The sequence below is a fragment of the Tachyglossus aculeatus genome, chromosome 17 (assembly GCF_015852505.1).
Source record: "Tachyglossus aculeatus isolate mTacAcu1 chromosome 17, mTacAcu1.pri, whole genome shotgun sequence".
NCBI lineage: Eukaryota > Metazoa > Chordata > Mammalia > Monotremata > Tachyglossidae > Tachyglossus > Tachyglossus aculeatus.
In genome coordinates, this window is record NC_052082.1 from 49,487,763 (window position 1) to 49,774,807 (window position 287,045).

General features: G+C 46.9%; 6 protein-coding genes across 13 annotated transcripts in view; 3 read left to right on the forward strand and 3 right to left on the reverse strand.

Moving 5' to 3' along the window:
- Positions 1–8,560, forward strand: part of CRYBA1 (crystallin beta A1) — an 11,020-nt gene extending 2,460 nt beyond the window's left edge. The window contains exons 2-5 of the mRNA XM_038759532.1: positions 32–150; positions 5,282–5,423; positions 7,675–7,817; positions 8,253–8,560. Coding sequence (XP_038615460.1) covers positions 32–150; positions 5,282–5,423; positions 7,675–7,817; positions 8,253–8,400 — 552 coding nt within the window. The 3' untranslated portion in view covers positions 8,401–8,560. The remainder of the gene's footprint in view (positions 1–31; positions 151–5,281; positions 5,424–7,674; positions 7,818–8,252) is intronic.
- Positions 8,561–18,100: 9,540 nt separating this feature from the next.
- On the reverse strand, positions 18,101–43,972 carry NUFIP2 (nuclear FMR1 interacting protein 2). The gene is made up of 4 exons (XM_038759877.1): positions 43,568–43,972; positions 31,685–33,403; positions 21,640–21,672; positions 18,101–18,841 (listed from the first exon to the last, which is right to left on the reverse strand). The coding sequence occupies exons 1-4, from the start codon at positions 43,830–43,832 to the stop codon at positions 18,789–18,791; spliced, it is 2,070 nt and encodes a 689-aa protein (XP_038615805.1). The 5' UTR covers positions 43,833–43,972; the 3' UTR covers positions 18,101–18,788.
- Positions 43,973–86,428: 42,456 nt separating this feature from the next.
- Positions 86,429–219,980, forward strand: TAOK1 (TAO kinase 1). 3 transcript variants are annotated; one of them, XM_038759151.1, is made up of 20 exons: positions 86,429–86,732; positions 160,688–160,915; positions 165,993–166,064; positions 170,829–170,930; positions 175,896–175,941; positions 176,736–176,832; positions 177,871–177,984; positions 179,787–179,878; positions 184,498–184,591; positions 186,939–187,020; positions 191,817–191,984; positions 193,695–193,898; positions 196,872–197,006; positions 198,781–199,017; positions 199,568–199,696; positions 205,123–205,326; positions 206,466–206,705; positions 210,931–211,143; positions 212,522–212,704; positions 216,789–219,980. In XM_038759151.1, exons 2-20 carry the CDS (start codon positions 160,784–160,786, stop codon positions 217,248–217,250), a joined length of 3,006 nt encoding a protein of 1,001 aa, XP_038615079.1. In that variant the 5' UTR covers positions 86,429–86,732; positions 160,688–160,783; the 3' UTR covers positions 217,251–219,980. The 3 variants fall into 3 exon arrangements, with proteins under 3 accessions (XP_038615079.1, XP_038615080.1, XP_038615081.1); XM_038759152.1 differs by lacking the exon at positions 86,429–86,732 and adding an exon at positions 89,157–89,220; XM_038759153.1 differs by lacking the exon at positions 86,429–86,732 and adding an exon at positions 89,191–89,208.
- A 9,747-nt stretch (positions 219,981–229,727) lies between these two features.
- On the reverse strand, positions 229,728–235,406 carry ABHD15 (abhydrolase domain containing 15). The gene is made up of 3 exons (XM_038759465.1): positions 235,392–235,406; positions 234,087–235,214; positions 229,728–230,639 (listed from the first exon to the last, which is right to left on the reverse strand). Exons 2-3 carry the CDS (start codon positions 234,935–234,937, stop codon positions 230,114–230,116), a joined length of 1,377 nt encoding a protein of 458 aa, XP_038615393.1. The 5' UTR covers positions 234,938–235,214; positions 235,392–235,406; the 3' UTR covers positions 229,728–230,113.
- A 5,769-nt stretch (positions 235,407–241,175) lies between these two features.
- Positions 241,176–248,535, forward strand: TP53I13 (tumor protein p53 inducible protein 13). Of its 6 annotated transcripts, none has more exons than XM_038758960.1 (7): positions 241,176–241,316; positions 245,904–245,966; positions 246,620–246,670; positions 247,000–247,128; positions 247,213–247,389; positions 247,492–248,032; positions 248,144–248,535. In XM_038758960.1, the coding sequence occupies exons 1-7, from the start codon at positions 241,185–241,187 to the stop codon at positions 248,254–248,256; spliced, it is 1,206 nt and encodes a 401-aa protein (XP_038614888.1). In that variant the 5' UTR covers positions 241,176–241,184; the 3' UTR covers positions 248,257–248,535. The 6 variants fall into 6 exon arrangements, with proteins under 6 accessions (XP_038614888.1, XP_038614893.1, XP_038614889.1 ...); XM_038758961.1 differs by having other exon boundaries at positions 241,193–241,316; positions 247,051–247,128; XM_038758963.1 differs by having other exon boundaries at positions 241,235–241,316; positions 245,800–245,966.
- A 56-nt stretch (positions 248,536–248,591) lies between these two features.
- GIT1 (GIT ArfGAP 1) lies at positions 248,592–273,991 on the reverse strand. Its single transcript, XM_038758959.1, has 20 exons — positions 273,839–273,991; positions 259,568–259,701; positions 259,098–259,210; positions 258,785–258,890; positions 258,337–258,554; positions 257,960–258,054; positions 257,466–257,508; positions 255,141–255,189; positions 254,737–254,809; positions 253,808–253,905; positions 253,123–253,234; positions 252,605–252,738; positions 252,318–252,470; positions 251,990–252,214; positions 251,855–251,908; positions 251,676–251,762; positions 251,388–251,461; positions 250,310–250,492; positions 250,073–250,136; positions 248,592–249,862 (listed from the first exon to the last, which is right to left on the reverse strand). The coding sequence occupies exons 1-20, from the start codon at positions 273,888–273,890 to the stop codon at positions 249,650–249,652; spliced, it is 2,280 nt and encodes a 759-aa protein (XP_038614887.1). The 5' UTR covers positions 273,891–273,991; the 3' UTR covers positions 248,592–249,649.
- Positions 273,992–287,045: the final 13,054 nt, after the last annotated feature.

Here is a 287,045-nt window from a genome sequence, read left to right on the forward strand (position 1 = left end):
GCAAACCAGCAGGCCCTGGGCTCTCTTCCAGATCACCGTCTATGACCAAGAAAACTTCCAGGGCAAAAAGATGGAGTTCACAGCCTCCTGCCCCAACGTGACCGAGTACGGCCTCGACAACATCAGGTCCCTGAAGGTGGAATGTGGAGCGTGAGTAATGAGCGAGTTGGCCCCCGGTGATGGAGGGGAGGGCCTGGGGCGCCGATCCTTCCCTTGTTTTTGTATTGTATGAGAAGCAGCGGAAAGATCACGGGCTTTGGAGTCAGAGGTTATGCGTTCAAATCCCAGCTCTGCCAATTGTCAGCTGTGTGACTTTGGGCAAGTCACTTCACTTCTCTGGACCTCAGTTACTTCATCTGCAAAATGGGGATTAAGACTGTGAGCCCCCCATGGGACAACCTGATCACCTTAGCTCCCCAGCGCTTAGAACAGTGCTTTGCACATAGTAAGCACTTAATAAATGCCATCATTATTATTGTATTGTGGAAGCAGCATGGCCTAGTGGAATGAGCCTGGGTTTGGGAGTCAGAGGACCCGGGTTCTGATCCTGGTTCTGCCACTTACCTGTTGTGTGATCTTGGATAAGTCACTTAACTTCTTTGTGCCTCAGTTCCCTCATCTGCAGAATGGGGATCCAATACCTGTTTTTCCTCCTTCTTAGACTGTGAGCCCCATGTGGGACCTGATTATCCTGTGTCTACCCCACTGCTTAGTATGGTAATTGGCACATAGGAAGTGCTTAACAAATACCATTATTATTATCATTATTAGAGGAGCAAGACTTCTTGCTGAAGAGCTGATTTTGGAAGCCCCTCCAACCCCGGGGGCTCCCCAGGGGACAGCCGCTCTGCTGGAGGGCAGTGCTTACATAACCACCACCCAGGGCTTAGAACAGTGCTTTGCACATAGTAAGCGCTTAACAAATACCATCATCATCATTATTATTATTATTATCTGAGGGAAGCAGCCAGACTATATTTACCCTGTGGTTTTTGCAGCCGGCTGGCAAGATTAGGGCACTAGGCACACCATATAAGGGGCAGAGTAATCAGCAGGGGCAGAGTAATCAGCTCATTGCTGGTGGATTTCAAGTCTGATCCCTCCCTTAGTTCAGCCCACAGGCAATCGGGAATCAGGGCTTCCTGCAGAGGAAGTGGGAAGGGATCATTTGCCTGAGGACCCGGAGTCAATAATGACGACTGATTCCGGTTGGGAGACCTCATGTCCTGGAGAGAAGGCAAAGAGGTCCCCAACAGCACCGGTTTCAGTGAAAATCGGGACTGGTTTTCTATTCAGAAAAGTCCCTCTTCTCACATGAACCAATCTTGCCACACACATCCCAACCTGGACCAGCTCACCCAGAGGCTGGCAACCCCTCTCCCCCCCTGGGGAAGGACCATGGAGAATTAATTAATCACTGGTATTTGGTGAGTGCTTATTTTGTGCAGAGTACTGTACTAAGTGCTTGGGGGAGAGTACAACAGAATGAGCAAACACATTTCCTGCCCGCAATGGGGAATGTATATATGTTTGTACATATTTATTACTCTATTTATTTATTTTACTTGTACATATCTATTCTATTTATTTTATTTTGTTAGTATGTTTGGTTTTGTTCTCTGTCTCCCCCTTTTAGACTGTGAGCCCACTGTTGGGTAGGGACTGTCTCTATATGTTGCCAACTTGTACTTCCCAAGCGCTTAGTACAGTGCTCTGCACACAGTAAGCACTCAATACGATTGATTGATTGATGGGGAATGAGTCAAAACAGCCCTCCCTGCCGCTGCCTAGCGAGTGGTTTGTTTGCAAGGCAGAGTGAAGTTTTCCAAGCCCATACACCTGGGTCCTCCTCCTGCTCTCTCACTCTGATACCCACTCCTGTCCCCCCCTCTCCTGTGATCAGACAGAGCAGGTCTGACCTCTGACCCCTGCACCCTCCCCCCACCCCCCAAAAAAATCACTTAAGCAGCGTGGTTCAGTGGAAAGAGAACGGGCTTGGGAGTCAGAGGTCATGGGTTCCAATTCCGGGTCTGCTGCTTGTCAGCTGTGTGACTTTGGGCAAGTCACTTAACTTCTCTGGGCCTCTGTTATCTCATCTGTAAAATGGGGATTAAGACTGTGAGCCCCACGTGGGACAACCTGATCACCTTGTATCTTCCCCAGCGTTTAGAACAGTGCATAGTACATAGTAAGCGCTTAAATGCTATAATTATTATTATTATTATTATTATTATTATTAGGCTCCTAAATCGTCCTCCATCGCCCCCTTGTGGACATTCTTCTAAAAGCTTCTCTGCCCTTCCTCTTCTTGCCTTCTGCCCCCCGCGCTTCCAATCAATCAATCAATCAATCAATCAATCGTATTTATTGAGCGCTTACTGTGCGCAGAGCACTGTACTAAGCGCTTACAATCAATCAATCGTATTAAGATTAAAAACCATGGCGGGAAGGGGCATGCCTTGCCTGGAGTTCTTCACCAACGGTCCTGCTACTAGTCTGACCACCGGCAAAAGAGGAGAAGAAATGTTCTGGAATTGAATTTGTCCAAGATTCAAAGGCTGGTGGAAATGGTCCTAACATGACCTAGGGGAAATCAATCAATCAATTGTATTGATTGAGCGCTTACTGTGTGCAGAGCACTGTACTAAGCGCTTGGGAAGTACAAGTTGGCAGAGTCCCAGCTTGGGAGTCAGAGGACCTGCGTTCTAATTTCCGCTCTGCCGCTTGTCTGCTGTGTGACCTTGGGCTAGTCACGTAACTTCTCTGGGCCTTGGTTTCCCTCATCTGCAAAATGGGGATTCAATACCTGTCCTCAGTCCTACTTAGATTGTGAGCCCCATGTGGGACCTGATTATCTTGTATCTACCCCAAAGCTCAGTATTCATTCAGTTGTATTTATTGAGCACTTACTGTGTGCAGAGCACTGTACTAAGCGCTTGGGAAGTACAAGTTGGCAACATCTAGAGACGGTCCCTACCCAACAACGGGCTCACAGTCTAGAAGGGGAAGACAGACAACAAAACATGTGGACAGGGGTCAGGTCATCAGAATAAATAAAAATAAAGTATAGTGCCTGACACATAGAAAACTCTTAACAAACACTACAATTATTATTATTATTATCTCTGCTCAGCCTCTGTCAGCTGCCCCCAGGGGCTGAATCCATCTCCCAGAACCCCCAGCACCTGAAAGACTTGGGGGGCTGAGATGATCCATTTTCCCACTTCCTAAGAGTCTGCCAGCCTCTTGATTAATGGAGAAAATGTCACAGATTCTTCAGAATAACAGGTGATAGAAAAGCAGGAGGCAGCTGATTGATTAATTCTGGTATCTGTTAAGCGCTTACTATATGCTAAGCACTGTACTAGGCCCTGGGGTAGGTACGGGATAATCGGGTTCCACATGGAGCTCACAGAGTAAATGAGGGTGAGAACAGGTATTGAATCCCCATTTTGCAGATGAGGGAACTGAGGCACCGAGAAGTGAAGGGACTTGCCCAAGGTCAGCCAGCAGATTAGTGGCAGAGGCAGGATTGGAACCCAGGACCTCTGACTCCCAGGTATGTGCTCTTTTCACTAGGCCATGCTGCTTTCCTATTTAGGCAGCTTGGGTAGGGAGCTCTGGGTCAGAGGCCGACTGCCAGTGCCTTGGCATGACAGCAGGGCAGAGGGGATTTAGTTTGGCAGCTGGGGAGCTTTAAAACTGAGTTATTTTATTTTGCTAGTATGTTTGGTTTTGTTCTCTGTCTCCCCCTTTTAGACTGTGAGCCCACTGTTGGGTAGGGACTGTCTCTAGATGTTGCCAACTTGTACTTCCCAAGCGCTTAGTACAGTGCTCAGCACACAGTAAGCGCTCAATAAATTTGATTGATTGATTATCAGTGACTTGTTCCTTAGACAGTAAAATGTAGTCTCTGAAAAGTGTTTCCCTGCTTTTGTTTTCCCACCAAACCAAAACCACTTAAACCTCCAGAAGCTAAAGTTTACCAGTATAAATCGGTCTTAGAGTAATGCTGCAAATAATGCTAACCATTTACAAGCCTGCTCTCCTCCTGGAAGCCTCAGGTGATATAGTGAATGAAATCAGTACCCTCAGTTGCTCATCATCATCATCAATCATATTTATTGAGCACTTACTATGTGCAGAGCACTGTACTAAGTGCTTGGGAAGTACAAATTGGCAACATATAGAGACAGTCCCTACCCAACAGTGGGCTCACAGTCTGAAAGGGGGAGACAGAGAACAAAACCAAACATACTAACAAAATAAAATAAATAAATAATAAAATAAATAAATAAAATGCTCATCTGGGACATACTACTTCTACTACTACTAATAATAATGATGATGGTATCTATTATGTGCTTACTAGAGAAGTAGCATGGCTCAGTGGAAAGAGCCCGGGCTTGGTAGTCAAGAGGTCATGGGTTTGAACTCTGGCTCTGCCACATGTCTGCTGTGTGACCTTGGGCAAGTCACTTAGCTTCTCTGAGCCTCAGTTACCTCATCTATAAAATGGGGATTAAGATTGTGAGCCCCATGTGGGACAACCTGATCACCTTTTATCCCCCCCCCCCCGAAGTGCTTAGAACAGTGTTTTGCACATAGGAAGGGCTTAACAAATGCCATCATTATTACTATGTGTCAAGCACTGTTCTAAGCGCTGGGGTAGGTTCCAGCTAATTGGGTTGGACACTTTCCCCCACCCCATATAGAGTGCACAGTCTTAATCCCCATTTTACAAATGAGGTAACCGAGGCACAGAGAAGTGAAGTGACTTGCCCAAGGTCACACAGCAGACAAGTGGCTGAGCAAAGATTAGAACCCAGGTCTTTCTGACTCTCAGCCCTGCGCTCTATAATAATTATAATGATGGCATTTATTAAGCGCTTACTATGTGCAAAGCACTGTTCTAAGCACTGGGGAGGTTACAATGTGATCAGATTGTCCCACGGAGGGTTCACAGTCTTAATCCCCATTTTACAGATGAGGTAACAGGCACAGAGAAGTTAAGTGACTTGCCCGAAGTCACACAGCTGACAATTGGCAGAGCTGGGATTTGAACCCCTGACCTCTGACTCCAAAGCCCGGGCTCTTTCCACTGAGCCATGCTCTATCCACTAGGCCATGCCAAGTATTTGCTTTAGGTGCATGACCGGCTGGACTCTCCACTCAGGTTTTCCGGCCCTCCTCTTCCCCTCTGGCGGGACGGTAGTTCCGGGGTTGAGGACTCTCCTCCCCAAGGTGTTTGGGCTCTGACCCTGGGCACCTGTCGTTGCAGCTGGATTGGTTTTGAACACACAAGCTTCTGCGGGCAGCAGTTTGTCCTGGAGAGAGGGGAGTACCCGCACTGGGACGCGTGGAGTGGGAGCAACGCCTACCACAGCGAGCACCTGACCTCCTTCCACCCCATCTGCTCTGCCGTGAGCCCCGCCGAGCCCATCCTGGATCCGGGGGGGGGGACGAGCCGGAGGAGGGGGGGATGTGGCAACTGACTGGGCAGGGCGCTGGGCGTAGACAATCACTAGAAGCAAGGAAAGAGAGGGATGAAGTTGGGAAATCATTACTCAAGCACTAGCGCTACAAGTGCCGCTGCTGGGACCTGGAAGAGACTGTAGGGGAAACGGTGTGGCCTAGTGGAAACAATAACAATGTTGGCATTCGTTAAGCGCTTACTATGTGCAAAGCACTGTTCTAAGCGCTGGGCACTGTTCTAAGCGCTGGAAAGGACATGGGACTGGGAGTTAGAGGATGTGGGGTCTAATCCCGGCTCTGCCACTTGTCTAGTGTGGGGCCTGAGGCAAGTCATCATCATCAATAGTATTTATTGAGTGCTTACTATGTGCAGAGCACTGTACTAAGCGCTTGGGAAGTACAAATTGGCAACATATAGAGACAGTCCCTACCCAACAGTGGGCTCACAGTCTAAAAGGGGAAGACAGAGAACAAAACCAAACATACTAACAAGTCACATCACTTCTCTGTGCCTCCATTTCCTCAGCTGTAAAATCAGAATTAAGACTGTGAATCCTATGTGGGACAGGGACTGTAACCAACCTGATTAGCTTGTATCTATCCTAGCGCTTAGTTCAGTGCCTGTCACATAGAGCAGCACCAAAACCCCTGTGCTTCTCTGAGGTTGGGGGCCTGGGCTGGCTGTGCCACGAAAATTGTGGACTAGAGGGTCACCTTGAATCTCACTGAGCACAGCTGCCCAGCCACAAAGCAAGGCACACTTCTGGCTCACAATGGACATTTTTCAAGTGGCTCCTAAGTCCCCAGAAGCTGTGGGCCACTAATGAAGGAGTCAGGGGAGCTAATTTACCAACCAGGGGAGCTAATTTACCACGAGAAGCAGCATGGCTCAGTGGAAAGAGCCCGGGCTTTGGAGTCGGAGGTCATGGGTTCAAATCCCAGCTCTGCCAACTGTCAGCTGTGTGACTTTGGGCAAGTCACTTAACTTCTCAGGGCCTCGGTGACCTCATCTGTCAAATGGGAATGAAGACTGTGAGCCCCACGTGGGACAACCTGATCACCTTGTATCCTCCCCAGTGCTTTGCACATAGTGCTTAATAAATGCCATCATTATTAATATTGACCAAATTTTACTTCTAGCTTAAGACTGGAAGATCTCAGGAGGCCAATCAAACCTCTCTGTCATTCAATCAAGTAATGGAATTTAGTGAGTGCTTGCTGGGTGCATAGCACTGAACTAAGCACTTGGGAGAGAAACAATACATCAGAATTGGTAGGCAGTTTTCCTGCCCATTGGAGCTCACAGTCTCCAATCGTTCCAAATGAGTGCTTCCTTACTCCCCCAAAAAGTCACGGTGGCAACCATCTCCTAGGCCTAATCACCACTGCAGTTAACAAGGTAGCGTGGGGGAGGCTGCATTCTAGCCTCAACCCCTCCTGCTCCAACTGCAGCTTATTTTTCTCAGCCCTCCCTCTCACAGGAGCCTCATTACAGGCAGAGAGGGTGGGACACGGCAACATGGTTATCTCCAAACCAATTCCCCATTAATGCTGGGGAGCAGGTGGCCAGCAGCTGAGAACACCATGTGGTGAAAAGTAAACCCAGCCTGGCTTAGGCCAATTAGCTCTCCACCTCACCTCAGATGGCAGGTGAGCTGCTGAAGGAACAGAGCGAAGAGCCAGGGCTCCTACCTGGGAGAATCTACAGGGCTAGGTTGGTTGTCCTTGGTTTGTAAATGAACTCCAATTTGTAAAGGAACTCCAACATCCAACAAGGATTCAGGAGAGTGGAGGACTGCACAGGTGGATAAAGGCAATAAGCCTCTTGTCATGGTCATTTGTTCATTCAATCACATTTATTGAGTACTTACTGTGTGCAAAGCACTGTATTAAGCACTTGGGAGTGTACAATATAACACACATTCCCTGCCCACAGTGAGCTTACAGTCTAGAGGGGGAGGCAGATATTAATGTAAGTACATAAATTACAGATATGTACGTAAGTGCTGTGGGGCTGGAAGAGGAGCGATGAATAAAGGAAACAAGTCCAGGTGAGGCAGAAGGGAATGGGAGAAGAGGAAAGGAGGGCTTAGTCAGGGAAGGCCTCTTGGAGGAGAGGTGCTTTGAGAACCTCAGTGATGCGAGAGTTAAAGGTGGATTTCTGCGCTCATGTAGTCTAACTCTGTTCCTCGAGTACAGAACCATAAAGAGTCCAAGGTCACCATCTTCGAGAAAGAAAACTTCATTGGTCAGCAGTGGGAGCTTTGTGATGACTACCCCTCGCTACAGGCCATGGGCTGGGGTAACCATGAAGTGGGCTCCATGAAGATCCAGTGTGGCGCGTGAGTAAAGGGGGGACAGGGGTGTGGGGTGAGGTGGGGTCCCCCCACCCTCTGCTCCCACATGCTCTGGTGCTGAAAGTTTGTTTCCAAAGACAGAGATTTGGGGGTGGGGTACCATACCCCTGTGGTCCCTCTACCTAGGGTACCATAAGTCAATCTCCCCCAAGACAGAGTTGACCGCCTGCATAGACACTTTAATTGCTCTTTCTACACTCGGTGATTAAGTGGTCAGGCATTTTGGATATGGGGGTGGGAGATATAAGTGTCTTATTCCCAAAATACTTCATTTAGAGTGAAGAGCTAAAGTAGATCAGGCTCTTGACCTGAGTTCTTCTGGCAGGCTTTAGGTTTCGCAAAAACCCGTGAAGAACGTTCCAGCTTCACAAAGCCGGGGTTGGGGGATACCCCTCTAACCTCACTGTTCGGCTTTTCTAGTTGGGTTTGTTACCAGTATCCCGGATACCGTGGCTACCAATATGTCTTGGAGTGCGACCATCATGGAGGCAACTACAAACACTGGAGAGAGTGGGGTTCTCACGCCCAGACTTTCCAGATTCAGTCCATGCGTCGGATTCAGCAGTAGAACTCCAAGGCAACCCGTCTGGCGGCTGTCAGACACGGGATGGTGCTGATGACGGGGCTTAAGATAAGAAATACATTATGATAGTTTGGTGTTGAGGATGTTTACGGACCAGAATTTTTCCAACTGGAAACAGCTGCTAAAGTTGCCAATAAATATTAGAAGGAATACAAAATGCTTGTAAGATGAGTAAACTAAATTGCTGGTCAGGGGTCGGATGAGCCGTGAATGGGAGCCTGACTGAAACCATTGCTATTGGAGTGCTTACTCTGTGCTGATCACTGTACTAAATTGTCCTTGGGTGGAGGACAATAAAGTAGAAACAAACCTTGCCCTCTAGGAGCTTACAATTTGATAACGAAGACAGGCATTAAAATAAAATACAGATAGAGGAGGAAACCAAGTATATTATTTTAATGCCTGTCTTCATTATCAAATTGTAAGCTCCTAGAGGGCAAGGTTTGTTTCTACTTTATTCACTATATGACACTTCTGTATACATCCTTACAGATAGAGAAGGGAACCAAGTATAAGGATGTATACAGAAGTGTCATGGGCTCCTAAGCCCATTTGTTTGGTCCTGCTGCCTCCAGAGCCAAAGGGAGTTATTCATTCGCAAATGAGATTAATGCGTCATAGACTGCATTTGTCTATACTGTCAAAGTGAGTTATTCATTAGCATGAGGAAGTACTCTGAACACCACCAAAGGTTGAACGAGTCCCTCTTGTAAGGGAGGGTTGACTCTAGCCTAGGCCTATCCAAACCCCCTCCTCCATCCTACAGCCAAAAAATAATTCCCTCAGCTCTTCAATTCCCCACAACCATACTTTTCCTTCAACCAACAATTCTGATTATTAATTGCTGTGCTAGGCAGCAAAAGTGCTTTGCACATAGTAAGTGCTTAATAAATGATATCATTTATTATTATGCATCAGGACACATCTGTGGCCACTGTACTGTTGGGACTTCGCTATACACTCCGACACTAATAGGGCTACCTAAGGGTTTTATCCAAGAAAGAATCAGTAATCCCTATTGACATTTATTTATAAAATGTCAGCTGGGCCATTATGTAGAGGATCACAACCATGCAGTTTTCTTCAAAATGGGATTTTTGGAACACAGGCAAGAACACAAAAGATGATGCTAAATAGAATACACAGACACCTCAGAAACTTTAAAATTTTTATTCAACAATTTACAGCACTTGTTTCTTAATTTCTTTGATCTACAAATTTCTCAAGTTTTTTTCTGATAAAATAAGTAAATCTGGGTATAGTTGCAGAGCTGTTGGTTCAGCACAGTAAGTGAAATTCAGATAACTTTTTTTCTTTTAAACACTGTGGTAGTGTGACGTAAGACATCAATAAAGAAAGATTATGTCATGGAACTGACATCTTCTCCCCTTAAAAATCCATGACATCAACCTTTATCAGACACAGCTAATAAGCATTTGGCTAAAAGATTAATCTCTGGTCACTGCTCTCATCTGGAGTGGAAAATGTTTTAACATTTCAAATGGGGTGGGGGAGGATGGGTAGACACATGTGAACCTGTTAAGTGAGTTGGTGATGAGGAAAGGCAAGACGAGAAACAAAATACCTTTTAAACATTGAAGGTTGTCGCATACCATTATCACACTAACAACCAAGTGAATTTTCCTTTCCCCAGATGAAGAGGTAATTCAGCTCCTAAATAGGTAAATCACCCGAACTGCGGTGATCCTTAAGTCCCCAGGAGGCTGAATAAAATGAGAACTGCTGACAAATGCCGAAGAGAAGGCTGTATCCAAACAAGATATCGCCTGCTAAACTCCTGCCCTTCCGCCTCTTAAGGCCATGCGTACAAGCCCACCTCAAGTTGGCAGGAGCCAGTTTATTTTTCCACGGCCATTACAGAAGGCTTCTTTTGGGTGTAAGCGTGTGTGCTCTTAAACACACTAAGAGCCTTCAGGAAGTTCCGAGGCTCCCGAAGGCGTGTAAAATACACATGTGATGGTAGAGAAACAGCCCTCTTCTGTACACAGGAAAAGCTGTAAAATTAATAAGGATTTCTGCTGCACCTAAGATCATAGGGAAAAAGCGGTTAGTGATACCGACTGCCCAAAATAACCTGCTCTCCTAAACGAAGGCCCCGGCAAGTTACACAACAGTCTCCTAAGGATGGTTTAACCAAACCAGTTTAGCACATTGACACGTTTTAAGCACACACAAAAAACTAAAGCTATTTAGTACATGCAGTTTGCAGCAATTAAACCAGCTGAGCCCATACTCCAACTTGCTATAAAAGGACTGTTTTGTTAGGGTAAGAATTTCCCCTAACCAGTGTGTGCTCTGTTTGCACACATCTCAAGTTTTAGGGGGAGTGGATTCAGAGACTGAACTAGTTTCAGGTCCTTCACCCCTAATCGGACTCTCAGCCAGAAGTGTCTGAGAGAAGATGGAAAGGTCTAACTGTTCCCCCCTTTAAGCCAATCTCATTTCTACCCCAACATCAGAAGCATTAAGCCGGCTCAAAGGCCCCACCTAGACAGTGTTCAACTCCTCCATTTTTTTAGAAAGCCTCTTGCCCCATTTGGAAGTGAAGCAACAGCATCAATGGGTGGCATTTAATCAATGGGTTTTTTTTTTTTTTTTAATCAACAGCATCCAGGGAGTTTAGAAAATTGATAATCTCCCCTACAAAGAAGCCCTTCCGGACCCAAGTGTTTTGTTTTATGCCTAAATCTACCGGAAGGGTCAGTTTTCCTGCTTCTCAAGTTCCCACTGCTGGAGTGTTTAGCCATATCCTCAGAGTTGGTAAAGCTAGTGACAGCACAGGATAGCAAAAAAAAATTAAAAATAAAAAAGGGGGGGGCGGGGCAGATAAGTCACTTGTGGCAATGAGACACAAATTAAACTTAAGACATGTGCATAGCTTTATTCATCTGCTTAAAACTAATCTTTTCACGGAGCTTCGGCGAAAACCCGAGTGTGCAAAATGCATTTCTAAAAGTAACGCAAGCAAAGCTTTCACATTGACATTCGCAGAAATACAAAGTCTAAGAAGTCACACATTAGGGAGAGGGATATATAATGAAAAAAACAAGAATTGCACAGTTCACTAATTTGAGACAACGGTTGCAGACAAAAAGCATTTTTCTTTATTTTTATGATCAAGGTGCTTTTTTTTTAATTTTTTAATTTTTTTTAACAAAATAAAGAAAAACCTGGAGAGCTGGTACCTGCGTAACGGCTCATACAGAAAACCTGAATTCTAGAGTAAAATTGGCTCCGAAACTCCCATGGGTTTAATAGACAAAGCTTTTTATAATACCTTTTGTTAACAGGGAGGACAGCAAGTTGAATTTTTTTTCCCCCCACAAACTAAAATAAGTCACATTACTTAATAAGGATACCATATCCAGGGAAGGGAATTGGGTGGGGGCGTCTTAGAATCACCAAGGACAGCCACTAACATGTAAAGAAAGGAATACAAATTATTGCCCCAGTCCTTAAGCAGGTCCAGATTGGGATGGGATCTTCAATCAACCTAAAGAATCTACCCTTTCTGCATCGCCCCTCCAGGACCACTACCATATAGACTGAAAAGAATCATCCAGCACAGAGCTCCAGCCCAGCTACTAAGTGATCTTTCCAACAGGTTTGTTTCTGTTTTAAAGACTACCCATGCAAGGCATACTGACATAAAAACAGAAAAGTGGCTAAAAATAAAGAAAATATGCTGAGTAAAGGAAGCTGTTAGCTCTGCAATATTTCCATACCATATGCAAGGGTATAAACCATTCTCCAAAAACATCTGACCAGATTGCTCTGGGCCATGTGTTCTACCCCTACTGGGAGGGCAGCTAATTTTCCCTGCCCAATAGGTCTTAATTTGTTTCATTAAATTTTCTCTTCACTCCTTTATAGGTTCAAGAAACGTCCTTGCCCCTCGCCAACTCCCACTAAAAGTTGTCAAGAGGTTTTGGCAGGCGCACGTTGTTAGAAGCAAGATGCAAGCAGCCTCGACAAGCACCACCAAAGCATGACAGAATGTGCTGATTCTAAGACACCAATGCTGTTGGATAGAAGGGGCTCCTCCTGGGGCTTTTCCTTATCTCAAATTCATGCTCTGACTCCCCATCTCTTTTGCTGATATTTCTCAATTATGGAGGGATCCAGAGGTGGAGAACAATCTTTGATTCTGCTGGGTCAACTTCCAGACTTATCTCAATAGGCAACTAAGAAAAAAGCAAAAGGGGGCGGGGGTGTTTCGCAGGGGCAGAGGGAGATCCGATGGGCTAGGACTGGTTACATGATTACCTTTTTTTATGCCCAATCCATCTGAATTCTAAATTGAATTCAAAAAACTAAGTTGTTTTTTTTTTTTTAAAAAAGTCTTTGCTTTTCTATGAAGGGCATGCCAAAACTCTTTGCTCTTTAGAACTGTCTTTATCCATTTCCCTTTCCCTGGGCAAAGTGATGGAAGGACAGGATTCAGTTAGATTTGGGGAATTTGTTTGCTGTGGTGATTTTAAGCAGGGTTTGTATTTCTCTGTTGAGAAGTGGTCCTTTCATCCCCCCCGCCCAGGAACCAGTAGTAATTTCTATTCACTCTTACAGTTAGTGGCTGTACTCTGGGAAAGGGGCTAAAGCAACTGATAAAAGTACTACGGTAATATGGTCATGTAAAAAGTGCATCACAGTCTTGATTTTCAGTTACTCATAGCAGCAGTAGCATCAATCCAAGACATGAACATTTTGTAGTTTCATTCTTAAATGCAGCAATGCTTAATGAAATGTCAAGGTCATAAGTGGATGCTTCTCCGAACAATTAAGAAAAAAAAAAAATCAGACAAACAACAGGGGGCAACTAAAGAGACACGCTATTTACATATTAAAACAACTGAACCAGTCTTGTTAAAATACTGAATCTTTACAACACCTATGGGGGGAAAAATGTATTTTAAGAATAAAGCAGAAATTCCTAAGCAGTATCCGTTTTTTTGGAACCCCTTATTTAGCACCTGAGGAAAGACTTGTATGGAAAGCTAGCAGGAAACTGCAAGTTCTGCACTAGTTAAGAGTTGTACATTGCAGTGTACAATGTTCATACCACAGAAAGAGGCGAAATGGAACCGACAAACTTTCTTTAAAACACAACTGTACTTGTTAATAAGGCTATAGAAAAGGTATACTGCAATGTTACAAAATGGCTTTAGAGCTCAGGACACAGGTGAAGCTTTCCTATTAAGAGTAAGGGGGAAAACACACATCCCAGCACATGCGGGGTTGGTATTCTTTACAAGGCCTTCCATCACTTGATGCTCCCAAAATGCATGAGTAACTGTTATGCTTGCATCCCTAGATATCCATATAACCACACACACCTCCACACCCTCTGGCACCCAACTTCTCTAGAACAGAAAAGTTTTGAGGATGTCAAACAGGCTCTAAAGGGACAGCGTTACCCTGGTGGCAAAACATTGTGCAAATTGTAATTAAGCTCAGTAATGCAGTGCAACTGAAAGGAGCCATCTGATTTTCCCAGTCTTTGTATCAGTCCAGGTTCATGGTGGGTCTGATGCACTTAACCAGAGGGTACAAACTCGAGGGTGATAATGTGGCACCTCAAAACCCCCTAGCTGAATGGGTCACCTTGGCTTCAGAGGGGTCATTCCAACATGTGCTTCTGAGAATTTAGCAGCTTTAAACCACTTTGCTCCCCCACCCACCTCACTTGTCTTGTAAACAGCCCTTCAAAAAATCACAAGAAATTAAATATGCAGGGGGGGGTTAAAAAAAACCTGGGATGAATCCTAAAAGCTCCAGCCCTGTAGGAATTCACTGGTGCAGCACTCAGCCAGATATAGTCACACAAGTGTGCGCGCGCATGCACACACACAAACACACACACACAAACCAGTTACTGGCCACACACACTGTCCTGCAACAGCATGTATGAAAACAGTTCTGACTGAATTCGGGGAATCAAAGCTTCTACTACTAACGACTACCAACTGTTTCCAAGGCAGGTTCCTAAATGGCAGCCACACTCACGGCTTGTGGAACGCAGCCATCTAATTCCCCTCTCCACACACACACACCCAGGCTACAGGACTCCCTCCTCGGGGAGCCGACAGGACAGCTACAGGGGGGCACTCTCTCCAGATTGCAACGCGGGGTCACGCAGCGCGCATTATTTGCAATTTTACATGAAATGTCTTTTCTGCACTAAAATAAAAAGTTCACAGCAATTGTAAAAAGGCAAAAAGGCAAAGCACTGGATGGGTGGTTAAAAATGGGCTCATTGTCTGCCCTGAGTGTCCATTTCTGGAAGGAGCACATGCCTTCTTGTGGAAAGCTACACAGGTTCCTCTCAGGGACTTCATTGAGGCTTCTGGTGTTCCTCTTGCCCCCAACCAGGACTGTGATGACTGACAGCTTTTTTTTCTTCCAGAGTTTTCAGACTTTCCATGATTGGTGACTGGCTGAACAGATATTTCAGAGAAATAGGTAAGCTCTGAAGCACCAGAGATTGGAGAAGAGACCCCATTAGCCAGTTCTGGGGTTTTTGTTTTTTTGGGGGGGAAAAAGACAAGACACTCAAAGCAGAATTGTTGGATGTTCTTCCCCAGGGAGGGGGAAAAAAATTACATTCTGCCAGATGAGCTACTTCATAACCCTAAAGTGAAACCAGTCACTATGCTGGGGTGAGAGAGGGAAGACGAGAGAAGCTGGATGAGTAAGTTCAGTTCAGCAAAACAAAGGTGGGAGGGAAGAAAGAAAGAGGATACACACACCCCATCTCTTTTAGGGGAAAAGAAATGACTTAACACCTACAGGAATTTTTTAAAATGGAGAGGAAAAGTGGCATGTGAAGCCAGGAACCACGATCAAAGTACAGATTTCAAAAGAAATCTTCACCCTCAATTAGTATTTTCATAGCTAGTTAAAAAAATAGGTCACGGTTTCATTCTTAGTGCCATTCTTCAAATACTACTCTTTTTTAGGATCAAAAACCACCTGACTATGTAATGAAAACAAATGGCACAAAATAAATATACGCTCTTTCTCTGAATACCAATAATATTTTTGAGCACACATTCATCCCTCCTTTTCGATTCCACCTCTTCCCCCATTATACACACGCGCACGTTTACACAAACACACCATTTTCAGTCCTTAGAATGGAGGGATAGCACCATGCATCCCTTCTAGACTGTATTTGGTTTATGCTACAGTACTAATACTCTGAGTTGAAGGAAAAAAGTCATTGTATGCAACAGTAACACATTAGCATTATTCAGTGTACTAAATTACGGCTGAATTAAAACTTTTAGAAGTTTACACAAAAATCATCAGAAGACAGATTAACTCTTAAGATTTTCTTTTAATAAGTGCTCTGGAAAGAATTGTGTGTGGACTTAAGGAGAAAGACTGTAGACAAGTAGAGAGTTTAAGTGTTACCGAACAGCACAAAGGAAGTTTATCCCATGGTCCTGCTTGTCCCCAGGCAATAAAGTCCCAAAACCCTGATACCCAGAAATACTGTTTCTATTAAAAACTGGGAAGACCAATGCTCCCAGAAAGATAAGTCCCTAACTGCACAGTTCTACGATTCAACCAACAGAATTTTCCAAGTGGGGAAGTCAGAAGGAAATGTTTGCTCTAGAAATGGGACACTAAAAACTGAAGATGTAGAGAAAGTAGCATCCCTACCTTCATCCCCACCAAACCCCGAGACAGACAGAGCTAAGAGACAGGGGTCAGGAGGGAATCGAGACTGTACGTTCGTTGGCTCATTATGGGCAAGGGATCGTGTCTGCTATTTGTTGTACTGTATTCTCCCACACGCTTAGTACAGTGCTCTGCACATAGCAAGCGCTCAATACATACCAATGATTCACTCACTAACTTTAAAACATGATTTTGTCATTCGTAATTTGTTTCACAAATTTGAAGGTTCCCTAAGCAGAATTTCCAGTGCGTTTCACTGCTAAAGTCGGAGGGCCAGATTATTATTTTTTTTATTTTTTTCATTTTTTGCTTCCACTCCACTCCTGCGCCAAACCCCCACAAAGTGGTATGGGGGGAAACCATGCGCCAGGGCAGCTTTATATCCTAAACAAGCAAAAACGACCAAGATTTGTAATCAGGCCCTAAAATGGCAAGTGGTTGGTTAACAAGGCAACAGGACACATAGCAGAACTTTAAAACCAGTAAAACAAACTGGAGACTTTTCTAACAGCCTTATAATTTGATTATTTTTATTTAAAAATGTATTTAAAAAACACAGACACAGATTTTTTTTCACCTCAGTATTGGTTTCATTTTCCAGTTTGTTCAACGCTTTAAAGCTCGAGGATGCCTCTCCTCATAATTGTGTAAGAGGCTGAAGCATCCTAGCTTTTGGCAAGCAGGCAAGAGACTCAAAAGGATTCAAATAGAACACAGGCAGACTGGATGTTTGGGGTGGTGGGAGGGGCATATCTGTAAACATATTATACATTTGAAAATTACAATATTCGTAAAAGTGATACAGATTACAGGTGAAATGAAACTATCCTGGAACTCGCCAAACACAAGTATTTGAACCTGGACTGATACAATAAGTTTATATATATATATATATATATATGCGTGTGTGTGTGTGTGTGTGTGTGTGTGTGTGTATAAAAAAGCTTGTTACATAAAATGGAGTTGGCAATCTTTGTTCATTCTTTTCAAAACTATGGGTTGAAACCATCTTACTTAAAAAGGTATTTAGTTTCTTTATCCTACTCTGAATAAGACAGTTTCCTTCCAAAACCACCTTAAGGAAAGTCTTAATGATAAACTGAAACAAGACAACCCATGCACTTAAAAAACAAAACAAAACTGGGATATATCTAAGCAAAGAGGGTCAGCACAAGTTACTTTCTTCCCTAATGCCCTATAGGATTGCCAAATTTTTCCAGAACTGTCAGTCTAAATGCTCCATATGTTAACCCTTGACACACGTTTCAAATTTCTGATATGATTGGTGGCCAGGCTGGGGCCTTTCTCTCCCACACGAACGCTTCAAATTTTCATTCCTAAAACCCCCATTTTGCTTTTGTAATAAAATATACTTTAATAGAGATATAACTAGAAGTAAAGTAGATGAGTACACCAAATGCAGTAAAATATAAAAGGGTGCCTTCCACAGGTGGAGCTCACTTCCTCCCCACTGGCTGGGGGGGAATATGGAAGCTGAGGCTCCCATAGGCCTTTTCTCTGTAATGATTTCTAAGAGGGGGGAAAAAAACCCTCAAACGGTGAGGGTGGGGGAGAGTTAGGAAGGAACGTAAATGTTTCTCTTCAGATTTTCAAGGAAAACAAGAAAGAAAAACAGCACATTTAGTGTTAGTGACAGGCTGAGCAAATCTGGACCACCTCCAATTGAGAAAGCGGGGGGTAATTCTTTTTTTTTTTGCTCCTAGTTATACAAGGACATAAAAGCGTGGGAAACAGCGTGGTTTGCCGTATTAGATACCTAAACCGATTGCTTGTTCTGCACCTTGTCTTTAAAAATGACACTCGTAAATGACCTCTTCAGTTTTGAGTGTCCAATGAGTAACCGAAGCCAAGTTAATCTCTAACACCACCAATTCAGAATTGTAGAATTATAATTTCCTCCCCACCCCCCACCCCATTTCCCACTTTACCTCCCTCCTCCCCCAATACCTCCCTCCCCACCTTCCCAAAAGGAAAATTTTCCCCAGCATCCAGGTAGGCTGCTTTACTCCTGGCAAGACATGCGAATCGTATTCTCCGGAAAAGGCAACCCTGCAAAACTTCAAGGCGTTTATCCAGCGTTCTCACAGGGTTTCAAAAAAAAAACAAAACAAAAACAAAGGGGGGGGTTCGGGGGGTGTTGAATCAAATCGTCCGGGGTTCCCTGTGATTAGTGTAGCGCTGCAGTCACAGAACAAGAAACAGGGACCTTGTAAGTGGAACTGCCTCTCCAGTGGGTCGTTTGTTGCCCAAGTTGATGACAGCAAGAATTTTAGAACCACACTTGTGAATTGAGTCTGAATTCGTTAATCACTTGCATTCACTCCTTAAAACAAAAACAAAAACTAAAACAAAAAGGAGGGGAAAAAACAAAAAACTACTCAGTACCGGAGATTAAATAACCATGTGTAGTCTCTTGAAATATATTTTCTGATTCCTTAAGAAGTCTAATTACTTTCAGTTGCCTTTTTTAATTTTAAATAACTATATATATATATTTATATATATATATTTGTATATATTATCCTGTGATTCTACTTATGGTTCCTCTGCGGCATTGAAGATCTAGAAGGAGCATAAAAGCCTCGTGTCCCTCTTGAACTGCTTTAGGCTGAAGAAAGGTTATGAACAGGCAATCTGTCCTGCTACCTTCATTGATCAGGACTATCCATGGCTTCATCATAAGTGATTATCCTTTTTGGATCTGGAGAGGAGAGGGGGGGGAAAAAAAAAGTCAGAGTAAAGCTTAACATGCCAACAGTCAACGAGACAATTCTCTGCTTCTGAATCCCTCTACCTCAGGGGCTAGAGCCTCAACCACTACAACAAAAAGAACACTTAGCTTCTTGTTACCAAAATTTTCCTCTCTCACGAAAACTGCCACAATTTAAAAGGCAGTTTCCTCTTTGCACTGACATGTCACTGATCTACTTCCTCCACACAAAAGAGGCAATGCAATGTTTCAATGGACTCCCAGCAACCGCACCTCTAGCCAGTGTATTCATGAGCCTAATTGACTCCATGCAGATCAGTGCTTGCTCCCACGTTAGCCTCAATACGGGACTGTAGCAAATAAAGGGCACTTGGCATTCTTACTGCAAGTTAAACTTCATTGTCACCCATCTGGGAAAACTTGGAAGTGGTTATTCGGATGGGACCTGGCACCCGAGATTCCAGATGTTGGGGGGGAGGGGGGGTTTCCTGACAGATGTACTAAATTCATTCTAAAAAATCTTTTTTCATGCTTCCCTTGAAATCTGGGGCTACTAACTCGATTCCCAACTTCCTCTGCCCTGATTCATGACATTACATGACAATGCAATACCAAAATGTTGGCATGTTTAATAAATATACAGAACTAGTATGGCCTTTATGGAAGCAAAAGCTTTTGAGAGCCTCTACTACAGACTGGATGAAACTAAGCCAAGCTACTACCTTGATGAACATCAAGCCTGCTTGAAGGTGAATTCACATTTTTAGGCTGTTTCTTCTTTTTGTACAATGTTTAAAAAATAAATGGAGGCGTTGCAACCCTGTTTAATAAACCCAAGTTTATTAAACTTTTGCTGTCCTCTTTGAATGCTGCATTATATTTAGGTAAAAAAAAAAAAAAAGATATTTCAAGGTGTAGCCATGAACTGAAGCATAGTATCGTTTCAGTGCCACAGGCAAAATGAAAGATTATCTTGATCTCTCCCTTTAAGTATCCAGCAGAGAGTGTCAAGTGCAGATACCTTACTGCAATGGATAAGAAATATGATGGATCTTGTTAGATACAAATTACTGGGAACCTGGCCAAGAATTGAACGAGAACAAGACTGCAACCTCAAAACATCCGGGAATCCAAACTAGTGCTCAAACAGTACCATTGTTGGGAAGACCCAAGTCCCCCTGAGAAATCTTAAGCAAACACTTGAAGGTTTAAATGCCAAGCTTGTTGCTGAGGAAATCTCCCAACGGCCAGCTGGCATGAAGACTCTGATCATTACCCAACATTAAGTTAACATCTGCATATGGCATGAAAACACTACATCATTTCAGAAAGGGAACTTTAGGCAGTTTCCATGAGTGCCTAAACTAGGGAAGGGGCAGCTAATTATGTTAAGTCTGATTCAGCCACAGTGGCATTATTCAACTTTAACAACTTTCAGTCCAGGAGTTCTAGAATCTAATACATCCACACATCTGTAGCTCTCTCAACTTTGTGCCAAAGGGCATGAGACCCTGAAGATAAAAATCTATTAATTATTACTCTGACTACCCCAAAGGGCGGTATAGGATCCAGGACAACTGACCTGGTGCAGGACCCTATGTGGGGGAGGAAAAGGGGTGGCAGTGAAGGGAGATCTACCCTGTCTCTCTGCACAACTGGTGATGGAAATGCTGGTGGGAAGGAGGCCAGATCATATCTGCTTGATTCTCCTCTATCCTTGATGTTCCATGTCAGCAACTCTGAGGCCAGCGGGACTGAGGCTGCAGCAGTAACGGTTCCGAGGCAGATGCCCATTCATAAATCACCTCTTCCACCACCCACAAAGGGCTCTCGATGGGCAGGGCTCCAGTGGACTGTTTCCCAATTTGGCTACTAAACCTGTTCTCTTACATCGGCTCGCTTCGTCCTTTCAGGGGCTAACACCCAGTACAATTGTAAAGTGGATCCAAAACTAAATGTTTAATAAAAATACCGAAAGCCTATCTTCCACTTTATAAAAAAGACAAAAAACTAGGCTATTTAAAAGCTTTTAGTTTCTTATTGTCTGCCACAATTGATTCAAACTATTATTTCCTGGTTTAAATACAACCGCACCTCAATTATTCAGGAGCCACTTTGGGGATTATTTAAGCCCTATTGCTTCCAGCCGGTTTGGTAATTATACGACTTGTTCTTCATCAACAGCATTTATTAGCACCTCTATCACAGGATGCTCAGAAAGATGCCAAAAACTCCACTAAAAAATTTTTTTTACAAAAATCAGTGACCTTTGCCACCACTGGCACTTCTGGGAAAATTTGATAAAATATGCTGAAACTGTCAGATTTTGAGACCAGAGATTATCAACATTTGTGCACTCCAGGGAGTACTTCAAAGCACCACAGGGCCCACTGCAACCGCTGAGGCAGACAATGCAATAGGCCGAGAAGGTAGGGAGCAGGTGCGGAGAACCCCGCAAGCTTCAAAGCACAGAGGCATGCTCCACTGGGGACACTTTGAGCCTGGAAAACTCACAATTCCTAAGGGGGGAAAACTCCTCATCTACGCAGATAATCCAGAACTGCCTGCAATAATGGGGATAAATTCAAATACATTCAAATTTCCTGCTTTAACGCAAACCTCAGGAACGACCTAACCTAGTCTTCATTTGCTCTTTCTCAGCCCTTCCTGTGTGGTAACAAGTGCCCTGTGACGGTAAGCCTCATAGTGAAAAAGTACAGCAGAGATACATCCGGACCCTCCAGAGAATCATTCCCTGATTCCCATTCCACTTCATTTTTAGTCCTTACCTTGCTTCTGCAAATTCCAAATGGATTCCATTTCTGCAGAGAGAAAAAGCAAAGTGTTACTGCACACACCCAACATACCAAGCAGTGAAATTCATGCTTTAGAGTTCATGATACAGGGCTGGACAGCATTTCTGAACTGAAGCAAGACACTTCAGTTCCCCTGGCGATAGGGTACGTAGGAGGCTCTAACAAAACAAGGTAGTTATAAATGCAGTCCTTTTTTTTAAGATGGTATTTTTTAAGTGCTTACTATATGCCAGGCACTGTACTAAGTGCTGGGCTAGATATAAACTAATCAGATTGGACACAGTCCATGTCCCACAAGGGGCTCAGTCTTAATCCCCATTTTACAGATGAGTTAACTGAGCATATAGAAGCCACTTGTCTGAGGTCACACTACAGACAAGTGGCTGAGCCGGGATTAGATTATGCTCTCACTGTGCCCAAGTTGACTTGTTACCCAAGTCAGCAGGGTGGAATGAGGTGCACAAAACAGCCCTCCTCTTGACAAAAGCATCAGGTGGCCAAATAAACACAGGGCAAGAGTACCGCCCTTGAAGATTTCTGTGAATTGCACTCACACAAACTCCAGTCTTTACGGAAAATCCTGGGGAGCCACGTCCAGTATGATTTTCAAACTCCATTCTGAATATAAGCTGTTCAATGAACAGATGTTCCAGCAGAATTTGATTTGAATTCATTTAAGAACCACCAAGTACTTACAGGTTTCACTTGTACAACTGAGTATGAGTATTGGCCACATTTTAATAAAGACCAAAGGTTCTTGAACTTTTGAAAAAAAAAAAATCACAAGCCTTCAAGGATTGATCCTCTAGTGCTTGCTTTCTTTTTCCCTTTTTTTTTAATGGTATTTATTGTTTATTATACGCCAGGCACTTTACTAAACCCAGGGTAGATACAAGCTAATCAGATTGGACACAATCCCTGCCCACATGGGGCTCACAGTCTTAATCCCTATTTTACAGATGAGGTAACTGAGCACAGAGAAGTTAGTGATTTGCACTAAGCAAGGGGAAGCAGCGTGGCTTAGTGGAAAGAGCACAGACTTGGGAGTCGGAGGTCTTGGGTTCTAATCCCGGCTCCACCACTTGTCAGCTGTGTGACTCTGGGCAAGTCACTTAACTTCTTTGGGCCTCAGTTTCCTCATCTGTAAAACGGGGATTAAGACTGTGAGCCCCACATGGGACAACCTGATTACCTTGTATCAACTCCATCACTTAGAACAGTGCTTTGCACATAGTAAGCACTTAAGTACCATCAACACCATCATCATTTCCACAAGGTCCCACAGCAGACAAGTGGCAGAGCCAAGATTTAGAACTAAGGGCCTCTGACTTCTGGGCCCGTGCTGTTTCCACTGGGCCACGTTGCTTCCCCTTGCTTAGTACAGTGCTCTGCACACAGTAGGGGCTTAATATACTAGTATTCACTTGATGGATTCTCTCGAGCTGAGCTCATTTCCTTCTCTCCATCTTTTCCCTAAAGAGCCTTTTCCCAAGGCCCCTACACAACTCCTAAAGGCCTGGGGTCTTATCCCCAGAAACACCCTGGACCACTACAGACACACTGACACTTAATAAAAGACTCCAGGCTTGAGGACTATTCAGTGTCACAAATCAAGGGCCAGCTTGCTTAAGGATATAGAGCAGCATTTGGAAAAGGAAGTAGATTAATGCAAATACAAATGCAGCATAACAAACAGCATAAAAGGGCTAATGGAATTCTGCAATTATGTGGATGATACTGTACTAGGCTAATAGAATCATCTATTCGCCGAAACTGTACCTCCTCTTCTCCCCCCACAGAGGGCAAAAGTCAGATTCTCCTTTTCTTAAAGATACAATTTAGGAAAGATATCTGACAAAAATAATTCTCCGGCATTTAAAAAAAGATTCAGCACAAGCATTTCCGGGAGGAAAAAGGGGATTTTTCTGAACCCATCACAGAGAACAGGTACAAGTTAACCCTACAAAAATACATAAGAATTTGACATATTGTTCACACAGATAAAATAAAGGAAGGCATGGGCAAATACACTGTTCAAGGCAATCACAAAGAACCAAGGCGGGGGGAGGTGATCTTTTTGACCCCAAATTATCCCTATTGGCTTTCTCTAGGTAATTTTTAATCAGTCCTCCTCTAGAGATGGGGGAGGGCAGTTTCAGACCAGTCTCTATTACAAATGCATCATGCCTTCAAGTTTCCACTCAAGTCACTCAAATGCAGAACTTATGAAGAGCTTAGATGCAAAGGCTCTAGCTGGAAATTCAAGTCCCAAGCATCTTTCCGGCCGAGCAATAAAGCAAGTGCTAGACTGATCCCCTTAATTGATAGTGCTACTTTCCATTTCCTCCATTGCCTTTACCAGACTAGCTGCAACCCAAATCAGGAGGTTAAGTATCTGCCATCAGAGCAAGACCAGAGAGAAATTGCTCTTCGAAGGCAACAAAGCCCACTGAGAAAGTCTCAGAGCCTCCCATGGCCGGCCCAACAAATCTGACACCTCCTAGGCAATCCAGGAGAAAAAAACTTGTTTCATTCAGTCAGTGGTATTTACTGAGCGCTTACTATGTGCAGAACAATGTTTTTGATTGGCCTCAGGTGCAAACTCCTTATGCATTTTATATAATGACATTAATAAAGCACTTACTACGTGCCAGGTACTGTACTAAGCGCTGGAGTAGATACAAGGGGGTCAGGTTGGATACAGTCCTGTCCCACATAGGGCTCACAGTCTTAATCCCCATTTTACAGATGAGGTTACTGAGGCACAGAGGAAGTCGAATGACTTGCCCAAGGTCTCAGAGCAGACAAGTGGCAGAGCCAGGATTAGAACCCAGGTCCTTCCCACTCCCAGGCCTGTGCTCTATCCACTAGGCCACACTGCCTCGCATGCTACTTCTTCCTACTTTAGAGTACACTTGGCAGGGCTAGAAATATATGTGGCGTTTGCCACACCTAAGTAATTATAATAATAATGGTGGCATTTATTAAGCACTTACTATGTGCAAAGCACTGTTCTACGCACTCGGGAGGTTACAAGGTGATCAGGTTGTCCGCCAGAGGGCTCACAGTCATAATCCCCATTTTACAGATGAGGTAACTGAGGCGCAGAGAAGTGACTTGTCCAAAGTCACACGGCTGACAATCGGCAGAGTTGGGATTTGAACCCATGAGCTCTAACTCCAAAGCCTGGGCTCTTTCCACTGAGCCATGCTGACTGATGTGTGTGATTTAGTAGTGCCAGTGGCCAGGAAATTGTGGACTGTGTGTCCTACTCAATCTGCCCTACTTCTCTATGAATTTCAAACAAATATCACACCTCCAATTTGGGGTCTCTCAGTTTTCTGGGGGAGGCTGCCTTCAATTAGAAATGAACAACCTTCCTTCCTACCGTTAAGTTGCTTTACAAAAGACAGAGTCACAGCAGACGACTAAAAGTCAGACAATTTTAAGATTAAACTAGATGCATCCCTGCTTGGCTGTGTGCTGGGAGAAGTGTCCCTGCATCTGCTTTGGGATGCTCTGAAAACTATAATTCCGAAAACCAAAAAGGACATTCCTCTAACTTGTTGCCCATAATTGAGAAAAAGCACAGCAGAAAACAAAAACAAATCTATAGTTTGCTCCCTGAGTGCCCAGGCAGGAAGGGTGATGTGGTTTCCGCTGCTCTTCCCAGTCAATTCCAGTTCCCCAAGCCTAGGGCCACCTCCTCCCCAAATTCTTATATTAAGATCAAGTCTGTGGTCCACATCCAAAAATCTGACCAACTTCCAAATTCCCCAAAGTATTTCACCTCTCGCTTTGGCAGATTCCCTATTTCCTAGAGTAGTTAGTGTCAAGTTAGTCTAATCTAACATGCTCTTCAACAACAAAACCCACTAAAACCAGAATGGCCAATCTAAACCTAAGGACTTTTATTCTCCAGTGTCTCGGAATGACGGTCTTCCCCTCTCCACTCAAGCAAAAGAATGCCTGGTTAGAATTTGGTAGTGCAATTGCTCCTTCTGCAGCTGAGAAGAACACGTGCAAAACCAAAATCAGAATTTGGTATCACTGAAGCCCCTCAAGGAAGAGAATATTTAATTCAAAGGTATTCTTTCCATTTCCAAGCCAACACCACAGTCACAAAAAAATTCAAAATCCTTTATTGGCTGAGTTCTGCTGTTTCTTCTAAGCTACAAAACCCCTCTCTTCATAACTGATAGCTGGGGCCCACTACCTTCTGCTTCTTCCCATGGGGGACAGTGAAGGAGCTGAGAAAAATCAACTCAACTGGCAGGAAATAGTGAACTGTGTGATTTTTCCTGTGGCTCCTAGTTTTTATTCCTATACAACTTAACTAGGAGGCATAAATATGGATTTCTCCAAGCTACTACGGATCATCACATCGGTTCCTTTCAGATCTCCCATTTACTAATCAACTCATCATTTGACCCTTCATCCATCAGAATCCCTTTTCACAATTTGATTAGACGGCTCCCGGCAATTAAAGAGGCCCACAGGTTTTCATTTGCCATAATGTCTGTGACTTTGGGCAAGTCATTTCACTTCTCTGTGCCTCAGTTACCTCATCTGTAAGATGGGAATTAAGACTGAGTCCCACATGGGGCAACCTGATAACCTTGTACCCTCCCCAATGCTTAGAAAAGTGCTTGGCATACGGTAAGCGCTTAACAAATGCCATCATTATTATTATAATGGCCTATATTTAAAATAAACTCTCCCACCAATGAGTCCAGGACAAGTGAAAGCAAGCTTGGGAGCAGGCACACGAGAATAAACTCACCAACACCGTTACTTCAAGCAACTCCACCAACATCAGTTTGGAGTTGAACCACAAAAGACTCCGTAGACCAGAGCGTAAATTGGGGCAGCCCAAAAAGCAGATTATTCTTCATTAAAAGACAGATCAATAAACCAAGTAAATGAGCTTTTCCAGGAGACAGCATTCTTTTTCTTACATTGCTCTGCTAACCTATATCTACATATTATCCTTCCTTCATTTGCATTATGGCCAAGGTGGTGTGACAAAAACACATACTAGGGCCCTGGGTTAGAAAACAAAACATGGGCCCTGCCCTAGGGGGCTCACAATAGTTTAAAAATACAACTTGGAAAGAACTGCTATGTACGTGTACCATTTCCAGAGCCTGGAAGTTCTGCTCCTACTTAACCTAGGTGCCAGTTTCCCCCTGGGTTGAACAAAAATTCCGAGAAACTAGGGTGACAAAGTTGAAAATTAATGGAGAAGAAACATGGCCTCCTTTCAGACTGATGCCACAGAGTTTCTGGTTAGGGACATACTGGCTAATTATGAAGAAAGTATGTTTTAGCTTACACCTAGGCTCAATTATTTTGCAAGACCTCATATCATGCAATTATTTTTCTATTTCATCATTACATTTACTAAGTGCTGCTTGAAAGACATTCAGGGCCCCCGAAAGCCTAGGACATTTCTGGATTGACAGATCCAATCCTGAAAATCTCAAAAGTGTGTATCAAACTTTGAAGAATGGGTAAGTAACCTACTTTGCAGGTACATGTTAATGAGGCTACAATTTTAGAAATGTACTAGATTTGGGGCTCCTTCAGTAGCGTTTCAGGAGCACTACTGACTAGAGAAATGTGAAATTAGACTTCAAGCAGGATTAGACTGTAGGACTTGAATATTTAAACTCCCATTTTTCTACCCCCTTTATGTATGACTGTGAAAAAGCCAAGTGAAGCAAGAATCTTTTAAAGCATTTTATCCCATATAAAATATTTTATAAGGTGACATAGCTGGTTCAAAGAGTATGGGCTTGGGGATCAGTTGGTCTTGGGTTCTAGTCCCAGCTCTACTATTGGTCTGCTCTGTATAGCTTTGAGCTACCACCTCTGTGCCTCAGTTTCCTCAGAGCATGGCCTACTGGAAACAGCATAGGCCTGTGAATCAGAGGACTTGAGTTCTAATTCTGGCTCTGCTACATCTGCTGTATGACCATGGGCAAGTTTGTGCCTCAGTTAACCTCATCTGTAAAATGGAATTGCAATCCTGCTCCCTCCTACTTAGACTGTTAGCCCTATGCAGGACAGAGACTGTGTCCAACCTTGTTAACTTGTATCTACCCCGGCACTTAGAACAGTGCTTGGCATACAGTAAATACCACAATTATTATCACCTTTAAGTTGGGAATAAGACCACCAGCTCTTAAATTATGAGTTTTGTATGGGACAGGAACTATGCTTGCATCCGTTCCAGGACTTAGCTCATGGTAAGGGCCTAATAAATATAGTACATTAGATTGTTATAGATAGAGAAGGTCTCTACATATTCAGTTGCTCTTCACTACTGCAAAACATATTTCTAATTTGGATAATTAAGTTACTTTGTGCAAGGAAATCTAATGGGTGGCTACGGAAGGTACCGACGTCTCAGAATACATAACTCTAGCTACTACTTAAAACCAATACTAACAGGGTATCGGAGCCTCTCTTCCATGGAACTCAAAGCAGATTCCAATAATTTTCCAATTAGCACTAAAACAGCTCTCAGCGGGGCAGATACAAGTGAATTGTATGAAGGGGATCTGGCATAACTGCCTGGTACATAACAGCTGTTTCAAGAATATAAAATGTATCCTTTGCCTTAAAACCCAAATAATTCTGAGCCCCAATCTTAAGGGCAATGCAAAGACGGACCTCTTTCTTTCTCCTACGTACAGACATGTGGGTGGGGTGGGGGAAAGAAGGTGACAGATTTAGCCAGAGGTTTGTTAACTCTGTCTGGCTATTGTCCAATCTCCCTTCCTGCCTGCCTAGCTTGTAGAGCTGGAAAGCGGCAAAGTGGAACCCTAATTACAAGGCCTTGAAAATGTTATTTCTGATTTTTTTATGGTATTTGTTAAGTCCTTACTATGTGCCAGGCACTATACCAAGTGCTGAGATAGATACAAGTTAATCGGGAGACACACAGTCCCTATGACCCATATAGGGCTCAAAGTCTTAATCCTTTTTTTTTTTTTTTACAAATGAGAAGCAGAAGCAGCCTGGTTTAGCGCCAAGAGTGTGGGCTTGGGAGTCAGAGATTGTGGGTTCTAATCCTGGCACCGCCACTTGTCAGCTGTGTGACTTTGGGCAAGTCATCTCATCTGTAAAATGGGGATTAAGAGTGAGTCCCATGTGGGACAACCTGATTACCTTATATCTCCTCCAGTACTGAGCACACAGTAGTAATAATAATAATAATGGCATTTATTAAGCACTTACTATGTACAAAGCACTGTTCTAAGCGCTGGGGGGGGGTTACAAGGTCATCAGGTTGTCCCACTGGGGGCTCAGAGTCTTAATCCCCATTTCACAGATGAGGTAACTGAGGCACAGAGAAGTTAAGTGACTTGCCCAGGCACACAGCTGATAATTGGCAGAGCTGGGATTTGAACCCATGACCTCTGACTCCAAAGCCTGGGCTCTTTCCACTGAGCCATGCTGCTTCCGCTGAACAATTATTATTACTATTATTATTATTATTATTATTAAATGAGGTTAGTGAGGATGACAGAAGTGATTTGCCCAAGGTCACAGAGCAGACAAGTGGAGGAGATGGGATTAGGATCCAGTTCCTTCAAACTCCCAGGCCTGTGCTCTTTCCACTAAGTCACTGGTGTCACAGCTGAAACAGCTTCACTACTGGAACAGACAGGGCACCTAGGAACTGAAAAACCTGCCAGCTAAATTCCCAAGCTGTCAAAAACCAACATCCCAAGCTGACCTGGGTGTGGTACACTCCGGGAACCAAAAGGAGCCCCTGCAGTGACTATCCCCAAAATAGAGTCAAGGATAAGAGATCACAAAAGGTCCCATGAATCAGAACTTGTACACACCATTCTTGCCCTGAGCCCGTAACTGAAGGTAAGCCAGTCTCAAAGAATGCTGACCACACTCTTCACAGTCCACTGGACAGAGGCTGGATCAACTGGGAGAAGTTCCCAAGTTTTTGGTGCTCACCTCTCTCAGGCCAAGTTTGAAGCCTCCTTCCCATCACTAGGTGCTCACACACAGGGCCAGCTGCTCATGCACAGATCAGAGTGCCCCTTTCCTTTCTGGATGTGGGGGTCTCCTCCCTAAGCCTCACCAGTCAAGTGTGGGCGGAGCCCAGAATTCCCAACCTGCCCCCATTAGACAGGAGCCCCAAGTTGGGCAGGGATTGTCTGATTTAGCTATATCTACCCCAGCGCTTAGTACAGTACATAAAAGTGGAAAAAATACTACAGTGTTATGATTGTGGGCAGGGTTCTCTTACCTGCAGGGTTCTCTCCAAAGCAGTGATTCCCAAATGGAATACTGCAAGCTAGGAACCTCCAAGAATTTAGACTGTTCCAATAAAAAGACACCTTCACAGATGATTTCCCCAGATTGATCCCTTCTCCTCCTCCCCACCCCCTTACCCCATAACTTTCCAACAGGCCACCGTATCAGCTACCTCAGCAGCTGGGTACTTATCTACTTGTTATTTACTTGCTTCTGCCTAGGACCTAGTCATTCACTTAGGAATAAATTTCATTCCTTTAGGAATGAATGAAAGGGCAAGGGGAATTGCAGAATCCTCTCCATGGAGGTACGGGATCTGTGCAGGCCATTTTTCTATGGTATTTAAGTGCTTACTATATGCCAGGCACTGTATGAATTGCTGGGGAAGGCACAAGATAATCAGGTTGGACACAACTAAGGTCCCACATGGGGATTAAGACTGCGAACCTTATTTTACAAATGAGGTAACTGAGCCACAGAAGTAAAGTGACTTGCCCAAGGTCACACAGCAAGTGGTGGAGTCGGAATTAGAACTCAGGGTTCTCTGGCTAAACCACACTGCTTCTCTGATTTCAGTGTGGCCATTTGTTCCCAGGCGTGGAAAGCAGCTGCCGAAATCAGAAAATTGCTGTGCATGAGGAGCTAGTGAACATCTCTTTCATCTTTGGGCTTCTTATGCCAGGGAGGGCAAGAAGAAGCCCATTCTCCAGAATTTGATGAGTTCTTTCCCAGGAAGTTAAGCAGCTACATACTTTCAAAAGTACCCAAATCACCTGGGATTTTAGCACCACAGGATGTGGCTCTACATGTGAAGCCAGTTTAATACATATAGTACATATACATAAATATATGTCTACATGGATATATAGAGATGTGCCAGAACCCTGGGTTTCAGCCACCTTGCCTGCCAAACGCAGAGGTTTTGCTCATAGCCCGGGATTTTGGTATGTTGAATTAAAGGCAAAAATGATAGAAGACATAAGGGAAAATTGTACTGTGCAAAGGAGGCAAAAGGGGAGTGGCAGTTTCATTGAGCCAATTATTTTTCCTCTCAGCTTTTTAACGGGGCAGGAGGTGCTAGCCGGATTCCCTAAGTAAACCATATGCTTACTGCACATTCCTCTTAAGAGGAGAGAGATAAAGCAGGTGGGCAACTGAGCTTTGAACCTCTTTATCCTCCACACAGTCGAAAGGGAAAACCTGGTAATGTTTCTCCCCTATTGGTTTCTTACCGACTCTCACTGCCATGGAAAAGTTTTCAGCTGTTTTGCTTTCAATTCCAGCATGTCCCTGGTGGGAATTAACGGGGGGTGGGTATGGGGAGATATGAGTTCTAATCAAGCAAGCCACTCAACTACTCTAGGCCTCAGTTTCCTCAGTTTAAAATGGGGATAAAATACCTGTTCTCCCTTCCTCTTGGTCTGTGAGCCCAATGTGGGATAGGAGCCGTGTCTGATTGGATTATCTTGTTTAGGACACAGTAAATGCTTATTATTATTATTATTATTATTAATAATAATAAGTTAATAATAGTACTTGTTAAACCCTCACTATTGTGCCAAGCACTGAACTGAGCGCTGGGGTAGATCACTAAATACCATCATTACTTATGTGATGGGCCTTAAAATAATATCTGAATTGAAATTATCTTACATCTGGGAAAAAAAAAGGCATTCTTAAGAGCAAATTCCTTAGGGGGGAAAAAAAACAAAAACAAAACAAGTACATTTACCTTTAGTGTGATATATAATAGCAGCCCTCAGGTCAAAAGAACCCCAGCTATCTTTCCTTTCTAGGCCTCTCTGGTACCTCTGTTCTTTGGCGGAGGCTAACAAAGTGTTCGAAGGAGAGCCCAGAGGGTTGTCTATCTCATAGTCCTTTGAGAGAAACACTAAAGCACCTTGGCTACCCGGGTCTGCTTTGGGCAGATCCCCCGTGTGACTGGGCTCCGAGGAAAAGACTTCCTCCTCACTAGTAGTCCCCGGCTTTAGAACGCTCCCTGGACCTTGGGGGCTAGTCCGTTTATCCAGCTCATAAGCCTTGGGAAACACAGGGTATTCGGGTCCTGAGGGAATTATTTCAGCACCCTGTGAAACCAAAGCGGCTGGACATTCCCCTTGAAATGTCACTTCCATCATTTTATTATCGACGGCTTCCCCGCGGCCAGTCTCGGGACCTGCGCTCGGGTCATTGATGAACGACAAACCCCACTGATTCTGGAAGATATCCCCCAGGTTCTGCTGATCTGTCTGAGCGGGCAGAGCCACCTGTGTCGTGCCCAAAAGCACAGTTTGCATATTTGAAGGGTAGATAAAAAGGCTAGACTTAATTTGCTCCACGGCTGCCGAGGTGATACCCGTGTCCTGGAGGACAGAGTCGGCCCCAGGCACGGGTGGTACAGTACTAGCAGCGGCGGCGAGCAGTGGCTGGGTCCCGGGAGAATACACGCTTCCATCGGTCCCCGCTAAGACCGGCCCGTTGGAAAAAGTGGCAGAAGTAACAGACTTCATAGCGGACATGGGGACCTGGGACAGGCGGCTCGAAGTCTGAGCCTGGGCCTCCCCAGTAGAGGACGAAGAGGAGGATGAGGAGGACGACGGGGAAACCAATGAGCTCTGAGCTGCTTTGTTGAGGTTCTCTTTCACTTTGCTTGCATAACTGATTTTCGGAACGATCTTGGCGCTGCTGTTGTCCACCGGGAAAACCGGAGGCGGCTTAAATAGGGTCCACGAGTCCTCCTTGGAGACCACGGCGGCTGCGTGCTTTCCCTTGGGCCGGTCCTCAAACTTTTTGCTGTTCATCCCGGGTTTGGCATCGGAGTTTTTGCGCAGGATGTCCCCAATTCCAGGCTTCCCACGGCCTAGTCCTCCAGCCCCGGGTTCGTACTTCCAGAGGGGCTTGGCACCATCCAACCGGTTTCCCTTCGGCTCGCTGTAGTCGGGCTTGAAACCGTCAAGTCCCTGCTTTAAGGAGGAAGGGGCACCGATCTCCTGCTGCATTATTTTGTCCTGCAGTAAATTCAGATTTTCACAACCCTTGGCACTATTGCGCCTGGCTTTCCGCTTCTTCGGGGTAGTATATCCGCTCTCGGACCCGCTCCCGTCATTGTCTGCCCCTTTGCCTACGTAACCGTTAGTGATGTAGCTGGCGTTACTGGTCACGACGCCATTTGGAATAGATACTGCATCGGCCTTGTCTACGGATGGGTTTTCCCTAGATTTGCTGTCGTAAGACTTCTCGTTCCTTTTGTCCATACTGTTTTTCTGAATGAAATTCTTGGTCTTAAGTCCCGCTTTTCCCAGGGTACTGGTCTTCACAGTCTGCTTTGGGTTTAAGTTAGTGTCTGCAGCTTGCTGGCTGCCGTTGAGTACCCTGGAAATAGGATTGGTGGCTTCGTCGGAGCCCAGGCTCTTGGGTACATCTCCAGCATTACCATTTATTTCGCCATAGCCTGGAGGGGGTGGTAAAAATAGGAGAGAGACCAAAAAAGTTTTTATCATCTTAACTTTGACCGAGCGGGTCGATTCTCACAGAGAATAGAACATTTGGCAGGGTTCGTGTCTAGAACCTGGTTAGACTGTACTCTCCCAAGTGTTTAGTATAGTCCTCTGCACACAGTAAGTGCTCCATTAAGTACAACTGATTGAACATTAAAACCAGATCTACGCTGCCACAAAAAGGCGATAGGGAAATACGCTATCTACTGGAAAATAACACGGATGTGGACGGCTATCCTGCATAGGCCCCAGAAGTCTTTACCCAATCAACATCTGAGGGTGGAAGAGCCAAGGAGGTGCCCAGTCAAGAATAATCTTGGGGGAGAAGACTCAAAAGACTAAGAAGCTACCTACGCAGCTGGGTCTCTCCAAAGCTCTCAGTCCCCTCCATTTGACTCAGGTACATTTCTGAGAACATTCCCAGTGATTTACCATCATTATTTACACATCCTTATAAATGTCCCTACTGAGCCTTTCTTATTTAATGGTAAATTGAAACCCAGGAAGAAACAGTGAGAGAAACTGTTCAGTCTCGGAGACAAAGCATTAGAAAAACCCTACAGACTGCAAGACAGGACAACAGATTCCCAAAGCAATGAAGACCACACTTTAAGATCACCTCCTGGTAGTCAGTCATTTTGGGAATTCACCATTAACTTTACTAGCCTGGGCCAGTCAAATCTCAGAACCTCCCAGAGCAAATTCTGTTGTTGGGCTCCTGAGCAGTGAAAACCTTGAAGGCATGAATCAATGAATCAATCAAATGAATCAATGAATCAAATCAATGAATGGCATTTATTGAGCACTTACTATGTGCAGAGCACTTTATTAAGTGCTTGGGAGAGCATGGCCTAGTGAAGAGAGCACAGGCCTGAAAGTTAGAAGGACCTGGGTTTTAATTCCGGCTCCACCACTTACCACTTAATAATAATAATAATAATAATAATAATAATAATCGTCAAGCACTATGTGCCAGGCACTGTACTAAGTGCCGGGGTGGGTACCAGCAAACCAAATTGGACACAGTCCATGTCCCATGTGGGGCTCACAGTCTCAATCCCCATTTTGCAAGTGGCAGAGCCAGGAACAGAACCCATGGCCTTCTGACTCCCGGGCCTGTGTTCTACCCAATACACTATACTGCTTCACTTGTCTGCTGTGTGACCTTGGGCAAGTCACAACTTCCCTGTGCCTCAGTGACCTCATCTATAAAATGGGGATTAAAACTGTGAGTCCCATGTGGGACAGGGTCAAACTGATGATCTTGTATCTACCCCAGCTCTTAGAACAGTGTTTGACATGTAGCAAGTGCTTAAACATATACCATCACCATTACTAGTACTACAACAGAGTTGGTATACATGTTCCCTGCCCACAGAGCTTATTGTCAGTCTACAATCTGATTTCTATTACTGGTAGGCCAGGTTCCCACCCTCTCCACCATCTTCTGAGGGGAGGTTAATTTTTTAAAAAAATCACATTAAAAGGGCTCAGCTATCTTTCCATTTAAATGATAACCGCCTATCCATCATCCCCTCTGTGTCAACTATGCCTATGGCTGTCTACTCCATAAGCATTATGGTTTCATCCCAGCCCCACAGTACTTAAGTATCCACATACTCTACTTCCCCTATCCACAATTGATTTTAATGCCTGTTTCCCCCTGTGGATTGTAAATTCCCTGTGGGCAGGGACGTACCAATCCTGTTGGTATTGTATTTTCCCAAGCTCTCAGTAAAGTGTGCTGCTCGCAGTAAGCACTCGAATACCACTGATAGATTGATACACAATTTCAAGCAGAGCCACTTCTTGAGTTAGTTCCCCCCAACAACACAAATTCACTTCCATTCCACCCATCCATTACTATAATAGCAGAGGATCTAGTTGGTTTAGCTAGTGGCCAATTCCTTTAGAGAAATTAGCAATTACAATTTTTAATGTAACATACTTTACTGGCATTTTTAAGCCCTTACTATGTGCTAGGCACTGCTTTAAGCACCGGGCTAGATACAAACTACTCAGATTGGACACAGTCCAGGTCCCACATGGGGCTCAGTCTTAATTTCCATTTTACAAATTAGGTAGCCGAGGCACAGAGAAGTTTAGTGACTTGCCCAAGGCCACGCAGCAGGTAAGTGGTGGAGCTCAGATTAGAATCCAGGTCCTCTGACTCTCTGGTTTGTGTTCTTTCCACTAAGCCACAGTACTTCTCGTGTACTTCAGAAGGCACCTTATTCAATAAGCATATTACCGGGATTTCCCTAAACTAGTTTACTTAAAGAAAGTGACCACAAATCAGATGGAACAATAATCCTAAATTGTGGTATCTGTTAAGCACTATGTGCCAGGCACCGTGCTAAGCACTTGGGGTTGGGGGGAGGGTGTTTACAGGCAAATTGGTTTAGGCACAGTCCCTGACCCATATGGGGCTCCAAGTCTTAATCCCCATTTTACAGGTGAGGTAATTGAGGCGTAGAGAATTTAAGTGTCTGGCCCAAGGTCACACAGCAAATTGCAAATTCAGGATTGGAACCCAGGTCCTTCTGACTCCCAGGCCAGTGCTGTTTCTTATGGTAAGAGTATAAGGGGAATTATTAATTTTTTTAACCTATCCCTTGTCTCTCTACAGTCCTGTCTGGGTGCTGCAAGTTATTACTGTGAGAGCTTTCCAGGACAAGTCCTAATATTTCAGATCATGACCTAATGGAAACAACTTGGGACTAGAGAGTCATTAACTTCTGTCTCCCTTTAGATTGTAAGCTCCTTGTAGGAAGGGAACACATCTAACAACTGTTATGTTTCCTCTCAAGAGCTTAATACTTTGCTCTGCATACAGTAAGCAACACCACTGATTGATTTTAGTTCAGGTTCTATCATGGGCCTGCTGTGTCTCTGAACATTATTTAACCACCGCCCCCCAGCTTCTTCCACTACAAGATAGGATAAGAAACCTGCTCTCCTTACTTCTTAGACCACAAGCCTCGTGACAGACAGGGACTGGTCTACTCATTCTCTTTTATCTACCCCAGAGCTAAGCACAGTGCTTGACACATGTTAAGAACTTAGTAAACACCATCATCTAACATATTGATAATAGGTGAAAATGTCTGCTTTGTATCTACACTTCACTAGGATTTAAACTGGTCCACATGAGTTCCCCTACTAGAAGCATTCGAAGGTTCAGCAGCTGTAACAGCTCTGAGAAACCCTGAACAATAGACAGGCATCTTTACAGCCCAGAGGTTAAAGACTTGCACTCTTGATCAACTGGAGGTAATCAATAGAGTGAGTACTTCAAGAAGAAGGGACACAGTACAATGCAACAGCTGCACTCTATTGGACCAGAATAAGAATTTTGATTTTGCTAACATGAAGAAAGAATTAACTTTTTTTAAGCAGAAAATATTCTGTGACTCAGAAATCTGACATCACGACCTAATGGCACAGAATATCAGTCATGAGACCAATGTGCAACAACGAGTAAAAACACAACTGCCTTGGAATTGTTTCTTTTTTTTTTCATTTGAGATGGTCAGCAGTTTTAATACGGATCCTAATTTTGAGACGCATTCACAACTCAGCTGTATAAATTTTCCCCACGCCAACCCGTGGCATAGATTTCAGCTTGAGGGGCCTTTTATTATTTATCTTACAGCTACCAATTGAGAAAAATCTATTCAAGCACTATTAAATTATAGAAGTAAACAAAAAAGTGTTCCCAGGTGTTTATCTTGGCTAATACATTTCCAAACTTAATACTCCATTTTAAAACACATTTGGCAGAAACTAGTCCTTTACGTCTAACTGGGGCCTTTGGATATATTTTGGAAACTGAACCAAAGTTACTATTTAATAATGTTCTAGGTTAGCCTCATTTGGCCCTCTCGCTCTCTCTCCTGGATAATTTCATCTAAACCTAGTTAACCTGTCAGGCTTGGGCACAAGGTTATTTTATTCTTGGACAACAAGCAACCACTACCTTTCTTCAAATTAGCCTAGTAAATTACTCCACATTAAGCTTTATGCCATCGCTGGATTTTCAAGGATAGATGCTTCCACCGGGCAGTCTTACTTGAAATTCATTCTAAATTTAAAATTGGGTAACACTAGGGATGCTAAAAAAAAAATGATTCAAAAAGGGGAGTCTCAGCATCTCAACCACCTCAGGCTAAGTAGACTGCCTACAGTCATGCTACCTCGGGCGAGAAAGGGAGAGAAAAGTGATTGCTCAGGAAAATGACACTGAAGACTGGTTCACTCTTCAGTTGCCAACTTGTACTTCCCAAGCGCTTGGTACAGTGCTCTACACACAGTAAGCGCTCAATAAATACGACTGATTGATTGATTCTGCCCCTGCCCCACGGGGCCCAAAACTCAGCACACTACCTGTAAAGGGAATTACCAATCCAATACCCTGACCTCAATCAATGTTAAGTACAGTACTCTGGACTCTGTAAGGAGTGCTTAGGAGAAAACAATAGCGTTGGTAGACCCGATCCCGGCCCACAAGGAGCTTACAGCCTAAGGGGTAGAAATTACAGTAGGGAAATGATGGGAGTAAGGAAATGTACATAATTACTGTGGGGTCGGGGTGACTATCAAGGACTTAAGAGGTACAGATTCACGTGCATAGCCAACACAGGGCATAGAGAAACTGAGGGCATATTCAAGGAAGGCCTCTTGGAGATGGGATTTTAGTTGGCCTTTGAAGGTGGGGAGTGGATATGAGCTGGGAAGGAGTTCCAGATCAGGTGGAGAACCTGGGCAAGGGGTTCAGCAGCGAGACAGGGGAGATGGAGGTACAGTGATTAAGTTGGTGTTAGAGGGGCCAAGTGTGGGGGTTGGGTTATAGAAGGTCAGAGAGGTAAGGTTGGAGAGAGGAGTGGGGCTGATTGATCTCCTATACGAAGTAAAATTTTATTTCTTTGGAGGGTGTCACCAGAGTCACCAACTGGATAACTAGATTACCACATTTCATTGCCATTAACTTGCTCTGTAGCTAAATATGGTATTTCTCACCTTTTGTCCCCATTTGATGGGTCCTATTCTGTTGACTAGCTGTTAATGGCTTATCCCTTATCCCTTTAGATCTTTATAATTGAGTCTCAGCTACATCAGCTTCATTGTTTACCATCTCTCAGATGTAGATAGCCCAAGCCCACCCAAGTCTTTTTTTCCATTTTCAACAGAAAAGTGGAGTCCTTTTGTCCCAAGTCGCCTATCTTTTCTCCCTCAAAATTCATTCATTCAATCGTATTTATTGAGCGTTTGCTGTGTGCAGAGCACTGTACTAAGTAAGCGCTTCGGAAGTACAAATTGGCAACATATAGTTGGCAACAAATAAAGGCAAAATAAAGTTTTTCTGGGTTTAATTCAAGTGGTGTCCCTAAATCTCACCACCAAAAACTGGGGGGGGGGGGGGGGGGGGGGGGGCGGACCCAATATAAACAATGAGTTATTTTAACTCAAATATTTTCCCTTCGAATCGAAATTCCGGCAAGGCCTCACAGACTCTGCTGGTCAGCGCCCTTTGGTTCGCTCTCCTGAGAATGAAAGGTGGGGGTGTTTGGGGGTGAAGAGGGGTCTTTTTTAGAAAAGCTGCGTGGCTTAGTGGAAAGAGCACGGGCTCGTGGTTTCAAATCCCGACTCCACCAATTGCCAGCCGGGTGACTTTGGGCAAGTCACTTAACTTCTCTGCCTCAGTTACCTCATCTATAAAATGGGGATTAAGACTGTGAGCCCCCCGTGGGACAACCTGATCACCTTGTAACCTTCCCAACACTTAGAACAGTGCTTTGCACATAGTAAGCGTTTAATAAATGCTATCATTATTATTAAAGAGCCCGGGTTTGGGAGTCAGAAATCGCGGGTTCTAATCCTACCTCTACTGCTCGTCAGCTGGGTGACCTGGGGCAAGTCACTTCTCTGTGCCTCAGTTACCTCATCTGTAAAATGGGGATTAAGACTGTGCACCCCATGTCGGACAACCTGATTAACTTGTATCTACCGCTGCGCTTAGAACAGTGCTTGGCACATAGTAAGTGGTTAACAAAAGCCATCATTTTCGAACTGCTCTCTCCGACCTTTAGTCTTTCTGGGGCGTCCATCGTGTTGGGGAGCCCTGGGCTGGGCGCCGGGGACGGTAGAGTGGAGTGAGAAGCATGGGTTTGGGAGTCAATGGTCCTGGGTTCGAATCCCAGCTCTGCCACTTGTCACCTGTGTTACTTTGGGCAAGTCCCTTCACTTCTCTGGGCCTCAATTCCCTCATCTGTAAAATGGAGACTAAGACGGTGAGCCCCACGTGGGACAGTCTGATCATCTTGTATCTCTCCCAGCGTTTAGAAGGGTGCTTGGCACATAGTCAGCGCTTAACGGATACCATCATCATTATTAGGAATGAGTTGAGCCGATCCCTGCCCTCGGGGGCTTAGAGTCCGGAGGGAGGGAGGCGCAGAGGTTGGAAGTTGGCCTTCGGTGGGGGGGGGGGTGTGGAGGGGCAGGGGATGATAATAATAATAATGTTGGTATGTGTTAAGTGCTTACAATGTGCCAAGTACTGTTCTCAGAGCTGGGGTAGATACAAGGTCAACAGGTTGTCCCACGTGGGGCTCACGGTCTTCATCCCCATTTTCCAGATGAGGGAACCGAGGCCCAGAGAAGTGTCTGGCCCAAAGTCACCCAGCTGACGGGAGGCGGGGTTAGAATAATAATGATGGCATTTGTTAAACTCTATGTGCCAACCACTGTTCTAAGCACTGGGGTAGATACAAGGTCATCAGATTGTTCCACGTGGGGCTCGCGGCCTTCATCTCCATTTTCCAGATGAGGGAACCGAGGCCCAGAGAAGTGACTGGCCCAAAGTCACCCAGTTGATGGGAGGCGGGATTAGAATAATAATAATGGCATTTGTTAAGTGCTTACTATGTGCCAAGCACTATTCTAAGTACTGGGGTAGTACAGGGTAATGAGGTGTCCCACGTAGGGCTCTCAGACTTCATCCCCATTTTCCAAATGAGGGCAGTGAGGACCAGAGAAGTGACTGGCCCAAAGTCACCCAGCTGATGGGAGGCGGGATTAGAATAATAATAATAGCATTTGTTAAGTGCTTACTATGTGCCAAGCACTGTTCTAAGCGCTGGGATAGATACAAGGTCATCAGATTGTCCCACGTGGGGCTCGCTGCCTTCATCCCCACTTTCCAGATGAGGGAAATGAGGCCCAGAGAAGTGACTGGCCCAAAGCCACCCAGATGACGGGAGGCAGGATTAGAATAATAATAATGGCATTTGTTAAGCGCTTACTATGTGCCAAGCACTGCTCTAAGCGCTGGGGTAGTACAAGGTAATGAGGGTGTCCCACGCATTTTCCAGATGAGGCCCAGAGAAGTAACTGGCCCAAAGTCACCCAACTGACAGGAGGCGGGATTAGAATAATAATAATGGCATTTGTTAAGCGCTTACTGTGTGTCAAGCACTGCTCTAAGCGCTGGGGTGATACAAGGTAATGAGGGTGTCCCACGTAGGGCTCCCCATTTTCCTGATGAGGCCCAGAGAAGTGACTGGCCCAAAGTCACCCAGTTGACGGGAGGCGGGATTAGAATATTAATAACGGCATTTGTTAAGCGCTTACTATGTGCCAAGCACTGCTCTAAGCGCTGGGGTAGTACAAGGTAATGAGGGTGCCCCACGCATTTTCCAGATGAGGCCCAGAGAAATGACTGGCCCAAAGTCACCCAGCTGACGGGAGGCGGGATTAGAATATTAATGGCATTTGTTAAACGCTTACTATGTGCCAAGCACTGCTCTAAGCGCTGGGGTACTACAAGGTAATGAGGATGTCCCACGCATTTTCAGGTGAGGCCCAGAGAAGTGACTGGCCCAGAGTCACCCAAGTGACGGGAGGCGGGATTAGAATATTAATAACGGCATTTGTTAAGCGCTTACTATGTGCCAAGCACTGCTCTAAGCGCTGGGGTGGTACAAGGTAATGAGGGTGTCCCACGCATTTTCCAGATGAGGCCCAGAGAGGTGACTGGCCCAAAGTCACCCAGCTGACGGGAGGTGGGATTAGAATAATAATAATGGCATTTGTTAAGCCCTTATTATGTGCCAAGCACTACTCTAAGCGCTGGGGTAGTACAAGGTAATGAGGGTGTTCCACGCATTTCCCAGATGAGGCCCAGAGTCACCCAGCTGACGGGAGGCGGGATTAGAATATTAATAATGGCATTTGTTAAGCGCTTACTATGTGCCAAGCACTGCTCTAAGCGCTGGGGTGGTACAAGGTAATGAGGGTGTCCCACGTAGGGCTCCCCATTTTCCAGATGAGGCCCAGAGAAGTGACTGGCCCAAAGTCACCCAGCTGACGGGAGGCGGGATTAGAATATTAATAACGGCATTTGTTAAGCGCTATGTGCCAAGCACTGCTCTAAGCGCTGGGGTAGTACAAGGTAATGAGGGTGTCCCACGTAGGGCTCCCCATTTTCCAGATGAGGCCCAGAGAAGTGACTGGCCTAAAGTCACCCAGCTGACGGGAGGCGGGATTAGAATATTAATAACGGCATTTGTTAAGCGCTTACTATGTGCCAAGCACTGCTCTAAGCGCTGGGGTGGTACAAGGTGATGACTATGAGCCCGCTGTTGGGTAGGGACTGTCTCTACGTGTTGTCGACTTGTACTTCCCAAGCGCTTAGTACAGTGCTCTGCCTACAGTAAGGGCTCAATAAATACGATTGATTGATTGAAGGTGTCCCACGTAGGGCTCCCCATTTTCCAGATGAGGCCCAGAGAAGTGACTGGCCCAAAGTCACCCAGCTGACGGGAGGCGGGATTAGAATATTAATAACGGCATTTGTTAAGCGCTATGTGCCAAGCACTGCTCTAAGCGCTGGGGTGGTACAAGGTAATGAGGGGGTCCCAAGCATTTTCCAGGTGAGGCCCAGAGAATCAATCAATCAATCGTATTTATTGAGCGCTTCCTCTGTACAGAGCACTGTACTAAGCGCTCGGGAAGTACAAGCTGGCAACATAGAGAGACAGAGAAGTGACTGCCGAGGCCGGGCTCTTTCCACTGAGGTCGGGGAGAAAATGGAGGGGCTCCCCCTCGGCTGAGGGGAGCGGGCCCCTCGCGCCAGGGGCACCGGAACTCGTGACGGGCAGGGCAGGGCATGGCGCGCCCAACCGCGCGCAGGGTAGCGGGCCCTTCGGGGTGACCCCGGCCTCCGCCTCGTTTCTTTCTCGGGGCCGCGGTGTGGCGGAGGGCCCCACACCGGCTTGGCCGGGGGGACGGGGGGGACCCCCGGGGGGCCTCGCCCCGCCCTGGCCCTTCGTGCGGGCCCGGGGCCTGTGACAGGAACGGCTTCCAACATGGCGGACAGGAAGCGGCCCAGCGAGGAGAGAACATTCCAGCCGCGCCGGCTCCGGGGGGGAGCGGGCCGGGCCGCCGCCAACACGGGGGGGGCCTAACCCTGCGGCCGGTGGGACCCCACCCCCCCCACACACACTTGGGAGGGGGGTCCCGAGCCCACAGGTGGGCCGGGGGGGGGGGGGCAACTGGGCCCAATGTTGGGTAAGGACCGGCTCTAGGGGTTGCCAACTTGGACTTCCCAAGCGCTTAGCACACAGTAACTGCTCAATAAATCCGAATGAATGAACTGATGGGAGGGGCTCTCAATAAATATGAATGAATTGATGGGGGGGGCTCTCCGAAGGGGTCTCGTGTCCCCCCCCTTTCCCCACCCAAAGACAGGCCCCGGCCAGGGTTGAGAATAAGGGGTTCAAAGTCGGGATAAAGAGGGGGTGTGTGTGTGTTTTTTTGGGGGGGGTCTCCGTCGGGGAAGGTCACGCTGGCCCCACTTAGCCGGCCGGGGTGGGGGCGTTGGAGGCCTCCCGTCCCGCCCTCCCCAAACCGACCGGCAGTAGAGGCCTTTCCGACTGTGAGCCCACTGTCGGGTAGGGACTGTCTCTCTATGTTGCCCACTTGTACTTCCCAAGCGCTTAGTCCAGTGCTCAGCACCCAGTAAGCGCTCCATAAATACGATTGATTGATCGATTTCCGGCCCCCCGAGCCCCTGTCTCCTTTCCCCCAGCCCCACCTTTTCCCTCCCTCCCCCCCCAGACCTGTTTTCTTCTTCGGCGTTTCCTGGTGCGGCTGGAGGGCGTGTTTCTGCTCATGTTTCAGCGGCTTCGGCTGGGCTTTGGGGCTGCCCTCGGCTCCATGCTGCAGGTACTGGTGCGTCTGCTGGTGGTGATGGTGGTGGTTGTGGTTGTAGTAGTAATAATGGTGGTGGTGGTGGTGGTGCGGCGGCGGCTGCTGCTGCTGCTGCTGCTGCGGGTGGTGGTGAGAATGGTGGTGCGGCTGGGACTGACCGGGCTTCTCCTCCATTGAAAGCGGCTAGGACTCCGCCTTGGCTGGGGCTGCGGCCTACTGCTGCTGCTGCTGGGACTGTTGCTGCTGCTGCTATTGCACCACCGCCGTCCGGATCCAAGTGTGCTCGCCCAAGGCACACACAGTGCATCTGAGTGTGTGTGTGCCTCTCTCTCTCACTGGGGCACTGGTTGACTGGGAGGGGGCCATTCCGAGTGATTGGCAGCCGGCGCCGTCCAATGGGAGGGCGCGCCCGAGGCCTTGGCCCCGCCCCCTCCCGCTCTCACGCTCCTTCTCCGTCCTTCCCTCCGCCCGCTCACCCGGTGCAACCTCACAGGGCTGGGCCTTCAACGTCAGCACTATGGCTCTCTCTCTCTCTCTCTCTCTGTCTCTCTCTCCCCCCTTCAGGGGCACTTTCCACCCTGCCCCGGAACGGCCAGCCGACTTGGACCGAGCCTGCCGGATGAATAATAATAATAATGTCATTTGTTAAGCGCTTACTATGTGCGAAGCGCTGGGGGGGACACGAGGTGATCAGGTTGTCCCACGTGGAGCTCGCAGTCTTCATCCCCACATTACAGATGAGGTAACTGAGGCTAAGCGCTTACCGTGTGCGAAGCACTGTTCTAAGCGCCGGGGGTGGGGGTGGGGGGGGACACGAGGTGATCAGGTTGTCCCACGTGGAGCTCACAGTCTTCATCCCCCACATTACAGATGAGGTAACTGAGGCTAAGCGCTTATTATGTGCGAAGCACTGTTCTAAGCGCTGGGGCGGACACGAGGTGATCAGGTTGTCCCACGTGGGCCTCACGGTCTTCATCCCCATTTTCCAGATGAGGGAGCCGAGGCTAAGCGCTTACTATGTGCAAAGCACTGTTCTAAGCGCTGGGGGATATTAGGTGATCAGGTTGTCCCACGTGGAGCTCACAGTCCTCATCCCCACATTACAGATGAGATAACTGAGGTTAAGCGCTTACTATGTGCGAAGCACTGTTCTGAGCAGTGGGGGGATAACAATAATAATAATAATGATAGCATTTATTAAGCGCTTACTGTGTACAAAGTAGCGTTCTAAGCGCCGGGGGGGTTACGAGGTGATCAGGTTGTCCCACGTGGGGCTCACAGTCTTCATCCCCATTTTACAGATGAGGTAACAGGCTAAGCGCTTACTATGTGCGAAGCACTGTTCTAAGCGCGGGGAGGGGGGAAATACGAGGTGATTAGGTTGCCCCACGTGGGGCTAACGGTCTTCATCCCCATTTTCCAGATGAGGGAACTGAGGCTAAGCGCTTACTATGTGCAAAGCACTGTTCTAAGCGCCGGGGGGTGGGACACGAGGTGATCAGGTTGTCCCACGTGGAGCTCACAGTCTTCATCCCCATATTATAGATGAGGTAACTGAGGCTAAGCACTTACTATGTGTGAAGCACTGTTCTGAACAGTGGGGAGATAATAATAATAATAATGATAGCATTTATTAAGTGCTTACTGTGTGCAAAGCACTGTTCTAAGCGCCGGGGGGGACACGAGGTGATCAGGCTGTCCCACGTGGAGCTCACAGTCTTCATCCCCACATTACAGATGAGGTAACTGAGGCTAAGCGCTTCCCATGTGCGAAGCACTGTTCTAAGCGCCGGGGGGGGGGGGGGGGGCGGTACGAGGTGATCAGGTTGCCCCACATGGGGCTCACAGTCTTCATCCCCATTTTACAGATGAGGTAACTGAGGCTAAGCACTTACTATGTGCAAAGCACTGTTCTAAGCGCTGGGGGGGACACGAGGTGATCAGGTTGTCCCCCGTGGAGCTCACAGTCCTCATCCCCACATTACAGATGAGATAACTGAGGTTAAGCGCTTACTATGTGTGAAGCACTGTTCTGAGCAGTGTGGGGATAATAATAATAATAATGATAGCATTTATTAAGCGCTTACTGTGTGCAAAGCACTGTTCTAAGCGCCGGGGGGGATACGAGGTGATCAGGTTGTCCCACGTGGGGCTCACAGTCTTCATCCCCATTTTACAGATGAGGTAACAGGCTAAGCACTTACCATGTGCAAAGCACTGTTCTAAGTTCCGGGGGTGGGGGGGTTACGAGGTGATCAGGTTGTCCCACGTGGAGCTCACAGTTTTCATCCCCACATTACAGATGAGGAAACTGAGGCTAAGCGCTTACTATGTGCAAAGCACTGTTCTAAGCGCTGGGGGGATATGAGGTGATCAGGTTGTCCCACGTGGAGCTCACAGTCTTCATCCCCCCACAGTACAGATGAGGTAACTGAGGCTAAGCGCTTACTATGTGCGAAGCATTGTTCTAAGCGCTGGGGGGATACGAGGTGATCAGGTTGTCCCACGTGGAGCTCAATCAATCAATCAATCAATTTATTGAGCGCTTACTGTGTGCAGAGCACTGTACTAAGCGCTTGGGAAGTACAAGTTGGCAACATATAGAGACAGTCCCTACCCAACAGTGGGCTCACAGTCTAGAAGGGGGAGACAGAAAACAAAACCAAACATATTAACAAAATAAAATAAATAGAATAGATATGTACAAGTAAAATAAATAAATAGAGTAATAAATATGTACAAACATATATATATATACAGGTGCTGTGGTGAAGGGAAGGAGGTAAGACGGGGGGTGGAGGGGGGAGGAAGGGGATGAGGTAACTGAGGCTAAGCGCTTACCATGTGCGAAGCACTGTTCTAAGCGCTGGGGGGATACGAGGTGATCAGGTTGTCCCACGTGGAGCTCACAGTCTTCATCCCCCACATGACAGATGAGGGAACTGAGGCTAAGCGCTTACTATGTGCGAAGCACTGTTCTAAGCGCTGGGGGGATATGAGGTGATCAGGTTGAACCACGTGGGGCTCACAGTCTTCATCCCCATTTTACAGATGAGGGAACTGAGGCCCAGAGAAGTGACTTGCCCAAAGTCAAATAGCAGACAAGTGGGGGAGCCAGGATTTGAATCCGTGACCTCTGAGTCCGAAGCCCGGGCTCTTTCCATTGAGCACGCTGCTTCGGATTACGTCACGGCCGGGAGCTCTCAGCCACGGGAGAAGCGGAAGCAGCATGGCTCAGTGGAAAGAGCCCGGGCTTTGGAGTCAGAGGTCATGGGTTCAAATCCCGGCTCCGCCAGTTGTCAGCTGTGTGACTTTGGGCATGTCACAACTTCTCTGGGCCTCAGTTACCTCATCTGGAAAATGGGGATTAAGTCTGTGAGCCCCCCCGTGGGACAACTTGATTACCTTGTATCTACCCCAGCGCTTAGAACAGTGCTTTGCACATAGTAAGTGCTTAATAAATGCCATTATCATCATCTCAGCCTCCAGTATCTGCAGGTCCCCGGGCCCGGTTTCCTTCTCGCCCCCTTTTCCGGATCCGTTCTCAGGCCGAGACTTAATGATCGCCGTCCAAGTGACCGGTGGAGGGACGGTAATAAGTACAAAAACATGCCTTTTAAGAGGATCCGGGAGTTATAGAATCCAGAATCCGGCGGATCATTCTGGATTCGTATTCAGATGCTAATCTCTTCCTGCCTGTGAAGAGATTAGGGGGTTCCACAGTGAGATGTCAGTGTATTCTTCGAAAAAGAGCACACACGGTTTTAAACCCGGGGCCCTTTTTAATGGAGGTCCGCAGTGGTGGGGGGAAGGAGAAATTAAAACTCCGTGGGGGACGTCAACTTCGGGGCCACGAGAGAGCCGCAATTAGGGAAGAGTTGAAAGCGCAGTAAGAGTACACGGAGGGAGAAAGGGGAATTAGTAGTAATAATTGCCAAGGACTCTGCTAAACACTCAGGTAGATACAATGCAATCAGGTCAGATGCATCTTGCTCCAAGACATAACTTGTTACAAGGTGACTATGCATTCATTTATTCAATCGTATTCATGTTTTTCATTAGTTCCTTTGCATTTATTACAGATATTTGAAGCATATTGATGTTTTTCATTACTTCCTTTGCATGTATAATTTATCATCATCAGCATCATCAATCGTATTTATTGAGTGCTTACTGTGTGCAGAGCACTGTACTAAGCGCTTGGGAAGTCCAAGTTGGCAACATATAGAGACAGTCCCTACCCAACAGTGGGCTCACAGTCTAAAAGGAGGAGACGGAGAACAAAACCAAACATACTAACAAAATAAAATAAATAGAATAGATATGTACAAGTAAAATAAATAAATAAATAGAGTAATAATTATTGGAGAAACAGCTTGGCTCGGTGGAAAGAGCACGGGCTTGGGAGTCAGAGGTCATGGGTTCGAATGCCGGCTCCACCACATGTCTGCTGTGTGACCTTGGGCAAGTCACTTAACTTCTCTAGCCTCAATTCCCTCATCTGTAAAATGGGGATTAAGACTGTGAGCCCCACGTGGGACAACCTTGATTACCTTGTATCCCCCCAACGCTTAGAACAGTGCTTTGCACATAGTAAGCGCTTAACAAATGCCATTATTATTATTATTTATTACAGATATTTGAAGTTAAAGGTATCCTTTTGCTCTGGGAGAATCCATTTTTAAAATACTAGTCTCACAATCTGAGGTTCTGAAGTAAATGTGATGTCACTGATTATTCCCTAGGAAATGGGGGAGGGTCTAGCTGTGTCTTCCGCTGTTGAGGTCTCAGAAATATTCTGCCCTGTGACCACAGATTGCATCCATTTTCCCCTATCACTAGCGGGGCCCACTTCCATCTGTAAAGAACGAGTGATTTAGAGAGTAGCACACCAGGGTTGGGGGGAAGGGGCAAGCCACAAGGGACCTTCCAAAGATGGTGACTGCTACCCTTCTCAGAGATGGCAGCCAAGCAGCTTCCCTCAAAGAGGGCCGCGCCGCTGCCCTCCTCCAAGGCGTTGTTGTAGTGTACTCTCCCAATCGCTTAGTACAGTGCTTTGCACACAGTAAGCGCTCAATAAATACAATCGAATGAATGAATGGTGGGGTGGAAATACTCCGTTGGTGGGACATAAATCGGCGTCTTGGAGCCAAGCTGCCCAGGACATTCATTCAGGGGACGGCCACGGAGAAACACTCATCTGCAAAAAGTTGTGCACGACACCGTGACGTTATGTGGCATGCATGAGCAGCATGGCATGATGGTATCAGACCAAATGTGGGGGGCTCGCCCTGCCTCAGAGTGGCGGGATGTCTGAAGCTGGCCCTGCCTACTACCATAAAGGGACTGGGCGCAAGAGTGTGGGTGTCTCTGCACAGTCTCACTGTCTGCGCCGTCTTCTGATTGAAAGACAACTCTACATATTTTGACTGGACTGCAGAATTAAATTAGAGGGGAGGATGATCCTATTTGTTCCAGCAAATTTAAAAGGGAGTTCAAATACCACGGCTTCAGGCAACCATCTAATTCCATTCCCTGCCTAACTCCTCACAGTCAGAATGGGCCTAATTTCCTCAAGTGAAATTCCAGGAGGTTGAGTGAGGAGAAATATTACACTCAGATGCTCTAGTAGTTGGAGTCAGGGCAGTACCATTACCCCTGAGTATTTGGCAGATCGGATGAATCTTTTCACCAACATGGACTGCTTCTGAGATGAAAGGAGGAGTTGTTATTCTAAATATTAACATTGCATTTTCTTGATGGAGATCCTCTACTTCACCAGTAGAAATACTATGGTATTTCCATGCTGTTCTTCTGAAGGCGTTTCAAATAAAGCTCACGGGATGACTGAAGAGAAATGTCCACACTGTAATATGGCCGTTATCGTGGAGTGACTAGCAGTCTCCTGAGGTGAATCAATGAGGAGAAAACAAAATTGGTCAGTACTTAATAGAATACTGACAGTCTCAACACCAGTCTTACTTTATGCCTGAAATGTGTCTTTCCTACAGGCAAGGGGCTGTGCTTTTGCTAGCCATCTATACCTCCATGTAGCATAGTAGGTTTAAGTGAAAAATAAAAATGAATATATTCCCCCAGTTAAATCACTTAACCCCGAGGCTGTCCCATAAATAAGGGGAGTTCAGTTGATTTCCCCATTAGAGTGTAAACCCCTTGTGGGTAGAGAATTTGTCACTTCTTCAATCTGTACTTTCCAAGAACCTAGTACTGACAATGCATTAGGTGGGTGCTCAATAAATGTTACTACTACTCCTCTTCCTTTTCCTCCTCTTTGTGATGATGATGATAATTATTGGGGTATTTGTTAAGTGCTCAGTATGTGCCAAGCACTGTACTAAGTACTGGGATAGATTCAAATCATCATCCAACATGGGGCTCACAGCCTAAAGTAGGAGAGAGAACAGGTATTGAATCCCCATTTACAGAGGAGGGAACTGAGACACAGAGAAGTTAAGCAACTTGCCCAAGGTCACAGAGCAGGCAAGTCCTCTGAGGCCCAGGCCTGTGCTCTTTCCATTAGGCTTTGTGGCTTCTCATGATCATGAGGGCATGACTACTAGAGGTTGCACTTTGGAGAAGAAAGGGGGTGGAATTTGATATTCAAATAAGTAGGAAACAGAGAGTGCTTACTTGATGCAAGGGAAGTCCCCAAGCACATTCCTTCCAGGGATATCACTGTTTTTTTTTCCTCAATCATTGGCCCCAGCTGTCAGTCACGCCTTTTCATGGTTCATTAGAATTTAAGCTGGCTGGTTTTACTAAGGGACTCGTTTGTGAATCAGTTCAAGACCACATTCTCTGTAACTATTAACCTTTCCCCAAACTTAAATTCACCCGCATTGACTTAACAAATTAAAACCCCCAAGATAGTGTTAAGAAATATTCTTTGTCGATATAGAAGTTTTATTAATAGTTGATTAGTTGGGAAGCAGCATGGCCCAGTGGAAGGAGCACAGGCCTGAGAGTCAGAAGATCTGGATTCTTAATTCCGGCTCTGCCACCTGCCTGCTGCATAACCTTGGGCAGGTCACTTCTCTGTGCCTCAGTATTCTCAGCTGTAAAATGGGGATTCAGTGTCTGTTCTCCCTCCTCCTTAGACTGTGAATCCCACGTAGGACAGGGACTGTGTGCTGATTAACTTATATCTACCCCGGTGCTTAGAACAGTGCTTGATACATAGTAAGCACTTAAAAAATAACATTAGAAGAAAAAAATCAGAGCTCTTTGAGGTAAATACATTTAGCCTCCTACTTTCCAAGAGTTGATAAGTAGTAAATTGTGGTGTTTGTTAAGCGCTTATTATGTGTCAAGCACTGTGTTCAGGGATACAAGATAATAATTGAGGCATTTGTTAAATGTTTACTATGTGCCAGGCACTGTACTAAGCGCTGGAGTGGATACGAGTAAATCGAGTCAAATGCAGTCCCTGTCCCATGTGGGGCTCACAGTCTCAATCCCCATCTTACAGATGAGGTCACTGAGGCACAGAGTAGTGAGGTGACTTGCCCAAGGTCACACAGCAGACAAGTGGCAGGGCTGGCATTAGAACCCATGACCTCCCGACACCCAGGCCCATGCTCTATCCACAGTGCCATGCTGCACCCCCAGTAATAATAATAATAATGATGGCATTTATTAAGTGCTTACTATGTGCAAAGCACTGTTCTAAGTGGTGGGGGGATACAAGGTGATCAGGTTGTCCCATGTGGGGCTCACAGTCTTAACCCCCATTTTACAGATGAGGTAACTGAGGCCCAGAGAAGCTAAGTGACTTGCCCAAGGTCACACACAAACTGACAAGTGGCAGAGCCGGGATGAGTGAATAAATTTAATTGATTGAGTGTAACAGAAACATTTTCTTCGTGACCCTGGGCAAGCCATTTAACCTCTCTCTGACTCAATTACCTCATCTGTAAAATGGGCATTACGACTGTGAACCATGCGGAACATGGACTGTGTCCAACCTGATTTAACTTGTATCTATCCCAGCCCTTAGCACAGGGCCTGGCATATAGTAAGTGCTTAATAAATACCATTAAAAGCAAAGTACAGTTTAGTAAGCACTTAAATCCCAATTAAAAAAAAATGAGCAAGGTTCAGGGGTGTGTTTTTTTCAGTCTCTTGTTCTGACTGACCAAAACCTTAGACAAATTATTTTGTGTCTTAATTTGCCAATTTTGAAACAAATTGATAATTCTTGATGGCCAGTGGTGTACTGAGAGAGTCAAAAAGTACCTGCATGGGTTTTTTAGAAAGCATTACTAATTTATTATACTATTTCACTAAAGCATTTTTCAGAATGTACATATTTTCACAAGCTCCTTTAAAATGGCGTCTGCTTACACAACTAATATATTTGTAGTTAGTCATTTTGGGATTTGAATATAAAGTTATGTAGTCTTTAAAATGTACATTAAAATTTCTTACTCATCAAATGCAAATTATTTTTTACCCATTTTCAACTTCATCTTCTTTTCTTACTCAGAGATTTATAATCCTTGGTTTTTTTACTAAAAAGAAGCAGGGAAGCAGCTTCATTTGATGGGAACTCCCCTCTATTGTACTTCCCAGGCCCCTGCTCTTTTTCATTATGAAACCAGGTAGCACCTTAGAAGTCGGTGTTGGAGAACCCATGTCTGACCTACGATAATTAACTTTCACTTTACACAAATTAAAATATGCCAAGTGCTGTGAAATGTCGTTTGTGGGAAAAATTGGCCAGACTGATGATGTGGTAGAAGCTTCACTCAGGAGAAGCGTTAGCTGCATCTAGAGTTTCATCTCAGCCCTGGGAGGATTTCATTCATGTTTTTTTCTGTTAGATCTTCGAATTTTGCCCGGAGACCCAGACTTCAAAAGACTTTTGAAAGAACCAATCAGATGTGGATAAATCAGGATTTATATTTTTAGTAAGCAGAGTGCAGGGTCTCTCTGACTATGAAAGGTTTTAAAATTGGGCATTTTTGCTATTTCAGAAGTGTCAACTTGTCAGAAACTAAAAGCTACTCTAATCTTCCTGTGTCTGCTAAGGCAAATGAGTTTCATAGCATTCACCTAACAAGTAACCAAAATGTTTGAATTCGTCTTCCAGAATTCTGAAGTGGGGTGGGGGGCATATTTCCCTCATCTTAAAATCAAGAGTGCAGCCAACGAAGTGCTTTGTCTTCAGGGGAACGGCCTTCCTGGGACCTAAATTCAATTGAAAGCAAAGGTTGCTGAACTGTATTCCATTTTTGGCCAATGAAGCATACCCCTTTGGGTTCTCAAGAAGACGCTTATCAAACGTCTTTTGGACATTGGAAAAATTGAAATAAATACCATTTCCATTCATTTATTTTACGTACTTCTAAGCATATGGCACTGTACACTGCATGGGGATTATATGAATTTAAAAAGACACGATTTCTGCCTTTACAAATCTTATATTGTTATCCAGACCATAGATATGCACACAGACATTCTGGGTTGCGAGCTAGCCATTGAACTGTACTTCACTCTTGACTCTCCCACCTCCGGCCCTCGTCCACGCTGTTCTCCTGACCTGGAACCTCCTCCCCTTTCCAAATCTGACAGATCAAAGTTTTCCCCAAGTACAGAGTGTTTCTAAAATCCCACTTCCTCCAACAATCCATCAATGGTATTTATTGAGCACTTACGCTGTGCAGAGCATTGTGCTAAGCACTTAATAATAATTGTGGCATTTGTTATTAAGCAACTACTATTTGCCAGGCACTGTACTAACTGTTGGGGTAGATACAATCTGATCGGGTTGGACACAGTCCCCGTCTCACTTAGGGCTCACAGCCTTAGTCTCCATTTTACAAATGAGATAACTGAGGCAAAGTAGTTAAGTGATTTGCCCAAGGTCATACAGTAGACAAGTGGCAGAGTCAGGATTAGAACTCAGGTCTTTCTGATTCCCTGGCCTGTCCTCTAGACTGTAAACTCATTGTGGGCAGGGAATGTTCCTGTTTATTGTTATATTGTACTCTCCCAAGTGCTGGGTACAGTGCTCTGCACACAGTAAGCACTCAATAAATGTGATTGAATGAATACTGTATCCACTAGGCCATGCTGCTTCTGGGAGAGTACAATACAATCAATTTGGTAAACACTATTCCTGACTTCTAGGAGCTTACAGTCTAGTATGAAGTCTTCCCAAATTCCCATCTACCAACTTATATCAGCCTAGCAGCCACCTCTAGCAGTGATGTATCTGTTTTTGTCTCTCCTTTTCATTTGTGGATAAAGGTACAATCAGTTATTCATTTTGATTATTCCATTTGTAAATATTTTTACATCTGTTTCCCCCATTAGAAGGTAAGCTCATTGAGGGGCAGGGAAGGTGTCTCCCACTTCTGTTGTGCTTTCCCAAGTGCTTAGTTACTCCCAGTAATACCCACAATGAGCACTCAATAGGTACCATTATGACTGCTATAGAGTAACACATATATGACCAAAATAAAACTAAGCCAACAAGTCCTCTCCATAGGCTCAAGTTACTACTTCATGCTAAATGCAGAAATCACAGTGGATTGAAGAGCTTAAAAAGGAAACTTGATGACCTTTTAGTTAATATCCTTCTCTAGACTGTAAGGTCGTTGTGTCTACGAACTCTTTGGTACTGTACTCTCTCAAGTGTTACATACAGTACAGTGCTCTCCACAGAGTAAGTTCTCAACTCAATAAATACCACTGAGTGATTCATTCAAATTTATTGAGCAGTTACTGTGTGCAGAGCACTGTACTAAGTGCTAGGGAGAGCACAATACAGCAATAAGCAGACACATTCCCTGCCCATAATGACCTTTCAGTCTAGGGGATTGATTGTATATATGTATATCACCTGTATATATGTTTGTACATATTTATTACTCTTTATTTATTTATTTTACTTGTACATATCTATTCTATTTAGGCCTTCCCAGACTGAGCCCCTTCCTTCTTCTCCCCCTCGTCCCCCTCTCCACCCCCCCATCTTACCTCCTTCCATTCCCCACAGCACCTGTATATATGTATATATGTTTGTACAGATTTATTACTCTATTTATTTATTTTACTTGTACATATCTATTCTATTTATTTTATTTTGTTAGTATGTTTGGTTTTGTTCTCTGTCTCCCCCTTTTAGAATGTGAGCCCACTGTTGGGTAGGGACTGTCTCTATATGTTGCCAACTTGTACTTCCCAAGCGCTTAGTACAGTGCTCTGCACACAGTAAGTGCTCAATAAATAGGATTGATTGATTGATTGATTGATATAAATTTACTATTTGCTACAGCTTTTGCATAGAGATCAAATTTTTCCTTGTATCCAGATAATTCAAATTTTAGCAACTTTTTAATTTTTCAAATGTATATGCTAATGATCAACCCCACCTTTAGGCAAGAAAGTGTTTTGAGGTTTTCTAAAGATGAGGAATTTTGTACAAATAAGCCCTTTGGGCATTTTTTTTTTCTCAATACTGGGTTTCTGGCAAATGTCTGCCTGAACTACAAGTGGGCTGCATCTGTCTCATCTTGCAAAAGGAAGGTGGTCTGATTTGTGAATCCCACTGCAAGATCTGGGCCACTCATAGATCCAGGTCCCCATAAAGCTCAAAAATCCAGATACGCATTGCTGCCTCCCATACCTGTGGAAAGAGGTTTTCCTCACCACGAAGAAAATTCCTGTGCTATGCCAAAAATCTCTGACCCTCCAGGGTGAATAATTAAAAACCGAGTTCATTGCCCAGAAAACATTAAAGGGGTGAGAGTGGTTCATTTCTACTCTCAGGTAAACCTGGTAGCTCTGGCTTCAGGTACTGAGGGGTTTTTTGTGACTGATTCTGGGAGATTCATCTCATGTGGATGCTTTCTGATGCACACATGTTCAAGTGATCACACAGAGATGGACAGCATCTGTTGCTTACTCTTGCCAGAAATATGAAAGGCGCTTGCTTAAAGTACAACCAGACAATCAAAAGGCTGTCATTTCCATGGAAAAAGAATGACCCCCCCCCCACCACCACCACCAAGAGGGCCAGCAGTCCTTAGTCAGCCTGGCCTGAGATAAAATGACTTGGCTATGGTTGAGCACGCAGATCCTCCTTGGTCCTTGGCTCTGGGGGTGACAATATTATAGCAGCGTGGCTCAGTGGAAAGAGAACAGGCTTTGGAGTCAGAGGTCATGGGTTCAAATCCTGACCACTAATCATCAGCTGTGTGACTTTGGGCAAGTCACAACTTCTCTGTACCTCAGTTCCCTCATCTGTAAAATGGGGATTAAGACTGTGAGCCCTACTTGGGACAACCTAGTCACCTTGTATCCCCCCAGCACTTAGAACAGTGCTTTGCACATAGTAAGCGCTTAACAAATGCCATCATTATTATTATTATTATTGTGAGCCCCTTCACCCTTTCTTCAGAATGCACTTGAGTACTCTTTCCTAGTTCCTGCCATTCTGCAAGTAGCATTTATGTTCACTTCCTTAAACTCTGTTGCTTCCCTTACCTGTTGCTAATTCTAATGTCTTTCTCCCCATGTGATCCTGCAAGCTCCTTGAGGGCAGGGAACTGGGCTACCGACTCTATTGTTCTCTTTCAAGCCCTTAGTGAGGTGCCTTGCACAAAGCAAGCAATCAATAAATACTACTGAAGGGCTAACTGCAAGGAGACCCTGCTAAACCATAGCCAGGCTCTGTTCTCCCAACCTCAGGCAAGCAACTATGAGCTAGAATCTCCAATAATAAGAACTACGAGTTTATATAGTACTTAGTACAGTGTTCACACAGTAAGTGCTCAATAAATACCATTGGTTGATGCACACTTTCTTCCTTACAGCTCAAAGCACACTTACATTTTTATCTCATTCATTTTCCTAGCACCCTTTTAAGGTAGGGAGGGGAAGGGATTTTTATAATTTGCTCATTTTACTTGAGAAGTTGAAATACAAAGAAGTTAACTGGCTTTTCCAGTGTGGGCCAGTTAGTGGAGTGAGAACTAAAAGTGAGAATTAAGCACTTAGTACAGTGCTCTGCACACAGTAAGAGCTCAGTAAATACGATTGAATGAATGAACTAGATCCGGGGTCTCTTGCCCAGTGTAGTGGGTTGCCTTGCATTCCCCTGATCTGAAGAACCTTTCTTTTTTTTTTTTTTTTGGTACTTGTTAAGTGCTACTCCGTGCCAGGCACTGTACTAAGCACTAGAATAGATATAAGCTAATCAAGTTGGACACAGTCCCTGTCCCACAAAGGGATCACAGTCTTAATCCCCATTTTATAGATAGGGTAACTGAGGAACAGAGAAATGAAGTGACTGGCCCAAGGTCACTCAACAGACAAGTGGCAGAGCTGGGATTAGAACCCAGGTCCTCTGATGCCCAGGTCTGTGCTCTTTCCATTACGCCACACTGTTTCTCTGGCCAATATACTTTATCCAATGCAAAAGGATTATGCTCCATTTCAGACTTGTATTAATAATAATAAAATTAATAATTATTATTATGGTATTTGCTAAGTGCTTACTATGTGCCAAGCACTGTTCTAATCACTAGGGTAGATACAGGGTAATCAGGTTGTCCCACATTAGGCTCAGAGTCTTAACCCCCATTTTACAGATGAGGTAACTGAGGCACAGAGAAGTTAAGTGGCTTGCCCAATGTCACATAGCCGACAAGTGGCAGTTTCGGGATTAGAACCCAAATCCTCTGACTCCCAAGCCCTTGCTCTCTCCACTAAGAATGCTCTATGAATTAAATATCCCAGAATACTGGAGGTCATCATTATGAAGGGAAAGAAAATGCAGTTTCCTTTAAATTCCATCTGAAAAAAATATACAATTTGTGAAAAATACATGCCAAGTTAGCATCTATGTAGCAATTTCAGCGAGTTAAAAGAGATAGTCCCAGGGACTACATTTCCCAGTATGCAAGGCACTCAGGGGCTTAAAGGAAGAGATCCAGCGGACGCATTGCATGCCGGAATCTGTGGTCATCACAAGATACCTCTCTGGGATAAAAAATGAGGTGGCAGCAATGTGTTCCATTTGATGCAAATTACACTCCAAAGTGAGTCCTCAGGCCCTGGGCAAAATGCCAATGTCTTTCCCACATCCTCCCCCTCCCATCCGACATCTCCAGTTGGTGTTACCAATCAGGACAGCCCTTGGCAGCATGTGCCACAACACGGGTGTCAGTTGAATGAAAGACAACATATTTCCTTAAAGGGAAACTTTCACACCGGGTACAACTTGAGGAAGGTGAAGAATGATGAGACTTCATTAGCATTTTCCATTTTTCTCTGCAGCTGTTGGCAAGATTTTCAGCTGGATGAAACAGATTCATCCTTTCAGACCAGCCTCTTCCAATCATTCTACATTTCGGTAGGATTTTTCAACCTAAGCATAATATAAACAATATATGTGTGTATATTGTATATGTGTAAATGTATGGAGTGCAGACATAAAGGCCTCCCTGAGCCTCAGCTTCATCATCTGTAACGTATCAGGATCAGTTCTTGCCCTCTCAGGCATGTGTTGTGGATTCAATAGATTACATTTGTAATGCCTCTGAGTCTCTTGGTAAAGGATTCACCGTAAATATACAATATGTGGTTTTTAAATGAATGCCATATATTTGAAAGTACACATTGCAACACCACTCAACAATCCAAGAGAGGAGATGAAGAAGAATATTTAATTTACTGAAGCTGCAGTGGGATTTAGAAGGCTAACTTTGAGCCAGGACACCCACTTTTGCAAACAATATTCTGCTATTGAACAATAAGGATGTTGCCTCTGACACTTTCACCAGGAGGAAATTGTGAATTAGCAGTATAAAGAGCCCATCTGATTCATCTTATGGCCAGACAGCCAGCAGGACAGGATTGATTGAGCACCGACTCCAGGAAAAGACCTGTAATTAGCACTGCACAGCCTTGCCAAGGAAGAAGACAACCTAGTCTCAATGAACTTGCAGTGTAGCCTCAGCAGGAGCAGCAATGGCAGCATACATTATTAATGATAATAATTGTGATATTATTAAAGCCCTTACTATGTGCCAAGCATTGTACTAAGCGCTAGGGTAGACACAAGATCAGTAGGTTGTGAGCACATGGGGATCACAGACTCAGTTGGAGGAAGAATGTTTTGCCGATGAGGGAACTGGGGCCCAGAGAAGTGGAGTGACTTGCTCACAGCCAGGCAGGCAAGCGGTGGAGTCAGGATTAGAACTCAGGTCCTTTGACTCCCAGACCCAAACTATTTCTACTAGACCACACTGCTTCCTCCTACTATGTACACAGCACTGCACTAGGTGCTGGGGGAACATACAAGAGATGTAAAATGCCTTATCCCCACCCTCAAAAAGCTCACGATCTTATTATTCACTCAATAGTACAGTACTAAACGTTTGGGAGAGTACAATAACTTTAATGAACACAATCCCTGCCCTTAATGAGATTATAATCTGCCAGGAAAGACAGGCCCTAAAATAAATTACAGGCAGAAGAAGGAACAGAGTTTCGGGATATAGTCATAAGTGCTACTGGGGGGTGGGGGGGGTGTAGCCAAGGGTTTAGGTGACACAGAAGTGTTGAAGTGGAGGTAGGGAGGGAGGAAAATTGATTGCAGAGGTTAAAGATTAATCAGGAAGACCTTCTCAAGGAGATATGATTTCAGAGAACTTTGAGGATGGGGAGAGCAGCGGTCTCCCAGGTGTAAAGGGAAAGGTAGGTTCAGGCGGGAGGCTCGGAATGAGCAAGAGGTTGGCAGTGAGAGAGGTAAGAATGATACTGTCTAATGTCTAATAGGGGAGTGAGCACAAACGCAAAAGCAAAGATACAATTGAACCTAAACCCAAAGGACAGAACATAACACCCCAGAAGCCAACGATAACCTCTATTTACAGTGACCTATGTCCTAAGGGATTATTGGACTGACTGGATTGTACTGAGCTAGGTGGGGTGAATCTAAGGAGATATCACAAAGGTGGGTTTTTGCAGGGTTTTGGATGGCATTGTTATGGTTTGGCAGTAGGGAGGTGGCAAAGGCATTCAGAGTGGGAGGACCCGAATGCGCAATGACTTGAGCAGGCAAGTTAGACTGGAGTGAAGATTAGCTGCAGGGGTATAGGAAGAGACAAGTAAGAAATGGAGGGCCAGAGAGGGTCGCATAGTGTGTGAGGGGCAGATCAGGGAATAAAGCAGGTTTACCTGAGACAAGTTCTCCTCTTCATATCCTTCTCAGCATTCAGGAACTGCTTGGCCACAGTAACCTGTGATACTGTCCACTGCTCTCAAAACTTGAAGCAGGAGCAGGGTGGAGTTGGTATTTTTCACTGAGCTACTTTCATCCTGCTGGCCAGCCTATCGGAATGCACGGGACCCATGGGACCTGGGTTCTGTCGTCACTTCTAGATGCCACGATGATATGGAAGGCATTATGGTATCTGAACGTTGGCCCCTCCGGTGCAGTCTGGTGAAACTTCTGTCATTAGCATCAATACAGTGAGACCTGGGCTGAGGAGAGAACAAAGGAAAACCCACCCCAAGAGGTAATGATAATAATTGCGGTATTTGTTAAGCGCTTACTATGTGCCAGGCACTGTTCTAAGTATAGGGGTAGATATAAGATAATCGGGTTGGACACAGTCCATCCCGCAATAGGGCTCACAGTCTTAATCCCATTTTACAGATGAGGGAACTGAGGCACAGAGAAGTGAAATGACTTAAAAAGATCATAGAGCAGACAAGTAGCGGAGCCAGGATTGGAACCCAGGTCCTTCTAACTTCCAGGCCCGTGTTCTATCTTCTAGGCCACACTGGTCATTCCTAAGCCTCCTTGCAGCCTAGCTACAAAGGCTTTTCACCTGGGAAATGTCTTCACTGGCTACTTCCATGTGGAATACAAAAAGAAGCCTGAAAAGAACTGAAAGAACAGCATCAAATTGCTATGGCAACGAGATTTTTGCAAATAAATGCATCAGCAAATGAGAAGCTTAGATTCAGAAATCCAGTAAACATTTCTCAGTCACACTCACAATATTTCCATTTTCCAGATAACTCATCTAACCCTCTTTCTGCCTCCTCATCTCTCCGTTACTGACCTCTTCTTCCCATCATGAAGCAAAGGGAGAAGCTTCTCTGTGCCTCAGTTACATCGTCTGTAAAATGGGGATTAAGACTGCATGTCCTATGTGGGACATAGAATGTGTCCATCTTGATTAGCTTATAGCTACACCAACGCTTTGCACAGTGCCTGGAACATAGTAGGTGTTTAACAAATACTATTTTAAAAAAAGGTCCTCTTGTATCCTACCTGTCCAACAGATCTGATATTTTCTCTAGCTAGAAAAGCTGCCCGCCAGAGAGCCACTTGACTGCCTTTTGGCTTAAGACTTTCTCAGGGCATAGGGAAGACTAAGCTGAGAGCCAAAATGCAAATCCAAAAAAAGTCCAAAGCCCCCATTAGACCCAACAAGGTCCAGGATTGCTTCAGAATAGGGGCTAATTTTTACCACACAATCTTTCCCCTCAGAGAGAAGCAGGGTGGATTAGTGGAAAGAGCAGGTACTAGGGAGTCAGAGGCCCTGATTGGGCACATGCTTGAGACCAGAGATGGCCTAGGACCACTGGATCTTCAGGGGCTTCTCCTGAAGGATAGGATCCCCAAGGTAGCCCTGGGCAGAAGCTGTGCTGATCCAAACCAAAGGGTTTTGGGTAGAATTAGCCCTTCTGTGGAAAGGCAGAGAACCAAACAGGCTGAAGGATGTTTAGCTCACTGCTTTCAACTCCCTGGAGGGCAACCAGTTTGTTAGAGTCAGCAGACATGAAATAGCAATTTCCCCAAAGCTAAATCTGTGTTTGTGTTGCATCTATCCCTTTTCTCACTGAAATAGGAAATGTCCCTGGAGAGTTATCGTGAATTTCTGTCCCTAGTAGGTGCCCATGGGTCTCATGGAAGGCAGAATTCTAGCAGGACTCAAGGCCTTGAGGTTCACTGGGTGCAATACAAGGGGCTAAGAGCTCAGCAAAGTCCTCCAGAATCATGAGACATATTCCCTGCCCTCAAGAAGCTTACACACTGATGACCTAGCCAACCAACTTGTGTCCCAACAGTGACTTGCCGCACCACTTAATTTCTTTGCCTTTTCTTCCCCTTGTCTGTACAAGACCCAAGCTCCTCTGGCTCACATGATTGTGGTGAGCCTTGAATCATTTACATTTGTAAAGGTCATGGAGGTCCAGGAATGAAAAGAGCTACAGAAGAACCAATATTAGCACATTAGCATATCCACCTCAATTCCAAGGGGAGCCTTTGGGGGAGGCAGAGGAAGGTGAAGCCAAGGAGCACATGTCTTGGGGAAACTGGACTCCCTACTCCCCTCCCCCCCACCCCAACCACTTGCAAAGTTCAGTCCTGCTTTAGTAAAAGGGGCTGGGGGCAGGGAAGGGGGGAAGGGGAGAGAGGACCAATTTCCATTTCCTAGGCAACTTGCAACCTTATGTTCACTTTAGGATGGGCCCAGGCTCAGTCTTAGGGCAATGAGTCTTGGAATACAGCTTGGCCTAGTGGAACCCAGGGCACCTGGGTTCTAATGCCTGCCATGTGACCTTGGGCAAGTAAATTAATTTACCTGTGCCTTGTTCAGGAAACAAAACTGAAGCCTAGGGACGTAAAGTGACTTGTCCAAGATCACACAACTCTCCTGGTGCCCAAATGTGAGCTGTTTCCCCACTAGGCCATACAAAGACTTGCCCAAGTCTCGTCCTGCACCCACAGGCCTGGACTGGAATCTAAACAGCTTCTGGGGGAGGTGGTCTAGGCAGGTGGCCTAGGGGAGGTACTGTTTGGCAGATCATCTTTGCTCTACCACATTTAGTGTTTCCATGGACACTGGTAGCCCAGCTTCTGGAACGCCCCTGGCTCCTGAAGAAATGCTAAACCAGGCTGCAGGCTGGAAAGGCCAGGAGACTGACGACAGTGATGATACACGATGATGTTTCAGGCCCAACTTCCTCCAGTCCTCATAAGGACGTGGCCGAATGGTAAACTGGAGAGGGCGTCTAGATAGTCAGGGCTTGGCAGAGACACCTGGATTTATGGCAAAGAAAGGCCGGGGGGTTAGGAAAAATCACTTATCTTCCAAATCAGGCAGCCACCATCGGAGGAGAGAAACCTGGCAGCCCTTGGGATTGCAGCAGCAGAAAGGTCCAGGTTAGAGGGGTGGATGTTCTGTGATGCCTGAGGCCACATCTGGGTCTTTGTGTGCCTCTGTCATCCGCCCCACCTCGCCCCTGCCTCCAATTCCCTCTAACCACCTGCTGCCTAGCTCAGCTAGGCTGGGAGTAGCTGGGGTGTGGAGAAGGACTGTGCTGAGTGCCACCAGAGACCTGTGAAGTATGCTTCCCACTTTCGAAGCTGTAGAGCTCTGGGGAGTGCCGACACCTGGGTTTGAATTGGGCATCCGGATGTACTGGATCCTATGGCCTACGACATTGGTAGAGAAGCAGTGTGGCCTAGTGGGAAGAGTTCAGGACTGGACTTGAGGAGATCTGGGTTCTGATTCCGCCTATGCCACTTGCCTGCTGTGTGACTTTGGGCAAATCACTCAGCTCCTCGATCCCTCAATTTCCTCAGTAGTAAAATGGGTATTAAATACCTGTTCTCCAGCCTCCTTAGTCTGTGAGCTCCTTATAATAATAATAATAATGGCATCTATTAAGCACTTACTATGTGCAAAGCACTGTTCTAAGTGCTGGATGAAAGGTACTGTGTCTGATCTGATTGCATAGTATCTACCACAGTGCTGGGCACAGGGTAGACACTTGAAAAATACTACTGTTAGTCTACTCTGTATAAATATACCTGAATTATAAGCAGCACTGAAATTAAACCCAAAGATTTGCTATTTTCTTTTATGGTATTTGTTAAGTGTTTACTATGTGTCCAAGCACTGTTCTATGTCCTGGAGTAGATATGAGTTAATCAGATTGGTCACAGTCCCTGACCCTATGAAGCCCACAGCCTAAGAGTGAGAACAGGTATTCAATCCCCGTTTTAGAGTTGGGGAAACTGAGGCACAGAGAAGTGAAGCGACTTGCCTAAGGTCACACAGCAGACAAGTGGCAGGCTGGCATTAAAACTCAGGTCCTCTGACACCCAGGCCTATGCTCTTTCCACTAAACCATGCTACTTCTCATTGTTATTATCCATTGTCCTAATGGATAATAAGTGCAGGGGAGAGGTGTCAATTGCCAATCAATCAATGGTTATTTATTGAGCACTTTCTGTGTGCAGAGCACTGTACTAAGCACTTGGGGGAGTACAATACCACAGAGTTGGTAGGCATGTTCTCTACCTGCAAAATGCTCACAGTCTAGAGAGAGAGGGTGGCAGACATTACTCCCAGTTTTAGACTGTGAGCCCACTGTTGGGTAGGGACTGTCTCTATATGTTGCCAACTTGTACTTCCCAAGCGCTTAGTACAGTGCTCTGCACACAGTAAGCGCTCAATAAATACGATTGATGATGATGATAAAGAAATAATTTAGAGATATGGACATAAGTGCTGTGGGGCTGAGGGTGGGTACAAGGAGCAAGACTCAGAGAAGGTCTCAAATTTGTCAGCACATAATAATAATAATTATGATACTCGTTAAGCGCTTACTATGTGCCAAACACTGTTCTAAGCACCGGGGTAGATACAAGGTAGTCAGGTTGGACACAGTCCCTGTCCCAAATATGGCTCATATTCTTGATCCCCATTTTACAGATGAGGTAACTGAGGCCCAGAGAAGTGAAGTAACTTGCCCAAGGTCACACAGCAGACGTGTGGTAGAGCTGGGATTAGAACCTATGACCTTTTGACTCCCAGGTGTGTGCTTTATCCTCTAAACCACGCTGCTTCTCCCCTGTGCAGGTTCTGGAGAGACCAGGGGCAGATTTAGCTGCACATTGATGAAGCAGACCAGAAGGGTGGGTCAGATGGAGGTGGAAACCACCTGGGAGCCATTAGTTGGTGGGCAGAGAGCTGCAAAGTTAGTGTCATCACTGCATTGGATTTGGACTTCAAAGCAGCGTATGACTCAAAAGTCACAAATTGATCATCCTTGGCCTAAATCAAGCAGTGTGACCTAGTGGAAAGAGCATGGGCCTGGGAATAATAGGACCTGGTCCTAATCCTGGCTCCATCACTTATCTGCTGAGTGACCTTGGGCAAGGCACTTCACTTCTCTGTGCCTCATAATGGGGATTAGGACTGTGAGTCCTATGTGGCACAGGGAATGTGTCCAATCTGATTAGCTTGTATCTATCACCATATTTAGTACAGTGCCTGTAGCTTATCAAATACCATTTTAGACTGTGAACCCACTGTTGGGTAGGGGCTGTCTCTATATGTTGCCAACTTGTACTTGCCAAGCGCTTAGTACAGTGCTCTGCACACAGTAAGTGCTCAATAAATACGATTGATTAAAAAAAATCACTCAGGAGAGATGTGGGTCTCCCGTCTAGACTTGTGAGCTCCTTGAGACCAGGGATCTCATCTACCGGCTCTATTGTATTATCCTTTCCCAAACACGTAGTACAGTGCTCCTCACACAGTAAGTGTTCAATAAATGCCATTGATTGACAGTCTATTTTATGGAGACTTCTTCTTCTTATGGACTATTGAGACTCTTATGGACTCCTTGAGACCAGGGATCTCATCTGCCTGCTCTATTGTATTATCCTCTCCCAAACGCATAGTACAGTGCTCCTCACACAGTAAGTGTTCAATAAATGCGACTGATTGACAGTCTATTTTATGGAGATTTCTTCTTCTTATCGACTCTTCTTCTATAGAGAAGCAGCATGCCTCAGTGGAAAGAGCACAGGCTTTGGAGTAAGAGTTTGTGGGTTCAAATTCCGGCTGCACCAATTGTCAGCTGTGTGACTTTGGGCAAGTCATATAACTTCTCTGTACCTCAGTTACCTCATCTGTAAAATGGGGATGAAGACTGTGAGCCCCCCGTGGGACAACCTGATCATCTTGTAACCTCCCCAGCGCTTAGAACAGTGCTTTGCACATAGTAAGTGCTTAATAAATGCCATTATTATTATTATTATTATTTTTAAAGCTCTCCAGGCATTTCACACCTGCCCTGGGAAGTTCACCTATCCAGAAAGTCAAGAACTTCTTTCAAACCTGTGGGAGGCTCTTCTCCATTTCCAGGAAAGCAGATCAAGGAAATGGGTTTACAATGCAATGGGAAGGATTTAAATTAGAAATTTAAAATAATCAGTTCCTATGTCTGGAGCCAAAGGAGGGTGTGCTAGCCCCTCTCCTGGAGGCCTTTAAGAACCAATCAGTATTTTTTGAGCACCTACTATGTGCAGAGCACTGTCCTAAGCACTTGGGAGAGTACAGAAAAATGAGAAGTGATCCCTGCCCTCAAGGAATTGACATTCTTCCTCCTTCTGAGATAACCGAAGGAGGCTCTTCCTTGGTAGAGAGGAGGAAGCCAAGTTATGCAGATTGTGTTTCGGAAGAAGTCTCTCAGGACAATGTCTGGGTGTAGACTGCAAAACAGGATCTGTGTGAATGAGGATACTTTCTTGAATTTAAATTAGTGTCTCATTTTCCTTTAGATGACTTGCCAGAGGGAGAGGACAATGCAATGGGCTTTTGGGTAACATATGAGCTGTTCTATGCCTCATCACCACCCTGGCTGATCATACATAGTCCTAGAAATGGTATTTATTGAGCACCGACTAGTAATAGTAATAATAAATTTATTATTATTTAATCCCCATTTGCAAAATGGGGATTGAATGTCTGTTCTCCCTCCCTCTATGATTGTGAGCCCCAAGTAGGTTGGGGTCTGATCTGATCTCCCCCAGCGCTTAATACAGTGCTTGGTACCTAGCAAGTGCTTAACAAATTGCAAATTAGTATTAGGATTATTACCTATTGAGTTTAACCCAATGTGTTAAGCACTTGGGAAAGTTAGCTGAATTTATTAGGATTAATCAATCTCTCAATTGTATATATTGAGTGCTTACGGTGTCCAGAGGATTGTACTAAGTGCTTGAGAGAGTACAATACAACAGAGTTGGAGGCATAGTCTCTCTCCACAATGAGCTTACAGTCTAGAAGAGGAGATAGACGTTTGTGAATTCATTCACTCATTCTATCACATTGATTGAGCGCTTACTGTGTGCAAAGCACTGTACTAAGTGCTTGTGAGAGTACAGTATAACAATAAACTGACACATTCCCTGCCCATAAGGAGTTTAATATAAATGAAACAAATTACAGCTAGGAAATAAGTGCTGTGGGATTGAGGGAGGGGTAAATAAAGGGAGCAAATCCATATGCAAAGGAGAACGAAAACAGGGAAGCCTCAGGAGAACAAAGGGATGAGGATCCAGAGAGGGTGTAAACCTGATTTACAGGACAAATCTGCATCTCTTCAGGATCTCTTGGTCACAAGCTCCAGCTCTCCTGGAGATTCACTCAAATTCCCCTTCCAAAGGCACAGTAATGGTATGTGTTCGTTTGTGTCAAGTGCCGAAGTAGGTACAAGATAATCATATTGAATACAATCCCTGTCCCATGGTCTTCAAGGGATGGCAAACTGATATTTTAAACCCATTTTGTAGATGGGAAGCCCTGAGGCAGGGCTGTCCGGATTTCACCTTCCTCCAGGGTCGAAAGTCCCATCCCTGAGCCTTGTCTCTGGAAATAAGCTATGCTCTCAACCAGTTCCATTTGAAAGAGGGGTAGACCCAGCCCCTTGGGCTAGGTCCAATTGTAGGTCCCAATGTTCGAATTACCATTCAAAAGGGTATTTATGGGGAAGGGGGTTGGGGCAAGGGCTGGCCCAGATCACTACTTTCCTAGACAAAATCCCCTACTCACTTTACAGAATCCGCTTCACCACAAGGGACACATTGGGTCTACCATCAGCTCCTGCCTTTGCCTTTCAAATTGTGAGGCCCCTGTGGGCAGGAAGCCTTCCCTGAATCCTTCTCTTCTAATACTGACTCAGCCACCCATTTGCTGTGTGACCTCAGGCAAGTCACTTGGCTTCTCTGGGCCTCAGGTGCCTCATCTGTAAATAGGGGATTAAATCCTACCTAGGCTGTGAGTCCCATGTGGGAGAGGAACTGTGTCAAACTGATTAACTTGTAGCTACCCCGGCTCTTAGTACAATGCTTGGCACATAGTAAGTGCTCAACAATTACCATAATAATACTTCTTACCTTTCTGCCGTACTTAGTTCAGGGCTCAGTAAGTGGGCTGTGGATAATAACGATACAGAAAGCAAATCTTTGGGTTAAATTTCAGAGCTATTAATAACTCAAATATGTTTATACAGATCAGATCATTTACTCTGTGCCAAGCACTGTGGGTGATACCATGCAATCCAAACAGACATGGTGCCTTCAACAAGGGGTTCACAGTCTAAGGTGGAGGGAGAACAGGTATTTCATTCCCATTTTACAGATGAGGAACCTGAGGTACAGGGCAGATAAATGATTTGCCCAAGGTCACACAGCAGGCAAGTGGCAGTCAGGTCTCCTCACTCTCGGCCCTGTGCTCTTTCCACCAAGTCATACTGCTTCTCTACCCTCCTTCAAGCCATATTAATCTAGTGCACCCGGATGCCCAGTCCAAACGCGGATGTCCCTACTCTCCAACATCCCAAACTTAGACTCCCAAGCCAGATGGGGATCTCAAACCTTTTGCCATCTGACAGAATTGCATCTAAATCACGTTCGCCTATCCCCCTTTAGATCATCAGAGTAGATCCCACAACTTACCAGGGATACTTGTCCAGGAAACACCAAGTCTCCTGTCTCTCCCCACTCCAGTCTTTACTTTAGTCTATTTCTCAGTTGATTTTTCTAAAATAATGATCAGCCCATGTCTCCCCACTCAAGAACCTCCAGTGGTTGCCCATCCACCTCCGCATCACACAGAAACTCTTCATCATCAGCTTTAAAGCACTCAATCAGTTCACCCCCTCCTATCTTATCACACTGACTTCCTACTTCAACCCAGCCTGCATGCTTTTTGTAAAAAAAAAATGGTATTTTTTAAGTGCTTAGTATGTGCCACGTGCTGTTCTAAGTGCTGGGGTAGATAATAATAATGTTGGTATTTGTTAAGCACTTACTATGTGCAATGCACTGTTCTAAGTGCTGGGGGGGATACAAGGTAATCAAGGTTGTCCCCCATGGGGCTCACAGTCTTAATCCCCATTTTACAGATGAGGGAACTGAGGCCCAGAGAAGGTAAGTGACTTGCCCAAAGTCACACAGCTGACAAGTGGTGGAGCTGACATTAGAACCCATGACCTCTGACTCTCAAGCCCATGCTCTTTCCGCTGAGCCATGCTGGTGCACCATACATGCTTCATAAATGCCCCTGATTAAGAGGCCACAAGGATATTTGCATTTGCTTCTCTTGTAATTTGAAAATGCATATTCCTTCTCCTCGCAACTCTCATTGATGCAGATGCTTCACCCATGCAGTGCAAGCAAAGAGAGGAGGAAGACACTCACGCCATGGCAAAGTGAGCATTCATGTCTCCCCCTTCTAGACTGTGAGCCCGTTGTTGGGTAGGGACCGTCTCTATATGTTGCCGACTTGACTTGTACTTCCCAAGCGTTTAGTACAGTGCTCATTCATTCATGCATCCATTCATTCAAAAGAATGTACTGAGTGCCAACTCTAGGCAGAACTCTGAACTCTACTAAGTGCCTGGAAGATTACATTCCAAGTAGAAGGCTTCAAGGAGTTTACCATCTACTGGGGGAAGACAGGAGGACATAGCCTCTGGACTGTAAGGTTGTCTTCTAGACTGTAAACTCATCAGAGGCAGGGAAGGTGTCTGCGAACTCCATTGTACTGTACACTCCCAAGTGCTTAGTACAATGCTGTGCACATAGTTAGCTTTCAATAAATACCATTGATTGATTGATTGATTACAAATCATAGGGCAGGAGGAAAAAGCATAGATATAACTGGAAAACTGAATGAATAAAGTGCCATAGCACAATGACTCAGCAGACCGTTGCCTTGGTAGCCGCTGCAGTCTTCACCAGACACACTAGCCAGTTATTTTTTGGGATTTCCGCTGGGCCTGCCCACTATGCAGAATTATCTAAGTGGTTCTTCCGTCCGAAACCTTCACCACTGATGGCCCAGCCCCAGCAAGCCCAACTGGAGCAAGAACCCAGGTCTCCCGATTCCCAGAATGCTGCTCTTTCCACTAGTCAGAAGATTGAGAACCTGTTCAGAAGAGTTGATTATAGTGCTAGTGGCTTGTGCAGGGCTCATCCCTGCAGCATTGTTTCTTTCTGGGCTTGGCTTCACTGACTCTGTCCTCTCCTGGTTCTCCTCTTATCTCTCTGGCCATTCATCCTCAGTCTCCTTCATGGGTTCTTCCTCTGCCTCCACCCCCTAATTGTAGGAGTCCCTCAAGGTTCAGTTCTGGGACCCTGTCTATGCTCCATCTACACCCACTCCTTTGGAGAACTCATCTGCTCGTGTGGCTTCAACTACCATCTCTTTGCAGATGACTCTCAAATCTACATCTGCATCCCCAATAAATTATTTCCTCCTCCAATTTGCTAAAATTGTGAAGCAGTTTTGCCTAGCGGAAACAGCGGGGAAGTGGGAGTCAAAGGACCTGAGCCCTGATCCCTGCTCCACTGGGTGCTTGCTCTGTGACCTTAGACGAGTCACTTAAATTCTCTGCCCTCAGCTTCCACATCTGTAAAAAGGGGATGAAATACCTGTTCTCTCTCCTTCTTAGAATATATCCCCTATGTGGGGCAGGGACAATGTACAACCTCATTACCTTGTACTTAACCCAGCACTTAGTAAAGTTCTGAGACTCTGTCACCTGCAGCTTGCACTAGTGGCCACTAGAGGGTGCACGACGAAAAGAAGATCCGGTTCCCCAGTAATTAATAATAATAATAATGATAATAATAATAATAATAGCATTTATTTAAAGCTTGCTGTGTGCAAAGCACTATTCTAAGCTCTGGGGAGGTTACAAGGTGATCAGGTTGCCCCACGGGGAGGGCTCACAGTCTTCACCCCCATTTTACAGACGAGGGAACTGAGGCCCAGAGAAGTGAAGTGACTTGCCCAAAATCACACAGCTGGCAATTGGCAGAGCCGGGATTTGAACCCATGACCTCGGGCTCCAAAGCCCGTGCTCTTTCCACTGAGCCACGCTGCTTCCCAAGTGAAGAATTGGCTGCGACAGGAGAACCCCAGGGCAACAAGGGAATTTGAGAGGTTATCTCGGCCATCCCCCTGCCTCAGGAAAGTGCATACGTGAGCTCTGGCACACGTGATTTAGACATATCCTGGATTAGCATGAGAAGCAGCATTTCACAATGGATAGAGCACGGGCCTGAGAGTCAGAAGGTCATGAATTCTATTCCTGCTCTGCCACTTTTCTGCTGTGTGACCTTGGGTAAGTCACTTAACTTCTCTGTGCTTAGGTTCCCTCATCTGTAAAATGGGGATTAAGACTGTGAGCCCTATGCGGAATTTCTCTGGGCCTGTTTCTTCATTTGTGAAATGGGGACAGTAATACTGGTCTCTCTCTACCTCCCAGGGGCTTGAGAAAGCTCTTCGGGAAAATAAAAGCATTCTATCTATTCCAGTTGCACAGGTATAAAGGGAAGCGGGGCCTGATCACTGTTGGGGTTCAAACACTGGGCTCTCTCCGGAGCCTTTCCTTCCTTCTGCTGCCCAGCGGAGAATCAGGCTGCAAGGTTCTGCACTCACGGCCCCTTCCTCATCACCTTCCCCCTGCCACATTCTCCATACCTACAACGCAGCCCCCTCCCCTCTTGGACCCAGAAGTCCAAGAACCTGGAAAGCATCAGCTTTGCCCCAAGTGCCAAGAGATTCAGCATTGATACCTAAGAGCTTTTGGACAACTGTCAAAAGCCTTCATTTTGAGTGACCGAGACTTGTTCCATACAGGCTAACGCTGAGGGAACTCGGTTAGGGTTAAAGTTAGGGTGGAGATGATTTCATATTTGCTGATTGGATATGTCAGTCCAGGAGTGTCTGGTGTTTGCTATTTGATCATTTGACATATATCAGTCCAGGGGTGTTCGGTATTTGCTACTTGATCATCTGATTTAGATGTCTCTGGTGGACAGCCCCTGTCCAAAGAGGGCGCAGAAGGCAGTTCCTCTGGCACCTGAGCCCATGGAGCTGGTCTGGGCTGGTATTGAGGTGAAACCACCCATACTTGCCCATATTTCAAGGCAGAGGAGCCTCAGTGCATGAACTGGGCTACTTGGGCTCCTTCCATGCAGGGACAACTGACTCCCGGGAGAACCAGGAGTTGACTCGGACTCACATCTGAGGAGCATCAGCTCTCATGCTCGACTGCCCCCAGAGTTGCTGAGACTACATCTCCCCTCAGCCCAGGGGACAAAAGAACATGTGCAGTAGCAAAACCCTGACCCCTTCCCCCTCCTGCAGGGGTGGCTCACCGTGGTCTGGTTTGGCAAGCCCGGAGGGCTGAAGCTGGAACCAGGTTGGGTTGGATCAGACCCTATGTTTCTGATGCCCAGATGGTAACAGGAAGAGGGGGTGAGTCGGGGAAAGTGGCCAGTTTGGGGAGGAAATTGATTCTACTGGCTTTTCTGCTGTGATTGGCAGGACACAGTGACCAATCAGCTCCAACCATCACCATTCACATGATCATCAACAGTATTTATTAAGTGCTTCTTCCCGTGCGGAATGCCGTACTAAGCACTTGGGAACCCACGCTAGAGGTATAAACTCAAGCATCGTGGGCTTTTATAGTCCCCATCTGGAAAATCGTGGGGCTGTTTGGGCATGTAACTGTTGTTTGGTTTCCCCTGGGAGGGAAGGGACTGGGGCTCCTTTACATTGCTCTGGTCAAACGTGGCCCACATCACTGCCCCTCTCTGGTCCTCACCTACAAAAAGTCTTGGAATCCCCATCCTGCTAGCCCCATCGGTCCTAGGGAGGCAGGAGGCTCAGACAGAGACTGTAAAAGGGTTCAGAGTCAAGTGAGTGCAGGGAAGGGCTAATCAGAAGGAAGTTAAGCTACTTGTGGAAAGGGGTTGTGTATTCCAACTCTCCCACATGCTTAGTACAGTGCTCTAGCCACAGTCTGCACTCAAAAATTACCACTGATTGATTTGCGTACAAAAGGGTCAGGGAGTGCTCAGTAAATACCACTGATTGATTCACGTACAAAAGGGTCCAGCCCACTGTTGATTTCCAGGGATTACCAAAGGCTCCGTTATCCAAGGGATCTGGTCTGACACTGGTTCTTTGTTCCAGACAACTAACATGCGTAATGTCAGTTACACCAATGTGTTTTTGCTGTAGCTGAACCAAAAAGAATCCCCACTGCACCAGGCTGCCTCTGACCTACCTCCCTCTCCAGAACCCGTCTTTCCCGTCTAACCTCATAACCTGTAATTAGCTGGCAACTCTACTGGGCGCAGTGATGATGGGTTTCAAGGGCTGGTCACCTCTCAACAATCCACAACTCTGGGCCTTGGTGAGCCCACCGCCGACGAAGACGTCCCAAGGGTCTATTGCTAGAGCTCTAAGGACTGCTTTATTCAGCCAGGGATGGAACTTGGATTTATCTCAACTTCGCAGAGAAGGTGCAAAATGAACCAGCCTTCCACAGGGGTGGAGATAATTGAATGAATGGAATGAGCATTCTTGGCCGCTCGCCTAAGCAGGTACCGGACATGAATGAGTGACTCCCGACGCAAAACTTCAGGCCCCGGATGCAACTCATATTAATGAGCTTTCCGGCCACCGAGATCACGTCGGTGGCATGTGTCCGGCTGGTGGGCCCTTTCTGGGCCAAGAGCGTGCCAGATGGTCTTGGCTGGCAGATGTTTTCAGGGTTGTGGTATGTGCCAAGGGCTTTGGCAGGCACTTGCCCGCTATGTGGCTGCACACACACCCTGCCAGGGCCTGGCCTTTGCCAAATGGGCTGGATGCTCTAGCCTGGGGTGCTTGGCTAACGAGCCACAGCCAGTTACTTCCCATAGGTGCAGAGACGGACCCCTCCAAGCCACCCCTCTGGGGCCCCCCGACCGCGGACACAGGTCAAAGGGAGACCAAGGGGAGCCATGGAGGTAGCCGGAGGTCAAGGCAGCATCGGTCCATTCAGTGTGTGGATTGTCAGCTGTTGCCAGTTCCCAGGCCACATGGCATTAGTCCTGCAGGAAAGATTTTCTCCTGGCAGACTTGGCCGGGGAGTGGGGCCGCACCCATCCTATTTTTTAATTCGCCTGTAGATACATTCCAGAAAACAAACCCGCCCCAAGGCGTTTCTCTCTCCCTCTGGCCTCCACCACTGGCACAGATCAAGCCTGTGAGGCTGCAGTGACTGAAGGGAGCTGTGGTGAGCTGCTGACTGGTGGGTGGGGGGAAGGGAATCTGTCCTTCTTGCTGCCTCAACTACCCCCATTTCTGCTGCCTCTTCCAGACTATATGTGGGGCAGCCTAGATCCTCGAATGAGCCAAAAGCCCATGGCCCACTTTGCCCAAGCCAAGCTGGGCCTGGACCAACGCCAGCTTTCCGTTGAGATCAGATCCACCCAGGCCCAATTTCATTTCTGCCGGGAAGATTCCTAAGTGGCTATGGAATGCTAATCACACCCAAGCTCAATAGGCCATCTGATGTGTGTGCCCTTGGGAATTGGGCTTTGCCCATTGGCTGGACTACTGAAGTAGCAATTGCATTTATTAAGCGCTCACCGTGCGCAGAGCACAGTATTAAGCGCCGGGAGCAGATTCCCAGGCGGCAATTAGACATGGTCTGTGTCCCTGGGGGGGCTCACAGTCTAAGAGAACAAGGGTAAAGATACAATCAGGGACTCTAGCCAGCTGTACAACATATAGAGCAAAATTGCAAGAATTTTGTTTCAAGATATTAGAGGAGATTTGAAAATATCCTTATTTGTCCACACCCTGAAAGAACTTGAATCTCTTTCCATGGACCCGGGAGAAGGGAGAATCCACAAATGATGTCGTTTTCCTCTAGGTGGCGGTGATTTGGAAGTGATTTTTTTTTTAAAGCGAGCACATGACAGTGACAGTCTGAACATGATGGTTTCCTTAAAAAAAAAAAAAGCTGATTAAAAAACAAATAGTCCCTACTGCCATCGGAGCTGGAAGTCCTGGTGACTGGTCTGGATAGGGAAAAATTGACAGCCACCCTCTGTGGTATGAGACAGGATTGGTTGTGGGCTGCCCGGCTGATGGGTCCGGCTGGGCGTGGCTGCCCTGCTTTGTCCATTCAAATTACATAACCAGAGTCTACAGGAAAGTCCCCCAGCCCTGTCTACACTTATCAACATAAGAGCAACGATGTTGTCGATAGCAGGGGGCAACAGGTAGTCAAGGGGCCTATGATGCAGCACCAGGGATGATTCAAATTGGTCCCTACCTATTGCCTGATTTCTTTTTTTAGTTCTAAGTTCTCCCTCAAATGGTGGCCTGGATAAGCCTGCATAGTTGTTATCCAGGAGAGGTAGACAGCTCTCTGAACTGATTCCTTAGAGAAGCAGCGTGGCTCAGTGGAAAGAGCTTGGGCTTTGGAGTCCGAGGCCATGGGTTCAAATCCCTGCTCCGCCACTTGTCAGCTGGGTGACTTTGGGCAAGTCACTTAACTTCTCTGGGCCTCAGTTCCCTCATCTGGAAAATGGACATTAAAAACTGTGAGCCCCCCGTGGGACAACCTGATCACCTTGTACTCTCCCCAGCGCTTAGAACAGTGCTTTGCACATAGTAGGCGCTTAAGAAATACCATCATCATCATCATTCCTGGGTGAACAACCAAATCCCTCTTGGCCACACCTCTGGCCTCACTAAAGGTGCTCATCCATCATTCTTGGTTAAAATACAAGACGATGCTTTGTCAGTGGGGGTACTGTTTGGAAGGCTTTGGAGCACTTTCTCCTGTAGTAGGTAGGGCTTCAGGGGAATTCAGACTGTGTGGCCTGGTGGGAAAGGCGTGGGACTAGGAACCAGGAGGCCCAGGTGCTAATTCCTGTTCTCCCACAGACATGCTGTGTGATCTTGGGCAATTTACTTAACCTCTCTGGGCCTCAGTTTCCTCAACTGTAAGTGGGCAAACCCACCTTCCCTACTTCTCAGATTATGAGTCCGATGTAGGATAAAGATTGTCTGATCCGATTATCTTCTAGCCACCCTACCACTTCACACAGAGCTTGTCCCATAGTGAGCCCTTAATAAATGCCACTATTATTATTCAAAGTCCCACTACTCCCCCTGGCTTGGCTTTTGTGTCAATAACATTTATTTGGTGGCCACATGACCACTGTGCCAGGCAATCAATCAATAGTATGGGTTGAACTCCTACTGGGTGCCATGAACTATACTAAGCACTTGGGAGAGTCTGATAGAGGGGAAACCATCTGATCCCTGCCCTCAAGGAGTGCACACTCCTACAAGAGAGACAGGCTCAAAATAATTTCTAGTTGGGAGAAAGACTGGCTGGGTCACTGGGCAGATCGTTTACCCTTCATCTGGAAGGTTTCAGCCCTGAAGACAGAATTGGAGGGAGACGATGGACTGATAAGAACCTTGGGTGGAATGAGCTTCTAGTCTTTTTTTTTTTTTGATGCTTATCAATCCCACAAGAAAACCCTCTCCCTGGCTTCTGGGCTGGGAATCTGAAGGCACCAGCTTCTCACCTCCCTTACTTCCCTCCCACACACTACCTTGGTTTTATTCTTCCTGGTGATTAGGGAAAACTAGATGATGGAAAGTTCCGGGCACTCCTACTCCTCCCTGGGACTTGTTTCTTCTGGTATATTATGAATCTAAACTTTGGCTTCCTGCCCCTAAGAATCTTTTATTTTCTCTAGTTCTGCCACAGGTGAGAAGCAGTGTGGTCTAGTGGATAGAGCACAGGCCTGGGAGCCACAAGGACCTGAGTTCTAATCCCTGTTCCACCACTTGTCCGCTGTGTGACTCCGGGCAGGTCACTTCCCTTCTTTGTGCCTCAGTTACCACATCTGTAAAATGGGAATTAAGACTGTGAGCCCCATGTGGGCCATGGATTGGGTCCCACTTGATTAGCTTGTATCTGTCCTAGTGCTTAGCACAGTGCCTGGCACATATGTGTCTGCTAGTTCTCTTGTATTGTACTCTCCCAAGCACTTAGAACAGTGTTCTGCACATAGTAAGCGCTCAATAAATACCATAGATCGATGAACAAATACCATAATTTTTTTTAAAAAAGGCAATTCTGGCCTGACAATGTTGGAATGCCAGATACTGAGTGAGAACATGACTGCAGGTCTATAAAATTGTGGAGGACGTAGACAAGGTGAACCCATGACTGTTGTTTACTAAATCCTCCAACACCCGAACCAAGGGGCACCCACTGAAGCTTGAAGGTGACAGGTTCAAGACCAAAAGAAAGTCATTTTTCCACGTGGTGGGTGGCACAGAAGAGAAGTTGGGCATGCTGCAAATCACCATTATTTCAGGAAACTTTTAGATGAATTCAGATTATTAGAAGAAGCCTTTAGGGATGGTAGAAGATTTATCCTTAACCACTGCCCTTTATCCATCTTTCTCCTTAATCTGTCATCTTTCCAGCCCTGCTATCCCATCAGCCACCTTAGCCCTCATGGATTTTTCGCTCTACTCATTTGTTATTTATTTTTTCACCATTGTCCCTGTGTCTTCTCCCATTCTTAACTATGGCACCTTCAATCATTTTCCCCTCAAAGTCCAACCCGCCACTCAATGGGGTTGGGATGTGGGAAACAGCCTGAATTTGGTACTGTACTTGCTGGGGCGAGGCCCTCGACGGCGTCAGATTCTGACCGAAAAACCACCTAGGGCATCTTGCTAGGTGGGCAGACTCAGCAGGAATCCTGAAAATAGCTGGTAAGTGTGGGCAGCGGAGACTGCAGCGGCTATTGGGGCAGCTACCCTGGCAACAGCCTGCTGGTCTCCGATGCCCTGGCTCAGCCCGGTACTGTGCTCGGACACTTTGGCCATAAATGGGTTTGACTGTACAATTCTGGGTGCACTTTGCAGCATCTGCCACCCCAGCAGGAACAAGACTGGCAGAGAGGCAGAGCAAGTGGCTCTTTCTAAACCACTAGCACTCTAGTCAGTTATTTTGGGCTGGTTCTTGGACCCCAAGTGTTCTTGATTGGACTGCAGCTGCTCAGAAGTTTATGACAGTTTATTCACTGTTGGGTAGGGACTGTCTCTATATGTTGCCAACTTGTACTTCCCAAGCGCTTAGTACAGTGCTCTGCACACAGTAAGCGCTCAATAAATGCGATTGATGATTAGGCTACTCAGACCAGTCAGTCAATTGTATTAATTGCGGACTTACCGTGTGCAGAGAGAGCACTGAATGAAGCACTTGGGAGAGTACAATGTAACAGACACATTCCCCGCCCACAACGAGCTTACAGTATAGAGGCGGGAGAAAGACATTAATATAAATAAATAAAATGACAGGTATGGACATTAGTGTTGTGGGGCTGGGAGGAGGGATCGATAAAGGGAGCAAATCAGGGCAAGGCAGAAGGGAGTAGAAGAAAAGGAAAAGAGGGCTCTGTCGGGGAAGGCCTCTTGGAGGAGAGGTGCTTTCAATAGGGGTTTGAGGCAGGGAGGATAATTGTCTTTCGGATATTAAGAGGGAGGACGTTCCGGGCCAGAGGCAGGACGTGGGCGAGAGGTCGGTGGCGAGATAGATGAGATCGAGGTACAATGGAAAGGTTAGCATTAGAAGAGCGAAATGTGTGGGCTGGGTTGTAGGAGAGTAGCGAGGTGAAGTAGGAGGGGGTGAGGTGATTGCTTTAAAACCTATGGTAAGGAGTTCCTGTTTGATATGGAGGTGGATGGGCAACCACTGGTAGTTCTTGAGGAGTGGGAAAGCATACCTTGAACATTTTCGCAGAAAAATGATGTGGGCAGCAGAACGAAGTATGGACTGGAGTGGGGAGGGACCAGAGGCAAGGAAGTCAGCAAGGAGGCTGATACAGAAATCAAGGCAGAATGATAAGTGCTTGGATTAACGTGGTAGCAGTTTGGATGGAGAGGAACGGGCATATGTTCAATAGTATTTATTGAGTGCTTCTTCTCTGTGGAGCTTGGGAGAGTTCAGCTGAGTTAGCAGACGTGGTCCCTGCCCTCAAGGAGCTTACAGTTTAGTGGGGAAAATACAGGCTAAAATAAATTACAGGTAAAGGGAAGCAATAGAGTATAAAGGTAGAGATGTACTTAAGTACAATGGGGTGTGTGTGTGTGTGTGTGTGTGTGTGTGTGCGCGCGCGCGCGCACGCGCGCGTGCATGCGTGCCCAAGTGCTTAGGTGATGCAGAAGTGCTCAGGTGGCACTTTGGAGGATATAAAATGGTGAGATGAGAGATTAATCAGGGAAAGCCTCCTGGTGGAGATGTACTTGCAGAAGGGCCTTGGAGATGGGGAGAGAAGTGGTTTGCCAGATGTGAAGGAGGGAGCTCTAAGCAGGAGGGTGGACTTGAGCGAGAGGTCAGTGGTGAGAGAAATGAGAATGAGGCACAATGAGTAAATTGTCTTGAGAGGAGGAAAGTATGTGAACAGGGGTGTGGTGGGATGAGATTGTAAACTCTTCAAGGACAGGGAGGGATCACATCTTTGGATGTTCCCCAGGCACTGAATATAGGGCTCCTACACCCAGTGGACATTCATTAAACACTGTTGATGAGATTCGGATAAAAAAAGGAAAATGATAGGAGCGCTTGCCTGAGGTGAGTTTTGTATTTGTACCTGTACTGCCTTCAAATACCGTAGATGCAAACTCCTGCAGTTTTCAAGCAACAACTTGGGGATCATTCACAAGTCTTTCTGCAGCAGGAATTCGTGAGGGACTTTTTGATTTTAAATTCAGGGTTTTGGAGGGGTTGTGGACCTGATGCTGAAATGGTGGCTTCACTGTGGAGTTCAGAGCTAGGGTTGCCCCATGCAGATGTGTCCCCCTAAACATTTCCTATTAATATGCTTCTATCCTGAGCCAGGGTGCTGGGAAGCTAAAGATCCTGAAAAAAACACCTGTCCCCTCTTGGGGACTGTGCTAAAGGCATCAGCAATCTCTCACCAAACTTAGCTCCAGGAATGGGAGCCTTTTCTTGATTGCTTACCAGGAAGAATGTAAAAATGCCTCAGGCCTGGGTGGACGGACATTAATTACAGGGGAGAATGGGGGAGCTAAGTGTTGGGGTGTGGGTGAAAGGGTGCGTGTAGGGGTAGGGGTGGGGTGTCAGGAAAGCCCTACTCCTGCTCCTGGCTGGAGCAGTCTGTAGTCTTGTGTCCTCCAGGGCTCTCCTCCTCCTCTCAGGGATGGCATCTGCAACCTGGCAGCACCTGTTCTCCCCTGCATCCTTACTCAGCAGTGTCGGAAGTGGGAACGAGCCCAAGACCTGTAAGTGTGACTGAACCTAAAGCAGGTTACCTTGGGAGGTTGGGGAATTTCCATTTCTGGATCCCTCTCCCCATCTTCAAAACCCTTCTGATATTGCAACTCCTCCAGGAGGACTTCCCAGATTAATTTCTAAGATTCTCCCCATTTTATAATCCCCTCAACTGCCTCTTTGGTGCTGCCTAAACACTTAAGTGCTCACAATCCTCATAGCCCTTATGTACCTACTTTATTTAGTCCATTACTTCTTCCTACCTGTAATTTCTCATAGTATCTGTCTCCCCACATAGATGGCAAATTTCTTGAAGGCAGAGATCATGTCTACTAAATATATTGTACTCTCCCAAGTGCTTTAGTAGAGTGCCAGTAGGGGCTTAATAAATATGACCGATTGATTTGAAACAAAAAAAAAATCTATCTACCCTGGTTCTCCTGAACATTGTGGGCAGGGAATGTGTCTTTTATATTGTTATGTTGTACTCTCCCAAGTGCTTAGAACAGTGCTCTGCACATGGTAAGTGCTCAATAAATATGACTGAATGAATGAAGATGACCTCTTGAAGTTACTTCCAGATCTGTGATTTGGTGAAAGGCTTAAGCCAACTGGCCAGCAACTGCTAGCTACGTTTCTCTGAGATCTCCTTGAAAACTTGTGACAAGACTTGAGTTTTTCTGCATTAGGGGTTCTTCTGCTCTCTACAATACTTCAGTTCAACAGTCCTCTCCGTCTTCTTCTTTTCTAAAACCTGGATGTCATGAGGGAAGTGGCAGAGGCAGCCGGGAACAGCATCCCCTTCAGCTCTCCTAACTTTATCCAACCCCAAACTCATTTTTTATGCTCTAAATTGCAAGCTCATTGTGGGCAGGGAACATGTCTGTTAATTCTGCTGTACTGTACTCTCCCAAGCATTCAGTACAGTCCTCTGTACATAGTAAGTGCTCAATAAATACCGTTGATTGATTGACTGATTATGCCTTTCCCTCTGTATGGAGCTCCCTCCCTCCTCAGCTGCATTAAACTATGCTAACCATGGGAAGCACCTTGGCCTAGTGGAAAAAACACAGGCCTGGGAGTCGGAAGACCTGCGTGAGAATTTGGCAAGTCACGTAACTTCTCTGGGCCTCAGTTCCCCCATCTGCAAAATGGGGATTCAATACCTGTTGTCCCTCCTACTTAGACTGTGCACCCCATCTGGGATCTGATTCTCTTGTATCTACTCCAGCCCTTAGTATAGTGCTTGGCATGTAGTAAACACTTAACAAGTACCACTATTATCCCTTGCAACTCAAGTCCTCCTAAAAAGCCACCTCTTCCAAGAGGCATTTCCTGCTTAATCTTCCCCTCTGTGGTCAGGTCACCGCATTAGTCACTTTAGCACTCGTTTGTATCTCTCTTTATTGTTGTTTTAATCGCTAACTTTTGCACTGTTTACATCTGTGTTATTTTAAAAAATCCACAGTGTGTTTGCAATCTACAGGGCAGGTAATGTCACTGTTTATTGTTGTGTTGTACTTTCCCAAGTGCTTAGAACAGTGCTCTGGACACAGTAAATGCCCAATAAATATGATTGAATGAATGAAGGAATCTATGTCCCACTGCTTCTCTCATTCGATTGGTGATAATAATAATAATAATAATAATTTATTATTATTGGATTGTACACTTGAGGACTGGGGCCTTCTCGTTTACTTGGCTTCTCCAAGGGTCTGCACTCTGTGGGCACTGAATAAACACTGTTGAGGATGACGAAGAGGCATCCGAGACTTGTATCTTGGATGTCACACCCTCTTCTAGGCCTCTGCAGACTAAAAGGTATATGTGTACCTATTTATTATTCTACTTATTTTATTAATGATGTCCATATATCATTCTATTTATTTATATTGATGCCTTTCTACTTGCTTTGTGGTCTGTCTCCCCCCTTCTAGACTGTGAGCCCATTGTTGGGTAGGGATTGTCTGTACTTGTTGCCGAATTGTACTTCCCAAGTGCTTAGTACAGTGCCTTGCACATAGTAAGTGCTCAATAAAAACGATTAAATGAATAAAAGGTGAAGTTCTGCTCAACTTTGAATGAAGAGTTCCGGGTGTTTTCTAGGCCAATCACTCATTCCTGGGCCCCACTGACTGGTTGGCATCAAGTGGCATACAGTAAAGTTAAATGGGACTATGCATTAACTCGGGGGAGGGTGGCCTGAGGTTTTTTTGGTCCAAGGCGAGGACCAACCAACCAACCAATCACACAAACCACTCGGGGGGCCTGGAGAACCTTTGGATGTCTCCAAATAATAGTAATAATAATAATAATAATAATAATAGTGGTATTTGTTAAGCGCTTACTGTGTGTGAAACACTGTTCTAAGCTCTGGGGGGGATACAAGGTGATTAGGTTGTCCCACGAGGGGCTCACAGTCTTAATTCCCATTTTACAGATGAGGGAACTGAGGCACAGAGGAATTAAGTGACTTGCCCAAGGTCACACAGCAGACAAGTGGCCAAATCCAACCCCAGTCACCCCGGGTCGGGGGAAAGGAACGGGTCCTCTTGGGCCAAGGAGAGGAGTCCATCCTGCTCAGCCCCAATATGGGGGTTGTGGGGGGGGGGAAGGCCTGGCTCTTGGGGTGCCCCCCAAGCACGGAGCGGGGTCCGAATGGGCTGAGGTGGAAGGTCCGCTGGCGGTGAGGGCTGGAGCAGGGCCGGGGCTGTAGGCCCCATGACAGAGGAGGGCTGAGGCCCCTCCTTCCTCTCCTCATCCCCCCCGCCTTACCTCCTTCCCATCCCCACAGCACCTATATATATGTATATATGTTTGTACATATTTACTACTCCATTTTTTTATTTTACTTGTACATATTTATTTAGGCATCCAGGAGGCCTTCCCAAACTGAGCCCCCTCCTTCCTCTCCCCCTACCTTACCTCCTTCCCCTCCCCACAGCACCCATATATATGTTTATACAGATTTATTACTCTATTTTATTATGTTAATGTGTTTTGTTTTGTTGTCTGTCTCCCCCTTCTATACTGTGAGCCCGTTGTTGGGTAGGGACCGTCTCTATATGTTGCCAACTTGTACTTCGCAAGCACTTAGTCCAGTGCCCTGCACCCAGTAGGCGCTCAATAAATACGACTGAATGAATGAGGGCCGGGTGACTGTCCGGCGTGGAGGGGGCCCTGAGCTACCGCCGCCGCCCCTCATTTCGGGGGATGAGAAGGCAGGAAGGGCCTTCCTTTCAAAGCCCTACTGAGAGCTCACCTCCTCCAGGAGGCCTTCCCAGACTGAGCCCCCTCCTTCCTCTCCCCCTCCTCCCCCTCCCCACCCCCCGACATTACCTCCTTCCCCTCCCTACAGCACCTATATATGTGTATATATGTTTGTGCATATTTATTACTCCATTTATTTATTTTACTTGTACATATTTATTCTATTTTGTTAATATGCTTTGTTTTGTTGCCACCGCCCCCGCCCCTCGTTTCGAGGGATGAGAAGGCAGGAAGGGCCTTCCCTTCAAAGCCCTACTGAGAGCTCACCTCCTCCAGGAGGCCTTCCCAGACTGAGCCCCCTCCTTCCCCTCCCCACAGCACCTATATATATGTTTGTACAGATTTATTACTCTATTTTATTTTGTTAATGTGTTTTGTTTTGTTGTCTCTATTTTACTTTGTCAATGTGTTTTGTTGTCTGTCTCCCCTTTCTAGACCGTGAACCCGCTGTTGGGTAGGGACCGCCTCTATATGTTGCCCACTTGGACTTCCCAAGCGCTTAGTCCAGTGCCCTATACACAGTAGGCGCTCAATAAATAGGATTGAATGAATGAGGGCTGGGCGACTGTCTGGTGTGGAGGGGGCCCTGAGCTACTGCCGCGGCCCCTCATTTCGGGGGATGAGAAGGCAGGAAGGGCCTTCCCTTCAAAGCCCTACTGAGAGCTCACCTCCTCCAGGAGGCCTTCCCAGACTGAGCCCCCTCCTTCCCCTCCCCACAGCACCTCTATATAGGTTTGTACAGATTTATTACTCTATTTTATTTTGTTAATGTGTTTTGTTTTGTTGTCTCTATTTTATTTTGTCAATGTGTTTTGTTGTCTGTCCCCCCTTTCTAGACCGTGAACCCGCTGTTGGGTAGGGACCGCCTCTATATGTTGCCCACTTGGACTTCCCAAGCGCTTAGTACAGTGCCCCACACCCAGTAGGCGCTTAATAAATACGACTGAATGAATGAGGGCCGGGGGACCATCCGGCGTGGGGCTGTGGCCCCTCATTTCGGGGGATGAGAAGGCAGGAAGGGCCTTCCCTTCAAAGCCCTACTGAGAGCTCACCTCCTCCAGGAGGCCTTCCCAGACTGAGGCCCCTCCTTTCTCTCCCCCACCTTACCTCCTTCCCCTCCCCGCAGCACCTATATATATATGTTTGTACAGATTTAATACTCTATTTTATTTTACTTGTACATATTTATTCTATTTTGTTAATATGTTTTGTTGCCGCCGCCGCGGCCCCTCATTTCGGGGGATGAGAGGGCAGGAAGGGCCTTCCCTTCAAAGGCCTACTGAGGGCTCACCTCCTCCAGGAGGCCTTCCCAGACCGAGCCCCCTCCTTCCCCTCCCCACAGCACCTATATATATGTTTGTACAGATTTATTACTCTATTTTATTTTGTTAATGTGTTTTGTTTTGTTGTCTCTATTTTATTTTGTCAATGTGTTTTGTTGTCTGGCCCCCCTTCCAGACCGTGAACCCGCTGTTGGGTAGGGACCGCCTCTCTATGTTGCCCACTTGGACTTCCCAAGCGCTTAGTACAGTGCCCCACACCCAGTAGGCGCTTAATAAATACGACTGAATGAATGAGGGCCGGGGGACCGTCCGGCGTGGGGCTGTGGCCCCTCATTTCGGGGGATGAGAAGGCAGGAAGGGCCTTACCTTCAAAGCCCTACTGAGAGCTCACCTCCTCCAGGAGGCCTTCCCAGACTGAGGCCCCTCCTTCCTCTCCCCCACCTTACCTCCTTCCCCTCCCCGCAGCACCTATATATATGTTTGTACAGATTTAATACTCTATTTTATTTTACTTGTACATATTTATTCTGTTTTGTTAATATGTTTTGTTGCCTCCGCCGCCGCCCTTCATTTCGGGGGATGAGAAGGCAGGAAGGGCCTTCCCTTCAAAGCCCTACTGAGAGCTCACCTCCTCCAGGAGGCCTTCCCAGACTGAGCCCCCTCCTTCCCCTCCCCACAGCACCTATATATATATGTTTGTACAGATTTATTACTCAATTTTATTTTGTCAATGTGTTTTGTTGTCTGTCTCCCCTTTCTAGACCGTGAACCCACTGTTGGATAGGGACCACCTCTATATGTTGCTCACTTGGACTTCCCAAGCGCTTAGTCCAGTGCCCCGCACCCAGTAGGCGCTCAATAAATACAACTGAATGAATGAGGGCCGGTCGACCGTCCGGCCTGGAGCCGCGGCCCCTCATTTCGGGGGATGAGAAGGCAGGAAGGGCCTTCCCTTCAAAGCCCTACTGAGAGCTCACCTCCTCCAGGAGGCTTTCCCAGACTGAGCCCCCTCCTTCCTCTCCCCCACCTTACCTCCTTCCCCTCCCCGCAGCACCTATATATATGTTTGTACAGATTTAATACTCTATTTTATTTTACTTGTACATATTTATTCTATTTTGTTAATATGTTTTGTTGCCGCCGCCGCGGCCCCTCATTTCGGGGGATGAGAGGGCAGGAAGGGCCTTCCCTTCAAAGCCCTACTGAGGGCTCACCTCCTCCAGGAGGCCTTCCCAGACCGAGCCCCCTCCTTCCCCTCCCCACAGCACCTATATATATGTTTGTACAGATTTAATACTCTATTTTATTTTGTTAATGTGTTTTGTTGTCTCTATTTTATTTTGTCAATGTGTTTTGTTGTCTGGCCCCCCTTCCAGACCGTGAACCCGCTGTTGGGTAGGGACCGCCTCTCTATGTTGCCCACTTGGACTTCCCAAGCGCTTAGTACAGTGCCCCACACCCAGTAGGCGCTCAATAAATACGACCGAATGAATGAGGGCCGGGCGTGGAGCGGCGGCCCCTCACTTCGGGGGCTGAGGGAGGGGCGGCCCGCCATCGCCTCAGCCGCCGGGCGCGCGCACCCTCTCGCGCCGGGCGGGAAGTCTCGCGAGAGCGGCGGCTGGAGTCGGGCTCCGGGGGAGCGCGAGCGGGAGGCGAACGGCCGGCGGCCCGGAGGAGGAGGAGGAAGGGAAGGAGGAGGAGGAGGAGGAAGAGGAAGGGGAGGGAGGGACGGGGCGCCGGTCCCCTCCCCACCTCCGGCCGACAGAGCGACGAGGCGTCCATCCTTGGGCCCGCCCCGGCCTCCCGTCCCTTTGTGAGCGCGCCCCGAACCGGACCGGACCGGCCTGAGGGAACGAGAAGAAGGCGGGCGAGGCCCGGCCCGGGTCCCCGCGCCATCTTGTCAGGGCCCGCCCGCCCCGTCGGACCCCGCTTTGTCGCAGAGCTCGGAGCTCCGGGAGGAGGGGGCGGCGAGGCCCCGGGCCCCCTCCTCCTCCTCCTCTTCATCCTCCTCATCCCCCCGGGCGCCGGGGCTGGCGGCACAAGGGTAAGGGGGACCCCCCCCCCCAACACACACACACACCCCGGTTGGGCGGAGGGGCGTGGGGAGGGGTCTCCGCCCTGACGGCGGCCGTGGGGAGACACCCCGTTCTTCTTGTATATAGGTGTTATGGTTGTACATATTTATTACTCTATTTATTTATTTTCCTTGTACATTTCTATCCTACTTGTTTTATTTTGTTGGTATGTTTGGTTCTGTTCTCTGTCTCCCCCCTTTAGACTGTGAGCCCACTGTTGGGTAGGGACTATCTCTATGTGATGCCAATTTGTACTTCCCAAGCGCTTAGTACAGTGCTCTGCACATAGTAAGCGCTCAATAAATACGATTGATTGATTGATTGATTCTCGGAAGGGCCGTCTGTCTCCCCTTTCCAGACTGTGAGCCCGTTGTCGGGTAGGGACCGTATATGCTGCCCACTTAGACTTCCCAAGCGCTTAGTCCAGTGCTCTGCACACAGTGAGCGCTCAATAAATACGACCGAGCGAGTGAATGTCCCATCTCCATGTTTTGCTCCCTTCCAGACTGGGAGCCCACTGTTGGGTAGGGACTGTCTCTATATGTTGCCCATTTGTACTTCCCAAGCGCTTAGTACAGTGCTCTGCACATAGTAAGCGCTCAATAAATACGATTGATGATGGTGACCGGCTCTATATGTTGCCCACTTGGACGTCCCAAGCCCTTAGTACAGTGCTTTGCGTACAGTGAGCGCTCAATAAATAGGATTGAATGGTCCGTCTCCATGTTTTGTTGTCTGGGAGCCTGTTGTCGGGTAGGGACCGGCTCTATATGTTGCCCACTTGGACTTCCCAAGCGCTTAGTACAGTGCTTTGCATACAGTGAGCGCTCAATAAATAGGATTGAATGGTCCGTCTCCATGTTTTGTTGCCTGGGAGCCCGTTGTCGGGTAGGGACCGGCCCTATATGTTGCCCACTTGGACGTCCCAAGCGCTCAGTACAGTGCTTTGCATACAGTGAGCGCTCAATAAATAGGATTGAATGTTCCGTCTCCATGTTTTGTTGTCTGGCTCCCCCTTCCAGACGGGGAGCTCGTTGTCGGGTAGGGACCGGCCCTATATGTTGCCCACTTGGACGTCCCAAGCGCTCAGTACAGTGCTTTGCATACAGTGAGCGCTCAATAAATAGGATTGAATGTTCCGTCTCCATGTTTTGTTGTCTGGCTCCGCCTTCCAGACTGGGAGCTCGTTGTCGGGTAGGGACCGGCCCTATATGTTGCCCACTTGGACTTCCCAAGCGCTTAGTATAGTGCTTTGCATACAGTGAGTGCTCAGTAAATACGATTGAATGTTCCGTCTCTATGTTTTGCTGTCTTTCTTCCCCTTCTAGACTGGGAGCCCGTTGTCGGGTAGGGACCGGCTCTGTATGTTGCCAATACTTCCCAAGCACTTAGTACAGTGCTCTGCACACAGTAGGCGCTCAATAAATAAATACGATTGAATGAATGAATGTTGCCCACTTGGACTTCCCAAGCGCTTAGTACAGTGCTTTGCATTCAGTGAGCGCTCAATAAATACGATTGAATGTTCTGTCTCCATGTTTTGTTGTCTGGCCCCCCCCCTAGGCTGGGAGCCCGTTGTCGGGTAGGGACCGGCTCTATATGTTGCCAACTTGTACTTCCCAGGCGCTTAGTACAGTGCTCTGCACACAGTAAGCACTCAATAAATACGATTGAATGAATGAATGTTCCCACTTGGACTTCCCAAGAGCTTTGTACAGTGCTTTGCATACAGTGAGCGCTCCATAAATACGATTAAAGGAGTGACTGTCCTGTCTCCATGTTTTGTTGTCTTTCTCCCCTTTCTAGACTGTGAGCCCGTTGTTGGGAAGGGACTGTCTCTATATGTTGCCCACTTGGACTTCCCAAGCGCTTAGTCCGGTGCTCTGCACACAGTGAGCGCTCAGTAAATGCGATTGAACGAGTGACTGTCCTGTCTCCATGTTTGTTGTCTGTCTCCCCGTTCTAGACTGTGAGCCCGTTGTTGGGTAGGGACTGTCTCTATATTTCGCCCACTTGGACTTCCCAAGCGCTTAGTACAGTGCTCTGCACACTGTGAGCGCTCAATAAATATGAGTGAATGAGTTTCGCCCTCCCCAGCTGGGCCGCACTTTGGCAGCCCCCCCTTCCCGTGCCCCCTGGGTGCCCCCAGTTGGGGGGGAAACGATGCCCCTGCATTTGCCCGGATCCCAGAATTTGTTTTCCTCCACGTGCTCATCACCCCCCCCCCATTTTTTTTTTCCCGAGGGGGGAGCAGGATTCTCACCCCTCACCCCTCCTCCCCGTTCTCTACTGCAATGCTGCAGAAGTCCAGGCTTCTTCATAGACCCGGGTGTAGATCGAAGGGAGGAGGGAATGGCGCTTCCAACGGAGAGCTGCCTCCTTTCCCCCTGTTTTTAATCGATAACCGGGACCGGTTTGACACCCCCTTTCCCCAGGCCTGTCACGGTGAGGCGAAAGGTATGTCTGCTCTCTGGTTGCTGCCGTTGGGAGATGTTTGCTTTTTTGAGACAGTCGCCCCTCCCCGCGTAGGGGCTGTTTGGATGGGTCTGACTCCTTATATTCATTGTTTTGCGAACACTAGATTGATATACTTGTGAGTAGGTTGGAGTGGAGGTAGAAATCATCATCGACCAATTCTCTCCCTTTGTTATAGTCCCCCCCCATCCACCCTTCCATAGGGGTGACTTTCTGTACTTCCAGAAAATTTCCAAGAAAAGATTTTGGATTCCAGGGTGCCCGTGGCGGGTCGGACATTAATACCTCCCAGGGTAGTGAATTATTAGTGTAAATATTGTTCCGCACAGGAATTTATTAGGAGAATGATCCAAGTGAGCGATCTCTCTTGTTGAGAGTGTATCTGCTTGCTGACCGATTTTAGTGTTTTGCAGCCTGTTTTGCAGGAAAACCTAACAGGATCTAGATTTGTGCAGTTAAATACGTTGGTCCTTCTGTTGTGGTGGTGTCTCTTTGGCTTCTTGTCACACCGGTTTGAAAATAAATGCTCCCCCAACTTGACCTACTTCGATCTATTTGTGGTAGGCCTTCCCCTTTAAGAGTAGGACGGACATGGTTGGGGTGGGGGAAAAGAAAAATTAACTTCAAAACATCATCATTCGGATGGTAGGCAGGTAGGGCCTTTTATAATCCGAGTGTGATTCGTCTTGAAGGCCTTATTGTTATTTTTTTTCCCCTCTAGGAGTGCTCTATTTCTGTCATTTATCATCTAGATATCAAGCAAGGCCTAGCCCGTTTGACTTGCGTTTTAGAGAGTGTTAATGAACTGAACAAAATATGTCTTTTGGCTTTTAGAAATTCATTAGGTTTCAGGGTTGGTATACTAACCTTCGGATTAAATGTTATCGTTTAAAAATGCAGTGTATATGTTGGATATGCCGAATTGTAATTTTTATGTATCTGAGGGAAGGCTATCTTGTGGGGAAGCTTTTAATTTCATTCTCCAAAATGTCTTCTGTAGTGAACATTAATGTACCTTGTTGAATGTTGTAGATCAGAGGCCGGAAGAGTTTTCCCTATGTGTAATGCTCTGATGTGTTGCATCTTGCAATGGATAAACTTGTTTTCAAGACAATGAAATTTCAGCGTGTCTTTAGCACGGTCAATAATGACATGTTTACATCTAAAAGCCATTTCATTTTTAGATTTTTGATATAATTGTACTTCCGGTGGGATATGTTTAGCTCAGATTTGTTTTACCTGGAAGCTAGATTGACTCCTCATTTTTACTTCATTCTGATTTTGCCTCTGTTTATACTGACTTTTGAATAGGTTCACTGCTGGTGTCCAAGGCCAGACCTAAATAATAACTAATGCGATCATCTGCGTGGAATATTGCTCTGGTGATGCATATGTCCCCGGCCTTTTTTTTATAATTATTTTTTCTTGTCAGTCAAACACATACATGTGAATTTCTATTTCGTTGTCCCAAGTTGTCATATTGTAGATTTCCCTCTGTGGTGCAATTCATGTTATAAAATCTGTTTTTCCATGTTGATTAAAAATTAGACTTCAAGGGTGTTCCATTATCACAGTTAAACCAGAATCTAGGAGGAGTCCAGGTATTTGAATGAATGACACATGGCTCTGTTGTCATTGCTAGCTGGTGTCCAGATGACAATGTACCTCCATCACATGTTGTTCTTCTACTATTAATTATCTTTTCGAGCTTTTCTTCCCAATATGTACCGTGGGTTAATTGTGTCCGGGGTTATTCCCAGATTTTATAGATGGAAGAATTTGCAAAACCTAGCTGAGTGGTGTGTTGGTTTTTGGTTTGTTTTTTCTTTCCAAATTTTTGAAATTTATAGGAATTGCCTTTAAGGCACTGAAACATTTAGCGGCTTGTGAAAATTCAGTTTCTTTTATCTTCATGTATTCAAAAGGCCCTAAATTGAAGGTTAGAAAGGATCAATAACTGTATCTACAACGCGATTGTTGCGCTCCCTGTATATAGTCTTAGGGAGAACAATAGATCCAACAGTGGGTCAATAACAATGTTCTAATGTTTGGAAAAGAAAGAAAAATACTTTTTTCATGGAAATACGTGGCTCATCACTGATCCTGTATTATAATGCACTGTTAAAGTGACAACTTCTCTTCCTTCCACCATATAACCACAGAAGTGTTTGGATGTATTTTCTCCTTGGATCTTCCCAATAGGGCTAACCATGACCAGCCATAGGCTGTGTGCTCTAATTAATCTTGAGAATTTTTGTTGTTGATTGTTAGGCATTAATACCTAATCCCAGTTAGAGTTTTGTGGGAGCCAACTGTTGAAGCAAGATGGGCATTGTCGAGCTGCTCCAAAGAATTTGGATGCATTTCAAAATTGCCATGCGAAAAGGTATTCCCGGGTGGCTGGGCCACTGGCATTGCAACATTTGCATTTCTATTCATTCACTCATTCAGTTGTATTTATTGAGCACTTACTGTATGCAGAGCACTGTACTAAGCGCTTGGAAAGTACAGTTCAGGAACAGAGACAGCCTGTACCCAAGAACGGGCTTACAGTCTAGAAACAAAACAAGTAGACAGGTATCACTATCATCAAAATAAATGGAATTATTTCTAGTTCTTCCTCTCTTTTTAATCAGTCAGTGGTATTTATTAAGCATTTACCATGTGCAGAGCACTGTGCTGAGGCACTTGGGAGACTACAGTATGAGTAGGTAGACATGGTCCCACAAGGAACTTCCAGACTAGCGGAAAAGGTTCGCTTTTTGTTAGCTATCTCTCTACTGCAGCATGTGATCACTACTTAACTCAAACAACTTATTATTGCAGTAATTACTAATTCAAACTTGTCTATACAAGTGCTTGGGCAGAAATTGAAAGCTGTAGGTATTTGCACATTATAGTTAAGCCAGAGAGCATCTTTCAGAGCCCTGGTTGAGTGAACCTCGATTTCCACCAGTGTGTATCTGCTGGGTAGTTTACAGAATCTAGTTTTATTTATGTAAAAACCTACTCAACACGTTGGCATTTGCAATTTCTACATTTGCTCCTAGGTGTGCTTACTTTATATTCGGGGGAGGGGGCGGGGGGGAACGTTTGGGATTTTATTTGTAAAACCCACAAGAATTTAATGGGCTTTTAGGATCGGAAATCTCTAGCCAGGCCCGGGTTGAGCGGGGTTCTGGGCCGCAGCGTCCGAGATGGGTCCAGCTCGAAGCCAGATTCAGAGTGAGCCGTGGCTGAAATGGAAATGACCTGGGGGCCTGTGCCACTTATATTCAGTTTTCCCTTTCCCCTGTGGGCCGCTTGAATGGTAGTTCTGGTAGCCCAGGGGACAGTGTCCTTGGGCAAAATCAAAAAGAGATATCAGCGTTCCCAGAGACAAGGCCCAGGCTGCTTCCATTTTGACTTGACCTCATTTGTGACCTAGAGTGGCCTAGCTGCCCTGCTGCACCTACCTCTCCTTGGCTGGCAGCAGGGGGTTTGCAGAAGCACAAGATGGGCATCTAAACTAAGTCGGAGTGCGGCTGGGGAGTGACTTTTGTACTGGCCTCACAGGGGTCTAATGAGTCATGTGGGCTGGGCACACTCAGGTTGGCCTCTAGTTTCAAGAAATAAGAACATTCGTGTTCCTCATCAGGCGAATATATTGCAAAGTAATTTTAAAACACCAGCTCGACAAAAAGCTTTTCCTAACATTAATGTCAAGGAAAACTCAGGCATTACTCAGGGAGTCATGGTAGACAGCAAAGAAGATAACACTAGAGATTGGAGTAGAGCATATGAAAAAAACCCTCTAATGTTGAATTTGAATTTCTTCCAGGTCTTCCTTTACTTACATTAACATGGCTCCCCCGCCCCCCCCCCAAAAAAGTTCATTTGAGTCTAAGAAGGGTGTGTGCATGCATGGATAAGGAAGCATAAAGCTGCTTAATGCTGTTTTTTTTTTAAAAAAAAAATTACCATCCTTTGAATTCTTAGATTCCCCAGAAGGGACAGGGTCCATGTCTAGAAGCAGTGTGGCTCAGTGGCAAGAGCCCAGGCTTTGGAGTCAGAGGTCATGGGTTCAAATCCCGGCTCCGCCAATTGTCAGCTGTGTGACTTTGGGCAAGTCACTTCACTTCTCTGTGCCTTAGTTACCTCATCTGTAGAATGGGGATTAAGATTGTGAGCTCCCTGTGGGACAACCTGATCACCTCGTAACCTCCCCAGCACTTAGAACAGTGCTTCGCACATAGTAATAATAATAATAATAATAATAATAATAATAATAATAATGGCATTTATTAAGCGCTTACTATGTGCAAAGCACTGTTCTAAGTGCTGGAACAGTGCTTAATAAATGCCATTATTAAATGCCATTAATAAATAAATTAATGCCATCAATATGCCATCAATAAATGCCATCAATAAATAAATTAATGCCATCAATAAATGCCATCAATAAATAAATTAATGCCATCAATAAATGCCATCAATAAATGCCATCAATAAATGCCATTAATAAATGCCAATAGTAAGCGCTTAATAAATGCCATTATTACTATTATGTCTAATTCCCACCCGGGTGTTCTCTCCCAATGCTTAGAACAGTGCTGTGGGCTTAATAAGCGCTTAATAAATATTATTCCTAGTACTTGAATTGAGGATTTGTGTTCTTACCTCCTTAGGAATTTGAACCAGACTTATCTTTCAGGCTTTTCAGCTAGGCCGAATGGGAATTTTTTATTTTATGGCTCTTGATTTTCTGTTAATCTGAGCTATCCATGTTTTGTAAAGAGAGACAGAAGGGCATTCAGTGTATTAATTGGAACAAGCCCATCAATTGTATTTGAAGAAAGTAGAAGGTGAGCTTTTTCATTTTCAGGCTATATTTTTATATGATGTAATTTAAACAAATTAAACCTCATTATTATTGTGGGTAATATTTGCGGACTCTACATTTGTCACTGTTTACTCATCTAAAATTGGACATGTTGCTCTCTGATTTGAGCTCTGGTTGGCTTGGAAGTGGCCTCAGGTGGCAATTAGTTGGGAGGGTCCAGGAATAGGGAATTCCTGTCCTTGCCATGCTCCACCTTAACCCCTTCCTATTCCATGCAGCCCTGCCTCTAAAAGAGCAGGGTTGTAGTCACAGCACAGCCCCTGCTGTGGGGCTAAGGCCTGGGAGATGGGGGGGACCCAATCAGCAGCCATCCCCTCCTCCTGCCTTACTGTCATTCATTCAGTGATATTTATTGAGCGCTTACTGTGTGCCGAGCACTATACTGAGTGCTTGGGAGAGTACATCAGTAAACAGACAGTCCGTGCCCACAACAAGCTTATAGTCTGGGGGGGTGGGCGAGGAGATAGACATTAATATATTAAAAAAAAAGTTACAGATCTGTCACTGGGCCACACATGCACTTAGGCATCGTTACCCACCCACCTACTCTCAGACACGTACATCCACACGCACGGCTGTGCAGTCAGTCACACACGCCGCCCAGACTGATACTGACCTGTGGCGATGACCTCAGCATCATCATCATCATCATCAATCGTATTTATTGAGCGCTTACTATGTGCAGAGCACTGTACTAAGCGCTTGGGAAGTACAAATTGGCAACATATAGAGACAGTCCCTACCCAACAGTGGGCTCACAGTCTGAAAGGGGAAGACAGAGAACAAAACCAAACATACTAACAAAATAAAATAAATAGAGTAGATATGTACAAAGTAAAATAAATATATAAATAAGCGGCTCGGTGGAGCAGGAGAAAGTGAGGGAAGATTAGCCTCTGGTTGGCCAATCTCCAGCACTGGCCCTGCTGCACTAGGATTGTTTCCCATTCAGGGGCCATGTCAGGAACCTGGGTCACTCTTGCATTGGTCTTTTCCTGCTACCACTGCTGCTTATTACGCTCTAGGCAAGGACACCTTTGTGAGCGTGAATATTGATCCGAGCGCATCCCCTGCTTTCCCTGGGTCTCCGAGGTCCCTTGGCCCTTTCCGTCTTGTCCGCTAATGTACACATCCTTTACCTGTTTCAGGCATGAATCTTCTGTCATTAATATCTCTGTGTTAATGTATCTCCCCCTCTAGACTGTAAGCTCGTTGTGGGCAGGGAACGTGTCTGTCAACTCTGTTGTACTCTCATGTCTTGTATTTATCTTGTGTCTACCTCAGTGCTTAGTACAGTGCCTGACACATAGTAAGTGCTTAACAAATACCATTAAAAATGAAACATCGGATTTCACTACACATTTTGGAAAGAAAATGCTTCAGTAATAGTAAGAGTGGTATTTATTTAGCACCTACGAGGTGCAGTACATTGTACTAAGCACTGGAGGAAAGCACCACAAAAGTAAAAATACAAGGAGCTTATAACCAAATGGTGGAGACAGATATACCTAATTATTTACAAATAGTAAGAGCAACAAAGATCAGCGAAGTAATAGAGTGAATATGCCAGGAAGAAATATCAAAATACATCAGAACAAGTAATTGAATGTACAGGTGGAAGATGCATGTGCATGTTAGTGCAAATCATGTATGCATAAATGCAGAGGATAAGTATCAGTACATAAGTGGTAGGGGTGGCTGTCGGGTTGAAACAACTCAGAGTGATGGGAATTAGTTGGGGAAGATAGGCTTCCTGGAGGAGGTAGGATTTTGGGGGAATTCCTTGAAGATGGGAAGATCCGACGGAGTGATTCCCAGGCTGGGAGAAGAACATGAGCAAGGGATCGGAGGTGGCAGAGTCGGGAGCGTGGTTCATTAAGCGAGCTTGTAATAACAATAAGTATTACCATTATGTAATAAGTGCCTAGTACTGTGCTTTGTACACAGAAAGCACTCAATAGATGCCATTGGTTGATTGATAAATAATTGCAGTATTTGTTAAGCATTGCTATATACTGGGCTAAGGGCTGAGGTAGAATCAATCAAATCAGATTCAGTCCTTGTCCCATATGGAGCTCACATTCTAATGGGGAGGGAGAACAGATATTGACTTCCCATTTTGCAGGTGAAGAAACTGGCACAGAGAAGTTAACAGACCTGTCCAAGGTCACACAACAGGGGAATGGCGGAGCCGGGATTAGAACCCAGATCTCTTGACTCCCAGCCCTGTGCTTTCTCCCCTAGGCCGTGCTGCTTTTCCAGTGCTGCTTGTGAGGAGCAGAGAGTGCAAGCTGGGGAGTAGTGGGTGAAAAGAGTTGATAAATAAGGTCAAAAAAGCTGGTGGGCAGCCCTGAATCCAACGGTAAGGAGTTTTTGTTTGCTCTGGAGGGAGGGGGCAGCCATGAGAAGTTTTTGAGGAATGGAGAGAATTATCCTGAGCAACATCTCAGGAAGATTCATTCATTCAATCATATTTATTGAGTGCTTACTGTGTGCAGAGCACTGTACTAAGCACTTGGGAAGTACAAGTTGGCAACATATGGAGACGGTCCCTACCCAACAACGGGCTCACAGTCTAGAAGGGGAAGACAGACAACAAAACAAAATGTGTGGACAAGTCATCAGAATAAATAGAAATAAAGCTAGATGCACATCATTAACAAAATAAATAGTAAATATGTACAAGTAAAATAGAGTAATAAATCTGTACAAACATATATACAGGTGCTGTGGGGAGGGGAAGGAGGTAGGGTGGGGGGGGATGGGGAGGAGGAGAGGAAAAAGGGGGCTCAGTCTGGGAAGGCCTCCTGGAGGAGGTGAGCTCTCAGTAGGGCTTTGAAGGGAGGAAGAGAGCTAGCTTGCCGGATGTGCGGAGGGAGGGCATTCCAGGCCAAGTAGCAGCGTAGAGGAAAGGTTGGAGGGAGAAGGGAGGAAGGTTGGGAGACCAGAGAGTAGGCTGTTTTAGTAATCTAATGTGGTTTGGTGAGCGAGACAGAACTAGTGGGGGTTTGGCTGGAGAGGAAAGAGTAGACATGGGAAATGTTTTGGGCAGAATTTGGCAGTTGATTGGATGTGAGAGCTGAAAGATGGAGACGATTCAAAGGACAACACCCAGGTTGTGAGATTCTGAGACAGGATGGATGATGGTGCTGTGGACAGACGTGAGAAAGGGGAAGGGCAGGATTTTGGTAGGGAAAATGTGAAGTGGAACATGATGAGTTTGAGGCAAGAAGGGCGAGATCATTGGTGGGAGAGGGGGCTGATTCTGTGAATCATTTGCAAAGAGGTAATAGCTGAAGCCTTGCAAGCTGATGAGCTGCCCTAGAGGAGTGAGCGTAGTATTTATTGAGTGCTATATGCAGAGTACTATATTAAGCTTTTGGGAGAGTATAATGCAACAGAGTTGTTGGACACATTCTCTGCCCACCAGGACCCTGTACAAGGACTTGTAGGATCCCCAAGTTAGGAAATGAGAGAGGGAAGAGGAGCCAACAAACGGGACTGAGAAAGAAGTGGGAGAACCAGATGAATACCATGTGGACAAAACCAAAGATCTGTTTTAGACTGTGAGCCCACTGTTGGGTAGGGACTGTCTCTGTATGTTGCCAATTTGTACTTCCCAAACGCTTAATACAGTGCTCTGCACATAGTAAGCGCTCAATAAATACGATTGATGATGATGATCTGGTCATTTTCCAAGGCGAAGGGAGGATGGGAGTCGGAGCAGTAGTGTCAAAGGCACCCTAATGGTCAAAGGTGCCGTTAGGATTAGGACGGAGTAGGCCGTGGCTATGCGAAGGTCACTGGTGACCTTGGAAAGTGCGATCTTGTCAGATTGAATGGGTCAAAAATGAGTTAAGAAGGGATTGGTGGAGAGGAAGTGAAGGCAGTGGGTTTGTATGCAGCTCATTCAAGGAGGTGACCAGAACTGGAAGGAGGGAAAAGGCCAGATCGCTGCAGAGAACTGTGGAATCCAGAGAAGGCTGTTAGTAGGCAGTTTTCCATCTACAGTGTGTGGCTCCTTGGCTAGATGGTGATGCGATGTCAGAAGAAACAGTTGTAAAGATGCTCACAGTGTTGATCCAGGCAAACTTGTTCTAAAACTCATTTTTCAGAACATGGGGTTTGCAAGAGTGTAAGCAACTCAAGTGAAGCAGCCCGGCTTGGTGATTAGAGCACAGGCCTGGGAGTCAGAAGGATCTAGGTTCTAATGTTGGCTCTGCCGCTTGTCTGTTATGTGACCTTGGACAAGTCATTTTACTTCTCTGAGCCTCAATTCCCTCATTTGTGAAATGGGGATTAAGACTGTAAACCCCATGTGGTATATATGTTTGCACATATTTATTACTCTATTTATTTATTTTACTTGTACATATCTATTCTATTTATTTTATTTTGTTAGTGTGTTTGGTTTTGTTCTCTGTCTCCCCCTTTTAGACTGTGAGCCCACTGTTGGGTAGGGACTGTCTCTGTACGTTGCAAACTTGTACTTCCCAAGCGCTTAGTACAGTGCTCTGCACACAGTAAGCACTCAATAAATACGATTGATGATGATGATGGTGATGTGGGACAGGGACTGGGTCCAACTTGATTAGCTTGTATCTACCACAGCACTTTGTACAGTGCCTGGCACATCGCGCTTAACAAATACCATTTAAGAACAAAACCAAACCAATGTTACAGGAGAATTCTACAGAATTGGATACTGTCATTCTAAGTTTATAGCCTTTGAACCTCATCTGGTTCTTGAAATCTGGAAAACCTTGCCTCTTTGCCCAAACTAAACAGCTCTTTGTGTTTTAAGCTTTAGGAAAACTACTTTCAAGTAAAATCATATTAATCCATCACCATCTGGCCAGTAAAAGCCCTGGAAGACTGTAGTGAAAAGTATCTTTCATCCTTGTGTAGAAATGGAGATTAGTTTTACCTTGGTGATAGGAGCCATTAAATACATAGTGTTTGTAAAACAACATTAGTTTTTCTCACTCAGGGTTTCAAGATTTTAAGTCTGGCTCTGATAGGGACAGGAAATATGCCTACTTTCTGATTGTTACTGACATTCATTCTCCATCCTCAAGAAAGATGGAATCAGTCTATCAATCAGTGATATGTGTTTTGGTGCTTTCTGTGTGAAATACTGCTAAGCACTTGGGAGTCTAGAGAAATGAGTTAAGAATAGAAATATTGTGTTTGTGCAACTCTGAAGATGTAACTACCCCTTTTATTTTCATCTTTTCTAATGGACATTTGTGAAATTCATGAGTATAGATAGTGAAATGTTTTTGTGCTATTTTAATTCATTTTACCTTTCGTGTTTAACAGAATGCTGTTTAATGCCAAAAGGGTCTTAGTGCCTTTTTAAAATCAAATTTAAATGTATTATCTGGGGAAAAAAGGAAAATATTTTCTGTTAACCATTAGGAGGGATACACTGTATGTTAACATGATTTTTAGAGATAGAATCATAGTACTATTTTGTTTCTTGACTCATAAACTTGTGTTTCATTTTGATTGAGTTGAGCTAGTTGCCTAGCAGTGGAATAAAATAATAATAATAATAATAATCATCATCATCATCATCTCTGGAGAGACCCACTACACCCAAAATCAGCCTCCTGTAAAAATATAGTTTTTTGGGGGTGTGGGGTGTAGGGTGTGGCGGGGGGAGGTCTTGCCTATATTGTTCATTTTTTAGGCATTAATTTGATCATTTTAATCATTTAGGCAATTGCACTCAGCAGATTTGATTTGAGAAAAGTCTAGCAGTGGTTGATAAAGCTGTTCGAGGCTGAGAACAAAGGTAAATTTTAAAACCAGTGAATGTTTCCCGGAGATGATCAAATAAAATCTAGCATTTTGCAATTGTTAATATCAGTCAGTGGTATTTATTGAGTATTCTCCGTATACCAAGCACCTGGGAGAGTACAACAGATTTGGTAGTCATGTTCCCTGCCCAGAAGGAGCTTACAGTCTAGAGGGAGAGACAGACATTAAAATAGACTGTTTGTGTGTGTGAGTGCTGGGAAGCTGAAGGTGGGGTGAATGTCAAGTGCTTGAAGGGTACAGACACAGTCTGTGACACAGAAGGGAAGCAGCATGGCTTAGTGAATAGAGCATGGGCTTGGGAGTCTGAAGGTCATGAGTTCTAATCCCGGCTCCACCATTTGTCTGCAGTGTGAGAAGTCACCTCACTTCTCTGGGCCTCAGTTACCTCATCTTTAAAATGGGGATTGAGACTCTGAGCTCCATGTGAGACAGGGACTGTGTCCAACTCGATTTGCTTATATCCACCCCAGCGCTTAGTACAGTGTCTAAGCTCTTAACACATACCATTATTAGTATTATTATTGGAGAGCCAGCAGGGGATGATTATATTGATGTAGATGTTGGCCATTTTGTGTGCAGAGGTTTGTTTCACCAACTGTACTAACGCAGCATGGCTGGTGGTAGTTTGAACTAAGTGTATATCAAGACACTCTGATGGACAACCAATAGGACTGGGCCCTGAAAAGCTTGAGTGAGAAGAAACCATGCCAGAGAGTCTGGGGAGGTTTGGGCACGATGAATAGGCAGAGACCTCGGCCTGCAGGGTCCGGGAGGCCCTGGTCCCTCTGTAATTTCCCTTGGCTTAGTTCTCCCCAGTCTCCCTCACTTCCCCATTTTCCCACACCTCTGTCTGTCTCCCCTGTCCTGCTTCCACCGACTCCAGCTACTCTGCATCACTTCTCTCTAGCCACATCTTCCTTGTCCCTGTTACGGCTATCGCAGTGCTACTTATTTGCGATCCTCCAAAGCCCTGGGACCCTTCCCTCCCACCTTCCTGCCTTTCTTCCCCTGCTTCAATCAATCAATCAATTGTATTTATTGAGCGCTTACTGTGTGCAGAGCACTGTACTAAGCGCTTGGGAAGTACAAGTTGGCATCATATACTTGCTTCCCCACTCCTCCCTGTTTTTTATTTTATTATTATTATTACTACGGCATTTAAGTGCTTACTATGTGCCGGGCACTGTACTACGCACTGGGGTAGATACAAGCAAACTGGGTTGGACACAGTCCCTGTCCCACATGGGACTCACAGTGTCAATCCCCATTTTACAGATGAGGTACTGAGGCCCAGAGAAGTAAATTGACTTGCCCAAGGTCACAGAGCAGACAAGTGGCGGAGCTAGGATTAGACCCTTCTGATTCCCAGGCCCATGCTCAACCCACTATGCCATGCTGCTTGTGCGGTGAAGCCTTTAGGCTAGTCTAATACTATTAGAAAATACTTTTTTCTCCTGTTTATTTACATTTCGAGGGTGAATTATCCTCTCAAGCTGATTTTTTTTCCCCTCCAGTCCACTGCAAAAAACAGAGCATAGTGAACAACATAGCCCGAAAAGTTCTGACTCTTTTAAATGAGCGACCATCTCCATTGTCTTGGAGGCTTGGCTAAACTTTCCTCAGCCAACAAAATCTGGGATGTTTTTGTGACTTTTAAAAAGTACATCTTCTGATGATGGGTTCTGAGTCCACATTATTAGCAGAAAAGGTTATTAATATTGATGAGACATGACTTGTTCAGGCCAAGAATAAACACGAGGAAACTCTGAAGGTTTGAAACTTAAAATAGTTTGTGTAATTTTCTCTTTTTTTGACAAGGTAATATGTTAAAGGCACACATCATTTTCTATTTGAAAGAAACAACTGGATTAAAGGTAGTTTTTTTTTTTAACAGTGTCTCAGAATTCTGAGTTGTAAATTGAGTTCATCCTCTTTTGGTGGTACTTCAGGTTTGTGTTTTGGGGTGGAAGGCAGCAATTCTATGTTTTTCTCTTTGAAGATTACTGAATACAATTAGCATGATCAAAATTTGGATGGTTTAATAGGGCTTTGGAAGACATAATGTAGACATCTTTGTCGATCGGTTACTTTGTTCTATTGTGTGATGCTGCATAATTAAAATCCGTGACACGCTGGTATGTTTTATGAATGCATTATACATATTGAAGTATTAGACTAGTTGATGGAATTTGTGTTAGGGGAATTCATTTCATACAAGCAAACAGTTTTGGTATTGCAGTAGTGTTTAGAAGTGGAGCTAGAATGGGGTTTAGATCATTCTTTTCAAAATATGGATTGAAATTTAATCCTCAGAATGTGGATTTATTGAAATCTTGAAGTTTGTTGTGCTGCTAAAGAATAGTGAGCAAAATAAACTTGTTTCGATCACTCTTTAATGTGTTCGAGTTAAATGTATTTATATGACATTTTAAATAATACTTTCTGCTTAAGTGGTATTTTTCATCAGTGAATTTCAGTGTGCTTTGCTAACATTAAATTTCACTGCACTTTAAAAATAGCTAGCGATTGTGTTCCTCTTTTTGATAGATGAAGAAACAGGTTCAGGGAGCGGTCAGTCTCAGGTTTTGTAAAACACGTGAGGCATTCCGTCATATAAAACATACCGATGTGTGCTTCAACTTTTTGGCTATTTATAGGTTCATAATTTTCCACTTTCCCGTGAGACATTTTCCTTATGAAAGTTTTAATAGCTAGTTCTTTGAAGACCCACAAATGCTGTAACCATACTGGGACCCCTCAAAGCGCCAGGGTGAATGAGGGAGTCGGGGCAGGGGGTGCCCATCTTCTTTTTCCCATTTGTTCATCCAAGTGGGGGAGGTGGCCAGATCATTCTCAGCGGCTCCTAGTCTAGGCCCAAAGGCTCCCAACTTGGGTTGAGGGATTAGTGGTGCTGTCGGAGCTTTGCTCCAACTCACCCCATTGTTCCTATCCCATGCGGTCATATATCCCTGCCTCGCTCGTGATGCCAGGCCACTCCCCCATTCCTTGTAGAGAGTAGAGTGCTCTGCACACAGTAAGCGCTCAATAAATACGATTGATTGATTGATTGTCCTTGGGGTTATCCCTCACGTCCCATGGAAGGTTTGGAGGGTGGATGAGTGGCCTTCTGGGTATCATTGGCTTCTTCCCTGGTCCCCAGTGGGGCTCTGCCTGTCGGTTCATCTGCCCAAGTGAAATCTGATTTAGTTCTCCGAGGTCCTGGACTGAGGAGCCTGGATTCAGCTTTTCTTTCAGTGGGGCTTTAGTAGAGTAAACAAATGCAGCTATTTATCATTGTGTGAATAGAAAAGTTGCATCCCAAGAGGCAATATTCTTGATTGCTTTTGTTATGCTATTTCTCTTCCAAACAGTGGAATTTTAGCATTCTTGCAGATTTTTTTAATGTGGTATTTAAGTGTTTACTATGTGCCAGGCACTGTACTAAGTGCTGAGATAGATACAAGCTAGTCAGGTTGGTCACAATCTATGTCCCACATGGGATTCACAGTCTTAATCTCCATTTTACGGATGAGGTAGCTGAGGCACAGAGAAGTGAAGTGATTTGTCTAAGGTCACAGAGCAGACAAGGGGTGGAACTAAGATTAGAACCCAGGCCCTTCTGATTCCAAGGCCTTGTGCTCTATTCTCTAGGCCACGCTGTTTCTCTATTTTTAGAGGCAGAGGATACCCCAATTTAGAATCAGTAGCATAGATTAATTGAATTACCAGTGAATTTCGATAATAATAGCTATGAAGATACTAGGTCATCTTAGGGGCTCTTGGTAATTGCCTTCATCAATATACTTTAAAAACATTTGATTATCCTGAACAGTAATATCCAAATTAGATCATGCATGAATTCTTTCTGTGTACATTTGCAGTAAGTTACTAGTTATAGCTTTCTTTTGTGTCCATATGGCCCAACCTTTAGGATCCCAAAGGTTGTCCCTGCAGACAGTAATCTCGTTGTGGGCAGGGAACATGTCTACCACCTCTGTTGTATTGTACTCTCTCAAATGCTTATTACAGTGCTCTGCATAGCATAAGCGCTCAATAAATACCTTTGGTTGACAGGCCCAAGAGTAAAAGTCCAGATGGGAATGCTGATATCAACTCTCCAGATTACTGGTCGTAGAGGTCTTTTATGCTTAAAACACCCTCATGTTGTTTCCTTCCTCAGTACTTCTGCGATTTTGCATAGACCTGGGGGAAATGGGATTAAGCATCTTTCCTCAAACTCTTTTAAGCCCTACTAGCCATATGAGCCTCAGGTTCCATTTTGTAAATAATGTTAGGGAAAGGAGAGTGCACGTGGATTTGGGGTTCACTAATTGAGAGTCTTGTGTGACTTGGAAACCTGGGGTCTGGAGCATCTTGACTCCCACTCCTAAGCCCTGTGACTGATTAATTAGCTTGACTGGAAATGGGACTACCCTTCTTGTGGAGGGCTTCCTTGCACATGGGGTTGGCTTTTTGGGCTGCTGAGTATGTGTGCATAGCTTCCCCCCCCCCCCCCCCCCAAAATAAATTAAAAAATGAAGTCCAAATACTTGAGGGAAGGGCTGTGAGGGTCTGCTTTGGGGTGGGGGTGGGGGGACAGCTGACCCTAGCTAAATCAGCCTGGTTTGACGTAGCATTCTTGGGACCTCTGGGTCCAGCTTGAATGGACTAGATTCAAATCCAGACAATTTTGGGTGTTAGAGGACCAGTAGAATTGACATGGAGGATCACAGGCAGCCCAAGTGTTTGGGGCCCTACCATCCTGCTCTCCAAAACAGGAGAGCATGTAGTTTGTGGAAATATTTTAAGATGGAGAAAATCTCTTACTCTTGTTTCAGATCTGCATAGGTACAGGTAAAATAAAATGTTAACATAGAGGCAGAATGATTTAAAACTACAGCTTTTGTGATGTACCCTTGGCTGTGACCAGCCTGAATCAAGCCCTAGAAATTTGGCCCAATACCCAGCCTGCAGCTCTGGCTAGGCTTAGTGAGACCCAGCCTCTCTCCCGGGTGGGGCTGATGCTACGTGTGCACTGGCGTCCCAGTGGATATTCGTAATTCCAGTGAGTACACAGGGGCTGCTGTTTGTAGTTCGGCCTGTCGTGTTTGCGCAAAAATGCCCCAACCTCCTCCCTGGCCAGAAGATGGGGTCCCCCACCTACTCTCCAGCTCAGAGGAGGTCTGAAATGGGGAGGAATGTGGGGGCTGGCCTGAGTCCAGCTTCCCCTTTCAGTCATCTCTCCCATTTCTTTGCCAGAGTTACTCGGGACTTTGTGAAGCAGAAGTGGATGTTATTTATCATTTGTTATCTCCCTATAATCTCAAACACTGGCCACTAACACTGCTGTGTCAGAGGGGTTTGTTCATCTTCTAAAAAGTTCAGATGGCAAAGTGACCTCCCCAAACCAAACCCCAAATGACGGTGAAATTTGTGGTGTTTCAGTCCTACATAGAGAAAATAACTTTTCTCTTGACTATACTTGTGCATTGCTTTCTGTTTGGGAATCTAGGGGTGTTGATGATAGGATCTGTGTGTTTTTAATGCCTTCTCGGAGAGTATTTGCTTTCTATTAGTCTGGTGCTATCAGTACTAGACCTCAGGCCAGCATGACCTTCCCTCTTCCCCCACCCTACATTTTGGTGTGGGATTGGAAAGAAAGTGGGAGGTTGTTCCTGCTCCCCGGACTCCAGCACTCACTACCAGCCACCACTTTGGCCAGCTGTTTTTTTTTTTTTTTTTTTGCTGATGCCAGATTGGGGCTGAAGTGGGCCAGAGCCTGTATCTCCCTTGCCAAGGGACCACTTAGTGACCTGGGCTTTGGGTAGCAGTCCTTGCTACCCTAATGGTAATTCTTCCCCTGGATCGTCTCATCGGATAAGAGGTTTCCCATGGTTACAGTGGCCTAGGTTTCATGCCCGGAGAGTAGAAGAAAACTTGGTGAAAGGTGACGCTTTCTCCTGCCCCTCCAAATATATAATATAAAACACACACACACATATGACACATGTATTGGTTAATCAGTGAGACTTGCATGTCTGGCAGGTCATGCTGTATGATTGGGCCATAATTAGAAGGTTTGGCTCCTCTTTATTGCCCTGTTGCAGAGTGAAGTTGGTTAAAATTATTCACACGGTTTAGCATTTACTTGGATTCATATAGATATAAGAAGAGCTGACATTCTCAAAATCACCGTGAAATTATTCTTCACTACTTGGGTGTGACTTTGGTATGTGTTCTTAAAAACAGATAGAACATGACATCATACACTGCTTGTGGTATGGGGTAGTCAGCTCAGATGAATTGCTAAGGAATTCAGATTTTTTCCAATAAGTACCATCAAGATATAAAATGATTCCTCTTTCCTGAAAACATAATTTTCTTTTGTTGTATGTAGTTATTCTTGGAACATAACATTCAGTTACCTTTTACTATATGATTGCATGATTTGAGATCTTACTGTCTGTGCCTTCCTTCCTTCATTCAGGCAGCTGTTGCTTTCTTGCAGTGAGTATGCCAGTGTAACAAACATCTTGGTTAGTTCATTGAAGAAGTCAAATTTTGAGGTCTTAGCTATTTTCAGTTGTTTTAATTTACAAGTCGTGGCTCGTGGCAATAACTAGTTGATTCTTCAGTGGTGGAAGGAAATGAAGTGGAGTCAGATGGCAAGGGGCCAATAATAATAATAATAAAAGGAAATGTGGTATTAAGCACTACTATGTGCCAAGCACTGTGCTAAGTAAGTGCTAGGGTAGAGTCCCTCATGGGACTTACAGTGTAAGTGGGAGGGAGAACAGGTATCAAAAACACATTTTACAGATGAGGAAACTGAGGCACAGAGAAGGTAAGTGGCTTGCTCAAGGTCCCACAGCAGACAAGTGGCAGAGCTGGAATTAGAACCATATTGTTGAGACAGGGCGTTTTCAAGCAGGGTAGGGCCACCTACGTCCACAGGAACCCATCTGGCTCCTTTTCCCTGGCCAACAATGAGGCTGCACTGCTCGAGTAAAACAAGCCAGGTTGAGATAGAACTTTGTCCCAAGGTCATGATTGATAGCCACCAACTTGAGAAGAACTACAGCTAGTTGCTATGGAGAAGAGAAAACAGTGTGATTCAGTCTTTTTGTAATAATTCTTCTTCTTGCAACTTGAGTAGTAATGTATCTGGGGACATAACTACATGAGTGTGTAAGGGCTAATGAATGGCAGTGACATGCCATTATTGTCATACCTTTCCATGACTGGTTGGAAAAGACTTTTTTCCTTGGATATTTGTAAATCCCTATCATACCTATAGATGTGTGTTTTAAGAGCTGGTTATTAGCAAAGCAAACATTTGAAAACTATTGTTTTAGTGGGAAGAGTACATTATGTTAGAGTTGGTAGACAAGTTCCCTGCCCACAGGGAGTTTACAATCTACTCTTCCAATCTACTCTTCTAAATCTACTGTTAGTTTAGTGTACTGCTCTGCCCTTAGTAAGCACCTAATTAATGCCACTGATTTTTTTAAAATTGTATTTGTTAAGCGCTTACTATCTACCAGCACTGTACTAAGTACTTGGGGGTGTGGGGGGAGCACAAGCCAATTGGGTTGGACATAGTCCTTGTCCCATGTGGGGCTCACAGTGTCAGTGATTGGAAACACACATAAAATTAAATTACAGGAGGGGATACAACAGAATGTGACTATAAATGCTGTGGGGATGGAGTGAATATCAAAGGGTAGACACTTTAAGTGCACAGGTGTTGCAGATGGGAAGGAGAGTAGGATAGGGAGACAAGAGGTTAGTCAGGGAAGGCTTCCTGGAGTAGTTTTGACTTTAGAAGAGCTTTGAAGATGGGAAGAGGGGTCTTGGTCAGACATGAAGGGGAAGGGAGTTCCAGGCTGGAGGGTGCATGTGAGCAAGGGGCCCATAGTGAGAGAGATGAATTAACCTACAGTAAGTGGGTTGATGTTATCAATCAATCAGTAGTATTTGTTAAGCACTTAATTTTTGCACAACACTGTACTAAGCTTTTGGGAGAGTACAATGCAGCAGAATTGGTAGACACATTCCCTGCCTAAAATGAGCTTACAGTCTAGAGTTGAATGTACGGTCTAGAGGAGTGAAGTCTGCAGGCTGGGTTGCAATGGGAAAGGAGCGAGGAATGCTATAATTTATAGAGGAGGAAGAGACCCGATTGAGTTCTTTAAAGCTGATGGTGAAGAGTTTCTACTTGATGCGGAGATGGATGGGCCACCACTGGGGAGATGGGCCACCATTGGGGAGATGGGCTCAGGTTGATGTTTTTAGAAAAATAGTTTGGGCAGCATAGAGAAGTGTGGACTGGAGACAGGGAGGCCATATTTTTCAGTCAATCAATCAATCATATTTATTGAGCGCTTACTGTGTGCAGAGCACTGTACTAAGCGCTTGGGAAGTACAAGTTGGCAGCATATAGAGACAGTCCCTACCCAACAGTGGGCTCACAGTCTAAAAGGGGGAGACAGAGAACAAAACCAAACATACTAACAAAATAAAATAAATAGAATTAGATATGTACAAGTAAAATAAATAGAGTAATAAATATGTACAAACATATATACATATATACAGGTGCTGTGGGGAAGGGAAGGAGGTAAGTTGGGGGTGGAGAGGGGGACGAGGGGGAGAGGAAGGAATCAATCAATCGTATTTATTGAGCGCTTACTGTGTGCAGAGCACTGTACTAAGCACTTGGGAATCAATCAATCAATCATATTGAGCGCTTACTATGTGCAGAAGTCAATTGTTCGGGTGAGAAACTGGTGATGAAGACTGTTGTTTTATATTCTTTCCACCCTCAGTCCCACCATACTTATGTGCATATCTATAAATTATAATAATGTCTATCTTCCCGTCTAGACTGTAAACTCATTGTGGGCAGGGAACATGTTGTCTACCAACTCCATTGTATTGTACTTTCCCAAGTATTTAGTACAGTAATCTGCACACAGTAAGCACTCTATAAATACCATGGATTGATTTTTTTTCTTTTTTGAGGGACTACTGTATTTTCTCTGTGGTTAGATTAAGAACTATCCAAATAATGGTCCCCAAGACATTTCGTGTTATAATCTCCCAAGTATTTATGGTGTCTTAACTATTCATTACTCACCAAGGAATTAATATTCCAAAAATCTGTTGTGCCATGGAGTTAAATGTGAAAGATGAATTGTAAGTATTTGTGCATTGCCTCAATTAGTATATTACCTCAATAACTAGACCCGGGCTCCTGTGGGATCGTAACGCCAGAGGTTTTTATTGCAGAGATCCAATCATGCTTAGCCTTTCCCACCAAAAAATAAATAAATAAAATCTAGTAGGAGTCCACATGTGTAGTAACTGAAGCTTTCTGCTGTTTAAAAAGTAGGCTATTGGTACATCAACACGATAGAGAAGGTTGTAAGAATCGCTGTCAAGGCTATTGGTGATTATGCTTTGTGCTAATTAGGTAAGTCATCCTCTCTGCCTTGTTTTCACATCTGGCAGTGTTGATTTATATGTCCAGTCAACTTCAATCAGTTGTATTGAGCGCTTATTGGATGCAGAGCACTGTACTAAGCGCTTGGGAGAGTACAGTACAAGAATATAACAGACACATTCCCTGCCCACAGTGAGCTTACAGTCTAGAAGGGGAGACAGACATTAGTATAAATAATATAAGCAACTTCCCACACATGTTGGGAGAATTAATATGATGTTTTATTAAGTGCGTTAGATGGGTCAGAAAAAGAAGCGTGGCAAATGTAGGTAGGCGTATACTAGGTTCTCTGCATGGTAGGTGGTGCCCAGACACCAGAGGATTGTGGAGGACTTGGGGTGGGACTGCTAGTGCAGCTTTTCCCAAACTCTTGTGCGAGTGTGGCTGTGGCAGCACAGAAACAGGGAAGCCACTGGAAATGTGGGGGAGGAAGGAATATGAACATGGAAGGTAGAAATGGCGAAGTTTCTAGTTCTGAGCTCTCGACAGCCACCCACTCCAGTAGGAAATTAGGAGTCATGATCAAAAAGTGGCTAGGCTGTGCCCTGACTCCTACCAGATATAAGGTGGTATTATTACATTAGCGTTGATATGCTTATTCTGCACCGAAATTCCTATTTCCAAATGTGAACTCCCTCCCACTTGGGGAGGAATAGATTGCAAGTGAGGGAGGTCCTGACTAGAATTCTAATCCTCTCTTTTCTGGATTTTACATTGCACCGATGGGGACCGGGACAGTGTGTGCCTTCCGTTGGTCTCTTCATTTGGAGCCGCTTAGTGCTAATCAATCATGAATTTTCCTTGCATGTTCAGGGCCTTATTGTGTTAAGTAGTCGAACGAAGTGTGATTGTCAGCATTTCAGGAATTAAATCGGTATTATTGTAATTTTGGGGGAAGTGGAGGTGCCTAATAGCAATTTTCCAGGGTACCCTCACACCCTCTTTGCTGTACCTGAAAGCTCTCTTCAGAGTTCCAAAATAATTGTTTTGCATCTGCAGCATAGAAATCCTCATCTTGAGGAATATTTGCTGAGAGTTACATTCCAGTTTGAGAAATAGTGGCAGAAGCTTGCCTTTTCTTACCTTTTCTCTCCGAGGTGTTTCTCTACTTATTAAAACACCAAAGTAGTACTGGGATGTGTTGGGAGTGGGACACAGAGGGTCCACAAAATAATCCTTCCATTGCACTCTGTGTCTGTCAGGTACATATTTAAACCATCTTATCCGGTTTTGGTCCCCAGACTTAAACATTTAAAAAAGGATGTAGAGAAGCCAGAGAAGCGACAAAGGTCAGTTGCTTCTGGAAAAATAAACCCTTTAGGAAAGGAATTGAAATTGCCTGCTAGTTTGGAGGAGGGGAGGTTGAGGTTATTGAATAATTGTCTTCAAGTACAATAAAAGTCCATTTTCTGAGGCGGATGCTAGCCAGCTGATTGTGATGGCCGTAGTGAACCAGGCAAGAAGTAATAGGTTTAAATTAAAGGAGGAGAGAGTTTGGTTGAAGCCAAAGAAGAGCTGCTTGACTCTTAGGGTTTGAAGACACCAGCCTGGGCTATGGAGAGATTTATGGGGAGAACCTTGGGGATATTTCAGAGAAGAATAGTAGTCTCTTTTGGATAATTGGGTTTTTCACCTGCCAAGAGGTGGGAGACTAGGCCAAGTGATCTCTTGAGACCTCTTCCAGTTCTAACAGTCCCTCTAGGCTGTAGTAAGGTCACTGTGCACAGGAAATGTGTTTGTTTATGGCTGCATTGTATTCTCCCAAGCACTTAGTAGAGTGCTCTGCACACAGTAAGTTCTCAGCACACAGTAAGTTCTCAGTAAATACAATTGATTATCATGGTCCTTTTCTCATTTATTCATGGCTTTCCCCTTCCTTTAGGTATCCCTCTCCTGTCCCCACCTTTGTTAGCTTTCTGTATATTTTCTTGTAATCCAGCAAAGACAAGAAATTCCAGAATGTGCTTTCTGGTAAACTTAGGTGGTTAATGTCCTTTGTGTGACAGGAGAAAAAAAATTGCCCAGTTTTTTGGTTTAGATTCCATTGGAGCCATTTGCCAGTAGGTGAATTTTTCTCTGAAGCACTAATCCTTCTGCTGAGGTTACCTGAATTTTGAGGAGGCCTCTGCAGTTTATTAGTTGCTATTCCTCACAGATTAGGAAAGTTGCTGTTGTTCTTGCAACAAACATAGAGGTAGCAGTTCTCCTCCCCAAGGTCACACACAACTAAGCCAAGAGCTGGAGTCAGAATGGCCTTTGACCTTTGTTGCATTGAGGACAGAATTAGCCTTAACTGTCCATGCAGGATTCAAGAATATCTCATTATGCAATTGGAAGTGCATCTGATAATAATAGTAATGATGGTATTTGTTAAGCACTTACCATGTGCCAGGCACTGTACTAAGTGCTGGGGTGGATAAAAGCAAATCATGTTGGACACTGTCCCTGTCCCCTGTGGGGCCTCACAGTCTCAATCCCCATTTTCCAGATAAGGTAATTTAGGCACAGAGATGTGAAGTGATTTGCCCAAATTAATTCATTCAGTCGTATTTATTGAGTACTTACTGTGTGCAGAGCACTATACTAAGTGCTTGGAAAGTACAGTTCAGCAATAAAGAGAGACAATCCCTGCGCACACCCGGCTTACAGTCTAGAAGGGGGGAGACAGACATCAAAACAAGTAAACAGGCATCGATAGAAATAAATAGAATTATAGTTATATGCACATCCAAACTAGTTAACAGGTATCAAAACAGGGTCACACAGCAGACAAGTGGTGGAGCTGGGATTAGAACCCATGACCTTCTGATTCACAGGTCCATGCTGTAGCCACTACACCATGCTGCTTCTCAAAGTTGTGCGTGTGTGTGTATGTGTGTGAACATGCACCTGGAAGTTGGACACACCGACCTACAGTTGGTTGGCCCTGAATTCAGCAGCTGCTGAGAATTCCAAACCTGGTGGAATTACTACTCTGGATGCGCTTTCCCATGTGGTCTCTCTCGATTCAGAAATGGAAATGTCAGGTAGGACTCCTGGAACTGAAGTTGTTTGAACTACACCGAGTTCTTCCATAAAGTGTGTGATGATTTTGGCTTGCCCTGCCTTTCAAAGAATGAATCACCTTTTCAGCCAGATAGGTGGCTCGTGATCTGCATTTCTATATTCATGTGGGTTGCTTATCAGAAACCCTTAGCAGTTCAGGAGTTCCTGACCATTCCACACTGCTTCCACACTGCTGCCCTCCCTGAGAACCAGAATGCGGCTGGGGAGAGACCCAGCCCACCTTGTTTCTGGGAGCTGTAGAGGGAAGTGAAGTAGCCCTAGAGAGAGAAAGGGCCTTGAGCTTCCTCTTCCCTGGGACTAACCCCTCTCCAGTCTCCTCTTCCCTTGGCCCTGCTGCTGCTGCTGCCTGCATCTTTCCTTCCCCAGGGCACAGGGACTGTGTCCAACTTGACTTGCTTGTATCCACCCCAGCACTTGGTATAGTGCCTGGCACATAGTAAGCACTTAACAAATCTGTAAAAAGAGAATTATGACTGTGAGCCCTACCTGGGACCACCTGATTACCTTGTATCTACCCCAGTGCTTAGAACATAGAAAGCACTTAACAAATACCGTAAATATTATTATTGCTTCTACTACTGCTACAGCTACTATTGCTATGACTGCTAACTGCTATTACTACTGCTACTGCTGCCGCTGCTACTACTGAGACTGCTGCTACTACTATGGCTATATTATCTTCTTGTTTCTACCTACTCTGTTGCATTTTCCCAAGTGCTTAACACTGCTCTGCACTGAGCAAGCGCCCTGTAAATATCATTGATCAACTTTAAGATTGCCCCCTATGTTGTGGGAAGCAGTGTGGCCTAATAGAACACAGGCCTAGGAGTCAAAGGACCTGGGTTCTGATCTATACACAGCACTTGTGTATATTTGTACATATTAATTACTCTCTTATTAATGATGTGTATATATTTATAATTCTATGTATTCTGATGGTATTGACACCTGTCTTTGTTTTGTTTTGTTGTCTGTCTCACCCTACTAGACTGTGAACCCATTGTTGGGTAGGGTCTATCTCCATCTGTTGGCGAATTGTAGTTTCCAAGCGCTCAGTTCAGTGCTCTGCACACAGTAAGTGCCCAATAAATACGATTGAATGAATGAACAAATACTGTAAGTATTATTATTACTGCCACCGCCCTAGCTTTCCCAAAGACAGCTTTTTTTTTTCTCAGACAGGTACATTTGATGGTCTTCAATCACTCAGTGGTATTTATTGAGTGCTTACTGTGTGCAGAACACTATACTAAATGCTTGGGAGAGGACACATAATAAAGTTGGTAGAGCATGGTCCCTCCCCACAAGGTGCTTATGGCCGCAGGGGGAAATGGGCATTTAAAAAAATTACAGATAGGGGAAGGAGCAGAGTCTGAGGATAGGTACATAAGTGCTGTTTAAGGATGTAGGTTATTGTCACAACTCTCAGGATCCAAAATATCATCCCCTTCTGAAAGGTTACTGACAGGACCAGAAATGGAATCTTATATGCCTCCTAAATAGCTGATGGGACTATGCATTGTTTTTCTTTAATCTAGTTGTCAGTGCATTATGCTGTTTTCGTTCTAGGTTGGTCTTAGAATTTCACTTGGTTTCATAGTTTGTCTTTAGTCAGAATGGCCTAGAACTTTTGCGAAATGAGCTTCATACCTTTAGAATCTAGCTAGCAGCTGATGACTTTTATTATTAGGATTATAACTTGAGAAACCAAACTTTTAGTGGGCATTTTTCAGACTCCATCCTGGCTAGAAGGAAGAATTGAAATCTACTGCGCCGGACTGAGACCTCAAATTGTCCTTGTATTACCAGTCAGAAACTGGGCAAAAGGGGTCCACCTGGATATCTTATAAAGCAAGGATTGCATCCTTCTGAAGCCTCGCCTGAAGGAAAATTCGAGGTGGAGCACCTGCCCTTTCTGGGCTGTTTCTTCGGTAATGCTTCACATGAGCGAAGCTGGCCTGAGTTGTCAGGACTGTGTTGTCAGGATGTGGAAGTTCCCTTGCACTCGAGGCAAAATGCTCAGTGAGAACACATGCTGTGACAGAACTGAGATTCAGAAATGCTAAAATGCAGAGTTTCCCTACCTGTTTTGGCTTGGTTGTTTGTTAGGTAGTTGGGGACTATCCATTTGACAGGGCAAACCTCTCTGGTTAAAGCATGCCACAGTGTCAGAATAAATAGTCTGTGGGTGTGCGCTTAATGGTGGACCACAACACAAGTTTCTGTTAATGCAGGTGGGATTTTACAAGAACACAACCTCCGCATTATAGGAGAATTGGGTGTACTCAAATCTCCATTTCATCATGGTTTTTTTTTTTTTAGATAGCATTTAAGTGCATGCTATGTACCAAGCACTGTAGTAGAAGTTTATCAGGTTGGACTCCAGCAGTCTCTATCCACATGGGGGTCACAGTAAGTAGAAGCATTAGTAAATTGCTGCCTATTTTAGGAACCTGTAGTGGACACTACTGGAAAAAGTTGAGTCCTGATGCAAAAGGACCTAATTTTTAGAAAACTTTTACTCACTTGAGGAAATTTGGGTTTGCAAATACCACAGCATCCAAACAGGCTTGCACTTGAAGGATGAATGTTTCCTAATTTCCTAACAACATTCTAGCCAGAAAGCTCAGTTTTTTGCTTAATGTTTATAAAGCTTTCAGGGTGTATCTTCCATTAAAGAGCTTTAGTTTACTCATTATTTATGATTCACCATATGTTTTTTTTCCCAACAGTAGCATGTAAGCCACCAAAGCATTCTACAAATGTTCATATTAAATATCGACTTGCCTGGAATATTATCTGTCAGTGGGTGTGTCCAGCAAATTTTTAGAGTAAAAAATTGATGACAGTATTTACAGAAGAAATTCCAACAGTGAATTGAATGAACTGAATGCTTTTTTTAGTTGTAATTTCGCCATATATTAAATGAAAAAAGCTGAGAACAAGTGATGTTTAATAAATCGTACATTAACCTGCACATGCTGGAATTTCTTTTGAAGAATTAAACAGTTTGTTGTTAGTATTTCCATGCGACACAAGTGTGTGCTTCATTTCTCTAATTTAGTTTCGAAGCAAAGGATTATCAGTGTGGCAATAAAAGTTGTTAAACTGTCGAGGCTTCCAATTTTTCAGTTTTCCTGTTTACCATTGAGTTGTGCTTCGCCATCTAATGAATCAGCAGGAGTGTCCAAGGCATATTAAATGAATAATTTTTGGTGCCGCAATAGTACACTCTCTGTTCTACTAGTGTGTGTGACTCATCGCTGCCTGAATCTATTTGCTTACTGTGTGTATGTAGGGAATATGCCATGTAGTATTAAATCTCAAAGTTCCAGACCAATGCTTTTGAGTTACATTTTACTTCAGTCACCGATATTTACTGAGCACTTCCTGTGTGCAGAGCAGTGTACTAAGCACTTGGGAGATTACAATTCAACAGAATTGGTAGACGTGATTGCTCCCTTCAAGAAGCTTGCAATCTAGTAGTGTGGGGAGATTGGCAACAAGACAGATTTGTGCAACATTTGATGTCAGACATTTACTTGAAATGAAAATTTATGTAGCATTTTATTCCTGCTGAATTTTAATTCAGGACTCGGAAGCAGCGTGGCTAGTGGACGGAGTATGGCCCTTGAAGTCAGGAGGACCTGGGTTCTAATCTTGGCTCCACCACTTGTCTGCTGTGTGACCCTGGGAAAGTCACTTCACTCCCCTGTGCCTCAGTTCGCTCATCTGTAAAATGGGGACTAAGACTGTGAGCCTTATGTAGGACAGGAGTGTCCAACCTGATTAACTTATATCTACCCCAGCGCTTAGTACAGTGTCTGGCACAAGAAGTGCTTAACAAATAACATAAGCAAACAAAAAAAACCCCAAGTGGATGAAAAAAGATTTTTAAGAGACCTGGTAGCATTACCATGTTGATGAATTTCCCTCCTGCTCCCAGAAAGGTGTGATGGTCCATGGGAATTTGAAAAGTTAAGAAAGGAGAAAACTGATGCAACTCCATATCACCTGAGGCATCTGCAACCTTTATAGCAAAGTTTTCAGTCGGCAGGGCTGAGCATTCCTTTGGAGGACCCCTGCTTGTGACCTTGGTTTCCAAAGGTGTATAGGCCTGAGCCCAAGCGTGTGGAAATTGGGAAGGGCCAGAATGTATTTGTTGGTTATTTTCAGCCAACCAGACACGAGGTCCAGGGCTCTTTGAAGGCAAACACAGCTAGATTTCCCCCAAAGCCATTTGCCTTTGCTGTGACCCTGTCAAGAACCTAAAAGGGTTCTCGTGGACCTGTTATTCATGTCCTCATGGCCTCGTGCTGCCACCTGGATACAGTCTCTAATACTGACTGCATTGTTGGGGATGGTGGGTTGTTTCAGTACAAGCTACCCCCATTATTCACTTAGCACAAATACTATTGATCACATACCCAGATGTCATCTGGAGCCTCTTCCAAACAAGAGACAATGCCCAACACATGCCTGTGCAGCATGTGCAGAAAATATCTCTGGCAGTCTCATGGATTGAATTGCAGGGAGGGGCATATTTTGCACACACAGAAGAGGCGGCATGTGCACCTGCAGTGCAAAGCTAGTTAAAGGGGTGGTACCCAGAGTAGCTGACTTTCATTAGGAAGTCTAGAGAAAACAAAACAAAAAGTCAGGTTGGTCCCAGGGGTCTATTTGCACTGGGAAAACTGCTGCCAACTCCAGTTTCTGAGCTTCAGAAAGGTCCTAACCAATCCACTCTGAGAAGAGCCCCCTCCCCACAGCACCTGTGTATATGTTTGTACAGATTTATTACTCTATTTAGTTTACTTGAACATATTTACTATTCTGTTTATTTTGTTAATGACGTGCATCTAGCTTTACTTCTATTTATTCTGATGACTTGCCACCTGTCCACATGTTTTGTTTTGTTGTGTCTCCCCCTTCTAGACTGTGAGCCCATTGTTGGGTAGGCACCATCTCTGTATGTTGCCAACTTGTACTTCCCAAGTGCTTAGCACAGTGCTCTGCACACAGTAAGCGCTCAAAAAATACGATTGATGAATGAATGAAGAGCAACTAGAATGATCAACCTGTTAGAGGCTCTTCCGAATGAGGGAACATGGGGGAAAAAAAATTAGGACTCTTCCATTTGGGAAAATGAAGTCTGAGAGGGGACCCTGGCAGACGTTTACCAGGCCATGAGGGGTGTAGAAAGGATGAACATGGAATTATTGTTGTCCAGGTCCTGTTAACACCTGGAATAAGGGGGACCCCTTGGTGTTTGAAGGTGGTGGGTTAAAAATAAATGAACAACCTGTCTCACAGGCAGTGAGCAAGCAGAAAATATCAATAGGTCCAAAGAGTGTCTTGGACATTCCCAGATGGTAGTTTTGGGAGTTTGAACAGAAGTGGATGGCCTGTGCTTGCGTGTATTTTCTTCCAAACCAAAAAAATTATATATTTACCTACATTTTCTTCCATAATTATTTATCAATTAAGTAGTATAGTCATTCCAAAAGTAGTCATGTTTTCCAACATGTGGCATGGGAGATTAGTAGAGGGGAAAAATCAAGGGATGTTGAGGGGTATTAGATATATATCCATCTATCAATGGTATTGAACACTTACTGCAGGCAGAGCACTGTTCTAAGCTCTTGGGAGAGTACAGTACAACAGGGTTAGCAAACGTTCCCTGCCCACGACGAGTTTACAATCTAGCTTACAGTATGTACTTCAGTGTAACAAATTCCATGTATTAGCTCACTGGTTCACCAAGCATCCTTTGCTACCATTGTCAAATACAGAATCTCGGACCAGATGGACCATCTGATGGTGCCCCAGTGGAGAACCAGCCTCTCCTGGCAGAGGAACTTGGCTTTTTGGCCCCAGCCTACACTGTCCACGGTGTCGTCATTGAGACCCCAGGACTTTCCTGCCCGGCTCGTGGTCAGGCTGGAGAGGCTCCCTTCTGCCCACAGGAAGGAAGAGACCAAACAAAACTAACATCTGCATTTTTCTAACTGGAGACATGAGCATCTGAAAACCTGAAAATATAACATTCATCTGCCTTTGCCTCTTAGGTTGCGGCAGGGAGCTCGGCATGTAAAGGAGACATGCAGGCAAATGAAAAATCAGTTGGGGGGTTTAGGAAAGGAATTACAGTTTTCAGTTCCTGTCAGGCATGGACTAGGTTTCCCAAATTGCACTCTGAAAATCTGGCCTTTGTTGAGCACAGCAGGAGCAGGGGGACTGAGAAGAGTTGCCCTCAGCCACTTGTAGCCAAGTCTGGGCCCTCTACTCCTTTTCTCTGGATTGGCAGAGCAGCTGGTATGCCGAGAAACAGCGGGCGTACTGGAAAGAGCTCCATTCTGGGAGTTGGGAAACCTGGGTTCTAATCCTGGCTCTCCCACTTGCCTATTGTGTGACTGTAAGCAAGTCACTTAATATATCTGCCTCAGTTACTTAATCTGTTAAAAAGATTAGATACCTGTTTTTTCTCCATTTTAGACTGTGAGCCCCATTTTAGGTCAGGTACTGTGTCTAACCTTGTATCTACCTCAGTGCTTAGTTCAGTTCCTGGCACACAGTTAACACTTCATACCACATTTGTTGTTGTTATTTTCCTGGTAAAAGCTTGTAGGTAAAGCATGGGGACTCTTTCCTTGTTTGTGACTAAAATTCTTGTTAAACTATTAAACCAGATAAGCAGCCTTCAGTGAATTCTGCCTTCATCTTGAAATGTTAGTACAATGATTTTATTTGTGTCAGATATGTGATCTAGTAACCCCATACCAAAGAGAAGTAAGCAGAGCCCTGATTTTGAGTGGTAGTGACAGTGATTCCTATTGTCTTAAAGCATAGAAATAATAGTAATGGTAAGCATTTACTACGTGCTACCACTGTACTAAGAGTTGGGGTAAGTACAGGGTAATCAGGTTAGATGTAATCCCTCTCCCACATGGGGATCACAGACTGAGGAAGGGAGAACAGATATTTAAATCCCCATTTTACAGATGATGAAACAGACCCAGAGAAGTAAAAGTAACCTGACCCAGATCGCACAGAAGCAGGCAAGTTGCAGAATCAATTTAGAACCCAGATCCCCTGCCTCTGTGGTCCAAACTCTTTCCAGTAGGGCACACATTCAGTAATAATTGAGACTTGAGTAACTGGAACAAATTTAGTTTCTTGTTCACTAAAAACTCGAGTACAACAGAGGCCCGTAAAATGATGTCAAAACCACAACCATCTTGTAAGGTTTCATTCATATCACACTCAAGGAAGGGTGTATTTAAGAATGCCCTGAAATTTGTTCAGCATTGACTAGGGACTAAAATTTTGGTATGACTTAATGATCTCCAAAAGTGGTTGTGCCCAGATCGCATCATGGGAAAGTGGTCATCTCAAGTCTCTGTTTCCGGCTCATTTCCAGTTTGCCTTAGATCTCCTCTTTCCTGTACTTCTAGAGTCTCCCATTCCTTCCGTAAGAGGAGATGATACAAGTTTGTTGAGTCTTTCCTGGTTGCTAGGTTAGATTTTGAGGATTTTCCACTGGTAGAAAGTTCTGCTCTGAGGACGTTCTTCACAAATGGTGTCCCACAGGAGGCTTCCACACGTACCCAAAGAATGGGGCTGGAACCCCCAACTTCGATTTCACCACCCAATCAATCATATTTATTGTCTTACTCTGCAGAGGGCACCGTACTAAGCATTTGGGAGAGAACAGTATTAACAGACACATTCCCTGCCCACAAGGAGCTTACAGTCTAAACGAGGAGACAGACGTTAATATAAGTAAATAAGTTACAGTCGTGTACATAAGTGCTGTGGGGCTGCGAGGGGGGATAAATAAAGGGAGCAGGTCAGGGTGATGTAGAAGGGAGTGTGGAAGAAAAGAAAGAGAGGGCTTAGGAAAGGCCTCCTGTGTTTCTCCTCTATGCCAGAACACAATCCATCATCCCCGGTCAAATCAACGGTGCTGGTGGTGCCCATAACTAGAGACCCAACCATCGCAAGGCAGAAGTGGATAGTGAGGAATAATCCTTTGCTCCCATGACACTGGGGTCGGAGGAAGGCAGTGTTTGGGGGCTGGCTGCAGGTGGGGGTCCCCATCAACCCCTCCACCTGGGCCGGGTATGTGCCCGAGCTAAAATATTGAGGCGCTCTGCTCCCAGACGTATGTCGGAGAGAGTGAGCAAACATCTAAAGAAAACAGTCATTGTTAAAAGTCAGAAGGATTTATAAATGGTGTACTAGCATATTTAGAATTAATTGATGTCTGGTTTTGATTAAAGTTAACGGCTATATTTTATGTAGCCATGTCAATTGATGAAGTAAATCAAAAAGCTGCTTTTTTGACCGGAGTGACTTGAGGTTTTAAACCAAGGTATGTAATTGGAGGATGAACTTTGTAACGTATGTTAGAATTTAGCAAATGTCATTTTATTTTAAGTGTCCTTTAATTTGTTCCCCTAACCAGGTAACCAGCAGTGGCAAAGATGAAACAGTTCCCCCCAAAACTGAAAATGTAACCAGTAGCAATTGTTGACCCTAGTTTGATGGCCAAGAGTCATGGTGGCTTTTGAAGCAGTGTGGTTTAAAGGAGAGAGCATAGGCCTCGGAGTCAGCAGGACCTGGGCTCTAATCCCAGTTCCACCACTTGTCTGCTGTGTGACCATAGGCAAGTCACTTCACTTCTCTGTGCCTCGGTTCGCTAATTTACAAAATGGGGATTCAGTACCCATTCTCCCTCCTGCTTAGACTGTGAGCCCCATGTGAGACCTGATTATCTTGTATCTACCCCAGCGCTTAGTACAGTGTGTGACACATAACAAATGCTTAACAAATACCACAATTATTATTATTACCAAGCCCTTTCTGGGATAGGTATAAAATAATCAGATTGGCACAATCCATGTTCCATATGGGGCTCACCGTCAGAAAGCGGGAGAACAGATATTTTCTTCCCATTTCTAGATGGGGAAAATTAAGGCACAGGAAAATCACGTGACTTGACTGGGGTCATGCAGTAAGCCGGTGATGGAGCCGAGACTAGAACCGGTTGTGTGCCATTTCCATGAGGACATACACTTTAGACACCCTTCTTTGAAAGTGTGCAGGAAGTGATCGGCGGTGACTGAGGATTTCGGAAGTGAGACCGTCTTGGTAAATACCTCACCCCAGTAGAAGCTGTAAGCAAAAGTACATTAGTTGATCTCACGTCATGAGGAATAAAAAGCTGAACTCATTCTAAGGTTGTTGAACTGCAGAGTATTAGAAAGAAACTTTACTTATTAAAAAGGCTGAAGCACTTGTCGTTCTGCTATGTGAAAATTGTAGACTTCTTTTTAGTTGGAGAGACATTTTCCAAGAAATAATACTGCTAGTTCTCAAATAGAAAACACTTAATTGTTGATTTTATTTGTTGAGAATGCCGGTGATTAATTCATCATAATGAGCTCCCTCCTCCGGAACCCTCGAGGGCAACCCAACCGCTGCTGGGAATGGTGGCGCAGAAAACAATCTTAAGTGCCCCTTCGGTCACTGTTAAGGCAGGCTTGTCATGAGGTGGTGTCCAGTCCAATCCATCCTACTGCTGAAATGTGAACAAAGGAGCATCGGGATGGCAGAGACCCCCAAATTAGTGGGAGCCTATACCTTCTTTCCCCGCCGCTGTCCAGACTCCCAAAACGCACAATATGCCCTCTCTGCAGCACTCCTGCAAGATGCCAAATAGTGCCCTAGTGCCAAGTAACGCAGAGATCACTCTCTGCTCTTCGATCAATAAATGCCATTTATTGAGCGCTTACTCTGTGCAGAGCGCTGTCCCTTCCTGTCTCCGTGAGGCAGGGCTCCACAAGTACATTCATCTGTTCCATCAATGGCAATTATAAATCAAGGTTGATCCCATGCATAATTGCTGTTAGCTAATCACAGTCATTTTTATGCATATAACGTTGTAGAGCATGTTCCAAGGTCTGGGAAGGATGCAGGTTCACTGATTCAGACGTGTTCCCAGCCCCCAAGGGGGCCTCGGTCCAAAGGGAGGAAGGACAGGCACACTGAGAAAAGTCAAGCAGAGTTTCGAAATAACAAGATAAAGTCTAACAAACCAAAGCCCAAACCTAAAAATGGTAATTTGTTCATTCGCAGAGGGTATAGTTTCTGGGGTCCTCTCTGCTCCACTCCTGGCAATCTCCAGGTTCAGAGGGCCATCATCGTCATCATCAATGGTATTTATAATAATAATAATAATAATTATTATTATTATGGTATTTATTAAATGCTCACTATGTGCCAGGCACTGTCCTAAGTGCTGGGGTGGGTACAAGTAAATCAGGTTGGACACAGTCCCTGTCCTGCACAGGGCTCCCAGTCTTCACCCCCATTTTACAGATGAGGGAACTGAGGCCTAGAGAAGTGAAGTGGTTTGCCCAAGGCCACACAGCAGACAAGTGGTGGATCTAGGATTAGGACCCTTGACCTTCTGACTCTCAGACCTGTGCTCTATCCATTACTTCATGCTGCTTCTCTGAGCAGCATTTATTGAACGCATAATATATGCAGAGCACCATACTAAGCGCTTGTGTGAATGCATATAACAGAGTTAGTGGACTTGCTCTCTGCCCTTCTTATAGTCTGGAAGGGTCACAAACCTGCTAAAGTTTTAAATGGAATGAGGGTGATTCCTCCTTTCCAAAGCTCCATTGCCCCTGGCAGACTGCAGGGGAGGGGGCTGTGGGCCACAGGTGCCATCCATCTCTCCACCCTCTGCTCTTATGGGTCAGGGGCTGGGAGGGGGAAGGAGGCAGGTAGAATTCACTCTTGGGGATCTCAAAGGGAGGATGGGTCCTGCCCCTCGCAGCCCTGGGATCTCCAGTTCATTCATTCATTCAATCGTATTTTTTGAGCACTTACTGTGTGCAGAGCACTGTACTAAGCACTTGGGAAGTACAAGTCGGCAACATATAGAGACGGTTCCTACCCAACAACGGGCTCCCAGGGGTTGAGGCAGAGAGGTATCAAGGTAAAGCAGCAATCCAAGAGGTTTGGTTGTGCAGATTTTTGGGGTTTTTTTTAGTGAACTAAACCAGTGTTTGTTGAGCTTTGTCTATAAGGACCTAGCAAGTTTTATATTCTTGGGAGTAGAATCATTCAAGGATGTGGATTGGCAGCACTTAAAGATAAGCAGGGGTGGATAACCCCAGTTTTGAATGTGAGGTGAAGGTGTAGGTTTGGGGTGGGTGAATCCTCCTGATGGAACCCAGCTTGCTCTCCAGCCCCTCCTTGGTGTCACTGCAGGGACAGAGAGAGGCCCTCAGCCTCATGGCCTACACTGGGGATGCCATCTCTGCCAGGCCAGGTCCCCAGAAAGGTTGGCATGGTGGCCAGTGTGGTACTGGCCTCCAGCCTCATGCCAAGCCTCGGGTTCCCTTGCTGCTGCTGCTATTGCTGTTGCTGAAACACAGCCCAAAGTATCCTTCGCCCGTAGTGGCTGAGGCACAATATGCAGCATAGTGGAAAGAGCAAGGGCCTGCGTGGGAGTCAGAAGGACTGGGGTTCTAATCCCTGCTCTGCCACTTGTCTGCTGGGTGATCTTGGGCAAGACACTTAATTTCTCTGTGCCTTAGTTCCCTCATCCGTAAAATGGAGACCAAGACTATGGGAGCCCCATGTGGGACGGGGACTGTGTCAATTTGATTAACTTGCATCCACCCCAGCACTTAGTACAGTGACTGGCACATAATAAACGCTTGGCACTATTAAAAAATACTATTACTTCTACTAATAATAATGCAGTCTGGAGTGCTGTTGGGCTGGCTACACTGCTTCTGGACCACCTAAGAGAGCTCTCTCTCTCCCCCGGGAGCTTTTCCTGAGCCCAGCGGAGGGGAGACTGGAAGCCACCTCCTTTCCCTCTCTCAGTTTGGGTGACTCCTGAGATAGGGCCAGTGCAGGGTTGCTAAAACGCAGCTCTTCTTGCTTTACCATGTGGCTCATGTATATATGTAGTATTCATTTGCTGCCCTAGCGGGCTGCCGCGTACCATCATGCCAGCTCTTTTGGTGGTGGCAACAGCGGCAGTGACCCCACTCATGTGGGCCTGGCCTGGCCATCTCCCAGCTTTTGACCCCGCTGGCTCACCACCACCTCACCTGTCTACGAAACCCGATCTTGGTTATATGTGAACCTGTTCCGCCAACTCCCCCTGCCCCGGAACCCCTGCTTTCCACTCCGAGGAAGGGCCATTCCAGACCCCTTTCTACACCCCTTCCGGTACTGGATCCAGGCCGACTGCCTTGCTTTCTATCAGTAGTCTCTCCCAGTTACATATATATGTTTGTACATATTTATTACTCTATTTATTTGTTTATTTATTTATTTTACTTGTACATATCTATTCTATTTTATTTTGTTAGTATGTTTAGTTTTGTTCTCTGTCTCCCCCTTTTAGACTGTGAGCCCACTGTTGGGTAGGGACTGTCTCTATATGTTGCCAATTTGTACTTCCCAAGCGCTTAGTACAGTGCTCTGCACATAGTAAGCGCTCAATAAATACGATTGATGATGATGATGATGATTACGCACCAACACCACTACTACATCTGAAATGGTTGTTGCCAAATTCAGGACACCCAGATCTCCCAAAGTGTGGAAATTGTGTGCCTGCAGAACTTCCTGACCCGCCCCCCCCCAAACTGGTCAACATCTTGCTCCCCAGTATCAGTAAGTAGTATCTATGAAGCACTGTGTGCCGAACACTGTACTAAGCACTTGGGAGAACACAATTTAGTAGAAATAGCTCTTTATTCAAGTTAGTGGTGTCAGACCAACATTCCTGAATTTCCTAACAAAACCCCAGCCAAAATGTTCAGTGAAAACACATGTCATGGTAGGACAGAGTGTTTAAAGCAGTAATTTAAGTAATTGAGGCAGAGGGTTCTATAAATCTTAAAGTAGTTGTGTAGTTCTAAGTTTACTTTTTTCTAGGCTTAAATGTGAGTGACATCTGTTTATTTCTTTTTAAGTAACTTCTTCAAGGACTGAATACTTTTCCATGTAATTGAATAAAGAGGGAGACATTTGCTAAAATAACATGGTTAGAACAAGGTGGGAGGAATGGAGGTTAAATATCTAAAAGAAAAAATCCATTACTAAGATTTCTAAATACACCGAAGGTGTGATTTTTCAGGGTTAAATAACCAATTTGGTATTACTCTGTCGAGGTTTTCGTCCTTTCTGTCAATCAATCAATCAATCGTATTGAGCGCTTACTGTGTACAGAGCACTGTACTAAGCGCTTGGGAAGTACAAGTTGGCAACATATAGAGACAGTCCCTACCCAACAGTGGGCTCACAGTCTAAAAGAACTGTCCTGCTGCACTTCATGTGAGTACTTCCACCCAAGGTTAGCCATGGGGGTTAGCCTTCAGAAATGAAAGCAAGCTAAGGCTAATGTGCATCGGCATCTCCTGGGAAGGTTTAGTGGGGAAGGAAGGAGGTTAAAGCCAATGGCTAAAAGGAGAATTTGGGATTGATTAAGTATCTGAGGAGGAGGGGGATTTTTGGTGTAACTCATCTCAGCGAGGGTGAGTGAATGAATTGTTTCGTGCATGGTGGTGTTTCCACTGATGGTAGATACTTTTGGAATTGAAAATTAAGTTCATTCTTATTTAAAAAAAACTGGTGGCGCTGTCTGTGCCTCAACTGATTTTGGGAAGATGGAGACAGAAGCCCCCTCCCTCCTCAAGCACCCCCCCCCCGACACACACACACACACACACACACACACACACACACTCTCACACCCTCTCACTCTCTCTCTCCCCCCCCCCCCTGTCTCTCTCTCCATACTTACCGTGGAGTGGACCAGGAGAGGAAGTGAGAGTCTACACAAATTGCACCTGCTGTTTTGCTCAGAAGCTGCAGTGGTGAACTGGGCCTCTACCTCGAGGCACGTTGGGGTAGATGCAAGCTAATCAGGTTGGACACCATCCATCCATGTCCCACATGTCACCCCCTTTAATCCCTGTTTTACAGATGAGGGAACTGAGGTGCAGAGAAGTGAAGTGACAAATGGCAGAGCCAGATTTAGAAGCTTTGGTTGGATTCTCACCTGCCCCCCACTGCTGCTGCCACCACACCACTTCTTTCCAGCCCCCCCGGGAGGCAGAACTGTAGGGAACCATCAGTGGCGGGTGTGCCAGGAGTGGCTGCAATTTCTCTCTTTTCCTTCTACCACTGAGTTTAAGGGCTTCCTGGGGATTTTGTCCCACGGGAGCCCATCAAAAATTGGGGCACGGAAGAATGTCTCCCCTAGCTGGAGCTGAGCTTGGCTGACTGAAATATGAGTTCCCTTGCAGACTTCACCCGCTCTGAGCAATGTGGTCTGGTGGCTAGAGCACGCGTCTGGGAATCAAAAGGACATGGGTTCATTCACTCATTCATATTTATCGAGCATTTCAGTCATTCAGTCATATTTATTGAGCGCTTACTACGTGCAGAGCACTGTACAAAATGCTTGAGCACAGGACAACAATAAACAGACACATTCTCTGCCCACAGTGAGCTTTCTAATCCCGGCTCCACCACTTGTCTGCTGTTTGACCTTGGGCAAATCACTTCTCTGGGGCTCAGTTACCTCATCTGCAAAATGGGGATAGAGACTGTGTCCAGCACAATTTGCTTGTATCCCCCCCCCCAGGCTTAATACAGTGCCTGGCACATAGCGCATAACGTCACTGTTATTATTATTTATGCACTTTATATCCCAGGGTGGTTCTAAGAAGAAAGCGGCAGGCACACACTTCCCTCTCCCCTCTGGGGGTGGGTGGGCCCACTTCAGGAAAGGAATACTAGTAGGAATAGTATTTATTAAATGTTTAAGGAGCACTATCCTAAGTGTTGGGATAAAAATACAGAGGTGAAAAGTAGACATGGTCTCTGTCCCACTGTGGGACTCATAGTCTAAAACTCTAAGAGCAGCAGTTATATTTCAGAGTTGGGGATACAACTTTGGTGTCTTAATGCTTGCTAAGTTAGTTCAAGTCTAGAAAACAGTTACAATTTCAAAAATGTTGCACCATCTGTAATCAAAAGATTGAGCCTAGAAATTGTTGAACATCTGGCTCAGCCCAGCAAATAGACTCACAGTGGTGCAGGGCGGGACTGTTACCATCTGAGCACCTTTTTGAGGGATGGTCAAGAGTGGTAGATCATATCGGCAAACACACTGTTTATATGCTGCAAAAAATTTAAAATCTTAGCTCTTAGTATTATATTTTCTTAATTTCCACATGTATTTGATCTGTTTCATTACATACAGAATATAAATACTTGAAGGATTGAAAAAAGTGACAACCTATATTTTTTCTTTGCTACAGCTAGAAAGAAACCTTCAGAGAACTAATTATTTTCCAAGTGCTTGCAAAGGAGTTTATAAAAGCATTTTAAGGCAAAGATACAGCCTTAGATATTTTTGTTATAATCTATAGCGTGGGAGGGGAATGGGAAAATAAATCTTATTCCAATTTTACACTGAGGTGTTATTCCAGGTTTATTTGGCTTTATATTTTAAAAGTAACCAAGGAGTCTCTAAAATTGTTATCAAATAACAGCATTCCCGAGTTTCACCTTTTACATGAACATCCGACAAAGATGCTGGCTGAAACTTTAACTTCACATAACATAAATTTGTAAAGTGAAAGTAAAAAAGTATTCATTTGGGGCCTCTTATGCAGTGCTTGAAAGTGGTTGTAGATTTAATATTGTATTCTGGCAGCAAACTTACACATTTAAGTGGTGTCAAAATTTCTGTTACAACCCTCTTGTAAATGTGGCTGTAAAAATTCCCTTTGGACTGAAACTTGGCACACGTTTCATTTGGGAGCAGATTTGTTGTGAAATTTGGTGTAAACAGTATATTTGGCCATTTAAAAATTCCTTTTATGCTTTAGCTGCTGCAGTGCAGCACATCCCTGTGTCCTGAATTGAAAAATACACTAAATGGGCATCAGATCGATCAGTTGAGAGGTGTGTTTTTGACTGCCTTGGTTGTGTCTGTGAAATACTCTGAAATATTCATCCAAGCTGTTCAACAATCTTCTTAAAATTTATCCCAAATTCTTTGGAGTAATAGCCTTCTATGATTAGGCCAAAAAGTAATTAATTATGGTATTTGTTAAGCGCTTACTATGTGCCAGGCACTGTACTAAGCACTGGGGTGGATGCTGCAAATTGGGTTAGACACAGTCCCTATGCCGTATGGGGCATTCACTCTCAATCCCCATTTTCCAGATGAAGTAACTGAGGCACAGAGAAATGAAGTGACTTGCCCAGAACCAAATAGCAAAGTGGCAGAGCCGGGATTAGAATTTATGACTTCCATGCCTGTGCTCTATTAGCTACGCTATGCTGCTTCTCACTACGTCATGCTGCTTCTCTTATTTAGTATATAATAATTGCAATATTCATTAAGCGCTTACTATATCCCAGCTCCTCCGATTGTCAGCTGTGTGACTCTGGGCAAGTCACTTAACTTCTCTGTGCCTCAGTTACCTCATCTGTAAAATGGGGATTAAGACTGTGAGCCCCACGAGGGACAACCTGATCACCTTGTAACCTCCCCAGCGCTTAGAACAGTGCTTTGCAAATTGTAAGCGCTTAATAAATGCCATTATTATTATTATTATTATTATTATATGGAAAGTGTTAGGATAGATGCAAAATAATCAGGTTGGACATAGTCACTGCCCCACAGACCTCATAGTTGAAGTAGAATAGCTTTTTAATCCCCATTTTACAGATGAGGCAGTCAAGGCATAGAGAATTTAAGCAACTTGCCCACAGTCCCATAACAGGCAAGTGGCAGAGTCAGAATTAGAACCCAGGTCCTCTGTATCCCAGACCTTTGCTCTTTCCATACTAGGCCACGCTGTTATAATCAATCAATCAGTAGTATTTATTGAGCACATACTGTGTGCAGAGAACTGCAGTAAGCGCTTGGGAGAATACAACAGAGTTGGCAAACACAGTGACACAATCTAGAGTCTACACAGCCATCAAGAAAAAAAATACAAAAGTCTAAATTAATGTAGTAATAAGGACTGTTTCTTGAGAACAAAGTTCATTCTCTGTTTTCAACAGATCATAAATAGCAAATGCAAATGACTCACTGCAAGGACGAGGTAGTTGGGAGGTAAAAATGTAGATCTTGTCACTGCTGGCAGGTTGCTTGTGGATACTTCTGTTAGGTATTTTAACTGGTATGTAGATACACTTTTTGAGCATTTTCCTCGTAACCTTGCATAAGAGTTATTTTCAAGAAGCTTTTGATCATGAGTTCAGTATCAAGAAGGATTTTGCAACTTTTCCAAGGGAATGTTCCTTTAGGCAATATTGATTACATGTACAAATAATATTTTTTAAAATGTGTGTCAAGGAATCTTTCCTATTTTCTACTTATCAGTGGTTCCTTAAGGCCCTCATGGTTTCTCCTTTTGGCAACACTCCATTCTATTGCAGGCCTACTCCACCTGCTTATTTCAAGGTATTGAAGGTGATCAACTGTTATAAATTCTTAGCCAGGAATTTTACAAAGCCAGTTATGAATATGTTTGCGATTAGCGGCTCCTTTTTAGATTCTAGGTTCCAGTGTTATTGTTAGATTTTCAGAGTTTTTGAAGGTGATATTTGGAGAGAAGCAATGTGACTTAGTGGAAAAAGACTGGGAGTCAGAGGATGTGGGGTCTAATCCCGGCTCTGCCACATGTCTGCTGTGTGACCTTGGGCAAGTCACCTCACTTCTCTGCGCCTCAGTTACTATGTTCAGGAACAGTGTGCAATCTCATTACCTTGTATCTACCCAGTGCTTAGAACAGTGCTTGGTGCATAGTAAGTGCTTAGCAGACACTAAAATTATTAAATTATTATTGAGGTAGGTTGAGGGTGGGGGAGACTAGTTGTGGGAGGGGTGGGTTAAGGAAGAGAAGGCCTCTCCAGTGATCTAAGAGCCCAGCTTACTTGGGACAAGGATTTGGGCCCAGGGCATAAGCCATCCGTCCTCAGGAGGGTCCCAGTCAAGAGCTCGTTCACATTTTCCTTTCCCCATCTGCTTGTGGCACCGAAGCGGAGTGCCACCATTCAGGGAGGGCTGAGGAAGAATTGGAGAAAGGAGGGCAAATTCAGGATAGGAAGATGGGAGGAAAACTGATTCGAACAGGAGGGGTGGGAATGGAGTTGATGTGGGGCGGGGGCATTGATTTCTTGGCAGTAAGCCGATGGATTTGGGGATGGGGCTTATGAATCCTGGGTGCTCCGGTATTTAGTGCACAACATACCTCTGGGTTATACACGTTGTGGGGTAGCAGTAAAGGGGGCTAGGCCTTCACTGGTATTTTTTTTTTTTACCCCCCACCAAAAAAAAACTTGCTGCAATAATGAATTGTAATATGTTTATCACAGTTTGTTTGAAGAAGTGTTTCCTTTTGTTCATTTTTAAACTGCCATTCATAGTAATAATGGGTAACCCATTTATGATTGAAGGCAGGTTTGGAAGGAAAAGAGCCATTCATTTGGCCTCCGAAAGACTCTCAGTGACCACAGATGTGGTCCATCTCTGTATTGGCCTGTGTGTAGAGCAGTAAATTGCCAGACACAAGGAGAGCCAAAGTTCCAGCCACTCTTACTGACAGTTGTCTTATATACAGTACACTTGCTAATGATAACCCTTTTGCTTTAGAGAACCATCTATTTAGGACACGTTAAAACTCATGGGAAAATTCTGTTTTTATTAGCAATCCTTAAACTCAAAGAAATTTCACTCGAAAAGCCCCACTATTTCGTTCTTTGTATTTATATTTAGCCGAGCACCAATATTTCACATCCGCTCTCTCGCATGATGTGATGTGTTCTTGCCAGTCAACTTACGCCCCCAATTCTAGGTTTTTATTCCAAATCCACTTATTTCCTGTTGTCTACCAGGAAAGCCTGTATTTTGAGCCATAGATATTGGGGTCTGAATTTAGTACTGTTCAAATATTATGGAAGAGCAGAAACTTTTGCTAACTTTTGGATTGGGTGTCCTGTAGATAAATAGAATACTTTTAGGGAACTTTTCCCTTTTAAAAAACAAACAAATCCCCAGTTTTTCTTCCACCTGCCTCCTGTTAATTCGTAATACAATTGTTTATTTCCCACAAAGTTTTGATGAGTCACCGTGGACTCCACTTTAAATAAAAGATGCGCAAGTGGTTTATGTGCATTGAGGCCCAGGCCACTGAATTGTTGGTGTCGATTTTATTTTTAATTAATGTTTGCAATGTTTGTCACCCCCTCTAGACCTTAAGCTCATTATGGGCAGGGAACGTATTGCTAATTCTGTTGTATTGTACTTTCCCAGTACAGTGCTCTGCATATAGTAAGTGCTTAATAAATGCCATTGATTAATTGGTGGGAAAAAGTGGTTCAAGCTGGACTTTGATTTTTAAAAAATCAAGTTTCTTTCGCAGACTGTAGAGATTTCAGTTAAAATGCAAGTTGGAGATTGCTACGATTTATCTTTGTGACCATATGTATTTTTTTCTTTGGGAAAAAATACATAAGCATGAAAACTGTGCATTTTTAACCGACCCAAATAATTTGGGGAACTCCCTCAGGGTCAGAGGCTAACAGTATCTCCCAGTAACACCAGAAACAGAAGGTTATAGATGTTTCGATAACCCAAGAATGGAAATGATTTTAAATTTATAGTAGAACATTTCACAGTAAAAAAGGAAAGAAATAGAACATTGTAGCCATTTTTTTTAAATGGTCGATTTTGAAGTGAAGTAGCCCACCTTTTTTTCTGATTGCTTTTGAAAGAAATTCCAAGCTAGTTTAATGAGAAAATGGAAAAATTTGGCCCTTTAAAAGTAATATTATTCATATCCCATTTATGCCTGACATAATTCTTAGAGGTTATGACATTTGCACACCAACTTTTCTGTTCATGTGATCCTGTCAGTTCTCTACCTCTCCACCCTCTTAAATCCATGACCTCTCTGTTATATTTTCTTTTGCCGTTTTAAGCCATAGTTTTTTTCCTATTGGAGAAATAATTTTATTCAGGGAACACTAGTTTCAGCAAACACTGTTGCTTAGAAGTTCTGTAACCTACAATTACATGATTTTCTAAAGGGTGAGGTGTACTGAACACCAGTTATTAGAAAGGGATCAAAATGAATTTCAAAAAATATGAGAAAGGCATCAAGAGACTGTAGAGAGCAAGTAATTTAAGTCTAGATTGGGCAACAAATACCAAATACCATTAACAAATGCCATTAAAAAAAGTTTGAGCAGTTATATACCACTGGTTTTGCAAGTGAAGTGGCTGAGGTGGGAGGCTTTCAGTAAGTAGTGTTGGTAAAAACTACCAAATGATAGGGTTTTTTTGTGTTTTTTTAAAAACGGTATTTGTTAAGCGCATACTATGTGCCAAGCATTGTACTAAGCGCTGGGGTAGATACAAGATGATCAGGTTGGACACAGTCCTTGTCCCTCTTGGGCCTCACAGTCTTAGTCCCAGTTTTACAGATGAGGTAATGGAGGCCCAGAGAAATCAAGTGACTTGCCCAGGGTCACACAGCAGACAAGTGGCGGAACTGGGATTCGAACCCAGGCCCAAGCTCTTTCCATTAGGCCATGCTGCTTCTCAGTAGGTACTCACAACTGAAAGTTGACAATTCCTGATCAAAACTCATGAGTATAATAATCGGGCCAGGGGATTTATCTTTATTCCCTGCCCACAAGGAATTTACAAGTCTAGATGGGGAGACAGACATTAAAATAAATTATGAATATGGACATAAGTGCTGTGGGGCCGAGGGTGGGGCGAATAAAGGGTACAAATCCAAGTGCAGGGGCAACACAGACTGGAAAGGGAGTAGGGGAAATGAGGGCTTAGTCAGGGAAGGCTTCATGGAGGAAATGCAATTTTAATAAAGCTTTAATAATAAGAGTAATAATAATTATGGTATGTAAGTACTTACTATATGCCAGGCACTCTACTAAGCGCTGGGGTGGATACAAACAAATTGGGTTTAGACTTAGTAGGTCTCTGTCCCTCATGGGGCTCACAGTCTCAATCCCCATTTTCCACCTGCGGTAACTGAGGCACAGAGAAGTGAAGTGACGTGCCCAAGGTCACACAGCAGACAAATGGCGAAACTGGGATTAGAACCCCTGACCCCTGGCCCGTGCTGTATCCACTGCGCCATGCTGCTTGTCAATAAGACACATAATTCTATTGTGTTGTAGATTGTGCTTAATCAGGTTTTAACCATTCCACTTTTATCCTGCAGCTTTTCCTATTTTGCCTAGATTGGTGCTGAATTCTTCTGAACAGAGTTAGGTTCAGTGTTCGAAACATTTATAAACACCAAAATTACCAAGTATTCCTGAATGGCTGTGACAGTTGAGGTGGTGGTGGGGCAGTTTCTCAGGGCATTTCCTGCCCTTATTGCCTTCAGACCTTTTCCCTTTTCCCTAATCTACTTTAATGTCCGGACCCCCAGTAGACTGAAAGCTTCTGGTGGGCAAGGATCTCGTCTACCAACTCTGTCGGAGAGTACTCTCCCAAACACTTGGTACAGCTCTCTGTCCACAATGTGTGTCAGAGAAGCAGCATGGCTTAATGGATAGAGCGTGGGCTTGGGAGTCAGAAGGGATGGGTTCTAATATCGTCTCCGCCACTTATCTGCCGTGTGACCTTGGTCAAGTCACTTAACTTCTCGTTGTCTCAGTTACTTCATCTGTAAAATGGGGATTGAGACTGTGAGTCTGATTACCTTGCATTTACCCCAGCGCTTAGAACAGTGCTTGGCATGTAGTAAGCGCTTAACAAATGCCATAATAGTAATAATTAGCCAACCTGATATGTGTGTATCTACCCCAGTGCTTAGTACAGTGCCTGGCACATAGTAAGTGCGCAATACATATTACAGTTATTATCATTAAATATCATTGACTTGTTTCAGATCTTGGCAGACCCACAGTGTGCGTCAGAGAAGCAGCATGGCTTAATGGATAGAGCATGGGCTTGGGAGTCAGAAGGTATGGGTTCTAATACTGTCTCCGCCACTTATCTGCCGTGTGACCTTGGGCAAGTCACTTAACTTCTCAGTGTCTCAGTTACTTCATCTGTAAAATGGGGATTGAGACTGTGAGTCTGATTACCGTGCATTTACCCCAGCGCTTAGAACAGTGCTTGGCATGTAGTAAGCGCTTAACAAATGCCATAATAGTAATAATTAGCCAGCCTGATTTGTGTGTATCTACCCCAGTGCTTAGTACAGTGCCTGGCACATAGTAAGTGTGCAACACATATTACAGTTATTATCATTAAATACCATGGACTTGTTTCAGATCTTGGCAGACAGGCAAGGGCCAAGTAGGGAGAAAAAAGGGAGCGCTCAAAAGTGTCAGCGTTGGACAGGGCTGCGTTTTGGCGAGGAAGGAAACATGAGGGCAGAGGAGCAGGAAGGCGCTCACTCCAATTTCCTGGCCCTGAGGAGACCCGTCGTCCACCAATAAGAGGAGAGCCCTAAGGGAATGTGGCCTTGGCTGCTGAAGCAGGGGTGGGTCGGGGCACATACCAGAGGGAGCCAGTTTGCCAGAAAGAGAAATGAGGTCATCGGTGGCAACCTGGCAACCACATTTTTTTTTTTTTTTGAGCCTTGGATACAGCTATCCACCCCTTCAGTCAGTTCCTTTGTCCTCTCGGCCTGTTACCTGGGGTTGCTCCTATTCTGCTAGAAAGCTGTCAGTGCTCAGGCCTGTTCACTTGAATGCTTTTCCCGTAGCGGTGAAAACAGTTGCTTCCTGTTTTTTTAATTTTTTTTCACTATGCGGACCATGACAGATCATACCCCTCTTTCTTCTGCCCCATTGCAGTTTATTATTTTTAATTGTACTATTGTTACACACCACTTTATTCCTTCCCCCTGACCTCCATTTTGCAAACGCAATATGTACATCATCATCATCATCAATCGTATTTATTGAGCGCTTACTATGTGCAGAGCACTGTACTAAGCGCTTGGGAAGTACAAATTGGCAACATATAGAGACAGTCCCTACCCAACAGTGGGCTCACAGTCTAAAAGTGGGGTGGTTCTTAGAAAATAGTTTTTTTTCCGTGCATTGCTTGGAATCTGTATGGAAATATGAAAGTTAGGGACAATTAGCACCGTAACATAGAATCCAGAATTATCACTAGATATTGCGATAGACAAGAAGAATGAATTAAGAATAGTAAATATAAAGAATTGGACTGTTCTTTCCTTTAACATTCTAGTCATGAAATTAAGTAATTAGACATTGCAAAGACCATCCATGGAATCTTAGGTCTCTTTGAACAATTATCTCCTAATTCTAAGCTACATAAAACATCATCTAGGGCACAGCATTTTTTAAAATGTTAAATCAATTGTGATAGAAAGGCAAATAGAATGTGTTCCACTTTGAAAATTTTTCTTTCAGTTTGTCTTGGAGTAAAATCATAGTTCATTAGATGTTTGCTTCTGACATGAATTTCTTGTTCTGTTTCTTGCTGTTTTATATTTCTGGCACTTTTATTTATGAGAATATTTTGAGAGGGCAGTAAGAAGGAATTCTTACATTCAAGAAATCCAAATCAGTTCAATTTAAATTCCTCCAAACCTATGGTGAGTTGGTTTTCAAATCAGTTTCTTTGCGAGGTAAGTTGTGCCCCTATGAACCTACGGATGAAAATTGGTAGTTTTTGTCAAATATGATCTTTTAGTGTATTGAGAAAATCCCTATCAGAGGTTTTTGTGAGAACTCACTAGGGAAGTGTTTTTTCCACAAGACCTTAGAGAGAACAAAGGCAGTGCTTGTCTTCCGACTTATCCTCTCCCCACATATTAGTTAACAAGTTATTCTGCTCAGTCATGTGGCATTAGAAGGGCTAAATAACCAATTGGAGCCTGTCTTAAGCTGGATCAGTTGCTTTCTTTCCGGGGGAGGGTTGGTATGCTGGTAGAAATGTGCACCTGAAACTGAGTTGCAGTGTGTGGACGCACCCTCAGAGCACAAACCCCCAGCAGAGCACTCAGGGCCCTGGGATCCCGGCGGGAAGATGTCACGTTCCTTCAGGAGAGGGTGAGTCTGCTGTGAGAGAGTCCAGGGGCTTGTCTGAAGACTTAATGGATCCACTCCTGGAGGGAGAGGGATGGTCCCTTCCTGGTTCGTCTTCCCGCCCAGCTCAGGCTAACCATTTAAAAAGGTTGTTTTCTTTCTGCTTTGTCATTTGCACTTGAAGAAGTCGGTTAATTTTTACAGGGCTACTGAAAAAAATCTCTAGATAGTAATAATAAAAACTGCCCTATATAACATTCATGGCTCACAGTCCGTACACCAGCCTGGCTCAGGACATTCCCTAGTGGTCCAGCATTCATTAATTCATTCTATCATATTTATTGAGCACTTACCATGTGCAAAGCACTATACTAAGCGCTTGGGAGAGTACAGTACAACAACAGACTCATTCCATGCTCACAGCGAGCTCACAGCTAGAGTCCAGCAGTCGAGCAGATGTAATCAATGCTTACATTTGAGTCTAGCGATGTTAATGAGCAGATCTCCATTCCAGTATACTGCCAAGCATAAATGCCTTACTGAGTTATTTAGACTGCTTTGCCTCACATCCTAAAGGCAGTGATCACTTCTCAGAATAAAACCCCAAAGTATAAATACATTTGTGAACCCTCAGTCACCTGCCTTTTCCACCTGAACTCTTTGATTTCTTTCCTCTTGGCACTTGTATCCTAGGCAGTAGGGTTCCTCCTGTCTGTCTTTAGGCAGTAGTGGAGGGTAAAAAATGAAAAGGCCCCAGTTTCCCCTAGGACTTTACTGTATTCCTTTGAGTTAGCTGTGGCCATAATCCCCTTGCTTCCAATATGTTTTTGATCATTTCCCTTGTTGTCTCTTCTCAAAGCTTGACCCATCACAAATGTGTTTGACCCAGGATAAGTTGATCTATAATATCTGGGCACTACACTGTTTTTATTCTGGTATTTACTAAGCACTTACTATGTTTCAAGCACTGTTCTAAGTGCTTGGGTTCTTCATGGAATCCCCCACCAAATCATAACCATCCCTTCCTTCAAAACTCTCCCCCCAAAATCACCCATCCTAAGAGGCATTCTCTGGCAAATTCCTTGAATGTAGAGATAATGTCCTCTAACTTCATTGTATTGTGCTTTCCCAAGTGCTTAGTACAGTGATGCACACAGTAAGTGCTCAATAAAAACCATTGATTGATTGGAAAAGCTGGGGTTGGTAAATTGTTATTGAAGGTGGGGTCAAGATGGGCAAAAACTCACAATTTTTCCACCTCTCTAAGCTTCCTTTGATGCCCCTTTTGGAAACTGAACTCTGGGCTAGATAGATTGTTGATCTGTTCCAACTTTACATTACTTTTGATGTATCCTTAGGAAATCCACAGATCATTTAAGCTCCTTTAGCCAGCAGCTATAATTTTTCCTTCCACCATGCCCTTTCAGAACCTATAGCATACATTTCTGCACCAGTTTTGAAGACCTGGGAAAAAGGCATATCCAATCCTTGTGATTTCTGTTTGGTCTTCCATTTTCAAAGCCCGTCAAATTCTGTACCTTACGGATAATTGAGCCACTATGGGGGAATTTCAGGTCTTGTTCATGCTTTAGGAATTTACAGTAATGTCAGGATTTTGTAAAGCAGCTAAATGCAGGGAAGAAAGGATAAGTGTAACTGTTTTAACTACATCTAAGTGTGGTTCCCAAATAGCTCCCTTCTCAGGGATTTCACTTCTGAAGCATAGGTGAACATTGTAATGGCAAAGGAAAGAAAAAAATGAAACATACTTCCCACCCAACATTGCACACGCTGAACTGTTATCATTAGCAGCACTCTGCACTTACCTTTAATACCAAATTGCATTTATCCAGCAGAGCTGAGAACACAATATTCTCTGTGCTACTAGAATGCAATTAGGGAACAGTCTTCCCACATGCATGCCCATGTGGGTTTGGTGTGCTACATTATCAAAGAAACCACTGGTGTAAACGTGTGCAGTGTTGAAGGGGTATTTCTGGCCCTGTGTGCATTAGTGATTTCAACGAGGATTTTTTCAGAGAAACAGTGTAGTGTAGGAAATGGCTAGGTGGATCATGTTGTGTTGACTTAAATTTTTCACATTTGGGTGTTATTTGCACATACCTATGCAGATGATGCAGCCTGTTGTCAAGGCCGCTTTCAGCTGTATTGATTTTTATTTTTGCTATATTCCTTTCTTGACTTTCCCTCTTCCCAGATTTTTCCTCCCCACCTCTACATAGTTATCCACTCACCCCTCCCACCGGAGAAATGTGTGTCGGAGATAGAAGAGGAAGTGCCGAGAGGCAGGGAAAGGTTGAGGACGGGCACCCGTTAGGTTTGGCCGGCCAAAACTGTGTGCCAGCCACTCATCGGAGAAGGCTGAGCTCCTGAGCCACATGAAGTTCATGACCCTCTCAGGTCTTGAGTTCAGGGCTCCACCTGCTTCCCTCTCTCCCTCCCTCAGCGAGGAGGAAGAGAAGTGGGCTTGGTGGAACCCCGTGAACCCCTCAATTGAAAGCTTCCCCTTGTGTTTCTTTCTCTGTTTCCTGATTGAATGCTTCCTTCCTCTCCCCCTCGTCCCCCCTCTCCATCCCCCCCCATCTTACCTCCTTCCCTTCCCCACAGCACCTGTATATATGTATATATGTTTGTACATATTTATTACTCTATTTTACTTGTACATAGCTATTCTATTTATTTTATTTTGTTAGTATGTTTGGTTTTGTTCTCTGTCTCCCCCTTTTAGACTGTGAGCCCCCTGTTGGGTAGGGACTGTCTCTGTATGTTGCCAATTTGTACTTCCCAAGCGCCTAGTACAGTGCTCTGCACATAGTAAGTGCTCAATAAATACATTTGATGATGATGATGATGAATCGCTGCACCAGTTCTGGGACTTAAACCGGGTCCAAACAAAGCAGCATGATCTAGGGGAGAGAGCACAGGCCTGGGTGCCAGAGGATGGGCGTTCTAATCCTGGCTCTGCCGCTTGTCTGCTGTGTGACCTTGGCCAAGTCACTTCACTTTTCGGTGCCTCAGTTACTTCATCTGTAAAATGGGGATTAAGACTGTGAGCTCCATGTGGGACAGGGACTGGGTCTAACCTGATCACCTTGTATCTACCTCAGTGCTTAGAACAGTGCTTGACACATAGTAAGTGCTTAATACCACAGTTATCATTATTATTATTAGGAGGAGCATGGATTTTTGCTATTTTGTAGTGGATTTATACATTGGAGACAATTTGAGGAAAGATGGGATCCTCCCCAGCACACGGATTGTCTTTTCCGCAAAGCTCGACATGCTGGGCAGGGCGTGTATGCACTGGGGGAAGGAGCTGGGGCCTGTCCCAACTTGGGGTGGAGTGAGGTGAAGCCGGAGTCCTCAAGGGACGGGCGCCGGGGCCCTGAGGAGCCCAAGCCTGTAGGCCTGGATCAGACTGACACAAAGCTGAACCTAGTTGGGTTCAAAGACACCTCTGGGGCCTCCTTAGCTCTTTGTTTGGAGCCCAGAGAAGGGCAGGGTGTGGGCAGGGCCGGTTTGTTTTTGTCTCTGGGCCCTTCTTGTCTATGTCGTGCCTTAGGATCTGGGTGCGGGGCTCTGCCTTGCCCTGCCCTGCCCCTTGGAAATCCTGCGCAGAGATGCTGTGCTCAAAATGAAACATCGGCACCCAGAACTACCCGCGTGGTGCAGTAAAATATCTCCTCTCCACCCCCTCAGCCACCAAGGAGAGATGCCCACGGTCGTCTCATGCCGGGTTGGGACGTGTAACAGTCGTGAACACCGTTGCGTGGGGGTAGCACTCAAGAGGCCTGGATTTTGGGCCCATTCAGGGCTCAGAAGAGGAAGGGCGAGGATACTACCAGCATTCCCGGACACAGAGGCAAAGGTTCACTTCCCAACTGGTACCCATGGTTTTTATTAGTTTGCTCCCCGATGCTCCACCTCCTCTGCCGACTTATATCCTTTTTATTTCACCCATGAACAATCTTCCATTCCCTCACTGGTTCTTATCTATTCCTGGTTAAATTACCTTGGAAGCAAAGTGTTTCATTCAGACTGTTCCAATTAAAATTTTTGAAAGCAAGAATCTGTTTTGCTCACTTGACAAACCCGTAGTTTAAAAACCTTCTCTAGACCACATATCAATTGGTAACATTTACATTAAAAAATATTTGTTTCAATTTGGTGTTTGCGGGGAATGCAGAGAGACATCGCTCAGTGACAGGATACAAGCCAGTTTTAGGGCTGGGGCAGTAAGGTGAAATTTCACTTAAATAAGGTCCCTTTGATTTTCGAAGTGATGGCAAGCTAACCTCATAATGTTTGGAATGGAGGAGGTGTAGGTGTGGGACAGTATGCTTCAGTAGCAACTCTGACCATCTAGTGTTTGTGAAAAGGGTTTGAACTTCACGTTTTTGTATGTTTAGCCGTCACGATGGTGATGATGATGGGAGCTCCCATTAAGAATTCCAGTCCTGAGATTTCAGGACCCAGAATTTATATGGAGGATTTGATTCTAGTTCTGGTGGTTTGCTCAGCGCCATTCACCCTCTCTCATCCCTCTCCCCAAGCCCCACTTTTCCCCACTGGTCCCCAGAGTGTATCGAGTGAAGGTGGGGTGCAGCCCATTTCTATGGGCAAAAACCCATCTGTAGCCAAGGTGACGGCAGCAAGATGATGTCACTGTGTAAGCTCGTTGTGGGCAGGGAATGTGTCTGTTTATTGTTGTATTGTAGTCTCCCAATTGTTTAGTACAGTGCTGTGCACACTGTAACTGCTCAATAAATACGATTGAATGAACTAGACCATATTCAGTTGGAGAGGCCATGTACATTTTAAATGTGCAGCACAAGGCACATCGAGGCCTAGTGGATAGAGCACAGGCCTTGGAATCAGAACGACCTGGGTTCCAATTCTGCCTCTGTCACTTGTCTGCTATGTGACCTTGGGCAAGTCACTTCACTTCTCTGTGCCTCAGTTCCCTCATCTGTAAAATGGGGATTAAGATTAACCCCATGTGGGACATGGACTGTCCAACCTAATTAGCTTGTATGTACTCCAGTGCTTAGTACAGTGCCTGGCGCATAGTAAATGCTTAAATACTATTTAAAAAAACCCAGCAAAACAAGTAGGGGATATGCTCACAGGCATATGCTAGGCACATAGTAAGGGCTTAACAAATGCCATAATTAATGTAAACCTGTTTAATATAATGGACATCTTATTTTAATGTCGAGTGACGCGCACTTATAGTGGAACCCAGCAAAATGGAAACAAGAAGCAGATGGATGAGGATGTGTGGGCAGTTGGAATTTGTAGTATGGAAGCATTGAATGTTATTCAACATTCCCCCACTGCCACTTCAATGGCACCTAAGCACTTGGGGACTCACACCCCCACTGTATTTACACGTTCATATCCTCAAACTCTACTGCTTCCCTTCTATCTATAATTTATTGTAGCGTCTGTCTCCCCTGATAGATTGTAAGCTCTTTGAAGGGAGTGATCATGTCTGCGCATTCTGTTATATACAGTGCTCTGTACACCACAGGTGCTCGATACTTTTAATTGAAGATAATCAGAGGACAGGATTGGAATTTGCCAGGTTCTAACTTTGTTTAATGTGCCGTAGCCATACATGATCGCGATCGTCTTCCCCATGTACTCTTAACTCTGACGTAGTCTGGATCCAAAAACTGCAAAGAGAAAATGTGTAGGGTAGTGAAAGATTTAGGAACAGTGAAGTATTTGCAGAAGACAGGGATGAGTGGGAAGCGACTGCCGTTAATTATTGTTCCTCCTAATTTGTCCTCTCGTGCTTAAAGAATTAGCCTTTGGAGATCTTGGGCTTGGGAAACAGTATGTTCGGTTTCATACCTAAGTGTAGCAGAGGGTACTTCGATAACGCATGATTTTGCTATGGGATATGGATAGAACAGTCTTAGGAAATTAGGGAACATTCCTCCCCCCACCCCCACCCACTAGGGTGGAACGTACTGTGATGTCAGGAGAAACGGTTGAATGTATGCACGCCTCAGTCAAGGCAAGCTAATTCCAGTTTTGTCAGGGACGTTACTCCCACGGAATTGACGAACTGAGTGTACCACCAGCCGAGCTGTCAGAAGTTCAGATCTACGGTTTTCTCTTCTACCCCCTGCTTGGCCTAGTGGATAGAATCCGGTCCTGGGAGTCAGAAAGAGCTGGGTTCTAATCCCGGTTCCACCACTTGTCTACCGAATGACCTTGGACAAGTCATTTCACTTCTCTGTGCCTGTTACCTCATCTGTAAAATGGGGATTAAGATTGTGAGCCCCATGTGGGACAGGGACTGCGTCCAACCTTATTCGCTGGTATCTACTCCAGGGTTTAGAACAGTGCTTGACACACAGTAAGCGTTTAACAAATAGAGTCCTTTTTTTTTAAAACCTGGGGAAAGCACCAACATCTCCTTGACAGTATTACATATTTACGTAGATTTGGGGACCAGAGGATGGGGCAGTAATGGTGGTAGGGCCTTTAGGGTTTTGTTTCTGTCCTTACACCCCGCCACCTGTCCTTGGTCATAGAGTCATAGCCATCCTTGGTCATATGGTCAAAACGATAATTACAGTCCTGGCCGGGGACTCTTGATCTGATTATCTTGTATCTTATCTACCCTTGGGGGAGCAGCATGGGTTAATGGAATGCGGAGTGGAAAGACTCAGAGGACCAAGTCAGAGGACCTGGGTGTCACTTACCAGCCGTGTCACCTTGGGCAAGTCAGTTCACTTCTCTGTGCCTCAGTTTCCTCACATAAAATGAGGATTAAATACCTGTTTTCCCTCTTATTTAGGCTGTAAGCCCTAGGCAGGGTCTGTGCCCAACTTGAATAACTTTTATTTATCCCAGCACTTAGTATAGTGGTTAGCACCATTCTTTTCACAGCATAAGAGTTATAAATGCCGTTAAATTTTTTTTTTCAAACTATGAAGGTGGGTAAAAGAAAATTGGCCTCAACTCCCTAAACTAATTTCCAGGAAAGAAGTATTTAAAAGCGTGTTCATAAGCTTTGAGTAGACCTCTTAGTTAATTTTATGAATTTTAGTGTTGAGAAAAAATGGTTCATGAAGAAAAAGATTAAAATTTGTTTTATTTGTTCTTGTTCCAAAGTGTTGGAATTCGGAGGTCTTTAATAAGAATAATTTGCAAATTTCCAAGAGCTTTATAAACATATCTAGAGGAACTTCTTTGGTTGGGGAAAAAATGACCTGATGTGGTTTCTTGGCCGTTACGAATATTAAAGCCTGCAAAAATCATGCCTCGGCATGAAAGCAGAATGAGAGTATGGATGGAGCCTCCAGGCGAACACAACGGAGGATCTTCTGTCCTGAGACTTCAGGACCTCCAGGTCCTCTGACTTCTATCTGCTCAAAGTGCCTGGCTTTGGGCAACTCCATTCCCACTCTTTTGTCTCGTGCCAGGAGCAACAGGACAGGTACTTTGTTGAACACTTTGATTTTTCCAGAGCACTTTCACTTCAGTTATGTCATTTTTTCCCCTCCCTCAAAATGCCCCTCTGGGGAAGGGAACGGTGAGCTTTCTCCCCTTCTTTCAGACTTGCCCTGGGGTACACAGCTGGTCGGTGGCCCAGATCTCCTGACTCCCAGACTCATGCTCATTCATGCCCTCACTGATTATTCATTTTCTCCTGATTCCACTTCCATAATTCTAGTGAGGGACATTAAACCCCAGGAAAATAATTGGTCGGCCAAGTGAGGACAGTGTAGTGTTTTATATTTAATTTTTTTCCTCCATTCTGAGGGAACTAAACTGAGACAACCTGAATTAGTTGTCATTTTCCATGCGCTAGTTATTTATCCGGGACCAGGTAAGCATTTTTGCCCTCTTTTGAAATCCTACACTTGCACTGGTGAATCATCTGTTGACTTAACTGATGCCTTATTTGAACTCTTAGGTCAAGCTTTCCATCTTCCATGGTGTAAGAGAAAAGCACACCCTTCTATGATTGAAATGTTCTCCTTTACGTGTATGGAATACAGCTAAAATTCAAATGAGAAATGTTCTTGGGAGTCACATGGTTGTTCTTAACTGCCATTCATTCATTCAATTGTATTTATTGAGCGCTTACTCGTAAAGAGCACTGTACTAAGCGCTTGGAAAGTACAATTCAGCAACAGAGATAATCCATACCTAATGGGCCCAGATACATTTTTAAAAATAAGTTTAAGTGTTTACTGTGTGCCTGGCATGTTCATTCGTTCATTCAGTCGTATTTATTGAGTGCTTACTGTGTGAAAGCACTGTACTAAGCGCTTGGAAAGTACAAATGGTCAACATATAGAGACGGTCCCTACCCAACAACGGGCTCACACTCTAGAAAGCATTGGGGTAGATACAGGATAATAAATTTGGGCACAGTCCATGCACCACATGGGACTCATAATTTTAATCCCATTTTACAGATGAGGTAACGGAGGCACAAAAAAGTGACGTATCTTGCTGAAGGTCACACAGTAGGCAAGTGGCAGAGGCATGATTAGAACCCAGGTCCTCTGACTCCCAGGCTCTTATTCTTTCCATTAAGCCAGGCTATTTCCCATTGTACATTTAGCAGAAAATAATTTCTTCAGTGATGGGCTAGAATCCACTCTGTTCAAGAACCAGAAACCCAAGTAAAACATTTTAGTGTGTGTGTAAATACTGTGTAATACAATTCATTAATTTCCATTTGAGTATTTTGATCCTCCGGTGGAAGTTACTGTGTTTTGTGAAGAATTGTGTTTTCCTCAGCCCTCCTTTTAGGTTTGTTTGCTAGTGATAGCTCATCCGTCTTCCAGGCTAAGATTTTATCCGGGGGTGGCTCTCAATCAGAAGGTCCTTGGCCCAAGTTTATCCAGTTCACTTTAAAGAGAGATGATCGTAATGATTTTCCCTGTTCCCTAACATGGGTGTTAAATTTGAGTTAATAGGCGCATTCTCCTTCTCCTCAGAGACTTGCACTACTCCTGTAGAGAGACACGCAGACATTTTTGCCTGGTTCAAGGACAGAGAGCTGGTGGCTCCTCTGGTGGGGGAGTGTCCAAGTTGTGGGTTAGTTGGAACACCAGGATTAGGACCAGGAGCCCTTCCTGAGCTCAGGGAGGGGTGGTCCCAAAGGGCCACCACCTGTGTAGAAGGGTCAGGGGGGGAAAGAAGGAGTTTGCAGAGGAAGAACAACTGCTGAGCTGAGAGGCAGACAGACATAGAGAAAGTCAAAGGGAGGGGTAGATGGGGAGGAGAGAGAGAGATAGAGTGAGTGTGTGTGTGTTTTGAGGGGAGGGGTAGCTAAGGAGGGCTGGGCCATGTAGCACTGTACTCCATGCAGGCAGCCAATCTACTCCACATATGAATCCCAGTGTAGAGAGGCAGGCCTAAATTGCTGCCTTCTGGTCACCCTGGCCGGCTTCTACAATCGGCGCTACTTGCCAGCTGGCTTTTCTGGGTAGGGAGACCTGACTGGATCTCTTGGCAGCAGGAGGGTGTGGGAAAGGGGAACGGGCTTCGTCCTTGTCATAGGAGTCCACTCTGACCGGAGAGGCACAGATGGGGACTGGAATGGGTTGGGATAGGCCAAGAATTTTCAAGTGTGTGCAGGGCTTGCCTCAGTGAGTCTGTCTGCTTGTTCTTATCAAGGTTTCCCCAGTGCTGGCAGTGATAAAAACAGGGAAGGCTGTGATACTTTTAAACACTTTAGCAAGGTCTAGGGGATAGAGCATGGGCTTGGTAATCAGAGGACCTGGTTTCTAATCCTAGTTTCACCATTTGTCTGCAGTTTGACCTTGGTCAAGTCACGTCACTTCTCTGTGCCTCTGTTCCCTCATCTGCAAAATGGGGATTCAATACCTGTGCTCCTTCTTACTTAGACTGTGAGCCCCCAAGTGGGACGTGATTATCTTGTATCTACCCCAGTGCATAGTTCAGTGGTTGGCACTAAGTAAATGCTGGACGATTACTATTATTACTACTACTGCTAAAGGAAGATGCTGGCTATCAAAAGGAGGATACTGCAACAGACCACACATGGGATTCAGTATCTTCCCATTTAGGACTCTTTCTTGGAAGAAATTTGTGGGGTCACAAAGTTGACAAAGATACCTGGTATTTAATAAGATCATATTAGGCAGCAATAGAAGAGATCTTTTAGATAACTAGTCTTAAAATGAAGTTTGAGGTTTTGAGGCAGCAAGGCTGTCTTTGCATTGACAAACCCCTTTCAGTGCTATGGAACATCTGAGAGTGGGTTTAAGAAGAAATGGACCCAAAAAATTAAGGATACCGTTTAACATAGAGGTGTTGAATGCAGATTTAGGCTGGAAAGTAACCAGTTTCCTTTGGTTACTCTGTACAGCTCCATAATCAGGCTCCTTTGATTATAGTTCAGTTTTTTTATTCACTCTTTTCATTGTTGTATTTATTAAGTGCTTACTGTGTGCAAAGCATTGTACTAAGTTCTTGGGAGAGTACAGTATAACAATAAACGGATATGTTCCCTGCCAACAATGAGCTCTTTTCCAAGCCTAGAAAAATTCAATGTCCTTTCGGTAATGCTATATGCATTAAACCATTTCTACTCATTTGTGACTATGTCTTCTAGATTCTGTACTGCTTCTTTGGCTGTTGGATAAATGCAGGGATTCCCCTGCCCCCCTTACGTTTGATGACCTTTATGACTTGTGGCTGCTGAGAGGAACTGAGGCAGCCTTGCCTCTGGGGCAGTAGCAGTGATGGGGAGGAGAGGCTGGGACCTTTTGTATCTTAAAATTGGGGCTATCCTTGGCCCCCCCACCCCGTTCTCCAGGTAGGCCTGTGCGTGGGGGTGTCTAGGTCCGGCTGAAGTCTAATAGAGCCTGAAATGGGGTGGGGGGTGTCCTGTCTCACTTTGGTGTGGGGAAGAGAGGCCCATGTGGCCTGCTGAGGCTAATAGGATTGAAAAATATGCAAGAGCACTTCCTCTAATTCACCTTAAATGATTTTGAAAAACAAAACAAAACAAAAAAACCCAATAAAAAACTATTTGTTCTGAAGAAAATAAGAAAGCTTTGTTGAATTCCTGGTTAGGGAGCCTTGAGACTTAATTTTTTTTTTACCCCCTAAACTGGTAATGGGGGGTGGGGGGGCCAGAAGGGATTGGAGATCAATCTGTAAATTGAAATGGAGTACAGGTTGTCCTTATTCATTCAGTCAGTCATACTTATTGAGCGCTTACTGTGTGTAAACCACTGTACTAGGTGCTTGGGAAAGTACAGTATTAATAACAAATAGACACATTCCGTGCCCACAACAAACTTAAAGTCTAGAAGGCAGCTACAGAACATGAGAGAGTCACCTTCCAATTTATAAACAGGGCTACGGATTTTACACTGAGATCATTAGTCAATCAGTGGTGTTCATTCATTCATTCAGTCGTATTGAGCGCTTACTATGTGCCGAGCACTGTACTAAGCACTTGGGAAGTACAAGTTGGCAACGTATAGAGACGGTCCCTACCCAACAGTGGGCTCACAGTCTAGAATGCTTACTGTGTGCAGAGCACCTTACTAAGTGCTTGGGAGAGTCCAGTATAGCAGAGCTGATGGACACGGTCCCTGCCCACAGTGAGTTTACAGTTTAGGGGAATGTGCAAAAGCAGTGGACAGTGAATCTGTTTTACCCAGAGACGAACTGGAGTCAAGGTTCCAGTCAATCAGTCGATGCTGTTTATTCCATATCCCTTCCAATTCAAAAAAACAGCTTCTGTCTTTCTAAACCAAAAAGAAAAAAATTCAATTTGAAACCGTGTAGGAGAAACATCTGTGTAAAAGCAAAGATGACGTGTATAGTAAAACTTTATATAACGGGAGTTACTCTTGAACAACAGTGTTATGTAAGTCATTTGAGTCAGTGAGAATTAGGAATTGCATTATCAAGGTTTCATATTTTTCACACTTAAGCTATTTTGACATGTATTCCCCTCCCCATACCACCTGTATATATGTGTATATATTTGTACGTATTTATTACTCGATTTATTTATTTTATTTGTACATATTTATTCTATTTATTTTATTCTGTTAATATGTTTTGTTGTCTGTCTCCCCCTTCTAGACTGTGAGCCCACTTTTGTGTAGGGACTGTCTCTGTATGTTGCCAACTTGTACTTCCCAAGCGCTTAGTACAGTGCTCTGCACACAGTAAGCGCTCAATAAATACGATTGAATGAATGAATGAAATGGAAATTATTTATGCTACCATTTTTATGGTCAGAAGATTTGAAAGAAAATTAAAAACCACATGAAAATAAATCTTTACCTTAATAATGAGCATAAACCTCCTTAATATGGAAGCACTGTTTCACACAGTAAACACTACATTCTATGCTTATGATGCATTATATTTTTTGCAGTTTGATTGTCATGCTTCCTCTGATTTTCTGGTCTTGGTGTAATACTATTCTATCTGACATCAGAAAGGGTCAGAAAGCCATCTGCTCTGTACCACAGGAGAAGGCTCTATTGAAAGCCAATCCCTACATCCGGGTTTCCGACTCTAATTTTAGATTGCCAAGGCCCCATGATAGTCGAGAAATAGGTGGGTGTCAACCACCTTAATCTTAAAATCGTGATCTGCAAAACTATTACGTAAGGATCTGCTGAATAGGTATTTTCTCCCCCCGCCCCCCCAGCAAATTAGCCAGAAGGAAACATGCAGAGTTTTAAATAACCTTCAAATGAGTAAGAATTGTATAATTCTGTTTTTCTTAAAAGGATGACAAAGTGTTAATGGTTAGAACTATATTGCTTTGATATTGCATCAGATTAGTATTAGATAAATTTATATAAAAATTAAACACTTTCTATGGTTGTGCGTTTTTCCAGTGCAAATCATCATCATCATCATCATCAATCGTATTTATTGAGCGCTTACTGTGTGCAGAGCACTGTACTAAGCGCCTGGGAAGTACAAGTTGGCAACATATAGAGACAGTCCCTACCCAACAGTGGGCTCCCAGTCTAAAAGGGGGAGACAGAGAACAAAACCAAACATACTAACAAAATAAAATAAATAGAATAGATATGTACAAGTAAAATAAATAGAGTAACAAATATGTACAAACATATATACATATATACAGGTACTGTGGGGAAGGGAAGGAGGTAAAATGGGGGGGATGGAGAGGGGGACCATGAGGTTTTTTTTTTAGCATTTGTTTAGGACAACAGTAATTAGCTTTAAATCATACATTTTAAAAGTCATGTTTTCTCCTGCCAATTGAGTAAAGGGCAAGTATCACATCAGCTCTGTATAAGTTATTCATTTTAATAGTTTATCTGTTGATTAAAAAGCTTGCCTTGCTGGTGCCTTTTCTCAAGGAAACTCGAAATCACCCCAAGCAGAAATATAGAAGCTGGTTTGGGGAGAGGGGGGAGAAAAATCCAGTGTAATCCGTCTCAGCTGTGTGGATGTGTAGAGTGTTTTTTCTCTCCCTGAAGAGGACATGTGACTTTTGACCAAACTGTCTGGTTCCAAGCCTCGACCCTCTGATTAGCAGATGTAGGGAAAAGGGCATTGTGGGATTGCAGCAGTTGCTTCGGAACAACAATGTCCTTTTTGTCAGAATCTGATGCTTCTTAAAGGATGGAACAAAATGACATCATCACCGTTGATCCAAGTAGCATTCCTTTAGTAATACTGAGTGCGCTGTGATGATCGGTTCCCTTCCCCCATCTTTTTTCAGTTTCCTTGCTGACTGATGTTATTGTCCATTGTTCAGCTCCCTATAAATGTAAAACAGTTGTCTTTTAGGGTGAGCAGCCCTGTTTATGGTGGAGTTGGAGAGCGGTATTGGTTGGCCAGTTCCCCCCCTACTTGCCGCAGGTTTGTTAGAGCCAGTGTTTCGGTGTTAGCTCTTTCACCCAGCTCCAAAATGTGAATTCAGCAAAAGCAAATAGTCACCAGATTAAACTGTGGGATGAGTGCCATCTCAGCCCTGGGCTTGGATTGTTTCCAGGCACTCTGCTGACTGGAGCCAATAAAACCGGATTTTCCTATCCATGTGGGTGTTCCAGTTCCCAACCGGAATCTCACCTGACCTCTAGTCCCCAGTCCCCATTTTACATCCTATGACGAAGGATTTCGAGATGTCTTACTCTCTCTCTCTTTTTTTAAATGTTGCATGAACCTTAAAAAAATGACCAAGATGGGTGTTTGCTTTTATGTGCTCAAAAAAGATTTAAATACCGTTGTAGTGTTGATATTTATTTGGTTTTTTACTCTTAATTTTTATTCTGATTTTATTTATCTTTTTTTATTCTATATTCTTATTTTTATTCTTTATTCTCATTCTGTATTTCTTTATTCCTGTGAGGTGTTCCAGTTCAGTTTTAATACAGAGGAACCAGAGAATTCATTATATGCTATCCTAAATGTATCTGAAATGGCTTCTGGCTAAGCATGAAATTACAGATTTTTAAAAAAAATCAATCGGTGATTGATTCATTCAATCGGTGGTGTTTATTGAGTGCTCACTGTGTGCAGATCACTGTACGCAGTTCTTTCAAGAGTACAAACAACCCAGTTGGTAGTCACGTGCCCTATCTACGAGGAGCTTACAGTTAAGAGAGGGGAGAGAGACATTAAAATAAATTATGGATGTGTACATAAGTGCTGTGGGGCTGAGGGTGGGGTGAATTTCAGCTGTAATATGGTAGTTATATTCTTGAAGAACCTCATGTTGTGGGTAGATCACATTATTAACCATTGATTTAATGGGAATTAATGGGTATGGGGTAGATGGTTCAAGATTCTCCTTGCCTAACATTTTTCAATGCAAATATTAATATTGTAATTAAATTGACTAGCAAAACGGTTTACACCCTTGTCACTCATTTAAAAAGCCCAAGGTGCACCAAGTGTTGTTTACAATATAATAATGTAGAGTCGAATGCTGGAAAGATCTAGCAGCATCCAACCTTGACCAAAGCCACATGTATGAACACAATTGGTTTTTCTCCACTGATGCTACCTGTGGATTATTTGTGTCCAGAGCAGATCTGTGTTGTGGAAAGAACATTCCCGAATACTTATATCGTGTTGTATACAAATTGTATAATACTACGTGTGCTCTGATATAGCAGAAATTAGTTCTTTTTTTTCGTCATATATCCCTGTTGTTTGTTTCTTTGTTTTTATAATGGTATTTGTTAATCGCTTACTATGTGTCCCATTTTACAGGGGCTGTGTCCAACCTCATGAATTGGTATCTACCCCAGTGCTTAGAACAGTGCTTGCTACATCGTACCGTTTTTCATAATGGAATCTGCTTACCACTTACCATGTGCTAGGGATTGTAATAATAATAATAATAATGATGGCATTTATTAAGCGCTTACAATGTGCAAAGCACTGTTCTAAGCTCTGGGGAGGTCACAGGGTGATGAGGTTGTCCCACAGGGGGCTCACAGTCTTCATCCCCATTTTACAGATTTTACATTTTACAGATGAGGTAACTGAGGCCCAGAGAAGTGAAGTGACTTGCCCAAAGTCACACAGCTGACCATTGGCAGAGCCGGGATTTGAACCCATGACCTCCGACTCCAAAGCCCGTGCTCTTTCCACTGAGCCATGCTGCTTCTTGCACTAAGCGCTGGGGTAGATACAGGATAATCAGGTTGGACACAGTCCCTGACCCACATTGGGCTCCCAGTCTTAACCCCCAGATTGTTGCAGATGAGGTAACTGAGGCACAGAGAAGTGAAATGCCTTGCCCTTGGTCACAAAGCAGACAAGTGAGAGAGCTGGGATTAGAACCCAGGTCCTCTGATTCCCAGGCCCATGCTCCTTCCACTAGGCTGTGCAGCTTCTCTGATATAATATAAATACAGTAATAACAGTAATATACCGGTGGTATTTACTGATTATTTCCTGTGTGCAGAGCACTGTACTAAGTACTTGAGCGAGTACAATACCATAAGCTCGTTGTGGATGGAGAGTGTTCTGTTTATTGTCATATTGTACTCTCTCAAGAGCTTAGTATAGTGCTTTGCACACAGCGCTCAATAAATTTAACTGAATGAAGTGAAGGACATGATTCCTACTCTCAAGTAGCTTACTGTTAGTAGGGAAGATAGACATTAAAGAAAGAAAGTACAAATAGGGGAAACACCAGGGTATAGAATATGTACATGAGTACAGTGGGGCTGGGGAGGGGTTTCAAAGTGCTTAATGGTAATGTGGTGCTGAGGTAAGAGAATAAAAATGCTTAAGTGGTGCAGACCCCCTGGGTCTTGAAGCAGCCTGGCTTAGTGGATAGAGCACCTGCCTAGGAGTCAGAAGGACCTGGGTTCTAATCAAGCTCCTCCATTTGTCTGCTATGTGACCTTGGGCAAGTCACTTAACTTCTCTATGTCTCAGGTACCTCATCTGTAAAGTGGTGATTAAGATCATGAGCCCCATGTGGGATAATGGACTGCGCCCAACCTGATAAGCCTGCATCTACCCCAGCTGTTAGTACAGTGTCTGGCACATAGTAAGTGCTTAACAAATACTATTTTTTTTTTTAAAGGAAGTGCACAGGTAGCACAGAGGGAGGGGGAGTAGTTGGAAATGAGGGAAGTCAGGGAAGGCCTCTTGGAGAAGATTTGATTTCAGAAAGGCTTTGAAGGTGGGGAGAGTGGTGGTCTGTCTGATCTGAAAGGGTAGGGGAGTTCCAGGCCAGAGGGAGGATATGAGCAAGGGTTGTTGGTGAGAAAGACGAGATTGAAGTACAGTGAGCTGGTTGGCATTGGAGACGTGAAGCGTGAGGGCCCAGTTGAACTGGGGGATTAGTGAGTAGAAGTTGGGGAGAGCTGATTGAGTTTAAAACTGACAAGAATCCAGTTTGCTGCTGCTGGGGTAGCAAAACTCTCCTCCTTCCCCTCCCCACAGCACTTGTATATATGTTTGTAAAGATTTATTACTCTATTTATTTTACTTGTACATATTTACTGTTCTATTTATTTTGTTAATGATGCACATATAGCTTTATTTCTATTTATTCTGATGACTTGACACCTGTTCACATGTTAGCCTTCTCTCTGATCTCCCATCCTCGTGTCTCTCTCCACTTCAATCCATACTTCTTGCTGCTGCCCGGATTATCTTTGTCCAGAAACGCTCTGGACATATTACTCCCCTCCTCAAAAACCTCCAATGGCTACCGATCAATCTGCGCATCAGGCAGAAACTCCTCACCCTGGGCTTCAAGGCTCTCCATCACCTCGCCCCCTCCTACCTCACCTCCCTTCTCTCCTTCTACTGCCCAGCCCGCACCCTCCGCTCCTCCACCGCTAATCTCCTCACTGTACCTGGCTCTCGCCTGTCCCGCCGTCGACCCCCGGCCCACGTCATCCCCCGGGCCTGGAATGCCCTCCCTCTGCCCATCCGCCAAGCTAGCTCTCTGCCTCCCTTCAAGGCCCTGCTGAGAGCTCACCTCCTCCAGGAGGCCTTCCCAGACTGAGCCCCTTCTTTCCTCTCCCCCCTCGTCCCCCTCTCCATCCCCCCGTCTTACCTCCTTCCCTTCCCCACAGCACCTGTATATATGTATATATGGTTGTACATATTTATTACTCTATTTACTTATTTATTTATTTATTTTACTTGTACATTTCTATTGTACTTATTTTATTTTGTTGGTATGTTTGGTTCTGTTCTCTGTCTCCCCCTTTTAGACTGTGAGCCCACTGTTGGGTAGGGACTGTCTCTATGTGATGCCAATTTGTACTTCCCAAGCGCTTAGTACAGTGCTCTGCACATAGTAAGCGCTCAATAAATACGATTGATTGATTGATTGATTGTTTTGTTGTCTGTGTCCCCCTTCTATATTGTGAGCCCGTTATTGGGGAGGGACCGTCTCTGTATGCTGCCAACTTGTACTTCCCAAGTGCTTAGTACAGTGCTGTGCACACAGTAAGCGTTCAATAAATACGATTGAACGAACGAATGAATAAATGAAAACTGCTAATTTTATTGTATTTTCTTTTGGAAGTGCTCCTAGGCTGAGAAGGAGGTGGGGGAAGAGAAGGCAATGGAGTGAGAGAGAGAGAGTAGTGATGCAGCAGAAGTGAAAAGGGAAAGGTGTTGTGTATTACCCAATTTTCATGAGTAATGCACGTTTGTCCTGATTTGTCACCTTTTCTTTGCAAAGACATTTGCTTTATGAAGACAAAAAACATAAACCTCGACTGGATAAACCAAAGCACGTAAATGTTCTTTTGGACAAATCACTTTTGTTATTCATCTGTGGGTCTCATTTTAGCGATGTAAGCTACTGATTGATTCTTTAACCATCATCATCATTTAGTGAACGCCTGCTATTTGCAGAACAGTATATAATAGGTGCCTGGGAAGATTAAGTAGACAAAGACACAGTCTCTGCCCTCAAGGCTTGCAGTGCCTAGTCAAATGGAAGAAAGGGATAGGCAAGGCAGACACATGCATCCTTTCTCTCTCCCCCTCTAGACTGTAAGCTCATTGTGGGCAGGGAATGGGTGTTTGCCAAATTCATTCATTCATTCGATCGTATTTATTGAGCGCTTACTGTGTGCAGAGCACTATACTAAGTGCTTGGGAGAGTACAATACAAGAGTAAACTGTCACATTTCCTGCCCACATCTGATGTGTTGTGCTCTTCCAACAGTACAGTGCATATAGTTAAATACCTGTTGATAACAAGGTGGTGATCCCCTGCACTCTTCTCACCCCCCACCCCCTGACTTCCTTACACTACTGTCTTCATTTCACCCTCCTTCCACCCCCAGCACACTGAAAATCAATCAGTAGAATTTATGGGGCACTAAGATGTGCGGAACACTCTAAAAGCACCTAGGGGAGAGAATGGAGGAATTAGCCAAATCCCTGCCCTGAAGGAGCTGACATTCTAGTGGAGAGAGAGAGACACTAAATTAAATTATAGGGAAGAGGAAGCAATAGAGAATAAAGATGAGATAAGATAAGGGTACAAGATAAGAGGTGTAAATACCCAAGTGCTTGAGTGACACAAAAGTGTTTTAATAGCCTTTGGGAGGACTGTGGGGTGACTGGATGCATAGTTAATCAGGAAAGGCCCCCAGGGAATGTGATCGCCATAGCTCAGCAGCAGGAAGAGTCAGACACTAGTTGATTTCAGTCCTCCCTCATGTCTGGTGGTCGCCTGGCTCTAGTGTAGACTGAAAGGGATGTTGTTTCTGCCCAACATCTCAAATTAATCAGTCAGTGGAATTTATTGAGCACTTATTGGGTGTACAGCACTGGACTAAGTTCTTGGGAGAGTACAGTTCAGCAGCGTTGGGAGATACGTTCCCCACCCACAAAGAGCTAGATGGGGAGACAGATTGGATCCACCTCTTTCTGACCACCCAAACTCCTACCACAAGGCTTGATCTTAACTGTGGCTAGACTATTGTGTTATCAGCTTTTTTGCCGGTTTCCCAGCCTCCAGCCTTTCCCTGCTCCAGTTTACGGCTCCAGCTCTCTCCACTATCGTCCACCTGAAGGGTCGCTTGGCCCAAATCTGCCTTCTCCTCAAAGCCCTCCACTGATCAGCGTGGCTCAATGGAAAGAACCCGGACTTTGGAGTCAGAGGTCATGGGTTCAAATCCCGGCTCTGCCAATTGTCAGCTGTGTGACTTTGGGCAGGTCACTGAACTTCTCTGTGCCTCAGTTACCTCATCTGTTAAATGGGGATTAAGACTGTGAGCCCCCAGTGGGACAACCTGATCACCTTGTAACCTCCCCAGCGCTTAGAACAGTGCTTTGCACATAGTAAGTGCTTAATAAATGCCATCATTATTATGATTAGACTGATTTTTAGACTGTGAGCCCACTGCTGGGTAGGGACTGTCTCTATATGTTGCCAACTTGTACTTCCCAAGTGCTTAATACAGTGCTCTGCACATAGTAAGCGCTCAATAAATACGATTGATGATGATGATGATTATCTCCTATGTCTCGCCCTCCTGTATCTCTCCACATCAGACAAGAGCTTCTCGCAATCAGCCTAAAAGCTGACTCTCCACCAACTGACCTCACCATACTTATCTGCTCTTTTCTCCCCACTCCATTCCTTTCTTCTTCTTCTTTACTGTATTTGTTAAGCACTTACTATGTGTCAAGCACTGTACTAAGCACTGGGATAGATACAAGCTAATCAGGTTGGACACAGTACCTGTTCCACCCTGAGGATCACAGTCTTAACCCCCATTTTACAGATAAGGTAATTGAGGCACAGAAAATTTAAGTGACTTGCCCACGTTCCCACAGCAGGCAAGTGGCGGAGCCAGGATTAGAACCTAGGATTAGAACCCAGGTCTTTCTGACTCCTGGGCCTGTGCTGTATCCACTAGGCCACACTGCTTCCCTTTGCTTCATACTGTTCTTCTGGCTCAAGAATCACCTCCCCTTTCCAGTCTGACAGATCACAGGGCTCTCTCCAAATTCAAAGCCCTTCTAAAATCCCAACTCCTCCAAAGAGCCAATCAATCAGTTAGTCAATTTTGTTTATTAAGCCCATACTCTGTGTGGAGCAATGTACAAAGTGCCTGGGACTGTACACTATAACAGATTTGGTAGATCTATTCCCTGCCCACAAGGAGCAGCCAACTCTCTAGCGCTTATGAACTTATTTGTAGCCATCCTCAGAACTCATGTATATTTTTATTCAGTATTTGTTTGGATTACTTTAGTTTTTATGTTTGCCTTCCCCGTTCGCTCACATGTACATTTTTATTCAGTTATTCATTTGGATTACTCTAGTTTTTATGTGTGTTTCACCCATTCGAGTGTAAGATTCTTGAGTGTTGGGAATGTCACAATTTTATTCTGAATTTCCAAATCCTGTAACATAATACACTGCACCAAGTGGGCACTCAGTAAATAAGAACTGTACCACTGCTGCTGCCAATCAGTCAATCAATCAGTCATGTTTATTGGACACTTACTGTGTGCCGAGCACTGTACTAAGCACCTGGGAGAGTATACAGAGTTGCTAGGCATATTTGCTGCCCATAATGAGCTTCACCAGCAGAGAAGCAGCGTGGCTCAGTCGAAAGAGCATGGGCTTTGGAGCCAGAGGTCATGAGTTCAAACCCCGGCTCCACCACTTGTCAGCTTGTGACTTTGGGCAAGTCACTTCACTTCTCTGGGCCTCAGTTACCTCATCTGTAAAATGGGGGTTAAGACTGTGAGCCCCCCATGGGACAACCTGATCACCTTGTAACCTCCCCAGCGCTTAGAACTGTGCTTTGCACATAGTAAGCGCGTAATAAATGCCATTATTATTATTATTATTACCTGAGCTTACCTTCTATAGCCATCTTACTCCCACAGTCCACTAGCAGGGGGTTGCCAGCAGGCTGATGCATAGTGGTAAGTGCTTAGTTCCGTGTTCTCAGTAAGTGCCCAATGAATACGATTGATTGATCGATTTGTGGGGGTTTTGGTTGTTAGCCAGGCAGTCGTATTTATGGAGTGCTTACTGTGTGCAGAGTACTGTCATAAGTGCTGGGGAGAGTACAGTACAATAAACAGGTACATTCCCAGCCCACAACAAGCTTACAGTCTAGAAGGGGAGACAGACATTGCTGTAAATAAATTACCTATCTGGACATTAGTTCTGTGGGGCCAGGAATGGGGATGGATAAAGTGAGCAAGTCAGGGCGATGCAGAAAGGAGTGGGTTGGGCTTTTGGTTCAGGGTAATAATAATAGTAATGGTATTTATTAAGCGCTTACTATGTGCAAAGCACTGTTCTAAGCACCTGGTACTACATGCTGGGCAGATCCTATCCAAAAGCAGCCCCAAACAGCAACTCCCCTTTAGCCTAGAGGGAGGGGAAAGGCTGCAGAGAGAACCTCCCCACTCCCAGCATCACACCCCCGCAGATCACCCCTGGGCTGCTCCCAGACCACTTGTTGGACATTGACTAAAATAGACTAGGCATAGAAGGGACAAGTGTTAGCCAAGAGGGAGAACATTTTTAAGGCGGGTGGTGGGGGAGGAAATCTCCCAAATAAGAGTTAGTTAAGACCAAAAGAGCTAGAAAGTGTTTAATTTAGCAGAATGCAGGGTAATTAGATTTTCACAAATGCTAGCATCTGAACCCTTAGCCCTTAAGGGAAAAACCCCTGGATGCATCCATCACAAGATGCATCATGTGATTTCCCCCCCCCTTCCCAGGAGGCCTTTGTAGTGGCAAGCTTATGTTAAATGGATTATTGGTGTGCATTAGCAAGGAAATGTAAAATACTGGTATTTTAAGTAGTTTTCACTTGGTGCGCTGTGTAGATTGTCAAGCAATGTGAGAAGCATTAGGAAAGGTCTTTTAGCAGAATAGACTTTTTAAAGGAGAAGCCACATGGCCTAGTGGAAAGATCACTAGCTCTGGAAGTCAGAAGATGTGGGTTGTAATGCAGGTTCTGCCACTTACCTGCTGTGTGACCTTGGGCAATCCACTTAACTTCTCTGTACCTCAGTTCCCTTATCTAAAAAATGGGGATTCAAAACCTCTTCTCCCTCCTACTTAGACTGCAAGCCCCATGCAGAGCCTGATTATCTTGTATCTTCCTGTATATATGTATATATGTTTGTACATATTTATTATTCTATTTATTTATTTATTTATTTTACTTGTACACGTCTATTCTATTTTATTTTGTTAGTATGTTTGGTTTTGTTCTCTGTCTCCCCCTTTTAGACTGTGAGCCCACTGTTGGGTAGGGACTGTCTCTATATGTTGCCAACTTGTACTTCCCAAGCACTTAGTACAGTGCTCTGCACACAGTAAGCGCTCAATAAATACGATTGATTGATTGATTGATTCCTCAGCACTTAGTACAGTGCTTGGCTCATAGTAAACTCTGAACAAAAACCATTATAATTATTATTATTATTATTGTAGGAGAAGAAAATGGTTATGATTATTTACCAAATAGAAAAATATTTTAGAAAGGGAGTGGTGAAAACAGATCAGGTCCTGATTATTTTTTCCTTTTCCACTAGAACAAGGGTTGTTCTTAAACATAAATAATTTCTTAATCATAGAAGGAAATAAATACCAATTGTCCATGTAGAGGGTTCATGATTAGAGCGGTTGTTGAAATATGTACTCTCTGAATTTTGGGAAGGTCTGATACTGTAGTAAGCCAGTCTGGGGTCAGTTTGTGGAGGGATTGCTCCTCCTGTTCCATGTCATATACTGGATGTCCACTGTGGATAAGAATTTTTCCCAATTCTCCCATGATCAATTTAATGCCAGCTCAGTTTTCATGCAGAAAAATGTCAAATCTCAAATTAGCCTCATTTGTCTACCTGTAAACACACTTACCTTCTAATTCTCACTACTTCCCTTTATCCAAAATCTATGCAGTCAACCAGGTTCATAACTTTGTTAAGAAAAGAATGTCCTGTTTTTTAAATGGTTTAAATGTAAATTAGGGTGGGGGCAAGAAAGGGAGAGGAAGAAATCAGTTATTTTGGAAATACTGTCAATCAATCATTGAGCATGCCTGAATGCAGAGCACTGTACTAAGCACTTGGGAGAGTACAGTTATAACAGAGGTGGTAGGCACGTTCCCTGCCCACAGCGAGTTTACAGTCTAGAGTAGGAGACAGACGACAATATAAATAAATACATTATAGATATGTACATAAATGCCATGGGGCTGAGAAATCCGTGAATAAAGGGTGCAAATTGAAGACAAGGGCGATGCAGAAGGGATGGGAGAAGAGGAAAAGAGGACCTTGTATGGGAAGGCCTCCTGGAGGAGGTGTGCCTTGAATCAGGTTTCAAAGGTGGGGAGAGTGATTTTGTAGGGGTGTAACTGGAACTTTTGTATGTGACTGCTATTACCAAAGTGCTAGTGAGATTCTTTACCTGGGGTTGTAAAGTATGTGTATGTGAGCACGTGCATGTGTTATAGTAATTTGCGTTTGATGTTTGTTATCAGCCTTTGTAATTCTTCATATTTCCTCCACCCCCTCTGTGCTATTTACAGGTGTCCATGCAAAAGAGGCTACATTCATACAGATGAACCAAGGGTTGAGGCAGCAGTGTAAACCCAGATAGTCAGCGGGCTCGCTGCCCCAGCAGGATGCCATCAACTAGCCGAGCAGGCAGCCTGAAGGACCCTGAAATTGCAGAGCTGTTCTTCAAAGAAGATCCCGAAAAGCTCTTCACAGACCTCCGAGAAATAGGCCATGGAAGCTTTGGAGCAGTCTATTTTGTGAGTAATAAATCCATCCACACATTAAATCCGCCATTTCTTCTCTGCTATTCTATGAACGCAAGTGAAGAGGGTAAGAGCCATCTTGGGAAAGGTTGGAGGAACCTGAACCATGTGCTTCAGTTTAAGTTTTGACTTTTTTTGTTTGTTTTTGGTTTTTATTTTTTACTAAGAGTTTTAAGATGAGGTAGTAAGTTGTCAGCAGTCATTACTGGCCACTCACCTGTGAAGTCTCCTGGATAGCTCAACATGGAGATTCAAGGTCTGTTTAGGGAACCTGACAATGTGTAGAATTGGAATATGGTGAAACCAAGGTGTAAGTCTCCTTGTATAGGCCAAACACATAAAAACTGTTGCTTCATTGTTTTCTTGTGGCCTGATTTGCCACTAATGCCGTGCATTATATGTCACTGTCTTCTTTAAATGACTTGTTCATCAAGAGGGGTGGCCTGTTGAGCCTGTCTTATTCTCCAGATATGCAGTTCTAGCATTTATAATCTTGTTCATTAAGAGGCTTTGGAACAAGGTTGTGGTCAAGAAATTTTCAGCACAAACTGGATGCCAGTCAGGCCTGGGAGAAGCAGCGTGGCTTAGTGGAAAGAGCATGGGCTTGGGAATCAGAGGACATGGGTTTGAATCCCGGCTCTGCCACTTGTCAGCTGTGTGACCTTGGGCAAGTCACTTAACTTCTCTGGGCCTCAGTTCCTTCATCTGTAAAATGGGGATGAAGACTGTGAGCCTCATGTGGGACAACCTTGATCACCTTTTATCCCCCCCCCCCCCCCGCGCTTAGAACAGTGCTTGGCATATAGTAAGTGCTTAACAAATACCACCATTATTATTATTATTATTATTAATGAGGATTTCTGGTTCAGATACCAAGGCCTGTTCATTTTACCATGGCCTGTTTTAAGGTAATTCCTTTTTCCACGACTGGGCACAATCTCTAAATTCCTTATAATTGTTGTAATGAAATCATGATAAAAATAACTGTCAAGTGAGGTTTGAAAAGTTCGGTACTGTAGTATAATCCAACTTTACTAAACTCCTTGTTTTTACAAGATAATATCAGTTGCCTTCTAAAGAATTGTTCATAAATCAGGAAAAATTTGCTCTAAGGTCGTTTATGAGGCAACTAGTTATTCTTCTGAAGCCTATTAACTTCATATTTTATAGTTTTCTCAGAATAGGTTTTTGAAAATTGGAATTATTTAAAAGGCTTTTCCATCAACCCTCACCCTACACCCATATTCAAACTGATTTCTTAATTTACCAGTTTCAGCTATAGCTTGAGATTCAATTTATTCTTGAAGAAACTAGATCTTCCCCAAAAAATTCAGGGTTTTTTTTGCCAGTAGAAATGTAGTTACTCCTGTTTAGTAGTGACCTTAATCTTCAGTTTTCAAGAGAAAATAATTGCTAATTATAAAGCTGTGTGTGGCTTAAAAAGAGCATAAATTTTCTTTACCTGTAGATTGATCAAGCATGAAATCTTCATTTTAAGAGAGCCCAGTACGTACGACTCTGCTTTCTCCCCATTCCCTTTAGTATCCTCCGCGATACGTACGCAGTCACATGTCCAAGAAAAATGTGACATGATATTCTAGGGAAACAATCAGAAATAATTGGATCTTGTTTTTCTTTGTAGTTATGTTCCTAATGTAAATGCCATTGTTAGAATCAGGGAAAGAGGGAGGGGAAAAAACCTATTTAATATAAAATTAATTTGTTGTCAGAATGAAGTTTTTCATTCCCAGGTGTCGGTAACTCTTGAAAGCATAATGTTGGGGTTTTTATTACCTGGCCTTATTTTTATGTTGTTTTGTTTTGGCAGAGTTTTGTCATTTAAGTTCTACTTTATTTAGTAAATCACAGGCTGAGAATTAATGATAGATAGGGTCATAACGCAGGGAATTACTGGAATTGAGACCACTTTTCCTTGGCATGGAAAAGAGCAAGGAGGAAGAATACTGGAATTCAGGTGGCTGCTCCATGATCATCAAAAAATAAATTGGACCATAACCAAGTGTGAAAATAGAGGTTCCTCTTTCAACAGTGAAACTTCCGTCACGTAAATTAGACAGCATTAAGGCTTTGAGCCCAGGACTGTGTATCCAGTGCTGAAGGATGCATTTTTATTCATGAGAACATTCACTTTAAAAGAAAACTTGATGAAGTTGATTTAATAACTCAGAGAAAAGCCATTTTGATCACTTTTGGCGCAAGAAAAGGTCATTTGTAGATTTACCTCGATTTGCAGTTCTGTGGTAGCAGCTCGTTTTGTAAAATTGATTTAGATCCCAGCAGTGGCAGGTGCATTAAATTAAGCCATCCCACAATTAAACGACATTTAGTAATACAGTATCAGGGTGCCCTCACTCTGAGATTCTTTAGAAAATCCTTCATGTTTTCTGGTGCTTGATTATTTTATTTCAATGCATGAAGAATGATTCAAAAAGTATAATGCCAAACTTGTCACAGTCATCAGTTTCTTCAAATTACCCCTCAGTGTCTCCCCTCAGTTTTTTTCAACTAATCTTAACCGTAGAGGACAAAATTTTCTTCCAGCCCATTGTCACTTCCACTTGATTGACTAGAAGGATCACTCCCCAGTGAAAAAATGCTCTCCTGGGTTTGAGTCTTCTACTTTTAATAATACACTTAGGCCTTGCCAGAGGGAAACAAAAAAAGCACGGACTCTTGTCACCACTCCGGTCCATTCTATGCAGTTTTAATAGGGCATCATTTGGACAGGTGATCACCCCAAAGTGTGTGTATGGCCACATGTCACATTTCCAACTGCAGACTACCATTCATTCATTCAATCGTATTTATTGAGCGTTTACTGTGTGCAGAGCACTGTACTAAGCGCTTGGGACTAGGCGGGCTCACAGTCTAGAAGGAGGGAGACAGACAACAAAACAAAACATTAACAAAATAATATAAACAGAATAGTAAACATGTACATAAAGCAACGGGCCTAGGCAATGCTCAGAAAAGCTCACATCTTTAACCTTAAAAGGGGAAAGTGAAGACTTCAAAAACAAAAAAATGGCCCCTTCCCTTCTCCTCCTCTGACAGACAATTAGATGTCAGCCCCATCCAAAGTGTCAGCAGCCTGACCGTGTAAGTCCTGCTTCAGGGAAGTTGGAGAATCAATCAGTCAACCCACAGTTGCAACTAAACCAGAGAGTCTCATGTAGCAGCGGAGGATACTACCTCTAGATAATCAAGTTGATAAAGGATCTTATTTAATTTCCCGATATCCTTAAATAGAACCACCATATGAGGACAAGTTGGTCAGAGGATAAGAAAGTAGTTTGGTGAAGTGGAGAGAACACTTGTTGTCTGAATCCGCTAAACTGAATTTTCTAGTCCAGGGGCCCCCAGTTGTCAAATGTTACAGGCACCGAGACTATGACCAAGTCTTGGAAATATTCTGGGCCAGATTTAAAATTGAGAATATAAATTTCCGCCCTGCACCGAACTCACAAGGGTGTATGAATCATTTTGAATTCACCCAAATATCTTTATTCCTTTCCCTCCTCTTTAATAGTCTTTAATATCATCATGTATGAATAAAGCAGAGGGCTTGAATCCACCCAAGCGCCTGGCACATAGTAAGCGCTTAACGAATACCATCATTATTAAGGCAGGATGACAGAGGCAAGTGGAAAATATTGGAAAGTGGAAAATACTTCATATGTGGAGACATCAGGAGAGCAGCGTTGAATACAGTGCCCTTAAATTAAGAAACTGCCTTATATTTAGCAGTTGGTGAATGCGGGCCAGAGATAGGGATTGGAAAGGCGAGAGCACGTGACTTTTAAAACTCTTCTAGAAGCCCAGGGCCAACAGTGAAGCATATCCCCCCTCCTCTTTGTGACCATTGCCCTGTGATTCCCTGTTGGGAAATGGTGATTCCATCTTGTCCAACTGCAGCCATCCTTTCCACCCCCGACTTTCATTTTCCCTCCCCTCACCTCTCTTGGGGCTACTAGCTACCCCACTGGTTGTTGAATTTGCAGGTGGACTAGTTTATACCACGCTCAGTGTCCTGACCGAAATGAGCTCTGCCCATTGGGCCCTATTAAAACACCTTCAGTGTTCTTTCCCAAGCCCCTAGAGCTAAAAATAGCTTGATTTCTACATTATCTGCTGAGAGGAGTTTGGGTTATTTTTAGCACTTGGAGTCTCTGAGCAGGACGAGGTTAGATTTGTGGTTGAAGCCAGGCCCATATTTAGAGTGGTTTTTGTTTGCATTAATCAGCCAATCATGCTTATTGGGTGCTTACTGTGTGCAGAACACTGTATTAAGCGCTTGGGAGAGTACAGTATAGCAAAACTCTGGACCCCCACCAGTACCCATATGCATGGAAGAGGTGTAAAAACCCAGTAGGTGCTCAGGGGTGTGTTAGTAGAGAAGCAGTGTGGCCTGATGGATAGAGCATGGTCCCAGGAGCCAGAGGATCTAAATTCTAATCCCAACTCTGCCACTTGTCTGCTGTGTGACCCTGGGCAAGTCACTTCACCTTTCTGTGCCCCAGCTACCTCATCTTTAAAATGAGGATTAAGACTGTGACACGGACTGTGTCCAACCTGATTATCTGCACTCTATCTATCTTTGTCTTAGTACAATGCCTGGCACATTGTAAGCGCTTAACAAATACCATTAAAAAATGTGCAGCAGAAAAAAAAACTTCTTGGCTAGAAAAGGATAGTGGAGGGATCATTCTTTAGTACAGTGCTCTGCACATAGTAAGCGCTCAATAAATACGATTGATGATGATGATGATTCTTTAGAGCTGCTCTACCACCCATCTAATAACTGTTCCATCCCTCAGCTGTGATCTGTAGGATCACTGTTGTCGAGGAAACTTTCCACCTCTTCCCCTCACTCCTTCCTGCTTCTCCAGTGTTTCACTTAGGTTCAGAGCCAGAATCAGACAGTTCTGTGACCTCTTTATGGTGGGAGGCGGGGGGAGTACAGGAACATGAATATTTTTTTAATCTTGAAATTTTTTATCTTTATTAACAACTTATAGTATAAAATACTGACTTTTTTTCAATGTTACAGGCACGTGATGTGCGCACCAATGAAGTGGTGGCCATCAAGAAGATGTCTTATAGTGGAAAACAGTCGAATGAGGTATGTGAAATGTTTATTAAGCAAATGTGCAGATTGGTATCTAATTGTTGACTACAATGAGCTTAGATGGAATCATCAGCAAAACCTTAAAGAGAGAGATTCATTACTTTTTCTATAGAAACAGTTCACTGGAGCTCATTTGACAAGTTATGTAGGATTAAATGAGTCATCCAGAGACTCATGTTATTGGGAATTGCATCAAATGTGGAAAAAAGAAAAACCCGGAGGTTGACTTGAAGTTTGGAGTCTTTCAGAGTAAATGGGCAAATAGTCCCCAAATCTGGTTATGGGGCAGAGTTTTAAGGAGGACATTGGTTTAAGGGAAGCAGTGTGACCTAGTGGAAAGATCATGGGTCTGGGAATCAGAAGACTGGGATTCTTCCCAGCTCTCTCGACTGACCTTCTGGATGATCTTAGGCAGGTCACTTTACCTTTCTACTTCAATTTCCCCATTCCCCATTCTCCCTCTCTTAAGATTCTGAGCCCCATGTGGACAGGAGATGTGTTAAACCTGATAATCTTGTATCTACCCCAGTGTCTAGCACCTAAATATATTCCAAAATAAATGAACAGAGGGGCATGCTTTCTATCCACTAAAGATGCTTAATTTTCTGGAAAAATTGAAGCCAAGGAGAAAGAAAAACTGGAGGGAGTGGAAAAATAGGTACTCCTTTATTCCCTTTCAAATTAAAATGTTATTTTATGGGCTTTAAGCCCACCAAATGATTTAAATAGTTAACTTACAGTTGTACTGTTTGATCTCCTTGTGAAAATACAAAGTTTAGATGCCTCAGCTGTATTCAAAGAATGTGCCAAAGGAATATGCAATTGCCACATTGTCTACCTCTAAGGGCGCAGGCCCATGTCCCCGGGACCTGCTGAGGGAAGCGCAGGCAGCCGCAGTCTCCTCGGAGTCTGTGGTAGAATCTGCCTTGCTGCCTGGCCAGAACCTTTTCATGTAAGGCCCTGGACCACTCTGAGCCCGCTGCCTTGGGTTTGAAGTAGACTCAGCCTGGTCTGTTCCAGCCTGCAGGCCGCAATCTGACTGCGTTTAATCGGATTGCCCTGCATCTATCCCAGCATTTAGTAACAGCTCTTGGCACATAGGAAGTGCTTAACCAATAAGACAATTTATATTATCTGAGCTGGATGTCCGTGCCCGTGGTCCATGTAGCCTGGACTGGTCGTACGTGCCACCCTGAACCCTGGGCAGCCTGTTTACTCCCAAATCACCACCTAATTCAGGGACCCATTAATAAGACTCTTCTGAAATGGCCCATGCCCTAGCTGATTTGATGATATTCCCGCTGGTAGCAACAGTGCCACCCCTGCACAGCCTCCCTTCCCACCTTGGCCACAGCCCTTCTATGCACACTCTTTCTCCCGACCCACACCTCCCATCTCCCATCCAAGGCATCTTTCCCTGATCCCTTAAATTCCATTCAGGCCTTGACAGCACTAACTTCCCTTTTCCGGTGACACAGAATTCACTGTGTGAATCCCACACTCTCTGGGAAAATGGAGATTAAGACTGTGAGCTCCATGTGAGATATAGACTGGGCGCAACCCAATTTGCTCGCATCTGCCCTGGCGTTTAGTACAGTACCTGGCATATAGGAAGCGCTTAACAGATGCCATTGAAAAGAAAACAAATGTCCAGCCTCCAATCCCAGGTTTCTATCTAGGGGAGGGTAAGGGATCTCTAATTTCTCCCCAGCTTCAAGTGGCTGGAGGAACTGTCCCAAGGGCGGTGGGTGGGAGGCGGCAGTAGCCCAGCAGGCCACCAGGCAAATGACAAGTGCTCCAATTCATCTTTATCAGCTCCTCCAGATTTTAAAAAAAAGGAATTTGTTTCTGTTTTTTCCAAGTTCTGTTTGCGGAGTGGAGGGGGAGACAAAAAATGGAGCAGTGCCCTTACCTTATTGCCCCAAGCTTAGGGACTTGTGAGGAATGATAGCAGTGAGCCTTTTTGAGACCACTGCTTTGTGATCACCGTCCTGTAGAATTTAATAAAAGCAGATTAGAGTTAAAATGCAACCTTTTCCCCTCAACTCATTCTCCCAAAGAGCTTTGTTTGAGAGCCCAAGCAAGTGCACAATAGAAAAAGCAATATGCTGTTGGAAAAGCTAAGCAGGTTTTGGGTTGAGGTTGAAATTTTTCAAAAGTAGTAATAAGAAGCAGATTGGGGAAAAGGCCCTGACCAATTCAGTTTCTAGATAATCACTGAAAGCATCAGATTACCTAAAATGTTCTGATAGTGTTTGGATCTTTGAAAAATCAAATAGTTTGGCATTAAATGTTTTACTTATCAGTTTCTGACCAGATACTGGGTTTTTTGCATGGTCTTCCCAGGGAAAGGTGAAAATTTCCCTATCTGAGGTTTACACTATAACCCAGAGAGTTGACTCTGGGAATTATCCTGAGCTGGCTAATGGAGATTAATCAAATGGTGTTAAACTCTGAGACCAGCCCTAATTTTCAGTGATTTTGGGTGCTTCTTGTTCCTCTTAGGCTTGGTTTATTACCTGCAATAATAAGGATTATGCCTATAGACTCTCTGTGGTTACTGAAACACTTTGCAGCTGTAAAAGCTGCATGAATGTTAAATAATAGCTTGGGATCCCGCTCTACCAAACCACTCTTAAATCCAAAAGTTATTTTACTTTCTGTGGGCTTCCTTTTCGCCCTCTGTTACTGCGGCAATAGTCAATGTGTGTATTTGGCTACTGATAAAAGGGCAATTTGAACCCACTTCTTTTCTTGTTTTTTTACTTAACCATGGACTATGAATAAGCTATTTTAAAGAGAGAAAATGTAGCAGGACCAACATAGGAAATAGGTTCTGCCTTTTCTCTATTGGTGTTTAGTGCTTGCAACATTTTTAAACTTTAGCATGCATATTTCTCAAATTTCTGCCTTGGGTTGTAGGTTATAGGAGAGGTTTCTAGCCCAAGTCTGTTTCTAAAGACTTGTAGCAAGATGCAAACTACCTGGTACAGCTTTTCTTGACATCTACTTGAATTTGTGATTCTTGACTTTACATTGAGTCACTTTGCTGGGATCGGTGGCGACTCTCTAAAAGCAGGGAGCAGTTTCACAAATTGGAGTATTCCATGTGCTCTGTGTGTCTTCTGACCTAGCCTTGCTTTGGCTAGTTTCAGTTTTACCATATGTGGAAGTGTAGGCTCAGTTAGTTGAATATTCTCCAGTGTATTTAAAAAAAAGGGTATGGAATTGATGAAGGGCAGTAGAGGCGGGTCAAGAGAAGGACAAGAAAACCCATGTTAAACAGAACCTGAATTCCTTTGCATATTTTTTTGGACAGTAAGGTGCTAGAGGGTTGTTGTTGATGTGACAGTTATGTAGAAATGAATGGATTTTTAAAATATTAATCATCATGAGATGAAGATATTTTTGTGTTATATATTCTATACATTTTTGCCTTGAAATAGTAAATCTCTCAAGTTGCAGTCTTCTGGTGAGTCTGGTTTGGGTAAAACAAGCAATTTGCAGGGGGTATATATTTTCTAGTCCTCTGTGTTTAACATCTCATATAGAGTGTACCTTTTTACGGTGGGTTTTTTTTTTTTTTAAATGAAAAGCTAGAAGCATGCTTCCCTGATTCATTGCTTTGTCCAACTCCGTAAATTCCACAGTGCAAGATTTGACATCTTAAAGTTCTGGATACACAGATTCCACAACGAGTATAACAGGAAAGTGTAATGAAGAATGCAGCCGAACTTTTTGAGTGGTGGCCCAAGGTTTCTGTGAAGTCTATGATTAGCGTTGGGTCTTTATGTTCCCCGACAAGATTTACTGCTAAAGGTGTTAACGGAATGTGTAAAGAAGTGTTTTTCATATTTCATGTCTTCAAATTTCTCCCCTTGACCAAATTTCATTTAAGTGCTTATGATGATGGCATTTTGTTAAGCGCTTACTATGTGCAAAGCACTGTTCTAAGCGCTGGGGAGGATACAGGGTGATCAGATTGTCCCACATGGGGCTCTCAGTCTTCATCCCCATTTTACAGATGAAGGAACTGAGGCACAGAGAAGTGAAGTGACTTGCCCAAAGTCACACAGCTGACAATTGGCGGAGCTGGGATTTGAACCCATGACCTCTGACTCCCAAGCCCTTTGACTCTTTCCATTGAGCCATGCTGCTTCTCTAAGTGCTTATGTAGTGTGAAATTCAGTGTCTTGGGATTCATTAGCATTCTAGTGTGAGTAGACTGGGAACTTGTAAATCACTGGAGGAATTCTTTCATTTGGTGAGGACTTTTGAATATAAAAAGTTTTGAGTGGTGTTTTGTGCTAGGGAGTTTAAATTAACTAGGGTTATTGGGCTGTATTTGGAAGGAAAGCCTGGGCCTTACACCTTGTTTGTCATTTCTGATTTTTTTTTTCTAAGGGGAGGGTGGGCATCCCTGTATGAGTGATTCTCTGGCTACTCAGAACTGTAATTAATGGTCAGAATGGTGAGTTCTAATCTTCTTCACCACATGATTCTATCACAAAGTCAACTGTATGGCAACACAGCTGGCAGTCAACATTCTGGTCTTAAATTATAGTCTCAAGTGACATTGTGTTTTCTCATGCCAACACATCCTTTTTTGTTCCTGTGAGATTTTATCTGTCTTCGAGCTGATAATTGATTCATGAAATTTAGTCCTGGTAAAATATTGCGTTAAGGACAAAGATAAGTTGCCTTCCAAAGTGAGGAAAAGCAGCAATTCATATGTTTCTCCCTGTTCTTTTTTAACAGAAATGGCAGGATATTATTAAGGAAGTCAAGTTCCTGCAAAGAATAAAACATCCCAACAGTATAGAATACAAAGGCTGCTATTTGCGGGAGCACACAGCATGGGTAAGGACCTTCTCTTCATGGCACTTTAAGAGGTGTTTTAGTTAAGAGTGAAACAGTTCAGAATGTGTTAAACCATTTCTGGACATGGACCTGAACTCACTAGTTCACATATCTGCTGAATTCATCGGCCTTCAGTTCTCAGATCTTACATGTGTGTTAAAAGCAATGAAGCTCAAATTTCATTCTGAATAGTGAATTATATATCAACACATTTATTGCTTGTCAAATGCCGTGTTTCAAAAATCAGTGATCTATAAAATGTGCACCCCTTTATAGTGTGGAACCAGACCCTCTACTAATTACAGGTGATGAGGCTCTACCTCCTTAGTAATACAAAAGCCCCATTTTAAGGTATTAAAACCTTGAGTTTGATTCTTAATGTTAATTTTGATTCTTTAAGTTAGTTTTCCTTAACTGCATTGGTCTCCGTTCTGCCTCCTGAGATTTGGTCCCTACCTTGTAAGATTTGACGTACTATTAAGGTAGAGTGATTGGTTAACCAAGTTGTAGCACATACTTTTCAAAACATATTAGAGAGTTCAATTTTCAGCATCTAAGAAATTGTTTTCATCAGCTTTTTGGATATTAGGTTAAGCTGGCTGTTTATAATTGCAATGTATATGTCATTTTTATTATGCATTGTATATAAAATGAGCATTTTGTGAAAAAATGTTTACAGTCTTTAAAAAGACATTTAATGATCCGAAATATCATTGAGTGTTCATTTACATGAATGTTCCAGTGTTAATTATATGCTTAGGTTTATTCCCCTGTAGCCAGTTAATCTTTAAGGGAGAAGCTGATATATGTTTTCCTTTAACTTTTTAACGTGTATTAAGCATTTAATAAATCTATAAATTATGTAAAGTTAAAGACTGTCTTGTAAATAGTTCCTTGTTGGGGTGGAAGGGGCAGTGTGTGCGTTGATTGGGGGGAGAAGCCAATGAATGTAGAACAGCATGACTTAGTGGCAAGAGCACGGGCTTGGGCGTCAGAGGATGTGGGTTCTAATCCCGGCCCCACCACTTGTCTGCTTTGTGACCCTGGGCAAGTCACTTCACTTCTGTGTACCTGTTACCTCATCTGTAAAATGGGGATTAAGACTGTGAGCCCCATGTTGGACATGGACTGTGTCCAACCTGATTACCTTGTACCTACCCCAGGGCTTAGAACAGTGCCTGACAAATAGTAAGCGCTTAACAAGTACTATTATTATTATTTTTATTACATCAAGACAATCCCTGGGAGGGATATAGGTGGGGCATATAGGAGTCCTGAGAAGGTCCGGGGGTGGGGGGCCGGGACAGGGTGGGGGGGAGTCCATTGGGGTATTGGAGAAAAACGAAGAGGGCAAATTAGGATGGCCAGCCGAACAAGAAGCTAGCAGATGCAGAAAGTAAAATCAAAGGCTGTAAAAGTTCCACACTTGTACTAGAAGTCTAAAATATGAAGAGGGATAAGTTGAAATGCTTGATGGCTAGTGAAATAATTGGCATATCTGAGTTTTCTAAGAGGGAAAGAAACCAAGGTGATAGGTACTGCCTGGCCTTAGGCCCTATAGTAAAGAGAAGAATGGGTATGCAGGTAAGAGGTGCAGTATTATGTATAAGGGCCAGTGCAAACAATAAGAACATACAAATCTTATCCGATAAGAGGAGTGTCATAGAATCTCTTTGGCTGAAATTCCAAACCCAAACAAAATAATCTAGTAGAACTATTGTATCAACTACCTAAACAGGATGAAGAAATTGAACAAAGAAGTGTTAGATGAGATTGGGGAAGCTGTATAACTAACTAGGGCAGGTAGTAATAGTGGGAGATTTCAGTTACCCTCACATGGATTGGCTGAGTAACTTATCAGAACTAGAAGTGCAGGTTAGGTTTTTTTAATAGAGTAAGTAGCTTTTGGAACTAATCCTAGGGACCACAGGGATAGGTATATATGGTTGACTTACTAAAGAATATAAACCATTCATTCATTCAGTTGTATTTATTGAGCGCTTACTGTGTGCAAAGCACTGTACTAAACGGTTGGGAGAGTACAGTACAACAGACACAGTCCCTATCCATAACGAGCTCACAATCTAAAGGGGGCTTTATGTATACATAAATAATATACATAATAAACATACAGGTATATATAAATAATATAATGTACATAAATAAATTACAGGTATATAAACATAAATAAATTGCAGATAAATACACACTACTATTACACAATTACATTTAGCATTTTTGCTTTCAAAGAAAAATGAAACAAAACCAACACAAGGATATTCAATTTTAGAAAAATAAACTATGATAAAATTAAAACTGTAGAGAAAAATTAAAGAGAAGCTGTGAGGCCTCCTGGAAAGAGCACAAGCCTGGGAGTCAGTGCTAATCCTGACATTGCTGCCTGCCACTGTGTGCCTTTAGGCAAGTCATTTAACTTCTCTGCCTCAGTTACCTCATGTGTAAAATGGGAGTTTAAAACGGTGAGCTCCATGTGGGACGTGGACTGTGTCCAACCTGATTACTTTGTATCTACTTCCAGTGTTTAGTACAGTGTCTGGCCCATGGTAAATACTGAACAAATACCATAAAAAATATGAACCAAGTTGATTTTTTTAAAAGGAGCAACTTAAAAGAAGCCCTGAGGTAGATTTTAAACACTGCACTGGAGGCCCATCTCAAATGTCTAAGGACAAAAAACATGGCCATTCCCAGAAAGGGTAAAGTCAATAGGGTGAGGAGTGCAGCAAGTTTAAGGCTGCATAGCATGGCAGGTCAGATTCACCAAATTTTAGGTAGATGAAAACATAGTTTAAAAAGCACCTTGCAGTGGAAGCCGGAGGGAACATTGAAAGATTATTCCAAAAAAGGAGCTGGCCAGAAAATCAGTTGGCCTCCTTGATCAGTGTGATATTAAAGATACACTGAGGGATGAACTGGGGCTAGCCAAGAGGCTCACCAAAATTTCTGGTTTAGTTTTCACTGAGGAAGAAGTTAGTGAGAGCTTCACACCCACGTTGTTTCCTGTAAGCCAACAGTCCAGAAGAACTGGTTCAGATTGTGGTGAGCCTACAGGATGTTTTTGACTAATTGCTAAATAAATTACCGGGACTGGTTGGCATTCACGAGAGGTCTGAAAAGAACAGTATGGGGAGATTGCAGGATTCTTGGCAAGAAGGCGTAAACGGTCATTACAAGTGTCCCCTGTCCTGGAGGATGGTCCAGTCACCATTAAACTCCCATTCATAAGAATGGTTCTAGTGGTGATCCTTGGAATTATACACCAGTGAGTCTCACTTCTATTCCTGGCAAATTTGTAGAGTCTATAATCAAGTTTAGTAGCAGAGTACTTGGACAAAAACAGACTGCCTGGGAAAAGGCAGTCTGGATTCAGTAAAGGGAAACTGTTTCGATGTTTTGTCAGAAGTCTTTGAAAAGGTCAACAAGCATGAGAGTAGAAGGAAACAAGTTTATGGAATATATTTAGGTTTTCACAAGACCTGTAACGAGATTCCTCGCCTTTGACAAGGTTCCACACTTTAAACAAATCCTGAGTAATCGTGAGATTAGAGAAACTATTCTGTCATGGATAGAAATCTGGTCAAAAGGTAAGAAATGCAGAGTAGGGATAAATGCTCCTTTTTCCAGCATGAAGAAGTATAGCTATTTAGGTCAACAGGCAGTAACATTTATTGAGTGCTTACAGTGTGGGAAGCAGTGTACTAAGCACTGTAATATTATGAATTACGTGTATTGTGTATTATACTACATGTATGTTAATTCACATACTCTCCCCATTCCTCACACTCTAATAGGAGAGGTTAAGGGGTGGGAAGGAGGCATTTCAAGTAAGAAAAACAAAGTTGACCAACTGAACAGTTTCAACAAGAAAAAATTGTAGCAAAATTTGATAATCCTCATATACCTCTCACCACTGGTAAATAGGTTTAAGTTATTGGAAGACAGGCTTCTGCCCAGTGCTTGGGCACAGGCACCAGGACATCAGTATATCTAGATTGTAGATGAGCTCAGGAGGAAGGCTCCTACCCGCCTCCACTTCAGGGTTCCCCAGTGATCATTATTAGGACTGCTTGAGTAGTAAATTTGTAAATGATCAAAGAGTGAGTGCATGGTAAAGTCTCCAGTTTTCAGATGTCACTGAGCTCCCCTGGCTATGAAATGCCATAAAAATAGGAATAAACTGCAAGAAGATGATGAGCTGGTTGATTGGGTGGGAATGTGGCAGATGAATTTGAGCAAGACTAGAGTAAACCTCCTAGACAAAAGCAAACCAAAAACTGTAGGTTGTAAACTCTGTCTTGACTTTAAAAATGCCTTAATTTTTGTCAACCGTTGCTCCAAATCTCTGGTCTAGGGTGTGGTGGGGTTCCATAAAATGCTGGCCATTCACCATCAAAGTATTTATTGAGCACTTATGTGCAGAGCACTGTACTAATGCTTGGGAAATTCAGGAGGCTTATTGAAAACAGCCTCATCTGGAGTAATTTGCAGGTTTCAGTTCACTGCATATTAAGAAGCACGTGATAGAGCTGTGAAAGATACCACAAGGAACATCGACATGATCCGGGGGTGGGGAAAATGGTCTAAGAAAAGATGAGGACTTTGCAATCTGGCTGAAACTTACCAAATCATGGAGGTCAGTCAAGTTGTATTCATTGAGCGCTTACTGTGTGGGCAGGGCAAGAAACAGTAGTAGTCCATATTAAGCACCTGCTATGTGCCATTGCTGGGTTTCAGAAGCACGTTCCTGGGGTGGATAAATTTCAGTATATAGACCCAATAATGGCATTGTTTATTTTCTTATCTCTTTTAGGGACAGATTGTGGATTAAATACAAGCTTGCTAAAGACCCGTATTTGGTCAGGGCCAAGGGCAGATTTGTTTTTAAGGGTTTTTAAGGTAATTTTTCTTTTGTTTAATGTTTGCATTATTTTTCTTTCCATGCAGCTTGTAATGGAATATTGTTTAGGATCAGCCTCTGACTTACTAGAAGGTAGGTCACTTATTTTTAAGATACACATTTTTAAGATATAAAGTGAAGGTCTTTCTGTAGATTTCAGAAGTAGGTGAAGATTTAATTTTGCAAAATGAAAACTTTGAAACTTTTGTAGAGTATGAGTTTTTTCTCCCACCGGCTTTCGGTAAGTATTCCACCATTAACCTGGAAATTGATGGTTTTTTAGACTCTGTAGTGGGCTGTACTAGCACACTTTACCCTCAAGATTTGGGGCTTTTCAAATTTCAGGGGCTGGAAAGCATTGGACATAGCATTGGAGGTTCTTCAGTACAGTCGGGATTCTTCATAACTGGCTGTGTGTTGCAGTCAGGGTGTACTAACAGTGGCAGCTGAAGGGACAAGAGGGCAACTGCATTTTTAAATGATATTTTGGCATTCAGGTTTTGGGGAAAATTTGCTCTTAACATGCAGAATAGATTCTGCACCTTGAAAATGGAATGAGCAGTGTGACTGTGTGTGTGTTTGACCGTGTTGGATGGGCGGGCGACAGACAAGGGGGAGAAAAGAGTGGACATGATCCTAAATCTACCCCAAGAATCTGCTGTAGAGAATCCATGTATGGGTTATTGGGAGTGTATTATACTATAACTGTATTACAGCATGGGGGAAAGCAGAATTTTTGTTGTTGTTGCTTCCAAATGTACAGTCTCCTTTACTTCTTCACACCAGCCAGTTTACATCTCTCACTCTAAAAAGCTTTATGAAAATATGTACGCCTTGTGAATTGCATTATTTCTTTGGCTAATTAGTATCAAATAAACTCTTTTTAGTTCACAAAAAGCCATTACAAGAAGTGGAAATAGCAGCAATTACACATGGTGCTCTCCAGGGATTAGCCTACTTACATTCTCACAACATGATCCATAGGTAAGAGCTTTGAAAATGATTGCCCAGGTAATTAGCTTGTTGAATTTATTATGGCCTGATCAGTCTTGCAGTGAATATTTTTATCTGGGAGGGAAGGGAAGAGGAAGACTGTGAGTGGCTATGCCCCAGAATTTGTAATTTTGCAGAGGCTTTGATATGTCATTGTGGTGTCTCTTCTCCATTGCTTTTGTATCTGGTATCTAAAAAACCGCTAGTAACAACTGTAATCTGCTAGGATTTTAAGCCTGATGGGGTAGGATTTCATTTACGATGTTTTCTTATAGTGTAATATAGTGACCCAAGCTGCTAAGAAGTAACTGAATAACTAAATAGTTGTTGGATTTGTAGTAGCCTTGGATTACTTTAGTTCTCGTTGCCTCATAACTTCACTGTTTCCCTTTGGTGTCATTGTGGAGTAGTTTTCATAAGTATGAAGTAATTAAGTAATTAAGTAATTTTGATACTTAAAATTTTTCAGAGGTACACTATAGGTAGAGCGTATAATTCTACCTATAATTTCATTATGTTGATGTGATCATTTGCTTTCAAATTGTGCCTTTCCAGAGGTTTAAATTTAAAAATGACTCTGGAGGTAAATTTGGGGCTAATAATGGATTAGTGTGTTACAGGATTTAGCCTCTTTGTAGAAGTCTGGGAATATCTGGAAGGTCCAAAGTAATGAAATCATTGCTTTACTTTTGTTTTTCCACTTCACCCATACATTCTCATTACAAATTTAGGTTTTCCAGAAACCCAGGAGTTGGTTTCAATTAACAATTCATTCACTCATCATTAATTATATTAATACTTGGAAACTCACAATATAAACCCCAACCTGCAATTAAGTGATTTTCTATAGTTAAATTTTCTTCTTTGAATTTTTCTTTTTCTTCTCATTTCTAAACATTGTTTTAACCCTTTTTCCTTCTAGATATTTTTCTTCCTAATCTGGAATCTATTTGAGAATTCGTTTTAGATTCTCATCATCAGCTCAAAAAAGGAAGATCTGTAATTTTTATTTTTGTGTTCCTTAACCAGAGATATCAAAGCAGGAAATATCCTCCTGACAGAACCAGGCCAGGTGAAACTTGCTGATTTTGGATCTGCTTCCATAGCATCTCCTGCCAATTCTTTTGTGGGGACGCCATATTGGTAAGGAAATTTCCTAAGTGTCCAGGACAACCAAAACCAAATGTATCATCTTGTCATAGTAAATTCAGTGTGGGGCTATTTCATTTGTAGGGGGCGGGCAAAATGTATTTTTTGTTTGTTTCTGGATTTGTCAATGTTGTGTTAATTTGATTGCACTTTAGAGACTAAAATAATGCCTAATAATAATAATAATGTTGGTAATGCCTCTTTCCAGTTTATTCACATGTTGCTCTTCCTTTTCTCTCGTGCTCTCTGCTTCTGACCATTTCAGAGGTTAAGCAGGAGAAGAGAAAAATCCTGAAAGTCAAGCCAGTCAGTTTTACTTCTTAGTAGCAGTTCTGGTGAAATGGTTGATGAGTTAGGAGACTAGAATTCTTCTCAAAAGTGAGGATCGTGATTATTGGGGGCTTCATTTATCCATGGTCACCAATCCTGTTTCTAATTACTTCCAGAAATTGGTAGTTAACTATTCACGAATTGTTATGGTCTATACTTCTCTATCAGTACTCTTTTCTTTATTATGCTGTAAGATTCATGTACTGAATGAGAGAGTCTTTTCCACCGCCATTTCAAAGTGAAATGTGAAATCCGGAGTTGCAGATGTTAGCATGCTTGAAAGCCAAAGGCCGACAGTCATTTTGGGGTAATAGAGACAAAGAAGGCAGATTTTAGTTTTTTGCTACCTTTATAGTACAGATAATGTTACTAGTAAAACATTTTGTGGAGCGGATCATTTTTGTTCCTACTTGTAAAGCTGCAGTGAACTGTGTAGAACGCGATACAAAGCACTTCAGATAGAATCTGTTTGCTTTATTTCATACATGTCTGATTATTACTCGCTGTAGAAGGTTGGAGGACTCATTTCATACTTCATTAACACGGAAACAACAAATGTTTCTTAATTTCATATTGCTATAGTATTAGAACCTTCTTAGTGTGAATCATTTTAATTGCCACCCAAGCCAGCCAAGAAATGAACTCTGGGTTCACTGAAAAATTGTTCTTAATTACCTTGAAAAGGTCTTCAAATAATTGAAGTATATTTTTGTATCATAAAAAAGGCCAGAGTGGCCGAACAAAAGTCATCACGTGGTATGGTTTTGTTTTTTCTAGCGTGTATTTACCACCCATTCTGTGATGGCTACAAATTGTGTGTCAGTTTTGACTCACTAACCATCAGAATTTTAACCCCGTGAAAGCAAAAGCCAGGTAGCCCTGGTCAAAAATCAAGAAGAGAGAGGAAGGGATTCACCCAGGCTACCTCTCCATGCGTGGCTTCCAAGTCAGGAGTATGCAGTGCTGGGAGCTGCAAATTATAAAAGCACACAGGCTTGTTGAGAGCTTTTTTGCAAGACTTGCGGGATGCTGCCTGTGGAGGACAGTGATTGGGATGATTTCAACACTGAATCCTCAGGCCAAACCTCAAGATATTTCGTATGAACTCTCTTATGTCTTTTGTAGCATGGTTAGTTTTTTTTTTTTACAGTGTGTTTTTAGTTCTCATTTTGGATAGAATGCTGTTGAAGAACTAGGAAGCACTCATTCCACAGTGTCTGTCCGTTGAGAGAGAAGGCGGTGTGATCTAGAAAGAACTGTTCTGCACATGTGCGTGGCATTGATCAAGGGATGAGTACTAGAGCATGAGTTTCTTTGGGAATCCATAAAAGAACTGATTGTAATTCTGATATTCAGCAAATGGATTAAATTTCAATACATAATCTCTACAGAGGTTGTTATATAGTGAAATGTTTGTGAATATCTATAGATTGTTTTAAAAAATAGATTAACGTTTTGTATTTTAGGATGGCCCCAGAAGTAATTTTAGCCATGGATGAAGGGCAGTATGATGGCAAAGTAGATGTATGGTCCCTTGGAATAACATGTATTGAGTTAGGTAAGCCATGTCCTTTGTCACTATTTGTGAGGTTTCTGTAAAAGATGCTCTCTCTCCATTCCCTCTCCCCCTGAATGTAGCTAATTTTTTCACCAACTATTCAAAGCTATGAATGCAGTTCCTGCTGGGATGCTGGGTAAGGTTTTCTGTTTCATTCCTTCGTATGGGAGTTAATGACAAGGTTAACCAAAGAGCATGGTGAATATGAGTTTCTATTCATGCTATGTGACTCTAAATTTGTCTTATCTTAAAAGTGAGCTATGCAAAAGCTCTCTAAGGTTTTCAATACAGGTTAGGCACCCATCTGCCTTTGCTATTTACTTTTTTGGTTCAAATTAGCAGAAGGGTCAGGCCAGTGGGTCTGTCTCCACTAGCCCTGGCCCCTATTGTTAATCCTGTCCCCTGCTGTCTTATCCTCTCTGGTCTGGTGTCTCCCCTCAACCCCCGTAAAAAAACAAAAAAACACATGGTGCTTATCGGAGATGGGGAAATGGAGCCGTGACTCAGGCAAGCTTGTCTGCTGTGTGACCTTGAGCAAGTCACTCTTCTAGACTGTGAGCCCACTGTTGGGTAGGGACCGTCTCTATATGTTGCCAACTTGTACTTCCCAAGCGCTTAGTACAGTGCTCTGCACAATAAATATGATTGATTGATTGACTTAACTTCTCTGTGCTTCAGTTACCTCATCTGTAAAATGGGGATTGCCACATATGGGTCATGGACTGTGTCCAACCTGATGAGCTTGTATGTACCCCAGCGCTTAGTAAAGTGCCTGGCACATAGTAAACACTTAACAGCTGCCATAAAAAAATGAAAAATTCACTAGCTTATGTGTCTGCCACCTCCACTCTTTTTGGGTGCAGGGTCATCACCAGGGACATGAGCAACTGTGTGGGAAAGAAATTTTATTTTTGCCTCTTCCCCTCTTCATTTTCTTTTCCGAGATTTTTCTAAAGGATTTTATTCAATGACAGCCACTTAGTTTCTGAATAGGAGCATTTGGTACTGGGGGAGAAGCATTTGGGAATGCTTCACAGAGAATGCTAAAGACAAGAATGACTTAATTTAAAAGCGAAATAGCTAATTAAAAATAATCAGCGTAATGGGCCTATGGTAGGCAATCAACATTCTGAAAATCAAACTTTAGCTTAGTAGGAAATTGTACAGCTGTGTCCAACACGCCAGCAATAGATTCCGTGGGAAGGGTTAAAATAATCCAGTTTTACAGTGATTATCTTGCCTTGCCATCTCCCCCTACCTACTTAACAAAGACCACCATATCCCATGATGATCCGTGTGATTTATTTTTAAGAATTCACAATATTTGAAGGTATAAACACTGTAACACCTGAATTAGTAAAATCTCCAAATTATTTATGCCTGTGAAAGAGGGAGAAAGCCTGGGTGAAATAAACAATTGCCAGGGAGTCAAAGCCATTCCAAGGCTGACCGAGTTCTTCCAAACTTTTGGGTTTGGGATGGATCAGTCGTGGCCCGGATTCTCCTGGAGACTGCCTGGAGAAGGAAGTTCTCCTGTCATTGGCAGGGAATCTTGAGGAGAAAGGGAGGTTAAGTTCCAGTTTTGCAAGCCTTAAAATTGGTTTTGTGGTTGGAATTCTGGTTGGTCCTGGACCTCCAAGGACCCTTCACCCCGCAGAACAGAGTTCACCTCCCCATGTTTCTTGGAACCAAGGCGACAGTAGGACCGAGCAGACTCACTCCCCGACCAAAACAGAACTGGTCAGTACTAGTACTTACTCGAACTATAAAGAACCAAAAAGAAATCTTAATAATAGTAATAATAATAATATAATGATGGTGCTTGTTAAATGCTTAAGTTAAGTACTTGGAACCAAGGCGACAGTAGGACCGAGCAGACTCACTCCCCGACCAAAACAGAACTGGTCAGGACTAGTACTTACTCGAACTATAAAGAACCAAAAGAAATCCTAATAATAGTAATAATAATAATATAATGATGGTGCCTGTTAAGTGCCAAGCACTGTTCTAAGCACTGGGGCAGATACAAGTTAACCAGGTTGGACACAGTCCCAAGAGTATGGAGCTCATACTCTTAATTCCTGTTTTACAGATGGGCATGTAGCTCAGTGGTAGAGTGCAGGCTTCGCATCTGTGAGGCCTCATGTTCAATCTCTGGCACCTCCACTTTTCCTCTAGACTGTGAGTTCATTGTGGGCAGGGAATGTGTCTGTTTACTGTTGTGTTATACTTTCCCAAGTGCTTAGTACAGTGCTGTGCACAGAGTAAGCGCTCAGTGAGTACGATTGAATGATTGAATACAGCTGAGGTAACTGAGGCCCAGAGAAGTTAAGTGACTTGCCCAAGGTCACACATCAAACATGTGGTGGAGCCAGGATTCAAACCCAGGTCCTTCTGATTCCCAGGCCCGTGCTCTCTCTGCTAAGCCAGGCTGCTTCTCGTAACATTTGTGACTTCCTGACAAGCAACGGAAGTAAACTTATTTGCCCCCAAAATAGGTCAGTATCGTTGCCACGATCAAAATCCCCCCCTTTCCTCTGTCCTACTCCCCATAAACCACATGTCTATCTAAGTTGATACTGATTGTCTCAAAGATACCTATGTCAGCATCCCCACCATACAACTTCCCCATTTAGATGGAATTTCTATTGACTTCACTGGAGACCCTGGACAGGGGTGGAAGGTGAGTGGCAAGAGAATTTAAAGGTTGTCAGCATTTCCTGCTGGACATATTTCAGTTGTTAATGGACATACATGTGCCTTTCTTAGATACTGATATTACAGACCTTTTCTTGCCACTCAACTAGGATACGCTAATGGGTCTGTCAGATATCATTACTGTGTTTTAAGTCTTAATTGATTAAAAAGCACTTTCATTGGTGGAACTGCCCAGGAACCCATTAGTCTGTGTGAACCTCTGTTTAGATGCAGCTGCTATTTAGCCTTCCAAACCGTCAACTTAGGTTTAATCTAGTACATAAAATAGACTTTCTTCAGAGTAAAATTTTTATTCTGGCAATAAAGCAACTTCAGGGGGTGTGGCTCCCTTGACATAATCGTATTTGGAATTTGGCTGCTTCTAATTGTGCTTCAGGAATGTATTTAACTCATGGTCACCCATTGCCCTTTACTTTTTATTTTTTCACATCAAATTTTTTGGTGAAGTGTTATATCCTCAAGCATGTATCTGTGACTAGATTTAGCTAAGAGGTGAGCCTGGAGGTATGATTTTTCATTTACCCCTTTCACTCTTGGAGGAAACCTATAAATCTCTCATCCAGGTTAAAATAATCAAGGAAAGGATTAGTGATTCAGGAAGATCATTTTTTCTCAATGAATCCTTTCAATATTCAAATCATCTTTGGTCTTGATTTTGGTAGCATTCAGCCCCATGTAGTTCAGACCCTGGCTACTTTAAAGGCCACTTTTCTTTTAGTCCCCACATCAGTTGGAATGAGATGATCCAGAACATTAGTATTAGGGTACTTGTTGAGAACTTACTTTGTGCCAAGCGTACTACTAACCGCCGGAATAGATACAAGATAATCAGATGGGAAACAGTCCCTGTCCCACATGGAGCTCATACTCTAAGTAGGAGTGAGTGGGATTCAATCCCCGTTTTACAGATGAGGGAACTGAGGTGCGGAGAAGTGAAGCTACTTGCCCAAGGTCACACAACAGATAAATGCTGGAGCCGGGATTAGAACCCAGGTCCTCTAACTCGTAAGTCCATGCTCTTTCCATTAGGCCATGTTGCTTCTGTGGAGTCATTCATGTGAAAAGTGCAAAGATTGTAGAAATCAAATACATTTTAAGGAAGATGAAATGATTTTCTGAATCTCTGAGAGCCCATCAGCACTAAGTCCTGAGAGTGCACTAATTTTAACCAGTCAACAGATGTGATCCACCATTTTGTCAACAGATTTGCATTTTGATATGGAGTCCAGGGGAACGGGACCAAAAAATACTTGAAACATGGAAAAAACGGATTCTGTTCTCAAACAGTTTTAATTACTGTCCTCATGAAGTACATATTATCAGAACAGTTGTCTCAGAATTTTTTTAGAAACCACCAGGTCTTTCGAGTTTTGTCCACTTTAAACCTTTTAGACGAGTCTTAGATTCCATTGTTCCATTTATCTCCTTTTTCCTGTTTATTAAAGTTTTATGTTATTTTAAAGGAGTAATGCAAACCTTAGGGAAGGGAAACTAGAGAAATACAGTCTCAAGATAAGGAACTGCCTTCCATTGACCAAGCTCGGTTACAAATATGGTTGAAGTGGCTTTTGTAACAAACAATGTCCTCTACCTTCAAGATTTATTAGTAATTATTCCAGTTTTGGCACATTCCCCTTCAATTGAGTACAAGGTTTTTTTTACATACTGTTAGGTAAGAAATCTCCTCCGTGGTTATCTGCAGGTTTGAAGGACTTTGAAAGTTGGGAGGAGTTTATTTTTTATAGGATTGAAAGGTATGGACGAAGCATAAACTGGCTAGCATATCCTATTGCTGGATAGGGATCAGTGCTGGACTTGCTGAGAAATTCCAAAGAATGGGAGCAAATTAAAAGGGAGGGAGGAACTGCCATTTTCTTACGAAAATATTATTTTCTCTACAGCGGAAAGGAAGCCTCCTTTGTTTAATATGAATGCAATGAGTGCCTTATACCACATAGCGCAGAATGAATCCCCTACACTACAGTCTAATGAATGGTAAGTAACGCTGAGTGGCATGATGCTGAAAATTGCTGTAAATGAAAAATATTTGGTCTTGTTGGGTTCTCCAAATGACTTGTGCCTGGCAAGGAATTTTTAAAGCGATATTGAAATATGTGCACTTTGCTTGATTCAAGGATACTTTTTTTTAAAAAAAAAGAAAGCTCTTCATAGTGTGTCAGACTAGAAACAAAGCCTAACAGTTTTCTGAATGACACAAGGTATTTTTTCTTTTCTCTGGTGATCATAATTAAACATTAAAACTCAGTTTGCAGAGACTTTTTTTGAAGACTAATTGTAATTAGCAATGGTAGCAGTAATAGTAATGGTATTTATTGAGCATTTAGTGACTTCAACACATGGTACTAAGTGTTTGGGAAAGGACCACAGAAGCCAAACCCCCATTCCTTTCCCACAGAAAAAGACTGCACTGTAAGGGTGTTTTTATTATTATTATTTTTTAGTGGTATTTGTTAAGAGCTTACTATGTGCCAGGCGCTGTGCTAAGGGTTACAGGTTAATCAGGTGGACATAGTCTGTGTCTCACATGGGACTCAGTCGTAGTCCCCATTTTACAGATGAGGTCACTGAGGCACATAGAAGTTAAAGGTGAACAAAAAGGACAAAATTGACCAAAAGCAGATTCCTTAAATTAGCATAGTTTTTTTTAATCCATTTGAATTATGAACTAGGGAACAAATCATTCTAACTGTAATCCTGACATTTGGGTTTTTACAGATTGCCGTGCCCTTCATTTTCCCAGAGCCTCCTAGAGCAGATCTAATTTGGTTCACCCATGTTTAGAAATCCATGGAGAAGAACAGATTGACTATCGTAGAAAGCAGTGATTCCATTAATGGGAGAAACTTTTAACGGAAAACCTCAAATATATTTTTATTGGAGAGTGAAGAAAAACTTAAAAACGTTCAGTATTACTTCGGTCTTGTATTACTATTATTTTGGATATACCATGGGTCAGAGCATATTCTTGGAACATTTCAGATGTGTTCCTGTTTTTTGATTTGGGACCTCCCTGAACCCAAATACAGGGGGGAGAAGAGGTCATAAGCCTTCCCTCTGGCTTCTTTGTGGGAAGGTTTCTTTGCCCACTTGACTGTAAACTCCTTGAAGGCGGGGCTTGTATCTGCCAATTATATCCATAATTTATTTATATTAAGGGCTGTCTCCCCTGCTAAACTGTAAAATTCTTGTGGGCAGAGAACGTATCTACCAACTTTGTTATATTGTACTCTCCCAACTGCTTAGTACATTGCTTTGCAGTAGGCACCCAATAAATATCTGATTGATTTAACTCACTTGTATTGCATTCTCCCAAGTGCTTATTACAATACTCTCCACAGAGTAAGCACCCAATAAATTCCATTGATTGATTGACTGCTCAACCTCAGGAAAGAAGTTTTGTGAATTTGCTGTGAACTGTGAAATTTAGGAGAGAGTGGAGAAAGGTGGGAAACAGGGAAAAACGGAAAAGTGGGGGAGAGAGCTTCCTTGCACTGGATCGATATAGAATCAGTGCTTGTGACAGTGCTCCTCTGTTGCTCATGAACATCATAGTTCTTAACAAGTTCCCAAAACTTCTTTCCTGGGTTTGGACAAATCAATCAGTGGTGGTATTTATTGAGCACTTACTGTGTGCACAGCACTGTACTAAGCATTTGGGAGAGCGCATTTGAATTGTTAGGCACGATCCCTGCCCTCAAGTAACTTAGAATGGAGTGTGGGAAATGGTCTTCAAATAAATTGCCAGGTAAGGTATGCAACTGACTGTAAAGGTGGAAGGTAGTTGGGGAAAAAGATGTGAGGAAAAGAAAGGAAAAAAAAATTAGAGGATGATTATTCAAAATTATAATGCAAAAGAAAACAAACTCATGAGTGATGATAAACAACTGAAGGAGGAATAGCTTACTGCATAGGATGGCATTCTTAGAACAAGCAGTGGCTGTCATGAATTCATAGTAGTCAATTCCACCGTAACGCATCTTTTCATGATGCGCTTTGAATAGAACATGGTAGCAGAATTAGGAAACGTTCTTCTGATTACTCACATCAGAAGAAATAGTAGTATGGTGCAGTCACAGGGCAAGTCCAAAAACACACGTTTTCCTCACCACAGGGTTTGTCAAGAATGCAGTCATCTCATTCTAGAGATCTGACTATTTTGCGTTAGGTGCTGGGATCATTTGAGGTTAATTATGGTGGCTGCTTTTATGAAATATGTGTGCGGCAGGTTCATGCTGTATATTTGTCCACGTTTTAATGCCTCAGTTTGGGGATTATATCACAGTGAATAGCATTTTCAGCTCACACTTTTCTCTTGCAATAGGTCTGATTATTTTCGCAACTTCGTAGATTCTTGCCTCCAGAAAATTCCTCAAGATCGGCCAACATCTGAGGAACTTCTAAAGGTCAGTTTTCTTTCTTTTTTCAGAGATATGTTTTGTAAAATATCCCATATTTTTATTATCTCCCAGTTCTCTAGATAGGGGGTAAAAAGAAGCTAGAATGATTATCACTAATACGCCTCTTGAGAATTATCCGACTATTTGGCTCAGTCTTTCGTACATTCCTAGCCTTACCACCCACCATTTTTCTCCAGCTGATTAGTCGATCAGATTATCTTTGGTAGTTCTTAACCTCAATACCCAAAATGCTATACTTGCTGGCCATCAACTGTGTTTTCTGTCATCCATCTGACTACTTTTGGGTTGATGTCATTCATTTTGATTTAATGAAAGATCTTCCTTTATTTTTTGTTCTTATATTTTGAAATTTAATGATAATAATAGTGGTATTTGTTAAATGCCTACTATGTGCCAATTATTGCACTGAGCACTGGGCTAAATAGAAGCTAATCAGATTTTTGTAGGAGGGAAAGCAGGTATTGAATCCCAGTTTTTTTACAGATGGGGAAACTGAGGCACCGAGAAGTTAAGTAACTCACCCAAGGTCACACAGCAGGCAAGAAGCCGAGCCTAGGATTCAAAACCAGGTCGTCTGATTCCTAGGCCCATGCTTTTTCCAATAAGCCATGCTGCTGAGTGCTCCTTCATAGATAGTAAGATATTGATATTGATTAACTGGACTATGATAGAGAGGAAAGGGAAAAAACTAGAGTAATTTTTGACTTATTGATACAGAAAACTCTTACATACCCGAAGTGATGGGGCCAGATTTATTTTAATGACCTCTGAAAGTTTCTGGATAAGCAAGAGGCCAAGGGTACTGAAGTCTCAAGTCTCATTTCCCTCTTTTGGGTTGGAAACAGGACTTAGGTATCCTCTTCTCTTCTTGCAGTGTTGGATTTCAGGTGTGAGGCCGAAAGGAAGACCCTACCCCTCGAAGTCTTGAGCAGCAGGGATGCAGGAGAGCCCTTGAGCCTGTTCCAGTCAGGAATAGGAGACCGTTCTTAGTTCAGGAGTCTGGGCTCATGGAGGGGCCAACTTTCATTTCCAGCCTGAGATATGGAACCCAGACAAATCCCCCAGGTTGGAAATAGGATCTAGGGGTCCCTTCTTTTCCCTAATGCCCTAGATTTGGAGTGGGCATGAGCTAAATATAATTCATTCCCGGCGTACAGTCTGATTTGGGCCGAGTTATCCAGGACTGCAGGGAGGAAGGGGTTGCCTGTGTTCTGTTTCATCCCAAGGAGCAATCTATGGGACCCCATAGACTCTACTCTAGCCTAACAACTGAGTCCCTACCTCCTTTTCCCTGCAAACCCAGACTGTCAAGAGGCAGGTTATTTTTAGCCAGTCTCCCTTCAGAATTCGGGCTGTAAGGAAGCAAAAGGAGGTTGCCTGGCTGCATCAAGTAAACTCTTGCATATCTGAAGAAAATTAGTGTATTTGATATTCAGATGTATGGGCATTTATTATCCTGCAGGATTTTTAATGTAGTAGTAAAAGTTTATTCTTCTCCTTTGACAATTTTACCTACATTTCTTAGCCTTAGGAGGGAAAAATATAAATTTAATCAACAAAATAAGGTGGCTTTAAGGCCCCTTTCCAGCCTGGAGAAGAATTTGAACAATCAATTTTGGGCTTGGCTTTCTTGTAAATGGCAAAGCCATCATGTCTCATGTTTTACTTTAGTTCTGATGAATTATGTATTAATGTTATACGATACTGTAATATTGAAACTGGAAGTCAAGATCAGTTTGAGCGGCAGTTCCTCCGAGCCATCAATTTCAGAGGCCACCAAACGTGGTGGACCCTGAAACTGGTTCTTAATGACGGCGTGTTGGTACATAATTATCTAGTGCTCACCTTGTTGCCAAATTTGGTTTGTGACCCCCATGCGGATGGCGACCTAGAGAATGAGTGACCAGTACCTCCCATAGTTTGGCCTTTTAAACTGCCACCCCCTCAGGCTAGGCCTGGGGTGTTGGGACACCTGACCCCCTGGCTGGAGAGGTCTGGGGAGGGGAATGCTGAAGGTGCAGTTCACCTGCTCCTTGCCTCTGCCAATGAATAAACACCATCTTGAATTCACCTAACTTCTTCCGAAGAACTTTGACATTTACACTCACAAGAGGGATAATTGTCTCCATTTTGCAGACAAGAGAACCAGTAGCATCACCAGGTGGGAAGAGAACAGGCCTAGGAGTCAGAGGACTTGGGTTCTAATCTTGACTCTACTCCTGGCCTATTGTGTGACCATGGGCAAGACACTTAATTTCTCTGTGCCACTTCATTTCTCTGTGCCTGTTTCCTCACCTGTTGAATGGGGATTCAGTACCTGTTCTCCCTCCCATTTTGACTGTGAGCCCCATGTGGGACAGGATCTGTGTCTGACCTGATTATCTTGTATCTACTCCAGCGCTTAGTACAGTGTGTGGCACAGAATAAGTGTTTAATAAAATACTATTACTACCTGCAGTGACAAGTAGCTTTGTGAAATGAAAGTGTATCTGGGATTACCGGGATGCTCATCCTTATCCTATTGGTATACCAGCCTTCTGATTGGACATGGTGTGATGGTCATCTGTGAATGTATCTGAATCTCCTAAAGGATTGTAGGCCTATTCTTCTCCATATTCATTAGCGTTTTCATTCAAGAAGTAAACATAATTATCCATCCAAAGACTTAAATAGTGTATTTATACACTACCATATTTTCAGTGGTGCATGACAATTTGAAAATGAAACTCTTCTATTATGGAGAATATATACACTCTCCTTTTGGGGGAGGGGAGAGACAGACAGTTGAGTAGGTTTTGAGAGACAGTAATATATGGAAAGATTTTCATAATTTCATTATGGCCTGTTTGTGTTCCTTCTTGATTTATTTCTATAACACCCACTAAATCCAGGATTTGAAAATGTCCAGTGAAACCGTATGCCATGTTTACCATAGCAGTTAAACAAGGAGCAGTGGGGCTAGCAGTCAGATTAACCTGCATTCTAGTCCCAGTTTTGCCATTTGCCTGCTGTGTATTGCTTAACTTCTCTGTGCCGTAGTTGCCAAATCTGTTAAATGGGGATTCAGTATCTGCTCTCCCTCCTACTTAGACTGTGAGTTCCTTGTAGGACAGGGTTTGTGCCCTACCGGATTATCTTGTATCTACCCCAGCACTTCGTATAGTGCTTGGCATAGAGTAAGCACCTAACAAATAAACAATTATCATAAGTAAGGAGCAAACCAAGGAGACACAGGGTCTATATGGATATATACATCAGCGTTTCTCAGATAGGCATATGCAGCCTAACCTGAGGGGGTGAGGAAGGAGGGAAAAAAAGCCTCATAAATTCCAAGACTCATCGAATCTCTCTTGAAAATGAGTGGTATTGTGAGTGAGATGTTCTAGCCTCTTGGGCCTTAAAGAAATTTTGGCACCCCTCTTCCTACCTAGCACCCCTCCAGCATGTGGCCACAACTAGAACGGACTACCAAGTGTGAAAACATTGTTATGCCCATCCTGTCTGCTTAACAGAGAAGGGATCAAATGTGCTAAGGCCTCAATTTTCCTTGATATTCAAAAAATACATTTCCATCATGGAAATAATAAAAATAATAGCATTTGTTAAGTGCTAATTGGACACGGAGCACTGTACCCAGCCCTGGGAGAGAATACACAAGTGGGAATTAGATGTAGTCCTTTTCTCTCAGGGGGCTCAAAGGCTAAAAGTATAGACACCAAGCTTTCATTTGGAGCATGGGGTTAATCTTGGGAGTGACTTCAAGGAGGCCACACCCCTCATTCTGGACTCCTTTGGACTTGAGTGTGAGGCACAAAAAAACTGGATTCCAGGGTCAGGCTGGTTAGACAGAACCTGCTGGGAATTCCAAAACTAGGGGTTGTCCTAGTTCTGGCCCTGTAGCCTGGTGAGTGCAAGTGGAGGCCAAGGCCAGCCCCAGGGTCTTCCGCTCTCTTAAGGCTCCCTGGCTGGACACTGAAGAGAGGAAACTGCAGCGCAGTCCCAAAGTCTGGCATGGAGAAGATGAGCCTCCCACACTAACCCCCCAAAGCCCACTGGGCTCCAGGCCCAGGTTGAGGAGGAGCAAAGCCTCTGTCTACTCCCTCCAAGCACACTAGCTATGGCTACCTGCCCTGCCAGGAAGCCGTGTGGGGAAGCGAAGGCGTCTCTCTATCTGTCTAAATTTCAAGGGCCGACACTCCCCTTTCCCTCTGTCTACTGGCCCATCTATCACTAGCCAGCCAAATGCCTGCCATCTCTATTCAGATTAGGGCAGGGTTCACTCAGAGGTGGCAGTGCCAGTCACCGTATCGCCAGTACTGCTTTTTGAGACACCTTTCTTGAGGTCTGGTTCTTTTTAGTGGTTTCACTAAACACATCAACGTATTTTATCGTAGTTGTACAACAAAAACCGATTTGCTTTTGACAGTGCATCATGTGGTTATAGTGATATCCTCGCAGTAAGGTGGGATTTGTGGAAAGGCTGTATAGGGCCTGCCTGCCACAATAACTGTTGTGCTTTGAATGAGAGTTCCTTCAGCCTTACCATGAGGCGCACGTTCCCTATGAGAGTTATTAGGACCACACTGCCAAAATTACATCACGGTTTCTTTAAAATAGGAAACGGACTGTAAGCTCATTATGGACTGGAGGTGTGTCTACCAACTCTCATATTGTTATATCGTACTCTCCCTAGTGCTTGGTAACAGTGCTCTGCACACAGTCAGTTCTAAATAAATGCAGTTGGTTATTTGATTGAAACATTATTTTCTTTCTTCCTGTAGCACATGTTTGTTCTCCGGGAGCGTCCTGAAACAGTGTTAATAGATCTCATTCAGAGAACAAAGGATGCAGTAAGAGAACTAGACAATCTACAGTATCGCAAAATGAAGAAACTCCTTTTCCAAGAGGCACACAATGGACCTGCAGTGGAAGCACAGGAAGAGGAAGAGGTGAAAAGAACTATGAAATGTTCTTGTTCTTGGGGTATCTTCCTGCTGAGGGTGACTTGCTCTTTAATCCTGGCGAATTAACTGTGCCTCCCTGTCCAGAACTGTGCAGTTGTAAGCAGCAGTCACAAAAGTGTCATTAAAACAGAAACCAGATAATCTTCCTTGGATGGGCCAAATATGCCCCCTCTGGCATTCTTGGACTGTTCTGGAAAAGTTGCCCAAGACTTGCAACCTGCCTGAGGCATTGGTGGACCAGCTTTTCTCCTGACATTTATCAAATATTTTGGGTTCCTACAGTGGAGTCAAGATCTTCATCTTCAATTTAAAATTGAGTTTCATGGCCTGCCCCATTTTGCTCCCCAAGTTTTTTTTTTTTTTGGTAGTTACTTTCCTCCTCTTTAGCAAGCTAGTGAAATTGTTCCAAAGTGGCGCCCATGTTAAACCAGTTTTGTCTGGTTTTGAATATGTCTTTTTAAGCATAAAAATGTCTAAAGTGAGTGGCTGCACTTAGAATTCAGGAGCCCAGGCCTCTTGCCTTACACATAATTTGGGCATTAGTGTTTGTGAGAAGATTTGCTCAGAACTATTAAGAATATGTGATATATTTAAAAGAGTTGGCAGGTTTAACAGATTCTAGTTCAGTTAAATCCATATCATTGGCAAAGTGCTGGCCCAAGGCAAGAAAACTTTTGTCTGACACGCTGAGGTGCAGACCAGTGATTTTGACTTCAGAGTATTTTGGGGGCATTGTTTGTTCTACCCAATTTTTACAGAACCAGGTCTGGCTTCAGGTGGCAAGTGAGGCTGCCACTTCAGGGGATCCCATTGAGAGGAGGCTGCCATTGAAAATTAGAAATCAACCAGCTTCCCTCCACCTGAGTAGAAAGCAACCTCTGAGTTATCAAGGGTGTGGGAAGAGAGCTCGATGGCTTGCGAAGAAAGGAGGGGGCGACAGGGGTTCCCTTGGAGAAACAATTGCTCTAGGTTCAGGCGGACTTCCGAATGACATCATGATGTTGTGTCGTTTACCCGGAATAACGCAGGGAGAATGGAACATAATGGCATCCTAGGGAACAGGAAGAGCCAGCCACTTTTTCTCCACCTCAGGGCAGGAAACTGTCTGAAGCCAGCCCTGCACATAACTAGGCCATAAACAGCGCTACTGGGATATGGGAGTCCAGGTACAAGTGGACTTTGAAACAGTAATCAAACACAGTCTGTTTTTCCTCTGAAGTTTAATTCAAAAACTTGTTGCTCCATTATTATTGATCATTGCGCTCCACAAGAGGCATTTGTAGATTGTTTTAATAACGCTGGAAATCCTACTCTGGAGATCTTATTTTTGGAAAATGTGTTAATAAGGGGGCAGTCCTCACAGTACTGCTTTGGAAAGAATGGGAATATCTCTCTTGCCAGGGAAGAGTAACCATTGGAAGCAATATTCTGGAAGGAAAGGAGTTAGGGACTAGCATTTTGGGGGAAGAGGGGGGTATTGGTAAAAGAAGCAAGGATACGGGATATTGGGAAATGAAAGAGGAACAGAAGAGGAGAGGAAACATGAACTATACAAAATCTGGAGGGGTGGAAATTGTTAGGCATTAGTAAGTTCATATATAAAAGCAATGCTGAGGTTCTTTTGAAAGTTCTCTAATGGGCATTCTGTATGGGGCGAAATGTAAAAAATTATATTTCAACATTTATCCCTTTTAGGAACAAGATCATGGTGTTGGCCGGACAGGAACCGTGAATAGTGTTGGAAGTAATCAGTCCATTCCAAGTATGTCTATCAGTGCCAGTAGCCAAAGCAGTAGTGTGAACAGTCTTCCAGATGCCTCAGATGACAAGAGTGAGCTAGACATGATGGAAGGGGACCACACGGTGATGTCTAACAGCTCTGTCATCCATTTAAAACCGGTGAGTGTTTGGGTTTCACCAAAACTTATGGCTAGAGAGCCAGGGACGAGTTCGAGTTAGTGATGGCCTTCATACTAGGTTAAAAAAAAAAAGTGTGTGCACCTTTGGGTCTGTCTCTCCAAATTTGGAAATGTGGGGACTAACTGGCCATTCTGGCATCTGCCTTTGAAAAGAAGCAGCATGGCTTAGTGGAAAAAGCACGGACTTGGGAGTCAGAGGTCATGGGTTTTAATCCTGGCTCTGCCACTTGTCAGCTGTGTGGCTTTGGGCAAGTCACTCAACTTCTCTTTGCCTCAGTTACCTCATCTGTAAAATGGGGATTAAGACTGTGAGTCCCACCTAGGACAACTTGATAACCTTGTAACTCCCCCAGCACTTAGTACAGTGCCTGGCACACAGTAAGCGCTTAAAAAATAACATTAAGAAAAACCCCACCCTGTGTACTGTGGCTAAAGCTGGCTTGGATGAGGTGAGCTTCTCTTTTCATTCATTCAATCATATTTATTGAGCGCGTACTGTGTGCAGAGCACTGTACTAAGCACTTGGGAAGTACAAGTTGGCAACATATAGAGATGGTCCCTACCCAAAAGCAGGCTCACAGTCTAGAAGGGGGAGACAGACAACAAAACAAAACATATTAACAAAATAAAATAAATAGAATAAATATGTACAAGTAAAATAAATAAATAGAGTAATAAATATGAATGTACACATATACAGGTGCTGTGGGGAAGGGAAGGAGGTAAGGCAGGGGGAAGGGGAGGGGGATGAGGGGGAGAGGAAGAAAGGGGCTCAGTCTGGGAAGGCCTCCTGGAGGAGGTGAGCTCTCAGTAGGGCTTTGAAGGAAGGAAGAGAGCTAGCTTGGCGGATATGCGGAGGGAGGGCATTCCAGGCCAGAGGGAGGACGTGGGCCGGGGATCGACGGCGGGACAGGTGAGAACGAGGCACAGTGAGGAGGTTAGCGGCAGAGGAGCGGAGGGTGTGGGCTGGGCTGGAGAAGGAGAGAAGGGAGGTGAGGTAGGAGGGGACGAGGTGATGGACAGCCTTGAAGCCCAGGGTGAGGAGTGTTTGCCTGATGCGTAGGTTGATTGGTAGCCACTGGAGATTTTTGAGGAGGGGAGTAACATGCCCAGAGCATTTCTGCACAAAGACGATCCAGGCAGCAGCATGAAGTGTAGATTGAAGTGGGGAGAGACAGGAGGATGGGAGATCAGAGAGGAGGCTGATGCAGTAATCCAGTCGGGATAGGATGAAAGATTGAACGAGCAGCGTAGTGGTTTGGATGGAGAGGAAAGAGCGGATCTTGGCGATGTTGCGGAGGTGAGACCGGCAGGTTTTGGTGACCGATTGGATGTGAGGGGTGAACGAGAGAGCAGAGTCGAGGATGACACCAAGTTTGCGGGCTTGGGAGACGGGAAGGATGGTAGTGCCATCAACAGTGATGGGAAAGTCGGAGATGGCAGGGTTTAGGAGGGAAGATAAGGAGTTCAGTCTTGGACATGTTGAGTTTTAGATGGCGGGCAGACATCCAGATGGAGATGTCCTGAAGGCAGGAGGAGATACAAGCCTGGACGGGGGGAGAGAGAGCAGGGGCAGAGATGTAGATTTGGGTGTTGTCAGCATAGAGATTATAGTTGAAGCCATGGGAGCGAATGAGGTCACCAAGGGAGTGAGTGTAGATCGAGAACAGAAGGGGACCAAGAACTGAACCTTGAGGAACCCCTACAGTAAGGGGATGGGAGGGGGAGGAGGAGCCTGCAAAAGAGACTGAGAATGAACGACTGGAGAGATAAGAGGAGAACCAGGAGAGGACGGAGTCTGTGAAGCCAAGGTTGGATAGCGTGTGAGGAGAAGGGGGTGGTCCACAGTCTCGAAGGCAGCTGAGAGGTCGAGGAGGATTAGGATAAAGTAAAAGCCGTTGGATTTGGCAAGCAGGAGGTCATTGATGACCTTTGAGAGGGCAGTTTCCGTGGAATGTAGGGGACGAAAGTGGAGGGGGGTTGAGGAGAGAGTTGGCGTTGAGGAATTCGAGGCAGGCGTGTAGACGACTCGTTCAAGAATAGTGACTCTTTTGCTACTTGGCGTTGTATCATCAGGTGTTGTTGGACCTGTGGCAATGAAACAAACTACTCCCAAAGCCAGTTATCTCTCACTTAAACTGTGTGTTCAGGTAATGAACCACAGGGAAATAGATATTTTCTGAGCTTGGCATTCCTCTAACCACCTCTTCAACTCATCTTGAAAGACTGATTAAAATAAGGACATAACAAAAAACCCTTTAAGCTGTGTTCTCAACAGGGGTCGTGGTAGGAATGGTGAAGCAATTACATTTCTGCCAGCGATGAGAGCAGCTACAGGTTTTATTATCAGTTATAGAATAATCAGATGCCTTCCTCACACATTTGGTTAACATAACGGCATGTTTAATCACCATGTACCTCATGATGACTCACAAATTTAAAATATGAAGAATAGACCATGATTGAGTATTGCTGTGACTAGTGACCTTTCTCTTATGGGATCTTGAAAAGTATCCTAATTTGGGGGAATATGTTAAAAATTGCGTATTCTCCTTTTTCGTTTGATCATCTCCATATCCTGCATTTAATGTTTCACATTATGAGGAAATGTGAAATGTCAGTTTTAGTGTTACCAATGAAATGTTACGATGCTTCAATTCTCAATTGTGTTTTTATGTTCCAGTCATAAGTGTGTGCCCCCGTTGACTTGAGTTGCCCATCAGGTTGCAATTTTGGGTCTCTGGATTTCTTAAAATCTCCTTTTATCATTGAAAATCATTTGAAAGCCAGGTTAATTCAGTCCTTACATCATAAGCTCCTGGAGACCAAGAACTGTACCTTTGTGTTCTAATGTATGTTCCCAAGCATGAAATGCTATGCACTCAGTACTGCTGTTGCTGGGGTACTGAGATTATTTATCAAATGTGATGTTGCTGTTATTCCTATTTGTCAGGAGGAAGAAAATTACAGAGAAGAGGCAGATCCTAGAACAAGAGCATCAGAACCACAATCTCCTCCCCAAGTGTCCCGCCACAAGTCCCATTATCGCAATCGAGAACACTTTGCTACAATTCGCACAGCATCACTGGTATGTATTTTTCTTGCTCCTTTCAGGTTTAAACTCTAGATTTGTAAGCTTGTTGTGGACAGGGAACGTGTCTGCCAACTCTCTTGTACCGTACTCTCCCAAGTGCTTAGTAAAGTGTTACTAAATACCATTGATTGATTGATCACCCCAGTTTGGTTGGGGGAAAAACAAGCCATTACAGCAGTTTTCAGTCTTCCTAGAACTGAGTTCTCTACTTTCCACTGACCCTTAGCAATGGCTTGCAAGGCACTCATTCTCTGTTTTTGTTTACTGACTGTTCCACATGGATAAAACAGCATTCCATCTATTTCCTTATGAGTTCCTCTATGGGAAAGAGTCCTAGGGTTTGGTAAAGATGTTGAGGAGATACTGCGTCCAGGCAGAGTTGCAACTCACTCTGTGCAGCCAGTGATACCATTGCAACTGCTGATGCTTCACAACACTCCTAAGTGCTTTTGGTCTAAGCCCCGTAGTTAAACTATTGTATTCCCTTAGTAAGAAAGGATGATGATAGCTTGCTTCAGGTTACATTAGAGAGATCAGACAATTTTAGGGTTATTCCTACAAAGGTTTGCTTTATCCTCTGTCTCAGTTCTCCAGCCCACGGTCTATGAATTCTATTGATTCAGGATATTTCCTGGAAGAAGGCTAAAAAGCACTGATGTGAATAATCTCATTTTATTATTAATCTGTGAGATTTAAAACTAATCAATAAGTGGTGCTTATTGTACTGTACTAAGCGCCTGGGAGAGTATAATCCAACAGAGTTTGTTGGCACGTGCCCTGCTCATAAGGAGCTAACTGTCAGGGGCATAACAGATTATCTTATGTTGCCCATGACAGCCTCTTTTTCATCATTTTTAAGCTCAAATTTGGTTAATCCAGTGCTTTACCATGTAATAGGAATAAACTAGACAGAGTTACTCCAGTTTTGCAAATGAGGATCATTTCACAGGATTTAAAAATATCCAATTTGCCTCCTGTCTAGATGGGTAACACTGTTGGTAAAAATAAATAAATGATATCAGACAGTCCCAGTTGGCCATTTTAAAGGGCTTAGGTGAGCCAGATCCCACATTTTGCTTTGCCACTTGGATCGGAACTCTGTTTTACTGTTGGTTTCTATTGTTAATTCACTTTCCACTTACAGTCTTGTAATTCTTTATTTTATTTTATTTTGCCATATTGCTGCAAAACTATCCTTCCCATCTTGCATGCACGGCATTTGTTTCCCTCCAGATTTACTTGATCTGGCACTTGGCTTTCAAATTTTTTTGTGATATTCTGCGCCCTGGTTCAGTTCATTTTGAGTTCTAATCCTTTTCAAAAGGAACTACCCATTATACCCTTCTTAGCGTCGCTATCAAATTTGCTGTCCATCAGGGATGTGTTTAGGATTTTTAATACCCAAGGCCCACCAAGCATATTGCATTCCCTCCTGGAACATGTGACTATCCCGACCCGTGTACTTTTCCCATTGGTCTGGGGTATTCAGTGTTGGAGGAACAGAATTTTGCCATCCTCAACCTGGGTCTAGTGGATCCTTACAAAAGTACATAATTGCTCTCTATTTTATCTTCCAAGTCTTTGAAGAAATACCTAATACTTTATTGATCCTTAAGGAATTTCGTTCAGTCTACCCAGCTTGTCCATTTCTCCTGGAATAAGATGTTCCATCCTGCTGGGTTCCATTTGGGGGTAAAATGTGAAAAAGCACACAGAGAAGTAAATTTAGCTTTGTTTATCCACACTCTCCATTATGGCGGCCTTCTAGGTTACCAGGCAAATGCAAGAGCACGAGCAAGACTCAGAACTCAGAGAGCAGATGTCAGGCTATAAACGCATGAGGCGGCAGCACCAGAAGCAGCTTATGGCACTGGAGAATAAGCTCAAAGCTGAGATGGATGAACACCGCCTCAGGTTGGACAAAGATCTTGAAACACAGCGCAACAACTTTGCTGCAGAAATGGAGAAGCTAATTAAGAAACACCAAGCAGCTATGGAGAAGGAGGTAGGTAAAACAAGGTTGAACGGGATACCGCCGCGCCTCCTCTCCCCCGCCAAGTCTCCTTCCTTTGTGCTGTTTGGTAACAGATCAAGCATAAAAAAGTGGGAGCAGCTTCCTATGAATTCTCTCCTACTATTCTTTGTCTGTACAGTTTGAGGCAATAAGCCATGCTGGAGGGTAATGTTTAATGGGGAAGAATGAAATTTTTCTTCCGTGGTTTCCTTCTGAGGCTCTGCCCAGGCCCCTCAGGGCAGGACAGCTGGAAACTGCAGGCTTATCAGCCTTGAGGGACACCTTGCCTGAGGAGAGGCTCATTTGCATGACCTGTCAATCCTTTTTGGAGCACCCCCACTCACCTGATGACAGCTGGAGCTGAGCCAGTTCCCGGAGAGGACTGGGACAAAGGGGATTTCAGCCAATTGGCTTCTAGCCACTTGGCTCACAAGCGTTATTTAAATGGAGAGTTCAATCCAAGTTGAAGAGTAGTTAGAAAACAGGGGCTTTAAGCAAGTCAACTGATATTTTTTTTCTTGCATTTTTGAATTTTCCATAGGCTAAGTTGATGGCCAATGAAGAGAAGAAGTTTCAGCAGCATATTCAGGCACAACAGAAGAAAGAACTGAACAGCTTTTTGGAGTCTCAGAAGAGAGAATACAAACTCCGTAAAGAACAGCTTAAGGAGGTACTGCATCTTTTAGGGGAGTCATTAAGGGAGAATAAGCTCTTGACTGCTTGTTGATTATATCCAACAGCATCCCACAATTTCTCTTTAACTCTTTAAGCCAGGGCAAGCGGATTTACTTGGTCTTGTGAAGCCATTTCCTCACTATGACACCAGTCCGTGGGAAGCATGTTTGAAACTGAATTTTAAATGTAGAGCAAGGTTGTACTGGTCACCACTGCCTAGTAACTGTATCTTTAACTCTGGACAAAGCTAAAGCTTCCATACATAGATTCTTACTGCAGTCATTTAACAAATAGGCATTTTGTAAGATTCCACAACAAAAGGGAACACTTCAAAGCTTCCCTCGAGTAATCAGGATTTTTTTTTCCTCTCCTAATGATACTATTCCCAAACTCTTCTGAGTTCTGGCTCAAATGCCACAAAAGCAAACGTAGTCTTCATAAATGCCGGACAACTTAATGTTTCCATTTTAAACCTCTTGTATTATAGGCCCTCAAATCATGTTGTTGTGAAAGTAAATTTATCAGTCCTATTGTAATCATGAGAAAGTTTCAGGCTAACTCAAGATATTATTGGAATGATTCATTGGAAATTTGGTCTTACAAAAATTGGATGAAATTCAGTAGGGGCAAAGTGCAAGAGGACATTTAGGGATGAAATACCACCATTAGTTCCGCTCTAATTCATTCATTCATTCATTCAATCGTATTGAGTGCTTACTGTGTGCAGAGCGCTGTACTAAGCTCTTGGGAAGTACAAGTTGGCAACATAATGCACTAGTGTTCTTAAAGAACTTCTTGTAATGGAGAAATCTCATTGCAGGACTCTCGCCTTAACAGATGCCCTACCCATGGATTCAACCATTTCAGTCAGTGGTATTTATTTAGCATTTACTGTGTGCACAGCGCTGTACTAAACACTTGGGAGAGTACACCATAATGGAGTAGGTAGACCCGATCCCTGACCAAAAAGAGCTTTCTTCCTACATCGAATCACAAAGCCACCGTGAATTGGATTATATCCAGAACTGGCTCGCATTGAGAAAAAATGTTCCGTAGTTCCTCAGTAGCATTCTATACAAATTATGTAAGGCAAACACATAAAGCATGTAGTAGTTCTCCATATTCAAAGAAGACCCTACTGGCACTGAAAGTTACTTATCACTGCATGTGCGGCTGAAAAGGCATCGAGGCTGTCACTTGCAATGTTATGTTTGATTGCAGCCCCTGGCACTGTTTTCTCTTATGCCTCCTTGTCTCTAGTTTCTTAAAAGCTTTGCTTATAAAGAGCCATTCCTCACTCCTTCCCTGATAGCTGTTTGCCACACTGGTCTATCTTCAGCAGTGGATTTTCAGCTGGGATGTAGCAGTGCATTGAGGTATTAGAAATTGAGGGTGGATTGATACCGGCTAATCACCGACCGAATGAGTCAGCAATGAAGTGTTATTATTAGAAAGCCAACACGGGCTGGAATTTATTAACCAGTGGATATGACATTTTATCTCCAGAACTTGAGAAGCAGCATGGCCTAATGGAAAGAGCCCAGTCCTGGGAGTCAGAGGACCTGTGTTCTAATCCCAGCTCTGCCATTTGCCTGCTGTGTGACCTTGGGCAAGTCGCTTCACGTCTCTGTGCTTCAGTTACCTCATCTGTGAAATGGGGTTTAAGACTGTGAGCCTCATGGGGTACATGGACTGTATCCAACCTGATTAGCTTGTATCTACCCCCAGGGCTTAGTACAGTGCCTGGCACATAGTATATGCTTAATAAAGACTATTAAAAAAAAATTAACTGTCCATAGACCCCGTGGACTCTGCTTTTGAAAGATCCTTGTTATGTATTTTGTCCAGTTTTTATCACCGGACTCCATTTTAACTGTGGAGAAACTGGAAAGGACCTAGTTTAAGATGGGGTAAAGCAAGACCTACCAGATCTGACCTAGCTTCCAAGCTAGTTGAGTCCACCCATGATGACTTCTGCCTGGCTCCAAGTATGTGCAGGTGCAGTTGCTGACAACTGACATGTACAATGGCACATGGAAGTCATCATCTGAAACCATAGCCAGCTGGGAACCAGGCGGGAGGAACTACAGGCAGAAGTGGTGGGATTTATATTTGCCCATGTCCACCATATCCTTTGCCTGCCAACTGGCAGACTTAGAAGAGGTGACCCTTCAGCCTTAAGTATTGGTTAATAGGGTGATAAAATGCTAGAATAGATTACCAAAGGAGGCTATGGAATCTTCCTCCCTTGGAGAGCTTGAAAAAAATGTCTAGAGAACAGTTCATCAGGGGTGGCTAAGTTAGGCCCCTGCCTGAAATAGGGGACTGTCCCAGGTGATCCTTCAGCTCCCTTCAAGTGCTAAGTGCCCTAGGGCTCATCAAGAGCCAGCCAATTAATGTGACACATTTCCTTGGGGTTAAAATGTGGTGGCCATTTCATTTTGAGCACTTACTGGATACTTCCAGTGTCTTATGCTGTCGAGTCATCTCCGGCCCATAGAGACACCATGGACACATCTCTCCCAGAACACCCCACCTCTGTCTGCAGTTGTTCTGGTAGTGTATCCGTAGAGTTTTCTTGGTAAAAATACAGAAGGGGTTTACCATTGCCTCCTTCCCCAGTCCTCAAATCTCTCCCATGCCGCTGCTGCCCAGCACAGGGGAGTTTTGACTCGTAGCAGATTGCCTTGCACTCTCTAGCCACTGCCCAAGCTAGGAATGGAATGGGTATGCCTCTGCTTGACTCTCCCTCCAGTAGCCAAACTGATAGAATACTGGAAACTCTCCAGGTGTGACCCTGACAGGGGCTTACAGTGTCTAGGGTCTAGAAGGATGTTAAAACTGCAAAAAGAATGAATCCCCCCACATTCTGTGAGTGACTGACTTCTCTCATTATAAAATAGACAGTTCTCTTGTCAGTCTAAACTACAAACTCCTCATGGGCAGCCTTAAGTAAAGTATTGGTTAATAGGGTGATAAAATGCTAGAATAGAATATGCCTTACCAACTCTGTTGTATTATTCTGTCCCAAGCACTTAATAGAGTGCTCTGCACACAGTAAGTGCTCAGTAAATATCACTGATTGATTGATAAGTGAACTGATCTCTGGTGAGGTTGTAATATTAACCTCTTTCCAATCAGTTGGTAGTATTTATCAAGCACTTACTCTGTGCAGAGCACACTCCTGAGTACTTGAGAGAGTCCAATAGAGTTAGAAGTCACAATCTCTGCCCTCAAGAGGCTTACAACCTAGTGGACTGGAAAAATTCCTAGGTAAAAATCCTGTCCGTCAGGCAGATCTTAAAGTGTCTTTGTGATTGTAGGGTTTTAATTGGTGCAGCCATGGGCTACGTGTCCTATGTGGGACAGCTTTCTGAGCATGGTCAAGGTCAGTTTCTGACCTGAACTCGTAAGCGTCTTTAGTGAAGAATTCCTTTCAACCTTGAGCTGAGAGATAATTCTGTTACTGAGGTCCTGATAAGTAAAAAGAATTCTGATTGAAGTTCAAAAACTCTTTAGCTCAAATACTGAAATTGTGAATGAGGTCACCATTAAATGTAAAATAAATTACTCTTACAGGCGTGATGGGCTTTTGGGGGGAGTTTAATGGGAATTTGACAATATAAAATCATCTTTTATTAAGGGGTTATCTATTTCGAATTTTGTGAGATTATTTTTCATTCTCTTTTCAGCTATTTAAGATGATTATCATATCCACAGTTTAGTTTTATCTTTTAGAAACCAGAATTTTTTATTGTTGCCAGTGACTTGCTATTTACATGCTTTTTACTTCTGGTAATAATAATAATAGCGATCTATGGTATTTGTTAGGTGCTTAAAGTATGTGCCAAACTGTGTGCTACATAAAAAGTAATTTGTTAAAATACAATCCCTGTCCTACATGAGGCTGAGAGATGAGGAAACCAAGGCACCGAGAAACAGCATGGCTTAGTGAATAGAGTATGAGCCTGAGAGTCAGAAAGCCCTGGGTTCTAATCCCGGATCTGCCACTTGTCTGCTGTGTGACCTTGGGCAAGTCTATTAACTTCTCTGGGCCTCAGTTACCTCATCTGTATAATGGAGATTAAGACCGTGAGCCCCATGAGGAACATGGACTGTGTCCAACCTGATTAGCTTGTATCTACCCCAGTGTTTAATACAGTGCCTATCACTTGGTAAGCACTTAACAAATACCATTAAAAAAACGAAAAAAACTGAGCAGTTAAGCAACTTGCCAAAGATCACACAGCAGGCAAGCGGCGCAGCTAGGATTAGAACTCAAGTCCCAACTTCCAGCCTTGTGTTCTTTCCCCTAGATCTTGGGGTTAAATGCTTTCAACTAAGTTCATGTCTTATGTGAATTTTATTTTGAGCTCTAAAATATTGTCTTGCCTACATAATACATTGAGTTTTTAATAATTTTATTGCTGAACAGTATGGGTGACTTTTAAGAATGCAATCAGGGTGCATGCAGTGACACCCTAATGTTTGTTCTATGCATCCAGTGCAAATTGCCCTTGCCCCGAGGTGGAAGGTATAGGTTTAGTCACGGTCAGCATGACACGGGGCCCAAGCAGTCAAGTTGGCAACCAGCTCAGTTGCATGGGCTCCATGTTTTCTCAGCTGGTTGCCAACTTCAGTAGCTTGCCACTGAAGGGAGACTTTCACCTTCTCTTGACAATCCTTATTTTTTTGTTACTGAAATTTTCCCAATTTGGGCCAGATATTGCTGTCATCAAATTTGAAGGAAATCCTCATATCATCGGTGGTTTTAAAGTCATTGTAAGATTACTCTGAAGGGTGGGGAGGGGCTGCTGCTTATGTAGCCGTAGAAACTAGGAAGCAGGGCTGCAGACCTCAAGAAAATAGGCTTCAATCAATCAGTGGATTTATTGAGCAGTTACTGTGAGCAGAGCACTGGACTAAGCACTTGGAGGCTGCAAGGGAGTTGGTAGACACGTTCTCTGTCCTTAACGAACTTGCTGTCTAGAGGGGGAGATAGACATTAATATAAATGAATAAATAAATTACGGACATATACGTAAGTGCTGTGGGGCTGAAGGAGGTAAAGGGTGCCAATCCAAGTAGAAGGGGGATGCAGAAAGGATTGGGAGAAGAAGAAATGAGGACCTAATTGGGGAGGAGGTGTATCCTTCAATAAAGCTTTCAAACATCTGAAAAGAAGGGCCTTGCTAGCTGTTTTGTGTAACCTGCTTCTGTAGCCCACAGGGTTGTGATTATCCCATTTTTCAGGCCTGAAAATGATCTTCTTCCAGAGATGTCACACCAAGTCCCCAAAATAATTATTTTAGTTCCCAATCACAGGAGGGCAACAGGGTAAAACCATCCAATCAGAATGAGGGATAGCTGACTCATTCGGGGCCTTAATTTCTCTTATGCTGCTTTTCTGTTTTCTCTCAGGAACTCAACGAAAACCAGAGCACCCCGAAGAAAGAAAAGCAAGAGTGGCTCTCGAAGCAGAAGGAGAACATCCAACATTTCCAAGCAGAAGAGGAAGCCAACCTTCTACGGCGCCAGAGGCAATACCTGGAGCTGGAATGCCGTCGCTTCAAGAGACGGATGCTCCTTGGGCGTCATAACCTCGAGCAGGACCTTGTCAGGGAGGTAGGTGTGGTAGGAAGTGCAGAACCCACCAGAACTCTTGAAGGAAAGAAGATGGCAATTACTCAGCGGGTATTATGTGCTAAACACTAAGGTAGATATCAGTCTCCATCCCAGATGGGACTCATAGTGCATCTTATCCCTATTTTATAGGTGAGGAAACTGAGGCCCAGAGAGGTTAAGTGACTTGCCCATGCTCCCACAGCAGGCCAGTAGATCTGGGAACCAACCCAGGTCACCTTACTCCCAGTTTTATGTTCTTTCTAGGTAGCTATGCTGTCTCTCAAGGCAGAGATGCCACTGTCTGTAAAAATAAACTGAGTGTATAAAAGACAAAGAAAATAATCAAACTTCTGCTACCTCTTGGGCCTAAAATGTGCATCAAGAAATTGAAGGTTGTGCCAGGTCTGGGGTGTTTGTTAAAATCCAGCAGAATCCTTTTCATTTGCTCTGACTGCCAATTACCTCAGTAATTACCAGGGGTCCCTGTATGTGGAGAGATTCGTTTTCATTCTGTGAAATGGTGTAAAAAATAAGCTTTGTGTAAAGCCCAAGTGTCTTAAACCCGTTAATGTAATTGACAGGTATAAGAGCAAGAAACAATCAAAAGTGTACAAAAAGACTTGACAGTGAAAAAATTTTCCTGTCCCACGCCAGTTTATGCCTGGCCTAGAGAAGTAGCATGGCCTAGTGGAAAAAGCACAGTCCTGGGAGTTGGAAGTCCTGGGTTCTAAGCCCTGCTCTGACAGCGGTCTGCTCTGTGACCTTGGGCAAGTCTATCAACTTTTCTGAGCCTCAGTTGCTTCATCTGTGAAATGGGAATTAAGACTGTGAGCCCCTTGTGGGACATGGACTGTGTCCAACCTGATGAGCTTGTATCTACCCCAGCTCTAAGAACAGTGCTTGGCACATAGTAAGGACTTAGTAAGTATCATCGTTATTATTAATTATTTTTATTACTCCTACTCTGTAGAGGGAATCGTCAAGGCCAGGTCCTCAGGCTTGCCATTTTTCCAGTGTGGAGTCGGAGTAGTGAATTCTATCCAGTCCAGGCTGTTTCTTGGGATGGGGTTTGGCGGGGGAGGTCTCAACCGCACACTGCAATGACGAATTCCAATGCCTTTCTCGGTCTCGTGGATTAGGAGTTGAATAAAAGGCAGACCCAGAAGGACTTGGAGCATGCCATGCTGCTGCGACAGCACGAGTCCATGCAAGAACTGGAGTTCCGCCACCTCAATACAATCCAGAAGATGCGCTGTGAACTGATCAGATTGCAGCACCAAACCGAGCTCACCAACCAGCTGGAGTACAATAAGCGGCGGGAGCGGGAGCTGAGGCGTAAGCATGTAATGGAAGTCCGACAGCAGCCCAAGAGCCTGAAGGTAACCCCGGAGCCCCTGGGCCTGCTTGACGTTGGGGTGGGGGAACGGGCCAGAGCTTCAGCAAACTTCCCTCTCTCAGGACTTCCCGAGAGCCCGGGCACCTGACCCAGTATGAAACTAATGATCTTCTGTTGGGTTTTCATGGGAATTTCTATTTGTGGGTGAACGCTGAGTGCCTCCACTTGAAAGCTTATGTTTTTGTTCTGTAGCAAGATGGGGAGCAGGAGGGGACGAGTGGGATATTGGTAAGCGTGGGCAGAGGCAGTGACAATTTTGGGGAAGCGGGGAATGCGGATTTTGTTTTTAAACCTAATGTCAGAGCCAACATGAAGTTAGGTCCCGTCCTTTGGTGAAAAACTTACGGTGTGGAAGTTGTGCTGCTGTAGTTGGTACATTATTATTCTTGGTTTAAATTGAGATCCAGGCACACTGGAAAGGGGAGATCCTCTTGCCACTGAATGACAGTGTGCCTCTATGCCTGCTCCACCTCTGCTGCCTTGTAGAGGAGCCCGCACAAACCCCCCGTTGTGCCCTTCCTGTAGGGACAGATGGGCGCATGGCAGAGGAGGTGGATGGCAGCGGTTTATTCTTCGTGTTCCAGGCTATTTTGATGATTGAAGGCTGAGTAGAGCCCGGATTGACGTCCAGTTGTCTTCTGCTAGTAAAATGTTCACCAAAAGCCGATGGCTTATGAAAGAGAGAATAGTATTTTTTTCCATTGGATTCCTGCTGTTGAGAAAATAGCATTCGTGTGTTCAAATCAGCAATCCATAACCCTGTTTATGAATTGGATGGTGACTCTCTTATATTCTGTAGCTGCCCTCTAGACTGAAAGCTAGTTGTGGGCAGGGAATGTGTCTGTTGTTATATTGTACTGTCCCAAGCGCTTCATACACTGCTTTGCACACAGCGCTCAATAAATATGATTGATTGATTGAATGAATGAATGAATGAATAAAAGAATGCCCAAAGTTTAGGCAAATGGAAGTGGCTGCTGAATAGTTTGGTCCTTGCATGGTGAACTTGAAAAATATTTTTTTTCTTCTGGAGCAGTAAGCTGTCCCATACCAAAAATGTTGATATGCTGTTTTTCCAAAAGGAGTAGCTGCCTCTCCTCACCACTTAGCTCTATTCCATTCCTTTCGGAATGGGGATTAAGACTGTGAGCCCCACTTGGGACAGCCTGATTACCTTGTATCTACCCCAGTGTTTAGAACAGTGATTGGCACATAGAAAGCACTTATTTATTATTTCAGAGGACTTCGGGGGCTCGGGCTTGAAAGTTCCAGAGGCCCTTTGGACTCTGGCAAGGGGGAACCCTTTTTCTTGCTTCCCTGCCTGTTGGTTCAGTGTCGTTTAGTCCAGCGTTCTCTGTTCTCGCTAAAAGGAAGCAGATGTACACTGCTTGGCTATTCAGCGAAGGCTTTCCCCCAGAGAGTGAGGCTTTCACAACACAATGTTCTAAAATCGGCAGCAACTGGACGGTCATCTAAATTTTAAATATCTGGTTTGTACTTTGCTTTCACCATCTCCTTCTCCCTCCCCTCTCAATTTGGGGAAGGAGAGGTCAGCATGTGATTGTCAGAGGTGACAGAGAACCTTTCCCTCTCCCTTTTGTTTTCTGATAAAGCCTTTCAGATTGGAGGCAGTAAATAGGGACTTGTCTCTAAGTGATACTTTGAGAAAGTGAAGAGAAAAGCTTCATTGTTCATTAGTCGCATCCAGCTCTCTTGTAGAAGCATGAAATCGCTAAACACCTCCCTCTAATAAGAAAAATGGGTTCCTGGTTTTCCCGAGTTGAAATTGCTCTATTAATTTATCACGGTGGGTGGGGGTGGAAATTGGCATTTTCCCATCTAGGATATACCATCTTTACTAGGGCAAACAGGGCAGAGCTGAGTGATATACACATGGCCTCATACCACTTGAAAACCAGATCCCTCTGCCATTTCCCCTCCTAGAATTTTCAAACAAGCCCAGAGATCATAATGCATAATGCATAATGCACTCGGTTTGGGATATGGAGCCTAGGGTCATGCTTGATGCCCTGTAGACTTGAAACTTAAGTAGAAGAAGAGAAGTATCAGAGCTACTGCTGAGCAGGCTTGCAGCTCCTCTGCTAGCCTCTCTCCCCAACTGCTGTTCGAGTGACATCACTATCTAGCCCGAGCGGAGCTGCCCTGGCTCACTTCCCTCTAGGCTTCTTTTTTAGGCCAAGTACTGGGAAGTGTGTTTTGGGGTGGTTTTCTTTTTTTTTCCCTTAGCAATCCCTTCCAAATTTCCTCTTTTCTAAGCAGTCTTACTCCATTTGGTGTGGTTCTACGGTTAGGTCTATATGTAGCCAGCTCTGCTGGTCATGACTAGGAGTACTTCTAAGACCAAACTTACTGATGCCTGGAGCAAGGGTCAAGCCTGGCCTCCATCACGTTGAATTTCCATTTGGCTATAGGAGATTGTCAAGTTCTCAGGAAATATGGCCCTGATAGAGTGCCACAAGGAAGAGGGCAGAAAGTCAGGAAAGAATAGAATGCATTCAGTAGGTGTTCAGGAATACCCATTGTCACCATCATCGTCATCAGTGGTATTTAGTGAGTGCTAACTGAGGGCAGAGTACTGCACTGAGCGCTTGGGAGAGTACAGTGCAACAGAGTTGGCATTCACGTGCCCTGCCCACAACAAGCTTACTGTCTAGAGGGGGGCTGCTGGTTCTGCTGCTGCTGCTATTGTTACTAGTTCTGCGAGTGACATCGTGCTTCAGGTCATGCTGGTGAAGCTTGAGCCAGCCAGATTGTGTCTGCCAAGTTTTCAACAGTCATCGAAAATAGAGGGAGCCCCTTTGGAAAGTCAGATTCTCAGGATTTAAAATTTAAGAGCAAAAATTTCTCCAAGCATCACCTTAAGATGGCAGCATAAGATGATGCAGCCTTTGTTATCTCTATATAAGCAGTAGCCTCTCATTCCCCCCCACCACAACAAAATGGGTTTAGAACCCTTACTGTATGAAGACAAACATTTCCATTTTGATGCCAAGGGGGTCCCGGTCAAGTTCGACTTTTGCCAACTTAAACTAGGCCATGGGGCTCAGAACCACCGCTTGTGCAGGACTCTTCTGTCGTGTGATTTACAGATTGCAGCCGCTCTTTGAGATGGTTGCTGTTTTTCCTGGTGCCAAAATAGCAAGCCATAGGTGATGGCCATGGACTATGAAATTGAACTCAGAATGCCACATTGAAGAGCGTGGAAGTCTAACTGGGGGAATACTACCTGAAACTTCCAGGAGAAGTTGTCTGTTGTCTCAAGCAGGGGACAGAGATAGGGTGCAGAGCTGAGTGAGAACCCCAGGCTGCTTTGCCAGCTGCAGGTTGATTTAAGGCCATAAGGTATCAGAAGTTCTGGGTCAAAGGTGTACACCTATGATTTGTCTCAAAGGGAGCAGATCTTGGTGCTCATATTTCTTGTTCACGAGTGGATTTGCTACTTTTGGTCCACAGCTACACTTGTATTCATCAAGCGACATGATAGCAATTCACTGCCATCCTAGCAGTGCTGCAGAGAGATTCCTTGATAAATGAGGCCCTTTGTATGTTTAACCATATTTGTTGGAGCTTTGTTATGAAAATGCCTAGTTTCCAATTGTTTTTGCCTAGAGACAAAGAGCCAAAGGAGCTGCAGCCATGTGCTGTGACTGTGTGTGTGTGTGTGTGCGTGCACGCATTTATGTGTGTCCTCTGCTTTCCTTCCTAAAGTCATAATTTCATATAGGTTAGTAGTGTCTTGCATTTATTCTTCTTATGGGATGAGTACCCCAAGCAGTCCTGGTAGATAGCTAGAAAGCAAATATCACACCAAAAGTCGCTTAAGTTCTCGGTGCTTCAGTTACTTCATCTGTAAAAGTTGCCTCATCTGTAAAATGGGGATTAAGACTGTGAGCCCCGCATGGAACGACCTGATCACCTTGTATCCACCACAGCGCTTAGAACAGCGCTTTGCACATAGCGCATAACAAATGCCATTATTATTATTGCCAAACTCCCTTTGCCTGTGTTGTGACAAAAGACTAGGCTGGATGGACCATTAGATTGACCCAGTGATATATATATATATATATATATATATATATATATATATATATATATATATATATATATATATATATGTGTGTGTGTGTGTGTGTGTGTGTGTGTGTGTGTGTGTTGTGATTCATCCTTCCTTTTTCTTCCCCTAGTCTAAAGAGCTGCAGATAAAGAAGCAGTTCCAGGATACGTGTAAAATCCAAACCAGACAGTACAAAGCGCTGAGAAACCACCTGCTGGAGACGACACCAAAGAGTGAGCACAAAGCTGTTCTGAAGCGGCTCAAGGAGGAGCAGACCCGCAAGCTGGCCATCCTGGCCGAGCAGTATGATCACAGCATCAATGAAATGCTCTCCACCCAAGCTGTGAGTTGCTTTCTGGGGTCTAAAGAGGCCGAGCCTCATATTGTGGGATCATCCCCCGCCTCATATTGTGGGATCATCCCCCTAGCAAAATTGGACTCATATCGCAGGAAGTTGAGCCCTCCTCTGTCTGCAGCCCACTTTCTGCTCTCCAAGTCGTCTAGGGGGTATCTGATAGGGCCTTGTGTCCCTTTCTGTCCCCCTATCCCATGGCACAAATCCATAATCAAATTCCTTTCTGGCCCTTTTCCTCAGATCTCTTTGCCCCTTTCTTGATTGCCCACTGAAGGTGAGTCTGCTTCTCAATTCACGCCTTACAAAGGCCTTACACGTGGAGCTCTCAAAAGTGACTCTCAATTTTGTAAATGTTGGGGACAGGTCACCTCCTAAATGAAGAAAAAAATGGAGTTGGGAGACCTGGCATTTAATCTGGTCTGCCTTCTGCCAAAATTCCTTTGTATCTCTACTTTCCTTTCCAGCTGGAAGCTTCTTTGTGCGAGGAATAATAAGATAGTGTTCGAAGAGCACTTTTTTGCTTCCAGCTATAAGATTTGTATCTTTTTTGATGGGTCTGAAAAAGTAGAAATTTTTTTCATCATTAATACTGGGCATGTGAACTTGAAAACTGTGACTAGTATGAAGTCACAGTTTTCAAGTTCACATGCCCAGTATCATACTATTGAGCTTGAGATGCCGCTTTCTAAATTATATACCTAGTGTAAGGGGTGAATTCCTCTTTCTTTCAGGTCCCATACCCCTGGGAAATGAACGCTCTTCTGCTGTGATATTTGAGATACAGAGATCGGGAGAATGTCTGTTTTTTCCTTTGGGCAGGATTGGCAATGAAATCATTCAGAATGACTCAGGGCCATAGCTATTTCATTCCCACTGCTGCCCATTATGTGTCCCAAACTGTTTTTCTGGCTGAAAACCAAAACTATCTCCCTGCTGGGTCAGCCTCACCTTGACTCCCTCTGTGGATCCCATCTACCTCTCTAAGATGAGGGCGTCCACGCTGAGTGGTGTAATTTGAGGCTGAGGGTACATTGAGTCATTGGAAGGTTAAACCATCATCATTTGAAGGCAAGACAGCATCTTTCAAGTGACATTCCTTCTGGTGAGAGTGAGTCGTGAAGACATTTTCACATTTATTCAGTCTCCACATTTTTCTCAAGTGAACCAAGGCTGTAGCTTGTAGCAGCTCTGTTGTCTCACTGCTTACAGCGCCAGCTGTTAGGCCTGCCCCATTCAGAGATGCAAATAGCAAGGGAGCACAAGTGTATGGCCTAGAAAACAACCCTTCCTCTCCCCACCCCCCTCCCTGGCGTGTCTCGAGTGGCTACCCCATCGTAAGATGGGTCTATTGTCTAATCCCTCCCAGCTGCGTTTGGATGAGGCACAGGAAGCAGAGTGCCAGGTTTTGAAGATGCAGCTGCAGCAGGAACTGGAGTTGCTGAATGCATATCAGAGCAAAATCAAGATGCAGGCTGAGGCCCAGCATGACCGAGAGCTCCGGGACCTCGAGCAGAGGGTCTCCCTCCGCAGAGCCCTCCTGGAGCAAAAGGTAAGGCCAGAAAGAAGGAACACCAAATGCGTCGGACACAAAACACTGAGCAAGTAATGTCTGTGGTGTGGCTGGCAGAGGTGAGGGCCAGCTCATCACCAGAAGAGAAGTTGCCAGGGTGTGAGTGTGTTCATTTCTGAGGAAGGGGAAGAAGGCTAGTGGAGAAATTGGATGCCCTTCTTGTTGGTCTCGGAGGCTCAGCACAGAGGGCTTTCTTTTACCCAGAGGCAACTTCCAAATCCTTCTATGGTATTGGTTGATTGTATAAAAGGGGATAACCTAGAGACATAAAAGTAACCTTTACCTTAAGCCCTGTGACTCTGAATGTATCCATGCCAGCACCCTGGTAAGCGTTCCGACGTAGATTTCAGAGGCGGTTGGGACGACAAAACAGAGAAATGAAGTTGTTCTGTCTCCGAAAGAAAAATCAGATTGTAAGCGGGCGAGCGAGCCATTCCAAGAGCTGCCTGGTGTAATGCTCCAAAGCGCCAGTCAGCTCCCAGTTGCTTCTGCCAGAATGCAGGAGTGCCAAGTCAGGGCTATTTTGTGAGTCGAGTCTTCCCCAATAGGTCCGTGCCGGGTTCTCTAGGGGACTGAGGAAGCCGATTCGGAGACCTCTGAGAGAGGCAGAGAGGGTTTCCTCCCTCGCCTGGTTGCAAAACGGTTATTGGAAAAATGCTGCCGGGTTTCCTCAGTTCCTTATTGATAGCATCTGTTTCGACACTGAGTGCCACAGTAGCTAGCTGTCAGTCCGGGAAATCAAAAAAAATTTAGCCCCACTGACTAGCAGCCGTCTACTTCCTGGACCCTGTGACTAGGATTCATAGGTTCATTCATTCGCTTTTACTGAACATCTATTGTGTGCAGAGCACTGGGAGGGTACAGTGTGAGTAACTGTCAAGGTCTCTCTCTGCCTTTGACCACAAACTCACAATCTAGATGAGGAAACCTGAGTGGGAGAGATTGGGGAACGAGAATAGAAACATAGCTACAGTTAAGAAAAACAAGAAAGAAAGCAGCACATAAAATAAACAGAATGAGCAGATACTTCTTCCTCCCTCTCAGGAGCTTGAGTAAAATCAAGTGATTGAATTTTTGAAGTTTCTCCGATTATCACCGCCTTTCTGTCTTGGCGTTCTTGCTTGCCAGTTTCTTCCAGAAGGCAGTTGGCATCAGCCACTAAGCCTCAGTCAACTTTATTAAAGTTTTTCATTCAGAATGGGAAAGCCTGAAGCAAATTCCAGGCCTCAGAAGCCCGTTTTTCCCATGCAGTGAATAAATTAGTAGATCCAGGACCTTTGTCTGACTGTCCTTCACAAGCCATGTAAACAGTAGGCATTTGCGAGGTTCTTTTAATTTTTGGGGAGGGGGCGGGGGTTGTGGGGGGTTTTTTTGTTCTTGTTTTTGTTGTTTTGTAAGTCCTTGGAAAATTATAAAAGAGGCAACCCTTAAAAGTTCACTCTGACCCAATCTTGAAGAAATTGGACTCACACTGAAAATTCTGGAGTTGGATGTGAGCACCACCTAGTGATACCAGGTCTGATCTCAGTTGTTCATTTATATCAACTATTGCCTTCTTTTCAATAAGGAAATGACTTACCCGAATTTTTGTTTATGTAGTAGGTGCAATTTACTGAAATTGGCAGAAATAAAGGGACCTTAAAAATACTGAGAAAAGGATCCGGACGATCAAAAAATCTCCAATTGCGGGGTGAGGGGGTGGAGAGGACTATCCCTGCTTTTAAGCAGCCTTGGATTTTTTTTTTTTTTTAAGGCAGCTTTCTCCCTTTAATGCCTGACCAGGTGATAGTCTGGTCAGTGGATAGTAATCTAAAACAGCTCTAATGTACTATATCCCCTCCTGTTTCTAGCCAGAAAAAGAGAAGCCTGGACTGAATAAACAGAGAGGCCACCTGGTCCTGGCTATCAGTTGAAGTGGCTTTTTCAAACAAAGGGTATCCACCTGGAAGATAAGCAGAGGCCAAACTAAAGTGGACACTAGTTGTTTGTTGGAGGGTAATGGTTTCTGCAGCTGAGTTTGGAGGATTCACCCAGGCTTTTAAATGTGACTGCAGGCTCAGGTTGTGTATGAATTTGAATTCTCATTTTTCCCATACTTCACTTAGAATCAGCTCTCCCCTCCTTAACCCAATAACCAGCCGCATGTGCACCCATATATAGATTTGTACTATTAGCAGGGCCGTCTTCTGTGGCTAAGCAACAAGGAGATACTGTGGTCAGGTGGAAGGACCTGCAGAACAATACTGCTGGTAGGGACAGGGTGGAAGCAAGGAAAAATGAGGATATGTGCATATAGCTCAACAGAGATTTTTATATCTTTTTCTCACATATTATTTGCAAGTAACCTAGTGGCCACTTCTCAAGAGACATTATAAAGTTGTAGAAGCCTCAATTTTAGTGTGTTTTGAGCTCCAAGGATCCTGCCAAAGACAATATGACGTAGTCTGCCCATAATCAGCCCATGTTTGAAAGCATTATTTTCCTTAAGGCAGAACCACAGCATTTTAACGTTGGCAGGGCCTTGGAAAGGCAGACTACACCGTCTCCTCCTCCTCACCCCCCACTCTCCCTCCCCAATCCTCCTGCAAGCATAATCTCAGGGTGCATTGGAAATATACACACAGTTGCTCAACAGATGGCCAGTTTCTGTACCTGCTTTTTTAGTCTAGAGAAAGAAAATGCCTTCTAAAGGACCAGTAACTGTAATTACAATCAGTCGTATGTATTGAGAGCTTACTGTGTACAGAGCACTGTACTAAGATACTGGGAGAGTACAATATAGCAGAATTAGGGGAAAAATTCCCTGCCCATAACGAATTTACAGTCTACAAGTCTTCAAAAATGATGTTTCTGAATTTTTTTTTAAATGATATATGTTAATCATATCCTGGTTAATCATATCCCATATGATATTTGTTAAGCACTTACTATGTGTCAGGCACTGTACTAAGCACTGGGTTCGATACAAGCTAATCAGGTGGGACATGGTCCATGTTGCATATGGGGTTCACAGTCTTAATCCCCATTTTCAGGTGAGGTAACTGAGGCAGAGAGAAGTTAAGTGACTGGCCCAAGATGACACAGCAGAGAAGTGGCAGAGCTGGGATTAGAACCCAGGTCCCCTGAGCTGGGGTTAAAGTTGGTGGTCAAGCTGGTGTCATTTTTGAGACAAATCAGTGAGGGGACCACATAAATCTAGCTCTTTGCCTTATCAATGAGCGCTAGGTATGTTGGCGCCAGGAAAACAGGTGGTGGTTGCTTCTCTGAACGATTACATAGGGTAATTTAACTGCAGGATACCCTCAAAGCCATCACCAGATCAGACCATTTACTCTTCTTCCATCTTTAACTTGTTTTAAATGAAAGGGGCTCTCTGGTTTTAGCTTTTAGTAGACACTAAGAGAATGCAGGTATTGAAAATTTGGCATGGCTTAGGAGAGGGTGAATGCTGGTCCACAGCTGGGTATCACACACATGACCCACAGACAAGGGAGGCCCTTGGTGGTGTGCCCACTGGGCAGCCCCTATCCACCTCCCCGTTTTGGGCTCTCTGCAGCTCCCGTACATTTGTAGCCCAGGCCCGGGGCACAAGTGGGCTATACTGAGCCAAGGGACGCATGAGCAGAGCAGTGGCTGAACTGGCAGGAGGAATGTTGGTATATGGCCTCAGTTCTTGTCCACACTTGTCTAGTGGAGCCAACCCAATCGCCCCCAAGATAGCCGGACCCAGTTCATCTTTGTACCCTGCCAGAGAGGTGGCTTCGGGAAACAAAGAGGAGGTTCCCTTTTCCCAGATCGTCAGTTTCCCTGTGCCCAATTCAATACCTTGAAAGGGGCCGCCGTCCCTCTGCAGTACTTCACAAATATCCTGGCCCCCGTGGCCCCCCTCCTTCCTCACCCCACGGCCTCACCTCACGAGAACATGCTTCCGCCACCAGTCTAAGGCAGCATCCCTTCCTCCCTCCGTCCCTCCCTCCCTGGGAAGCGGAGAAGCTCTCCCAGCATCATCTCACGGGTCTTGCCTTTCCACAAATTGTCTCTTCTTTTTCTTTCCCCCTGCCAGATTGAGGAGGAGATGTTGGCTTTGCAGAACGAGCGCACGGAGCGGATCCGGAGTCTGCTAGAGCGTCAAGCCAGAGAAATTGAAGCTTTTGACTCTGAGAGCATGAGGCTAGGTTTTAGTAACATGGTCCTGTCTAATCTCTCCCCCGAGGCGTTCAGCCACAGCTACCCGGGAGCTTCTGGTTGGTCCCACAATCCTACTGGGGGACCGGGGCCTCACTGGGGTCATCCCATGGGTGGCCCACCGCAGGCCTGGGGCCATCCGGTGCAAGGTGGCCCCCAGCCATGGGGTCACCCCTCAGGGCCCATGCAAGGGGCACCTCGAGGTAGCGCCATGGGGGTCCGCAACAGCCCCCAGGCTCTGAGGCGGACGGCTTCCGGGGGACGGACAGAGCAGGGCATGAGCAGGAGCACAAGCGTTACTTCACAAATATCCAATGGTTCACACATGTCTTATACATAACTTAAAAACAATAATTGAGCGTGGCAATTCCACTGGAGCTGTCTGCCAAAAGAAACTGCCTACAGACATCATCCCAGCAGCCTCCTCACTTTGGTACTGCAGTGTGGAAGCTGAGTGCACATGGTATATTTTATTCATTTTGTCAAGCGTTTCGTTTGTGTTTACTAATTGGTGGGATGTCATAGTATTTGGCTGCCGGGTTTTTTTATTTTTCTTCTGGGGAGACTTGGAGAAGTGGGGCCCGGGGTGAGGGAGGTGGGAAGGGAAGGATGAAGGGGGCTGCAGTAGGAAAGCAATCTCTTCTGCATGCGGAGAGAGGAATTGGCTAGCAGGAACACGAAACAGGCCAAGCGGCCCCTCGAGCGAGCTCGCGTGGCCGGCCCCTCACCTCTACCCCTTGAGCCTCTTGAACCATAGAGGCTTGTGGCTGCCCTCCTCCCATCCCTCCCCCCGGGAACTCCCACGACCCCCCCCCAGGTGGGCTGAAACTGAGCTCGCATGAGGCACGACAGACTCCCCTCCCCACTTTCTTCTCTGGTTAAGTTGGTCCGTCTTTAAGGTCTCGCCTCGAGCAGGGAGGGGGCTGAGGATCCCGGAAGGTTGGCCGTTTTCAGGTGTGGGAGTGACTTTGCATGATGCTTTTCCCCCGAGAGCCGCCTGAGCTTGTCCATGCCACTGTTCGTCTAAGTGTACTCTCTTTGTGGCACGGAGATGAATTTGCTCGTGCAGATCACACACCCGTTTCAGGGGAATTGCATAGGCAAATCTGTTTGCTTCCAAGGAGGAGGCCGGAAGCCGCTAAGACTCCAGTGGGTTGTCTCTGCTCCTCCGAAAGTCGGCCTCATGGTTGTGTGCCACAGCAGCAAGGCGAGGAGGCAGGGTGTATAAATACCACACTCACGTTGCTCATACTTTGACATCTCATCATAGCTAAGCACCGGAGGAACTCAGAACACCCTCCCTAATGTTTTTCCTCTGTTATTAAAAGACACCAAGCCAATGCAGATCCAGTGCCGGAGGTGTTTGAAGGATGCCATAATTTGCAAACTGCCATCTCTTGGACTTTTCATTACACTACACATCCATCAATTTGATTTTCCTCTCACCCTTCACCCCCTCCTTTGGCTTGTTGCAATTTCCTGTTTACATGTAGTGTAGCCAATTGTTTAAAATGTTTTAGTTGCCATAGTGTCCCCGGAGTCGCCGAGCCAATGACTTGACCAACCGCTGACTAACCCCCATCACCACTGTCGATTCTGCTGCATGTGCGGCCCCTTTTTTGCCTTGCTGTTTTGGTTGCTGCGATAACTTTCTACAGCCTTCTAGTTCAGCGAGACTTTGTGATGGCTGGCAGCGTGTTCACACCACACCATAGGAAAACACCACTTCGCGAGGTCTTTAGCCCAGTGTTGCTGTACTACTGAACGGGAACCAGGAAGTCTGGCTTTTTGGTAATGAATCAGTAAATTATAGTGGTCAGGGAGTCTGTTGACAAAAATCAAGTGTGTTTGTGTTGGTTTCTTTTTTTCTTTTTTTTTTTTTTTTTGATGATGATGATGAAGGATCAACTAAATGCTGAGAGTCAGAAGCTCCCATGCCCAACCTTCAGGGTCAGAGAGGGAAGAGTTAAGAACTAGCCAGCCCTACGGAGTTAAAGCCAGTGGGGGTCAGGTTTGGCTGGAGGTAAAGAAGCCCTTTCCTGTCCCCCGAGGCGGGTCAGAGGTCCTGGTACACTGTTCTCCTCCCTTTTCCCCGACTGCCCCCGAGAGAGCATGGGTGACAAGCTCACTGACAATTTAGCTGTCCGATATCTCCCTCCCTTCCCTGTCCCCAAAGGCAGGCTTTCTGAAGGAAGCCGGGCCAGTGCGAGCTTTGTACTTGAACCTAACTTAAGAATCGCTATTGAGATGATTGGTTTCCTCAGCCAAATTAAAGGCCTCTCCCCAGCGACCTGGTGGCAGGCCAGCTTCTCTGGCACCTCCAGACCGAGCGGCGGGCAGATCTCAGAGAAACCGACCAACCGTTGGCGAAAAAAGAGAGGTGGCACTGCCCCTCGGGCAGGCCAGGAAACTGGCCGCAGGGTGGGGGCTCGTTTGGCAGGTGGCCGGCCCCCGGGGCCTCGGCCTCCCCACCATCCTAAACCTCGCCAGCTCCCCGGTAAACACCATGGCTGTTTATTATATCTATTTAGGGAACAGATGTCTCGTTTTCCAGCCATCTTTTATGCACTAAGATGTCACGCAGATGCTTCAGACCTGTCAGGCCACTCAGACTATGTTTTCCTAGCAGGGTATGGGCAAGTTTTGAAATGGGATCAGAACGGAACACCTCAGTGTGGGTATGTCCAGAACTTCAGTTGCTAAGAGAAAGGAGAAAAAGGAAGAAAAAAAAAAAAAAACTTTAAATGAGCACCCTGAACTCCATGCTCCTTAAAATTCTGAATAGTAACACTGGTATATTTTAAGCCGCAGTTGTGTTATTCTTTCACTGCTGTTGTGGACTGAATTTGGTCAAAGTTTCTGGCTTAAATTGAATTACTTCCATAGAATTCACTCGGATCGTATGTATTTGTAAGCATGATTGAATGCTGAACCCAATTGTCTCTCCATTAGGGCTTTGTATCCAACCTAATTGTGTGGTAACCAGTTTTACATGTAGGTCATGTGCAGACCTGGATTATTCCATTAAGTTAATATTTTAATTAAAAAATATATAGTTTGCAAAAACTGATTCAGATGAACTGGTCTGTGTTTGTGTGGGGGGAGGGGGTGTGGGAGCGGGTGTGTCTGGGCACGAGTAGACGTATCAGTCTTCTGGCAAGCATGTGTAACTAAAAATCCTCCCTAGGTAGCCATGTGACAGGGAGATGCGGAGCGTTTGAGAGACTGAAGGGAAAAGCAAGCACTTTCTGAATCAGTTTGCAAACTCCAGCTGGTGATTGAGTGGACACTATGTCCTCCAAAGGACCAGTGAGCACTCAGACCATGTCTGTTAATGACCATAGTGTAATCTGGAAATAGTAGGAAATGTGTCCAGTGAAGCCGAAGGTTGTCAACACTAGGTTTGGCGTCCGGAGCCTAGCAGAAGAAAGCTTCCCGCGTTCTCTCTTTCTTCCCTTTGGAGACCAGCCTTTTCCAGCTACTGCTTTTAAGACTTTTTTTTTTTTTAAGTCTCAGTCTCATCTCCCCGCTCCGTCCTCCCCAGACAAAGCTCGGTCCCCAGTCGCCCAAACAGAGAGGTAAATTTGGTTCACTTCCTGAACCAGGTGATACCTCAGCCTCACATATCACTGTGATTTTGGTTTGAAGCTGCTGTTTTCAACTAAGTGCATGGGTGAGATCATGCCCAGATTTGAATCCACACTAAGGAAGGCCTTGGACTTCACCCCTTGGGCAGAACAGTCACTGGGGCAAGAGGACGCTTCAGTAGCGTGGGGCTGGGAGTGCCCCTTCCCACCCCAGGAAGAGGCACTCTTTACCCTTCTCATTTACCCCTCAACCCCGACAGGCCAGACACTAAAGGCTCACTTTCCTTAGTAATCTCTTGAGCTGCCTTCTACAAACCGGGGGGACTGACGGGTCACTCTTTTCACCTCAATTGAATCATTAGGGTATTTTATCCAAGATTGAAATAGTTGGTGTTTTCCAAGTTCTTGCAGAATGAATTGTCGGGCATTGGAATAATACAGTTTATTTGTACCTGTGAAAGTGATTTTCTTGGGCTGGAGATGCCTCCCAGGCTATACTCCCTTGTGCCATTCACTGGTGTAAATAAATTGTATTATACTAGGATTTCCTGAGCTTTTCAAATATGCACATCTGTGGAATAGCTGTATCATTGGTATGTATATACTGAATGTACATATGTATATATGTATGTGCGTGTGTGTGCGCGTGTGCATGTATATATGACAGAAGGCTCTTGCTGTACTTCTCCGGCAGGGTGTTGGAGGTTCCGTTCTTGTTATTTGCCTTTCGAAGTGAAGGTAAATGCCCAAAGGTCTCTCTCAGCAGCCTGTGTTCTGGCCAGCGCGGCTGAATTTGCACACGAGAGCAAACGCTCGCTGGGCCAGGTGAGCGCGTCGGAGGCCCTGTGCGGTGCGGTCTCCCTGAGCCGCCAGAGCACGAGCCGCGGTGAGGAGGGACACCGGACCGGCCGGGGCCAAGACTGCCCAGGAGCGCTTTGGGTGGTGCTGGCTGGAGGCACTGCTGCGGAAAGGCCCCAGGGAGAGAGCTAGTTGGTGTCAGCGGAGGAACGAGTTGTGGGCATACAGTGGGATCCTGGAAACCCCTGAGGTCTCAGGGAGCTCAGTCTTCCTGGCTCAGCCAGAATCCTGGCACCCAGGCGTACAGCCCGGTCTGCTGCCCACGGGGGAGAGTGTTGCCAGTCCAGAACACGCCCTACCTGGCCCCACGGAGCCAAACAAATGTGTAAACTGGGGCCATCCATCCCTTGCCGCCCATTCACTGCACCTCAGCGGGACTGTCTCAGGAAAGAGAGCCAAGGCCCAAGGGCACAGTTATTCCGCTCCCAGCCTCTCCCATCTCTGTGGGCTTGATAGCTGTAAGCCTTCTGCTTCCCTCCTGCATCCTTGGGCCAGCGCTTCTTGAGCAGTGACCCGCCCCCAGCTGCTCCCTTTCCCACTGGTGGCAGGGGGCCAGCTCCCGTTAGAAACTCCCTAGTGGTGCCCTAATGAGATTGGTGGGGAAGAGACCTGTCTCCCACCCTTAAGAGGTTGGAGGTGGGCAGGGAGGCTCCCCATCCAGCACTTCTTGGCGAGTGGGGAGGGTTTAAGGTACCCACATTCTCTGAGATGCCCCGTGCCCAAAACCCGCTCCTGCAAGCCTCCTTGCAGTGAGGCTGCTGGGTTTCAGCCATGGCCGTGCCACACCAACCCTGTGCCGCGGGAGCTGGCCTCATAGGTTTGCAGCCCTGGCGCGCGGGCCCTCGGTCCAAGCTCAAGATCTCTTGGGGCAAAAGAGCATCGTCTCAAACTGTAAACCGTGGGAAATGTTTTCTCTCCACCGGCTTATGGAGAGGAGAACAGAAGAGAATGCTTGGAGGCTGACTCTTGTATGCAAAGACTACTGATTGAAGTCTTCTATGCTGTATGTCTGGCCGTGGTGTCTGCACTTTTATGGAATCGCTACAGTTGGATCCCCTGGAAGGGATTGTAGGGTGGTGTTGTCGCTCTGCTCTAAACTGGTCACCTTAAAAGCAATCTGAGTTGCTTTATAGAGTCTGAGAAAAGCAAAACTGAGAACTCCTGTGGTACTGTGCATCTCATTTGGTCCTGAGCTCTGGTAGCTCTGGCTGTCTCCTAAAGCCATGTAGGGTGCCCTCCCTCGAGGTTTCTGACCCCATCCCTGCACTGGTGCAGGGAAGGACCGGTCTAGAAGGAGTGGGACTAAGTACACAGACTGGCTAATCTGCACCTTATCTGCCCTGGGTGGATCTGGGAATGCTTGCACTTCTTTCTGACCCATCTGCAGGGGACGGAGTGGGGGGAGGAGAGGCAAAGGAGAGGATTTTGAACAGGGGTGGGGGGATGGTGACAATGTTTAGTTTCCCATTTAGCCACCGTGAAAGCTTTATTTAAAAAAAAAATACATCCAGGATGCTTACTCATATGTTAAAAAGGGCTCCACCACCTCCTTCTGAAAGTAGTCAGACGACCATCGCACGTACTCATCTGAAAATCTGTGGGGAGTTTGCCAGGAAGGGAAGGAGGGAAGCGGACTGGAAAGGGCATCATCCTCCCCAGCTTTTCCCCCAAAGTACGGGTACCTCCACCGGCACAGTTTTGGTTTTCACTTACGAACGTCTAACAGCTGAGTGAAAATCGTGTAATTATCTGTAAATATGTAGCTAACAAATTGACCTAGTTTCTGTATTCTTTAAGTTTTTGTACTACACTTTATTGGTTTGGGCCAACTAGAAAGGAGCTGCTGCTGCCATTACCAGTAGTGGTTAGCAGCTGACCCCTGAAACACCTCAGATGACGCTGTGGGAGCAAAGCTTCTGTGTTTGAGCAGGGGAAAACGAGGCTTGGTTGTGTGCGCGGTGGGACTTTTGAGGCTGAGACTTTCCGTGGAAGGTGATCGAGTCCCCCGTCGCCAGGGCCCCAGCTGGGTTGAGAGTCTCCGGGACTGGCGTCCGGGGCTGCCATCGTGTCTCGGGCCTCTGAAGGGCAAAAGTGGCTTGGTACTTCTGCTGATGATGGTGCAGGGGATGCACGGGTTAGTGTGGAGCTGCCTCTGGGGACCTGACATTGTAATTGGAATGAGCTGGGCCTTTGTTTGGCCATAGGGTCTGTTTGTGCACCATGATTTCCCTGGCAGTTACATATGGGGCTGCTTCCTGTCTCGCTCCTTCTTTTCTGCCGGGGCTTCCGGCGTAGGCTCATGTAGATGGGTAATGCATAAGGGAGAAAAAGAACATTTAAAAAAAACAACAACACAAAAACCAACCAAAAAACATGTCGTTTGCCTGCTTTCAGTGCCCGGGGAACATGTTTCTATGGCAACTCTGAAGTCAGCAGAGTTTGGAAATGAGACACCGGTGTTAACAAGAGGGCTGTAATCTCTGCTTTTGCATGGCTTGGCTTAGCGTCCGAGAGATTTCGGGTCCCCCGGACGGGATGGCAGTCGAGGGGCACGGAGAGAGAGCTGGCTCCTTCCCAGGCGTACCAAGATCTGGAGAGTGTCCAGTGGGGGGGAAGAAAGGTGGTCAAGCGGGAAAATGTGAGTTGCAGGAAGATCATTTGAGGATCCACTGCAGGTTTCTGTAGGGACTGCCCATGGTGTTGTCGACACGTTCCCAACCAACTTCGGGCACTGATTCCCACCTCAGGAGGGAGCATCCCTTGGCATTTCATGAGCGCAGTGCAGACTCCTGGAGAGACATCTGGCAGGGCAGGTTGCCAAGGTACCTTGGCACGAGAAGGGCATCCATTAGGAAATGCTAGTGGCAGAGGGCTGAGCTAGAGCGAGAACAGGAGTGGCAGGAGAGCAGATGGAGGAAATCACTTCAGATTCACCTTCCCTTTCTCCAGTGCAAGGCATCGGCTCAGAGGCTCCCGAACCCCTTGGGGGTGAGGGGGCGTGAGGGGGCTCGAGCGACTAAGAACATCTCCAACCCGGTGAGGAGAGCCCACCCTGACTTGGTCAATTGTAAACGCTGGAGAAGTTTTTATTAACGCTTGTGTTGCTAAATCTTCTTTCCTGCGAGTCTGTGGAAATCATTAACCTGTTTAAAAATCGAAGACAAACACTGACAAAACTCATGGATTACTTTGCCAATTTAGCTGTCAGAAACCCCCTGGTGAGCAGACAGGACCCACAGCACTAATGCGCATTTAGTGAAGCTGGGAGAGACTCTGAGAAATGTGTACAGTGTATATTTTAAAACAGCTTTGCTTGTATTGTGAATTTTAAAACAAACTTGAGATTTCTAATGTAACTATTAACACAATTTTAACATAAGTTATCCCACTGGGTTAAGAGCATCTTGAATGTATAACCCTTTTGCAACTCAGATTGGTTTCTGCTTCTACCAGTCATCCAGATAGCTTATTTATATTTTTTATTTTATATATTCATTTCCCCTTATTTTCAACCTTCATTTCCAGCATTTTTTTTTTTCACAAGTAGTGTGGAAGCATAAAAGAGCAATTTACCCCTCTCTCTTGGTCCTCGATTTCCCTCCCCCGGTTTTAAAGGCCATAGTATTCCGTTTGCAGCATCTGTACAAATGCCAGGGTTTTGGGGTGGGGGTTGCCATTCAGCTACAAATACTCGAGTCAGTTGCTTTTTGTGTGTGTTTTTTTAAAAAATAACAAAAAAACTCACCATATCTGTCTGGAGACGCAGATGGGGACAGCAGGGGATGGGGTTGAGGGGGGTTTGTAAACTCATAACAGCCCCTGCCCCGCTCCCAGAGTAGCCTGTTCCTCTGGGGAGCTTCCTCCCATTAGGAGCTCCCCCATGTTTCCCACCCCAGGTCCTTGGGGGATGACGACATGCAGGGTCTGGCTCCCACCTGGCTTTCGGCCTCCCTCCTAGGCCCACAGTTTCCCTTGCAGAGAAGGGTGGAACCTCCCGGAATTCCGGATGAGGTTCCGGGGATTTCCCCTCTCCCCTGGATGCCACCTCCACCTGCCGCCCCGGAAACCTGGGTGCCTCGGTGCCCTGAGCCTGCAGCCTTCCCCGATTGTGCCCTGGCTGGGGGAGGAAACGGGAACCTCCGTCAGGGTGGGGCTGAGGGACCAACGGCATCGCGTGAATCACCTTGTTTCCGAATCGCCTGTGCCGTCGGTCCCCTGCCTCCTGGGGCCTTCGGATGAATCGGGGTGGTGTGGAGTGGGGGCCCTGACGGGTTGGGGAGGCGGTCCGGGTCTGCCCTGGATTTGGATAGAAAAGATCCCCCGCATTAACTGATCAGGCTTATTGTACAGTATATTGTCAGTATTCTTCTGGTTCAACATACATTATAGCTCATATATAACCTGTATTAATTGTATAGATTGTGCATTTAAAGCTGTTACCAAGTTGTCAGAAAATAAGAGAGAGAAAACAAGGTCATATGTAATATTTTGTTTGTAAGTATCCTTTGTATCATAGCAAAGGAAATGTTAAAAAAAATCAACTGTAATAAAGTAATTTTAGTATATAGAGTGTCTGCCAAACTTCTTTACATTAATTTTGTTTCTCGGCTGGAGAGAAGCGGCCTACCAGATGTTTCAGTAGTCAGAAAAGGCCCTGAAGGCAGGGCTGCAGCCATCTCTGGGTCCCAGCAGCCTGGCCCGGTGGTTTGGACTCTAGCCGGGGCTGCTTTTGTATGTCTCTTGGGGACAGGCCCCGAGATCTAATCCCCAGGAATGCCTGGGGACTCTCATCACCCCATTTGGTGAAAGGCAGACCGGGCTGGGTGGGAGGGGGTGGGGGGGAGAGAAAGATGTGTCATTTGCCTGCTGGGAGACCTTGGACAAGTCACTTAACTTCTGTGGGCCTCCATTTCCTCATCTGTAAAATAGGGATTTGATACTTTTCTTCCTCCTTAGACTGTGAGCCCCACGTGGACAGGGATGGTCCAACCTCATTATCTTGTATCTTCCCTAGTGCTTAGTATAGTGCTTGACATGTAGTAAGCACTTCACAAATACCACAATTATTATCCTAGGTCATGGGGTCTCTCCAACATGACTACAGGATTGCAGAGGGGTTTTCCAACCCCCCTCTGTCGTGGCAGAATTCCCATCTTTCTCCCTTGGGCAAGTCACTTCTCTGTGCCTCGGTTCTTTCATCTGTAAAATGGGGATTAAGACCGTGAGCCCCACCTGGGACAGGGACTGCGTCCAACCCGATGATCTTGTATCTACCCCAGCGCTTAGTAGAGGGCCTGGCACATAGTAAACGCTTAGCAAATACCATAAAAACACTCTCCTTATGCTCAATTCCCCCTATACACACACCAGCCCCAGCCCAAACCTTCCATGGCTTGGTGGCCCGGAGGACTGGGGAAGGGGTCTGGGGAGAGCAGCTTCTGGCTGAATGGCTAAGTCCCAGGCCCAACAACCCCTGACGCCACAAAGGCAGTCATTTAGCTGAAGATCCCCTAGAACAGGGCCCAGCCCTCACACTCAAGCCCAATTAATAGGAAGGTGAGTCAGATGTGCATCAGACAAGGACGACAACCGGTGGACCCTTGTGGGGGTGGATGACCTTTATGGGGTGGATGAAGGGGCTCCTGGGGAACAGCAGCCAAAAGCAACTTTGCCTCCCTCCCAGCTCCGACGATTGCTGGCTCCTGGGGCCAGCAGACTTCCTGTTATAGCGAGTCCTTGCACCCCCCCGCCCCCCTGCTCTGACCTGTTTTGTGGTCGGAGATGCTCCACCACTAAATTGCAACAGGTTTCTTTGAGATTCTTATCCACGTTGGGGAGCAGTTGTATTTCACAACCTTCCTATGAAATGGCCTCCCGCTTATCCACTGGGACGCAGAACGAGGGTGAGCAGGGTGTGGGGGAGGCTGCTGAGCAAATGGAGAAGCAGCTCAAGCCCTGCCCACCCCAGCCTGACACCCCCCCAAACCTCCCCCCGCCACCACTCCTCTCCACCGGTGCTGGGTGGAGCCCACCCCTTTGGCTCCAGGAGGTCCCAGCCCCCCAGCTCCGGATCTCCCAGGGATCTCATGCCCTTTAGCACCGGGTGCCACCCTCCTAACCCTGTTTCCCCTCTCTGTGAAGCCTTAGGATCTGAAGGCCCGCAAAGACGTCACCGAGTGGTCCGGGCCAGCTTGGGCTGCTGGAAAATGATTAGCCGAGGCCAGAGGCCGGGGCTCTGGTTATTGATTAAGCAGAACCGTGGCAGGTCAGTGTTTGCTGGGGTGGGCTTCATGGGGAGGGGCTGCGGGCAGCAGTTTTGGAGACTTTGTGACCCCCTCAGAGTGATGAAATCCTCCTTCTTCAGGCTGTTATGACAAAGGGGCAGCTAGAAGACACAGCTTGTATTACAGTCCAGGGCCAGAACTCATCTGTTCCTGCATTTCAAGTCTGATTTTTCTGTACCGAAGCCAAGAACAAGGACGATTTTGGGGTGGGTGGCCCAGTGCCACCTTGTGCTGCCAGCCCAGGGCAGGGTGGGGGCTGGAGGGGCAGGTGAGCCTTGAGCCGACCCTGCCTGCCAATAATAATAATAATGATGATGGTTTTTGTTAAGCACTTACTATGTGCAAAGCACTGGGGAGGTTACAAGGTGATCAGGTTGTCCCACGGGGGCTCACAGTTTTAATCCCCATTTTACAGATGAGGTAACTGAGGCACAGAGAAGCTAAGTGACTTGCCCAAAGTCACACAGCTGACAGTTGGCAGAGCTGGGATTTGAACCCATGACCTCTGACTCCAAAGCCCATGCTCCTTCCACTGAGCCACGCTGCTTCTCCTTATGGGGCCAACCCAGCTCCTGAGGCAGTCGGGAGGCCCTGGGGTGCAGGTACTGGCCAGAATGCAGTAGCTGAATCCTCCCTGGCTCACATCTCCAGGAGGAAAAATGTTCTGTTGGAGGATAAGCTTTTTGTGGGCAGAAAACTTCAATTTTGTCCTTCCCAGCCACCTAGTTCAGTGCACTGCATCCAGTGAACACTCGGTAAAGCCTACTACTATTACCGCCAACATTATTTCAGTGGCAGATTTTCCAATTCCCAAGAGAGGCAGAGCTGCTTCCCCTGACCCCTGGGAAAAGACTGTACCCTTCATCGGAGACTCCTCTCTCCCCGCTGGCCAGCTGCCAGCCCGGAGGCTGGGGCAGAGGGAGGGGAAAAGAGAGGCAGGGAGGACCTGGGTTACTGGATGCCCTAGATGGTGGCAAGGCCCAAGAGTGCCTGGTTTGAAAAGCAGGTCAAATCTGAGTTGAACTGAGCTTTGGGGGCGGGAGGCTGAAATAGAAAGATATGGCCACGGTCCGGGCCGGGACCCCAGCCCTTAGGGGCAGTTGGGGGCAGGCAGAGACTTGCGCTGACTTACAGCCACTAACGCTTCCTGAAACTCACATGTCCGACACGGGAGAACCCTCTGCCCTGCATCTCTCACCTGCCACCCTGGCCTGGCTCTGCCCCGTCCTGGGCCATGCTCCGGGCCACCCCCATCCCACAGGCCCTGCCACAAGACTCCTACTGATGGGGAGGAAGCGGGGAAAGTCAGAAAGCCTTTCAATTGGGCGGAAACAGAGCGGCCAGCATAGGTGTCACATAAGCATGGGTCGAGTGAATTGGGGGGCTGCTGTGAGGGGCTGTGGGATAGGCAGGCAGGCCAGAGAGGGCATGAGGGGACTGGGGTCAGCCCCTGAGGCGAAAGATCAGGATGGACTGAGGCCTTAGTCTCCCCCACTTACCCCAAGGTCAGGACTGGAGGCTCACGGCAAGGAAAAGTCTGGCTTCAGGTTCGGGTCAAAGGGGCCCCGAAGCACAGTACCACGCTGCTCCGTTCTTGCTCGCCGATTCCTGGAACACTGCTGGGGATGAGGGTGAAGGGCGGGGGTCTCCCTGCCCCAGGTCTCCATCAGACTTTCTGAAACCCAAACAGCTTGGGCTTTGGGAATCGGAAAGGTCCCGGGCCTGGGTCTGATCCCGGTTCCACCACATGCCGTTGTGTGACCTCGGGCAAATCACTTAACTTATTAGTACCTCAGTTTCCTCATCTGTAAAATAGGGATTCAGTACTGGCCTCCCACCTGCTTAGACTGCGAGCCCCATATGGGACAGGGACTGTATGTACCCTGATGATATCCTATCTGCCCCAGTGCTAAGTATGGTACTTGGCACATAACGGTTTAAGGGATACAACAATTCATTAATAATAACAGCTGTAATAATGATGATGATAATCTCCCAGCAAACACTTTCATTCGGACTCAGCACAGCGAGGGAAGAAAGAGCAGAGAAATGCCCCCCCCAACCCCCGGCTCTTTGGCCGCCCCCGGTCCTGAGGCCTATGCTCCCATGTCAGGCCGTTCCCTTGCTGCCATTTCTAGGAAAACAATCTCCCCCAGCCCCAGTCCAACCCAGCCTGTCCGCCATGCCCGTTCCAGGGCTTCCCTCTTCCCGCCCTCTCCAGCTGCCTGGCTCTGTGCTGACCGAGGGAGAGATGGTGTCTGGCCCACCGGGCACTCCCTTTGGGTTGAGCCGGCCAGGGGAGCCCAGGCTGCTTTCGCTGAAGTGTCCGTCCTCCTGGAAGTGGTTCTGGATCCCGGAGGCGGCTTGCAGGGCTGGAAAGAGCCAGTCCGCGGAGCCAGCCGGCCCCAGCCGCTCAGGGGCTTGAGCTCTTGGTAGTGGCGGCGGTGGCCCCAGCTGTCCCTCAGGCTGGCCTCTCATCTGGTGTAGGAGCGCTGCCAGTTAAAGATCTCCTGGAGGCCCGAGGGCGAGGAGGCCTCCCGCCGCTGCAGGGTGCCCCGGCGGCGCCGGCCCCCCAAGAAAGAGGCCCGGCGCTGGGCCATCCCCTTCAGCCTCTCTTCGGCGCGGAAAAAGTCGCTCAGGGCCCGAAAGTAGTCAAGCGTGGCCTCGTGGCTCCAGGCCGGGGCGCAGGCCTCGCGCAGGAAGCCACAGTGACCCCCGTGGTGGCTGAGCAGCAGGAAGAAGTAGGGGTTGCTCAGAAAGAGCTCGGTGGGCAGGGTGCCCGCTGGAGGCCCCCGCACGGGATCGTCGGCACTGCAGATGCACAGCACGGGCACGGCGGCTTCGTCCACATCCCGCAGGGGGTCGTTGACGTCCCAATAGGCGTCCCAGCTCACGGGGAGGTGCTTAGTCTGGCAGAAGAGCCGCTCCTCAAACTCCCGCAGCGAGCGGCTGCAGAGCAGCTTGGCCACATCCACGGTGTCCGCCAGGGCCGTGGCGTATCTGAGAGCGTGAGGCGGAGAAGGGGGAGAAGAGGGAGGCGTGCAGGGAGGAGGGGAGAGAAGAGAGAGACAAAGCTTGTCAGTCACGGGGAAGGGCAGTTTCTCCTTCCCACTTCCCCATTCTCTGTCCAGAAGGAATCGGATGTGGTTGACCCATGTGTCTGGAGCAGAGGCGGGTGGGAGCCAGCTGGGCCTGTGGGGCTGAAATCCTGTACAGGAGGCTTGTGGCTCTGTGGCCAAGGAAGATGGCCACTGTGAGGGAGAGATCTCCATCAAAACCTGAGAAGCAGTGTGGCCTAGTAATAATAATAATGGCATTTGTTAAGCGCTTACTATGTGCAAAGCACTGTTCTAAGCGCTGGGGGGGATACAACATGATCAGGTTGTCCCATGTGGGGCTCACAGTCAATCCCCATTTTACAGATGAGGTAACTGAGGCTCAGAGAAGTTAAGTGACTTGCCCAAGGTCACACAGCAGACATGTGGTGGAGCCGGGACTCAAACCCATGACCTCTGACTCCAAAGCCCGTGCTCTTTCCACTGAGCCATGCTGCTTCTCTAAGTAGTAGTCTGTGCTCTAGTAGATAGAGCACAGACATGGGAGTCAGAAGGACCTGAGTTCTAATCCCAGCTCAGCCACTTGTCCGTTGTGTGACCTCGGGCAAGTCATTTAATATCTCCATGCCTTAATTCCCTCAGGACTGTGAGCCCCATTTGATGATGATGATGACGGTGGCATTTGTTAAGCGCTTACTATGTGCAAAGCACCGCTCTAAGTGCTGGGGAGGTTACAAGGTGATCAGGTTGTCCCATGGGGGTCTCACAGTCTTAATCCCCATTTTACAGATGAGGTAACTGAGGCACAGAGAAGTGAAGTGACTTGCCCAAAGTCACACAGCTGACAGTTGGCAGAGCTGGGATTTGAACCCATGACCTCTGACACCAAAGCCCGGGTTCTTTCCACTGAGCCAGGCTGCTTCCATGTGACACGGGACATGTCTGGGACATGGACTGTGTCCAACCCGATTAGCTTACATAGAACAGTGTTGGGCATATAATAAGCACTTAACAAATACCATCATCATTATTATTATCTACCCAGCACTTAATACAATGCCTGGCGCATAGTAAGCGCTTAACAATTACCATTTAAAAAAAAAAAAAGGCAATCGTGGCCAAGGGTCTTGAGGTTTCAGGCCGGAGGCAGCCCCACCGATGAGGTGCCAGCTTGGGGTGGCGGCCGCAGAGCAGGCTGAGCCAAGCGAGGAGTCAGCCCCTCCCTGTTATCTGTCATTTTCAGGATGGAAACCATGGCAACCAAGGAGTTTGGTGAGCACCTGGGCTGGATGTCCCTGCAGTTGCCATGGCAGCAGCTTCGGGCGCTTGTTGTTGTCGCTCGGTACAGGGTCTGAATGTCCCCGGAAGGGGAGGGTGTCTGGGCGAAGACAAGCCCTCCGCATCTGCCCCATCCCTCCAGAAGGAGCCCGCTGGTGCCTGAAACTCCCTGGGGATTCCAAGTTTGGGTGCGACTATGGAGTGGAGGAGGCGCTCAATCAACCAATGGTATTTACTGAACGTTTACTCTTCGCAGCGCACCGTACTAAGCACTTGGGAGAGTACGATGTGGCTCAGTGGAAAGAGCCCGGGCTTTGGAGTCAGTGGTCATGGGTTCAAATCCTAGCTCTGCTGTCAGCTTTGTGACTTGGGGCAAGTCCTATCTGGAAAATGGGGATTGACTGTGAGCCCCCCGTGGGACAACCTGATCACCTTGTATCCCCCCAGCGCTTAGAACAGTGATTTGCACATAGTAAGCGCTTAATAAATGTCATTATTATTATTACTATTATTACCATACAACAGAGTTAGCAGACACGTTCTCTTTCCACAGACATGTTCTCTTTCCACAACGAGCTCCTAAGACAACTCTCCCCACACCCTGGAGTTTAGTCAGAGGATGTTTCAGCATTGCTAGTTCTGTTGGAAGCAGGAGCTAGAGCCTTGTGTTCCTTGGCCTTGGCAGGGAGTGTGGTGGGGATTAAAGGAAAAGAAGAAAAAGGAGAGCTTGGTGTCCCGGGGCCTAATCTGAGTTTTTGCCTTTTCCCCTGTGAGTGGTGCATTTTGGGTGGCACTGTGAAGAATTCTAGGAAGTGCCTGGCAGAAGAAGCCCACTCCATTTGTTTAATAATAATTGATAAGCACTTACTATGTGCCAGGCACTGTACTAAGCACTGGGGTAGATACAAACTAATCATGTCCCACATGGAGCTCACAATCTTAACCCCCATTTTACAGATAACTGAGGCACAGAGAAGTGACTTGCCCAAGATGACACAGCAGACTAGTGGCAGAGCCAGGATCAGAACCCAGATGAAGTGCTTAGTACAGTGCTCTGCACATAGTAAGCACTCAATAAAAACCTGGGTTCTAATTTGCACTTGGATGGCATTTCCCAGCGTTATGATTCATTAGGGCTGGGGTTCTGTACCTACTCTGGGGCTCAGAGGGAAGAGCGGGTCGGTAGGGGAGGAGTGGGAAAGGTCAGGAAAGAGATGGGTCACCGTCCCTGCCCTTGCCCCGCAGGGCACGCTCCTCGGTTCCGACCCCCCTACCTCTCCAGGCTTCGGGCGTCAATAGGCTGGCAGCGAGTGACCTCTCACCAGGTCCTGACTCCTCCCACAGCCAGAGCCCAGCACCTGTATATATGTATGTACATATTTATTACTCTATTTATTTTACTTGTACATATCTATTCTATTTATTTTATTTTGTTAGTATGTTTGGTTTTGTTCTCCATCTCCCCCGTCTAGACTGTGAGCCCACTGTTGGGTAGGGACTGTCTCTAGATGTTGCCAACTTGTACTTCCCAAGCGCTTAGTACAGTGCTCTGCACACAGTAAGCGCTCAATAAATACGACTGATTGATTGATTGATTGATTGCTGCTCCTTCAGGGCTCCCCTCCCCGTCCCAGGGCCCACCAGACTCCCCTTCGCCCAGGCCGGCTGCAGGCTGCCCAGAGAGATTGGCGCCGGGAGGATAGAGAGGCAATGATCCTCAAGTTAGTTTGGGCAGGGTGGTAAGGTGTGGCTAGTCCACCCGAAGTCAAGGCCTTGTGCTGGCAGGCCGAACCTACCCGATGTGGGCTCTGGGGAGCCAACCTGTCCAGGCCAGCCCTGCCAATCTGGCCAGTGCTTCCTGATTCCCCCTGGCCTTCGCCCTGGGCTGCCCAGGCCGGCTGGCGCGGGTTGTGGGTGCACCCGAGGCTCTGTTCGCCCAGGTGGACTCCAAAATCCGGGGTTGGGGGGTGGTCCTCTGCACCCCAAGGGGGCCTGGAAGGGGGTAGGGGTTTCCAGGGATGAAAGTCTGAGCGTCTGAGCCCATTCAGAGGCGAGCCGCGGCCGGGAGGGGGTGGCCACGGCGTCGGGGAGGGGATGGCCGCGAAGTACTCACCTGCTGAGCTTGGCCTTCTGGAGCAGCAGGAAGCCGCGCTCGTAGGCCCAGGGCAGGCCGGCCTCGAACCACTCCCGGCAACGCAGCACAGGTGAGATGCAGGCGGCGCCCGTCACGTAGCTGGACGAGCCACACTCGCCCAGGTAGGCGAGCAGCAGGCCCGAGCCCGAGCCCTCGCTCACGGCGAAGAGCGGCACGGCCGGGTGTCGGAAGCGGATGTAGGTGACCGCCTCCTTCAGGTCCGACGGGTCCCCGAAGGGCTGCAGGCGCGGGCTGGCCAGGGGGCAGCCGTGGTGGCCGCGCCGGTGGAAGATGACCGGGTAGTAGCCCCGCTCCAGGGCCAGGCGGCAGAGGCGCAGCACGTTGCGGGTCAGGAGGCCCCACGCGTTGGGGATGACGAGCAGCACCGCCGGGGAGGCGGACGACGAGGCGGACGGCGACGTGGGCGACGAGGTGGACGCGGGGGTCCGGCGGCCCCGGGCCCAGGGCCCCACCACCCAGTCCAGGGCCACCAGCCCGTCGTCGGCCAGCTGCAGGATCTCTCGGGCCAGCTCGGGCCCGGGGCCGGGGGGCAGCACGAAGTGGCAGAGGGTCTGCAGGTGCGGCCAGGCTCGCCACCAGCCCGGCCGGGGCCCCGGGCCGGCCGAGCGGCGGAGGGTCCGCAGCAGGCACTGCGCCAGCGCCGACGGCTTGCAGATGAGGCGGCAGCCCCCGGGCAAGGGCTCCTCCGGCCCGGCCTGCCCGGGGGTCTCCTGCTCCGGCCACCTCCGCCTCCTCCGGGCCAGCAGGAGGAAGGCGGCCAGGGTGACCAGGGTGGCCAGCGTGGCCAGGACTGGACCCCAGGCCGGCATGGTGGGGAGGCCTTCCGGCCAGGCGGTCGGGCCCTTTGCACAGCGATTTCAACAGCGGGCGCCTTGCTGGGTGAGGGGTCAGGGGGCTGGAGCTGGCATGGGGGTGGATCCCCAGACAGGGGGGACAGGACTGACCGCCTGCCTAGGGACCCTCCCCTCGTGTCCCCACCTACCCCAGCTCCCTCGACGAGCTTCCCCAAGTCCCGAAGTCCTGCTCAGAGGGCTCAGGCGGCTGGACATCTGACTGGCCTCCTCTGTCCCTCCTTCGCCCCAGGGCCTGGGGGGAAGTGTCAATCAACCGCAGGCTCCAGCTCGGCTTGCGTTGCGGGAGCTGCAGCTGCTGCTGCTGCTGCTGCAGCAGGCTTGGGCCCGCCTCCCCCTGGCCATCCTCATCCTCCTCCCCCTGGCCCTGGCCACCCAGCTCCGCCCAGCCCCTCCGGCCACACTCTCTGACCTCAGGCTCGGTCTCCGGACCCGCAAACCCCTGCCATCGGGGGCTGGACTGGACTGTCCTGGGCCGGGAGGAGGATGGAGGAGGAGGAGGAAGAGGAGGAGGGAGAGGAGGAGGAGGAGGGGCGGGGACCTGTCTTCTTTCAGTTCCCGCTGCCCGCATCCGTGGTCTGAATGGGAGCCCGAGGGGAGAAGAGGGAGGCAGAGGAAAGATGAAGTTGGCAACAAATCCCTACAGGGGAAGGGAAAGAAAGGGAAGAGATGAAGGGCCGCTCCGGAGCACAGGCACTCCCATCCTCGGGTCTGTGGAGACCCTCGCCCCCACTGCCACCCCCCCAACCTGCAGAAAACCTCCTTTAACCACGATCTCTTCCCGGGTCCGGGGTGGGAGGGGGGAGATTTCCGTCCTGAGGGCCGCCCCTCTGAGAAGGAGCCTGTTTTAGACTGTGAGCCCACTGTTGGGTAGGGACTGTCTCTATATGTTGCCAACTTGTACTTCCCAAGCGCTTAGTACACTGCTCTGCACACAGTAAGCGCTCAGTAAATACGATTGATGATGATGAGCCTGGCCCAAGGGGAAAGAGCGCAGGACTGGGTGTCAGGAGACCTGGGTTCTAAGCCCGCCTCCACCACTTGATCACTTCATTATTATTAAGGGATTTGTTAAGCGCTTACTATGTGTCAGGCACTGCACTAAGCGCCGGGATGAAAACAAGCCAATCGGGTTGGACACAGTCCCTGTCTCACGTGGGGCTCCGTCTCGATCCCCATTTTCCAGATGAGGGAACTGAGGCAAAGAGAAGTTAAGTGGCTTTCCCAAGGTCACACAGCAGACAAGTGGTGGAGCCAGGATTGATCTAGACTCTAGATCCTCAAGTTCGTTATGGGCAGGGAACGTGTCTGATAATTCTGTTGTACTCTCCCAGGCGCTTAGTACAGTGCTCTGCATATACGAAATGGTCAACAGATTCCACTGATTGATCTTGGGCAAGTCATGTAATTTCTCTCGACCTCATTTTCCTCATCTATAAAATGGAGATTAAATACTTGTTCTCCCTCCCCTTGAGACTGACTGCAAGCCACAAATGAGACAGGGACAGTGTCTGATGTGATTTATCATATCTACCCCAGGGCCTTAGCATCGTGCTTGGCACAGCTTAGGCAGTTAATACCAAACTGTGCCTCGTCGTCAGCAGCACTTAGGGCAGTGCTTAGCGCTTAGAACAGTGCTTGGCACACAGTAAAAATTTAAAACCCTACCCTTCCCGTCACTGTGGACAGCACAACCATCCTTCCCGTCTCACAAACCCGCAACCTTGGTGTCACCCTTGACTCCGCTCTCTCACTCACCCCACATATCCAATCCGTCATCAAAACCTGCCAGTTTCACCTTCACAACATCGCCAAGATCCGCTCTTTTCTTTCCATCCACACCGCTACACCGCTACCTTGTTGGTGCAATCACTCATCCTGTCCCGACTGGATGACTGCATCAGCCTCCTTTCTGACCTCTCAACCTCCTGCCTCTCCCCACTGAGAGAGTCCTTAATAATAATAATAATGATGGCATTTATTAAGCGCTTACTATGTGCAAAGCACTGTTCTAAGCGCTGGGGAATTTACAAGGTGATCAGGTTGTCCCACATAGTGAGTCCTTACTTCACTCTGCTAACCGGATTATCTTTCTACAGAAACGTTCTGGGCATGTCACCCCCCCCCTCCTCAAAAATCTCCAGTGGTTGCCTATCCACCTCCGTATCCAACAAAAATTCCTCATTATTGGCTTCAAAGCTCAACAAAACATATTAACAAAATAAAATAGAATAAATATGTACAAGTAAAATAGAGTAATAAATACATACAAACATATATACATATATACAGGTGCTGTGGGGAGGGGAAGGAGGTAAGGAGGGGGGGATGGAGAGGGGAAGGAGAGGAAGGAGGGGGCTCAGTCTGGGAAGGCCTCCTGGAGGAGGTGAGCTCTCAGTAGGGCTTTGAAGGGAGGAAGAGTCAATCAATCAATCAGTCGTATTTATTGAGCGCTTACTGTGTGCAGAGCACTGTACTAAGCGCTTGGGAAGTACAAGTTGGCAACCTATAGAGACAGTCCCTACCCAACAGCGGGCTCACAGTCTAGAAGGGGGAGACAGACAACAAAACATATTAACAAAATAAAATAGAATAAATATGTACAAGTAAAATAGAGTAATAAATACGTACAAACACATATACATATATACAGGTGCTGTGGGGAGGGGAAGGAGGTAAGGCGGGGGGGATGGGGAGGAGGGGGAGAGGAAGGAGGGGTCTCAGTCTGGGAAGGCCTCCTGGAGGAGGTGAGCTCTCAGTAGGGCTTTGAAGGGAGGAAGAGTCAATCAATCAATAAATTGTATTTATTGAGAGCTTACTGTGTGCAGAGCACTGTACTAAGCGCTTGGGAAGTCGTGACAGGGAACAAGAATGGCGGGAAAGGAGCGGGACGCGGGAGTCGCGACAGGAGACTGTGCCCCACCCCCGGGCTCCATGGCGTGGGAGCGCGAGCCCCGCCCTGCCGGCCGCTCCACGTCACTGCGGACCCGCTGCTCCCAGAGCGCATGCGCCCGCATCGGAGCGGCACCGAGGCCGCCGAGCGCCCCCTAGGGGAGCCGCCCGGGAAGCGGGCCCAGGGGGCCGGAGGGGGCCGTTCCCGGGAGCTCCCCAAGGGGGCGCTGCCACCCGGAGGCCCCGCCCCCCCGCCGCGCGCATGCGCCAGCCTCGGTCAGTCGAGCGCCGGATTCCGGGACGCTAAATTACCTCGTTGTTTTATCTTGTTGTCTGTCTCATTCATTCAATCGTATTTACTGAGCGCTTACTGTGTGCAGAGCACTGTACTAAGCGCTTGGGAAGTCCAAATTGGCAACATATAGAGACGGTCCCTACGCAACAGCGGGCTCACAGTCTAGAAGGGGGACAGACAACAAAACAAAACACATTATCCCACCTCCCCCACACGTCTGCTGTGTGACCTTGGGCAAGTCACTTCACTTCTCTGTGCCTCAGTTCCCTCATCTGTAAAATGGGGATTAAGACTGTGAGCCCCACACGGGACAACCTCATCTCCTTGTGTTCCCCCCAGCGCTTAGAACAGCGCTTTGCACATAGTAAGCGCTTAACAAATACCAACGTTATTATTATTAACAAAATAAAATAAATAGAATAAATATATACAAGTGAAATAGAGTAATAAATACGTACAAACATGTATACATATATACAGGTGCTGTGGGGAGGGGAAGGAGGTAAGGCGGCCGGATGGAGAAGCAGCGTGGCTCAGTGGAAAGAGCACGGGCTTTGGAGTCAGAGGTCATGGGTTCGAATCCCGACTCTGCCACATGTCTGCTGTGTGACCTTGGGCAAGTCACTTCACTTCTCTGAGCCTCGGTTACTCCATCTGTATAATGGAGATTAAGACTGTGAGCCCCATGTGGGACAACTTGATCACCTTGTATCCCCCCCAGCGCTTAGAACAGTGCTTTGCACATAGTAAACGCTTAACAAATGCCATTATTATTATTATTAATATTATTATCCTCCCCCGCGCTTAGAACAGTAAGCGCTTAGAGAAGCAGCATGGCTCAGTGGAAAAGAGCCCGGGCTTTGGAGTCAGAGGTCATGGGTTCAAATACGGACTCCGCCACTTGTCAGCTGTATGACTTTGGGCGAGTTGCTTCACTTCTCTGGGCCTCAGTTCCCTCATCTGGAAAACAGGGATGAAGACTGTAAGCGCCCGCCCCCGCCGTAGTAAAACCTGATAATAATAATAATAATAATAATGGCATTTATTAAGCGCTTACTATGAGCAAAGCAAGCTGGGGAGGTCACAAGGTGATCAGGTTGTCCCACGGGGGGCTCGCAGTCTTAATCCCCATTTTATAGATGAGGTAACTGAGGCGCAGAGAAGTGAAGTGACTTGCCCAAAGTCACCCAGCTGACAATTGGCGGAGCCGGAATTCGAACCCCTGACCTCTGACTCCAAAGCCCGGGCTCTTTCCACTGAGCCACACTGCTTCCCCACACTGATCGGCTTGTAATGTTCCCAGCGTTTAGAACAGTGCTTTGCACATAATAATAATAATAATAACAATAATAATGGCATTTGTTAAGCGCTTACTATGTGCAAAGCACTGTTCTAAGCGCTGGGGGGATACAAGGTGATCAGGTTGTCCCAAGTGGGGCTCACAGTCATAATCCCCATTTTACAGATGAGATAACTGAGGCTCAGAGAAGTGAAGTGACTTGCCCAAGGTCACACAGCAGACATGTGGCGGAGCGGAATTCGAACCCCTGACCTCTGACTCCAAAGCCTGGGCTCTTTCCACTGAACCGCGCTGCTTCCCCATGCTGATCGGCTTGTAACGTTCCCGGCGCTTAGAACAGTGCTTTGCACATAGTAAGCGCTTAACATCCGCCAAGCTAGCTCTCTTCCTCCCTTCAAGGCCCTACTGAGAGCTCACCTCCTCCAGGAGGCCTTCCCACACGGAGCCCCTTCGTTCCACTCCCCCTCGTCCCCCTCTCCATCCCTGCGTCTTACCTCCTTCCCTTCCCCACAGCACCTGTATATATGTATATATGTTTGTACATATTTATTACTCTATTTATTTTACTTGTACATATCTATTTATTTTATTTTGTTAGTATGTTTGGTTTTGTTCTCTGTCTCCCCCTTCTAGACTGTGAGCCCACTGTTGGGTAGGGACTGTCTCTAGCTGTTGCCAACTTGGACTTCCCAAATGCTTAGTCCAGTGCGCTGCACACAGTAAGTGCTCAATAAATACAATTGATTGATTGATTATTATTAGTAGTATATATATGTATATACCTGTATATATGTATATGTGTTTGTACATATTTATTACTATTTATTTATTTATTTATTTATTTATTTATTTATTTATTTTACTTGTACATATCTATTCTATTTATTTTATTTTGTTTTGTTATTTTGTTTATTTTATTTTATTTATTTTGAGCCCACTGTTGGGTAGGGACTGTCTCTATGTGTTGCCAATTTGTACTTCCCAAGCGCTTAGTACAGTGCTCTGCACATAGTAAGCGCTCAATAAATACGATTGATTGATTGATTGATTGATTGATTGATTGAGAAGCAGCGTGGCTCAGTGGAAAGAGCCCGGGCTTTGGAGTCAGAGGTCATGGGTTCAAATCCCGGCTCTGCCAAATGTCAGCTGTGGGACTTTGGGCAAGTCACTTCTCTCTGCACATAGTAAGCGCTCACTAAATACGACTGATTGATTGATTCTCTGCGCCTCAGTTACCTCATCTGTAAAATGGGGATGAACACTGTGAGCCCCCCGTAGGACAACGCCACCACCTTGTAACCTCCCCAGCGCTTAGAACAGGGCTTTGCACATAGTAAACGCTTAACAAATGCCATCATCATTATTATTATTATTATTGATGGTAGTATGAATGAATGAATGAATGAATATATGACCCCGCGGGGCCGCCGTAGCGGCGAGCGCCGGCCAGACGCGAAGTTGTGAGGCGGGGGGTGGGGGCGGGGACGGCGGCTTCCCCTGCGCGTGCGCGGGCGCGGGCCGCTTCCTCCAGTGCGCGTGCGCGTGCACGCGCGCTCCCCCTTGCGGCGGCGCGCGGGAACGGCGCGCGATGGGGGGGTGGGGGCGCGGGCGCGCGCGTGCCGCTTCCTCCCGTGCGCGTGCGCATGCGCACGCGCGCTCCCCCTTGCGGCGGCGCGCGGGAGCGGCGCGCGATGGGGCCCGGCTGAGGCCGGGTTGGGATGGCGGTGGGGCCGTTCCCGTTCCTGCTCCCATTCCCGCTCCCATTCCCATTCCCATTCCCGTTCCTGCTCCCGTTCCCGCTCCTCGTGCTGGCGGGACTCCTGTGTGGGGCGGCCAGCGCCCCGGCTGAGGTAAGCGCCCTCGCGCCCCGGCCAGTCATCACCATCATCATCATCAATCGTATTTATTGAGCGCTTACTATGTGCAGAGCACTGTACTAAGCGCTTGGGAAGTACAAGTTGGCAACATATGGAGACAGTCCCTACCCAACAGTGGGCTCACAGTCTAGAAGGGGGAGACAGAGAACAAAACCAAACATACTAACAGAATAAAATAAATAGAATAGATATGTGCAAGTAAGATAAATAAATAAATAGAGTAATAAATATGTACAAACATATATACAGGTGCTGTGGGGAAGGGAAGGAGGTAAGATGGGGGGATGGAGAGGGGCACGAGGGGGAGAGGAAGGAAGGGGCTCAGTATTATTATTATTATTATTATTATTATTACAAGGTGATGGCTCGGGGGTAAGAGCACGGGCTTTGGAGTCATTCACTCATTCAGTCGTATTTATTGAGCGCTTACTGTGTGCAAAGCCCCCTTTTAACAATAACAATGTTGGCATTTGTTAAGCGCTTACTATGTGCAAAGCGCTGTTCTAAGCGCTGGGGGGGGGGGGGATACAAAGCGATCAGGTTGTCCCGTGTGGAGTTCACCGTCTTAATCCCCATTTTGCAGATGAGGTAACTGAGGCTCAGAGAAGTTAAGTGACTTGCCCTAGGTCACACAGCAGACACGTGGCGGAGTAGGGATTCGAACCCATAGCTTACAAGGTGATGGCTCAGGGGTAAGAGCACGGGCTTTGGAGTCATTCATTCACCTTGTAACCTCCCCAGCGCTTAGAACAGTGCTTTATGGTAAGCGCTTAATAAATGCCATTATTATTATTATTATTATTCAGTCGTATTTATTGAGCGCTTACTGTGTGCTAAAGCCCCCTTCTAAGCGCTGGGGAGCTTACAAGGTGATGGCTCGGGGGTAAGAGCACGGGCTTTGGAGTCATTCACTCATTCAGTCGTATTTATTGAGCGCTTACTGTGTGCAAAGCACCCTTCTAAGCGCTTGCCCATCCGCCAAGCTAGCTCCCTTCCTCCCTTCAAGACCCTACTGAGAGCTCACCTCCTCCAGGAGGCCTTCCCACACTCAGCCCCTTTCCTTCCTCTCCCCTTCGTCCCCCTCTCCATCCCCCCGTCTTACCGCCTTCCCTTCCCCACAGCACCTGTATATATGTATATGTTTGTACATATTTATTACTCTATTTATTTTACTTGTACATATCTATTCTATTTATTTTATCTTGTTGGTATGTTTGTTTTTGTTCTCTGTGTCCCCCTTCTAGACTGTGAGCCCACTGTTGGGTAGGGACTGTCTCTATATGTTGCCAACTTGGACTTCCCAAGCGCTTAGTACAGTGCTCTGCATTGATTGATTGATTGATTGGGGAGCTTACAAGGTGATGGCTCAGGGGTAAGAGCACGAGCTTTGGAGTCATTCATTCATTCAGTCGTATTTATTGAGCGCTTACTGTGTGCTAAAGCCCTCTTCTAAGCGCTGGGGAGCTTACAAGGTGATGGCTCAGGGGTAAGAGCACGAGCTTTGGAGTCATTCATTCATTCAGTCGTATTTATTGAGCACTTACTGTGTGCTAAAGCCCTCTTCTAAGCGCTGGGGAGCTTACAAGGTGATGGCTCAGGGGTAAGAGCACGAGCTTTGGAGTCATTCCTTCATTCAGTCGTATTTATTGAGCGCTTACTGTGTGCTAAAGCCCCCTTCTAAGCGCTGGGGAGCTTACAAGGTGATGGCTCAGGGGTAAGAGCACGGGCTTTGGAGTCATTCATTCATTCATTCATTCATTCACCTTGTAACCTCCCCAGCGCTTAGAACAGTGCTTTGCACATAGTAAGCACATAATAAATGCCATTATTATTATTCAATCGTATTTATTGAGCGCTTACTGTGTGCTAAAGCCCCCTTCTAAGCGCTGGGGAGCTTACAAGGTGATGGGCTCAGGGGTAAGAGCATGAGCTTTGGAGTTATTTATTCATTCAATTGTATTTATTGAGTGCTTACTGTGTGCAGAGCACTGTACTAAGCGCTTGGGAAGTACAAGTTGGCAACATCTAGACGGTGAGCCCACTGTTGGGTAGGGACTGTCTCTTTATGTTGCCAACTTGTACTTCCCGAGCGCTTAGTACAGTGCTCTGCACACAGTAAGCGCTCAATAAATACGATTGATTGATATAGAGACAGTCCCTACCCTACAGCGGGCTCATTCATTCATTCAGTTGTATTCATTCATTCATTCAATCGTATTTATTGAGCACTTACTGTGTGCAGAGCACTGGACTAAGCACTTGGGAAGTACAAGTTGGCAACATATAGAGACGGTCCCTACCCAACAGCGGGCTCATTCATTCATTCAATCATATTTATTGAGCGCTTATTGTGTGCAGAGCACTGGACTAAGCGCTTGGGAAGTCCAAGTTAGCAACATATAGAGACGGTCCCGACCCAACAACGGGCTCATTCATTCATTCAATCGTATTTATTGAGCGCTTACTGTGTGCAGAGCACTGGAGTAAGCACTTGGGAAGGCTCACAGTCTAGAAGGGAGAGACAGACAACAAAACAAAACATATTAACAAAATAAAATAAATAGAATAAATATGTACAAGTAAAATAAATAGAGTAATAAATATGTACAAACATATATACAGATGTGGTGGGGAGGGGAAGGAGGTAAGGTAAGGATTCAGAGGTCAGGGGTTCAAATCCCGGTTCCAGCAATTGTCAGCTGTGTGACTCTGGGCAAGTCACTTCACTTTTCTGGGCCTCAGTTCCCTCATCTGTAAAATAGGGATTAAGACTGTGAGTCCCACATGGGACAGCCTGATTACCGTGTATCTACCCCAGCCGCTTAGAACCGTGCTTTGCACATAGTAAGCGCTTAATAAATGCCATCATTATTATTATTATTATTATGTTGAGAGCTACTGAGAGTTCACCTCCTCCAGGAGGCCTTCCCAGACTGATCCTCCTCCTTCCTCTCCCCCTCCTCCCCCTCCCCATCCCCCCGCCCTACCTCCTTCCCCTCCCCACAGCACCTGTATATATGTTTGTACAGATTTACTACTCTATTTTACTTGTATATATCTACTGTTCTACTTATTTTATTTTATTAATATGTTTTGTTTTGTTGTCTGTCTCCCCCTTCTAGACTGTGAGCCCGTTGTTGGGTAGGGACCATCTCTCTATGTTGCCAACTTGGACTTCCCAAGCGCTCAATACTGTGCTCTGCACACAGTAAGCACTCAATAAATACGATTGAATGAATGAATGAATGTTGACCCGAGGGGGCTCACAGTCTTCATCCCCATCCAGCATCTCTATATGTTGCCGACTTGTACTTCCCAAGCGCTTAGTACAGTGCTCTGCACACAGTAAGTGCTCAATTAATACGATTGAATGAATGAATTGGCACATAGCTCTTAACAAATACCATAAATAATAATAATAGTGTTAAGTGCTCTGTGCCAAGCACTGTTCTAAGCACTGGGGTAGATAGAAGGTAATCAGGTTGTCCCACGTGGGGCTCACAGTCTTCATCCCCGTTTTACAGATGAGTTCACTGAGGCCCAGAGAAGTGAAATTACTTGCCCAAAGTCATATGGCTGATAAGTGGCAGAGCTGGGATTTGAACCCATGACCTCTGACTCCCAAGCCCGGGCTTTTCCCACTGAGCCACACTGCTTCTCCAAAGGGGAAAGGGGGAGGGGGATCCAGGCGCCCCCCCACCCTAGGCCCATCCTGCCCCGACGGGGGCCAGGAGGACGGCTAACCCCGCCCCGGGTCCCGGGGTTGGGGGGGAAACTGATGCCTCCTGAGGGCCGCCCTCCAACCAGGCGGCACAGAAACACCAATCCAGTGGCCCAGCCTCTTAATAATAATAATAATAATAATAATAATAATAATAATAATAATAATAATAGAGAAGCACCATGGCCCAGTGGAAAGATCTCGGGCTTGGGAGTCAGAAGTCATGGGTTCTAATCCCGGCTCCACCACTTATCAGCTATGTGATTTTCAAGTCACTTCATTTCTCTGTGCCTCAGTTACCTCATCTGTAAAATGGGGATGAAGACTGAGAGCCCCACATGGGACAACCTGATTACCTTCTATCTAGAACAGTGCTTGGCACGTAGCACTTAACAAATACCGTTATTATTATTAATGGTATCTAAGAGCTTACTATGTGCCAATTCATTCATTCATTCAGTCGTATTAATTGAGCACTTACTGTGTGCAGGGCACTGTACTAAGCGCTTGGGAAGTACAAGTCGGGAGCATATAGAGACGGTCCCCACCCAACAACGGCTGGGGCTCACACTTTAACCCCCATTATACAGATGAGGTAACTGAGGTGCTGAGAAGTTAAGTGACTTGCCTAACGTCACACAGCAGGCAAGCGGCAGAGGCGGGATTAGAACCCAGGTCCTTTGACTCCCAAACCCGGGCTCTTTCCACTAAGTCACGCTGCCTCTTGCTTCCTAGAAACCGGGGTTCATCCCACCAAAGTCCCCCAGCTGGAAGAAGGAAGGATGGCCCCCGAGGGGACAGTTAGGCCGTCCTTTATACCCTTGGCTTTGGGTTTGCAGGTCAGTTTCGAGCTGGATAAAGTCCCCCAGTGCCCGGGAGAGCCGTGGCCTCTGCCCCGGGAGGTAAGAATTGAGAGCGACTGGATACGGTGCTCTGCACATAGTAAGCGCTCAATAAATACGATTGATGATGATGATACGGGGAAGGGGGATAAGGTGTCAGACCTTGGCCTGTCCCCTCCCCACAACCCACACCCACAGTTGGGGAGTTCAAGCTTGACCCTCGAACCTGCCCTACAGCCAAGAGGTGGAGGTGGAAGGGGGTGGATGAAGGTATTTGGGGTTTTTTGCTGGCATTTGTTACGATCTTATTATGTGTCAGGCACCGTACTAAGTACTGGGGTAGAGACAAGCTAATCAGGTCGGAAACCATCCCTGTCCCACACGGGGATCACAGTCTTAATCCCCATTTTACACATGAGGTAACAGTGAAGTGACTTATCCAAGGCCAATCAGCAGACGGGGCAGAGCGGGATTAGAACCCGGATTCTTCGGCCTCCTAGGCCCGGGCTCTACTCACTAGGCCATGCCACTTCTCAAAGTCTGGTCCGTTGTAGCCTCCAGTTTTGGCCTCGGCGGCCAGTCCATTTAAGCCAGCACCCCAAAGCGGCTCCCATTTGGGGATGGGCCGGTGTCAGCAGGGGCCAGGGTGGGATTCACCCAAATCCAGTCATCTCCCAAGCTGCCCCTCAGTTTGCCCATCTTCCCCTGGACAGGTGCCCCCAACTGTGGTCACGAGGGACACGGGGCAGAGTTACAGGGACCAGGTAAGAGCAGCAGGAGATAGGGAGCGGGGTTGCTTCCCTTACCTCTGCAGTATTTTCATTCATTCATTCATTCATTCATTCATTCATTCATTCATTCAGTCGTACTGTGTGCAGAGCACTGTACTAAGCACTTGGGAAGTACTAGACTGTTCCGTGAGAGCGGGTTTTAAATCTACTTTAATTGTTCTCCCCCAAGGGCTTTAGTAAGCGCACTCAGTAAATACCGTTGATTGGGCAGGAGGCCTGGGCAGCTGCCTGGAGGGGCTGGAACGGGAGGGGTGGACCCTCTGGTCTCGGCCGGTGTCCCCTTTCTGCCCCCTCCACCGCAGGGCAGAGGCCTCGCCTTCATCTACCACCCTTGTGCCCACCCCTGGCTGCAGCTCCAGCTGACGTTGCTGGCCCGAGCCTGTGTGCCCAGGCCCGTCCTCGTCCCCGCTCTTGGTCTCACCCGTGAGCGGGTAAGTGGAGGGGAGGGAAGCTGGGCCCGGAGGGCACCTTGGGGGAGGCAGCCCGGTTGGCTTTTAGTGCCGCGTCTGCCTTAGCCCCTGGCCCTGGCAGCCTGGGGGGTTGTGCTGGAGATGGCTCGGGTGGAGCCGGCCCAGGCTGCTCAATGGCTGTGGAGGAGAAAGAGGAGAGCGCTCGCCGACACCCTCGGCCCCCGCCGCCACCCCACACTGGCCCGGGGCAGGCGGCGTCTTTGCCCGGGAGAGGGCATGCAGGTGAGGAGCTGGGAGGTCAGGTGAGGGACCGTCCCCGGGGCTCGGAGGTCGGGGATCAGAGCGACCGCCTGCTCTTGGGCCCCCCCGTTTGATTTCCCCCAGGCCCTGGCCATGGCCCTCGCCCTCCAGCCCTGGCGCCTTTCCGGGAGAGAAGCCGTGCGAGCCCCGCCAGTTTCCGCCAGTACGGAGCGGCCCGCTCCCCCCGGGGCGAGGAGGCGGCCACCCCGCGATGCCCAGGAGGCCACCCCCTCCCCGGCCGATCCCCTGGGGGAGGCAGCAAATGTGACCGTGGTCACGGGAGCCCCCGGGCCGGCCCGACCCACCGGCCGACGGGGTGACGCCCTGCAGACTGAGGAGGGAGAGGGTGGCAGCAATGGGTCCAGGGCCCAGCTCCTGGGGCCGGGGACTCGGGAAGGCTGTGCGTGCCCAGAGAAGGCCCCCCAGGCCTCTCAGGCGGCCCAGCGGGTCCGGGGCCCCACCCCCCGCACCGAGGAGGCGGCCTGGGCCGCCACGGCCCTGACGTTCCTGCTCGTGGTGCTCACGCTGGGCGTGCTCTGCGCGCGCCTGCACCGCAACGTCCGCCGGGGACACAGTCTCTACTGGGAACCGGGCCCGACCCCGGACGGCCAGGACACCGTGGCCGGTGAGCCGCCGCAGTGGCCCGTCCCCCTTCCTCATCCTTTCCCCCCCCCCGGCCCGGCCGCCGCCTCCCCTCCCCACCCCTGACGTCCACACTTTCCCTCTCGCCCCGCAGCGGTGCTGAAACGGCGGCTGCTCCCCGGCCCTGGGCGGCACAAGCGGTGGCGGCGCTCCCGCCAGAGACCCCTCCTGCCCTCTACGCCGGACAGCGACAGCTCCGACGACTGACCGGCCTCCCCGGGAGAAGTGGGGCGGCGCTGCCGAGGTTTGGCTGGAGGCCCAGCTGCCACCTTCGGCGAGGGCCACAGGAGGGCTGCCACCTCCCGCGAGGGAGGGCCAAAGGGCGAGGTGCCACGTGGAGGGTGCAGGAGGCTCCCGGCTCTTCCCTGTGTAGGGTGGGAGAGGCCGGGGATTCGGGAAGGACTGCGGTCCCAGGGTGCCCTCTGTGCTGGCTGCTTGCAGGGAGGAAGGGGCTGGGAGAAAGGGAGCTGGATTTCCAATTAAATTATTTTGGTAGAAGCCCTGGACTCTGACCCCTTCCTGATGACCCGAGGTGGGCGGGAGAGGGTTAACGCTCACTTATTTATTTTTTGATACAAATGTACATTACACTTATCTTGACAGTCAGACCAGCCACCACCACCAGCACCATCACCACAGACACAGCCAGCTTCCAGCCCCGTCCCTGGGCCATCCGGTTCCCCGCTACCAACCCGGGGGCGGCCTCGGTTGGCCCCTCCGGCCGCCCTCTCAGGGGTGCGGGGCTGAAGCGGCTACTGGGGAGCCAGCCCCAGCTTGGCCTCCCGGACTGAGGAGGGCAGCCCTTGTCCGGCACAGGCTGGCCTCAGATCCGGGGGGGACCCGGGGAGGGGGGTGGGGAGGGCTGAGACCCCCTCCCCGACAGCACAGGAAAGAGGTGAAGGGAAAGAACTAAGGGTGGGGCGGGGGACGACTGCGTACAGTGGCAAGACCCTGGAGGGAGAGGCTGTCGGGGCCTGGGCTTGAGGGATGGCCCGGACAGCGCTTCCCCCTGCCCGGTAAAAGGGAAAGGAGATGAGTGTGAGAGAGAGTGTGGGGGTGGGGTGGTCCCCCCGGCAGGCCGAGGGGCCAGAACCACTTGGCATGGGAGGGCTAGCAGCAGGGGGGTTGGGGGGAGGGAAAGGGGGGCTGCAGCCACCACAGAGACGATGGGGGAGGTAGGGAAGGAAGGGGAAATGCCCCCCGCCCAGCCCACGCCGGGGGCTGAGCCGGCTCATGGGGGTGGGGAGGAGACCCTGGGCCACGGTGGCCCCAAGTCTGTTCTGAGGGAGCCCGGGGAGGGGAGGGCGGTCCTGCCCTGCTCTCTGTGCTTGCTGGGGGGAGGAGAAGGGCACAGATGGGGCACTATTTACAGAGGAGGAGTTGGGTCCTGCTGCCCGGTCTCGCTTCACGTGTGTCGGGGAGGGGCGGGCTTGGGGGGAGGCGCCAGGGCTCATGGCCACCGGGCAAGGGTGGCAGCTCTAAGGACACTTACGCCGGCGGCTCCTGTCCTGCGGGTGAGGGGAAGGAGCGGGACCCCAGTCCCTCCACCCAGCCGGGACCCAGGGAGTGAGGGGAGGGGAGGGGGGCGGAGGGGGGGCAGTCACTGCTTCTTTTCCCGAGTGGTGATGGTGACCAGCTGCTTGGCAGCCTTGGCGATGTCGTAGGCACACTGGATCACCTGCTGAGTGAGCAGCTGAAAGTCCACGGGGGCCCCCGGCTCGGGGGGCGCCGTCTTGCGGCACTCGCTCTGCAGCCGGTAGGCGCTGGCGTTCAGCAGGCGCAGGGAGCTGCGCACGGGCTCCAGGGCCGGCCTCTGGAGGCAGAAAGAAGGGCGTGGGGGGGGGGGGGGGAGGGTCAGGCTCCTTCCTCCTCCACCCCTCACCAATCCCCCCCCCCCCCAAGACTCCAGGCTCCTTCCCCCCTCCCACTGGCCCCCAGGAGGCCTCCGTCTCTGAAGCTGGGATTCCAGATGGCGTGAGGGCCCCCCCCCCCCCCCACCGTCCACCCTCTAATCCCTTCCCACCTTTGGAAAGAGAGAGGCCATTTCTGTCACCGCCACATGGATCTTCTCTGAACATGGCACAAAGCTGGGGGCAAGAGGGGAAGGAGAGGCTTGAGCGAGCCGGCCACCTCCCCCCATGCTCCAAGCCAGGGTGCGGGCGTGGGAGCACCCACCCCCCCTTGCCCCACCGCGTCCCTCCACACCCACGTCGAACCCCCTCTGCTCCCCACTGCTGCTGGGCCCCGTCCCACACCGAACCTGTCGTGCTTGAATTCCTGGGCGGCGCGTAGAAGCTCCTGGATGTTCTTGGTGACCTGCTCCGTCTTCAGGATCACATCTTCCGTGCTGGGCAGCCCGGGGTCCAGCTCCCCTTCCGGGCCGTCCAGCTCAGCGTGGAAGTCCTCATCCTTGCCCAGGTCCAGGAAGCGTTTCCCCTCCAGGCTGTGGGGACGGTTGGGGGTAGAGAGGACCAGGAGGGAGGAGCGGTCAAGCCCTCGACCCCTACCTTCCCTTCATCTCCACCCACCCCGGCCCAGGGACTGGTCCGCACCCTGGCTGGGTTCCTGCATCGGCTGCCCCTCTGAGCTCCCCGCCTCCAGCCCCTCCAGTCAATCAGTGGTATTTACTGAGCACTTACTGTGTGCAGAGCACTGTACTAAGCCCTTGGACGAGTACAATAAGACAGAGTTTTACGGTAGACTTATTCCAGTGTCCACAAGCTTAGTCCACATTTCATTCTGCTGCCCAGATGCCTTTTTCTAAAATATCGTCCGGCACATATCTCCCCGGCTCAAAAACCTCCAACGGTTACCCAAACATCTCATTGAACAGCATCTGACCACTGGCTTTAAGGCGTTCAGTTAGCTCACCCGCCCTCACCCATCCACTCTCTTCTACTCCATACCTCGGCTCACACTCTGGTCCGCCTCGGCTCCCCCCTCTGCCACGTGCCTTGGTCCCGATTCTCCCACCTCTCAGCCCTGGCTCATTCCCTTCCGCCCAAATGGAGCTCCTTCCCTTTCAAATTCACCGCTCCACAGCTCCTTCCATCCTGAAAGCCCTTCTAAAACCCCGCCGCCACCGGGAAGCCTTCCCCAAAAACTTCTCTCACCCCCAGGCTCCCCCGCTCACAACCTACCATCACCCTTTACTACGTGTCTTCTTTCTGTCTCCTCTGCTAAACCCTTCTTCCTCCTCCCCGTGACCACTCCTGCACCTCCTTTTCCCCGTTAGATCGGCTGCTCCTGGTGGGGAGGGTCAGGTTGCCTAGGGCAGTGCCCTGCACCCAGGAGGTGCTGACTTCTGCGGGCTCCCCGGGGCCGGACCCCACTCTTACCCAAACAGCGGGTCTCCGCTCTGGGTGTTGTCGTAGTCGCTGTCGGTGCCGCTGCCGTGCCGGGACAGCTTGCTCTGGGGGTGCGGACGGAGTGCGGGCATCGGCCCCTCTGGACCCTCCTGCCCTCGCCCTGTCCGACTCCCTCCCTTGGCCACACACAGCTCCAGCCCCTCTTGCCCTCACCGTGCCTCCCCTAAAGCCCCCGGACGGCCTCCCCTGGCCACACACCCACCCACGCACACCCACCCCTCCCTCCATCCATCGCTCCCAGGCCAGCGGGGTCGTCACCATGTGGCGGCCCCCATCCGACGGGCAGGAAAGCAGCGGGGAGGAGGGCGGGAACGGCCCGGCTGAGGCAGAGACTCCCTTCCGGATCTGAAACCCACAGAGCCCGGTTAGCCCTGGCCCAGGCCCCGGAAGGGACAGGCGAGGGGGGGCCGGTGGGGCACGGTCTGGGCACTGCTTACCCGGTACAGGCTCGGGGGGATGTGGACAGAGTACATGGCGTCATCTTCCAGTTCCTGAGGACAAATCAGGAGTTGGTGTGGGGGGCTCCCCCGTCCCGGGGAGACCCCTCCCTCCGCCCCCAGGCCCGCACTCACACTGCCGTGGAAGGGCTGGAGCCGGGTGGCTAGCTCGTCCCCAGGCTGGGCGCCGAAGGGCTTGAGGGCGGTGCCCGGCTCATACATGGAGAACGCCTGGCGGTCCCGGCGGTGGGCACCCACGCTCAGGTGGCCGTGGTCGGTCCGGTCGCCGGGCCCGGGGGCCGGGGGCGCCGGGCCCGTCTGCTGGCGGATCTGCGAGTTCTCCGCCTGCAGCTTGTGGATCTGGGGACGGGGCGACGGTGGGGTTACTCCCTGCGCCCCCCCAGGCCCATTCAGGCCCCCCGGGGATGCCCTGCCGCCCACCCTGGGTGAGGACCAGACTCACCTCCCGCTGCAGCCGCCGCAGCTCGTCGCTCAAGCTGCTGTTGACCTTGAGGAGCTGCTGCACTTTGGCTTCAGAGGCAGCCAGGGCCTTCTTGAGCTCCAGGTACTCCTGCAGGGTGACCGCCCCGTCCGACAGGTCCGACGAGTCCATGCTCTGCGGGGGGGCACCGGGTGGCGCGCTATCAGTGGCCGTGCCCGCCGGGCCCCCTGCCCGCACAGGAAGGGGCCGGGGGGGGTGGTGCGGATGGGCACGGGGAGCGGGGCCCGGCCTCGCGGTGGGGCACTCACTCGGGCCCGGTTGTTGCGGCCGGCGTTGGCGCTGCGTAGCGGCTCCTGATCCGTGTCCTCGTCGGACGCCACGCTGTCGTAGTCGTGCTGGTCGTCGGGGTCGCTCTGGCTCCGCAGTGAGAAGTCGAGGTTATCTGGGCCAGGGGAAAGCGGTGCGTTCGGTGGCCACCAGTAGCCCGGTGCCCGGCCGTGACGGGGGAGGCTGGGGTGGAGGGGTCCCTGGAGGGGGCCCGAGAGGGCAGGAGCCAGAGAGAACCCTGCCCCCCATGCCTGTAAAGGCCCACGTGCCCCAGGCTGACCCCCACAGATCATCATCAATCATATTTATTGAGCGCTTACTGTGTGCAGAGCACTGTACTAAGCGCTTGGGAAGTACAAGTTGGCAACATCTAGAGACGGTCCCTACCCAACAGCGGGCTCACAGTCTAAAAGATGCTCACAGATGACCTCCCCTACTCCCAAACACCCTCCTAATGTCCGCCGCCCTGTCTTCCCCCTACCCATTGCCCTCACCACACCTGTTGGGCTACCCAGGCTCTTGCCCTGCTGCCTCCGCTTGGCCTCGCTGAGGATATCAATGATCAGGGTGGCGAACTCACGGGCGTTGAAGCGAGCTAGTTTCTGTCGCCCCTGCCAGAGAGAAGAGGGGCCGTGGTCAGGGTCAGAGGGCCCTCAGGGGCCTCTGGCCAAGACCCCGGGAGGGGATAGGACTAGGGCTGACCACGTTCGAATGCAGGCCCCAGTCCTAAGGAAACCCCCTCCTCCAGCTCCCCGGGGTGGGGGGGGGTCTGTGCTTGGCAGCCCATAGGCTTGGAGAAGGGGGGTATTCAAGGCAGAGGGGTTGGGCAAGGCCTCTCTCTCTCTCTCTGGCTGGCACACCCTGGTATCCAAGGGACATCCCACTCTGTCCCCGGGCCAGGACAGGCCATGAGGCCTGTTGGGGGAAGGGAGAAAAGGAGGAGGAGTTGGCACAGCCCCCAGCCCGGACAACAACAGGCTGAGTAACGGCACAGACCGGAGGCCTCGGCGAGAGAGAGCGGGAGGGGAGGGGGGTGGAGGGGAGCGGAGAAGGGCAGAGGGGAGGGAGGGAGGGAAGGAGGGGATGGGGGCAGCCCAGGGCCCAGTGTGACCTCAACCAGCTCCGGCAACGACCAAGGCACCCCCCCCGCCCTACACCCACACAGTGCAGCCCCCATCTCTCACCTGGTTGCGTGTGGCCGAGTACTCCGGGTTGACGGGCAGGAAGGGCACAGCACTGCGCTCCGTCACCAGGGTGCTGTGGTTCTGTGTTGCCAGCCACACTGACGGGGGGGATAGATGCCCGTCACAAGGCTGCCCGGCCCGCTCCGGCTAAGGGGTGGCCGGCGGGTGGCCTCTCCAACTTCCACTCAGCAGGCTGGTGGCGGATGCGGGCGGGCAGGCAGGCGAGTGGGCAGGGAGTGCGGATGGGGGATGTGGGGCTTGGGGGGCAGGATGGTGGCTGAGCCTTGGGGGCCGTCCCTCCCTTCTTCACAAGCCCGGCCCAGCCCGGCCCAGAGTTTGGGTTAGAGTCAGTGCTGTGGCCAGGAAGGAATGAGGGAGGGACGGGGGAGGAGGGGAAAGCTGGGGAAGGAGCCAGGAAAGAGGGGGTGGGGACGGGGAAAGAGGGAATGGGAGGCAGAAAGGGGAGAGAAAAGGGGAAAAAGGGAGAAGGGAAGCGGGGAGAGAAAGGGGGAGAAAAGGGAAGGGGGAAGAGGGGAGAGGGGAAGAGGGAAAGGACAGGGAGAGGAAGAGGGAGAGAGAGGAAGGAGGAAGAGGGGAGCGAGGCAGAGGAACAGAGACAGGACAGCAAGGAGACACTGGGCAGGGAACTGATGGGCTGGCTGGCTACCTCTAGGTCTCATTTCACTCCCTCCCACTGCAGCTGTAAAGCCTGACCCCCTCCTTTGGTGGGCAAAGCAACTAGCCTGGCTTCCCTGCCCCCTCACACCACCCAGGAGCCTTGGCACAGCCCTGGCACCAGAGAAGATCCCACTCCAAGTCCCAGGTCATGGGCCCCCGGGCAGAGGCCCCTCCTGACACTGCCCCCTCCAACGTGGCCCCGGGCAACAACCCACGCTGCCTCCACTCTGCCCCTGGGCAGCATCCTTCACCAGCATCGTTCTCTCGCCGGTCCACTTCGTCATAGACGTCCATGGCCAGTTCCTCAAACAGCCGGTTGCTGAGCTGGAGGTAGAGGGGACTGGGTCAGAGTCAAGCCAGGGGTGCAGGGGAGGGGAGGGGAGCTAGGAGAGGGGCGGGGCTCTAATGTGGAAAGAGGCCTCCCCCAGACAGACATGCCAGGGAGCCCCGAGCTGGAGAGAAATCAGGCTGCAGGTGAGGAAATCGGGGCCAATGGGAAAATCAGTTGCACAACCCATGCCCTCACAGTTCCAGAGGGCAGATTACAGGTGCCAAGTTGCCAGGCTGCCCCTGGGTCAGAGGGAGTTTAAGAGGTCCAGACTCAGGGCTTGCCCCCTTTCTCCACCCAAGTTCCCCACCCCCTCTCCCCACTCACCGCTTGCAGCTTCTTCTTGGCTGCCTTGGCCAACTCTGACAGGTCCAGGCTGTGGGGGGCCAGAGGAGAGTCACGGTGAGGAGGTGCAGGGGTGGTCAAGGTCCCAACCCCCCCGCCCCCGGCAAACCACTGCATGCTGGGCCCCCACGGGGGTGGCGCAGATCCAGGGTTGGAGTCACCGGGGAGGGCCTCGAGGCCTCCCGGAGGTCTCAAGACGTGCGTGGCCTAACACAGCCGGACCCCCCCGGACCCTCGCCCAGTCCCGCCCCCTGGCCGAGGAGCCTGCCCCGGGCACAATACCTCTGAGACATGCACTTTTGCCGAGACCTAACTCCAGAGGAAGGCAGCGGAGGGAAGAACAGGACAGAGGTATATGGGTTATACCCGACCGCAGGTCAGCGCTGGGGCTGCCCAGAAGGCCCCCGCCCCCCCCGCCACACCTGCCCCGTGCGTGCCAAGGATGGACAGACACCGGTTGGGGGAGGGGGCCTGGAGGGGGCTGCTGAGGTGGGGTGTGGGAGACACTCTCCCTTCCCTAAGCGTGCCTAGACTTGAGGAGGGGTCACCGTTTTCTGTCCCACGGTGGGGCCCCGACTGCCAGTAGTGGAGATGGGCATTAAGCCCTACTGTCCGGGCCCAGGCAGGGGGTGGCTTCGCCCCTTGTGACCACAAGGTGGCAGCAGTGCCTGACTGAGGAGCACCCCCCCCCCGCCCCCCCATGCATTTGTTAAGCACTTACTCTGTGCCAAGCACTGTTCTAAGCCCTGGGGTGGATAAAACGTAACGAGGTTGTCCCGTGTGGGGGCTGACAAATGGCACCGCTCCGAAGGGATGGGCGATGGACTCCGTTGCCCTCACCTCGCCCCCTCCTACCTCACCTCCCTTCTCTCCTTCTCCAGCCCAGCCCGCACCCTCCGCTCCTCCGCCGCTGATCTCCTCACCGTACCTCGCTCTCGCCTGTCCCGCCATCGACCCCCGGCCCACGTCCTCCCCCGGGCCTGGAATGCCCTCCCTCTGCCCATCCGCCAAGCTAGCTCTCTTCCTCCCTTCAAGGCCCTACTGAGAGCTCACCTCCTCCAGGAGGCCTTCCCAGACTGAGCCCCTTCCTTCCTCTCCCCCTCGTCCCCCTCTCCATCCCCCCATCTTACCTCCTTCCCTTCCCCACAGCACCTGTATATATGTATATATGTTTGTACATATTCATTACTCTATTTATTTATTTATTTATTTATTTTACTTGTACATATCTATTCTATTTATTTTATTTTGTTAGTATGTTTGGTTTTGTTCTCTGTCTCCCCCTTTTAGACTGTGAGCCCACTGTTGGGTAGGGACTGTCTCTATATGTTGCCAATTTGTACTTCCCAAGCGCTTAGTCCAGTGCTCTGCACATAGTAAGCGCTCAATAAATACGATTGATGATGATGATGAGAACCCATGACCTCTGACTCCCAAGCCCGGGCTCTTTCCACTGAGCCACCCTGATGGGGCTGGGCTGGGGTTGGGGCAACTCCGCCTTGGCAGTGGGGCCGCGGGGGCTTCTGGCCCTGGGTGCTGGGGTTCTGACACCTGCCTCACGGTTGGCACAGCAGGACGGGAAGCGGTGAGAGGACTGGGTTGCCTTCTGGGTCGGGGGTAACCGTGCCAGGGAAGCCTAAGCCTGGGGAGTTCTCCTCCTGGGGAACTCCTCAGGACACCAGCCCCCCTGGGAGCTAACATTTCCCGCTACGGGCCCCGCGGGCACCGCAGCTGTCTGCCCCAGCCCTGCCCTCCGCCACGGGGCAGAGGGGAGAGTCCCACTAGAGGTGCCCTATCCCGACCCGAGGCCGGCGCCCAGTTCTGGCCCAATCAATCGTATTTATTGAGCGCTTACTGTTTGCACAGCACTGTACTAAGTGCTTGGGAAGTACAAGTTGGCAACATATAGAAACAGTCCCTACCCAACAGTGGGCTCATCCCTTGCGAGGGCCGGGGTGCCGCCGAGACACTGGGTCTCGGGTGCCAGAGCTTCTGGGCCACGTGGCAGGGCGGCTCCACCTACGCCCCCGAGACCCTCTCCGGCTTCAGGGGAGAAAAGCAGCTGCAAACTGCTGCTGGGGGACCCCAGCGCCTGGCTCCCAACCCTCCATCCCAGGCCCCGCGATGGCCTGAGAGACCCCTAACTCCAGGCCCAAGCTCCCGGCCCCTCGCCAGGGCACGGGACCGAGGCACACACGCCGCTCATGGGGCTGGAAAAGGGGTCACTGTTGCCTCTCCCCTCTGGCGAGCCCCCAGCCCTCCCTAGATGCCCCTCGGTGTCCCTCGCTGGCAGAACTGGGCACTCACCTGTCAGCCATCTGGGGGATGATGTAATGGCCATTCTTGTGGTCTGAGCAAAATCAAAACAGCCAGTCACCAGTGGGGAGGCAGGTGGGGCCAGAAGCCCCCCCGACCCCCCGGCCCTACCCACGTGGTGGGCTCGCTCCCAGCTGGAGGAGGATGGAAGAGGAGGGCAGAGCTCACCAAAAGGAGGGGCTGGACCCAGGGCATGGGGACCCTGGAACTGGCGGACAGCCCCGAGGGTCCCAGAGACGGGTATCGGGCGGGGGTGGGTGGGAGGCTTGGCCAGTTGTGCACACTCATCGCTCCCCCACCCCCATCCCATCCCTGCTCCTAGCTGAGCCTGAGCCCAAGGCACTTTCACGGGAGCCAGTTGCCTAGCAACATGGTTTCTCAGCTGGCTCTGTCGCCATGGCGCCAGCTGCCGGGGCGAGGCCGGGGCCACGGCCCCTCCACCGCCCCTTCCTTCTCCGGCCGGCCGCGGGGGGCCTGGGGCTCACCTGGCTTGCGTCCACAGAGGTAGAAAGCCAGCCGGTCGGTCAGCTCATACTGGCACTCCACCAGCCGGTCAGCGAGGTCGTGGTGCCCGGCCTGCCTGCGAAGGGATGGTGGAGGGGTGGAGCTCAGGATGAATGGAAGTCACTGTGCCCACCCAGCCCACCTCCTTGCAATCAATCAATCAATCAATGGTACTTGTTGAGCGCTTACCGTGGGCAGAGCACCGCACTAAGCGTTTGGGAGAGTTCAATAAAACAATATAACAGATGCATTCCCTGTCCCCAACGAGCTTACAGTCTAGAGACGATCTTACAGCCCACCCGGTCTCTCCTTTCTCTGTCCCATGTCCCAACTCCACCGGTCGCTCCTCCCGGCTCACCTGGCATAGTCAATGGGGGTGCGCCCGTTGACGTCTGGGGCGCCAGGGTCGGCCCCGTACACCACCAGCAGCTCGGCCTGCAGGGTCTGCCCAGCCTTGGCTGCCACGTGCAAGGGCGTGGTGCCCTTCTCCGGGTGGAAGAAATTGGCCTGGGCGCCCAGGGATAACAGCCGGAGGCAGGTCTCCAGGTTGCCCGTCCGCACGCTAGAATGAAGTTGCTGCGGGGGGAGGGGAAAAAGAAGGGGCTCAGCTGGGACCCCCGGTCTGGGGAGCCAAAGGAGGGGAAGCTCTAGGGGCTTCGGGAAGGAAGTGGGCGGCCTGGCTGTGGGGGCGGATGGGGCTCGGTTAGACTCGAGAGGGTCAGAGGTCCTCCTCTGACCCGGGCAGGGTCAGTCACTGACCCCCACACCCAACCCGCAACCCCGCAAAGTCCCGCGGCCATGCCCACCTTGCTGAGGTCCTTGGCGGTGACCCCGTCATCATCCCTGCAGGGCAGCTTGTGCACAAACGCCAGCATCTGATACTTGGCCCGGATGAACTCTGACTTGGTGGGGCTGGGGGAGGCGGTGGGAGAGGAAAGAGGAGAGAGAGGGGAGGCAGGTAAGGGGCCCAGACAGCTCAACTCCATCCCATCCCCCAAATGCCCCCTCCCCACAACCTTAATCCTCAGCCTCCTCCCGGCCCCGCTCCCACCCGGCACCCACCCTCCAGCCACCTCCCCAATAACCCTGGTCCAAGCCCCCCTCCCCGCCCCCACTCACTGGACTTTGTCCTGGGGATTGGCCTTTCGCCGGCCACTCTGCACCTGGGCGGGGTCCAGCAGCGAGTGTTCCCAGATGGAGTTGGCCCCATTGCTGGCGAGCGTGTGGACCATCTAGGGAGAGGGTGGGGGGAGCTGGGGGTGGGCCACGGCTTCAAGTTGGGGGTAGGGACTCGCGCGGCTGCCCCCGGGGCCAGCGTCCTGCTGGCTAGGGTGGGCCCGGGAGGAGCGGGGGACCCCAGAGGGGCTTCGCTGGGCACGGTGCCCCCGGGCCCCCGCAGAGCGGAACTCCAGCCCTTCCCTGACCTCACAACCCCGAAGGCCCAGCAGCCTTGGGGGACGGGGCAGCCACGGGGACGGCGTCCTGACCAGCCTGGGGCACGGGTCCGGCTCCTCTGATTATTCCAGCCCCTCCCGCCCCCCACCCACTCTGGCCGGCGGGGTTGGGGGGGAGTGCCCTCAGCCTGGTACCTGCAGCAGGGTGGGGGGCCAGGGGCTGTGGCGCAAGTGCTTGACGATGGAGATGTGGCGGCCCAAGCTGCGGTGGACGCTGCAGCATTCGTCGCAGACCAACACGCCCCGGTTGATGGAGGCCCAGCCGGGGTCTGAGGAGGGGACAGGGCACCCCTACGTCAGTCCCTTCCGCAGCTTCCCCTCAGTGGCCTAGGATCTGAATGGGGCTGAAGCGGCCCCGGGTGGCTAATGGTCTGTGGCTCTGTCCCCTCAGTCCTACCTCTGGTCCTGGAGTCCAAGCTAGGTGGGGCGGGGTGGGTGGGAAACTCTGGGAAGGTTGGAGGATGGGGACCCACTGGACCCAGGTTTGATGCCGCCCCTGGGGCTACAGCTCCCGATTTCCTTTCCCAGCCCCCCCGCTGCTGCCGCCAATTCCGGTTCCCTCTCAAGCCGGGCCCTGGCACGGCCACCTCCCCGTTTGGGGCCCGGTGCCACACTGACGGGATCGGGAACGACGATGGGGTGAATGGTCCATTCAAAGCCCTCAGAACCCCTGATCCCACACCTGTCCCAGAAACCTCTGTCTCTCCAGCTGCCCTGGCCCTGAACCATGGGGCTCCAAGAAGAGCCAAATCCAGGCCAGCTCTACCAGGGACCTTGGGCCAGGAGAGTGAGGCTCATGCCTAGACTTGTTCTCTGCTGGGCTCCCTGCCCCTTCGCTGACACCGGCACCTGCCCGGCACCAATGCCCGCAGACCAGCAGTGCCTCTGGGCAGCCTGGTTCTTGGCAGTGCCTTGGGCCCACTTCCTTCCCCTCACAGAGCTGCAAACCCTCCTGCTGGGCCCAGGAGAGAGGGCCAACCCCCGGGGTGAGACACTGGAGACTCCGTCCTTCCACGCTCAGGGCTCCGGAGAAGGCTGCTGATTTGGCTTTCTCTGGTGCCCTGGGCTCCCCAAGGGCCCGGACAGCCTGTACCCCATGCCAGCTCCCTGGGTTTGCAACTGCCACTCTGGGCACCTCGTCTCTCCCACAGCACCGTGGGCAGACAGCAAGAAAGACAGAACCCAATCATGCTATCCCTCCCCACCCCCCTAATAATAATAATATTATTATTCTCCCCCTTTTAGACTGTGAGCCTACTGTTGGGTAGAGACTGTCTCTATATGTTGCCAATTTGTACTTCCCAAGCGCTTAGTACAGTGCTCTGCACATAGTAAGCGCTCAATAAATACGATTGATGATGATGATGAGGATAATAATGATGATGGCATTTATTAAGCGCTTACTATGTGCAAGGCACGGTTCTAAGCGCTGAGGAGGTTACAAGGTGATCAGGTTGTCCCACAGGGGGCTCACAGTCTTAATCCCCATTTTACAGATGAGGGAACTGAGGCCCAGAGAAGTGAAGTGACTTGCCCAAAGTCACACAGCAGACAAATGGCTGAGCCGGAATTTGAACCCATGACCTCCAAATCCAAAGCCCGGGCTCTTTCCACTGAGCCACGCTGCTTTTCTCCTGAACTCAGACCTCCTCCGGACCGCTGAGCACACTGCCCCCCACACCTGCCAGGGCCAGATGGTGTTTTCAGACCAGTGGTCAGTGAGTTCCACCAGCCATGCGGTGTTTGGGGGGCTGGGGGCAAGTGTATCTCCAGACCACCTGCTGGGCCAACCTTCCTGTCCAAACCCAGCACCCCCGCCCAGCCAGGGCACCTACACCACCATCTTCCCTTCCCCTAAGTGAACTGATATTCATTAATAATAATTCACGTTTTCAAAACAATCAGTCCCTTAACGGAGCAATCAACTGGGGCCAGCCCGAGGTGAGCTGGCTAGGAATGGGGGCCACCAATCCGGACCTGGCCCAGACCTGATGCCACACGCTCTAGGGTCCTTCCTCTGGAAGCACTTAGCTCCCATTCCTCATGATTTAATGGACTCCTTGAGCCTGGCAAGGGGGAAATGCCCCCAGCGGAGTCCCCAAATCCTCCGGGGGGCTCGGGCGAGACCTCGGCCTGGGGATCCCCGAGGAGCAGTTGGGACTTGGGACGCCCCTGCAGCTCCCATCCAGAGAGAGGGATGCCCCCTTGCCAACCTGAATGCAGAGACCAATGGCGCTCACGGAAGAACGAGGGGAGCAGGGACAGATCTCCTGGCCCCAGACCCGGCTGGGCCTTCGGGGGGAAGGGAGGGCCGCTGGGTCCCAGGGTGGTGCCCGGGCATGCAGACTGCCCTGCCAGATGGACGCCATACAGCTCTCATTCTCCCTGCTCCAGGAGCGGGTGCCAGCTCTCCCCTCCTCTCCAGCTTGCCGCTCCAACACGCCGCTCTGCCGTCTCCTCCCCCTCACCTCCAGTCTGCTGTCTCCTTCCTCTCACCTCCCTCCTCCTCCTCCTCCTGCTCACTCCCCCGGGCCGAGCTCCCTAGAATCCAGACTTCCTTTGCCCAGGGGAAGCACCATGGCCTAGTGGAAAGAGCATGGAACTGGGGTCACGAGGCCCAGGGGTTGGCCCTGGCTCTGACACTGACCTGCTGGGTGACCTCGGGCGAGTCACTTAACCAATCTGCATCTCAGTAAAATGGGAATAGGATGCCTTTCGGACCGTGAGCCTTATGTGGGCCAGGGAGACTGTTTCCGACCCGATCGCCTTGTGACTAGGCACTGTCATTACTTCTCTTGGGTGGTCGCGGAGAAGAGCCGGTGAGCAGGGGGCTTTGGGTGTGGCAGGGGGAAGGGGCAAAGAGAGGGAGAGTCCTAGGACAACTGAGCCGAGCCCTGCACCTGCAGGAAGAGAAGCCACGATCCCGACCTCAGGGTCCTGCTCTCCTGCATCTGGAAGAGCGGGAAGCCACGACTCCCTCCCCTGTCCCTTTCCAGGTTGGATTTTGAAGGCCTAGTTGGAGCCTTGATTGATCCCTGACTCCCCACAGGCTTGTCCCGGCCATTCCCCGTTGGTACGGGGCCAAGTTAAGGAGGCGAATGTCCATGGAGGAGGAGTCGGCCGCCATACCTGGCTGACCCAGGGCCAGGGCTGGGGGAGGACAGGCTGAGGGAAAGAGTGCGAGTCCGGCTTAGACTGGGAGGTGGCGGGGGTCTCCTGGCCAGCAGGTGTGCGGGAAATCAGGATAATTCTGACTGGGCCCTCTATATAACATTCCCCTTCCTTCCCTCCTCCACCCCAAAATACACACATCCTCTGGATAACACTCCCCTTCCTTCTCTTCTCCAACCCCAAACACACACACACCTACACACTGTCTATGTAGCACTCCCCTTCCTTCTCTTCTCAACACCCTGCCATGCGCCTTCCCTCCCTTCCTCCACCCCGCCCACCCCCCCCCCCACAAACTACCACCTTAGAGGCAGCCTCACGGTTGTCCCGGCAACCCAGAGGCTGGGGCCTTCTCCTGCTCCAGCTTCCCTCCCTGGGCCTCCCCACTGCACCCTGAGTCAAGGCCCAAAGGGAGGGGGAGGCCACTGCTGACCAGTCCCCAGGGCAGTGACAAGCCTCTCTGGAGGCGTGATGGGTGGTGGGGCCTTGAGGCTGCAAAGAACCCCAAGGAGGGGTCTGCTGGGGCGATTCCTTCAGGGGCAGGGCTGACCCTCACCGGGAGCATGGCGGGAGGGCCCGCACCCCCTCCCCGCCCCCCCCGGGACAGAGACAGCTGCTCCGGGCTGCGGCCACAGCAGAAAGGTCACGGGAGAAAGCCGGCATTGTGCTCTAGCTCGAGAACTGGGAGTGTCCTCTCCTCCTCCTGGCCCTGAGGTTCTCCCCGCTGCCCGGTCCCAGGGGCCTCCGCTTCTTCTCCCTGCCCTGAGGATCTCCCTGCTGCCCGGTCCCAGGGGCCCTCACCACCTGCCCTGGCCCAAGGCTCTCCCTGGCATCCTGCTTCATTCCAGCCCCACGGCTCTCCCTGAGGCCCCGGTGGGCCTGTCCCCAGCGACTGTGCCCACCCTCTGTTCCCCCGAGCCCCACCCCCCGCCCACCCCACCGTCTGCCCACGGACTACCTGGGGGAGCGGGCCGGGAACCTTGCGCCAAACCGTCATCACCTCTGGGGCCCGGCCCACTGAGGGATCCCTCAGGGTGGGCGGCACTGAGGAGGCCCCTGCAAAGCCCGGGAGAACAGGACGGAACCCTGGGCTCGGGGACTTTACAGTCCAATGGGGTCAGAGAGGAGTGTTCACCACCCTCTCAGTCACGCTGACTCTTCTTTAGCTCTAGCCTCAATCCCGCCTGCAACTTAAGCCCGCTTGGCAACGGCTGAGAGAGTCCTGTTCGCGGGGGCCGCTTGTGACCACGTCAGCCTGCCAGGAGGCTCCCACTGCTCCCACCTGCGGCCTCCCAGGGGGAGGGGGACCCACTGCAGTGCCGGGGGAAGCATGGCAGAGAGGACCCCGTTCTCCCTCATTCATTCAATCGTATTTACTGAGCGCTTACTGTGCAGAACACTGTACTAAGCGCTCGGGAAGTACACGTTGGCAACACCCCCAGGACAGCCAGACTCTGCCTCCCTCCCCCAGGCTTGGGAGCTCAAGGCCAATCTGGAGGTGCCCCCGGCTCAGAATGGCCCAGTGCGGGGATGGCGATGAGGCCTGGCAGGGCCAGGAGGAGAGCGGGCAGGGAGGGGCTTGGACACTCCTCAGAGGGCACCTCTTGCCATGTGCCAAACTGCTCATCCTTAATAATGACAATAATAATGGTGTTTGCCAAGTACTTACTCTGTGTCAAACACTGTCCAAAGCCCTGGGGTAGATATAAGTTAATCTCGGACACAGACCTGTCCCACTTGAGGTTCCTTGTCTCATGGGAGGACAGGTACTCACCGTACCTCGTTCTCGCCTGTCCCGCCATCGACCCCCGGCCCACGTCATCCCCCTGGCCTGGAATGCCCTCCCTCTGCCCATCCGCCAAGCTAGCTCTCTTCCTCCCTTCAAGGCCCTACTGAGAGCTCACCTCCTCCAGGAGGGCTTCCCAGACTGAGCCCCTTCCTTCCTCTCCCCCTCATCCCCCCTCCATCCTCCCACTTTACCTCTTTCCCTTCCCCACAGCACCTGTATATATGCTTGTACATATTTATTACTCTATTTATTTATTTATTTTACTTGTACATATCTATTCTATTTATTTTATTTTGTTGGTATGTTTGGTTTTGTTCTCTGTCTCCCCCTTTTAGACTGTGAGCCCACTGTTGGGTAGGGACCGTCTCTAGATGTTGCCAACTTGTACTTCCCAAGTGCTTAGTACAGTGCTCTGCACACAGTAAGCGCTCAATAAATACGATTGATGATGATGATGATGATGAGGTACTGAACCCCCATTTTGCAGATGAGGAAACTGGGGCACAGAGAAGTTAAGTGACTTGCCCAAGGTCACAGAGTCGGGATAGAACTCAGTTCCTCCGATTGCCAGGTCCAAGCTCATTCTACCAGGCCACGCTGCTTCCCTTAAGGGCAAAGGCTTCCCAAAGTCTTGTCTCTCCCTTCCCTGGGCTGCTCCTGGCCCGGACCCCTCTTCCACCCCACCCCTTCCCCGATGCAGCTACGGCCTCCCATCCTCTGCCCGCACTGAGGACACCCCCCAGCCTGCCCAGAGGCCAACCGAGGCCTCCCCACGGCCGCCTCCTCAGGTGGCCAGGCTGGCAGGATCGGAGCTCTTTCTCTAGACTGTAAGCTCGCTGTGGACAGGGAATATGCCTACCAACTCACAAGCACTTAGTACGGTGCCCTGCACCCGATGTGCGCTCAATAAATACGACTGATTCAACCTTCTAGGCCCAACTCGAACCAGGCCAGGGCTGGTACAGGTGAGTCAGAGGGGTTCTTAAGCCTCCCGCCTCGGGGCTCTCATCCATTCTGGCTAGGCCCAACTCCCCTCCCCCATATCCCAATGGAAACAGGAAGTCCTCTTCCCTTCCTCTCCCCAACCACCCCTAGCTCATGGAAACCTCTGACAAATAGGTCCAGGCCCCAGAGGTCAACAGGAACCGGGACATCCTTTGGATTCAGACAGCGGACTCGGCCTGCAGTGAGAGGGATCGAGGTTAGACAGAAGAAGGAGCATCCAGGCAGGGTGAGGCGCACTGGCGCAAGGGAGATGGGGGGGAATCTGGGAAGGGTTTCAGTGCACTGTGCCCAGAGGTGAGAGATTGAATAAAACGATCTCTTTTTGTTTCTTTGCCCCTTCGTTTCTTTGGGGGTCTCTGGGCACCTGCAACATGGTCGCTGTCAGGGCCCAGCCAGCAGGGAGAGTTCTCAGCTCCACATTTGGGTAGGCTTTACAGAAAGCGGGAGAGTGGCAAACAATTAATCCAAGGTATTTATCGAGTGCTCACTGTGTGCGGAACACTGTACTAAGCGCTTAGAAGAGTACAATATAACAGAGCTGACAGACACACTCCCTGCCCACAACGAGCTTCTAGTCCAGAGGGGCGGCTGGGGCCTTCCCCAAACAAGAGCCCCGAGCTCCCTTTGAGGCGAGGCCCACAACCGGTGGAGGAAAGAGGTGGGTGGGACTCCCGGCCCCTGCCCCAGTTGAGACCCCCGTGAGGAGGCAGAGGCACGAGCCCCCTCCCGCCGATGGCGGTCCGGGCAGGAAGCTGGGGATGACGCACCCTGAATTCCTCCCGGCCAGGTTTCCTGTGAGTGGTGCTGCTCCCAGAGACCAGGCACGGGCCCGGATCACTCCCCGCCGGGTGGACTCTGCTGCCGCCACCGCTGCCACCGCTACTGTTGCTAAATCCGGGTGGCGCCGGGGGCGGCTCGGAGAGCATCCATGCACACACACCCGGCCCGCCCCCTCCCACGGGACGCCCACCCTCGGGCCCCCCGTCACCTGCGACTGGAGGCTCCTGAGGAGGGGAAGGCTGTGTCGGTTCCTCCAGGATGGGATTGGCTCCCAGCAACTGGTCGGCCACTGGCCAACCCTGCCCTCTCCCAACCCCTGAAGCTCAACTCCCACCCAGGGGTTTCATTCCGCAGCCCCAGACCGAGGAATAGGGTGGACCTCTGAAGGCACGATCCCCGGCCCACTGCTCCTGGATGTTTGTGGAGGGATCCTGGATCACGTCCCCTACCCCATGGCTGGGATTCCTGGATTTCCTTAGCTCCGCTCCTTCCCCGGCCTCCGCTTTCCGCCATCGGCTCTGGCCGGTGGACCGGGAAGCGCAGGGCACTTGGGATGCCGGGGTCTGGGGCAGGAGGCAAGGTGGGGCACGCCGCTGAGGCCCCTCCGGCTGGACAGCGCTGCTCCAGGCCAGGGTGGAGGGCAACGGAGGCCAGAGGCTGTTCTTTTGCCCCCTTCCGTGGGTGTAGGCCATGCAGCCGGAGGGATGGGGAAGGGGAGCCATGGTGGAGGATGAGGGGGGGATCTCTGAGCTACGGCTGAACAATGCCGGGCGGAAGTCCTGGCCCAGCTACATTGTTTGCCAGCTCAGCGCTTCCCAAGCAATAGAGGAATGGAAAACACACCCACACCCACACACAAACTCTCCCCCAACTCTCCCTCCCACCCCCCCCAAACCCCTCTCCAAGACAGCACACCTTGCTAGTTTCCCACCCCCAGGCAGGGCCACCCCTACCAAAGCCCCAATTTCTGGGGATTCAAGTCCAGTCCCAAGCCCCAGGACTCTCAGGCCTGCAGGGGCACAGCTTGGGGGACTGACAAGCGTGGGAGTAGGTGGAAGGGCACAAGGGGTCAGAGAGGGGAGGGGAAAGAGGACAGCAAAGCTGGAGGTGTCCTTACCCAAACCCCTCAACCCCAGGCCCACTGGATTGGAGAAATCCCTGCCCCCGGTCTCACCTCTGACAGGGGTCAGTCAGCCCAGCCAAGGCCCAAAGGAGTCTTTTGTGGAAGGAGGTGGGGGGACATCTAGGAGTCCCACCGGCCGGACCTCTCCTGCATCCCATAACTGACTAAACCCCCTGACGGAGCACACATGGGCCCGTTCCCACGGTCGAGGACCAGATAGAACATATTGGGCTGAGCTCTTGCAGTCTCTCCTCATGGGTGGCCATCCCCTGGTCTTCCCACCAGCTCGGGTACTCAGTCTCCCCGCTGACTAGCGGGCACCGCCACTGTCACCCAGGGCACCCAGAGAGATCAAACTACAGCTCGCCCACCTCCCTGCCCCCGGAAAGGGGGTGCTACCCTGACTCGGTGCCCAAAGATGGCTATGGGGCTGCCAGGACAAGGGAGGAAGCTGGATCAGTGTGGCTTGGACAGAGCAGCAGGGGCCAGAGGTGGCCATGAGTGCCAGCTCGCCATAGCCCGCGACCCAAATGGGCTACTATGCCAGCCAGGCCCGTTCCAGGGGCTCTGAAGGCTCGGTCTTGCTCCCTGGGGTGAGGAAGGAGATCAGGATGCATGGGGTCCCCTCTACTCCCAGATCGGGCTTTGAGGGTGGTCCCTTGGCACAGATGGCTCAGAGATGGAAGTGAGACTACGCACGTCTCTGGGGCTCGGTGCTCATGCTCTGCTGCAGACCCGGCCGGGGTCTCAAAGGAAGGAGAAAAGGAAGTCTAGGCTGGGCTCAGGACCCCCTTACCAGGTGGCTTCCAGAGGAGGCTTGGAGAGAGTCCACTCGGAGGGCCCTGTCATTTCCCCCGACCCATCCCAACAATCACCATTTCTTTGGTCACTACAGACCCTAGTGCTCTGCCCAGACTCTTGGGGGGCTGAAAGGCACAGTCCACAATTGGGGAGCAAGGCCCGGACCCCCAAAGGAGATGGTACCTCCCAGTCACCGGCACCCAGGAGGGACCCCCTTTTAGCAGCTCAAGCCCTGGCTCCCAGAGAGTCAGTGGGGAGGGAAGTTGTGATTAATCCTGCCAACTATCCAGACTTTCACGCAGGCCCAAAAGACCCCACCTCAGCACACCGGCTCCTCCCACTCTCAACACTGACTCCAGGGAGCCCTGGCTCCCAGGAGTAAAGGGAAAGGAAACCGCTGTCACTTGGGGAGCCCAGAGGCCTTCAAGCCACCTCATCCACTACCAAAACAGAGGAGGACAAGGGGATGTGGGATAGGGAGACATAGGGCTCAGGCCGACCGCTACAGCTTTAAGAGAAACAGTTCCACAGACAAACCATACGCTGAGAAGCAGCTTGGCCTAATGGATAGAGCACGGGCCCAGAAGTCAGGAGGACCTGGGTTCTAATCCCAGCTCTGCCACTTGTCTACTGTGTGACCTTGGACAAGTCACTTTACTTTCATGCATCTCAGTTACCTCAGCGGTAAAATGGGGATTAAGACTGTGAGCGCCATGTGGGGCGTGGACTGGGTCCAAATTGTACCTATCCCAGCGCTTTGTACAGTGCCTGGCACATAGGAAGTGCTTAAATTCCATTAAAAAAAAAAGAGAAAAGATGCCTTCGCCACTTGGGCCAAGCAGCGCTGCGTGTCATGTCACCCCAGTGCTGCTGCCGGGGAGCACGGAATCAGGCCCAGAGCCCGGGCCTTGCCGGAGATCTCCCACCAGTGGGTCGATTCCCTCCCCCATTAGGGATCGCTTAGGTGGGAAGATAGGTTGGGGCTCCGGACTAGGGCACTGGGCCTAATCGATGCTACATATTTACGGATCGCCTATCGTTTACGCAGCACGGCGCTGAGCGCGTGGGAGAGTACGGTACAATAGAGTTGGTAGGCATGATCCCTGCCCGCTGGGACCTGACAGTCTAGTAATCAGAGAGGGCATGGAAACCCAGGAGGCTTCCCCGGTCTCTCCTAAATATACCCAAGGGATGCCCACCCCCAAGACATCAGGAAGCTTTCCTGCGGCTGCTGTTCCACCACCGCTCTCACATCCGGCACAGCAACGCAGGGAGGCCACGTGGGGAGGGGGTGGCACCCAAAATAGTCATTAACCAGGAGCCCCCTCCCTCTGGCAAGCTGGCCCCCTCCTGGGGCAGGCCCAGTGGGCTCCCAAGGAGGCCTGGGAAGTACGGGGAACACTGCTGGGAGGATCTTACTGGCCGGGAGCCCCAAACCTGCCAGTTAACTCTGGGGGAGGGCGAGCAGAATGGCCTAGGGGAAAGAGCACAGGCTGGGAGTCAGAGGACCTGGGTTCTAATCCCAGTCTGGCAATGGTTTGCTGTATGACCTTGGGCAAGTCACTTTTAGCTGGTCTGTGCTTCAAATTCCTCGACTGTAAAATGGGGATTAAACGTCTATGCTCCCTCCTTCTTAGGAGGCAGCAAGACCCATGGAGGACAGGGACCTGTGCCCACCATGATTTGCTTGTATTCACCCCGGCACTTGAAACAGCACTTGACACAGAGTAATAACGACGATAATAATAACAAGGAGACATCCTCTATGCCTGTCCACGTTCCCCCACCCAAACCTGCTGCAGCCCTCCACCCCGGCTCCAAATCTGCATCGAACAGCCTTTCTGACATCTGCCCCTCACTTCCTCACGAGGGCCGGGGCGGGCAGACAGGAGCAAATTTCCATGCCGAACGGAACTCCCGGCCGGAGAAGGGAAATATAACAGTAAATAGAGGTGGGCGGGAGTTGGGGGGGTGGGGGTCACCCAGCCCAGCAAGGACGGAACCCCTGGTAACCTACCCCACCAGGGTCTCCCACCGCTGTGGGGCCAAGGTCCGTCGGGTCCGGACCCCCTAAACCTCTATTTCCTCCCCACCTCCTCCTCGGGAGGGCCGCAGATTCCGGGCTACCCTCGGCCTGGTCCGGAGCCACCCGCACACAGGAGGATCCTGACCCCGGGGACCCCTCGGCCCACAGCCTCTCCTGGGTCCCGATGACCAGTGGAGTGCCCAAGTGCCTGAAGACAATGTCCAAGGTGAGATGGGCTGCCCCTGGGCATGTGCCACCTGCACTCCCCATTTTGGGTTATTTCTCCCACCCCGCGTGGCTGAGTGGAAAGAGCCTGTGCTTGGGAGTCAAGAGGTCATGGATTCTAATCCCGGCTCCGCCACATGTCTGTGTGTGACCTTGGGCAAGTCGCTTAGCTTCTCTGAGCCTCAGTTCCCTCATCTGTAGAATGGGGATGAAGACTGTGAGCCCCACGTGGGACAACCTGATCACCCTGTATCCCCCCCCAGGGCTCAGAACAGTGATTTGCACAGGGTAAGCGCTTAACAGATGCCATCATTATTATTTCACGGGAGCCCCAAAGCAGCCACCGCCCGGTGGCATCGGCAGCCCCGGCGGGGCAGATGCAAGGTAAGGCAAGGTGGCAGCGGGTCGGACACCAACTGAGCACACGCGTGGCTTAGTGGAAAGAGGCCCGGGCTTGGGAATCAGAGGTCATGGGTTCTAATCCCGGCTCAATCAATCAATCAATCGTATTTATTGAGCGCTTACTGTGTGCAGAGCACTGTACTAGCGCTTGGGAAGTACAAGTTGACAACATATAGAGACAATCCCTACCCAACAGTGGGTTCACAGTCTAAAAGGCTCCACCACTTGTCAGCTGTATGACCTTGGGCAAGTCACTTTACCGCTCTGTGCCTTGGTTACCTCATTTGTAAAATGGGGGGGGTGAAGACTGTGAGCCCCAAGTGGGACAACCTGATTACCCTGTATCAACCCCGGTGCTTAGAACGGTGCTTGGCAGATAGTAAGCGCTTAACAAATACCAACATTATTATTATACATCCCCCCCTCCCCACCACCCCGCGGCCCATCTGCCACCTGGAAGGGTTGGGGGCGGAGGCGGGGGGAGGCAGCGCTGCCGGGCCTAGCTCCCCGCCTCCCCCAGGGCTGGCTAACCCAGATTGGAGGGGGTGGGGGGGCGGGTTCCCCTCCCACTTAACCGGTTCCCGCGCTGCTCAGACCCCCACCCTCTCCCAAGGACACGGGGCTGTGCGGGGATGGCAGCCCCCTCTCCTCCCCGAGGGGGGCCGGGGGTCCCCGGGGCTCAGCCAGCAGCACCCCAGGCCCCGGATCCCGCTCCGCCCCCGGCCCGCATTCATTCATTCATTCATTCATTCAGTCGTATTTATTGAGCGCTTACTGTCTGTACTAAGCGCTTGGGAAGTCCAAGTTGGCAACATATAGAGACAGTCCCTACCAAACAGTGGGCTCACAGTCTAGAAGGGGGAGACAGAGAACAAAACCAGATACAAACAAAATAAAATAAATAGAATAGATATGTACAAGTAAAATAGAGTAATAAATATGTACAAACATATATACAGGTGCTGTGGGGAAGGGAAGGAGGTAAGAAGGGGGGGATGGAGAGGCCCTACAGAGAGCTCACCTCCTCCAGGAGGCCTTCCCAGACTGAACCCCTTCCTTCCTCTCCCCCTCGTCCCCCTCTCCACCCCCCCGTCTTACCACACCTGTATATATGTATACGTTTGTACAGATTTATTACTCTATTTATTTTACTTGTACATATCTATTCTATCTATTTTATTTTGTCAGTATGTTTGGTTTTGTTCTCTGTCTCCCCCTTTTAGACTGTGAGCCCACTGTTGGGTAGGAACTGTCTCTATATGTTGCCAACTTGGACTTCCCAAGCGCTTAGTCCAGTGCTCTGCGCACAGTAAGCGCTCAATAAATACGATTGATGGATTGATTGATTGATTGATTAGAAGGGGGAGACAGAGAACAAAACCAAACATACTAATAAAATAAATAGAATAGATATGTACAAGTAAAATAAATAAATGGAGTAATAAATATGTACAAACATATATACATATATACAGGTGCTGTGGGGAAGGGAAGGAGGTAAGATGGGTGAGCCCGCTGTTGGGTAGGGACTGTCTCTATGTGTTGCCGACTTGTACTTCCCAAGCGCTTAGTCCAGTGCTCTGCACACAGCAAGCGCTCAATAAATATGATTGATCAATTGATTGATTGATGGGGGGGATGGGGGGGGAGGAAGGAAGGGGCTCAGTCTGGGAAGGCCTCCTGGAGGAGGCCTTTTAGACTGTGAGCCCACTGTTGGGTAGGGACTGTCTCTCTATGTTGCCAACTTGTGCTTCCCAAGCGCTTAGTCCAGCGCTCTGCACACAGCAAGCGCTCAATAAATACGATTGATTCATTCATTCAATCGTATTTATTGAGCGCTTACTGTGTGCAGAGCGCTGGACTAAGCGCTTGGGAAGTCCACGTTGGCAACACTCAATCGTATTTATTGAGTGCTTACTGTGTGCAGAGCGCTGGACTAAGCGCTTGGGAGGTACAAGTTGGCAACACTCAATCGTCTTTATTGAGCGCTTACTGTGTGCAGAACGCTGGACTAAGCGCTTGGGGAGTACAAGCTGGCAACAGATAGAGATTGACTGATTGATTGAGAGGTGAAGACGAATAAATACGATTGAATGAATGAATGAATCATCATCAATCGTGTTTATTGAGCGCTTACTATGTGCAGAGCACTGGACTAAGCGCTTGGGAAGTACAAACTGGCAACATAGAGAGACGGTCCCTACCCAACAGTGGGCTCACAGTCTAAAGGAATGAATCATCATCAATCGTATTTATTGAGCGCTTACTGTGTGCAGAGCACTGGACTAAGCGCTCGGGGAGTACAAACTGGCAACATAGAGAGACGGTCCCTACCCAACAGTGGGCTCACAGTCTAAAAGAATGAATCATCATCAATCGTATTTATTGAGCGCTTACTGTGTGCAGAGCACTGGACTAAGCGCTCGGGGAGTACAAACTGGCAACATATAGAGACGGTCCCTACCCAACAGTGGGCTCACAGTCTAAAGGAATGAATCATCATCAATCGTATTTATTGAGCGCTTACTGTGTGCAGAGCACTGGACTAAGCGCTCGGGGAGTACAAACTGGCAACATAGAGAGACGGTCCCTACCCAACAGTGGGCTCACAGTCTAAAGGAATGAATCATCATCAATCGTATTTATTGAGCGCTTACTGTGTGCAGAGCACTGGACTAAGCGCTCGGGGAGTACAAACTGGCAACATATAGAGACGGTCCCTACCCAACAGTGGGCTCACAGTCTAAAGGAATGAATCATCATCAATCGTATTTATTGAGCGCTTACTGTGTGCAGAGCACTGGACTAAGCGCTTGGGGAGTACAAACTGGCAACATAGAGAGACGGTCCCTACCCAACAGTGGGCTCACAGTCTAAAAGAATGAATCATCATCAATCGTATTTATTGAGCGCTTACTGTGTGCAGAGCACTGGACTAAGCGCTTGGGGAGTACAAACTGGCAACATAGAGAGACGGTCCCTACCCAACAGTGGGCTCACAGTCTAAATGAATGAATGAATGAAAGACTGAGTGAATGCCCACCCCCCCCCCCTTCCACCGCGCCGGCCTGGGCCGGTCCTTACCCGGGGCGCTGCAGTCGGCGCACACCTCGGCCCGCGGCACCTTCCGAGCCATCCTGAGCGGCGAGGCGGCCGCGGCCTTCTGGGCCAGCGTGGGGGGGAGGCGGCGGCGGCTCGGTCGGTCCGTCGGTGGGTCGGTGGGTCGGTCGGTGGGTCGGTGGGTGGATGTCCCGGGGGTGGTTGTGTCTACAGGCCGCTCTCCCCCTCCTTCTGTCCGTCCGTCGGTCCCCGCAGCGCTCAGCTGCTCCTGCAGGAAGCAGCGCCGGCCCCGCCCACCAGGGGGCGTGCCCACCCCTCGAAGCCACGCCCCTCCGCGCCTGCCCTGCAGGGACCTGCGCAGGCCCCGCCCACCGAAGGGGGCGTGGTCACCTCCGGGGGGCGCGCCTGCGCACTCGTCGTCCCCCCCCCCCCACCCCGTCCCGCGCCTGCGCCCGGGAAGAGAAAACGGCCCGCAGCGCCCCCTCCCCTCCCTCCCTTTCAATCAATCAATCAATCAATTTCATCACCGTCAATCGTATTTATTGAGCGCTTACTATGTGCAGAGCACTGTACTAAGCGCTTGGGAAGTACAAATTGGCAACATATAGAGACGGTCCCTACCCAACAGCGGGCTCACAGTCTAAAATATGGGCTCCCGTATGTATATATGGTTGTACGTATTTATTGCTCTATTTATTCATTTATTTTATTTGTACATATCTATTCTATTTATTTTATTTTGTTAGTATGTTTGGTTTTGTGCTCTGTCTCCCCCTTTTAGACTGTGAGCCCACTGTTGGGTAGGGACCGTCTCTATATGTTGCCAATTTGTACTTCCCAAGCGCTTAGTGCAGTGCTCTGCACATAGTAAGCGCTCAATAAATACGATTGATGATGATGATAAAAGGGGGAGACAGAGAACAAAATCAAACATACTGACAAAATAAAATAAATAGGATAGATATGTACAAGTAAAATAAATAGAGCAATAAATACGTACAAACATCTATACATATATACAGGTGCTGTGGGGAAGGGAAGGAGGTAGGATGGGGGGATGGAGAGGGGGACGAGGGGGGAGAGGAAGGAATCGTATTTATTGAGCGCTTACTGGACTAAGCGCTTGGGAAGTCCAAGCTGGCAACGTATAGAGACGGTCCCTGCTCAGCAGTGGGCTCACAGTCTAGAAGGGGGGGACAGGGAACAAAACCAAACATGCTAACCAAATAAAATCAATCAATCAATCAGTCGTATTTATTGAGCGCTTACTGTGTGCGGAGCACTGGACTAAGCACTTGGGAAGTACAAGTTGGCAACATATCGTATTTATTGAGCGCTTACTGTGTGTCAATCAATCATATTTGTTGAGCGCGTACTGTGTGCCGAACACTGGACTAAGCGCTTGGGAAGTACAAGTTGGCAACATATCGTATTTATTGAGCGCTTCCTGTGTGCAGAGCACTGGACTAAGCGCTTGGGAAGTACAAGTTGGCAACATATAGAGACAGTCCCTGCCCTACTTGTACTTCCCAAGCGCTTAGTCCAGTGCTCCGCACACAGGAAGCACTCAATAAATACGATTGATTGATTGATGAGGGAACTGAGGCCCAGAGAAGTCAATCAATCAATCAATCGTATTTATTGAGCGCTTACTGTGTGCGGAGCACTGGACTAAGCGCTTGGGAAGTACAAGTTGGCAACATCTAGAGACAGTCCCTGCCCTACTTGTACTTCCCAAGCGCTTAGTACAGTGCTCCGCACACAGTAAGCGCTCAATAAATACGACTGATTGATTGATTGATGAGGGAACTGAGGCCCGGAGAAGTCAATCAATCAATCAATCAATCAATCAATCAATCGTATTTATTGAGCGCTTACTGTGTGCGGAGCACTGGACTAAGCGCTTGGGAAGTACAAGTTGGCAACATATAGAGACGGTCCCTGCCCAACAGTGGGCTCACAGTCTAAAACGGGGAGACAGAGAACAAAACCAAACATACTAACAAAATAAAATAGAATAGATATGTACAAGTAATAAATAAATAAATAGAGTAATAAATATGTACAAATATATATACATATATACAGGTGCTGTGGGGAAGGGACGCCCCCTTGCCCAGAGTCGGTGGGGGAGGGACTGCCCCTCCCCTCATAATAATAACAATAATAATGATGGCATGGGTTAAGCGCTTACTACGTGCAAAGCACTGTTCTAAGCGCTGGGGAGGATCCAAGGGGATTAGGTTGTCCCACGGGGGCCGCTCTCGCGGTCTTCATCCCCGTTTTCCAGATGAGGGAACTGAGGCCCGGAGAAGTCAATCAATCAATCAATCAATCAATCGTATTTATTGAGCGCTTACTGTGTGCAGAGCACTGGACCAAGCGCTTGGGAAGTACAAGTTGGCAACATATAGAGGCGGTACCTGCCCAACAGTGGGCTCACAGTCTAGAAGGGGGAGACAGAAAACAAAACCAAACATATTAACTAAATAAAATAAATAGAATAGATATGTACAAGTAAAGTACATAAATATAGAGTAATAAATATGTACAAACATATATACATATATACAGGTGTTGTGGGGAAGGGAAGGAGGTAAGGTGGGGGGGATGGAAAGGGGGAGAAGGGGGAGAAGTGACTTGCCCAAAGTCACACAGCTAATTGGAGGAGGCGGAATTTATTAATAATAATAACAATAATGACATTTATTATTATTATTAATGGCATTTCTTATTATTGTTAATAATAATGACATTTATTAAGTGCTTATTATGTGCAAGGCACTGTTCTAAGCACTGGGGAGGATCCAAGGAAATCAGGTTGTCCCACGGGGGGCTCACAGTCTTCTTCCCCATTTTATAGATGAGGGAACTGAGGCCCAGAGAAGTGACTTGCCCAAAGTCACACAGCTGACAATTGGCGGAGCCGGGATTTGAACCTATGACCTCTGACTCCCAAGCCCAGGCTCTTGCCACTGAGCCACACTGCTTCTCTACATGCAAAGCACTGTTCTAAGCTATGGGGATGATACAATTAATTAATGAATGATGGCATTTGTTAAGCGCTTACTATGTGCAAAGCACTGTTCTAAGCGCTGGGGGATAGAAGGTGATCAGGTTGTCCCACGTGGGGCTCACAGTCTTAATCCCCTTAATCCTCAATTACAGATGAGGTAACTGAGGCTCAGAGAACTTATGTGACTTGCCCAAGGTCACACAGCAGACATGCGGCAGAGCTGGGATTCGAACCCATGACCTCTGACTCCAAAGCCTGTGCTCTTTCCACTGAGCCAGCAGGTTGTCCCAGGTGGGGCTCACAGTCTTCATCCCCATGTTACCGATGAGGTAACTGAGGCACAGAGAAGTGACTTGCCCAAAGTCACACAGCAGACATTTGGCGGTGTCGGGATTTGAACCCAAGACAGTGCTTTTTCCACTGAGCCACGCTGCTTCCCTCATCTCTTCCAGATCGCTCTGGAGCCGGGTCCCCTCCATCACGGGGGTGGGGTGTTGAAGCTGGACTATCAGCCTCCTATCATTCATTCATTCGTTCAGACGTATTTATTGAGCGCTTACTGTGTGAAGAGCACTGGACTAAGCACTTGGGAAAGTACAACAATAAAGTGGCAGTCCAGAGTTCAATAAATCATACTTATTGAGCGCTTATTTTTTATGGTATTTATTAAGCGCTGACTACGTGCCAAGCACTGTTCTAAGCACTGTATTGTACACAGAGCACTGTTCTAAGCACTTGGGAGAGTACACTGCAACACTCATTCAGTCAGTCATATTTATTAAGCCCTTACTGTGTGCAGACCACTGTACTAAGTGCTTGGGAAAGTACAATACAACAATAAAGAGTGACAATCCAGAGTTGGTAGACATCTAGACTGTGAGCCCACTGTTGGGTAGGGACCGTCTCTATATGTTGCCAAGTTGTACTTCCCAAGCGCTTAGTACAGCGTTCTGCACACAGTAAGCACTCAATAAATACAACTGATTGAATGTTCCTGCCCACAACGAAACTGCAGTCTAGAGGGGAGGTAGACATTAATATAAATACATTATGGATATGTATAGAAGTGCTGTGAGCCTGAGGGAGGGGTGAATAAAGGGTGAAAGATCCCTGGACTGTGTTATATGGGCACAATCTCTAGAAGACAAGTGGCTCTAGACTGTAAGCTCCTTGTGGGCAGGGAATTTTGTTTTATTGTCTGTCTCCCCCTTCTAGACTGTGAGCCCGTTGTTGGGTAGGGACCGTCTCTATATGTTGCCGATTTGTACTTCCCAAGCGCTTAGTCCAGTGCTCTGCACACAGTAAGCGCTCAATAAATACGATTGAATGAATGAATGAATGTGTCTGCTTATCATCATCATCAATCATCATCAATCGTATTTATTGAGCGCTTACTGTGTGCAGAGCACTGGACTAAGCGCTGGGGAAGTACAAGTTGGCAACATATAGAGACAGTCCCTACCCAACAGTGGGCTCACGGTCTAAAAGGGAACTGCTTATTTTTTAAGTCTGCTTATTTTTATCTTGTTCTCTCCCAAGAGCTTAGTACAGTGCCCTGCACATTGTAAGTGCTTAATAAATACGATCGACTGACTGGCTGAGGAATGCGTATATGCGAATGTGAGAGGGGACAGCAGGTGTATGTGTAATTGTGCACACACACACACCCCACCACACAGGTTATTTCTTGATGATAATAATAATAACGGTGGTATTTGTTAAGCGCTTACTATGTGCCAAGCACTTTGCGCTGGGGTAGATACACGGTAATTAGGCAGCTCTTGGCGGGGGGCGGGGAGAGCCTTCTATAGGGACAGTACTGGAAATAAAGGCATCCTGGGCCCCCTCGGTGTATACCGTGCGGGCTTCCTGTACACGGGAGGTGCCCACGGCTGCACCCAGGACGTGTGCCCTTCTAGACTGTGAGCCCACTGTTGGGTAGGGACTGTCTCTGTATGTTCATTCATTCATTCCATCGTATTTATTGAGCGCTTACTGTGTGCAGAGCACTGTACTAAGCGCTTGGGAATTGCCAACTTGTACTTCCCAAGTGCTTAGTACAGTGCTCTGCACACAGTAAGCGCTCAATAAATACGATTGATTGATTGATTGTGTGTGTGTGAAAAAGAGAGAGTTCCACGGATGCCAGCAACCCAAGCCGAACCCCCAACCCCCCGCCCAGAAAGAGCCCGGGTTTGGGACTCAGAGGTCGTGGGCTCTGATCCCGGCTCTCCTACTTGTCTGCTGTGTGACCTTGGCCAAGTCACTTCACTTCTCTGTGCCTCAGTGACCTCATCTGTCAAATGGGGATGAAGACTGTGAGCCCCATGTGGGACAATCCCATCCCCCCCACATCTTACCTCCTTCCCTTCCCCACAGCACCTGTTTATACGTATACATGTTTGTACATATTTGTTCCTCTATTTATTTATTTATTTTACTTGTACCTATCCATTCATTTTATTTTGTTAGTATGTTTGGTTTTGTTCTCTGTCTCCCCCTTTTAGACTGTGAGCCCACTGTTGGGTAGGGACTGTCTCTATGTGTTGCCAACTTGTACTTCCCAAGCGCTTAGTACAGTGCTCTATACACAGTAAGCGCTCAATAAATACGATTGATGATGATGATGATGACAACCTGATTTCCTCGTATCTACCCCTGTGCTTAGAACAGGGCTTGGCACATAGTAAGCGCTTAATAAATACCATTATTATTATTCTACCCCTGTGCTTAGAACAGGGCTTGGCACATAGTAAGCGCTTAACAAATACCATTATTATTATTATTCTTGGTCTCCCCCCACCTGCCACCTCCCGACCTCCTCCTCCTCCTCTCCCCATTTCCTTGCCCTCGTTGAGTTGAAAGGCCTCCTCCGGTCCTGGGCAGCTCGCCGGGGGCAACCGCCAAACCCGTCTGGGCCCCGCGCAGACCTCTGCCCCCCGAGCAGGGAGTGGGGCCCGAGGGGCGGGGGAGGAGACCAGCCTGGCGGCGAAGGGGTTACGGATGGATTCTCCGGGCGGAAAGGGAATTCTGCTTGGCAACAGTCGGGGGTGGTGGTGAGGAGGGGGATGCAGGCCTGACCCCCCCTCCAGAGATGCTGCGCGGCCTGCATCGAAGAGCACAGCCTCGGCCGGTGGGCGGGTGAGCCGGTTCCCCCCGAGATACAGCAGATGCTCATGAGTCACGATACCCACAAACCTGTCTCGATCGTCACCGGGCTCCGTGCCAAGGGGTGATCCGGGGTGACCCCCCTCCCAACCCCAGCTAGGGCTGCCTTTACGACTGACCGCACCTTTCTCTCCCCATCCCCGCTGCCACATTAATTCCATTTTTCGTCCCCGCCCTTGCTCCTCGCATGGCACTGTGTCCTTCAGCTGCCCCCCAGCCTGGGGTCACCTCCCCCAGAACGCGTGTGCTTGCCGGGTCGCGGCTACCGTCCCCTCCGGAACGGTGCCCCGTCCCCATCTTTCGCTTCACTCCCACCCAGCTTAGGAATTTCATTTATTAAATGTCGACTGCGCTCCCGGCCGCCCGCCCCGCGTGTTTGATTGTCTTTGTTTCCCCGGCTGTGTGGGTGAGTTGGAAAGCACGTGGCAGGCAGGGGCTGGCAGGAGGGAGAGGGCTGGCTCAGGTGCCCTGCATGTTGCCCCCAAATCGCTCTGGGCTCCTAAGGCCCTGGATGGAAGGGTGTCCACTGGGGAGCTGGTCTGGCCCGGAGAACCTTTTCTGGCCCCTTAACCTGCTGCAGGATCTGGGATTTGGACCCCTCCTCTCCTGGCTCAGGGTAACCTGGAGGGGTTGGGTGTGCCCTGCCCCTGCATTCCACCCTAGGAGCCCTCCAGATAATAATAATAATAATAATTGTGGTATTTAAGAGCTTACTATGTGTCACGAACCGTACAAAGTGCGGGGGTAGATGCAAGCAAATCAGGTTATAGCTACACAGCCTCTGTCCCACACGGGGCTCACGGTCTTAATCCCCCTTTGGCAGATGAGGTTAGAGAGGCACAGAGAAGTGAAGTGACTTGCCCCAGGTCACCCAGCGGACAAGCGATGGAGTCAGGATTAGAACCCAGGTCCTTCCACCTCCCAGGCCCGTACTCTATCCACTAGGTCATGCTTCTGCATGGTTTTTTGCATCTCGGCCTTTGTGTCGAGTACATGTTAGAACATACTGGAAATCTTCCTGACTCCATCTCTCCCCTGACCCCTGCGCGTCTCTACCCGGTTGAGGATGGCACCAGCCAGCTTCAGGTGGTGCCTGAATTAATTCAGGAGAGTCTACAGGCCATCCTCTTTAGGCCTCTGGAGGATGTAGGGAGACAACTGGTGCTGCAGAGTGTGGGAGCAATTTTTTGTGTACGTGCAGTTACAGTCCTCTAGGCTATAAGCTTGCTGTGGGCCGGGGATATGTTTACAACGCTGTTGTATTCTCCTAAGTGCTTAGTATAGTGCTCTGCACATAGTAAACACTCAATAAATACTACCATTACTAATTAGTATTAATATTAGTAATGTCACCTGAGCTGCTGGGTCCACCCTCCCCACATTTCATTCATTCAATTGCAATAATAATAATAATAATGGCATTTATTAAGCACTTACTATGTGCAAAGCACTGTTCTAAGTGCTGGGGAGGTTACCAGGTGATCAGGTTGTCCCACGTGGGGCTCACAGTCAAGCCCCATTTTACAGATGAGGTAATTGAGGCACAGAGAAGTTAAGTGACTTGCCCAAAGTCACACAGCTGACAAGTGGCGGAGCCGGGATTTGAACCCATGACCTCTGACTCCAAAGCCCGGGCTCTTTCCACTGAGCCACACTGCTTCTCTAATTGTATTGTACTGTATTGCTGATTGTATTTTATTGAGCACTTACTGTGTGCAAAGCACTGCACTAAGCACTTGAGAGAGTACACTATAACCATTAACAGACACATTCCCTGTCCACAATGGGCTCACAGGCTCACTCCAGTCTGTACCGGTCTCGGGAAAGTTGAGGCTGGAGGGGTTTGGGCCAGAGTTCCAAGAGGACATTCCAGGAATGGAAAGAGCACAGGCTTGGGATTTAAAGGACTTGGGTTCTGATCTCAGCTCTGTCACTTGCCTGCTGTATAGCCTTGGGGAAATCATTTAACTTCTTTGTGCCTCAGTTATGTCATCATTCATTCAATCGTATTTATTGAGCGCTTAATGTGTGCACAGCACTGTACTAAGCACTTGGGAAGTACAAGTTGGCAACATACAGAGATGGTCCCTACCCAACAGCGGGCTCACAGTCTAGAAGGGGGAGACAGACAGCAAAACAAAACATATTAACAAAATAAAATAAATAGAATAAATATGTACAAGTAAAATAAAGAGTAATAAATATGTACAAACATATATACATGTATATATATATACATGTATATATATATATATATGAGGGGAGGCGGGCTGAGGCAAGGACTACAAGCAGCGTGACTCAGTGGAAAAAGTCAGAGGTCATCTTCTAAACTGTGAGCCCACTGTTGGGTAGGGACTGCCTCTATACGTTGCCAACCTGCACCTCCCAAGCGCCCAGCACAGCACCCTGCAATAAAATGAGAATTATGCACCTGTTCTCCCTTCCGTAAACCGTGAGCATCGTGTGGGACAGGGACCGTCTGTCCTGATTAACTTGTATCTTACCCAGTGTTTAGTACAGCGCTTAACAAATATCACAATTATTGTTATTACTAGGGATAATATTTATGGAGCACCCATTGGTTGCAGTGCATTGGACTTCGCACTTGGGCAACAGAAGCACAAGATACGTTTCCTACCTGTTAATGGGGGAGATCTGTGTAGCCTCTGCAGTGCTCTCCGCCGTCCCTCAATGCTCCTCAGACTTCAGGTCGGCCTTGCCTTGCCAATCTACCAATTGGGTTTATGGAGGAGCACCTAGCTTGTTCAGCCTTGATCGGTGCTCTCTGTTCAAAACTCCACCACCTTGCAATTTTCCTTCCCTGTCCATAGGCCCCGCCGCTCAGTAATCCCTTCTGGTGGCTTTTTAAAACCCATTTAAATCCAAGGAGGCGCTGGGCTCGCCTCCCACTCTTTGCAGGAGCCAGGATTAGGGAGCAGAAGTTCCAGGAAGACAGGCCCAGGGGCTTCTTGAGTTTCCGGAGCTGACGACTTTTCCTCCCTGCTAGACTCAAGTTGTAGCAGAGGAGCGGCGTGGCCTAGTGGAAAGGGCACAGACCTGAGAGTTAGGGTACCTGGTTTCTAATCCTGGCTTCGCCACTTGCCTGCTGTGTGACTTTGGGCAAGTCACAACTTCTCTGTGCCTCAGTTAGCTCATCTATAAAATGGGGGTTAAGAGCGTGAGCCCCATGTGGGACAGGGACTGTGTCCAACCTGATCAATTTGTATCTACCCCCAGCTCTTGGCACTTTCTAAGTGCTTAACAAGTGTCATTATTATTATTATTCTCTGGGCCTCAGTTTCCTCATCTGTAAATTAAGGAAGAAATACCTGTTCTCCTTCCCCCTTAGATCGAGCCCAATAGAAAGAACACGGTCCTAGGAGTCAGGGGACCTGGGTTCTAATCCCGGCTCCGCCACTTGACTGCTGCGTGTGACCTTGGGCAACTCACTTCACTCCTCTGGGCCTCCCCCTTTTAGACTGTGAGCCCACTGTTGGGTAGGGACTGTCTCTATATGTTGCCAACTTGTACTTCCCAAGCGCGTAGTCCAGTGCTCTGCACACAGTAAGCGCTCAATAAATACGATTGATGATGATGATGTTACCTCATCTGTAAAATGGGGATAAAGACTGTGAACCCCACGTGGGACAAGGACGGTGTCCAGCCTGATTAGCTTGTATCTATCCCAGCGATGACTCGGGTGTTCCCAGAAAACCACGCATTCGATATCAACAGGGGAGAGCAAGCATACACACAGACTGCTTTCCATTTCCCCAAAAGTAAGCAGAAGTGGGGCCGAAAAAGACCTAAAATTGACTGGGGGCTCAGGTGAGGAACCCTTCCAAAGTTACATGTGAGTGTGCATACGGGTTTGTGTGTGAAATTATGGTCTGATTGGGATCAGGAAGGGCTGCGTCAAACCCATGGGTCTTGGCTTGAGCAGGGCTTCACTTTAACCCAGCAAAAAGTCTCCTGCCGGGGAGGAATTAGGGATGGTGCCGTGTGGAGGCAAGGGGATGGGCCAGATGACCTCTCAAAGACCTCTAACCTGAGGAGACTTGACTAAATTTATCAGGGCCGTAGACAGAAATGTAGAGAACTACCATTTTTCGGCTTGTTAACTTTTCTAAAACCACAGTAAGGCCGAGTTCCTTGCCCCAGGTGAGGGAAACACACGTGACAGTTAAAGAAACATGAGTGCGGGCTTAAGGGCATCAAATACCCCAAATCCCATGTGTCTAAGAAGGAAAAGCATTCGGACACCCTCCATTGATTTCTTCACTTTGGATTTCTTTAGGCACATTCGGTGATTTTGAACAGCCGATTTTGACAATTCTTTATTTTCCTATTGCTATCTGAAAAGGTAGGGTCAAATCGCAATCAGACGTTTCCCCGTTAATTGAATGTAATCTAATTACAGCAACATCATTAACTCCCTAAGCATGTTTGGCTGCAAAGAGCTGCCGGGTGGTAGTGTGGGAGGGAGGGGGGCCCAGCCCGATCATTACTATTTCTGGTTTTTAATGGACATCTGAGGGGCTTCCTGTGTTCCCTAAAATGTTTCAGAACTACCAGCCCAGGAGGTGCGAGGGAAGTCCCCCCTGTCACTTTTAGACGGTGAGCCTACTGTTGGGTAGGGACTGTCTCTACATGTTGCCAACTTGTACTTCCCAAGCGCTTAGTACAGTGCTCTGCACACAGTAAGCGCTCAATAAATACGATTGATGATGATGATGATGAAGTGGCGAGAGTGAGTTAACCACGAAGCTGCAGGGGCGGAGACGGGGCAGGCCCATGGTCCCAGTGATTTCCCCTTGACTGGCTGCTGTGGGGTGGGAGAGTCAGGTACGTTCCCACCCCCGCCAAGCTGACATCCCCGAGCCTGGCATGAGCCAAGGCAGAGCTGGTTTCTACCAAACTCCATCCCGTGACTCAGTGGAAAGAGCCCGGGCTTGGGAGTCAGAGGTCACGGGTTCAAATCCCGACTGCCACTTGTTAGCTGTGTGGCCTTGGGCAAGCCACTTAACTTCTCTGGGACTCAATTCCCCCATCTGTAAAATGGGGATTAAGACTGTGAGCCCCACGTGGGACAACCTGATCATCTTGTAGCATTATTATCATTATTATCATCATCAGGCAGAGGTCATGGGTTCGAATGCCGACGCTACCACTTGTTAGCTGTGTGGGCTTGGGCACGCCACTTAACTTCTCTGGGTCTCAGTTCCCCCATCTGTAAAATGGGGATTAAGACTGTGAGCCCCACATGGGACAACCTGATCATCTTGTAGTATTATTATTATTATTATTATTATTATTATCATCATCATCATCAGTCAGAGGTCATGGGTTCGAATCCCACCTCTGCCACTTGTTAGCTGTGTGACCTTGGGCAAGCCACTTAACTTCTCTGGGCCTCAGTTCCCCCATCTGTAAAATGGGGATTAAGACTGTGAGCGCCACGTGGGACAACCTGATCATCTTGTAGTATTATTATTATTATTATTAATAATCATCATCATCAGTCAGAGGTCATGGGTTCGAATCCCGATGCTGCCACTTGTTAGCTGTGTGGGCTTGGGCAAGCCACTTAACTTCTCTGGGCCTCAGTTCCCCCATCTGTAAAATGGGGATTAAGACTGTGAGCGCCACCTGGGACAAGCTGATCATCTTGTAGCATTATTAGTATTATTTGCATCATCAGTCAGAGGTCATGGGTTCAAATCCCGACTCTGCCACTTGTTATCTGGGTGACCTTGGGCAAGCCACTTAACTTCTCTGGGCCTCAGTTCCCCCATCTGTAAAATGGGGATTAAGACTGTGAGCCCCACGTGGGACAACCTGATCATCTTGTAGCGTTATTATTATTATTCTCATCATCAGTCAGAGGTCACAGGTTCGAATCCCGATTCTGCCACTTGTTAGCTGTGTGGCCTTGGGCAAGCCACTTAACTTCTCTGGGCCTCAGTTCCCCCATCTGTAAAATGGGGATTAAGACTGTGAGCCCCACGTGGGACAACCTGATCATCTTGTAGCATTATTATCATTATTCTCATCATCAGGCAGAGGTCATGGGTTCGAATCCCGACTCTGCCACTTGTTAGCTGTGTGGCCTTGGGCAAGCCACTTAACTTCTCTGGGCCTCAGTTCCCCCGTCTGTAAAATGGGGATTAAGACTGTGAGCCCCACATGGGACAACCTGATCATCTCGTAGCATTATTATTATTATTCTCATCATCAGTCAGAGGTCACGGGTTTGAATCCCGACTTGTTAGCTGTGTGACCTTGGGCAAGCCACTTAACTTCTCTGGGCCTCAGTTTCCCCATCTGTAAAATGGGGATTAAGACTGTGAGCCCCACGTGGGACAGCCTGATTACTTTGTATCCCCCAAGGGCTTAGCACAGTGCTTTGCACATAGTGAGCGCTTACCAAATACCATCATTATTATGATTGATCATCATCAATCGGCCCCTGCAATGGCTCCAGGAGTGACCCTCTACTGACCCCTTCCGGCAGAGGCAGGGAGCAGCACCGCAGGGCGGAGCGGGGGAACAGGAGAAAATGCAATTTGGCCAATTTGTCATATTTATTGAGCACTTACACTGGGCCGAGCACCGTACTATGCGCCTAGGAGAGTAACAATACTAATAATAATGACGGCATTTATCAAGCGCTTACTATGTGCAAAGCACTGTTCTAAGCGCTGGGGAGGTTACAAGGTGATCAGTTTGTAACTGAGGCACAGAGAAGTTAACTGACTTGCCCGAAGTCACCCTGCTGACAATTGGCGGAGCCGGGATTTGAACCCATGACCTCTGACTCCAAAGCCCGGGCTCTTTCCACTGAGCCACGCTGCTTCTCTACAATATAACGGCGTTGGCAGACATGTTCCCCGCCCACAACGGGCTTACAGTTTAGAGGGGGAGATAGCAGCATAAATACCCAGAGGACCTGGGTTCTAATCCCAGCTCTGCCACTTGTCTGCAGTGTGACCTTGGGCAAGTCATTTATCTTCTCTGTGCCTCAGTTTCCCTCATCTGTGAGATGAC

Bases quoted from the DNA above. Each gene is read 5' to 3' on its own strand.
- NUFIP2 (XM_038759877.1), bottom strand. From the start codon at position 43,832: ATGGAGGAGAAGCCCGGTCAGTCCCAGCCGCACCACCATTCTCACCAC. The intron at 33,404-43,567 runs GTCTGGGGGGGG...CACCCCCTCCAG, and splicing joins AACGCCGAAGAAGAAAACAG to GCTATGGCGAAATAAATGGT. The intron at 18,842-21,639 runs GTAAGGACTAAA...TCTCCTCTCCAG, and splicing joins TTGGAATTTGCAGAAGCAAG to ATCCAAAAAGGATAATCACT.
- GIT1 (XM_038758959.1), bottom strand. From the start codon at position 273,890: ATGGCTCGGAAGGTGCCGCGGGCCGAGGTGTGCGCCGACTGCAGCGCC. The intron at 259,702-273,838 runs GTAAGGACCGGC...TCCCCTCCTCAG, and splicing joins CGCCGACTGCAGCGCCCCGG to ACCCCGGCTGGGCCTCCATC. The intron at 258,555-258,784 runs GTGGGCATGGCC...CTCCCCCCGCAG, and splicing joins CCGCCAAGGACCTCAGCAAG to CAACTTCATTCTAGCGTGCG.
- TAOK1 (XM_038759151.1), top strand. From the start codon at position 160,784: ATGCCATCAACTAGCCGAGCAGGCAGCCTGAAGGACCCTGAAATTGCA. The intron at 166,065-170,828 runs GTATGTGAAATG...CTTTTTTAACAG, and splicing joins GTGGAAAACAGTCGAATGAG to AAATGGCAGGATATTATTAA. The intron at 175,942-176,735 runs GTAGGTCACTTA...AACTCTTTTTAG, and splicing joins AGCCTCTGACTTACTAGAAG to TTCACAAAAAGCCATTACAA.
- TP53I13 (XM_038758960.1), top strand. From the start codon at position 241,185: ATGGCGGTGGGGCCGTTCCCGTTCCTGCTCCCATTCCCGCTCCCATTC. The intron at 245,967-246,619 runs GTAAGAATTGAG...TCCCCTGGACAG, and splicing joins CGTGGCCTCTGCCCCGGGAG to GTGCCCCCAACTGTGGTCAC. The intron at 247,390-247,491 runs GTGAGGAGCTGG...GATTTCCCCCAG, and splicing joins GCCCGGGAGAGGGCATGCAG to GCCCTGGCCATGGCCCTCGC.
- ABHD15 (XM_038759465.1), bottom strand. From the start codon at position 234,937: ATGCCGGCCTGGGGTCCAGTCCTGGCCACGCTGGCCACCCTGGTCACC. The intron at 230,640-234,086 runs GTGAGTACTTCG...TCACGCTCTCAG, and splicing joins CAGAAGGCCAAGCTCAGCAG to ATACGCCACGGCCCTGGCGG.